General features: G+C 36.8%; 9 protein-coding genes and 2 long non-coding RNA genes across 20 annotated transcripts in view; 5 read left to right on the top strand and 6 right to left on the bottom strand.

Annotated features, from left to right (window-relative positions):
- Nucleotides 1–74,819: 74,819 nt before the first annotated feature.
- Nucleotides 74,820–85,277, top strand: LOC131527376 (uncharacterized). Of its 2 annotated transcripts, XR_009267641.1 has the most exons (7): nucleotides 74,820–74,903; nucleotides 76,397–76,505; nucleotides 78,103–78,366; nucleotides 80,859–81,017; nucleotides 81,089–81,210; nucleotides 84,836–84,931; nucleotides 85,042–85,277. It is a non-coding gene; the product is annotated as an uncharacterized LOC131527376 (long non-coding RNA). The 2 variants fall into 2 exon arrangements; XR_009267640.1 differs by having other exon boundaries at nucleotides 84,836–85,277.
- A 12,618-nt stretch (nucleotides 85,278–97,895) lies between these two features.
- Nucleotides 97,896–116,997, bottom strand: papola (poly(A) polymerase alpha). 2 transcript variants are annotated; one of them, XM_058756089.1, is made up of 23 exons: nucleotides 116,831–116,997; nucleotides 115,696–115,866; nucleotides 114,408–114,474; nucleotides 114,236–114,317; nucleotides 114,030–114,139; nucleotides 111,628–111,681; nucleotides 111,401–111,512; nucleotides 108,417–108,506; nucleotides 107,890–108,028; nucleotides 107,667–107,739; nucleotides 106,850–106,970; nucleotides 105,741–105,825; nucleotides 103,809–103,862; nucleotides 103,580–103,699; nucleotides 103,344–103,453; nucleotides 103,084–103,208; nucleotides 102,036–102,169; nucleotides 101,814–101,890; nucleotides 101,138–101,319; nucleotides 100,915–100,977; nucleotides 100,701–100,757; nucleotides 100,568–100,603; nucleotides 97,896–99,268 (listed from the first exon to the last, which is right to left on the bottom strand). In XM_058756089.1, the coding sequence occupies exons 1-23, from the start codon at nucleotides 116,836–116,838 to the stop codon at nucleotides 99,173–99,175; spliced, it is 2,166 nt and encodes a 721-aa protein (XP_058612072.1). In that variant the 5' UTR covers nucleotides 116,839–116,997; the 3' UTR covers nucleotides 97,896–99,172. The 2 variants fall into 2 exon arrangements, with proteins under 2 accessions (XP_058612072.1, XP_058612071.1); XM_058756088.1 differs by having other exon boundaries at nucleotides 101,811–101,890; nucleotides 116,831–116,996.
- A 686-nt stretch (nucleotides 116,998–117,683) lies between these two features.
- On the bottom strand, nucleotides 117,684–124,831 carry ak7a (adenylate kinase 7a). The gene is made up of 18 exons (XM_058756542.1): nucleotides 124,713–124,831; nucleotides 124,484–124,636; nucleotides 123,864–123,972; nucleotides 123,576–123,670; nucleotides 123,264–123,374; nucleotides 123,076–123,159; nucleotides 122,161–122,249; nucleotides 121,968–122,058; nucleotides 121,755–121,832; nucleotides 121,513–121,662; nucleotides 121,193–121,321; nucleotides 120,536–120,641; nucleotides 120,234–120,362; nucleotides 120,089–120,154; nucleotides 119,115–119,312; nucleotides 118,799–119,001; nucleotides 117,866–118,024; nucleotides 117,684–117,773 (listed from the first exon to the last, which is right to left on the bottom strand). Exons 1-18 carry the CDS (start codon nucleotides 124,791–124,793, stop codon nucleotides 117,738–117,740), a joined length of 2,067 nt encoding a protein of 688 aa, XP_058612525.1. The 5' UTR covers nucleotides 124,794–124,831; the 3' UTR covers nucleotides 117,684–117,737.
- A 985-nt stretch (nucleotides 124,832–125,816) lies between these two features.
- Nucleotides 125,817–132,651, bottom strand: galca (galactosylceramidase a). Of its 2 annotated transcripts, XM_058756543.1 has the most exons (17): nucleotides 132,239–132,651; nucleotides 132,079–132,147; nucleotides 131,919–131,982; nucleotides 130,482–130,595; nucleotides 130,235–130,374; nucleotides 130,108–130,146; nucleotides 129,909–130,036; nucleotides 129,646–129,801; nucleotides 129,433–129,557; nucleotides 128,556–128,683; nucleotides 128,355–128,444; nucleotides 128,169–128,258; nucleotides 127,935–128,079; nucleotides 127,671–127,851; nucleotides 127,362–127,525; nucleotides 126,447–126,523; nucleotides 125,817–126,364 (listed from the first exon to the last, which is right to left on the bottom strand). In XM_058756543.1, exons 1-17 carry the CDS (start codon nucleotides 132,365–132,367, stop codon nucleotides 126,221–126,223), a joined length of 1,983 nt encoding a protein of 660 aa, XP_058612526.1. In that variant the 5' UTR covers nucleotides 132,368–132,651; the 3' UTR covers nucleotides 125,817–126,220. The 2 variants fall into 2 exon arrangements, with proteins under 2 accessions (XP_058612526.1, XP_058612527.1); XM_058756544.1 differs by lacking the exon at nucleotides 131,919–131,982 and having other exon boundaries at nucleotides 132,239–132,304.
- Nucleotides 132,652–132,838: 187 nt separating this feature from the next.
- Nucleotides 132,839–141,208, top strand: lgals8a (galectin 8a). Of its 2 annotated transcripts, XM_058755847.1 has the most exons (9): nucleotides 132,840–133,010; nucleotides 133,216–133,304; nucleotides 134,866–135,076; nucleotides 136,083–136,211; nucleotides 136,591–136,641; nucleotides 137,212–137,238; nucleotides 138,677–138,765; nucleotides 138,893–139,058; nucleotides 139,988–141,207. In XM_058755847.1, exons 1-9 carry the CDS (start codon nucleotides 132,972–132,974, stop codon nucleotides 140,135–140,137), a joined length of 951 nt encoding a protein of 316 aa, XP_058611830.1. In that variant the 5' UTR covers nucleotides 132,840–132,971; the 3' UTR covers nucleotides 140,138–141,207. The 2 variants fall into 2 exon arrangements, with proteins under 2 accessions (XP_058611831.1, XP_058611830.1); XM_058755848.1 differs by lacking the exon at nucleotides 137,212–137,238 and having other exon boundaries at nucleotides 132,839–133,010; nucleotides 139,988–141,208.
- A 182-nt stretch (nucleotides 141,209–141,390) lies between these two features.
- zdhhc14 (zinc finger DHHC-type palmitoyltransferase 14) lies at nucleotides 141,391–167,345 on the bottom strand. 2 transcript variants are annotated; one of them, XM_058755845.1, is made up of 9 exons: nucleotides 166,252–167,345; nucleotides 161,756–161,916; nucleotides 158,483–158,641; nucleotides 158,246–158,383; nucleotides 152,605–152,653; nucleotides 150,516–150,618; nucleotides 149,215–149,324; nucleotides 146,661–146,763; nucleotides 141,391–144,049 (listed from the first exon to the last, which is right to left on the bottom strand). In XM_058755845.1, the coding sequence occupies exons 1-9, from the start codon at nucleotides 166,503–166,505 to the stop codon at nucleotides 143,633–143,635; spliced, it is 1,494 nt and encodes a 497-aa protein (XP_058611828.1). In that variant the 5' UTR covers nucleotides 166,506–167,345; the 3' UTR covers nucleotides 141,391–143,632. The 2 variants fall into 2 exon arrangements, with proteins under 2 accessions (XP_058611828.1, XP_058611829.1); XM_058755846.1 differs by having other exon boundaries at nucleotides 141,391–144,004; nucleotides 166,252–167,343.
- Nucleotides 167,346–167,906: 561 nt separating this feature from the next.
- On the top strand, nucleotides 167,907–172,913 carry tmem242 (transmembrane protein 242). 2 transcript variants are annotated; one of them, XM_058755851.1, is made up of 5 exons: nucleotides 167,907–167,925; nucleotides 168,017–168,139; nucleotides 169,415–169,515; nucleotides 172,082–172,219; nucleotides 172,318–172,913. In XM_058755851.1, the coding sequence occupies exons 2-5, from the start codon at nucleotides 168,070–168,072 to the stop codon at nucleotides 172,426–172,428; spliced, it is 420 nt and encodes a 139-aa protein (XP_058611834.1). In that variant the 5' UTR covers nucleotides 167,907–167,925; nucleotides 168,017–168,069; the 3' UTR covers nucleotides 172,429–172,913. The 2 variants fall into 2 exon arrangements, with proteins under 2 accessions (XP_058611834.1, XP_058611832.1); XM_058755849.1 differs by lacking the exon at nucleotides 167,907–167,925 and having other exon boundaries at nucleotides 167,965–168,139.
- Nucleotides 172,914–173,274: 361 nt separating this feature from the next.
- On the bottom strand, nucleotides 173,275–265,740 carry arid1b (AT-rich interactive domain 1B). The gene is given in 22 exon segments (XM_058755844.1): nucleotides 173,275–176,671; nucleotides 176,835–176,965; nucleotides 177,044–177,809; nucleotides 177,914–177,992; nucleotides 178,077–178,196; nucleotides 178,298–178,358; nucleotides 178,361–178,429; nucleotides 179,208–179,359; nucleotides 179,468–179,606; nucleotides 182,978–183,191; nucleotides 184,916–185,125; nucleotides 187,461–187,601; nucleotides 189,399–189,505; nucleotides 190,317–190,444; nucleotides 194,244–194,586; nucleotides 205,996–206,166; nucleotides 209,460–209,549; nucleotides 212,468–212,711; nucleotides 235,550–235,648; nucleotides 246,004–246,144; nucleotides 259,478–259,666; nucleotides 264,237–265,740. Coding segments are annotated over 22 exon segments (6,375 nt in total). The 5' UTR covers nucleotides 265,260–265,740; the 3' UTR covers nucleotides 173,275–174,913.
- LOC131527032 (uncharacterized) lies at nucleotides 183,016–200,522 on the top strand. Of its 2 annotated transcripts, none has more exons than XR_009267595.1 (3): nucleotides 183,016–183,152; nucleotides 190,337–190,508; nucleotides 195,306–200,522. It is a non-coding gene; the product is annotated as an uncharacterized LOC131527032 (long non-coding RNA). The 2 variants fall into 2 exon arrangements; XR_009267596.1 differs by lacking the exon at nucleotides 195,306–200,522 and adding an exon at nucleotides 194,207–194,308.
- A 13,015-nt stretch (nucleotides 265,741–278,755) lies between the features above and the next one.
- ccnk (cyclin K) lies at nucleotides 278,756–286,034 on the top strand. The gene is made up of 11 exons (XM_058754819.1): nucleotides 278,756–278,912; nucleotides 280,347–280,617; nucleotides 280,719–280,800; nucleotides 281,345–281,476; nucleotides 281,566–281,671; nucleotides 281,759–281,816; nucleotides 282,193–282,362; nucleotides 282,536–282,738; nucleotides 283,363–283,396; nucleotides 283,497–283,565; nucleotides 284,340–286,034. Exons 2-11 carry the CDS (start codon nucleotides 280,415–280,417, stop codon nucleotides 284,912–284,914), a joined length of 1,632 nt encoding a protein of 543 aa, XP_058610802.1. The 5' UTR covers nucleotides 278,756–278,912; nucleotides 280,347–280,414; the 3' UTR covers nucleotides 284,915–286,034.
- A 1,704-nt stretch (nucleotides 286,035–287,738) lies between these two features.
- Nucleotides 287,739–288,358, bottom strand: part of ccdc85cb (coiled-coil domain containing 85C, b) — a 47,581-nt gene continuing 46,961 nt past the window's right edge. For all 3 annotated transcript variants that reach the window (XM_058755661.1, XM_058755663.1, XM_058755662.1), the window contains one exon: nucleotides 287,739–288,358. This exon is cut by the window's right edge and continues 1,940 nt beyond it. The gene's annotated coding sequence lies outside the window, so the exon portion shown is untranslated.

Here is a 288,358-nt window from a genome sequence, read left to right as displayed (position 1 = left end):
TCACATTTCACAAAATTAGCATTTTTAATATAATTTTGAAAAATGCTTTAATTTTTGGCTTGCTTTAAATATATATATATATATATATATATATATATAGTGTATAAATAAATGACCAGATGATTTTGCTTCTATTTCAATTGTCAGACTGAAAATGTTTAGCAGATAGCATTGCAATTGATACAGTAAAGGTCAGAGATTGTCAACTGTATACATAATGCATATTACTACCAAAAAAGTCGTTATGCTATTTAAAAGAATCAAAGAAAAGAGACTAGACACATTGGTAAAGCTATATTTCAAAACATTTATTTTGCCATTTACTTATGCATGTTCTTTTATTTTTGATTTCTTTGTGACAAAGTCTTGTCCTACAAAGTCCTCTTTGTGAGAAGCAAAAACAGACTGCAGAAACCTTTGATCTTCTGTTGACAGACGAGTGACTTCTGAACAAAAACACAGTTTGCTTTCTACTAAAATGCATGATATGGTGTTTGAAGATTTGCTTGTGATAGTGACCCTTAATGGTTTTGTAGCTGCTATTCTGAAATTTCCATTCTTCACAAGCTGCAAGAATGTTTCCTTAGCATTCTTCTCACTGTTTTCACCATATGGCACTCACAGCACATCCAAACCATCATCTTACTTTAACAGCCTGTGCTTCTCACGACTGAGCACATTATTCTCACAGTTCACCTCCACTCCAGGAGGAGCTTTTTGGAGACATGAAAACACAACTCAGGCTGTTTGAGATGCTCTCTTTAGAAGAAGGTAAACACACTTCAGCTCAACACAATGACTTTTCTATTCCTCCTCACCGCCTAGTGTACAGAGACTGAGGACTCTTCACAGGGAGACATTCGAGATGAATTCAGGCGGTCTCTAATAATGTTACATTGCAACTTTGCTGGCATGATAATATTGTTTTAGATTACAAGAGTACAAGGCATTAAAGGTGTTTTTTTATAATTTTTTATTGTTAACACATTTACTTACCCCAGCTTAACACGCAGAGACAACTATGTAAGTCAATGGCAGGCTAATTTCCGTGAAAAGTATAAATACTGCGGTTATGTGGTGCTTTCAAAACAGGACACATAAGGAACCCACAGAATCAAATAATCAAAAATAGATGTTTTGTGGCTATTAGTCCATGTCTGTTTAATTTGAGGTCACCTGTATGCTTCTGTATTCCTTAAATTTGCAAAATTAGCGTTTTTAACACAGAAAAACACATTTAAAATGTAGTATTTATTTATTTTTGATACATTAAATTAAATTAAATTAAATTAAATTAATTTTAGGTCACAAATATACAATCTGGATCCTGAAGCAAAACCACTGGGAACCCCTGATGTAAATAACAGTGTTTGTGTTGCACGTTTTATGTTATCATAATTACAATAGCAATAAAACAGTGCATAATGTAATTAAATCAGTTCCACAAAATATGTATTAAGCGTGTTTGCTAGTATTACATTGTAATTACATTGTAATAAAGTTAAACTAATTCTACAACATATTCAATTGTATTATTTCTTATTTTAATTATGCTTTTCCACTTTATTTCTACTTGTAAACATTTTACATTATTCAGTAATATAATTGTGGTCCTAGATTTCTCTCTCTCTCTCTGTGTGTCGCTGGTCTTGAGAAAGTGTAAGTCTCCACTTGGCTCTTTCAGCATGATTCAGATCCTCTCTCTAAACTCTTCCAAACTTCGTGTTCTTCATTTGATCAACTTTTCATCTTCTGGTGAGTGGCTGTTTATTGCAGTGTGAGAGCTGACATGAAGATACAGTACGTTAGTCCTGTCTGACAGTCTTTACCACAGACAGATGAACCCAAAGAATGTCTTGTGTTTTAGAGACTGCAGGCAGTCTGGCTCTCATGTTCATGGGTCATGTCTAAACAGAGTCCTCTATCTCTTACACAGTGTCTGTTCTCACAACACATATCTCTACAGCCCCAACCTACAACATTACAATATAGATGAAACTGTCACTGGCCAATGGAAAGGTGACCTCTATCTGTTTCCCTCTTTCGTATCCTCAGTCTATCAATATGAGGGCATGGAGAGTTGCATAAACTTAGCCTCTATGATAAGATTTAAGAACTAGTCTGACCAACTAGCAGTTTGCCAAAGAGTCTTTTTTTTTTTTTTTTTTCAGATTCAAATAAGACCAATCTACAATTTTATGTAACTGACTTAAAGAAAAGGGGGAAAAAAATTACATGACTAACTTTCAACTTTCAACTTTTCCTACTTCATGACTAAAAGTGAGAAAATATATACAGTAAAACGTCAAATATAGCCCTGTCTGTCAATTTTTGCCATTGGCTGTACTGTCTCTTATTCTGACAGAAAGAAAGCAGTCTAGTTCTCACCGTGGCTCATATATCTACAGTCTTCTTTATCTATAGAATATATATTTTTTTTCCCCACAAAAGCATCTAAACTGCCTTTTATTCCTTGGAGGACTTGCTTTTGTTGTTATTGTGTCTGTACATGGCATGCATATGGATGCAACCCTAAATGAGAGGCGATGTCTCACAATCATACAGAGATCACCAGTGTAAATCAGAGCTGTGCCTGTGCAGATGAATCACTACCATTTCCTTCTTTCCTCACTGCATCCCAGTTTGCATACTATCCATCCTACAAAGTATTCAAGATTTTTTTGTGCAAAGTATCCCAGTTGTCATCTGTTAGGTGTCAAATACTATATCAAATATTCACTGTAAATGTATGCATTTTTACAATTTAACAGAACAAAAATAACACAAATCAAATGACAGGATCCTAGTCAAAAAAATCCATCTGAATCACACTGTATGAATTTATGAATAAATATATAATGGGATAATAATCCATTAATTATAATTAAAAAATATGATTCAATTATATAAATACCAGCACCAACATGCCATGGTGTAAAAATGTAAAATAATAACAGTAAATTTAAAAAAATGTTGATGTTTAAATAAAAAGTCAAGCATGTATTGCCATTTAATAAATGTGCTGAGATAAGACTGAGTGACGTATGACCAAGAGTAAACTCAAAGCCACTGATGAATGTTTTTATTTTTATTTTTATTTTTGGCTAATATTGCCCTCAACCCCTTAAGCTATAAAAGAGAAAGAATTTCATGGTTCTCTTTAGACTTTTCCAGTAGAGGAAAAATGATAGATAAACTTTTTTTTTGCTAAACAGTCAAGTACTTTTAATGTATACTTTAAATGTGCAAATTCGGACAAAGCCGTTTTTATGAATATTATCATATGTCCATTATTAAAGGTATTAATGTTACATTGTGTTACTTTCTGTACTATGCTTTGTTAATTGTTTTGTGCTGTGTTTTAAGTTTTTGCTACGGGTCCCTTTTCTGTGTAAATAACAGGAAAATGTGCTAAAGGTGCTAATGGTTAGTGTTTAATGTGTTTGGAAAGTAGGGTGGCACACAGGTCCCTCTGTATATGACGCCCAGCCCCCCAAAATGATGATATTTTGAAATCAAATCCTATTCTCCTGTGAGGACTGGGGGAAGCTTTCATTAAAATATTTCATGCATGCAAATCTTCCTCACAAAGAGGCAGATATTTCACTCTATTTTTGCCAACATTTGTGTGAGAAAATCCAGAGAAAATCCATCAAATCCTTTGAAAATCCAATAATATTTGCATAGAGCTTAAAACATGCAAAGTCACTGAATATGAATTAAACCAAAAGCCCCCTACTTACGCATTAAAATGGATTCTGAAACGCTCGACTCCTACAGGTAAACCCAAATCAGGGTCTTTGGTTAAATGGTGCTTGTTGGATGGACAAAACATTTTAAAAGTCCAATACACGTGCATGCCACTTCATTCATTACCATCTCTAAAATTATGAAGGCTGTTTAAAAGGACCAAAAGGGCTGCCAGGTGTTAAAAACAAGCATTGAAAAAGCATTGTCTTATGCTTCACTGATGGTAAATCAAGGCCGACTGACTGAAGGCTGACCAGTTTGCTCTCTGCCAACCTTGTAATGACAAACACACACTGGCAACATATTAAGAATTCAACAGGCAATCTATTCAGCAATTAATGATGTAGGAAATCAACCCATCTGCCGAAGATACCAAGAAAACAGCACCGCTTGCAGCAATGTTGCATTCCACTTGACCTTGAGGCCTTTTTTGTACATCTATCCAAACCTGCCTTAATCATATATGCTTGAAGTTCTTGTCAGAGAATATCACAAGGCCGGTGGTAATTAAAGTAAAAAAACGATGTAGCGATGCAATGAGTCTATAGGTCCACAAAGCTTTCCAGAAAGTTACACAAAATTCTGCACATTCCTTAAACCTATACAAGCTCTTTAATGTGGAATGCTACTTTGAAACTGCTCATTATTTTAAGCAGTTAAACTGCAGTCAAGCTGTACTCTTTGAAAACGTAGTTCTTTGAAGAAGTCTCTTCTGCTCACCAAGGCTGCCTTTATTTTATCAAAAAACAGTAATATTTTGACATTATTGTAATATTCTTTCTATTTTATTATATATTTTAAAATGCCATTTATTTCTGTGATTTATTTATTTACAGACATTACTCTGGTCTTCAGTGTCACATGACCTTTTATAAAATCTAAAATGCTGATTACTAACACAGTTGATAACAGTTGTGCTGCTGAATATTTTTTGTAGAAACTAATTTTCCTGTCACTTTTGATGAATTTAATGCATCCTGACTGAATAAAAGTATTCCCCAAAAAAAAGAAAGAAAGAAAGAAAGAAAAGTTGTGTGACTACAGGAAGCTTCTCTTTTTAATAATCATCTGGCACAGAAACAATAATAAACTCCACATGGGTGACTGTAACACTTTATCAGTTATTTCTGTCTTAATTTCACTCTCATGGACTTTTAGTTTGTTTCTGTTCAGTCTGCTTTGTTCTAGTCCCTGCCTGTCCTTAGTTGTCATGGTAATTGATATGATTTTGTTATTCTGTCCAGCTGTGTGTTGTTCGTTATCCTAGTTTGCTTCTGTATTTATCTGTCTGTATTTTCGGTTGTCGTTAACACTATGAAGTTTGGTTAAGGGTTTTGTTCTTTTAATAAAGTTTCCTGTGTATTCTTCATCTTCATTCTGTCGTCTGCCCACACCACGCTTCGACACTGTGACAGAGACCGCATTGAAATAAACTGACACAGAATACAACTAATGAAACTACAAACCATGTGTGACAATGACTAAAGTAAATATAAGATGGTGTAGTCCATAAGACTAGAAAATATCACAGCAGACACAATTGTGGCTTAATAAAAGAGATAACTCTAAGTGCAATTTCATCCAACAAATCTTAATTAACAGAATTTGAATGCTTTTTTATTTATAACCGAGCATTTGGGTCACACACAGACCACAAATCTGATGGGAGCAGTCACGATGACACACAGCTTATATCTGCATCTTTGTGAGTAACTAGAACCCCACAGGAGACAAAATACAGCACACATGAGACACGCGAGTGTACAGTGCAGAGTGGCTCTCGCATTGCTTGATGTGACAGACAACTAGTTGTCCAGTGCAGTCGCTTTTGCACAGCCCAGGTTTACTGAAAATAGAATGTAGTTGTCCTCTTGTTAATAACCGAACTGTGTGTTCAGCAGAATTCCAGTTTACGCCACAAGCACGTAAGATTCCACGTAGGCCTATGTGTCAAGTTTATAGGACAAAGCTTTTTTAAGGCATGCAAAAGAAAGTGCATTGCCAGTAATGATTACTTTCATCAGATAGCTATGCTTGTGTGCAGTAATCTGCAGCCCATAAACTAGGTAGGCCAATACTTCTCTAGACTCCTGTGAAAAGAAAGTGTGCTTAACTTTACTGAAAGTGCACTTGTAGTGTGCTTCAAATCTTGAAAAACTAAAAAAAAAACTGTACTTAAAGATGATATCATTGTAATGAAATAAAAAGCCACTTAAGTATCTACACAGCACTTAAGTATTAACACAGTTAAGTGCACTTTCAAGAAGTGCACGTTGTAATAGTGTCAAAGTAGAATTTTTATTTTAAAGTCAATTTTAAATCGTTATGTTTTAGATATCTTTTGTTTTACTTTAAATAAGTACACTTATGTTGACTAACATACTAAAGCACATGTGAAGTAATGGATTATCATTTATCTGTAGTGTGTTTTTCAATATTCATTTGAACATATTTGAACTGTACTAAAATGCAACTTCATTCATTACAAATATGTAATTACTAGTATATGTAAATATGAGTCAATCTAAGTGTTAATAGAAATTACATTGGGGCCCAGGTCAGGAAGCAGCCAGACTGGCTAAACCGACTGTCTGTTTTGCCGCCTCACATCACAGAAGTCAGTTAATTCTCAGCACATAGAGACTCTTTCACCTAGATATCACACTATAGAGACTGTGTCTGTTCCCCGAACTAGAAAATACAGAAAACATCCAAACCAAAGTAATAGTAACAATTTAATTGATGTTTAACAAATAAAAAACAGATATAATACAGATAAACAAATGATAAAGCTTGGCTTATTGAATATTAGATCCCTTTCTACAAAAGCACTTTTTGTAAATGATATGATCACTGACCATAAACTAGATGTGCTTATTTTAACGAGTCGACACCTCAAGATTACCGTTACAAACATGAACCGCATCCAAAAGGTAAAGGGGGAGGTGTTGCTACAATTTATAACAATATTTTCAGTATTTCTCAGAGGTCGGGTTTCAAGTATAATTCGTTTGAAGTAATGGTGCTTCATATAACGTTATCCAAAGAAACAAGTGTTAATGATAAATCCCCTGTGATGTTTGTACTGGCTACTGTATACAGGCCACCAGGGCACCATACAGACTTTATTAAAGAATTTGCTGATTTTCTATCCGAGTTAGTGCTGGCTGCAGATAAAGTCCTAATTGCTGGTGATTTTAATATCCATGTTGATAATGAAAAAGATTCTTTGGGATCAGCATTTATAGACATTCTAAACTCTATTGGTGTTAAACAACACGTGTCAGGACCTACTCATTGTCAAAATCATACTCTAGATTTAATACTGTCACATGGAATTGATGTCAGTGGCGTTGAAATTTTGCAGCAGAGCGATGATATCTCAGATCATAATCTAGTCTCCTGTATATTCCATATAGCTAAAGCTGTAAAGCCAACTCCTTGTTACAAATATGGTAGAACCATTACTTCTACCACAAAAGACTGCTTTATGAATAATCTTCCTGACTTATCTCAGTTCCTCAACATATCCAATAGCTCAGAACAACTTGATGATGTAACAGAAACTATGGACTCTCCCTTTTCTAGCACTTTAGATACGGTTGCTCCTTTACGCTTAAGGAAGATTAAGGAAAAGAGTCCAACACCGTGGTATAATGAGCACACTTGGGCCTTAAAGAGAGCAACCCGGGAAAATGGAGCGCAGCTGGAGAAAAACAAAATTAGAGGTATTTCGTATTGCTTGGCGGGAAAATACTCTCTCCTGCAGGAAAGCCTTAAAAACTGCTAGATCTGCTTACTTTATGTATCTTTTAGAAGACAACAAACACAACCCCAAGTATTTATTCAATACAGTGGCTAAATTAACAAAACATATAACATCAGCAGGTGCAGACATTACCCAGCAGCACAGTAGTAATGACTTTATGAACTACTTTACTTCCTAGATCGAAACTATTAGAGATAAAATTTAACCATGCAGCTGTCAGCCACAGTATCACATCAGATGCACTATAGATCCCCTGAGGAACAATTCCACTCATTCTCTTCTATTGGAAATGAAGAATTGTATAAACTTGTTAAATCATCTAAACCAACAACCTGTATGTTAGACCCTTTTCTATCTAAGCTCCTAAAAGAGGTGCTTCCAGAAGAAATAGATCCTCTTCTGAATATTATTAACTCATCATTGTCATTAGGATATGTCCCAAAAACCTTCAAACTGGCTGTTATTAAGCCTCTCATTAAAAAAAACACAACTTGACCCCAAAGAATTAATTAATTACAGACATTATAAGAAAAGATACAAGATATTAGAAAAGGTAGTATCATCACAACTATGTTCCTTCTTAGAGAAAAATGATATATGTGAGGATTTCCAGTCAGGTTTTAGACCATATCATAGTACTGAGACTGCTCTCATTAGAGTTACAAACGACCTGCTTTTATCATCTGATCATGGTTGTGTTTCTCTATTAGTGCTACTGGATCTTAGCGCTGTGTTTGACACTATCGACCACAACATTCTTTTAAATAGGCTAGAAAATTATGTTGGCATTAGAGGAAGTGCACTGGCATGGTTCAAATCGTACTTATCTGACCGCTATCAATTCGTGGCAGTAAATGAAGAGGTATCATACCAGTCACAAGTGCAGTATGGAGTACCTCAAGGCTCAGTACTTGGCCCCTTACTTTTCACGCTTTACATGTTACCCTTGGGAGATATCATTAGGAAACATGGTGTTAGCTTTCACTGTTATGCTGATGATACTCAGCTCTATATTTCTTCACGACCTGATGAAACTTACCAATTTGCAAAACTAATGGAATGTATAGTTGATATAAAAATTGGATGACTAGCAATTTCTTACTGCTAAATTCTGAAAAAACAGAGATGTTAATTATTGGACCAAAAACTTTTGCATGTAATAACCTAGATCACTGTCTAATACTTGATGGCTGCTCTGTAAATTCTTCGTCATCAGCTAGGAACCTAGGTGTACTCTTTGATAGCCATCTTTCCTTCGAAAAACATGTTTCTAGCATTTGTAAAACTGCATTTTTCCATCTTAAAAATATATCTAAATTACGACCTATGCTCTCAATGTCAAATGCAGAAACATTAATTAATGCGTTCATGCGTTATTTTAATGCTTTATTGGGTGGTTGCTCTGCACGTTTAATAAACAAACTCCAGCTGGTTCAAACCTGGCTTACGCGTAATACACTATCGCATTTCTATAATTCAAATCCGTTAAAGGATTGTTAGGCTGCATTAATTAGGTCAACCGGAACCAGGAACACTTCCCAAAACACCCGATGTACTTGTTACATCATTAGAAGAATGGCTTTAGCCTAGATTTAAACTGCTGATTTTGTTTGGCCAGAGGAGAATGACACTATTTCAACACACTATTTCCCCGTCTAAATACTGTAAAACTTAGTTTACCAAAAATGCTTGTCAGTATGCATCAGAAAACTTTTACCATATTTCAAAGACAATAGAAGTAATTTTGAAATTAAATATAAAGATATACTTAAGACATTCTTCTTCTTCTTCAAAATTCTGAAGTTAAAAAAATTGCATTTAACATGCATTTTTATTTAAGTGTAACTAACATGCAATATTCAGTTCACATTGAAGTACATTAGTTTAAAGTATATTATGTCCGTAATAAGTATTCTTTTTAAAAGTATATAAAAGTGTACTTCTTTTTTACTATGGTACAAGCCTATGAATGTGCCATTTTACATATACAATGAATAATCTGATCTTCATGGGGACAAATGTTTATAGGTGGGCTCTACTTTATAGATTTTAGTATAGAAGACATTAGTGGGGCTTCCTTCATCACAAGCACTATGTCGTTCCCAGATGACTTCCTGGGATGGATTTCTCATACTCAACACACACTTGCTACTGAACTAGTATGATGCATTGTTGGACAAATTATTTAGTGTAGTTAGTCACGACTGTTTGCCGAAACTGGAGTAACTTTTGCACATCTATAGTTTGAACTGGCATTGATTATGTCACACAGGTGCTGAAGTAATAACTTTTGCTGATTATCTGGTCTGAGATCAAATTAAAACTTTGATATCTTTTATTTTTTAGTTTTTTACTTTATTTCCAGATGTTTGATTCAGTTGTAGATTCCCTTTTATGTCATACTTGCTAGTTTTGAGAAACACTGACATGTTCAATTATGTTGATAACAACTTATAATAACAGCTTCCTGACAGACAGACAGACAGCAGCTAGTGAGGCTGGGAAAATTCTCATCCATGGAGTTCCTCAGGGCTGCGTTCTCTCCCCACTGCTCTTCTCCCTCTACACCAATGACTGCACATCTAAAGACCCCTCTGTCAAGCTCCTGAAGTTTGCAGACGACACCACACTCATCGGCCTAATTCAGGATGGTAACGTGTCTGCTTACAGACAGGAGGTTTTAGAGCCGGCCGTCTGGTGCAGTCTTAACAACCTGGAGCTCAACACGCTTAAAACAGTGGAGATGATCGTGGACTTCAGGAGAAACACCCCTGCACTCCCCCCACTCACCATCATGGACAGCACTGTAACGACAGTGGAGTCATTCAGGTTCCTGGCCACCACTATCTCTAAGGACTTGAAGTGGGACACTCACATTGAGTCCATTGTGAAAAAGGCCCAGCAGAGGTTGTACTTCCTTCGTCAGCTGAGGAAGTTCAACCTGCCACAGGAGCTGCTGAAACAGTTCTACTCCGCCATCATTGAATCCGTCCTCTGCACTTCAATAACTGTCTGGTTCAGCTCAGCTACCAAATCTGACCTCAGAAGACTACAGAGGGTAGTCTGGGCTTCTGAGCGAATCATTAGTACAACCTTCCCCACTCTCCAAGAACTGTACTCGTCCAGAGTGAGCAAAAGGGCTGGCAAAATCACTCTGGACCCCTCACATCCAGCACACTCCCTCTTTGAACTGTTGCCGTCTGGTCGACACTACAGAGCTCTGAGCACCAGAACGACCAGGCACAGGAACCGTTTCTTCCCTCAGGCAATCCATCTCATGAACACCTGACAATATACGTGGAACACACAACACTATTTATACACTTATACACTTATTTATCTAACATACATAGTTTACACTTCGAATTTTCACATAATATAGGCTGCCTGTACATACAAAACTGTCTATTGTAATATACCTGTACATACAATTGTCAGTTTGTACAGTATATTGTTATTCACTATTTACTTGTTCTTTTTTTATTATTTTATTATCTGTGTTTTTGTTCTGTCACTGTCATTCTGTTGCAATGCGGAAGCTTCTGTCACGAATACAAATTCCTCGTATGTGTAAACATACCTGGCAATAAAGCTCATTCTGATTCTGATTCTGATTCTGAATCTTCTGATTCTGACAATGGAACTTGCAACTATACAGTAATTGACTAATGACTAATGATGCTTTTAGGAAATGCACCCCTGATTTGAGTTAGTCTATACTGTAATTTTAGTTTAGATTTTAATTTTATTTTCCAGTATTTATTATATAATATTACAGAAAAATACTTTTTATAAAAATGGGAGAGAACATTTGATCTTTTCTGTCTTCATTTTTGTCACTCCTTATCATTGTAAACACCACTGAGGTTCCAATCATTAAATCAGATCACAGATCAATTAAAATAAATAAATAAATGTATTAATTAAAAAATCTGACAATTTGCTAATAATGTGCTAATGCTTTGTTTTCTGACCTCTTTACTGACTGTGTCGCTGCCAAACGTGAGGCCTCAGGCTCCAAGCACAAACTGACCTAAAGCAAGCCCTGTTCTTTCTGAGTGCAATTAAGGATGTCAGTCATCTCACATTCCTGCAATATATCTTCTAAAGATACTCTGTCATGCCCCAATAGAACATCATAAACAAGACAAAACCGAGAGTTTCAGTGAAGGATTACCTGCAGTGTTGACAGCGCTCCACTTTCTTTGGCTTTTAAATTTGCATTTAGGCCTTAAAGTAGGAGGGAATGTCAGAGAACACCTCAGGTCAGCTTTCGCTCCTACAACAGGGTCCCCTTAGAAAAACTGAGTGACATTCTCAGCCTGAAGCCTCAAAACAGCACTGAACATGACTGTGCATGCAGTACAAAGTAACATGTAGGCATCTCACATGGTCGACATTGATCCACAAGGCGAAACTTCGTACCAACAACTCAAAGAAAACTTTTAATTAATGGAGTGTGTATCGTTTTTAACATATGATCAAAATTAATCAGCCCTCGATTTGAGATATTAAAATCAAATTAATCATGTGAAAAAGCAAATGATGCTTGACGCGTCTCCAGCTGTGCCGAGTCGTTGTTTTTTCTCGCTCTTGCTCCTCTCTTCAGGAGGACATTAGTGCACACCACTTGAGTCAACTGTTACTGTCACTCCAAATAGTTCACATATGGTAGCTTTAATGTATTGTGTTTGGTGGGTTTGTTCAGTCTAGCGTTAGTATTAATAGATGTAAATTTGCTCTGCTTGAGTGACACTTGAGTGACACAAGTTCTCTCTTGAAAAAAAAAATTTTTTTTTTTTTTTTTTGTTAAAACAAAAAAGGAGGGTGCAAAAGATTCATTTTCATTTAAAGATGTTTTCTTTCCTTGGTGCATTTGCAACAACCTTTTATTGATTTCAGCTCAAGACTGCTTGTGTGATGCAGTGTAAGCGAGTAACTACCCAAACACAGTGATGCCACTAACTATATTTTGACAGTAGCTTAGCTTTTCCATTAACAAGCTACTTTGGTTACTTTTTTAAATCGATGGTCACATTTTACTAACTTGAAGTAATAGTAACACTTTAGTATAGGGACCAATTTTCACTGTTAACTAGTTGCTTAAGAGCATGCCTATTATTAACATAGCGTCTGTTTTTTTAGTACTTATAAAGCACATATTCACCATGACCATATTCTGCATCCCTAATCCTACCCATTACCAAAGCTTAACAACTTACTAACTATTAATAAGCAGCAAATTAGGAGTTTATTGAGGCAAAAGTTGTAGTTAATGGTTTGTTTGTTGAATTTGACCTTGTCAGCTACATGTCAGCTAACTCTCATTAGTATTAGTATTAGGGAACTGTTAGGGTTAGCATTCAGGTTAGTACTTGACATATACTTGTGAAGTTACCTAAGCAGTGTTCACGCCATGTCGTAATAACCATGATTTTGAGATAACAACAAGTGACATACTACTCGAGCTGTCCACGTCTTTGAACTTGAAAATATATATTTCTATGTCAACACTATCAATGCCTAAGTAGCGCCTAAATTAATCTGTGGTTACATGGTGCAACTCTCAGAAGATTCCTAGCTTACGAGTTGCAATTATGAGTTCTATGAAGACATGAACGTTTTGGCGTTAATTAGTCCAAGGATGTGGACTCACAGTCAATAGAATGTCTGTTGAGGGACCAACAAAATTAAGCAGACCATTTACTAATACTTGGACTGGTAGTTGAACCAGTTAAAGGTAGGTTAGGCGATTTTGGAGATGCTAGCAATAGCAATCTAGTTCTGAAAGCATAAGATCCCACCCTCCCTGTAAATCACTATCCAAAGCCACGCCTCCTTCAAAACACATGAACGCGCACAGGCAGAGCAGAGGCTAACCAGCGACACAATGAGAAACAGAGTTGGTGGAGGGTTGATTGCAACGCAGTCAGATTACCTCATGCCTCATTCTTGCTTGATCCGCAGTAGCGTAATGGAGCGAGCTGTTGACATATCATGTCTGCGTGAACAAGGTGCTCAGAGGTAGGACAGCCTATCATAGCCCTCAGACCGAGGGATATGATTGGACGAACATTTTATGGTCCTACGCCTTCCATAGATGATATAAATACATTAGACCACTTAACTTAGTGATTGCTATCCGAATATGAAGAGACTTTCAACCAGCATAACAAAAAAATTTTTTGAACCCTGCCTTTAATAAAAGATTTTACTGATTTAGATCCCTCTTTGGTAACATTTTGCCTTTTCTATTTTGTAGGGTTTTGCAAATAAAATGTGATAACATTTAATAAAGTAATTTGACTAAATGATGAAACAGGTGGACTAAATGGACTAGTGGACTAAGTGGACTAAATAACTGAAGTCCAGTGTACGTCACCAGAGTGAAGTATGTCATCTCACAGGCAGATCGAGTTATGGCATTTTGACGAAAATTTCTGAGCTCAAAATTTTAAAGGAAAAGAGAAAAAAACATATGGATTGATTAATCGTTCACAATAAGATTAACAAGATGCATTTAGACTTTTTAAATTATGAGTAGGTTGTTGCTTGACATGCTACATTTTTACAGTTTTTACCCCACCACTAGTAGGAATTCAGTGCAGGCGTTCATAAAAAAATAAATATGTTTTCCCTTATATCCATGTCTCTGACTGAGGGTGTTAAACATATAGAGATCCCATAGGAGTGACTTCAGACACACCTGTTCTGGCACCTGTGCAAATATTTAGCCTAATGATTATGCTGTCTTTTGCTTTCTGTAGTGTTTAAATAGCACATAGCGTAAAGATGACTGAGCACTCAGCTGTGAGCATGTAGCCTTACCTCCGTCACAGCACGGATGGAGGAGGATAAGGATCAGCTGATCGGCAGATCATGAGTGATGAATGGCCGAGCTGATAATCTCATCGAGGGGCTGCCAGGATGATCAGATAAAAGCCGCTGTCGCTGTGGGAACTCTCACCACCCCACAGGCTGTCTGTTATACTGAGACATACAGTGAAACACACCGGAGTTCAGCGCGCAAAGGGCTTACCGTGCAAAAAGACCGTGCCGACAGTTTGGGAAATGTTGTTAGCATTCCCCAGGCTTCTTATATGCAGCAACATATTTTTGTAATGTTTTGGGAATTTGAAGATAAAACCCCTCGCTGGTTGTCATTAGCACTTCAGTACTGCAGCAGAGACTTTTGACCATTTGACTTGCTCATTTGAGAGAGGAAATGCAGCACGCTCAGCCATCAAAGAGCAAAATCCTCCTCCCTCTAAACTTCACGTCCATTCTGTCAAGTAAGTCTCTCCTTTAACTGATGGTAAACTTAATGATAAAGGGGGACCCTGTACTGATCCTGCGTGATTGAAAAGCTGCTGTTTTGAAATGTAAATTCACTAAGGAAGGTATGGAGACACTCAGATAAAGGGCTAAAGCTCTCCCGGGATAACTCCCGCAATTGGCGCCACAGCTAAGGCGTGTCAGGTGGCTTGATGAATCCACGGGGAGGCTGCACCTCAACACCAAGCTCTCCTCAGATCATCATCCCCTCGTCCTTATTCTGTCAACGCCATTGATGAGGCTGTCAGGGACCCTGCTCATTTGAGGGGAGCGCCTGCCTCTCTTTGCATATGCACAACAAGGAAAAGGGAAGAGAGGTAGAGACAAGGCAGGTGCTGAGAGGAGGATACCGTGGGGAATCGCATCAGAGACCAAGGACATGAAGAAAATTCCCACCGGAGTTAGCGAAGCAGGGGACGATGCGTGGAGCCGAGAGATACCCCCTCCTAGCAGCAGGAGCCTGGAGCTTTACTCAGGCGGTGGGAGGGAAGGAGGAGGTCGCCGCAGCTCTGTAATCACAAAGTTCATGCAGAAGAGCGGGAATGTGGAGGCGTTCAAATAAAACAGTCTTCTGAGGAGGCCCCGTAAGTTTGAGATCAAGTTGTGTCACCGAATAGCAGAGGCAACCAGGATTTCTCAGCCATGTAGAGGGCGCTAGAGTCAGCTATGAAACAGAATGTCTAATTAGCGGAACAGCGGGAAAGTTCCGCAGAGTTGATACAGCACAGAGCGCGTGTGGACCGGTTTTTGCATTAATGATCTGGAACACGCAGAGCCCCGCTAAACGCGCAGTGCTGCGGGGGCTGACGCAGTGGTGGGTGGGTGTCCTGTCCCCTCTCACATCCCAGCAGGCCAGTGAGCACGTTACAGTAACAAGATCCTCCTAATTAGACCCCGACACCTCACGAGGGCCTGACATTAATATTAATCGACCTCTGTGGGCTGCGGCTGCATTTGTACGGCATATGCAGATGGAAAGGAATCAGCCCACCTAGATGAGCGAGAGGGAAGGAGAACAGGAGGAAGATAATCGCAGAGAAAATTAAGAGTGCATAGGGGAAGACAGATCCCTCCAGGGGTGCCATGCACCACATTTTTTAGGCAGTCCTGGCTCATTTGTTAGGCTAGGTGAGATGTAATATAGACGTAAAGCTGGTGTGATTTTGGCCTGTAAGACTTGTAGTTTGAGTCGAAAATATTTTAATCTTCAGTCATTGATTGCTTCGTGTGATAGTTGCTGACTAGTGTTAAGGTGTGACCAATGTCTTAAGATGTAAAGACCACTGATGTCAAAAAGTTTTTCTCATGGCCATTGTTGAAATAAATGAGGCCAGGGATACCTTTCACCCATAAACTTTACTACAAAGGGCCTCAAGCTGAAAGTATACTTCCCTTCTCCTCGTTCCACTACAGTACGCTGATGGCCGTGCACACCGTCCGCATTCAGTCCAGTCTCCATGTGGATGTGTATATGAACAACAGCACATGTGTGAGCAGTTTGAGCGTTTGAAAGGAATGGTTCACTTGATGCACAGCATGTCTATCCGTGTTTATGGTCAAAAGGTTATACTTTGGAAGGCTTACTTGCTAAAGTGTGCATGAAAAAATGGGAAAACAGAAAATGAAGTGCAGTGTCCCAGAGCTTTTAAACCTCAACGCCTCTGGTCAATTCTGGTTTTGTCATTTGGATGGGCTGGAGACAAGAAAGTAGGGGTGAAAGAGGTCAGCACCTTAGCCAGGTTGGACTCGAACCAGGATCACTGTGCTTGAATGTCTCTTGTGTGTTCTGAGCATGTGCACAGTCCACTGTCCCATTGACAGAAAAACACTGCTGGCTGTGCAAGGTGTATTAACACTACGAGTTCTTATGCATTGCACAACATTGCAAAATGTACTTGCTGTGTTAGTGCTGTAGTACAGATTTGATGCAATTTAATATGTATATTTTTCAAATAAACTGTACAGATAGCTGAAAGTGTGACTCCACCTGACAGACCAAATTTAGACATAAACACACAAACAAAGACCTATTACACCTATAATCACCTTTGCAACTTAATTATCAAAGGTTAAGATCACTATTAACATTGTAGTAAATACTATTAACTAACAAGAAACTCTGATTAATGATTTATTAAGTAATAACGCTAAGTTGAAACTTGATAGTTCACTATTAGCTAACCAATAACTACTATTTTTTTTTTTTCATATATCCTGAGAACTCCTAAGAACTACTTTATACAGGTTCATAATTAATGTGAATTACACATAATGAATAATTAATTCTAAAATGAAGATCATGGTAACCCACTAGTAATGACTCAAGTATTACCAAATCCTTCTAAATGAACTACTAATTACTTGGATCAGTATTCTAAAGTGAAGATCATCATAACTTCCTAATATTGACTGATGTCATTGTGAGCTTTTGAGATATATGTAAGGTTTTGGATAGTAATGATTCAAGTGTTACTACATCCTTCTGAAGAAACTACTAATTATTTGGATCAGTACTCTAAAGTGAAGATCACGGTAACCCACTAGTAATGATTTAAGTGTTACCAAATCTAGCTAAATGAATTACTAACCAGGACCTTACAAAAACCTCAAAAGTTTACAATGACTTCAGTAATTACTAGGGAGTTATTACGATCTTCACTTTAGAATACTGATCCAAAAAATTACTAATTCCTTTAGAAGGATGTAGTAACACCTGAATAATTACTATTCAATACTTTACAAAAACCTCAAAAGCTTACAATGATTTCAGTCATTACTAGGGAGTTATCATGATCTTCACTTTAGAATACTGATCCAAATAATTAGTAATTCCTTCTGAATACTTGAGTCATTACTAGTGAGTTACCATGACCTTTACTTTAGAATGAATTATACATTATGTATTATTCATATTAATTATCAACCTGTATACAGTAGTTCTTAGTAGTTCTTGGGGAGGTATGGTTACTGATTAGGTAATAGTGAACTACCACATTCGACTAAGCACTATTACTTACTAATTCATTAGTCCGAGCTGCTTGTTAGGTACTAGTAGTTACTAGAGTGCTAATATTGCATTACTCATGTGTTCTTGTGTAGTTATTCATTAATGATGGAACAGTATTCTAAAGTGTTACCGATCAAACTTTCTTTGAGCTTTCATTCAAAATCCATTTGGTTCAGAAATCTGATAGGGCATGTTTGAATGGGTCTAAAGCTCCAGGTTCTCTCTTTAGAGGGATAAAAGAAGGAGGTGTATGCTTCAGAGTGATCTAAATGGGGAAGGCTGTGTGTTTCGGCACGGATGACTGTATGCAGTTATGGCTTCATACCTGCAAGCATGTGGCAAGTGAATCTTGTCGTGACTGTAAACAGAGTGAAGGTGTAATCACTCCAGCTGCCACAGAGCATAGACAAAAGACCCAGGCAGGGGGTGAAGTGCTTCAAGTCATCTTTCACCCTTTCTGTTTCCTGAGGAAGAGGTGAAATAGTATACGTGTTAAGAGGTGGGTGTGAAAGTTCACAAAAAAAATAATAATTCATGATACCTGCAGGTGAAATTAATCTCAGTGAAACAAAACTGACTTTAGAAAAGCAATTAAAAAATGTATAAACATAATGACATCATTCCATATATTTGTCTCCTTAATTAAATTAAATCCTTATAATTTCAGATTACTTGACACCAGAATTATACATGTGTGTATTCAATGTAACAAAATAGGGAATGTGAGGGAAAGGAGACATAGAAAAGTAGCCCATATATGACCAAAAGTGACAATTCTGATCGTACATACTCAAGTTGTTACTTTCTCCAAACACAAAATAGCAATTTATGAAGAATCTTTCTGTATAATGACAGTTTATGATGGCCAAAAAAAGACAAATAATGCCATATGAATTGTAAAAAAATGGCTTGTTGACGTCATTGATATTTCAGGACAGTTTGGTGTCTACACTACTGAAACAGCTGGAGACCCATTTGAGATAGAATTGTTACCAAGGAGCATGCATACGTAAGTGGGTGTGAGATTCGAGCTGTACAATAAAGCAATTGCTGTTATGATGGACCAGGCTGTTTGTCCCCCTGGGAGGTCTGATGCACAGGGTACTTATTAGTCTTAGGACGAGACTCTGTGGACAGATTTAAAAGCTTCAGCCAGGATCTCTCACATTGGTGCCAAGTTAAGCCACAGCATAATTAGCAAACCTCAGAGGAATGTTCTTCATGTGGCCAAATACAATGGCCTCTTAGATAGATGCTGAAACATGCTCTTGCACTGTCCATGCATGCACATACAGTACCACCGCAATCTGCTTTACACACTCTCTCTGTCTGCTCACACACACAGGCGTGCAGAAAGGACAATTACTTCCATTAAAGAGGCCCAGATGCTTCCTTGATTAAATTTGACCACACAAACACAAATGAAAGCAAATGGGTGCGTAGGAAGGGATCCCTGAGCATATGTTCAGCAGGACGCATGGAGCCCATAATGGGCGAGAAAGAGAGAGTGAAGTATGAAGTTCATTGCTGAATTCACATAGGGCAGATTAGCTCTAAAGCTTTGAAATGTGCAACTGATAGTAGTGTAAGATTGACCTTAGTTGTCTTGACCTTGACCTTAGTGGCAGCTAAGCATGTGAGAGAAACAGAGAGCATTCTCCAAATTGCTTGTCCCAAGTAGGGTCCCAGCACCTCTTGCTTTAAGGCAGGGAAACACCTTGGAGGCATGGCCAGTTCATCACAGGGTCAATTACATTTTATGCTGAATTGGATTTCATTGAGTGTAAAAAAGTAAAAGCATAATTTGATTGTCTTGTTAGATGGCCAAAAATAGGAATGGTTTGTTGGCGCTGTAGCACAGGGCAGCATCTCGATCCAGACATATTAAGAGCTTGTGGGGACTAGGTTTTGAGTCCATCCTGGGTCATGTCCTGTTCTTGTGACACACCAAGCCAATGTCGGGCAATTGTGGAGTGTCTGTCAGGTCAGTTTTTTTTTTTTTTTTTTGGAGTATGTTCAAGTGCAAATTTTTAGGCCAAAAGCATGAGATACTAGGAGACGACACAGTCCACTTTTGTTGCTTGCTAGTTCTTTGTTGTTGGTTTGGTGTGTTAAGCCCTTTAAAGAGACAATTTAAGTGTCTAAATCACAGCAGTGGGGTGATACTGTACAGACCGTACAAAGTATGCCAGATTGCAGTAGTCTGATGAATTTAAAACCTAGGACTCAAATTACATTCAACTCAGGTTGATTGGGTTTTCCATAAAACCCTGGCCTTCAGTCAAAATGGACACTGGACAAAAAGACAGATCAATGTGTAAAAGCATCCACTCTCAAGATATTGTCCCTGTACACATTTACGTTGTTCCATTGTAGATCCTTTTACTTAAACCAAAAGTTAGAGCAAATCTAGTACACCATTTTGAACAGAACCTGTAAATACATGATGCATGCAAACGTAAGCCCCACATTTTACTTGTAAGTGAATACTGAGAGTCAACTACTTAATCAATGAGATCCATGTGTCAAGAAATTTGTGGACCCGGTCAAATGGGATTTTTTATGTGTATAAATGGGTGGGCTTGATGGCAAGAGTTGGCCCAGATGTAGCAACTGGATATGAGATTACTGTTTGATTAAGGGTCAATGGTTGTGGGACCACTGGCAGCAGTGTAGAGCAGGAACAGTGTAACCTTCTCTGTAGACATCACTAGTTTGTGGTTGACAGCATTAAATGATTCAGACAATTGCAGAGTAATTAGTATGGAGTTAAGAATGTTGTCTGATGTGAATGCTTTAGTCTGAGTTGACAATGGAATAGGCAAGGCTGAAGATCAGAGGAGATCACTTTGAGGGAAGAGGATGAGATTAATAAGGAAAGTGGTTCTGCAGTTCTTGGTGAGGATAATATTCTTGTTCATGTGAATAATAAAGGAAAGAGTATCATTAGTGAAGTTCAGAGTGGATGTAACATACAGAGTAGAAGGTGATGAACTAACAACGAACAGATGATAATTGATGAACTTTGCAACATTGACACTGCTATTGAACTAAATTGAATCAACTCTGAACTAAACTGAGCTGAATAATGAAAATTGTTTTCTGTAGGGCTGCTTTACAACTGAAATTGAAGCCATTTCATAATTGATGAATTTTGCAACACTGTTATTTTCTTGTTTATTTCTGCGTAGCTGCTTTGAAATAATCTGCATTGTGTAAAGTGCTATACAGATAAATGTGACGATGCAGTGGAGTGAGAAGTAGCATTGGGGGGCTTGAGAACTCCTAAACTAGTAATAGGTGGCATGAAGAGTAGGTTGCCAATTGCCAGTGGGAGTGAAAGTGGGGGATCAGATATTGGAGATGTATGATATGACATGACTGATTGTAGACATTATTAGATACTTTTCAACTTATCCAGGGGTACAGGGCAGTGTACACACTCATCTCAACAGCTTGTTAGTGTCAAGTCAAATTTATTTATATAGCACTTTGCACAATTCTACAAGTATGACAATACAAGTTTTAGGGCTGGGCAATTTGACGATATATAGAAATATTATGAGTGATCCTCTGGATTTAATTCAGCTATATTGCATTTTTAGTGCTGTCTAGCACATATATCAGTGCTGCAGGAGATTTAAATGTTGGTTGTTTTTGTTGCAAGTGAGAGTGTAAAATTCATCCATAAAGCATCAATTGTATTATAAATGGCTGGTGGTCAAAAAGTCCCAAATTTAATTAGCAGTCAAATAAACAATGATGTTTATAAATATGGCTTAATTTCAATTATTAACGAGACTGATTTCTAGCAGAAAAAAAATATTGTGATGTCATTCCTTACATTCAGCTAGTATTGTTTTAAAAATGAACCCATCTAAGTCCCAGACCTTTATATGCAGTAGTTTCTGACCAACAGAAACAAGAGATTCACTCTCCATTCGTAGATTTCTCAAAGCCTCATACTTACCTTAATGAACCATCTAGATCCTGGTCATGGAGTACCCCAGCACTGAAGATAATAGATGCAGACATACGGCCCATTACGAAAGTGAGTTTGCGAAAGCCATTTCATGTTGACTTTAAAGCAGTCTTAATACAACTTACTCACGCCTCATTGCTGCATTAAACACCAAAGAATATAACTCCCAAGCTGGTGTGCTTTTCAAGTTAGGACTCCATTAACTTGGCAAGTGGCAAAATGAGGTTTTATCCCAGTTCTGCTCGGTTGAACTACAGACCATTTGCGGCTGTGAGTAGTGAATGAGTGTTCCTCCACTTACACCGAGGCCCTATTAATTACCCAGGCAGTGTTGAAGCCCGGGTGCGCCAGGGGGTTCAGGAGCTAATGCTTCCCGTTTGACCGTGGATGCTCTGTCTAATGCTTCCCCCGAGAGGAGATTCACTAATTAATCCACCGTCTTCAGTAAGGCGATGCCCCGTTCCCCCACCCCCGCACAGATCTTCAGGGAGGGAGCGCAATAGGGAGGGAGAGAATTCATTTAAGCTCATACAATACTCAAATCTTGAGGTGTGGTTAAAGTGGATTTTGATCAGAGAAAAACTCTTGACTGCTGCGGTTCTAAAGCAGCATGAGGAAATGAGATCTCTGTTGCCCAAGAAGTGTGTTTTTTGTCTGAGGCTATAGGGGCAAATAGATATTGGCAAATAATAGTAGTTATTCTAATAATTATTATTCATTATTATTATTATTATTGTTTTCATAATTTACCACAGTGTTTCTCAAACTTTTCTTGACTTATTTACCACCACAGCCCAATCAAGTAAAAGTGTCATTATCGAAACCAAACAAGAGCTATGTTTCTTTTGACTTATTATACTGTATATCATTCAACATTATCATTAATATTATTAATATGTCCATCTTTACAAAGATTCACTTTTAAAATGTAAATAACTGATCCGTGTGAGGGAAAAAGCATCTGCTATTTTAATTGTTTTAATTGCCATTTGTTTGAGAAAAAATATATATATATGAATGGACCATTTTTGAAAAGTGTTTGCTTTCCTTAAAATTGACAAAAAAAACAAAAATCAATTTAGTTGTATTAAGTATTAGTTTAGTTGTACACACACACACACACACACACACATATATATATATATATATATATACTGTATATATGTATATACTGTATATGTATATGTCTCTTATGCTCAAAAAAAATACAGAAAAATAGAAACAGTAAAATTGTGAATTATTAAAATATTATTGCAATTTAAAATAATAGTTTTCCATTTCTTCCTGTGATTCCTTTTTTTTTAAAGAGATTAATACTTTTATTCAGCAAGGATGTGGTAAATTCATTAAATAAATAAATAAAATAACAAATAAGTGATCCGTAAATACTTTTATTTATATTTTGAAAAATGCTGTTCTTTTCTGATGGATCATGTTTACACTGAAGACTGGAGAAATAGCTGATAAAAATTCAGCTTTGCATCACTGGAATACATTATACTTTAACAATATCACTGTTTTTTTTTTTTTTTTGATAAAATAAATGCATCCACTCGTACATATGAAATAAAGATTTAACTTTTTTCTTGATTAACTGAGCATATCCTGAAGTCTCATCACATATGATGTTTCAGAGTCTTCATTATTTTGTCAATTTGAATTATCAGCATTGATGACCAGGATATCATGACTGATGCATTCCTCTGAAGTGAGCAAATATGGTTTGGACCTCCAGCATGTTCTGGCACAAGGACCGCGTGATGGTGCCAGTCGCTTAATAAGAGAATCCAAGTGTCTGGCCAAAGCCTGAGGTAAACATACTGAAGGAGGGAAATACCTGCTCAATTTAAAGCAACAAAATCCAAATTAAAGAGCAAATTAAGTAGATGAAATGAAGTATTGTTTACATGTTTTTGGTAAGTACACAAATAGCTTTCTAGAAACAAACACAGTCAGTGTATCATGAAACAATTTACTGGAAAGTCACAGTTGGAAAGGATAAATGGAGATAATAATCTCAGAGCAATAACAGAAATACATGGCTGTCCTCATGTCTGAGCAGCTGGGAGTCACATCAGCCAGTTACGCCGTGGTTTTACGGCAATAAAGCTGTGGTCATCTGTAACAGTTAGTCAGTCAGTTCAGATGGGAATTATGTTATTGTACTGAGTGATGTGCTGTCATTGTCTATTTTCCATGTAATCTCTACAGGGCATTATTTAGAATTTGTGTAAGAATGTTTTGGTTACTTGTAGCATATGTGTGAAATAAAACACGCCAAAGCACAGGCATGTTGTGCAATATCTTATATTTCACAAGGCTCGTTTACAATGCTATATAATACTAAAAACAAAAGACTGCATGTCTGTCAAAATAGAGATCTTGGACCTTGATTTCCAGAGTAATTTTCCCATTCATTTTCTCCACAGGGATTCAATAAACAGTTGTAAGCCACAACCCAAACCAACTAGCTCGTAGATTTGATTTGAAAAGTAAAAATCAAAGCAAATAGGCTTAAGTGCAATTAAACTTTTTTTCCACAGTAGAAAAAAAAAATGTATGGAGAAAATGAATAGGATTTTAGTATCCAGAATGCAAATGTTGCACTTTATTGAGAAAAGCCCATGGCAAAAGAGTATTGTTTTTATTTATTTACTTTTGGCATGTTAAATGTGCACCATTTTGTATTGGTTAGTCACTTACAGTATACAGTAAATCCTATAGTATTATTTTTTTATTCAGCAATTAAAAAAAAAAAAAGAAGTAATAGTATTTTTCTATTTAAAACACTTTATTTTGATGGTCGACTTTAGTCATATTTCATAATAAGTAACTGCAACTGCCAGTCATTAGTAGACTGCTAGTCTGCTTAATATCTGCTAACACTTTATTTTGATGGTCCCCCAGCAGATATTCTGCTGACTATAAGTAACTGTGCAATTACATGCCAACCTACTCTATTAACCCTATCCCTAAACCTAACCTAACAGTCTAAAGTAACAGTTAGTTGATATGTCATTGCAAAGTTACTGTTGTCTAAATTGAACTACTGAAGTAAAGTGTAACCAAACTGGCACTTACTAAATTGTTAACATGTTCTTATTCACCTTTTTGAAACATGCGGTGTTTAATCTAATTGATATGACAATGTTAATGTATTTGGTCTTTGCGGAATAGATCTTCTACGCTCCTGCTGCTTCTGTTGGTTATTGCTGTAGATATAGATTATTGCTGCTGCAGCAGCAAGCAAGTACAGGAACTTGCTACTGCCTATGCATACGGTAATATGGTGCTTTGAGTATTTAAGACATACCGCTGCTGCACAAACAGCATATAAAATAACCCATAGCAGATCTATACAGGTGGAGCTAGGGAAGGTGGAGGGTTTCAGAGGAACTTTGAAAGCACGCTGCAAATTTGCTCAAATGGATGCTAACTGGCCATTTAAATGTAAAGCAGCAAGCTTGATGGCTGCATATGCAATGTGAACCAATCAGCTTGTGCCAAGTCATTTAACGCTGTGAATATCATCAATTATATTAAGACCCATCATCTTGTGCCATTTAAACTAGCAGGCATTTTTAGGTAATGGTAACAGTAATCAGAGCATGAGACTTGAGTGAAATCATAGGGGGGGGGCTACAACCAGAAGTGTGTCAAAACAAAATGAAAAAGATTATTTTACATCGTTACTCCAGTAGGTGATGGAAGTGATGTTATTTTTGAGCCACAATTTTGGGAAAGTGAGTCTTTGAATAATTCACTCAGCCAAGTCGTGAGTTGTTCAATTCACAATTAGTCCACTGTTCTAAAACATCACTATAACAAGAATTCAGTGGTCTTCCTTCATTTATAACTTCTTTTATGTTCCATAGAAGAAAGAAAGACTTGCAGGTTTAGACAACATAAGCATGATTATTAACAAATAAACAAAATTATTATTTTTTTTTTTGTGGTGAACTATCCAAATTTTGGATTTCCGTTTTGTCATTGCAGGATAATAAGGCCAACACATGACCTGGTCTCATGAAAATACGTACTTCTGCTCACTTTTTGTGCGACACTGTTTTTACGTACCTTACTGCACGTTTCGCCGCAGTTTCAAATAGAAATGTCCACTGAGTGGCGCTAAAACAGAGGTTCAATACGTGAACCCTGGAACGTTTTTATTACGTAGATATTGGTACGTATTACTGTTTTTTTATTACGTTGCTTCAGATACATATTGCAGCGGTTCAGAATTCAAATATCCGGGGACTGTCGCTAAAAGTTAATGCTCTATCGTGTTGGAAATATGCCCTACACCAAATCCAACCCTAAACTTACCCGATAGTGTTAACAAATGCAAAACTGATATAAAAACGTATTAGTTGATGCAACCGTGCCATTTGAACTTCCTTTTATGCAGATTTTAACTGCTTTGTCTAACCATAGTTACACAGGATTCAAACCAGTGCTTCTTGCCTCCTAAGTCTGTCTCTGTACTCCGTGAGCTATCGAACAAACCTACCATCTATGAAAACCCATAGATATGAAGCTGGATGCTAACGTTCAGAAGCATCAGTTTTCAAATCTCCCAGCATATTAATAGTGTTTTGAAGTCATAGCATGATATTCTTCAAGTAATTGTGCGAAAATTACGCTTTATTAATCGAAACTCTGTAAATTTGTGTGAAAAGGAATAAAAGGTGTAGGAGCTTTACTTCCTCTAGTGTCCATTTCTTTTGTAAACTGCAGTAATATGTACTTATTGGTACGTATTTCATGCCACGCTAAAAAGTGCACCCAGGTACGTAAATGCCATGAGACCAGGTAGCACATAACACATATTTGTCTTTTTATTCAGTAGTCTTCTGTAATAAATTAGCTTAAAAGGGAATTGTTTATAAATAATTACAATTAATTATGATATCGGCTGACAGTAATAACTGTAGCAGAATTAAATTGCCATCAACTGATCTGTTCATCCAGTGACCATTCAGTGTAAGTTCATATCAACTCTAAGAAAGGATATTTTCGTGGCCACAGAAAATACTTTCCTAAGTATTAATGCATTAGAGCATGTAGTAAGGATCGAAAATCATAAAGGGACATTAATTTGCAAGGCAGAACCAGAAACTCATGTAATTTGTGCACACAACTTTTATTAACTAAACGCTAACACACATAACTAATCTAAACAAACAAACAAACATACATACACTCACTCATATATACAAAAGGGCATCTAAAGTGGATGAATGAAGCCATTAGAGAAAACAGAATGCAGTTATGGAAAGAGTAAAACCATCAGTGCTGTTTATAACGGGGTCTATAGCTTATACTAAACCTCTGTTTAGTTTAGTTAGATGTACCATACTTGCACTTCCATGGCTGTTGGCATGTGTCCGGAATGCAGTCTCGGATGAAAAGTCTTGATGGTTTCAAGGTTTTGGACTTGCGGTCATGTTCTTCCGGGTTGAAGAGTGATGAATTCCAAAGATGTTATTCTGGTTCTGAGGTCCGAGGAGCTTTGGTTGAATGGAAAGTCAAGGCCGCAAGGCCTGGCGCACGACTTAAGGGTCCAGAAGAGTTCTAGCTCACATCCTTCTAGGATCTAACAGAACCGCAGACTGAGATATGTTGGAGCCCACCGGGCACGCCGGTACCGGCTCAGGCTCTCCACACGGGCAGCAATCCGGATTTAGCAGTAGAGCTTTTGCAGAAGAGAGCGGGCGGAACTGTGCGTGAGCCCTTCAAGGTCTGCGAAGAGTCACGCCTCTCAAGATGGGCTTGACCAATGAGAAAGGCTGAATTTCCAAGCGGAAGTTTGGAAATACTGGGGGGGTTTATGACCCTTTTTCTGAGATCATGGTAATTTGCAAAGGGGTTGGGTTGGAAGTTGGTATACAGCTATTAAAGATGGTTACACTTTATTTCGATAGTCCACTTTAGACATTCAACTAATTACAAGTAACTTTGTAACTACATGTCAACCAATTCTCATTAATTTGCAACTACATGTCTACTAACTCTCAGTAGGGTAGGTTTAGGGTTAGTAGAGTAAGTTGACATATACTTGCAAAGTTTCTCATAATCAGTATGTTGTATATTGTGGACCCATCAAAATAAAGTGTTAGAAGATATTAAGCAGACAGTCTACTAATACTCTAATGACTGCTAGTTGGCATGTAGTTGCAAAGTTACTTACTGTTAGTAGAATGTCTAAAGTGGACTATTGAAATAAAGTGTTACCTTAAAGATTCTTAGGACACTAATATGTTGCATAGGTATCAACATGTAATATTCACTCTCAATTAGATAATCCGAAGACGAATTGATAGAAACCAGACACGGTATAAGTTAAAATGATATTAACAAGTGATCTATCATAAGCATGCATAAAACAGTATACAATACACAAAAACATATACAAGAACAGTAATAATATACACAATGACCTGAATGATATGTGTCTTCGTTCAAAGAAAGGTTTTTCTATGAATTAATTAGAGAAGAGTCCATTTTTATGGCATAATGTCTTTCATATAGGAAAGAGGTAGTGAGATGCTCTGCATTTGCATTCCTTTGAGCAATAAAACTAGTGTTATCTGATGGGTTGCCATGGGACTGGGGGCCTGAAGTCCTTTGACAGTCCTACTGGCACCGGGTATGTGTATTGGGTGAGGGGTCTGTGACTATTTGTTAATCTAATAACTAATTGATTTGTTAAATCAAATGCAAAATTGTGTGTCTGATTGGTCCAAATGCTACACTTCATTGCACTGTAAAATCTAATTAGTTAACCCTAATTTAAAATAATAATAATTACATTTAAAACAACAATTACAATTTTTAAAAAATTTATTAATTGAAGATTAAATATACTTGGTGTGTATTTCAAACAACTCCATTAAGTTGAGCCAACTAATGTAACATTTACTGCAACTTGGAATTTCTCAGTTTACTTAAACAGCGATTTATGTGCTTTAAAGGGTTAGTTCACCCAAAAATGAAAATTTGCCTGTATAACTTTCTTCTTTCAGATGAATCCAATCAGAGTTTTATCAAAAATTGGTCTGGCACTTCTAAACATTATCATTGCAGTGGGCGGGTGTTTCTGTTCAACAGTCCAAATGACGTCAAATAAAGCACGCACATCCATAATAAAACATGCGTCATATGGCTCTGGGGGGTTAATAAAGGCCTCCTGTAGCGAATCCATGCATTTTTGTAAGAAAAATATCCATATTCAAACATAATAAACACTTTTCTCTCACTTCATCTAACTGTCATACGTGGGAGCCATTCCGGCGGATGACGCAGGACGTCGGCATTCCATGATTACTGACGAACACGGAGAGAGAACAAAACAAAATGCCGATCACGAATTAGAAGTACATACTAAGGATTTGTAAATAAAAATGTCGGAGGATTTTGATATACTGTACAGTAAGCCAATAGGAGGCTGGTTTTACTTTGCTAAAGTAAGGAAACTTTGCTTCCTTTGCTCCTGTTAACTAACGCGCAAGACTAGCATATCTCAGAGGCGCGCGATGCATACGTCTTACGTCATCGCCCAGAATGGCTTGCACGTATGACAGTCTGCAGAAGTGAGAGAAAAGTGTTTATTATGTTTGAAATATGGATATTTTTCTTAATTTTTTTTCTAAATAACAGGCTAAATTTCATTTTTGGGTGAACTAACCCTTTAAGCATCGTAATTGTTCCACACATGCTAAATCCTCGACCTAACCGTAGGCTCCACTTTCAGCACAGAGGTAACCTCCCCAAAAATTCAGACATAACAGAAACCCTTTAAAACCAAATATAACAGAACATTAAATACTAACAGATCTCCCCCTATATTAATCTTGTGCAAAAACACGTAAAATAACACTTAATTTCATAATTTATTTCTAGAGTCCGAAGCAAAGCATGCTGGGAACTAGAAATTAGCTTGACAAAATGGTACTGCCACAAATTTCTAAGTTACCTTTTCAAATGTGTAGCGTGCATTTCTTACTTAAAAAAAAAAAAAAAAGAGCTTTAAGAAATAGAATAGTTGAAGAAGTGTGCACAAGTCAAGCTTTCACTGTTAAGGAAATCTAAACTTCAAGATGTTACTTAAAAAGTAACAATGTGATGTAATTAGTTACTTTTAGAATGAATAACCCAACATTGTGACTTATAAAATTAATGTTGCCCAATCCAGATCACATGCTTTATAGCTGATGCAAGTGGCCTGGTGGTATCACAGCATCAAAAGCTAATTTAGAACATGCTTTTGAAAGGTCAGGGCCAGTTATGAAAGCCATCGCCCTTAAACAAACTTTAGCTATAAACACTGCGACGCCAGTTAATTGTTGGTTTCTCTCTCTCCATCTCTCTCAGCCTTTCTCTTTATCTCTCTCCATCTCTGTCTCTCTCCCTTTCTCTAATTATGATGCTCTGAATGGAGTTTTTCTGCATGTACTGAGAGAGCAATAAAAAGAGAGAAGTGAGGGGTTGCGTATGGGATCCATTAGTTTGTTTATTAAAAGTCGTTCTCTCCTCTCCAAGGCACTGAACCACAGATCTCTGCATGGGCCTGCAGATGGACCCAGATGTAACACTGAAATGAGAGAATCACAATGTTTATACCAAATAAGTGCAAACATTTACCATGGTATTATTAAAGGTTTTTTGGACATATTATGGTTATGGAATATCATGATTCAAAAGACAGTGATCTCAGTAAGTTCCCTTGTGAAGAATTACACTTCAGCATACATGTTAAGTGCTTTGACACAATCTGTATTGTTAAAAGCGCTTTATAAATAAAGGTGACTTGACTTGACTTGAAAGAGAACGTCGCACCCTCCCTGCAATTGCCATCCAAAGCCACGCCCCCTGAACGCATATACGCTCACAGACCAGAATACCAGAGACAAAATTACTACAATAGGCTACATCAGCGGTTCCCAATCCCAGTCCTTGTGACCCCCCCATCCCCACCACCCTGCACATTTCATATGTATCTCTTATCGCATGCGACGTTTGTTCTATTCAACTGTAAGTGCCCTGCGAAGAGGACATCATCTGATATTCCGCCATGATTCCAGTTCGAAACGAGCATATATGTTCCATACATTGGGAACCGCATGGCTACATCATGTGTCATTCACCGGCGAGAAAATTTTATAGTACAGTTAGTAAAAGTACTACAATACCAGGAAGGAAGAGGCCTTCAGGAGGCCTTTCTGTGTAGAGTTTGCATGTTCTCCCTGTGTCAGCATGGGTTTACTCTGGTTTCCTCCAACAGCCCAAAGACATGCAGGTAAGGTCAATTTAAGAGTTAAGAAGAAAGTAAATAAATGAATAAATTCTCATAAATACACCAATCATTTCAGTGCTGTTGCAACAAAATTAAGAGTAAAGCATGTTTGAGTTGGTGTTCTTCCACAAAGAACAATGGGAAATGTAGTTTTGTCACATAAACCTCTTGCATCATACACTGGATAAAATCCATAAAAAAAATGCTTAGAAGTAAGTAAATTGAATAGCTTATTTTGTTTGCTTCTCAACATTCAAATACTTGGCTAATGTTTGCTGTATCAATTGTATCGCACAGAAAACCTCCACCTTCCCCAGCTCCACCTGGGTAGATTTGCATAGAGTAATTTCAGTGCATGTCATATATGGGGGTTATTTAATATATGTTATATGTGCAGCAGCAGTATTTCTTACATTCATTAATATTATTATTATAATTATTATTATCATCTGGGGACACAATTGGTCAGCAAATAAGAAAGACTTTTCTTATTAGCCAGATTGTGCTTTTTTGACATCTACGCATAAACTGACCAATGCTAACAAGCCAAATCTTACTATAACCAATAGGAATTTGTTTCTGCTATTTATTCTGACACACGCCAAACACAAAAAGTTGGGGGTTAAAGAAAATCCAAAGTTTTCCTCTGGTAATTACTACATTGTGGTGCCATTCATGTGCTATGCTCTCAACTCATAAATACAATCTTTCCAACATGTCTTGAGGGCAGAAATTGTCCACATGTTGAAATAAAACTCAGTTAAATACCATACAGAAGAAGCTTGTGAAACTGACTTGTAGTGAGAGAGATATACAATGTCATACAAATGCTAATATTGCCTCTGATTTAAATACACACAAATGTTATTGTGTTCAGCTTGGACTATTGCTACTGGCACAGCGGCTCCAATAAAGTGATGTCTAAAAAGACTTTTCCTGTTATCTTTCGTCTGTCTGAATATCTCTACAATGTTATGACTTAATAATTTCATCAGGAAAACTGGCACATGCATTATCTCTGACATACAATCTCGCACATTCTCGGATAAAAGATTTCACGATAATCTGCGCAGTTATCCCACATGACCACGGGCGGTTGTAGCGGATTGTACAGCAATGTATCACGACAGATTTGCTGTCACAATCAGTCCCCAAAAAGCATGCATTAGATGAAATTAGCCTCATTTGACATGTTCCTTTCTTTTAGATAATACGCTAGATTGTCTCTACAACATTGACTACAAAGCCAAGTTTATTCACATGCCGGAGTTTTCTCTGAGGCAACCGTGGAAGCTTTTGTCAAGATTATTTACTTTTGCTGTTTTATATTTTGGTTCAGCCATTGGCCATCAGATCATACCATCGACTTGATGTGCTTGAGGTTATTCCTCTAAACACACGCTCCAGCACCACTGCACATGTGGTCACCAGACCAGAGGATGATAGCGCACAAAATTGGATTAGCCTGTAAAAATCGCAGATATGAATCTATAGGAAGATCTCCACTTCAGATAAAAGACAGAGGGCTGCTTTTAGTCATTTGGGGCAAGATGTGTGTGGTCTGAAGGGGCAATTGGGCTCATTGCAGGACTGTGTCCAGAGGTCCAAACTGAGTGTGGCATGGCGCTGTTTGTGAGTCCTGCTCACTGATCCGCTTTAATTGGTCGTCATTAAACCCCACATTAACCAACTGAGGGGTTGCAAGAGTGGGCACCAGACCGTGGTAGGGAATGGCATGTTTTGCTTGATTTGAGTTACACAACTGTAGGGCTACAAAATGTATTCCTGCAGGCGGCAGATGTTAAGAACATAACCAATTATGTTTATATGAATGAGAAAATTAGAGAGCAGAGATTCTGTATCCGAGAGCCAAACATATTTTAATCAAATATATCAACTTTTTAATGGCTGTTTGAGTGTTTGTGGACGTGCAAGTACACTTCGTGAATAGAGATACTATAGTTTATCATATGGATACTGTAGTTTATTGGAGGCCTGCTTCCAAAACGAGGCTATGAAATATAATTGTGCTTGTATTGTGCTTATACCAAAATTGGCTTTGCATGAATGAGGGCAAAGCAAGCGAGAGATGAGTTCCAGGACTATAGTAGCAGCTGAATTGTATTCTTGGGTAACACTTTATTTTAAGGTGTCCATAATACAGAGTAATTATTTAAATAAGTACTTAGTAGTAACCGTTGTACTTACATGAAACAAAATGTACTTACCATGTAACTAAGTTATGGAACAGCCTATACTTACAGTTTGTAATTATGTACATGTAATAGGCAGCTACTGTTACACGTACTGTATGTAACAGACCGAGTCTGTTACACAGCTACTTATGTAACCAAAAGATTGTTACATGTGTTGCAAACTTTATACAGCGTAATTATAAATGTAAGTAGACAGACATAAGCTAATTAAAATAAAGTGTATCAAGATTGTACTTGTGTACTTCATGTGTGTCTATACTGTACACCTTATCCAGCTGCACCTTAGTTTGATTTAACCCACCAGTTCAGATTAAATACATGTAATGCATTTCTAATTGCATTACAATTACATAATATTACACAAACATAAGCTACTTAAAATAAAGTGTATCAAGACTGTACTTAAGTGTACTTCATGTGTATCTATACTATACACCTTGTCCAGCTGCACCTTAGTTTGATTTAACCCACCAGTGCACAGCTTAAATACATGTAATACCTTTCTAATTAAATTAAAATGACAGAATATTACACAGGCATACGCTACTTAAAATAAAGTGTATCAAGATTGTACTTAAGTGTACAAGTAGCTGTGTAACAAACTCGGCCTGTTACATATGTGTAAAAGTAGCTGCCTATTACATCTACATAATTACAAACTGTAATTACATGCTGTTCCATAACTTAGTTACATGGTAAGTACATTTTATTTCATGTAAGTACAACGGTACTTAATTAGGTAATTACTCTGTATTATGAGACCTTATTTCTTTGTGTCAGAGGGACTTATGAGTAGATTTTCAACCTACTGAACAACGTAGAATGGAAAAATTAGCACACTCAACTGTACACTTTGTTGACATAATTCAAGTAGTTAATTAACTCATTACCCGTCATTTATGATACAATGCTTCCCGCCATTAATGGAAATTTCTGGCAATCCATGTTTTCACTGTTATATATTAGGGGGCGATATTACACACCATCTGAAATAGTATAGAATCTCTGGATCCAAAAACAAGCGAAGAAGAAGCAGAAACAAACAATAGAAGCATTGCTTGCACACATGTAAGCTAACGCAATCATGAAACATTAGACAGCATTTAAATCAAAACTGCCTCATGTTACCGAAAGAAATGTCGAACTAACAAAGAGGTATAGGACAAACACTGAGGGTGTTGATGGACATGATCTAACCGATCTATGTTTTGATCTTCGTTTTGAATCTGATGAATAGTCTTTGAAAAAAAAATAATAATTTTCTCAGTATTTTGTTCTAAATGTTGTGCATTTGAGTGTTGATTTAAAAAAAAGAATGCATGGAGCTAGAATAAAGTTTTTGAGTTTTTGTTCCTCTCTCTCTGTTCTTTATTTTCATATATTGTATGCTTTAATATTCCTACAACAGAATGTTTTGGGGGCCATAAAAGTTTTGTGAAAATGATAAAAAATCCTGGTGCTGGTTTCATGCTTTTTCATCCAGCTAAAAAGTAAATATAACTTTAATATAATTATTGCAATAATATAATTGAAAATGTTAAATGATTGAGTTTGATAAAATCAATCAATGCCACAATTTGCCTAAAAAAAAGAAAAAAAAATCACATCATGCAAGTAGTATTTCTGGGTTGTGTGCAAAATGTTTTTGCTAAATAAAATTATTTTTATTATTATTATTATTTATATATATGTATATTCATCACAATTAATTGAATGTCACATTGACGGATTATGTCATGATATTTTTGTATGATTTGCTGAGATGGTCAAGACCTCTAAAGTGGGACAAAATCTGCATTTTAAGAGACTGTGGGGTGTCCAAAACACAGAAATCTGTGTTGATGGATTACTTTTATGTTAGATAATAGTTTGTCTAACACATCTAATAGTTTTCCAAAAAATAAACGTAAAGTGTAGTTGTAATGCTATAGAATATAGTAATGGGACACCAAATTGTGACCAAATCAAAAATAAAATATACAGTTTGATGACCAGTCATTGACATACGGACCTCATTGAACAAACAGAACTGTGTCATCTTTGCCCCATGTATCTCACATGTCATGACCCAGCGACTGGAGCTGTCGGATGGTGATTGAAAGCCGCCACACTTGAGAGTATCAGCCCATTGCTTCTCTTGAAGTAATGAGCTGACCCAGAGAGCAGGCCGCCTTTGAGCCGGGGCCAAGCCATCTGAATCCACTCTGCCCAAATGAGGGCTTAGCTTTCAAAGCAGATCTGCCGAAGTCCGACCCCAGCACCCCTGCTCTGTGTGAGAGAATGAGGGGGAAGGGACCCCAGAGCTTCTAAACTAGCCCAGAAGTGATAAATCATTTCAGGGCTTGAAATTTGTATTGTCATCATGAATGCATCTGAACATTACAATTTACAGTTGTTGCTTATAGCCATGGTGATTAAACCCAAATTCACTGGTTACCTCATGTAGGTGTGAGCTATTGAAGTAGTACCAAATGCTGGCTTATACAATGAAAAAAAAATGTATGAGTCAGCACATTTTCACTGATGTAAGAATGATAAACCATCCGACTGGTGCTGTGATTGGTTGACTCCAGAGATAATACTGCTTGGAAAATGGTACAACAGCTTGAGAGTCAACATAGCAGCTTTTGGGAAAGTATCTTTCATAACAAAAGGAACAAAGATTTGATCCAAAATGTCATACATCAAAAACACCATAATGTCATCCAACGTCAAAAGTGAGGAACAAAGCAGAATTTCCAAAGATAAAAACTGACGTGAATATGTTCTTACAAATATGTAATATAATGTATATTATACTCACCTTCATGTTTTTGTAAACCTGTATGTCTATATTACTTCTGCTAAACACCAAAGAATATCCAGAAGTGTGATTTCAGTGCAGTTATAGTACATTGTGACTGTAATGCACATTAGTGCCACCTACTGGACTGGAGTGGGAAGCAGTAGAAGTTGCATAAATACTGGGTTGTAAAATTGCTTAAAAAACTATTCACAGGTGCATTGAAAATATGTGCCTCTACCCAATTTACTGCAAATTTACTATACATTTACTATACATATGAATCGCTGCAGTTTTCAGTTGAAATGAACACTAGAGCCAGTAAAACCCCCACAACTTTTATTCCTTTTCACACAAAGTATGATTTGCAGGTCCACAGTTTCGATTAATAAAGCCTAATTATTGTATAATTACTTGAGGAATATTATGTTATGAATTCAAAACTATTTGAAAACTGATTCATTTGGTTTAGGTTAGCGTCACATATCCAGCTTCATATGTTTGAGTTTTCTAACTGAGTAGGTTTGCTCGGTAGCTCACGCGATATGGCATTGCACTTAGGTGATGAAGAGCTTCGGTACAAACCCTGTGAAACTACAGTTCAACAAAACAGATCAAATCCACTTAAGGAAATTAAAATAGCACGGCTGCATCAACAAATGCATTTTTATATCACTTTTGCATTTGTTAACACTATCGGGTAGGTTTAGGGTTCGGTTTGGTGTTGGGGCTATTTCCAACATGATAGAGCATTAACTTTTAGCGACACTCCTCAGATATTTGAATTATGAACCACCGCAATACGTACCTGAAGCAATGTAATACAAACACAGCAAGGGTCATGTATTGAACCCACATTTATAGCGCCACTCACTGGATGTTTCATTTTGAAACAGCCGCGAAACGTGCAGTAAGGTAGCCTACGTAATAACAGTGCTGCAGAAATGTATTTAGGGGCACATATTTCGAATGAGCCTGGGTTGAAAAAAATTGCTTAAATATTGGGTTGCTTTTCATGAAAACCAATCAGAGCACTTGGGAAAAGATCAGCGAGCCACACACTTTTTTCTGACAATCTTGGGTGCATTACTAAGCGTTAAAGTGAGTCACAGTGATTGCAGAGTTTTCATATTTGGATGAACTATAAAAACCAACATTACCAAAGTTGGCTTTAGAGCGTTAGGAAATATAACTGTCAAGTTCACACTTCCTGAACAGCACCGTGATCCAACTGTTGGAATTTGGTATTTTTGGCCCTTGTTAGGGCTGTATAAACTGGCCTTAACATTCTCATCACACTTTAACACCTTTTCAAGACATCTGACATGTATTATCCGAGACGGTTAATTTTTGCAAACGCATCCCAAATTTTCCAGCTCTCATTAAGGGAGGTCGTGCTATTCCATATGTGAAACTCAAAGTCATCACAATGACCATAAATTATTACAATTGAATCAACAGGCGATGGGCAGAGTGTCAGAGAAAGGGAGATGCTTTCACGCAGTCCGCCTGCACAGCAGAGCGCTTCTGATGTGGTCTGGCTCCTAGTTCACACGCTAAACTCAATCCGCACATTACACTCGTATATCTCCAAACAAGAGGGACGCAGAGAGGAAATTCAAGCACTCTGCTTTTCGTGTTGACGTACATCAAGGTCTGCCAAGCGCTGTAGACCACATAAGGCATCTGTTGTGCCGTGATGCTCATCTCATCATTTCTAGGATGACTGATGGATGTGACGAACCCAAACAAATCAATTCTCACTCACATTGCTCGCTTGGCCTCTCAGAGCAGTGAAGTTTCCACATTCTTGAAGTCCAACACTTTTGAAAAATTAGCAAAAGATTTGTTGTCACAGTCAGAGTGTTGAGTTTTCTATGGAGGATTTAGAGGCTGTAGAAACAATGAGAGGCAGTCGAGTATATAAGAACATAAGGACACTTATCCATATGGTTTACATCACACTCGTTTTAATCTTATTTCTGCTTTGCTTCATTTCCCTTTTAAAAAAGAGAGGTCCAAAATCTAGAGACCACATGTCTTGATTGATATATATATTTTTTTTAAGTCTTACAGTTTGGAGAAATAAATAAATAAATAATCATAAGCAAATTTGATTTTCACCATGTGAACTTATGTGTACAAAAGCTCAGATTGAAGATGCTTTTTGTAAAATTATTACATCATGTTGAATAAAATGATCATTGGGTCATGAGTGCTTTAAACTTTAAAGCAAAAGTTTGACACTAAATACTGAGAAATTCAAAAATTATTATTTTTTTTTTCATTTGTTTTTTGGGTAACAATTTAGAATAGGGAACACTTATTCACTATTCCTATACTATAAATTCCTAATTTGCTGCTTATTAATAGTTAGTGCGGTAGTTGTTAAGTTTAGGTGTTGGGTAGGATTAGGGATGTAGAATAAGGCCATGTAGAATAAGGCATTAATATGTGCTTAATTACTACTAATAAATGGCTAATATTCTAGTAATATGCATGCTAATAAGCAACTAGTTAAGAGACCCTAAAATAAAGTGTAACCGTTTTTAGTTATTATAATTATAATTGGTAATAATTATAATTTGAAATGAAAATCAAATGTTGAATTAAATAAGAAGATAATTAAATACATATTCACATATTCTTGTTAATGTATTGTGTTAATGTATTGTGTTTTTTTAACATTTATTTTTGTGTTTTTGTCTTCTTGATATGTTTTTATTTTATTTTATTTTATTTTATTTTATTTTATTTTATTTTATTTTATTTTATTTTATTTTATTTTATTTTATTTTATTTTATTTTATTTTATTTTATTTTATTTTATTTTATTTTATTTTATTTTATTTTATTTTTAGCACTTTGACAAAAGTATTTTCAAATGCAATTTTAAATAAAAATTATTTCCCCCCAAAAAACCCTGAAGGCTCTCTTGGGGTTTGTCCTGATTCTGTAAAGTTAATGCACTTTTCTTGTTGTGGCACATGCTGGAAATATTTGCACTACTTTTGATACCATCAAAATTGCAAATGCATTTGATGTGAATTTATATTTTCCAAACTACTTTACAGAGCATTCCTCACTGAAACACAGATTTAAAGATACCTAAATTCTCTTCTTTCATAAAGACAACCTATATGTACCAGATGTCAAGACCTCAGCAGGTGGCAATTTCATATGTCTTCCATATTAACTTTTTCTCAAATATCATGAAATTATTTCATCTGTAATTTCATGATATATCCGTTCTTTCTGCATTTCCTTTCCAGTTCTCTTTGCTATTTATATTTACCCCGATTGGTCTTGTTACGCATTCATTTTCTAGCTTCTTTCACCTTCTTCCACCACCCCCCACACACAGGCAGGTGTCACACCCACGCTCTGCTGAGCGGCGGAGGGTGCAGGCAGCCGGGTAGATAAAGTGAGCTCGCTTCCTGCGTGAGGTTAAACTCTGTGCCTGCATAGCGCTAACCACAGCCAGTTGTCTTAAACGCTGGTCTGGGAACAGTAACACCCCTGCCAAATCCAAACTTTAACCACTACAGGCAAAACCACACAACAGGTTACAGATCAGCATGTGAGGATGACATCTAACAACATCTCCACACATCGGCAAAGATATGTGTGCGGTTAGACGCCCAGGTGCTCCTCAGAGCGAGATGCTTTGAGAACCTCCGTAAGCCTCTGGTCTCATGTGTAATCAGATCAGATGTCATTTCGAGGGTTGAGGTATTGCCGTTGAGACAGTGGTTTTGGATTGTAATACTTTGCGCTCCTTCGCTTCTGCAAACCTCCTGAGGTGACCTCTTATCAGTGAGTGGCTTGGTAAAAGAACATTTCTATTTATATGAACTGTTCTGAAATTACCAAGACAAGCTTTTATCAAAGGTCATGAAGTAATAATTACATTTTATTTAAAATACGGTAAGATGTTTGTACAGAATGGAGAATTGCTTTGCATGACCGTATTAGTAAAGTTGAAGGGCTTTTCACTCTGTCAAAAACTGCATTTATGCCATTTTGTAGCTGAAAGCTAGTAGTCTTATTCTGAATGTCATTTTCATTTAAATTAAATTAACTAAACTTCTATCAAGAATGTTGTTGAGTTACTTAAAGTTTGCACGCGCACACACACAAACACAGCTCAGACTCTTGACTGATAGGCCTGTTGTAACCCACCACAATAATAATAAGACTTGCTACTTGCTTGCCTGTTAGACTGAAAGTTTTAAGAAATTAAAATAGAAGCAACCTTTCTGAAAGAGTGGCAACTCTTGTAAATAAAGTGAATGGCTTCTGTTTCTTTCCCTCACAAATGTCTGTCATGGAAATTCGGTGCGGATTGTTTTACGGCAGAAACAAATGCATGTTTACCGCTATCCACTGTAAACCTGTAGAAACCTGTAGGGGGCTCCAAAGTCGTAAAACGCACAAAACTACATACAGTTGCTTTAGCGAAATAATTTGCCACAAGAACCACATAAATCGTCTGATTCAAGTTATCAGATTCCCAACTCTACATATGGGAGAATGGACAGAAGTTTGCTGCTCTAGCTAGGATACTTAAAAGTCGGATAGTTTAGGAGTTACAATTGCTGTGTAGTGCAACAACACAATCTGGAAGAAGTAGCTTGTTATTGGAAAAGCTAAAGAAATTTCAAAACAGGCGAAAAGTGTAGTCAGATTGACAGTGTGGATACTTTTAGTTTGCTATTTCCAAATGCTGTTAACTGCTGTCTCTGTTGGGGACGTGGAAAACAAGGCAACCTTTTATATGGGGGTGGGTGCATGTAAGACTTGAATAATAGCTTCCCCTTTGGACGGGTCTTCACCAGCTGCAATCAAACCTTGTGAAGACCCTGCAATTGTGGCAAATCAAGTCAGCATCTATTAATAATATTTCCAGCGTTCCTTTTGGCAGAGGTGCGCGTCCGCCTGCTGTCAGGGACTGCATGATAGAGCGTCATCTTCATCTGAGCCAGGGCAGGCGTCTGTCACCTTGATAAACAATTCCTACAGTAATCTGAATAAAGATCTTCATTTTAGACCTCTGGCTGACTAGCTTTTTCTTTGTTGCCTTCTTCTCATTTTCATATGTGTCTTTAATGTAATGGTTGAGTCTTTTGTTACCGAGGTCATGTAATGCATTCTAGGGAGTTTTTGGGTTTTTTTTTTTTTTGTATGAAATTACTAGAATTACTAGGATATTATAGGTAGCCGTAGCTGTAGCTGTAAATTATGACACTGTAAGCTGTAAGCACTGTAAGTAAATCTGTAAAATAACAGAAAAGGTACTGGCAGCTCATTACTTGACATTATCCATTAATTTTATAGACAATTCAAAATAGTAAAACACCTGTAAAAATAAATAAATACAGAAAATTTATTTAAATTAATACAGTATTGTGCCCTAGTTTTACAGATTTTTCTTAGAGTGTACATAATGGTGAGCATAAATAAAAGCAATTAAATTATATGTGCGTTAAGACCTAAAAGAACAAAACTGTTTAAAAAAGTAATACTTCTTGCATTAAACATTTTTTAATCATTTTGAATCTAATTAGCTGTTATATATATATATATATATATATATATATATACATTTCAAAGCACCAACAACAACAAAAAAAAATGTTTATAATCTGAATATTTTTACTTAGTGCTCGGCTGGCAAGTTTACTTTGGACCCTGACATTAAGCTTTCTAAAATGAATAAATCATATTATAAGCATATAATATTCCACTCTCGTTTAATTTTTAAAAGCAAGAAACATCAACGACAAAAAAAACAAAGGTAGATGCTCCTCTGAGGAGGCAGACAACAGTCGTGAAAATTAATTATCTAAAAGTAAAGCATATATAGATGTGCCAGTGGTAAAATGGTAATACAGAGAGAGAAAGATGAGTGTACAGTAAATATCAGTGGAGAAGCAAAGAAATCTCATCCTCTTTTTTAGACCAGCAGGCATAGGAAATGAGAAATGTGCAGCATACAAACGAATGCCACAAAACATGCCAGTTCGCTCTGCCCCACCTCTAGCTCTCCTACTGTACAATTTCCTCTTTATTTGCCTTATTTTGTCTCTTTTTTTATTTTGAAGAGATCACATTTGCACACACATACACACACACACACACACACATATATATATATATATATATATATATATTTGTGATTTTTCTTTCATCTCTATTGTCTTGTTTCCCTCTCTGATGCACAAACTCAAACTACTAAACAACATAACAGCATAAGAAACCACATACATTTCCAGCGCTGCCTATTTTAGCTCAAAAAGCAATAATCATAAAGAACAGATGTTTTAATATAACTGACTCTACTCATGGCAACCCATATGCAATTCTGTTCAACATGCAAAAAGTCAATGGACAAAATATAGAAATTGCTTTATGCATATTAAAGACACTTGTCATCAGGATGTCACATAAAGCGTGGAAGGACAAGAGGCAGCGTCCCTCTGAGGCCTTTTTCCTCTCAAAAGTATCAAATTAGATTCAGGGAAATGGCCCTGCGTCGGCATGCAAAGCAGAGCGTTTTTGTGTGCTGTTTTGCATATAAAAAAATGGGGGACCATGTAAATGGCGTACGATATACAGACAAATTGGTCATTCAGGTTCGGAATGAAAATGACACTTTAGCGCAAACAGGAAATGGAGCCGTGCACCGTGAGAATTAGAGCCGTTAAAATGTCACGCCTTTCAGGTGTCCAGATGTATGGCTGAAGGAGACGCTGAAAAAAATGGAGATGTTGATGAAGGTGACATATTATCGGTCGGGGAAAAAAACACGCCTTGGCCAGAATACATTGTCTTTCAGGAATGCGTTAGGTGGTCTACGATTTGTACCCAATCAGCTGCGTCGCTAAACAAGAGAAGGTGACGCTGAGGGGAAGGCCGCACTGGGATTGCTGTGTAGAAGTGCTTGAATTGGTTCCATATTTTTAAAAATCACTCTCACCTCTCATTTAAAGGGTTCACAGCAATCATTCCAACTCGAGTCATAATTCATGAGTCTGTTTTCCTTTTTGGCACGTGTTCGTCTTTGTGTGCAAGTAAATGATAGCCATTCTCCAGACAGAAGACTAAATGACCCCTAACACCTACTTTGTGTTTTAAATGAGTCACTGTGGCAATTTGCCTGTTCAAATGGACATTACTGCGATGTAATGCCAAGCTCAACAACACCGGCTGCCCCGTTCATGCTGAGCCAATCATCATTTGGACGTTCAGGGGTCGTAGAACGGAACAGGGCGAGATAGAGATATTATTCGCAGGCGGTGCGTGTGTTCTGCCTGTATGCAAGCCAGGCGGAAATAAAGGGCTCCTAAATGTAATAATCCATATTCGGTGCATTTTAAAGTGTGTCAGCACAACATTGGCAAATCTGGGAGACTGAGTGCAGGTCTACGGTCTGCTAATCTCAGGGGTCCACCCATTCTGAGACCACAGCCCGAGGGCTGACAAATGACCTTAATGAAATTGGACAATTCAGCACACATGCATAAAAAGGGACCTTAAATATTGATGGGGTAGATTAACCCAGTCCTGGATGTTCTGACGTTTAATATTTTAACTACCTGACGGTCTCCATCTGATAAATGGAGCTGAGCGTAATTGTCTGGTTGAAGTTTTTGTTAACTGCGGTTAGTGGACGACGCGGACATGATAGTATGTTGATGTGTAGCAAGATTCATCTCTCTGACAAAAACAAATGATCATTTGCTTCTACAGATATTCCTTAAAATCACCGCAAGGCATATCGGATTAAATTAAAGCAATAGATTTGCAGCAGAACAAGAGCGTTTTATTACAAACCTTCATCAAATGATCCACATACAAGCAAGATTATTCTAACGTTCAAAATGATTTACTTATAGTCCCTCATAACAAAGATCCATAAGCCTTGTGATCTTCAGCTGCTACTTCAGCTACCTTTGATGGAAAACCTACTCATTTCATACAAATACTGTATAATCATTTCTTTAGATATTTGCAGATATTAACTCATTTTCTAAAGGAATAAACAATACATTTACAAGGAGAAACTTTCAACTAGGGTTCAAAACAGGTCTTAAATCTTGAGATATTTATTCTTTTCTGACAAATAATTAAAAGAACATTTCAGAAAATATAGTCATCATTTACGCAACTTCATGTTATTATTACAAACCTATGTAAGAAAACTTTTGAAGAATGTCCTGGTTGCTGTTTTACACACAGTAATAATAAATGGCCTGGAGATATGCTAGTTTTGTGTGAGGAAAACATTTTATTTTAGGTTTATTTTACACAAGATCAGCCCTGAGAATTTAGGATGTGTCTGAATTAGGGCTGTCCTCGACTAAGGATTTTTCAGTCGTTCATTTTAAGCATTAGTTGACTAATCGCACGTTTATTAATAAACCATTTAAATGGTTGCAGAATTGCGGTGCTTTCTTTGTTTTTGGAGATGAAGTCGGCGACACTGACTCGTCATCTCCGCAGTAGTGGACACGACATGTTTCATACGGATTACATAATCTGAGAATATTTGTTTTCCATTTTAATTGGTTCATTTGAAAGTAGACATTTCACTCTCTATAGATATATTTTAATATCTGTAAGGCAAAGATATACACGGATTTTCGCGCTCAAGTTCACAGAGACCAAGACGGCAGAAAGCGCATCCTGTTTGCTTTCATTATTTTACAAAAGCGCGATTTGTTTTTATTGTGAGTGCACACAAATAAACGTAGGGTCTTTACACATTTGAAAGATGTATTACTCCTATCTGTATGAACAAATATTACCAGTATTTTAAGAGCAAGTGAACGCACTGGCGCCTCCATCTGTCCTGCAGACAGACACATGAACAGCGTGCATTTCTTTAGGTTAACATTAGATTGAGTAGCCATGAAAAAAGGTGCTAATACTTACATATTTCAGATGAAAAGCCATATTTGAGGTCAATGAATGATAGGCGAGCGTTTGGATGTCCAGCCTGATGCAATGTATTAGCACAAAGAGCAGCCGTTAATGATCTGTTCGTCATGGACGGCGTGACTTCGCCTGTGGATTTTTTTATTTTTTTTTGCAACTAAGCGACTAATAACATTTTGGTCGACAAAGCCTCTTCTGGTTGACTAACGATTAGTCGACTATTGTAGGCAGCCCTAGTCTGAATATAGCTTTGACTTGTTATTTACTATCAATAAATATTCGATAATCATGACTGAAATCCTCAAGATTTAAAATTATGCCAGAATGGGTAACAAGTTAAAACTATTGCTATTGACAAACTTGACATTAATTAATGACTTCATTGCTTTAAAAAAAGAAAGAAAGAAAGAAATAGGTAAACAATTTCCTTACTCATTTCACGAAAAGTGCCAAGACTGACAGGTGCCTGTAGGTGACAAGAAAAAGTACTTTTAATAAGTAATTTATTAAGCATCTAATATGTAATTTTTAAATCAAACTATAAATTACACTGCAACACAAAAAATATTTGGAACGATTCATTTAGTCTGCAGATATACTTACTTTTCCAGTGCAGTGAGTGGATCAGGCTTTAATTATGTCCCTTTAATAGGTCATTAAATCAATTTTTATTTATTTAAATGCTAGAAAAATATTTGAATAATGTCATAAAAAGAAGTAAATAATATTGCCTGAAAAAAAGGAAAGAAAATAATGGGGAAAATTAAAAGTAAGTGAGACTCTTCTGTTTCCACCTGTCACAGCTCCATAAAGATGACATGAATAACAATTATTCAAATTCGCTCTGATCTGGGTACTCACAGCAATCAGTTAATGTCTTAAAAATCAATTTCAGTCCCGCACGGACTGCCGTTGAATGCCCTCAGAGCAGGCAATTATTAAACACACACACAGACCAAAGGCATAATTAGCAGGAGATCGTAATAAAGCTCATGCACTGAGAGCGACTGATGTTAATAAGTGAACATGGAGCGGGACGCAAGGGAGGTGTGGAGAGGCCTTTGCCCACCACCGAGACAAGGGTTGCCAGGTGTGTGTGTGTGTGCGTGTGTGTGTGCGTGTGTGTTTGTGTGTAATACAGGCAGCCTTATAAAACCAGGCCAATACTAAAATATATTCCACAGATATCCTATTATGCATATCCTTTCATTGAAGGGTCACTGTATAATGTATTCGCAGCATTAAAGGGACAGTTCACCCAACAATGAAAAGTGTGTCATTTTTTTTGTTCATATTAAAACCATATTGGACCTCATTGGCCTTCATTGTATGTAAAAGAAAAAAAGAAAAAGAAAAAGAAAAGAAATGCATACAGGTTTTGAACAACATGGTATGGTCAGTTTAACTAATTATTATTATTATTTTAATAATTTTTACTAAGGCTGGATATACTTTTACATTTTATTATTGCATTTTATTAAGAGGAAGCTGTCTGTTTCTATAAAATACAATATCCATGTTACATGTTTTGACTAATCTGATGTCATGAGAAAATGTAAGTATTTAACGAGGTGACGATTTTTTATGAATTCATAAAATGTAATTTGTACAAAAAGGTCAAATTTTTTTAAGAAAGTCAGCATGGTCCACCCCTAAACCAAACCAGCAGTGGGCGGGCGTAAGCAGATTGTACAAAAACGTACAAATCACATGAATTAGCGACCAATTCTGCAAAATGTAAAATAGTTAAAAACTGTTATGAGATTATTTTGGTTTTGACTTTGCCATGACATTGCCATGGGATTGTGCTGGTTTAGACTTGAAAACTGGCTGTTGGTTGGTCAAAATACTTGCATTCCAATGTAATCTGTGTAATATGTCAAATCCTCAGACCTCCAAAAACTGAAAGAAAAAAAAAATGAATTTGTATGTAAGCAGACTGTACGCAAATGTATGAATTCTGCAAAACATACAATACAGTAGTTATGAACTACCATGAGATTGTGCTGGTTTAAAATTGATCAAAATTGTTCAAAATACTTGCATTCAAATGTAATTTGTAAATTGTAAACACTTCTCAGAATTCATGCATTTTAATATAATTTGTATAATGTGTCAAACCCATAGGAGCAGTAGCCCAATTCCATGGGAAAAGCACAGATTTGGCAACCCCGGCTTTCACCTCTTTCCGGGCACAACTCGTGGGCAGCTCCCCCCGCAGCCCCCACCCTGAAAAGCGCGGCATTATAGTGCGGTGACACTCCGGAGGGATGACCCTGAGAATCTCATTATGCATGTACCCAAAGAAGCCTCGGGCATCTGCATACAGAAGACAGACCAAATAAGGTCATAAATCAGCATCCCATATTCAAATGAATTTGGGGTGGGTGAGGGAGACCCCTGACTTGCACTTAAAAGACCTATATGTGCGAGGGCCTCATTCTCATTAAGAGACGAAGCCCATCTGACCAGCGAGCTTGTATATATCCTACTTATCGCATTGCCCAGGGACAAGCCATCACCCCTAAACATCAATATGCAAACGCAGATGCGATGCAGTACTTTCTCTGTCTTCTCCTGTGAAGGTCATGTCTTATTGTGCAGACAGGAGAACATTTTAGACCTCTTATTTTTTCTATTCACATTGGCGCTGAAATAAGCAGCATGTGTTTCGAGTCACTCTGGAATATGATGAGAATCATTTTACAGGGAGCACAATTGCGATTATTGTACATTTCTAATCAAGTCAAGGCAAATGCTGTTGCCACACACGCATTCCTATCGCTAAACACGAAACACTGAAGCTGTGGTATTAAAAGGCAAGAAATTATCAGAGCTCGTTTAAAGACGCATACACACAAAAGGATCACGTTCAAACACGGTTTTTATTCACGAGAGTGTAAAGTAAGACAGATTCAGCTGTCAGCTAACTGCAGATAAAAGTGGGCATGTTTACAGTTTACAGACAGACGGTCTATACTTGAACGAGAATTTCCAGAAGAAAATAAATCTCTTTAATAACACCTTCGACTTGTCTCTGTTCCATTTTTCTGTGTGGGGGGAGGGCTTCATTTTTTTAGTTGTATGCAAATAACTATCCATCAATCAAATTGCTGGTCCCACATCTACCATCAGTTGGGCAGAAGCTGTGAAATGTAAGATTCTACACCAACAAAGCAATATTCTTACCAATTAATCCAAAACCTTCTTCTATTGCCTGGTTTGTTTAACTATTTTCAGAAGCGAAGGCAAGATATCCTCTTTTTTGACATGGCTGGTCTTGATCCTTTGGAAAACAGGAGGCAATGGAATCTGTCTGTTTTATTGCTAGCCTTGCACCGGCTGACAGTGTCATTATTTCTTTCTGGACACATCGTGATGCAAATGTGCTGGCTAATAATGTAGGTTGTAGGGGAAGATCACTTTATCTAGATGCGAGAGAATGAACGGAAGAGCAGCTGTAACAGCAGGCCATGTAAATAGTAGGGAACTGGTTTTCCTTGCAAAATTTACTCTAAATATTTTACTGTTACAGAGTGTGATGTTAAATACAGTGATGATGAATAAAGGGTAATCCTCCTTCAACTCTCAAAAGATTTCATTTGTTTGGAGTCTCGGAGCAGTGAGAATAAATATTTACAAATGTTCCAAACCCTAAATCTAACCCTTTTCACAGAATGGGTGCCATCAAGCAAATACAGTTCAGTATAATGGGTTTAATATATTCCTTGACAAGCCATTGCATTTGATTTTACTGCGCTGTAAAAAAAAAAAAAAAAAAAGTGTAATTTTAACTGTAAAATTTTGTAAAAATGCTACCGGAAAAAAACTGTTAATAGGTTAACAGTAAGTTCCTGTACTACGTATATACAGGGAAAAACGGTAAAAGATCTAACTAGACATTTCATGTAATTTTACAGTATTACGCATGCACAAATATTGGGTAAAATAGTCCATTTTTAGATCATTATTTACTCGACACCTATTTAATTTTTTTTATTTTTTTGAAACACTAAAAGGACAATTCTGGAAAGTTGTCACAGAACTCTTTTCCATGCTCCATGTTATATTTTTCGTGCATTATAGTCCAATTTACAGCTCTTTTTTTAAGAAACAGGCCAGCATATAATAATATAATATAATATAATATAATATAATATAATATAATATAATATAATATAATATAATATAATATAATATAATATAATATAATATAATATAATATAATATAATATAATATAATATAATATAATATAATATAATACAGTATAATAGTCTGGACTACTGACAGAATTTTCATTTATGGGTGAATTATTACTTTAAAAAAGAGGAATATCTGACAGGCAGGGCACCTCTTCAAAACTGATGTCTCAAATAATATTCTCTGCAAAAGTTTAAAGTTTAAACACAGAATACAGATTTCACAGGAGGTTCCCAATTATATCTTGGTAAACACAATCATGGCTGCAAAAATATATGTAGAGCCCTGAAGTTTACTCAAAACCTTGAACCACGTTTTTGGAGAGAACTAAATGAAAATGAGTCAGAGTAAACAAAACATGATTAAATTTCCCTCTGGTGTAAAAAGTCAATTGTGAGGAAATTGTTCCTCAACCCTAAAAAATAAAGAAAACTTTAGTCTCTTGAGTTAATAACCAGTAACAGAGATCAACTCAAACAAAAGATCAGTCCAGAGTTCATTTGAATATTGCTATCCTCTCTATTAAAACACAGCATGATCTATGAATCTTTTCTTTGATTTGAATTTTAAAGGGGGGTGTTTGTGGATGCAAAGGTTGCAAGCAGCTTTGCATGGTTGGTCTATTTAAGACATTCCTTTATGTCAGGACAAATCAACAGATCAAATGAGAGCCAGCGGTGAGCAGCCTAGCACAAACTGGGAATGTAATATCTTCCGTGTCTCAAATCTGAGGAACAGTTTAATTATTTTTGCACTGAAGAGCCGAGATGGGGAACATCGTATAAATCAGCCTGACAACTGACGCAGCCAGTTTATTTAGGGTGGATTCTTGGAACACAGGGCTAACGATTCAAACCAATGTGCAAGTTAACCAATGGTCCTTGGCTAAAACAATTAAACTCGTTAAGTGGTGGGGTTGTCGACGAGATCCCCTGTGTGCGCTGAAAGGTATCATCTCTCAGATGACTGGGTTTCAGAGGTTTGGATGTTTAACTGTGCAAACACTGAGCACGAACGCATGTATCTCCCTCCCTCATGTCCTGTTTAACAGTTCATTTATCCTTCAGATGTTCATGGCTAAACTTCTGTCACTAATAGCAAAATAAGTCTACGTGAGCTTGATTTTCCCGAGATGCCTTGCTTTCAGTAATGCTATCTTTCCTTTATCCCCTAATAACCTGAGAATTGATGGGTATCTCAAAGGATTAGGTCACCCTAAATCGAAATTCTGTCATTATTACTCACCTTCATGTCATTCCAAACCCACATTATTTTGTTGCGTTCCTCTAGCTTAAACAGTAGCGACAAGCGCTAGCAATACCAAAGTCACCAATCCCAGAAAACGCATGACTTGATGTTCATATTTACAACAGCTTCCAATCTAGTAGTCATTTCCACGTCAGAAAAGCTTAGTGATCGACACTTAAATAGCATTTGGTCTACATTATATGTGGCAATGCTGTATTTTACAGTATGTAAAAAATTAAGGATGACAGGTAATTGTAGAATTGTGTTAAGTGGAGTGTCTCCAGAATGTTATCTCTAAAGACCTTTTTTAACACAACACACACCAAACAAAACTCAACAATAGAAACAATCAACAAACATAATTTTAGATAATAATTTTGAAAAAAAAAACTATATTGCTAAACAAGTAATTAAAGGTGACAACAACAACAGGCAAATAAAAACAAATTATTCATGCTGCATTGCATGCTGGGAGATTTTATTCTAACACAGTTAATCTATATATGTACAAAAGATTACTCTCATGCAAACAGATATAATCATGATTCTACAACACAAAGACATTTAATTACAAGAAAATACTACTGCAAAATTTATCGCAACTAGTAGCCAGGAATATACTGTAATAAAAAATAGGTAACACTTTAGTTTAGGGAGCAGTTTTCACTATTAGTTGCTTATTAGCATGCATATTACTAGTTTAATGGCTGTTTATTAGGCTAGTCCCCATGAAGCACATATTATTGCCTTATTCTGCATAACCATATTTTAGATCCCTTAATCCTACCCATACTTAAACTTAACAACTACCTTAATAAGCAGCAAATTGGGGTTTATTGAAGCAAATATCATAGTTAATAGTTAGTCGGTTACACTTTATTTTAGGGTATCTTAACTAGTTGCTTATTAGCGTGCATATTACTAGAATATTAGCCATTCATTAGTATTAATTAAGCACATATTAATGCCTTATTCTACATGACCTTATTCTACATCCCTAATCCTCCCCAATACCTAAACTTAACAACTACCTTACTAACTATTAATAAGCAGCAAATTAGCAGTTCATTGAGGGAAAAGTCGTAGTTCCCTATTCTAAAGTGTTACCAGTTAGTCAATAGTGAGAATTGGTCTCCAGCCTAAAGTGTGGCAGAAAAATTCACACTCAATTATTTTTCTGTTTTTTATATTGTGGTAGAGCAAAGACAACACATGGAAGGCGGCAATTAACCGTATGATGGTTTTATCGGTATGGGATGATTTTTTGATAACTCCATGAATAGAATCTACTTGTGCTGGATAAGATAGTATCGTAAGTGATCTGCTATTAAACTATGGCTTCAGTACCCTCAAGGCTTTGGTACTCATAAACAAATGATTTATCTGAAGTTTCCGCATCAAAAATCTACTACTTAATTATTCGGCGGGGCGGGAAGATTCATCTTGAGCTGAGTTATGGAGTGGCTCCTTTATGAGTGAAGTTGATGGAATATCAAGCGAAGAGTCTCGCCATAAATCCTCAATAACGCAAACGTTTGAAGAATCTCTCAAAATAAAAATGCAAATGTGATTAAGAAACGGTTACCTTGCACTGATATGGCAGCTCATTTTCAAACCCCCGCTGCCTCGCACGCCCCTGGCACCGAGGAGCAGCGGCGTAAATATAGCATCATCCGCACGATAACATCTGCTTTTACTATGCGCAGAAGAGAGGGCTTGCTGAAAATAAAAGTGTCCCGCATTTTTAATCTTAGACGAGTGCTTCGTCTAATGAGGGGGCATAAACTTTTAGAGGGGTTGCGATAGAGTGCAGCCTTGGAGATGCAAATGGAGGGCGTTTGAAAATGGCATCTGTACAATGTGGCGGCTTGTTAGCGAGCGAGAGCCAAACACTGAGGACAATCAAGACACCTCGTCACTTCCTTTTTATCTCTCGTCACTCGCCAGATGAAAAATCACTATGAATCCGCTACATCCCTCCACATTAGCATAACAAAGCCCCAGAGGGGAGAGAGAGCGAGCAAGGGACAGAAAGAGAGAGAGAGAGAGAGAGAAGACAGAAAACCTGTCTTCTTCAAATCTCCCAAAAGTCCCACCGACATGCTTGAAATGCACAAACTCTCTCTATTTGCTGCCTTGCTTTCTCTCAAACGCACACACACAGTCGCAAACATGTAGAGAAAGTGCAGCTGTCTGCCAGGCACCTTGACATCTCCCATTGCAGCATCTCACCAGTGCTATGCTGTCAGCACAATAGATTAGAAGCATTAAAGACAGTCGTTCTTGAAGAGCAAGAGAAAAGGAGAGTAAAACACAAAAAAGCCCTTTCCATTTCTCTTTCCCTCCCACCCCAGCCCCGTTCTCATCTCCTGCAAAGACACTGGATGAAGAAACATTATGCATATGAAAATGTGCTGTGATTTATGTATGCATGCCGTGCTGATTCCATTATGGGACACAATGGCTGTGTTCCAAAACCTAGTGAGCAGCCTTGCTGTACCTACATAGGCAACTACCTTCTAAGATAGCATCCTAATTGGAATAAAACCTCATAAGTGATCGATCTGGAGCATTCGTGTGTCGCACAATTAGAGACTTACAAATCGATTTCAATAGAGTTTGTAATGCAGTGATATACTCTATTACGCATGCACAAATATTGGGTAAAATAGTCCATTTTTAGATATTTTATCCATATTTTTATCAGTGCACAATTAGCAAATGGGTGATCTTTAAGTGGGTAGCACTGTCGCCTCACAGCAAGAAGGTCCAGGTTTGGGTCCCTTTCTGTGTGGAATTAGCTCGTTTTTTTGCATGGTCCAGGTTCCCCACAATCCAAAGAGATGGAGAATGGGTGATACTAAATGGTGTCTGTATGTGTTGACCCTTTGATGGACTGGCCACGTGTCCAGGTCCTTCCTTTGTCCCAAGATGCTGGAATAGGCTCCAGAATCCCTGGGACACTACAAAGGACAATCATTTTTGGGGCATGGATGGAATATCGCAACTGAATGAATCATGTTAACAAGACACTTGCGTTGTCCGTCATGTTGGAAAATGTTTTCATGAAACTTATTGCAGTTCATTGTGGGACTGCCTTCTTTAGGAAGAATGCATGCAATGCTGGCTCAGAATTTGATTAGCATTTTAGAAGGCTGTATAGCTTTTGTAACAATCTTTGTGTCAGTGCTCATGATTCCTTAAATATATTGTCTTGGGCTCTGTCCCAAATACATCAGCTCACCTCTCGCAGTCTTGCTTCAAGTCTACACAAGTCTACCGTTGGAAAATAGAGTCCGTTGCAAAGTCCACATCAACGCAAGCTTGGCAAAAGGTCATGTGGAGTTTGCATAACAGCCTAAAATTCCAAATAAGACACCCTACGGTCTTGTGGACTGCATGGACGTGCACAAGCAAAGACCACAAGACCGCAAGTCCATATAAAATGCATTTAGGACATGTACAAAGACTTTTTTTGGCTTCTTTCTTTAGTCTTTGAACACTTGGCCACCCTGATGCAACCAGCTCTAATAATTACTCAAAGACATCTTGAATCTAACGGGCAACCAGATGAAAAAGAGCAGTTTATGTACAAGCCTTAACACATTTCATCCTCAGGGATATGCTCCAATCCGGCCAGGTTTAAACACGCATTATTACGTCTGTACATAACAGCGTGACCAGCCAACAAGGCTCGTATCATTCTCTAATTCCCATGCACACAGACTTACTGACATGTTTGGTTTGTTAATCACGTTATTGTGAAGATGAGGGACAGGTGGTTTAGGCAGGGAAAATGTAGTACCTCTCTTGCCTCTCTTCTCCAGACTCCAGTGATTGAGGTCAGACAGCCGTTTCCTTTCTGGCCAGCTAATGTGATTGCATCTGAGCAATCCTCCTAAACCACATCCTGCTCTGATCTGCATAGTAATTGGCTGTGCTCTCCTTGGACGTGACCTTGGTGAGGTGCTCTGTCACTTTCCCCTACACCGCCAATCATGCAGAGACTCTCCATTTCGCATCTTCTCAGTTTTGCTCGCTTCTTCTTTTTGTTCCCACTCCCCCACCCCATCCCAGAATGCACCTCGGTTTCCAGACCATCAGGCCCTGATCACTAAACCAAATTCATTAAATCTTCAACTAGAATTATAGACCAGTAACATTGTCACAACTCAGCTATTTCTTTTTAAATAATACTATCCATGCATTATATCATTACTGAATGAATTATATTTACATTTACATATTTTTAGTATGAATGCAGCTAAGTACAAATGTGTCAAAACCAAGCACGATCCTGTTGGAGGCATGATATAGCAGTTAATGTATGTACTCAGATGTTGTGCAGTGGTGCTAATGTTTGGTTGACCAGAGTTCAAATCAAGTTTGACTAAATTCTGGCTTATGAAAAAGCCAACCCAGGCTCATTGCAAATACGTACTTGAGGCGACATTTCTGCAACACCAATATTATGTACCTTACTGCATTTTTTGCAGCAGTTTCAAAGAGAAATATCCATTGCGTGGCGCTAAAACGAGCATTCAATATGTGATCGCATATTTATTATGTTGGTACAAGCACATATTACGGTGTTTTTATTACAGGCACATATTGAATTTGAATTACTGGGGAGTGTTCCTAAAAGGGTTAATGCTCTATTGTTTTGGAAAATAACATACCCCTATACCAAACCCAACCCTAAACCTATCCGTACTGTTAACAAATGCAAAAATCCATTCGCTGATGCAATTGTACTATTTTTCTTATACCAACTTAAGGGTTTGAACTGATTTGTCGAAACGTAATTTCATGGGATTCGTACTGGGTGCTTCACCTCACATGTTCAATGCCATTATTGTGTGAGCTACCGAGCAAACCTTTAAAAGTATCAGTTTTCAAATCTTGCAACAAGTTAAAATTGTTTTGAAGTCATAACATAATATTGTGTGAAAATTAGGCTTTCTTAGTCGAAAACTCTGGCCCTAAGGAATAAAAGTTGTCACGTTTTTTGAGTTTTTCAGAAAGGTAGAGGCATGCATTTGCAATGAGCATGGGTAGAAAAAAGCCAAAAGCACTACTACAACTTAATACAATTCAACTTAAAACATGCAACTGCAGTGCAGTGGTAGTGGTTCTAGTCTGGCACGCAACAGTCCTCAATTCCATCCCAGCCTCTCTCTTCTGCTACCCTACTGTCTCTCTACACTTTCCTATGCATTTAAGAAATAAAAACATCCATAAACAAACATAACGCAGGCCCATCCGTTGTATCTCTGTGCAAAGATCGTTTGTGTTGAACAGTCTACAGCAGAAACCTGGTCAGTTCTCCCGCAGCAAAATTCCTCCAAGTAACTTTTCTCATGTTCTCCTAGTAATAGATGTTTTTATGATGGATCTTTAGGAGACACAGCAGTCGTATTTATGTTTTATGAATGCAAGCCTCTAGAATGTCTTCCAATGCAGACACCACCTCCCCTCTCTCCCCAAGTCGCACATTTGAAACAAAGACCCCCAGATTCATACGTCCCCAGATGTCACTGACGAGGTACGCGGCGGCTTTTTTTGCTGATTTGATGTGCATTTCAAACGGAGAACTTCACAATGCCAATGCTGATTTGCAATGGAGATTCTGCTTTTTTTCATTATTCTCTCCTTTGGAAGCAAAACAGACTGTCAAGTGAGTGACAAGTTTGTTTTCCTGTAAAGATTCCTACAAACTCTCAGCCCGTTATGTTTTGTTCCTTCCGTCAGTTTGACCTAGTTGTAGTCGAATGCAGAGCCTTTATTCCTCTTTCTCCTTCTTACGCCTTGTTGGGTCCCCAGTGCTTACTTCTATTGTTTATCGGAATATAGATGACTGCCAAACAAACAAACAAATGACTCTGTACCAAGGCAAGTGATGAGGAATACATTAAATCAATATCCAAAAGATTTCCGGCAACTAAGCCAACTACAACTAATTTTTCGTCTTTGGTCTTTCCTCCTTTTGTGGTTTTAGTTTTAATTGTGTACAAACAACATCCAATTTTATTGTAAACATTATGCACAATTCCAGTGGAGAATGTGTTTATTAGGTCCCCGAGAAAGTTGCAGCTGCCAGGGGACGCACACGCCCCACACGCCCAGCGGATTTAGCTGGAATGTTCTCAACCGTATTCAAAATGGAGGAGCTCTTTGTTATGGGAGCAAACTGCATCCCCAGGGCTGTCTCTCAGCGTAAGCCAAAGGCTGTGATGACTTTTCTCACACCAAAGCAGCACCCCCCTCTCTCCTGTTCTTTATCTCTCTCTCTTCCTCCGTCTATCGCTCACACTCAGAGCAATGGTGGCATAATTGTGCCACAGGGCTTTAGGCGCTGACATATTTGTCACCTGGAGATGTGCCACTGCATTCTCAAAACAAGGCCCTCCTTCCTGTTTGGGTTCTCAAAGATAGAGTCTTCTTCTTGACTCTCTCGCTCGCTCACTCGCTTTGCCTTTCTCTTTTGTCAGAGCTCTGAGGAAAGTTTTCCTCCAACTACTTCCTCACAAGCTCGGGAAGTGTCAGAAGAAGACCTGTTCCTCAGAGGCTCAGCGGGGTGTTAGTTACATTTAAAGTGTCTGCATCTGTTATTGCGTCATTGGCTTGAAAAATTTGTTTTTATATGTACATTGATTGAACAGATTCCGATGGCTTCCAAAATGCCACACGTTTAATGAAGATGAATGGAATTCCCATCAAATAGATTAAATTATTTGATTTTACATTTAAATCTAATTGATTTATAATAAATAAATAAATTAGGGATTTAAATTAAAAGAGGAATATAACATATAATAAGAAATTCTTATTATTTTTTTCAACTTTTCACTTGAATTTTTATGCAGATAATATAAAAAAAACTAATTTTGTGAAAAGGTGAAAAAATAATATGAATTTCTTATTATTTGTTTTATTCCTCTTTTGCTTTAATGTCAGCAGGGCTGAAATGAACTGCACAAGTTCAAAATCTTGTTCAGCATGATTTGAGGTTCAAAAATCATCTTGTGTTTGAGTGGAAGCAAGTAAATATGAAGTTGTGAACATGAGCAACTAAAATCTTTCATTTCATTATTGACCAAGAAAGTGCAGAATCTCATATAGTTCTTTAATTATAATAACATTTATTTATTTATTTATTTATCTATCACTATTTAAAAATTTATTTTGTTTAATTTAGATTTTGAATCCCAGATTTTCTCATTTAGTCTCAGACTTTTGGACCCCATGCATGTTGCAACCATATCTCATTTGTTGTGGTTATTTGTAGTTCACCGCAGACGGTTTTGGTCCAAACGGATCAGTACATAAAGTGGGTGGCGTTTCAAATTGACAAACTGGAAACTCTTCAGGAGTCAACCCACAGATCAGCCCACAAAATCCCATTTGTTCAGTGTTGGATAGGAAATAGTGTTGGCCAGGTTTGTCTTATTTTAATTACTTTCTAATTTGTCTCTCATTTTATGTTTACTTGTTCCTCCTTTACAGTTTTCTTTAACTTTGGTCACTCACAAGTCACAACAAATATTTAAGTTGTACTTCAACAAGCTTTTTTTCACAGACTTTGATGACACATTTCCACAACAAGGAAGTTTTTCTTATTTTTAGTTTTGAATTCATTTATTTTTTGATCTACATTTATAACACTATGCCTTGTGGGGGACTTTTTCAAGAGCCCATATTTATACGGTTTATAGAGCAGTTGTTAAAATCCAATATCGCACTCGTAATCTTGCTGTTGTACTGAATATTAGCTGTGTCTTTATCACTTATTTCAAGGATAACCACAATCATGCACCTCACATTAATCAAGTACACCACTTTTGGCATAAAATATGGAGCTAGCCATCAAATGATTCACTATTATTTGCTATTTCTGGATGCACAGGAACACCTGGAGGTTCAGGTTCATCTATTTGGAGACCCGAGAGGAATCAATTCTTCCAAACTTGATGATCTTCAGTGGCCTGTTGGATTTTGTCACTGAATAATGGCAAAACTTTAACTGACCGCTCTTTATTTGCCATCTACAATAGCAGCAATGCATTTGCCTTTCCTTAAAATATGTAACTCAATGGAGAAGGTTGAAGCTGTTCTATTTGGTGACCTAATTGTATCCAGTTTTATCCTCCTGTTTGTGCCGTGCGCTATCACTTCACATGGCTTCATTTCTTCATTCAAATTATTCATCAGGCAAGCATTTGGGTTTATTTCTCTCCAGCTCTTTTGGTTTTTGATACCTTTGGTGCGCTCTGGTGGGATTTCAGCAGAAGAAAAAAGTGGTTCTTTTTTTTCCTCCTGCGGTACGTTATTGTTGAAACACCTTAAGTCCCAGGTGTGAGGGGGTGCGAGCAGGACTGACAGACACGCCTGGCCTATTTAAATGCTTCAAAGGAGGCGAGCAAGGAGCATCTGTGCGCTATAACCCTCAGGATCATCATACATGCGATTCCTTTTCTCTTTCTCTCTTTATGAAAGTTTTAGTTGTTACTGAACTGAGTAAAATATGGCAAGTCCTTTGGAGACACCCTGGAAACTTTTTGTTAAGCAATTAGCTTAATGACTATTGACATGCAGGTGTTTAGGAGAAACATGAGGGAAAGCAGAGATTATTTCATTTTGCTTATTTATTCAGAACATCTTAACATCTGATTTTACCTCAAACATCACTGACATATTAGAAGTCAGTCTATTCAAATTGAACTTAATCGGACAAAATTAAGTTCATAAAGACTGATGTTACATTCATAACACCCATGCTGTATAATCGTATGCAATAAATGTAACAGTAAATTAAAAAGTTGTGTAATTTGAATATTCATATTATATATATATATGGAGTTCATTTGCAAAAACATTCATTCAAACGTTCATTTTTCCCCCCTGCATTCCAATAAATATCAATCAAACTGCAGTTGGGTTGTTTTGATTAAATAATAATAATAACTTAAAAATACAGCTAACTAACACAATAGAACACAATAAAAAACATGATTTATGAAAATTAATAAAAACATATCTGTTTTATCTGAGTTATCTGTTTTTGCATATATATATATATATATATATATGCACAACATGTTAAAATTATGAAGGATGAACCTTAACAGTGACATCAGACTATAAATTAACACACAGCAAGCCAGACGTGTTATAATGAATCATACATATTTTACTTTAAAACTCATATAAACACTTTTTAATAGATAACATCAGTGAAATACAATAGTACAACACTTAAAAATGTAAAATAAGACAGCTGTTACGTTCATATAATCACATTTTGTAATACTGATACCAAAATAGAACATTTTACAAATATATATTGCATATTATTTACTAGAAATAAATATTTTTACATTTAAGGAAATATTTATGTAGTAAGGAAGACATGTTTCCTTTACTAAAAAACTTTAAAACTTTAACAATTTTGGGAGGAGCTATTGACTGTGCTCACAAATTATAATATTAAAGTTACTTTCTTATTGAGCATTACATTTTTCTGCCTTGATAAAAACCGTATATAAAAGCGTGCATGCTTTAAAACCAAACAAGCATGATGGCAAGAATTAATGCTGCTTTTATTCTATCGTAAATTTAAAAATTGCTTGAAACAGATCGTAGGATGAAGCTAAAATAATAATAATCATAGAACAGGTACACATAGAAAATGTCACACACATAAAACAGTCACGTGCGATAAGTAAAGTGAGTGGCAGAGGTGAGAGAGTAATGTGACGTACTCTGCAGCGTGTTCGGTTATTAGTATGCAGCCTATTTATTGGCACACTGTCTCGGGGTTGGGCTTGGCACTGCGACCCCGCAGGGGGTTCTGGGAGAGTGAAGCCCACAGCGAGGCGGGTGACAACAGCTGTTGTGTGGCAGGGGACGCATGTAGCACTGCTCATCAAATCCTGTCACTCACATTTTCCCCTAATTAACGAGCATCTGCTTTCCTGCTTCATTTACACGCTTCTCCACGACCCCTGACCCCGGCAGAGGCAACGGCCGCAAACAGCACTCTGCGTCGAGAGAGCTAAAAACAACTTTACATCAAACTCCTTATCAAGGGCCACAAAAGCACAGGCTCTAATGGGAATTTGCTTTTCATCAAAGTATTGCCTAGGTGTGACAGATAACGCTTAGATGTATCTGTCTTCATTTGTGTGCCTTTTATTATGAGGGTTTTCTTGAAAAAGGTGAATTCTGGAAATGGACTGTGTTTCAAAGTGATGCTTAAATCATTGATATCTTTAAATTAATTTAAATTAATTAAAAAAAAAATGAATTTTGTTCACATGGATGTACAGCCTATAACACATTTTCACACAAATAACAGAATTCCTCTGTATTTTTATTAATCATTTGCACACGCTCTTGGAAATTTCTACCGCGAATGAAATTAATATGCAAGATCTCTAATATATTAGGACTGAGAATAACTAAGACATAAATGTCATGTTTTAAAAAAGCAAAGGTGGCGTTTGAGTTTTTTTATTTGAAGTGAAAAAAAAAAAAAATAGACTGGAAAGCATTGTTCTTTTTTTTTTTTTCATTCGTCAAAATTGTTTCACAGCCAAAAAGTGACTTGATTGAAGCTAGGATTCATTAAAACTTAATTAATATGCATCATTATGTAAATGAGGGTGCCGTTAATGAGTTTTTAAAAGAAGCATTCCTTAATTAGTTCACTTTTAATGGCATCATCATTTATCTTCCTCTTCTTTGAAGCAAAATGATGAGCCAGACCAGACAGTATCAAAATTCTAATCTATATTTTATCATTTGGATATCTCTGATTTTATTTATTTATTTTTTGCACAATTGGAGGATGCACATTTTCAAGCCTGTACATGAAACATACCTAATGATAACAGCAGTTACCTTAAGATTACAAATTACAAATATTTACAAGCTAGATAGATAGATAGATATTTTGTAGTTGCATGTGTTTCTGCTGAGGAGCAGCTAAAGCTCATTAGAGAGACACTGCCGCTAATGAACATCAAGAAAAACAATTAAAAACACATGTACATCTACTTGCATCCTCCACGATGGCTGTGAAAAGTCATCAACGGCTTCCTTTTTAAGAGAAAGTGAAACAAAATAAGAGAAAGAATTTCACTTATGTTGTGCCAATGGCCTACTGAGAGAGTTGGTGATTTCCCCCATCATATCACACCATGACTACCTGCACCCCTGTCTTCCTGTGAGAGCCCACTCCGTCTCTGAAAAACACATGGTGAGAGCGCTTAGTGTTGATTGCTGGAATAAGATCTGTTCTGATCTCTGTTAATTCTGTTCTGTGTGCAACAGTCACTACACATTAATCTGAAGATGTGCTGTCAGAAGTTTTTATGAGTGCATTCTCAGGAAAATAAATGCTGAACAGAATAACAACTAGATTACTGATATGTTTTTCCTATTTCTAAACAATTTAAATGTGAAAGTTTATGAATAAGTTCAAATAACCGACATTGCAAAGAGACTTGTAATGCATGATCTCTCGACCTGAATTAAAATGTTGATATATAAACAATAAAATTCAGTGCTAATCTATGCTTAAAACGTATTATTATTATTATTATTATTAATAATAATCAAATTCCACCACAAGCAGTTTAGCTTTCATTATTTACATGTGCACGGCTGCAGAACCTATTCTCTGCGACACATATAAATTACTGTTTAACGAGAAGCCGTATTCCATAAATTATTCAAAACACCTGGGATTACAATATGAGATCAAATGATGGTAGAAGAGCAGCTCTCTGCTGGGGGCTGCATCCTTTCTGCTTCATATCCTCCTTTTCATCTTAAATAAGGCGAGAGCTCCGTGAGACACGCTCAGGCCAGACGAATGAACGACACGCTCACACCTTCGCAGCGGCTTCCACAAGACCACAGTTACTTCAGTCCCACCTGCGATTGTTTCCTTTCATTTTCATACACTAGCCAGTTTTAGGCTACAGACATCAGTGAACAGATTTAAGCCTATTTCTTCAACTTGAGGCATTTTTACTCTTTGTTTTTTAAAACCACTTTTTTGGTGTGTGAAGGTCACAGTAAAACTGTCTTGGAAACATTTTATTATTATGTATTATTTATGTATAGATTTGACCTATGTCCCTGATCCATTTTGAATTTGAAAAATGGAAATCCAATTTAAAAAAAAAAAAACTATGATAATCTAAAATAATAAAATAAACAATTTTTTTTTTTTTTGTATACACATATTTACATAAATTACATTGTTTCTGTTCCTGTGACAGTGCTTTCCAAAACAAGAATTTACCTCTTAAGAAAGTGTTTTCAAAAGTTAGTAAGTTAGTGTTTATTAAGGTGACAGAGCATGTTTAATGTAAGACATGTTATGTGTGAAAAACATGGTAAATTGCACAGACTATTTTTATAGTGTCATTCCAAATAAATGTTGCCAAATTGTGCAAATAAGTGTAAATAATATTATGTTAACAGTGTCTGTTTAAGATATATACATTTCTGGCTGTTAAATTAGCCTAGCAAGACAAACAAGTTTGTCATTTAATACTAAAAATATTTAAAATGCCATTTCCACCACGGAATGTTATCAAACACACTACAAGACATAATTTCAGATGTAGTGTAAATTACATTTTGTTAATGACAGTGAGAATAAATGAAAATAATGACAGAATTCTTATTTGGTGCATGTTTGTCTACTGTTTCACGGTGATAGTGGGTAAAATAAATGAACTAGTGAGAAAATGAGAGATTATTTGCTAAACATCTGCATTACCAAAAGGGCCCATAGTTAAAGAAACACCCATAAACTAGCATTTCCAGGTTGTTGTTTTTTTTACATTATATTATATTATATTATTAATATGAAAAGTCAAAGGACAATATTGCAATGGTTTAGAAAATAATGCTGTCTTAGTTTCTGCAGGTGCACTGAGAAATATGTATAATAAAAACATTTTTTTAAATCTATAAAGACATTTTAAACAGAATTCAAAAACAAATTTAAAAAAGAGGTTAAATAGATTTTAATAGATTGATTCCTCTTTTTAGAAGGAAAAAGGTGCCATTTTTCTTACAGAGGCTCAAATATCAAGTAATTAAAAAAAACTGATATAAGCTACTGTAAAACAAGCATAGCACATAAAAGCACAGCATGTCTTTTGTAATTATGGAACATTACTAGTGCATGAGCATATAAACATAAATTTCTTCAAATAAAGTACAATAAGCTAACTTTTACGACTGTAACTGTATAGAGAGTGACTTCTCACCTGATGACGGGCCATGTAGAGTTAGATTATGAAAGGGGAATGCATAAAAACTGCTTTTTTTTCAAAGAGGAGGATTTATGTCTTAAGTGCTATACAAACGAAATCAACTGTTCTGCAAGATTCACTCAAATGGTGTACTCTAGCGCCCCCTATAGGCCGCAACATCTTCTCTTCATCACTGCTGCTCTCTCCAGTGTAGACAGGACAATTCTTGCAAGTATCAGAGACTTTCGCAAGTTGTGCCATCTCTGATCAGGGACCCACACACACAGCATGACATCTACGGCCGTCTCGTAAAGCTCTGCTCCCCCATGAGTGCAGAAACCCCGCGTCAGGAACGAAGAAGTACACCATGTAAAGATGCCCCTCTATTCTATTATTCATCCCAATGACAAGTTCCTCACTTCCTGCAGGCCAATGCACTCCCCCAATGACACGCCGGGGGACTGCATGACACTGAGAGTGAATTAGCGGCATTGCATTAGCCATCTGCATATGGGTAGGGGCCCACTTCCATGGCCCTCCAAGGACGACACTGACAGTAATGTTAAACTGATTTCCCCTGGGACAAGAGGAAGAGCAGTTTACAGAAAGCCAATGAGAAAGTTGTGGAGACGTGAGATGCTACTGCGGAGGAGCTGAGGAAGGATTGCGTTTGCAGTCCAGACTAGGAGACATCAGAGCTTTCTCACTTGAGCTGCCAAATGCTTTGTTTCTTAAAGAAGTTTACATACATGTCAAATTCTTCATGGGTTAGATGTTTACCTAAACTTCCTCGTCCAGTCTGAAATGGTCCAGACATTTTCTTCCCGGCAAGTGTCTGTAAAGCCCACTACATCATATTTGATCTGCAAATTTTCTATCAGGCTTTTGAGGAAGGTTTATCTCTCAAACGTCATTGTATCGCATGTATGTTTTGCCTGCTACAATAAAAACTACAGAGCTTTAATCATAAAACTAAGCATTAAAATACCATCCTACAAAGAAATATTATTGTATATATTATTATGGAGTGACAAGCGATATTTCTATGCATTTTATGTAAGTAGTCGATTTTTTTAGAACATCAGAATCTTATATAAATATTTCTTTATACAGGTATAAATAAATCTTTCTATAAATATCAGCAACTGAAGCAAAAATTATTTTCCCTCAAGTATGAGCTCCATATTCTCACTATACCATGAATATACACATACGTACTGTATATCAATATGATATTATATTCAATATGATATTCAACAAACACACACACAAACAAATGTGTGTGTATATATATATATATATATATATGTATGTGTGTGTGTGTGCATTTTTGTGACAAATGAGGACATAAATTTGTATAATGACAAGGGTATGACATAGGTATTACAAGGAGAAGGTGACTTTTCAGGACGTTACCCCATGTCCCCACTTTTCAAAACGCTTATAAATCATACAGAATGGAGTGTATGGGAAATCTGAAATAGCACAGAGTTTCCTGTAAGGGGTAGGTTTAGGTGTAGGGTTGGTGTAGGGCAATAGCACATACAGTTTGTACAGTATAAAAACCATTACGCCTATGGGATGTCCCCACTTTTCACAAAAACAAACACGTCCGTGTGTGTGTGTGTGTCAGAGACCCTGGACCACAAAACTAGTCATAAGGGTCAATTTTTCAAAACTGAGATTTATACATCATCTTTATTAGGATAGGACAATATTTGGCGAGATACAACTATTTGAAAATCTGTAATCTGAGGGTGCAAAAAAATCTAAATATTGAGAAAATCACCTTTAAAGTTGTCCAAATGAAGTTCTTAGCAATGCATATTACTAATCAAAAATTAAGTTTTGATATATTTACGGTAGGAAATTTACAAAATATCTTCATGGAACATGATCTTTATTTAATATCCTAATGACTTTTGGCATGAAAGAAAAATCAATCATTTTGACCCATACAATGTATTTTTGGCTATTGCTATAAATATACCCCAGCGACTTAAGACTGGTTTTGTGCTCCAGGGTCATATATATATATATATGAAGAGTTCATTTGCAAAAAACCGATAACACATATTCTCAAAAATCATGGTTTTCCATTGTGCATACCAATTAATCTCAATCAAACAGCAGTTGGGTTATTTTGATTAAGTTAAAAAAATTACTAAAAAAATACAGCTAGCTAACACAATAAAAACATGATAACATTATAAAAAACATGATTTTTGAAAATGTATCTGTTTTTGCATATAAACTCGTCATATATACTGTATATTCAAATATTTTGTCAAAAGGTTCAATAATTTAAAAGAAAATAAAAAAATAAATCTGACTGTTGTTTCACATATCAGGCTTTTTTCAGGAGCCATGATAAAGAAGAATAAAGCCTCACAAGCTATATTACCATCTGAAATTGCATACTGTCTAAGTAGATACTACATTTAATGAGGAAAAAGCTTTGCAAATCTTTAAAAAATAAATTTTATAGGGTATAAAATGTGTATAGTATAGTGAAACCCTGACATACTGCATCCACCATTGCATTCACAATTTTGCATGGTCTCACGGGACAGTAAAATGTCCATCAGATGTTAGTAGGTTGTAGGTCATCTGGGCTTTTTCGCCTTTTCTGTTTTATGAATACTATGAATTCAGACTTACTAATTTAACATGTTTTTTCACAAACTGCGCAGTAGGAAAGCAGGCATATTTGGACATGGCATGATTTAACAACAAGTAAGAGGTATTCTTAAGCACATACAATCACTGTAAATCACACCCTCGTGTGGCTTATTGCTTTTATAAAACAGCAATATAAAAAAGACAGCAATGTTCAATAAATAGTTCAATAAACTATGTCAGAGTGTTTATATCAAGAACACCTCACATTTAGAGGAAGGCTGAGATGAAAGAAGGTGACCGAAGTGACCTAGGATCTAGAATGGTTTATGATTCATTGTAAATTTTCTGGTTAGTAGTGACAATATCTTGTAAAAGTAAAACAATAATAAGTCAGAATAGTCTGTTGCTTTGCTCAGTTGAGAATCTGAACAGTACAGAACAGATGCAGCATTATATCTGGCAGCTTAGACGGCTTGAATGATCCATATAGAAAAAAAAGCAAACAACAGTTAGCTCTAGTTCTCTAATCTGATTGGCCAGTGTTGTTTTTATTATAACTGCACAGGAAGATTTCATTGTTTGCATCACTCCACGTCTGTGTTGGTGTTCTATATATAGAGTGGAAGTGTATTGAAGTTGTATGACTTTACGTTTTCTTTTTTTTTTTTTTTTGCTCCAGGATTACTCAAGCAAAACCCAGAATTGATCTGGAAAGCCCTGTTCAATGCAGAATGAGCAGTAAGGGAAATTGCCTTCACTCCGCTCCACTCACGCTGTTCCAGGACGGGTTTTTAGTTCCCTTGTTTTGGTATCAGTTTTTACATTGATTGATGCAAGGCTTAATGGTTTTGACTTATTTTGAAACTATTTTCACTTGGCGAAGGAAAAAAACACAAATTTGGGGGTTGGTAAGATTTTTCCTGTATGTTTTAAAGAAGTCTCTTATGATCGCCAAGGCTGCATTCATTTGATCACAAATACAGTAAAAACTATGATACCGTAAAATGTTATTACAATTGAAAGTAGGTGTTTTCTATTTCAATATATTTTAAAATAATTTATTCCCGTGATTATAAAGATTTTTTTAGCAGCCATTACTCCACATTATCCTTCAGCGATCATTCTAATATAATGATTTAGCACTCAAAAACAGTAGTAGTAGTATTAATACCAGTTGTGATGCTTAATATTTTTGTGGTGATAATTTTTTTTAGTATTCTTTGATGAACAGAAAGTTCAAAAGAACAGCATTTATCTGAGATAGAAATCATTGTAACATTCTTTACTGTCACATTTGATCAATTTAATCAATCTAAATAATTATTAACTTAGCAAGGGGAAAAAAACCTTTTGAGCAGTATACAACAAACTAATAGGTCCAAATCGAAGCTACTCGGTATCGACTATAATTTCACCACAACGTTGCTGTTGTTCTGAATAGAAGCACTACACACAGTCTCAAGTTCAACAGTACTTTCCCTTATGTGATATTGCTTTAATGATAAATTATTTGATATGAACCAATCAGAGCTAAATGCTAAAAGATGTCATCTGGCATAATCAAGAAGTGTTTAACATCTACATTTTTGATCAGCAGTACTGCCCATGTCCTAAGACCTGTACTAAACTGTGAGATCATGCAAAAGAACATACTGTATTTATGCAGTGATGTCTTTAGTAAAACAAATTTATGCCTCAATCTTCCGAGATGTTAAGAATTTCTCAAAATACGTCGAAAAACAAGGCGCAGACTGCGAAAGCCTGGTAAGAGAGCTGTGTCACGCCAGCAACTGACAAAATAACTGCAGATAATTAGAAGCTTTTGTAGCGTGAGCATCTTTCAACAAAGACACCTGCATTTCCTGCGAAGGGAGGCGACGCACACGGTGATTGTCATTTTTAATCTGGTTCTCCTGCGGGGCTTTCTGAGTGGCTGCGGGGAGCCCGGTGGGTGTGTGAGTGCTGGGACGAGAATTCACACAGCGTTCCCGAACTGTTTCGCTCTGACAGGGCCCCTGCTGATGGATTAATCTGCGCTTGTGCACAGTCCACGATAACATTTGAAAGTCTCGGGCAAAAAAAAAAAAAAGAACCCAGTAGGGTCAGCTGTTAAACTGTAATTTGAATGTCTTTTATTTTAGCGTAACAAATTAAATTAGCATGGAACTATCAGAGGAAAGGAGCGTATTAGCGAGCTCCCAGAGGCGAAGACGTTGGTTGAGTAGGTGGATACTTGGGAATGTTCGGCTTTTCCTAAAGCTGTCATATTGTAGGTAATGAACCGTTAATATAAAAAACGTTTTGTATGTATAATGGACAAGTAATTTTGTTCTTTACCAAAAACTAATATGTTGGTAAGTAAAAGCAGTTCCACCCATGGTAATGAGAGGTGAGTTTCCTTCACGGCCCAGGCCCGGAGCGCTCCATCTACCCCAGCGAGCTCATCGGGTTAGGGAAATTAGTGCAGCTTGCTCTCTTTCATCTCTGCTCCTGAATGGAGCTCCATGTCTGATCGCCAAGCCAATTTGCCAGCCCATGTGGCACCCAACCCATCAGGCCCAGGCAGCGCGCCTCCTGCTTTCTGGCAACGCATGCTGAATTATTTTCTCCCCTCCCCCCCCAAAAAAATGTGGCGATATGCACGGCTGAATCCGAATGCCCGTCTCTGGCATTGTCGGGATCATTTTGGCTTGATGCCAAACGTATTATATTGATCTCTCTTTTCTATGCAGTTCAATGGCTCCGCACAATGCAGATTTCGAGCAGAACATATTAGGCAAATAACATGAGCCCAGAGGCCCGCGCTCAGAGACCGATGTCGTTAATATCAATGCCTCTGTCTCAGCCCGCAGCTCAGGAGCAATCAAGACTCTTTCCTCTCAATCCCATCCCCTCTTTGCAGAATCTCAACTCCAAATCACGCTGTGTGCTGTAAAAGTCTATTTACTCGGGTGTTTCTTCACCTAGACTCTTAAAAAATAAAGGGGGCTTTTGCAGCGATGCTGTAGAGGAACCATTTTTGGTTGCCCAAGGAACTTTTCAGTTCTTAAAGAACCATTTTTCTTGTTGTAAAGAACGTTTTAAGAATCTAAAGAACCTTTTGTCCAATGGAAAGTTTCCATGGACAATAAAGATTATTAATGGAACCACAGATGGATACTTTTGGTACAGTGTAACTTTGTAAAATAAATATAAAAATAGAGGGGGTTGGGAGAAAGAAATTGAATAAACTGGAAGTCTTGTGTTTATGGGCACGGACACTTTGGGCCTTTTGCACACATTTGGAAAATGACCCTCTAGGTCACACTTTATTTTAAGGTCAAATTCTCAGTAATGCTTTATTTTACAGCCCTGTTCCGCATATACATAATATGTTCTTATTATAGCAATTACAATAACTGGGTAATAATAACTAGGTACTAACCCCAAATCTAGCCCTAAACCTAACCTTAACCCATACCTTATTCTAACCCAGTACTTTCTTGAGTATGTACACTTTAAGTACACGTAATATAAAATAAAGTATAATCCAATTCTCATTATTAACTAACTATTAACTATGACTTTTGCCTCAATAAACTCCTAATTCGCTGCTTATTAATTGTTAGTCAAGTAGTAATTTGGGGTAGGATTAAGGGATGTAGACTATGGTCATGCATAATAAGGCATTGATATGTGCTTTATAAGTGCTAATAAACAGCCAATATACTGTAATAGTTACCTAACTCTCTTAAAACATGCTTTTCACTCTCTCGATACACTATTTCATTTGTCTACTAACAATGTCCAAGTGTGCTCTACATACATGACAGGAGAAATCTGTCAAAAGATGAATTCTGTTTGATAACAGTGATGGAAATGACATATTTCAATGAAATGACTGACTCCTTTGTCTTGCCAAGGCCAATTTCATAGCTAACATTTTATGTAACCTAAATAAACACAATTAAACAATGTTTTGCATAATATGACAAAATTACACCTTGATTGGAAATGACACACTGTAAAAGTTTTCTGTTTACAAGTGACACTTATCATTATTTTCCTCACACATCATGTCTAATATTTCAACTCAGGTATGTTCTGTACAGTTGTCCCCTTGGTAAACAAGTACACCTGGTAAACATTTTTAGGGGCGAAAATGTTGGTTGTGTTGGAAATAATGCTGAAATTGTTTAAAAAAATATAAATTATTTTCACACAATAAATATCAAAACAGATTATATTTATTTGTCACTTTATTTGGAATATTATAGTTTTTACAATGTAATAACACTGATACAATGGATTTTTTATAGTTTAAAATTGACCAAATCTTGGTTTGGCAAAAGAGTAAAACAATAAAATCGATGCATTAAAGCATTTGAAAAGTAGCGAAATAAATGCCAAAAGCATGGTAAACAGTTTCCAAGACGATTTTACTGTGAGAAAAATAAGTTAGCAAACCAGCTTTAATAATAAATAAACCCTTGGGACATAAAAGACCTGTAGCTGAAAAAACATGTGTTTCATGGAATTTTTTCACGCTGTTTACAGGCATTCTGATGCTTCAGTTGCCTTTTAATGACTCTTCTCGCTTTCTATCCGCGTGCAGGTCCGTTGGGCCTCCTGTTGGCATGGTGCTATTTGCTTCTTTTGGCACGCGCCACTCTTCAGTGCTTTCCAAAGCTAACGTGGCTGGGCACAATACATCCGTTAATGGGCTCGTCTATGAGATGATCCCCCCATTTCCTGAGATGGGAATCAGGGTAAACATTTCAATGGGAATCCTCTACAGACTTGGCTTGCCAACCTGGCAGCTAGTTCAACTCGTGTCTCGCGTTCACCGCCTGCAAATGTGAAATGACTAAGCGTCTGAGTCTTTTTGACATCTCTAACGAGTGTCATATGGCTGTGACGGGCCGGGCTGTGATGAATTTGCTGCAGGCTAAGAGGCCAGGCGTTCACTATCATAAAGGATTATGAGCCTTTTATGACAGATGTACGTCACAGTTGTTGCTGTTGGTTCTTTTCTATGCATTTCTTTGAATTCCAGTTTTTTGACTTTTAGTGTTATTATCTGAGAGAGCTCTTTTAAATCTGGGTTGGTTACAAAATAAGAAAATTATAACCTAGGATAGCATAAAATGCTTTAAATCTTGATTGGGTAGTTGGTTATAGATTGAGCTGGTTATAAAATGAGTTGAGTATAGAATGATCTGGTTTTAACCTGGGTTGGGTGTAGGATGAACTATAGTTAAAATAAGAGTTTGGCGTAGAATAAACTGGTTAATATTTGGTCTGGTTATATAATGAGCTGTTTATAATCCGAGTTAGTTATAGAATGAACTGGTCATTATCAGAATCAGAATCTGAATTAGCTTTATTTGCCAAGTGTGCGCAGACACACAAGGAATTGTTGTGGTTTTTAAGGTGTTCTTGGTACATACATACCTAGAATATCAAAATCAACTGCGGGCGGGAGATCGTTTTCCTATTTAGCGCCCAAACTCTGTAAAGCTGATATAAAGCCACCCAGCTTATATCAAGCTGATGTAAAGCTGCGTTGACGCAATTTGCATTGTTAAAAGCGCTATACAAATAATAGTGACTTGACTTGACTTGACTACATGCATACATACATACATATCTGACATGAGAACAGAAAACATTTAAATAGTAAGACTTAACAATAAATAATAATAATAATAATGTATTTGAATCTGGAACAGAAGGTTTATGTACAGATTTGTACATTGTGTTCTCTATATACAGCTGTATAAATAATGAGATATGCATGTATTTACATAATACTTGAGAACGAGGCAATAATTAGAGGTGGAGAATGAATTACAGAAATGAATTTCGACTACACTGATTGGAGTGTTTTTGAAGCTGCTGCCAACGATCTGGACAAACTCACGGAGACTGTAACTTCGTGGCCTGGTTTCACAGACAGGGCTTAGAATAAACCAGGATTAGGCCATAGTTCAATTAGGAGTTTTAAGTAATTTCATAAACATGCCTTAGAAAAAAAACATTACTGGTGTGCATCTTGAGACAAAACAAGGGCACTGATATATTTTAAGATCGGTCAGTGCAAGTTTCTTACAGTTGAAACAGCTCAGATTTACATTTTAGTCTGGGACTAGGTTTAAGCCTTGTCTGTGAAACCAGGGGCATTTATCAATTTCTGTGAGGATCTATGCATCGCTACCCTATATGAGTTGGGTACTGCATTAGCTGGTCAATATCTGAAAGAGCTGGTTATAAAATGAGTTAAGGATTGAATTATCTGGTTTTAACCTGGGTTGGATATAGAATGAGCCAACAATAATATGGGTTGATTATTGATTTCATGGATAGTTTTAGAATGAACTGAGCTGGTTATAATTTGTATATTAGAAACAAAAAGAATGAGATGATTATAATCTGGGTGGATTGTATCTAAATTAGGTATATAATGAACAGGTTATAATATGAAAATGATATAAAATTAGCTGTTTTTAATACAATAAGCCAGTTATTATAATATGGGTTGAGTATAATGAGCTGACAATTAAATAAACAGATTGTATTATGAGTTGGTTGTGGCAGAACTAGTTATTATATGGATTGGATAAAGAATGAATTGATTATAATATGAGTTAAATATAGACAGTGTTGGGACGGATACTTTGGAAATGTGATAGGTTACAGATTACAAATTACTCTATTTAAAATGTAGTAAGTAGTTTTCAATTACTTTAAATTCAATTACTTTCATTTCCTCCATGCTCGAGCAGCTGTAGCGACAACAGTGTCTCGTAAGCAAAGCAAGAGTTTTGTAGTTGGATGTAGAAGAACATCCTGACATCAGAGCCACTGAGGACACAGTGGATTAGTTCTGATTTTGATGAATGCGCCACTGAATACACCTAAACTCTTTAATGTCTGCGCAAATCATCGTACTCCAGACTGCTTTCTGAATGAAGGACAATTCAAGGCAGGTTTTTCTAAAAAGTTAAAAGTAAAGAATGGATCAGTACCCACTGTTCGTGATCCAGCTGCACCTCCAGAAGAATTAAATCTCACACTTTATATTTTTTATGATTACTTGCAAATCGCCATTGCTCTTCTACGAGGGAAAGGGGCGGGGTGAGCTGCAGCTCACTATCATTTAAACAGACGTGCACCGAAACGAGTCGCTGTGAACAGAGCAGTTTTTGATATAATGGTACAAATGGTGTTGTTTACACGACCATTAAGGAATTTTAACCAAAGTATGTTGCAGACATTTCATGAAGACCTTAAAGAATTATACCAACTTGTGAAAAATTGGCATCCGATGTCCCCTTTAAAGCACAGTCAATCTAAACAAAATCAGATTTACTTTGAGATCAATCATAAAATCATATCATAACAAAAAATCATAACAAGAAATAGTTTAATAGGAATGATACTGTTTTTAATTAAATATTTGCATAGTTATGATAGGAAACACTGGCATCTCAAAATGCCTTGTCCTATTCTGTGTCCTTAACTCCTGAAACATTGGTGTCTCATTTTTTAGAGCAGTCATTGAATTTTGGTAAAGAAATTAATTAATGTGTGTGTGTGTGTGTGTGTGTGTGTGTGTGGATGTAACCCCCTTTGTAATCATTAACATTTTCATAAATAACTGTAATTTACTTTTAAAAAAATTCTCAGTAACTGTAACTGATTACAATTACATTTATTTTGTAATTAAATTGCGTAATTTAGTTACATGTAGATGTTACAAGTACATGTTAGAATCTGAGGTAACACTTTATTTTACGGAGCCCTTGTTACACAAGTTACATGTACTTACTATTATAATAACAATAAATTATGCATAGTTACATGCAAGTAACCCTAAGCCAAACACTAATCCTTACCCTATAAGCATATACACTGTAAAAAAAAAAAAGTTGAGCCAACTTAAAATTTTAAGGCAACAAACTTCAGCAGATTTTTGAGTTTTCTCAACTTGTTGTTTTAAGTTTATACAACAAAAATTTGAGAATCTCCCACAAAAACAAGTTGAGCAAACTCAAAAATCTGCTGAAGCTGCTAAAAAATGTTTTTTTTAAGTTCGCTCAACTTTTTTTTTTTTTTTACAGTGCAGTAAGTTTATGTACACTGTAAAAAATTTACATTTTGAAAAATTGTAGAAGCTGACAAATAAACATTGACTCAATAAATTGCTTCCCAAAAATTACCCCCAAACAAAAAAAAAACATTATACTACTTTTAGCTGAAGGTCTGAAGTTAAAATTAAAAATATATATTCACCGAGCATATTAAATTGTGCTCAGCCAATCTATCAAGCAGAAGTTAAAAATCTGTGTTGGCTCAACAAGCCTTGCAGCAAAAACGCTTGTACGCATGCGCGAGAGAAACCGTTGGCGGATTCAAATTTCTGTGCGCTAGAGAGCGGAGCCGATGCTGAGGAGGACAAACATAATTTCCAGACGGATTTTCCATCATTAAAGTTATGGTGAGTACTGAACTTTGTCTTTATTAAGACATGTTTAAGTTATAAAGAGTGCAGGTCTCAGTAATTTCGACAAAAAAACGAAAAACGTGGGTATGATATTAAGGTTACCTTGCATTACATTACATTACTGTCTCTGATAAGTTAATGTAAGTAACTTATTCGCTAAACGAATTAAAACGAGTTTCCGAATGTTTTAATTTAGGACACAATACATTTTATATAAATTGCATTGTATTTTGCAGAATAACGTGAATTCACGCCAGTTAACTTAACGTTACTCATGTCATGTTGGCGTTATAATAACCTAGTTTAGCTCATACTGATCTCACGGTACAGGTGTGCGAGGCTATTATCGTCTGCGATAATATCGTAATTGCTGTTTTAACGATGTGGGGTTTGACATTATGATTAACCTTATATTGCAAAAACCAAACAAAACATACCTACAGAGTGCACGCATAGATTCAAAATATGGGAGCAGAAAATGTATATATTTACATCATTTCAAATGGTTAATCAATATCACACGAAGAGTGACGTTTTTTCTACCACAAAGCAACTTGATTACAAATGTGATATTGATTTTATACAATAGTTCAATAAACAAGATGGTAATATTAAGGGACTTGCCTCTCATGTTTGAGCAACCTCGATGTTTCCTTCCTGAATGAATCAACCGTTTAAATGAATCGGTTCAATCGCAATGACTCGCTTATTAACAATGACTTGCTGCCTCCTACTGGCGGCTTTAATTTCACATTTAAAGTATCTTCATTTTTAAATAATTCCAAATATCAGTATTCATGTTTAAAATATCAGAACATTATTTATGCAGTTGTAACTGTAGCTTAAATGGTTGATGTCCTGCATTAAACAGTTTGTAAATGCTTCTAAATGCCACTTTAGATGCAGCTTATGTGTTACCACTGCATTGCAAAGATGAATTTTGTAAGTACAAAAACACACAAAGCAAAATATTGTCCGTCTAATTGTTGTTATCGATAAAATCCCAGAAAATATTGAGATATAATTTTTGTCAACATCACATACCCCTATCTCTCGGTTACCTAAAGTTACTATTTATTGAACTAAATTATTTTTATTTCACTTTATGATTATTATATTAAACGTATGAGACCAAAGGAAAATGTTTCTACTGTAACAATTTTTTTTTTGTTCCCCTCAGTGTTATTACACCATGGCTAGGTCTGAGCTTACGAGGCACCATTCAAGTCAGAGAAAAAAAAAAGTTTGCAGAAAAAAAACGAAACTATTTACTACTTTATTTACAAAATAATATCCAAAGTGTGGTGGTGCTTCCCCTGTTGGGTTGCAGATCAATGTTTTAGTAAATAAGGTGGTTATTTATTTATTTATTTATTTTTGCGCAAACAAAGCACTCGCGTTGCTTCAAAATTGAGGTTTAAACCACTGGAGTCACGTTGATTACTCTAATGATGTCTTTCCTACTGTTCTGGGCCTTGAATGTGAAGCTGCATAGCTTTCTATGGAGGGACGGAAAGCTCTCAGATCTCATCAAAAATATCTGAATTTGTGTTCTGAAGATGAACAAAGGTCTTACAGATGTGGAGTGACATGAGGGTGAGTAATTAATGACAGAATTTTAATTTTTTTAGGTGAATTAACCCTTCAAGTTCAGAGTACCTCTTATGAGATTATTATTATTATTTTTATTAATTTTTTTTTGGCAAACATTTGAAGTGTAAGTTCCATGAGCTCAGAGTACCTTTTGTGAGAATGGTAATATTCAGGTGACATTACACTAAACACTGGTTGAAGTAACCTCAGATAAATTATTACATTTTATGGTGTTTTTGATATTTTGTGAATGTATTAATGTTTAAAGTGCAATTCATCAGCTTTGTGTATCTTATGAGATTTAAAATGCATGATTTTGTAAGGTTTACTGTGTAGAAAATGTCAATGTATTTATCATTGTAAGGTATTTTTACAATATTGTTGTAGATTTTATTAAAATATGTATTAAAATGTGTCAGTGTTCAGTGTATCATCATTTAATCATATTGGGACAACGGGGAATAAACAATTCAGTAAGGTTGCTTTAGCTATATACATTTGCCAATATATATTTTTAGATTAGCTAAAACAAAAAATGTATGCTACTACTATTTAAAATATTTAATTGGGCCAATAACATGGTTTGGTAGATTTAATGTTTTTTTCAATTGGCTCAACATATTATTTCTCATAGAGCCAATGTTAACAGACTGTTGCCACAATTGAAAAAATTCAATTTGCTGAAATTCAATTGGGCCAATGGAATAATTTAGATGTAATCAGTCACTAGAACATTTTGAGTTGGGGAGGTCTGAAATTTTTTACAGTGTAGTTAATTAATATTATGTATAATAAATGTATAATTACACTGTAACCTTGAATGAGCTGGTTGTAATCTGAGTTAGGTATATAATGAGCTGGTATAGATAAGTGAATGTAGTTGAGTATAGAATGAGTTGCTTTAAATCTGTTTAGGTATAGAATAAATTTGTTATATTCTGAGTTAAGAATGAGCTAGTAATATAAAAAGCTGATGTGAATATAAAGTTGAGTATAGAATGAATTGCTCTATATCTGATTTTGCTATGGTTTAGGTTGGCTGTAGTATGTTCCTCTAATTTGAGTTGATTATAGAATGAGTTGTTTTAAATCTGAGTTAGGAATGTAATGTGCTGGCAATAGTTCATCTGAGTGAAATATAGAATGAGTAGTTTACAATCTTGATTGGTTTTAGAATAAAATGGTTATATTATGAGTTGGTTGTAAAATAAACTGGTTTACCGTAGTATGAATTGCATATAGAATGAGCTGCTTTGGTATAACCTAATGTTTTGAATTCTTCGCTAGATAAAATTTGAATGGGATGTCATTTAAATTAGATATGCTGACCTACATCATTTGAATATTCTAATGATGTGCAGTAATTAGATTAATGTAAGACTGAAAGAAAAACATTAATAGTAGTGGACACGTCTTAATTTGGGTTAGGTGAATTAAGTGTTTGTGTGAGTCATTATCTCTTTGATTTAATGTGTCTTTTTAGTCATTAAGAATTACTGTCTGCAGTAAAAATGTCTGTCCAAAATAAATGAATTTATCAATTAACTAATCTTTGTAGGAATCAATCACTTTCTCATTAAACAGTGGTTTTCTTGTGTAGGTCTCCATGGTCAACACCTCTACGACTTCACAGAGGACACACATGTGGGATTTTAATTCCGAATTCATTTGTGCCGCCACCGACCCCCTATTCGCTCAGCGGCTGCTAAGGGGACTCTTGGGAGCCCTATCGCAGTTCTATATGCAAATGTCCTTGCACCTGGGCAGTGGTGCAGGCATGCTGGGAGGTTATTTATGCAAATCTGATAACCACAGTCACCGGCGGAATGATTTTAGATGAACAGTCTTCTGCTCGGACAGGACGGTAAGAAAAGAGCACAGGCGAGCAAGAAAATTGTCCACAAAAATTGCCAGTCACTGGTAAAATGTGTATTATAATATAATGAAATGTCTGCGCATTAGATTAGCTGAAAAAAGAATGGCTCTAAAGAGAGACATGCTTTTTGCCCCCATAATGGAGGTGCAGTTATGGCATCTGCCAGCAGGGGTTAATTGTCAAAGTAAAAAAAAAAAAGATTGTAATTTTAATGGAAAATGACAATATTAAGGTTAAACCTGTCGGTTAAAAGAAAGTCCCCATACTTTCCCTAAGGGGGGAAAAAACTGTAATAGATCTAGTGGGACATTTTTATTGTAAAATACTGTTAAATATACAGTTTTTGGAAGTGAAAAAGAGCACGTCATCTTAGAAATTACAGAGAAAGAAAAACATAAATTGACCTTCCCAGAATTATCTGTCTGACAGCTTACATTTGATGCTTTTTTTCATTGAAAAAAACAAAAAAAAACAAAGGTTTTTATTTTATTTTATTTTTAAAATGTATAGTTTAGGGACCAATTCTCACTATTAACTAGTTGCTTACTAGCATGCATGTTACTAGCATGATAGCTGTTTATTAGTATAAAGCAAATATTCTGCATGAGCATATTCTAGGTCCTCAGTCCAACCCAATACCTAAACTTAACAACTACCTCACTAACTATTGATAAGCAGTAATTAGGAATTTGTCAGTATATTATTAAGGTAAATCATTATTTAATTATTTATTTCATTTAATGACTTATTACATTTTTTCACATTATTTCAATGAAGTTACTATTATTTTTTAACCATAAATTTGATCTGTAAAACTTAAAATGTTGCTACCTTTGCCATTGATGGAATTTTCCAGCTTTCCGTGTTTTCACTGGTTTATGGTAGGAGGCACTATTGCACATCTTCTGGTAGAATACTGAACATCTGGATCAAAACACGATGAAGAAGAAAAAGAAACAAGTGTTCGCGTATGTAAGCAGATGCCTAACATTACTGAATGAAATGTCAATCCATGAAGTGGTATATTTTGATTTTCATTCTGAATCTGATCCAGAGGCAGACTTTTACAAAAACTTGATTTTCTCAGCTTTTTGTTGAAAATGTTGCTTTTTTTTTCATGAAACTTACCCACATTCAAGTGTTGTTAAAAAAGAAAAAACATTGCATGAAGCTAGAATTTTTGGTCACACTTTATATTAGGTGGCCTTAATTACTATGTACTTACATCAAAAAATAAGTACAATGTACTTATTGTGTTCATATTGTATTGCAAAACACTGCTATTGAGGGGATACGGGTAAGGTTAGGGACAGGTTTGGTGGTATGGGTAGGTTTAAGGGTGGGTTAAGGTGTAAAGGATGGGTCAACCGTGTAATTATAAATGGAATTACAGAAATTAATTATAAATGTAATTACATAAAGGTATTATTAACAATATAAGTACAATGTAAGAACATGTATGTACACAATAAGTGCATTGTACCAAATGATTCATTTAAATTTAAGTACATAGTAAAGGCCACTTAATATAAAGTGGGACCGAATTTTTTATTTATTTTTTTTAAGCAGAGGCTCTGTTCTTTGTTTTGGCATATTGTAAGTTCAGATATTCATACAACAAAATATTCTGGGGGCATTAAAACCTGGTAAAAATGATCAAAAATGCTGGCAGTGGCTGGCCACTTTTCTTTAAAAAAAAATGCTGGCGGGGAAAGAGTTTTAACAATGTGACCTCCTGGGATGGTCAAACAAACAGAGTAATGTTTCTTATAGTATCATGTAGCCACTGTGTTTAAATTTTTTGGAACAGTTACTCTACAAATGGCTACTTATAGATTTTAAATGGGGATAGGTATTTTAACGTAAAAAACTAACACACATCCCCTTTAATGAACCAATCCATCTTAGCAATTTGATTGACTGTTGTACTGACAAAACGGCTCACTAACAAACCTGAGCTGAAGTGATCACTGAAGTTATCATTTGCCTCAGAGTAGACATCTCTCTCTCTCCCCGTCTCTCTGTGATGTGGCCGTGAATGTGTTAAAGCAGTGGGTTGTAAATGAGGACAAAACAAATGATCAGCACGCGCAGTTGGAACGCCACCCAACCGCGCTCCACTCCTGTGAAAAACATCACACAGGAAATCTCTTTTTAAAATAAACAAGCTCTCACAGCAGACAATGGGCAAAATTAATGTGCAAATGTATGCAAGAAATTAAAAGGCAGAATTAGGCAGGCAAATGAGGAAGCTACTCTCTCGAATTGTTGGAATTATGAATAATTGTGGCAAATTCGCCGCTTCTAATATGACTTTTTGGTGTAAACAAAGGCTTAATTGTGGAAATTCATAGGTGAATGTGAGCGGCCTTGAGTTTTCTTTCAGAACGCTTCATAAGATTACAATCAACTCGCAGTAAGCTTCTTTGAGGGTACAACGGGAAGTTATCAAGCTGTCTCAGTTGTCACTCTTTTCCAAGGTCAACATGGGCGTTTTACTTCACCGGACCAATGACAGTTTGTCAAAGTGGTCCAGACTCTCACAACAGTACCGCCTGGAGTACCGCCTGTGGGTGGACCAGCAGCTTTGATTCCACCATCAGCAGGGTGTTTCATCTCAGTACTGATGCCTTTCAAAGGTAAAAGGTAGGACTGATATCTCTCCTCGTGTTTTGATTGACGGTGTGAGCTAACAAACTCATCATTGCAGGAGCGGTTGTCTCAGAGCGGATGGAAAGAATGAACATTAGAGGAGATGAAAAAAAACCCGTCTCACCGTACCTTTGACTGGGAAGAGGTGTCGTGGAATTCCCCGGAGACTGTGAGATGCAGGTTTGTTTTGATGTGGTGCTTGACAGACCTTAGAAGTGCTCACAACACGGCAAACCAGAGAAAAGGAAAGCCTGTTTTATATGCATACGTACTGTACACCAGTATACCGTGCTGCTCTTTTGAGAATTCACCATTATCGTGTGACCAGACAACACAATTCACAGCAGTTTTTAACTATTTTACATTTTGGTGATTTGTTGGCTAATTCATATGAATTCATGCAATCTCATTTGTATGTTTTTTGCAATGTACTTCCACCCCATTGACTACTAGGTTTAGGGGGTAGAGGTGGAGCTTCATGCTTCTTCTAAAAATCATACATTGTTGCACAAATCATATTATATGAATTCATATGGAATTGACACCTCGTCAAGAGTTTTTAAATCATCAAAATTCTTCCAAGCAAATTCAGTCACTCTTAACACACCTCACACCACAGGAAAATCTGATAAGACAATCTTTAGAACCACCAAAATAATCGGGACATTATCTAGGATTGTCAGAAAGGGAGAAATCGACGCAAAATCAGGCCCATTATCTTGTGGTGTGTTCCCAGCATTAGTGGGGTATAAGCAGGTCATACAAACACATTTGAATGAGACTGTACACTGTACATGGACTGGGGTAACCCAACATGCTGAATTACAGCAATTTAATCTATATAGCAATGTCCTACATTTTCTTTCTACAAAATTTGTAAATGTAACTACAAATAAATGTACAATAAACCTGAATAGTTTCTTTACTGTTGATGTAAATAAAATTACATGTATGATTTAGCATGAAATGTTGTTTTTTGGGACTATAAGAGTAGAGACACGATCACTGGAAAGAGATAAAGAGCTAATCATAGCTCTAATAATTTGATAATTATAGTCATGTGACAGATAACATTCAAGGTTCTCGAAAACATTATGTGTGCCATGATGTGTTTAAAGGAGTCATATGATGCTATTTTAAAGATCATTATTTTGTGTATTTGGTGTAACAGAATATGTTGACATGCTTTAATGTTCAAAAAACACATTATTTTTTAAATACTGATCATTATTGTAGTTCCTCTATGACCCGCCTCTCTCAAATGCGTTGTTTTCTACAAAGCCCCTCCTTCTGACAAGCACAGTCTGCTCTGATTGGCCAGCTGACCCAGTGCATTGTGATTGGCCAAACACCACAAGCACGCATCAGAAATGTAACACCCCTTACCATAATCGTGAGCTTCAGCTTTCAAAGTAAATATAAAGACAGTTAATAATATTGTTAGTTTTACCATTTGTTCAGGCCAGAAAGGGGAACAGAGTCGCGTGACACACACAGTGATGCTCGTATGTATTTGCAGAGCACAAGCTGCGGTTAAAGGGGTCATCGGATTCTTTAGGGTCTTCATTAAAGGTAAAACATACTTTGGTTAAAATTGATCAATGGTAGTGTAAAAAACACCTTTTCAAACCTGTCAAAATCAGCTCTGTTTTTAGCAAGCCATTATAGTCCATGTCCCTTTAAATGCTAATGAGCTCTGCTGACCCCGCCCCTCTCTTCCGTGGGGTGACGAGCAGTACTGTTTACTTTAGCCGCGAAACTGGCTAACTAGTACATTATTAGGAAAGGCGATTTGCAAAGATTCATAAAAAAACCCTTATACTCACTTCTTCTGTAGGTGAGGCTGGATCACGAATGATTCGCGAACAAAGACGCATTTAGGCAGATTGGGGATTGGCACATTCGAAGGTAACATTAATCCTCTGCGTCTTCAGCGGCTCAGATGTTGAGAGTAAATGATGACTGCTATATTCATTGTTACATCCAGCAACAAATCGCCTCAATCGCTTAATCGGGGACATTCTTGTTTTCCCCTGCACCAGAGTCGACACAATGGCAGTCGGACTGTTTACAGCTCACTCAGCGTTTTAGCCCGGTCTGGATCAGCCTTATCTTTTAGACAGAATAAATCCTTTTGTGGGAGACTTTGAGCTTTGTAACTCTGCAGATTTTATACATGCACAAACAGCTACATACCACATTAAAGAAAAGGAAAACAAGAAATCATATCATATGACCCCTTTAAGAAAATCAAATAATCAAAGAAAAAATCCCAATTAGGAAAGAATTAAATTATTTTTCTTTCTTTACTAAAGTAATGGTAACATAATATAAGTATGTAGTGGTACATTTTTTGGTCTGTGTGCAGTATATGGCAAAATGTCCTTAATTTTTTAATATATATTAATACACAATAAACTAATATCATTATTAAACATGGATTTCCCTTTTGGAGACGATATGATTTACTGTATGGTCGTAGCGTTTATCTAGAGAATGGATCAGTTTAGAAATATGGCCTCTTTACATAAAAAGAAAAACTTGACTGACTGTTTTAAGACAATTTATCTGTAATATTCTTAAGAGTACTGGCTATAAAAGACAGATTCAAAGGCTCTATTAGGCATGATGTTTGAAGGGGCTCTCACTTTGAAGCACAAAGTGTTATGGGACTGGACATAAACCCCTGCTGTCAAGTGAGACTTGAAGTATCTCAATGCCAGTGAATTTAGAGTCACGCGGCTTCCTGTAAGGATGAGCTGCTCATTCTCACCTCTCCGTTCCTTCTTCGAACTGAGTGGAAACTTTGTAAGAGCTAGATGGCAATTAACGGAGTGTTAATGAATTCTGTTTCATTATCCATGAATCAACAGGCTTGTGTTAATTACGACCAGAACAGGCTCTTCTCTTTCACAGCTCCCCAGAGACATAAAACACACTCAGCTCATACCTGGAGCCACAGGTGGTCCTCAGACGAAATGATGTCCTCACTCAATTTTACTCGATTTACCTTCATCATGGAACAAGAGCCTTTGAACCTGATTGAAAATGTGTGAAAAGATGTGTGTCTGGAATACAGAACTACTGTGCTGCGGGAAAGCAGTACTGCCACTGTTTTCATTTAATGCAGTACAAAGCGTACATTACATGAGATGGTGTGCAAATCCACTTCATATTAATTCTTGATCATTAAACATGGATATTTTGTCATCATCAAAACATACATCAAATTTAATTTAATAAAAATTTAATTAATAGAATTTCAGGTTTAGATTTTGTACTAAACAAGGATGTTAATTGCACATGACTTGAAATACTGATCAAGTTAACTCATAACTGATCAATTTGATTTGCATATACAGACAAAAGAATTGGGACACACGATTAATTGCACCCATTGCCACACCAAAATAAAGCACCTAGAAATGTAGTTCAAGGATGGTACTGTGATAGGATGCTACCTTTGCAATAAGTTAGTTTGTGAAATTTCATCCCTGCTAGATATTCTACGGTCAATTGTAAATAGTATCTTTGGAAAGTGGAAACGTTTAGGACTGTGGAAGACTCTGCTGATTCAATAGCGGAAAAGTTCTAACCTTTCACTGGCATTGATATCAGCTCAATAAGTTTGCAGTGGGAGCATCATGTAATGGGTTTCCATGGCCGAGCAGCTGCATGCAAGCCTCACATCACCAAATGCAATGCCAAGCGTCAGATATAGTGGTGCAAAGCACGACACAACTGGATTCTGAAGCAGTAGAAACCTGTTCTGTGGAGTGACGAATGATGCTTCTCTGTTTTGCAGTCTGATGGGCGAGTCTGGGTTTGGCAGATGCCAGGAGAACGTTACCTGCCTGACTGCATTGTGCCAACTGTAAATTTTGGATGAGAAAGAACAATGGTATGGGTTTTTCAGGGGTTGGGATAGGCCTCAAACTTCCAGTGAAGAGAAATCTTAATGCTTCAGCAAATCAAGACATTTAGGACAATGATATGCTTCCAACTTTGTAGGAACAGTTTGGAGAAGGCCCTTTTCTATTCCAGCATCACTGTGCCCCAGTGCACAAATAAGGTCCATAAAGACATCGCTGGGTGGACTGGAATGGAGATTGTGAGCCAGGCCTTCTTCCCCAACATCAGTGCCTAACCCTAACAAATTATCTACTAGATAAATGGGCAAAAATTCCCAGTGAAACACTCCCAGACAGCCTGAGTGGAAGAGTGGAAGCTGTTATAGCTGCAAAGGGGGGAACAACTCTTTGTTAATGTCTATGTATTTAGAATGCAATGTCATTAAAGTCCTAGTTAGGTGTCCCAATACTTTTGTCAATATAATGTATGTTTTCTTATTAAAGAGACATGGTGCTCTGTTATCTGTGTATTGAACTGGTAGAATAACCAATATCCAACCACAAAGAACCCCAAAAGTTCTCAAACTAAATGTGCTACTAAGTGTTTGTTTCTCTCTGATCAGTTTAACATTTGGATTAACACCTAGAGGTAAAGGTGACTTGACTTGGTGTGAAAGCAACATTGTGCATAAGCTAATAGGTTTTCAATTACCAATGCAATTGCAGAAACACTTTATTTACACTCAACTGTGATTAATTTGTTCCACAAATGAAATTGTATAAGAACAGGGCAATTACTGAGATGAAGCAAGTCGCTGGTCATGTGAATTCAACATGGTGGCCCTAATGGCTTAATGTTAAATTTAACTGATGCCATTTCACGTCTCAGTTATCAGTTGTATAGAAAATGAAATTGGAGGACTTCAGTATTAACATTACTGTAATTGTTTTAGTGTAGTGAGTTTTTCTTTGCAGAAACTTTGAGTTACAAGTGAGTGAACTCAAATCAGTATTTTGTTTCCAATTATTTAGGTTACTTATGTGGCAAGAAGTCATGTAATAAATGGAATAATGTACAGCCAGATGTTGTTATCACAAAATAAACCCCTTCAGGGCCATACAAGATCCTGATCACCCTATCTGGGTTTATTTTGCAATAACGCCTGGATGGTTGTGCATTATCACATAAAGCAGGCATATAAGGGACGAAGTAGAACAGTAAACGGGTAGTTGATACAACAGAAATATTTCATCTGAAGCTATCGTACCTACAGGTTTTATGGCCTCATATTGGTTGAAAGGCTACATTGAATGTTTGTCGCTAGATCAGATTCATGTCACACTTCTGGAGCCACTTGATTCATGAACCTAAAATTTATGTCCATGTTATTTGACAACTACCACAAAACAAACTACTCTGGATAATGAAAACGACATGTATTATATCACGTGTAATTACATAGTAATATGTTTTATTTCAATATTATTTTAAGACTGTGAACAGTACAACACAGAAACAAACAAGTGAATAATCAGCCCATAAGACTTTAATACTTCAGAGCTTGCAAGGGCAAGGATTTTAATACCAATATTATTAACAAAGCACATTAATGAAAAGTGAAAAATGTAACAGATTTGAATGGACGAATACAGTACAAACAGAGCACAAGATGTATATGTATTTGAAGTGTTTTAGCAGTCATTTGGAAATTCCTCAATCCCAATGGGTTTGGCACATTTACAATGCAAGTCTTTACATTTGAACACTTAACGTTTCAATGTTTCAGTGTTAAGAGCTGTACGTGGCATTATCATTGAATGTGGGGCCCACTGTCAAGTGATGAAGAACCTTCTCGTCTATAGTCTGAATAGTGACCATCATTATTCTGTCTACAAGCCTTGTGAAAGGCAGCATACCTTACCATATGCAAATCATCAACCCTGAGATTTCTGACTTTTCAATTGACTATTGAAATCTCTAAGCAAATATTATAGAAGGAAAACGTCTAAAAACTCAATTATTCTAAAAAGGACAAGAGAAGCCTCTTAGCAGAAGGTCAAACGATTTGTATGTGACCATCTAATCTGTCTTTAGAAAATGCTGCATTTGTCCGACCAGCTGATCCAAAACATTTCAAAAAGTCACTTTGTTCAACAAAACATTTGTGTCCCATCGTTATTTTTCAAATGCAAAAATAAGTTGCTAATTTTGTCAGTGCTCTTTCTAGACAGTGCAGGTTTAATTGCTAATTGTTAACTGGGAATGAATGCATTTGCATATTAATTAGGGAGGCCATTTACATTTTTAATTTGCTGCCTTCAAAGGGGGTGAGATAAAAGGTCGCACAATTTTAAATAATTTATGCTTCACCGCTGAAAAGAATCTGAAAAGAAGTGCTCAGCTGATTTTAACCCCTGAGAGCTTTTACAGAATAAAGCTCTCCAAAAATTGTTTTTACAAATCTAATTAAACGGAAGAAAGCTCAGAGCGGACAGGAACAGAGAAACGCCCAGCAGTTGCAGCAAGAGCAGGACAGTGTGCATTTAAGATCTCTGTCTTACTTTTATACGTAGGGCTTTCTTTTTATTTTGGTTTACTTAGATGTGGTGTATGAAGTGTACAGTCACTTTAGATCTCACAGACCAGTATAAATCGACCTGACATGTTTTAATGTAAGAAATAGAATTGTAATGAAATAGATTAGAATGTAATACTGAATTAAATACAAGTCGTAACAGCGATGGAGGCCAATTGTAACACTTAAAAAAATAAGTCATGTTTCACATAATAATAAATCAACTCAGCACATATCAAACATCTCTGAATTTAATAGTTTTTGTACTATTATATAATATTTAGTTAACATACACAAAAATCTCCTGCATTATATTGATATAAAAGGAATTAAACAAGGATATGTTAATAATGCTGGTGTGTTCAGTCACACATTTTTAAATCCATAACATGTTGAAACCACTCCTGACCTCATGTGGTGGCAAGTGTTTGCATGCTGTATTAATGTTAAACAATAATCAGCAACCTAGAGATAACAGATATTAATTTAAAATCAAAAGCATCAAAGCTGTACAGTACTTAGCAGAAAAACTAAATACACCTCACATTCTCCATTTTTGTGAAAATGTATCAAAGTGAAATGATCACACTTCTTTTTCGCAGTCAGAGAGAGAACTTTACTGTGCATGTGCTGAATAAATGTCATCACTCATAACTTATTTATGATTGAAAAACCTTTGCAGTTGCCCTTTTCTACAATTGCCCTTGTTTTTCCAAACTTGCTCAAGTACAATTGACGTTACATGATAAAGTGTGTTTGCTTCTTAATATCTAATATAAATGGGAACCTAAACAAGAGCCGTGAGATCATGAAGATATGCTGTTTCCATGACTACCTCTATGTAACTCTTTTGTTTTTTTTTGTTTTTTCAGCTATATTCAAATTCACTGGATTTCCTGTGTGTACATTTTGTGGGCCAGCTTTTAACACAAACCACTTTTTCTGCGACACTAGCCTCGCGGCCCGCAGCGCGTTCACATTCTTTCATTTGCTCTGATCGTGTGTCTAAAGCACATTGTGATTTTTTGACTCTTTTCTGTAACACTGATCCTAATTACACACCCCAAACGAACCGAGAGCGACTACATTTAAAGCCGAACACATCGTCATTGTCTGTTTGGCATTTGGTCTTTGTGCCTATGCACTTAAATTACATCCTGACAATCCCAGCATGCATTAGAGGACAGAGAGAGAGAGAGAGAGAATGTGTGCAAGAAAGTGTAACTTGTCTGACATCCCTCCACCAGGCTAACTCGCGTTTAAAACAAAAAAAGGAACCCGCTGAATCCCACAGAACTTCCTGTTCACTGATCGCGTGAAGAAACTTAACATTCCATTGAACGTCTGAAATTAAAGGTCTCTGCAGTCAGACTTATTCTCTCCGGACCTGAAATCAAGTGAACCAACTCCTTTAAACCACTATTGAATAGAGTGAAGGAAGGGTGCCCTCTTGATTGAATAATTGATTTTCTGGCGCGCTCTATGTTTAAGAAGGATAAGACGACATCCTTCGGCTGTAATGATTGTAATTACTGCAATGACTGGTCATGTCAAATATGACACTGAAAGGACTGTTATTAACCTTTATTATCCAGCCAGAGAAATTTGAAAAAGGCGACAAGAGGCGTCGGCGTCTCTCCCCTCTGCGGCCCACCTCAGCTGAACGCGTGGATGAACTGTTCCGAGATCAGCTCCCTGTTGCTGATGTTCGGCAGCTGGTTAATTGACTGTGTAGTCTGATTCACTGAGCTGTCCACGCTATTGATTCTTAATGTTCTCTTCGTCCTTTAATCAAGCGTCATTGACAATCGGCCAGGCAGAGTTTCAAGAACGAGTTTACCATGATTCAGACATCAATATGTTCCGATATTTATTTGAACAGAGAGGTCAGGTGACGTGGCTACACAACAAATAAAAGTACAGATTTTAATGTTAATTGGAACTTTTGAGTTAAAAATACTAAGAAATTTGAGTTGCGTGACATATATATATATATATATATATATATATATATATATACAGTTGTGCTAATAAGATTACACACCCCTTGCAGAATATGCAAATATGTTAATAATTTTAACTAAATAAAAGAGGGATCATGAAAATTATTATTTATATATAAATAATTATTTAGTACTCTCCTGAATAAGCTATTTCACATAACAGATGATTACATATACTCCACAAGACAAAATAAAAAATGAAATCAATAAAGAATGACCCCGTGCAAAAGTTTTCATACCCTTGAATCTTAATAATCTGTTGTTTCCTGGATGATCCACGACTGTTTTTACACCCCCCAGCTCTTAATTCATTGTGTTGAGCATCAGTAAATGTTTCCACCTTTTGTAATAGATGTGTATGAGTCCCTCAGTTGTCCTCAGTGTGAAAAGATGGATCTCAAAATCACACAGTCACTGTTGGAAAAGGTTCAAATATGCAGAAAATGTTGAAAAACCAAAGAATGTGCAGGAGCTGGAGGAACTGCTCAGGACCAACAAGGGACTCATGAACATCCAGGAAATTAAGATTCAAGGGTATGTAAACTTTTGAACAGGGTCATTTTCATAAATTGAGTTATTATTTTGTCTTGTGGAGTATATGTAAACATCTGATATTTGTTATGTGAAATAGCTTATTCAGGACAGTACTAAAAAAAAATAACATGCCTCCTATTTTGTTTAAATTTTTACCATTTTGCACATTCTGCAAGGGGTATGTAAGCTTATGAGCACAACTGTATGTATGTGTGTGTGTATATATATATATATATATAATACTATAATAATATTATAAGACCTATAATAATATTTACAACTTTGAAAAATCTTTTTTTTTATTTTTTTTTCATGGTGTGTACATATTAAGTTCATTGTGATACTAATTGATTATTTGTTGATGACCTAAAAATCTGAATAGAATTAGAAGTTTTCTTGATTTTATATATATATATATATATATATATATATATATATATATATTTTTTTTTTTTTTTTTTTTTTAAAGCTGTTTCACCACTGAACCAAAGCATCATTTGAACTCCTGACGCATTTCGGTAATAAAGTGCCACGCTTTGGCAGCTGTGCTTATTTGCATATTCAGCCACTAATTAGCCCTTTGAGCAGATAGCAGAGTGGGACCAGAGGGCATTGGGCTGGGCTGGGCTGGCCAGCCAAGGGGGTGGGGGCACTCATCCAGAAATGGGTTGTGGGTAAGGTGGGTCAGTTCTAGAGTATTGTGTAACTTAACAAATATGTCTGCGTTGCAATGGAAGGAACTACAACTATAAAAAGATACATTCAAGCTCAGGCTTAAATTTTATTAAATAGGCTACAACTTCATTATTTGCACCAGCGTTCTCCAAACTGGGGTTTGTAAAGGGACTAAAGGGAGTATGTGAGTTTAGAGGAAAGTTATTAAATGCATCACAAAAAAATGTGTAGCTAAAATAATAAAAAAAATATGAAATGTCTTACTTGTTTACCTGCATTACCCTTTACTGACATCGGAGAAATGTGAGCAAACGTGTTGTTAAATTGTTGAAATATTAAGAATATCTCAGGGGTATTGCAAGTATTTTATACCAATTACAAAAAGTTTGGGAAAACCTGATTTATACAATGACAAGAAAAATGAAAGGATGCCAAACCTAATGAAATTAAAGAACTCACGTCATCCATTGTTTGGTTAGAGTTGGTTATTTGCATGTACATTTTAATACTGATATTTGTTAATCGTCGTTTGACAATTTCAAATTCTAATTTCTGTAATTTCGTCAAATGTTTTAGTTTGATACAGCAGTTTACCCACCAAAATGATGTCACTTCCTAAAGGATGACGTCATTAAGCAATTGAATTTTAGTTCAAGGGAAAATCCTACAAACCAATTCAAGCAATATTTCCAAGAAAACATGTTTTGTTCGAAGCATTTCAGTTAGAGAAAGGAACAAATGAAGACACACCTGGGTTATGTTTTAATAAACTGGGGAAATGGAAACATCTGCTAAAATCAGAATTATTTAAAATTCACCCCTGTGTTTAATTAATTGGATTTTCTTATTGAAAAAGGGTAACGCCATTTGGTTTTATTTAGCATTTAGGCCTAGCTACTGGGGCATGAACATGTACAGCATGGTGAAAATGGCCCAGGCAAAATCAAAACATTGCCATAAACATTACTTTCATTACAGTAATATGAATTCAGTGCAGCAAGACTTGGCACCCATGCCATTTTTAATTGACAAACAAACACTTTGAGAAGAGTTGATTCTGCAGCAGTGGAGGTTTGGTAAACCGACTAGTGGTGTTTTACAGACCATGTTGTGTCCGTGCCAAAAACTCTAATTATACTTCCTCATAAAGCCCTGCCATGCTCAGAAACACCTGAAGAGCAGACGTCACCGCACTCAGGATATTGTTATTCAAATGTTTCCTCATCAGCAACTAACAAAGGCCAATTTGCATGCCATTTTTAAATAATATCCAGCACTTAGCAGGTGCTTGCCACTAACAGAAAACCACTCAAAAAGCAAATGTCTAGTCATTTTTTTCGTTACTAGAAATTATTTAGGTGTTACAAACATTGTTTTATTCATTACAGTTATAGAAAGTCCATTTTTCTTTTGAATTTTATGTGAACACGAAAAGCTGGCATTGCCTGAAGCTATAAAACCAGTACTTCAACAGAACTGACTATGAAAACAACAGCGACACCTACCGGTCGTTCTGTTAAAATACGGTCACTGCACACTGATCGCAATTCAATTAAACAATCATTTTGTCGATCTGTCCAGCACTTAAGTGAGCTAGTAGAGCTGCTGAAATGATAATGAAAAGAAAAACCTCGTAGTAACTTAAAGCAACAGTTAATGAAAAATAAATCAATATGGCTCATTGTGTATCCACCTCATTTTGTCCCAACTTTCTTTCCATGCTTTCTTCTGTGGTAAAGAAGTGTGGCGAGAATTCAGTCCTTTTTTGTTCAACAGAACAAAAACGGAATAAGAAACGACTCACTCGTGTTCAATTTTGGGTGAACCACTAAAACCTTGAACCTACAGATAGCCTACAAAGCAATATAAACAGCATTTTTGAACCAGTCCATTCACGACTTTATGTTTAGATTCGGAAAATCCATGATAACATGCATTTAACTAAGCAACAAAAAAACTGAGCTAAATTTTAAAAAATATATCTCCACATAGGCCTTTGTTGGAGTAATGAAACGAGCCCTTCCTCTACCCATAGTGCTTTGCTCTCATTAAAAGCCTGGATGTCTCAGTGAAATGGTAAAATGTGATTTTAACTTCTGAAGGTTTTGATCTGAATGAGACAGACAGACAGCCCTTTCATTCCATGAACATGGCATTGCACTTTGAACACAGCAATGTTTTAGCGTGAGTACTTCATTAATGTGAAGGTTATGCTTTTATCACCTGAGCTGGAGCCGTCAGAGATGAACAGAATGATAACGTAGATAGACAGCCTTACTGGAAAAGAAACAACAAAACTGCAAGCAACAGACAGAGTGAAGCATTGAGGTACTGAGCCTCATAACAACTCTTCAGAAGCTGAAAAGGAAAGCAGGATTATCACAGGCATGAGTCGGTCCTGCTGTAAATTGTATATAGCCTACCAGTTAAAACCGTCTCATTGTTAACCTGTCTGTTTTGTTGACCACTGGACAGCGACTATTATAGGTGCCTAATAGTTTGAGCAAATACATTTTTTCCATTTGATTATATATTATTATTCACATTATATGAAATACTACACCAAACCCTAACCTTAAATAAATAGTAAGCACATGTTGCTAATTACTGTTGTTCAGCACTTATTGGTGTAATTACAATTACAAACTGAACATTTCAACTGCCCAGGACAAAAAGTACAGTTAATTCAACAAACCTGGGTCAAAAATGAACTCTTGTCAAACAGAAATTTCCGTATAAAAGGATATAGCTACAATGATTAATAAGATAACTTGCAAACAAATATATTTTGAGAAATGCCTCAAGTTTTTTTTTTTTCTTTTCTCCCCACTACATCAATAAGATCATCAGTGGCTCTCAGTTGGTTTTGCTTCAGGATATACAGTAATTGGATATCAAATGGCACTGAACACAGTACCAAAATAGTTTATAAAAGTAAAGAAAATAAAATCCATCTTTGAAATGTTAATCAATATTATTTTAAAACTCAACAGCTTTATAATTTCTAAATGTCTCTTGAACCTCGATTCATTGAATAATTCAGAGCACAAAACATATTGCAGTTGGCACAAACGTATGTTTTATTAGTTTTAATGAACCAGGTGTGAATTTAGAGATTTGGAAGCCCCAAGTAAAAACAGGAAAGAGGTCCCATATTTAAATCATTGAATATACCAGAGTTTTCTCTGAGATTGTCCGTAATGTTCTGTGATGACAATTGGAAAGAGTTCAATTAAGGTAGTAATTAAAATCATTGGCAATGATAATTTTACATTGAAAGTTAATTTAATCTCAATTCGTTTGCAATTGTATTACTTTTGGGAAATAATAAGAGAAATAAGCTGTTACACCTTACATTGCATAGAGCACTCAGATTCATATACAAAATGGAGAGGGTATTTGATTTTTAACAGACATTCATCACAATGATTAATGAAATTTCATAAAAAACGTCTTACATTTACCCTTTCGAAATGCTTTCATTTCATTATAATATTATTCAACAAAGATGAGCTTAAGATGCTTTTTCTAACAAGTGACAAATGAATGTCCGAAGACACTGTAGAGTATGATTGGACACAGCTTTTGATATCAACAAAATCTATTTTTTATCAATTTTTCCTCCCCCCTTTAAAATCTTGCTGAGATCACAGAAATCAATATATTCTAAATAACAATTATAGAAATTCTTCATTAACCCTTGTGTTGGACACAAAAGTTTGGTGTAACATTTAAAAGCAGGATGAGAGCAGGCACTTTGGTTCAAGAACACTTGAAGTACACAAATACACACTAAATAAGGATCACAAAGTGAGATCACAAAGCTTTTTCTTTTTTGTAGAATAGGTAAGCCATCATCATTACGCTCAGCTGACCATAATGATTATTGATCAATCAACAACAACAGCTGAATAAATCAACTGGGTACTTGTACATCCAAACAACAATTAAAAAAATGAGAGAGAGAAAAAAAAGTGCCTGAATCTGACTGATTTTTGAACTTTTGATTAGCAGGGTTCTTTAACTGGCTAGCAATCAAAAAACAATGAAAGTAAACTAAAAAAAAAAAATGCAGTCACACTTTATTTTAAGGTCCAATTCTCAATATTAACAAACCATTAACTGCAACTTTTGCCTCAACAAACTCCTAATTTGCTGCTTATTAACAGTTAGTCAGGTAGTTGTTAAGTTTAAGTGTTGGGTAGGATTAGGGATGCAGACTAAGCTTATGTGCTTTGTAAGTACAAATAAACAGCCAATATGCTAATAAGCAACTAGATATTAGTGAGAATTGGTCACTATACTAAAGTGTTACCCAAAATGCAGTGTAGACTTTTAAGTGCATTCACACTGATATGCCAAGGACATTTAAAGGTAATGTGTGTAATTTATTCAAGCAATCTTAGTTTAACAATTATGAGCCATTGGTAAGCTGCCTTGCTGAAGAGTGTAAACACTGTGGTGCTTTCAAACTTTGCTCTGCTTCCTTGAACTTCTGGTTAGACCAATAGCATGAATTTGGGGCTAGACTAACAGTTGAATTAACTAAGTGGGGAAAGTTTGGGGAACAGTCCCAGGAAACAGTGGTGAGCATCACTGCATTGCTCATACTTGTATGCTATCTTTTGAAGAAGCACACAGAAGATTCCAGAAATCTAGGAAGTTTTGCAGTAAAAAACTTGTCAAATATATAAAACAGAATAGTTGGCTGCACTGTAAAAAAGAAAAAAAGTTGAGCCAACTTAAAATTAAGGCAACCAGCTTCAGCAGATTTTTGAGTTTTCTCAACTTGTCGTTTTAAGTTTATACAACAAAGAATATCCCACAAAAATAAGTTGAGAAAACTCAAAAATCTGCTGAAGCTGGTTGCCTTAATTTTAAGTTGGCTCAACTTTTTTTTTGTTTAGTTTTTTAGTGTTGCCAACAAATTTAGCTACTTTTTCTCCCAAAAGCGCCTAGCAACAAATTTAGCAATTTTTAAAATTTGGCAACTTTTAGCAACTTTTGATAAGTGAATAAAAAGTCACATTTTCCATCCAAATTACACAAAAAGAGGAAACTGAAGATGCCTAGCTGCTATTTGCAATTGTTCAGTTTAATAATAATAATAATAATAGCCTAATTGAATAATTGTTCATTTATGATACACTTTGTTAGTAGCTTGTACCTGCGATTGTTGATCAGTTAGTACACCATAAGAAAAATGGGAAAAATACTAGTAGTTTTCCGGAACATTATCCATTATAACCCTGTAACCCGAAAACACAGTGTAATTTAAAATGCAGGTAAAAATCCAATACGGATTTCATATTAACATGGTAGATTGTGCCCTATTTTCACAGACTTTTCTTAGAGTGTAGCATACTAACTACTAATAAACTATTTAAAGCACAACTGTTGAGAATGTAGTATTACAAGTTTACTTGCTATTTAAAAAATAAATAAATATATAAAAATTGTAATCATTCGAAAATGTTTAAGTGTTCAATAATTCAATGAATTAAAAAATACAGTTATTTATATTTTAATATTATATTATGCACATAAATGAACATATATAAAAATATATTTTTGCTGAGATTTGATGTGACAATTTTGCGTCGTGATTGGGCAATGACATCACAACAACGACATTTAGCAACTTTTAACAAATCGACCTTCCTTTAGCAACTTTCTCTGAAAATTAGTTGGCAACACTGCTGTTAGGTGTTCAAGTCGTTTATTTCAAACCACTTAAAGAGTATTTTAGTGAAGAAAACACTTTTTTTTTTTTTGTCATTACCTACACCTGGACTAAATACTACTTTATTTTAATTTGTCCTTGTTACATTTACTGTGGTAATAACAGTAAATTATGCATAATTACAAGCAAATAAAACTACAACAAATCCTAACCTTTAAATAAATAGTAAGTACATGTTGCTAATTACTGTTGTACAGTACTTATTTGTGTAATTATACTGTAACAAGGACAAAAAATGTGACCAAATCTGTGACCAAAAACTTGTTTGAACATTTCAACAAAAGGTAGAGTTAATTCAACAAACCCAGAATGAGAAAGAGCTTCATTGCCAAGTGTTGCCAAGGAGCTTCAGAAGTACAAACATAGTGCAGACAACATATAATCAAGGTAATAAAAACACTAATAATGAAGAGAATAGACAATAAATTATAAATAACAATAGTAATAAAAAGAAAAATATAGAAAAGAAAAATGTCCATAGACAACTGTGAATGTGTCCTATGTACGGATGAAGGTTTGATGAGTTATTTACAGACGTACAGTACTGGGGTGTTATGTGTTGTTCAGGTGGGATGTGGCCTGGGGGAAAAAACTGTTCTTGTGTCTGGCTGTTTTGGTGCTCAGTGATCTGTAGCGCAGAGAGAGTGAGCTGGGTGTGATGGGTCCAGAGCGAGAACACAGAACAGACTCAATGATGTTTCAGCAGCTCCTGTGGCAGGTTGAACTTCCTCAGCTGGAGGAGGAAATACAGCCTCTGCTGGGACTTTTTAACAATGAGAGATAGTGGTGGCCAGGAATCTGAATGACTCCACTGCAGTCACAGTGCTGTTCATGATGGTGAGTGGGGGGAGAGCAGGGGTGTTTCTCCTGAAGTCCACGATCATCTCCACTGTTTTGAGCGTGGTGAGCTCCAGGTTGTTGTGACAGCACCAGACAGCCAGCTGCTCAACCTCCTGTCTGTAAGCAGACTCGTCTCCGTCCTTGATTAGGCTGATGACTGTAGTGTCGTCCGCAAACTTAAAGAAGCTTGACAGAGTGGTCCTTTGAAGTGCAGTCATTTGTGTAGAGAGAAAACCCGGGTCCAAAATGAATTCTTGTCAAGCATGCAAGGTGAATTTTGGCAATTAAATGATATATTATATAGCCTGATTCACTGTCCAAATTCGCACACCATGCCTACGAGGGCACTGATATATTAATCTGAAATATTAGCTATGGAAATTGAATATGATAAGCACTATCAAAAATATATGGTTAAAGTCTTTATATTGTCTTTAAAAATATATCTATTTAAAGTATAGTTGGGCTATTTAATAGGCTTTCAGCTAAATTAAAATGTACACACACACTGTATGGACAAGCATATAATAATATTCTAGGGAATTGTGTGCTTCTGATTTTATAGCAACAGTTTGGACAGGACACTTTTCTATTCTAACATGACATGTATTAAGAGATGATTCAAATAAACCAATCACAGTGATTTCTCTTTGCAACAATGTAGACTTTTATTTGTGAAAAAGTACAATACCTTGTCCTTACAAATAAGCGTATGAAAGAACTGAAAGAACATTGCAAGGCCATAGGAGGCGTTTCACAGGAGTGAATCTGTGCTGTGACGACAGTGTTCCTGGGGCGGCAGCTTTACCGTTACACGAATCCACAGAGTCAACACAGACCAGCAACACAAAACACAGAGTAAGAAAAGTTTGTACAGATTTCAAAAATGAACAAAATCACTCTCCTGCCCCAATAAACCATCATTCGTTTGAAACTCAAAATCAATCTATATTTTCACATCCACATCCTCAAAATCGTGTCAACAGCGACAAGATGACCTGCCATGTTTAATCACAATAGTCATTCGAAACGCACCTTTGATTCCACATTAGGAAAATCCCAGCATATAATAGGAAAACTAAGCTGTTCAAAGCAAATAAAAAAAGTTTCAATATTGTTGTCTCTATTTTAATGAATGAATATATATATATATATATTCATATATATACACACACACATGGTAAAACAATCCTAAATGAACGGCCAGCACTGGTCTCCTCAGAGCACGAATCAGAGCATGCTGGGAATACGAGCTATTCCACTCCTAATAACACCCATAATTAATGCCCTGCTAAGACGGCGGAGCAAAACGATGGTGTTTACACTAATCTGAAACTGATTTGGTTAAATTACAGCTGCATTAGTGAGCTAGAATCATCTGGATGAGCTAGCTATGTCCTCTGCTGTGCATTTTCCATGTCAGATTAGTACTGTCATTAGTTCACGCGGATTCAGTGCATCTCCACCTACTGAGCATGCTTTGATGCTCATCTACACCTTCAGCTCTGTACAATATGGTGGATTGGTCTCCAATGGACCAACTGTACCCTGGAATATAATTACATGCCTCTTTACTGATTTACAAAGGAAAAAAGAACAAAGTTAAAAAAAAAAAAAAAAAAAATGCATAAAGCGTCACTGTCTTTCAGGTCAAAATAGAAGGATGTGATAAGATTTACAAAGCATGTGCACCAAATCACACGAACACATTAAACCACATTGAGGTTTTTGGGTATGACATCTCTTTTTTTTTTTGCATTGTAGGGAGAGAGGGAGAGAGAGAGGGAGAGAGGGAGAGGGCACAGGGAAGTTTGTGGAAGAACAGAGCTGCCCCCTTGTGGAGAGCCGTGTTGCACATGGGCAGGAAACGAAGGGACTTTCACCTCCTGAGTACGAGACTGGCCAAAGATTGAGCCGGTTCTACCTGCTGAGTCTCAGCTTGATAGAGTTCTTGACCACAGGGATGGGGTTGGCTGGGAGGATCGGGACATCAGACAGATCAGTGTTAGAAGTTTTCTGCAGAACATAAACGAGATAGATCATCAGATTGATAAGAAGAATGGGAATAATCGTGAGCGTGTCCTAACCAAGTGATACAAACTAATGAATCATCTCTTCTATGGTAAAAGTTTCTGTTTGAACAAGCTGTGACTGCAATAACTCATTAAGACTTACGTTGCAGGCCACTCTCTTCCCTGCATAGTTAATTTGTTTAACCAACAGCTATCACAATTTTTTTTTTAAAGTTAGTTTTGAGGTTGACTTTTTTTTTCTTTTTTAATTATTCAAAATATGTATTATAAACAATAAGACAATACACAAACCAATCACAGTGATTTCTCTTTGCAACAATGTAGTTTTACATTTGTGAAATTTTATTTTATTTTTTTGCTTTCCACAACTGAAGATACATTTATCCTAGGTAATGGACACCATACATGTATTCATTGGCCATTGTGATAGAAATTTCCATTCAGCTCTACTAAAGACTATTTCAAATACAACATTGGTTATCAAATGAATGATATTTGGAATAAACTTAATACACAATTATATATTAAAGCCTAAAATCAGTCCTTCAAACACCTTAGACATTAATGTAATCAGTAAAATTTTTAAAAAGTAAAAAGGTCAATGTTAAAAGTTCTTGGAATCATAATTAGCTACTACTCAAATATTTAGTCTAAGATATTTTGTTTTTGAAAAGCCATGAATCCAACCAAGGCTGCACTTAATCACAAATACAGTAAAAACAGTCATATTGAGAGATCACAATTTAAAGTAACTTTTCTATTATTACCATTTTAAAATGTAATTAAAAGCTGAATTTTCAGCATCATTGCACACTGAGTCCTAAATTTTCGTATGCGATTTTCCACTTTCGCCATCCTTTCCTATCAAAATGCTTATGGATGCGAAAACGCAGAAAATCGAACCCGATCCCAAAAATTTTTTTATGACGGACAAAAGTTTTGGAGGCAGTGTGTAAACGTGATTGTCACAACATGAGGTCGTATTTATTTTTCAACGTGCGAAAGTTTCAGACTCTGTGTGCAATGACCTTAACTCCAGTCACACGTGATCCTTCAGAAATCATTCTAATATGCTGATTTGCAGCTCATGAAACATTTCTTATTATTATCAATGTTCAAAACAGTTGTGCGGCTTAAAATAAAGATATTTTATTAAAACGATTGAGATTAAAACATTTTTGTTTGGCTGGTGTTTCGTTAGCTTTCATTGAGAACAGAAAATTGACTTGTGCCAGAATAGGATAAAGATTACGGTGTAATAATCAATTGATCATGTCCTTACCTGGGCAGGCGGTATCTCCTCTGCTGTGTCCACCACCTGAGAACGACAGGAAATAACATCAGCATTTTGCCTTCTCACATATTCCCTCCATTTATCATTGTAACTAGCATACCCTTTTTCATCATTGGTTTACCGTTAATTCTGTCTCTGTTTTAGAGTCACCCTCTGAAGGAATCACTTCAGTGCTTGGCTGAAAAAAAACAAATAATGCAACAATCATGACAAAAACACTGAAACTGAGCGATGAACAACATGAAGATTACTGCCTCTTCGAGTTCAGAGGATGGATGCAATGAAGAAACATTTTGGCACTTTTGCAACAAAAGGTAAGAACAATTAGCCATTACCGCTGGATCCACAGCTACATGGCCATCAGTTTCATCTGAGGACTTTGCTTCTGGGGTTGAGAGCTGGAAGAGTAGGATTTAATTACACTTTTTAGACACTATCCACAATTTATATGTAACGTTAATGATTGGATTGAGTAACGTGTAGAATACAAAATTAACACAATGCTGAAAAAAAAACTTAAAAAAAACAACAACATTCGACATGAGTGTGTTGACTTACCTCCTCTACTTTGGCTTTCTTGGACAGCTCATTCTCAAGGGGTGAGGCGGGTCTTTTTATGGCAGGGCCAACAGATAAACATGGACTGGGATGAGGGCTCTGTTGTACACTGTCCACTTTGGCTTTCTTCTCAGAGTCATGCTGAATGGAAGTCCCAACGTTATCTGGCTTAGTGGCATCCACTGCAATGATTAGAAAACAAAATCAGTATTAGCATCAAGTAGCACTAGAAACATAAACACAAATTAAATACACTTTAAAATTATTTATTAAATCCAAAAAACGAAAAGTCTGTCATAATTCACTCACCCTCATGTTGTTCCAAACCCATATAACACAAAAGGAAAGATTTTGAAGAATGTTCATGCTGTTCTTTTCCATTGTGACATTTAAGTCACTTTTCATTTGCAATGTCAGACCGGGTTTGACCTCTGTCGTAAGAAAATACGGTTGAAGTAATATGAAGGAAAAAAGAGATCTGGATAATCTCTTTAATTATAAAATAATTATTTCGGGAAAAAGCAGCATCAACCGCCTTCAAAACATATCTTTTTGTCTTCTGAGGAACAGAAAGTCATATAGGTTTGGAACGATGAGGTAAGAGATGATGAAAATTCTCATTCAAAATAAAAATATCTACTTTAAAGTGACTTTATAACCCCAGTAGACATACCACCTGCCAGGAGCGTGCTTCCTTTTGAAGTGTCCGTTTTGTCCTGCAAATCTGAGGTGTTTGTGGCAGTCCCAGTGAAGCTACAGTCAGAGAGACAGGAGAGGAGGAATAAAAAGGAAGAAAAAGGCATGTATACTGGTATTCCCAAAAGATATAAGTTACAGAAAGTCAGACAAATGACGTTAGGGCAACAGGTGACCAGGTGAAAATGGTTTGATGTTTTACCCCTGAGGGCTGGAGGCACGGGCGACCTTGGCAGCCGAAGGGCCTGTGGGGGACGGCACTGACATGCTGTTGTCACTGTCAACTGATAGGTCGAGACTGCCATCATTCATCGCACGAAGACCATCAGATGAAAGCTACAGGAAAACAGAGACAAAAACAAGACAAAAACCATTAGTACGTCACTACTGAGTGAGAAAGGTCTCATCTACATGACTAGTCACTACAATGACGATATGTCTAAATAACAAAACTTTGTCAACTCAATGTATTTAAAATTAAAAAGGTAAAAAAATAAAAATAAAAGCATTGGTCCTAAACTGAGCCACAGAAAGTATTTAAATATTAAGAAAACAATAAAATGCTAAAAACAAAAATTCATATGAACAGATAATTTTTCCATCAATAACCACTCTTTTTTGTTTGTTTGTTTTAAGGACATAGAGAATATTCTATCAAACAATGAAACGTGGTTAATTAAATAATCAACAAATATCAAAAAGTTTAGAAACAAGCAGACTATCATAAAACAACAGAAGAAATATCTATATAGCAAATATGGGAGGCCTTTCAAATATTGTGTTTGAGTCAAAAAGGTTAGGAACCACTGATCTAAAATGCTTAAATTCCTAGAGTTAAAAATCTAGCATAAAATTTTAATAGTATTTAATATTTAAAAAAACAGGCAATGAGGCTTGGTCCACTAAATCAAAGTCACGAAACGTGCAAGAAGCTAAAAACTGTAAAACTTCAAAAGATATCATTAAGAGGACCGTGCACACCTTCAACGGTTTGTGTCAAGGTCAATAAATTTCAGGATGTCAGATGACAAAACTTTAGACTACAGCATTATTTATGATCAGAGGAGAAAAAAAAATTTACCTTATTTTTTGTTTTAAATAATTTGCAAGACATTATCTATACAGCTTGAAAACAATTTATTACTTGAAATCTCATCTTTAAAAAAAATTTAAAATTCACAATTTCTAAGAACTTGGCACATGCATTTTTTGTTCTACATTTTTAAACGATGTAACAGATGAATGCTTGCCTTTCTCTTGCTCCTCTGAATGGCGATTTTGGGCAGTAGTTGTTGTAGTTGTTTCCTCTTCACATGCATGGCTGTGATTTTCATATCTTGCTCAAACATTTTACTAGAGATTGCCTGCCGGTAAACTACAGCCATTCAGAGAACACATGTTGATTACTGAGAGCAGTTTAATCACAGCACAACACTAGCAAACATCCAGAGAACAAAAGCAATGCCAACACTTCCTGTGTGTTCTCTTGCCAAGATAAACCAAATCATACCCGTGTCTGTGAAGGTCTGGATGTCAAACGTCAGGTCCACGTTAAGATTTTCTGATCCCTCCATTTTTTTGAACACAATACCTATTACCCACATTGTGCTGAACTCCTCCCTGTTTGTACACAAAAGGAAAGAGCGAGTAAAGACTCTTCCTATTGCCATCTCTTCCTTTCTTAGGTCGGTTTCAGGCCTTTGATAAAGTTCAATAAAAGAAAGGACAAAAGCATCTGAAACTCACTTGTCAGTTCCCTCTTTTGGTCCTGGGAATGACTGTGGATTCACATGAGCGAGTGTGATAAACTCATTCTTCTCCAGGTTTCCCACCAGGATTCGGATCTTGGATTCCACGAGGCCCACCCTGTAAGACAAACAGCATATTTAGTCCTAGTCCACAACATATTTAAACAGATGCAGGGGACATGAGCAGAACATCGGTCCGATAAAGCGTGTGACAGTGCTGTACTCACCACTCCAAGTGCTGCTTCTCTGCCTGTGCACTTGCTAGCAACACTATATAATGCCTTGGGACATAAAAGACAGAACAATGCCATTACATCCTTTAGACGTTGAGTTGTTCAACCAAACCCGGCAAAAGCTACAGGGCCGCCCCGCCCCCGATACACTTCTCTCCAAAGACAAACATATCTTCACTCAACACAGCAGGGATCACTCATATCCAGCCAAGAACACACTATAACATGTTAACAACTTCAACAGTATCTTTTACAGTAGATCAGAAACAAGAAAAGATCGAAATGCTGATCACTTATATCAACCAAGCTGAGAAATAATGTTCTTAAAGGGATAGTTCACCCAAAAATGACAACTGTCATTTACTCACCCCTCGAGTTGTCCAAACCTCTATAAGTTTCTTTAATCTCTTATAAAACATGAAAAATGCTTGTAGCCACTGACGTCTGTAGTATTTTTCCCCATACTATGGAAGTCAATGGCTACCAGCAACTGTTTGGTTTTACCAACATTCTTCAAAAGATCTTCTTTTGTGTTCAACAGAAGAGAGAAACTCATACAGGTTTGAAACAACTCGAGGGCAAGTACATGAGAAGATTTTCATTTTTGGGTGAACTAGCCCATCTCGTTTCCTACTAAAAATTCACAAAATACATTTATTTGAAGCAAAACCGCTTATCTTTGTCCTATAAAAGTGACTCAATGCAGGTTACATTTTTATTTGAATAGATGGTCATATGTACAAACTTTCAGCATTATATTGTTTCAAAAATATATGATTTTCTGTGGAATATCCTCTCATATTTCAAATAAATAGATATATATATATATCTGTATTTTGCAATTTTAAAGTTAACAACGTTAGATTAAAATGTTAACATTTTATCCTTTGTGGATGGATTCTTTGTATTTTTCTGCAAAGCAACACTTTGAACATTTTTCCCACTCTGATTACACATTAGGGGCTCGTCTCAGACAGAACAGAATGCAATACTGCAAATCAATCATATTTAATCTCTTCTTTGAAACCAGCTAATTGCTATATTGTCTTTAAGGAAGAAATAATGGTGATTGTGAATTTTGAGCACCACAATGACCTGTATACAGTCGCTGCATCCTCATGTGGGGTGAGAAGATTGTGTCGTTCAGTGAAGGGTTTTCAGAAAGGTTCAAATGAGCTAAAATTGGTTAAAAACCCCCACTAACAAAAAAACTTGACTGGAAAAACAAAGCAACGTGTGGCTTTAGACCTCCGTTAACCATTAAAAATATCCAAAAGCCTTATTTCTTTAGTTAGAATTTTGTTTCTTTTGACTGAAATATTGACTTCAAGCCATTATGATGAACTTCACACCACACTAATTAAAAAAAATTAACAAAACAAACACAGACAGACTAAAAGCTAAACATTGACGGAAATTAAAAACAAAATAAAATTAGAAACACTATGAAAACACAGACTAACAAGAAATACATTGTACAAATTGTGAACTAAAACATTTTATTTTTGAATTGTATACAAATTAATATAGCACAAGAAAACCAGTAAAACCTTTCTCTCTTTTTTTTTTTTTTTTTTTAAATAGAAAAGCATTTTAAACTTAAATACCTACCTTTTAAAAATATAAATTTAACCATCTCTAAAAAAAAGTTGCTTACATTTCAGGCATGCTCTACAATTGTAATTTTTACACATTTTAATTGTCAAAAATGTTGAAGTGCCATAAAAGCCATTGTGTTGTACTCCATACGCATAAACTGATAGTAAGCAAAATTCTTTTATTTCAAACTGATGACACTGATTACATAAAATAATAATTGTGAAAGGGCTATAAATGTGTGTGGGTGCAGTTTTGAGAAATAAATCTTTATTGAAATGATTAAATCTCACCATGAGTGTCCAACAGGATATGCAGCTTAATACATACTTGTATTTCTGAAAGAAGTTTGGTGCTTCAAATAGTTTGGACCAATCTGCTTTATTCTGCAATATTTCATCCGTGATTGCAAGACCTGTGAGGAGTTTAAGAATTGAAATGTGAGTCAAACAAAAGTAATATCGGCGCAATATCAGTGCCTTTTCAGCTTAAAACGTACCACTCAATTATTCCAAAGCTGCATGACTTGGTTTTTAATCAGTGGAACACAAAAGGAGATGTTGCACACTGTACTTAAAGGAAAAAATAAAACAGCACCATGAAAGTAGTTTATACACTACCTAGATCCATATTTGAATGTACCTGAACAGAAATTAGATTTAAGAGCTTTGGCAGAGGGGAGGATTTTCAGCCAATTTAAATTTTGGTCTGTTCCTCAAACAAAGCTTCAGAAGACTTAAATATAGTTACGTAATATAGACTTAAAGGGTTACTCCAGCCCAAAATGAAAATTTTGTCATTAATCACTTACCCCCATGTCGTCCCAAACCCGTAAAAGCTTCGTTCATCTTCGGAACACAATTTAAGGTATTTTGGATGAAAAGCGGGAGGCTTGTGACTGTCCCATTGACTGCATCAGTCCATCTGCCATCAGTGGTTTGTAGCTTCATAACATTACGGTTGAACCACTGATGGCAGATGGACTATTCTGACGATATCTTTCATATTTTTCTGTGCCTAGACAGTGGTATTTATTTGGCAGTCAATGGGACAGTCACAAGCCTCCCGGTTTTCATCCAAAATATCTTAAATTGGTTCCGAAGATGAACAAAGCTTTTATGGGTTTGGAACAACATGGGGTAAGTGATTAATGACAAAATTTTGATTTTGGGGTGGAGCAACCCTTTAAGTGGTACATAATATTCATGGTGCTTTTTAATGGTAATTTTTTTGGGACTTCAGACCAGGTATCCATTCACTTTCACAGACTTGAAGAGTTCAAGGTGAACAATGTAAAATGTTTAATTTTGCGTTACACTGCAGAAAGTAAGTCATGCAGGTTTGAAACGACATGAGGGTGAGAAAATGTTGACATTTTTGAAATTATTATTTTCATTATTCTATGAGAATATTTCTAGGGATCTTTAAATGAGACTGACCCCGCTTGAACTCTTCCACCATGATGGCCCGAGTAGAGGCGGACACATTGTAAGTGGAGTTTTGTTGAGGGTAAGCTGGTGTGATGATTGGCATGAGGTGGTACCGGTCACTGGGGGTTACCTAGGAGGAAAAAAACATTAGCAGTGCAATAAATCCCAATTCATTCACATAGCCTGAAGTGAATAATCTAACTGAGACAGCACAGGAAAATCGTTGTGCCTTTTAGTAAAAAAACATGCTAAATGTGTAAACATTAACAATATATTTATTATTATTTTCATATAAAATTCCCCAGTACCATGAATATTTTGATGATTTTAATGTGCTTCTTATTAGTTCAATACATTTCCTGACTGTCAGTTTTGTACTCATTACCTATATTGAGACTTAAGGAAGTAATCAAGGCATTTTAATAGTCTCTTAATCTTAATGATTGTTGCTCTCAAGATATTGCTTGATTCATCACTTACTAAATTGTTTTAATAATCTTGTAACCTCAAATACCAGAAATGTCAATGGAAGTCTGATTCATTTCCACAAGTCACTTTCCCAATTCTACATAGGTTTTAAATTCTCTCTACATAGATCTTAAATTATACATAGGTGAAAATTGTTATTTATACAGATATTTATGCATTGCTTTGCCTTGATTTTATAAACTAGATTATTTGAATAGATAATTTTCTTGGCAACAATGGATTTTTTGGTTTAAATATTTTGTTGGCAATAAAAATACTGAATACTGCGAAAAATATCAATATCATAGCCTTACAACACAAAACAAATAAACAGTCAGATAAATCAATGAATAAGTACCCTGGGATCCCAGACTGGGAGGTTGAGATTACAGTCTTCAGGCTGCTTCAGAAGGACTGGGTTTGGCCATTCCCTGAAAACACCAGCCAGGAAGAAAAATAATGAATAAATGAATCTAAAGAGAATGGGTCTCCGAAAACAAAGACCAAAAGTTTGTATTCATATTCTGTGTTATCTCATTGACTTCAAACCAGTGGAGCCGAGGGCAGTTTGAAAAACTCACCACTTTGAGAAAACCAAGAAGAACTTATGGACCAGTGTGGATGCCACAGCATTGGGGTAGAGTTGGCAGGTTCTTGCAACCAACATGGCCCACGATACGCCCCCCAGAAAACCCAGGATATTTGAGTAGATATTATGACCTATAAGAGATTCAAATAGTCATTTATTTCTTAATTTCTGTAAACCTCCGAATCAACCCCATAAATGAATGGACCTGTCATTTTTTTCAATTTCACATCCTGACTAAGGTCAAATTAAGCATTTCTAAAAGCCAAATGGAAATCAAGGATCGAATGTTTTTCAATAAAGTGCAAACATGAGCATGTACTGGTTGCTAGGCAGCAAATGCAAACCAACCGAATCTCCTGAGGCACAATGGTGCAGTGTTGCTTTTCATTGACTGCACTAATACCCATAAACACAACGGGTCATTTAAGGTCACGGTGGGGTTTGTTTTCACATAAGACTGCTGTGACATGTTCCACAAACAGAGTGCAATGCAAAGCTGACACACAAGCAACTACTCACGTTTGGCCCACAGTTTGACCGCTCTTAGAGTCAGTCTGAAATTCTCTATGTTGGGCACCAGGTGAAGAATTTCATCAGTAACTCTGCAACCTGTAAGTCAGCAGATTGAAGAAAAAAATTAAATAAAATTAAAAAAAGTACATAAATCAAGATTACCAGGGGAAAACTTAAGCAAACAAAATTTGGGGCTGGGTTGACAATATCAATTAATCAACTTTAATCAACCATCATTTTGATGAACTGATACAGATTCTTAAATTCCAAGATCAATCTTTTGGTCTCTGCTGTTTTCTGTTGATGCGTGGTTTACTAAACATTACTTGTAGTCAGTGTTGGGTAAGTCACTTAAAAAAAAAAAAGAAAAGCAAAGCAAAGCGTCATCTAATACTAATTACTTCTTTAAAATTGTAATGTGATTACATTACTGATTACTGCATTTAAAAAGTAATCAGATTACTAATTACTTTACTTTTCAAGTTATCAAACCTAAAAAAAAAAAAAACACTACAAAAGAGAAACTAATTAATTTTTTCATTAATTTAATACTGACTGAAAAATACATAAGTAGGCCTATTATTTGTATACCCTGATGGTTTTGTAAAATAAAGAAAACAAATAGGGTGAGCTTTCTGCATTCTCAGTCTGTGTGAATATCTTCCCGAAACGAGTCACTAAAATGAACAAAGATGACATGTGAAATACAGTATATCTAAAGAAAGCTTGAGGTGTCTATTAAATCAAGTCATGTCGAAAACAAATATTCTCTGATAAAATAATCCATATGAAACCAACAGTCTTTCCTGCCTGAGCTCACCTATAATGTGATCATGCCCACGCATATCGCACGCTATAAGATAATCATCCACACGAAAACAAGCTTGAGATGCACCAACATGTAAATGCCCACATCACCTCTGTAGAAAGATTCAAGTTCATCTCTTCTACTTTTCGTTTTTGGAAGACGACGCGCTGTGAGGAATAAGCCTCAAATTGTGATGCAGATGCGGTTTAATCCAGAGGTTGATCTCATTCTGATGAGTCATTTGTTTTTACTTTATTAGTGTTAAAGTGACAAACTTGTAGCCTACACATTCACTTGTTGAACTTTTCCCAAACTATAAAGCCAGACTAAAATATGTTGAGTGCAACATTTTGAAATATGCATCTAAATGTTGTTGTAGCTCGCATTCTCCGATGATTTGATTAATTGCAAAATGTGATTTTTTTTTTTTTTTTAAACACTGCATTTGTAACTTACGTAATGTAATTTTATCGACATTTTATCGCTGTATTCAAATTACATACATTTAAAATGTAACTCATTACTTTACTGCGTTACCAGGAACTAGTAATTAGTAATTAGATTACAGTAACACGTTATACCCAATTCTGCTTGTAGTGCAGAGTCCAACCAATAGTCACAATAACCTTTGAGAACTACAACTTTTGACATGGAAAAGTCTCAGTTTTGAAACTGTCAATTTTTTTTGCAAAATGCATACAATCCTCATCGCTTCCTCATTACTATTAGTTATAGCACAAAATAAACATGAATGAACATCAGGCGGTGTTGAAAGAAACAGTTGAACGTACTGAAATCTATCATGTTTTGTGAAATCGCTCAATGTTTCAACTGAGGAAAGACATCAATAAATCAGCTTGTAAACAATATCATCCAAGACTGCATTTACCTCAGGAAAGCCATTCAATGTTCATATCTCATTAGTTAGCAAGAAAAAAAAAAAAAGATTGTTAAACATGCACCAGCTTACATTGTAAAATTACATTTCTTCTTAAAGGGGGTGTACAATGCTGTTTCATGCATTCAGAGTTATTTCCACCGTTAAAGAGTTGGATTCTCATGCTAAGCATGGACAAAGTTTCAAAAAACAATTTGGACGTATAACATTTCTGTGCCAAAAGTCTCAGTTCCGGGTTTGTGCAAGTTTCTGATTTTTTTTCGGTTGTGGCTCTTGCTGACGTAAACGACGGTGGAACTCCTTATATAGGCATTTCTCCCGGAAGAACGCGTCCATGCACGCATCGACCAGAGCGAGAGCGCGCCCATCAACGCACTTCATTCGGCTGCACTGTACGGGACTCACTAGGGAAGAATGTCTCTAAAGAAGTTTAGAGGGAAAGATAACCTTGTTCAGCTTCCCGAAGAACCTAGCGTTATGTAAACAGTGGATGCAGTTTGTTTTTCGGGTCAGCAACTGAGTTTCTCAAGTGTGTTTGTTGACGAACGTTTTATAAACAAGGCCAGTTTGACGCTGGATTTGCACATAATTTAATGCTGAAAGATGGAGCGGTCCCAGCTATAAAAGGTCTCGGTCATGTCTCAGAATGTCTGTGTTTTGATGGCGATCGGCACAAGTGCTCGTCACTCTTTAGCTCCGCCCACAGCACGCTTCCAGGAGCTCGGCTTTTTTTGGAGAGAATCATGAAGCTGTATGTATCATATTATAAATATGATAAAACTAAAGACTTTTTGGAGATATAAAGGATGCAGTACTACTCTATAGGAACTCAAGATTAACATGAGATTGGGTGAAACTGTGTGTTATGCCCCCTTTAACCTGTAAAGGACCTCTCATATATTGCATGTTAAAATTCATCTGTCATGAAAACAATTACTACATATCATTTAAATGTTTGTATTTCAACAATGAATTGGGGTAGAAACAATTACATCACTAAAGTTTATTAAAAACTGCCTTTTGAGCAATTTAAAACTGTATGCAACTTAAACAGCAATAGAATTAGTTGGACTCTTTAATTACCCTTTAAAATAAAGTAATGTACCAACTGACAGGGTTCCCTGTAGTTTACAGATTTGTTGAGAGATTGTTCTTCTTTAGATAAACTGACATGATATATATCCAAACAAATTGAATCAAAATTGAGATCTTGTGAATCAGAATCAATTCTGAAAATGTCAATACCATCAGCCCCAACAAAATTCATCAATTATGACCAATTACCATTCAAACTCCGGATGCAGCGAATGTCAAGGTTCTTTAGTAAGCCATCACCTCGCAAATCCAGGTTCTCTGGAATGGCTTGTAATGCCAGTCGGGCAAATAGTATGTCAATCTACAATCAACATATTACAAAAAAGATCATACTTAAAACAACATTTGGGGGATAACAATTTTGGCATGAACTATTCCTTTATATGTAAGCATATAAAAAACAAAACAAAAGATACCTCAATGCCATCAAAAGACAGCTTTATCACTGGTACAAACGCTTCCTCCACCGCCTAGAAGTCAAAAGCAAAAATTAATCATTAAGCCTAACAGATATTGCAGGGAAGATGTATACTGCAGTGTTTCCCACAGCCTTAAGCCTTAATATACTTAAAACGAAATCGAAGAACGAACTGTTATGACGTCATTTTGAACAAAATCAGGCCGAAATGAAGTTCTTTTGAGTTTGTTTCGGCAGTTCGAAACAGCTCACCAAAGTGAACTTTCTGGGGAAGTTCGTTTTGGCCCCTAAACACCTTTGAGCTACCATTGGTCTGTGGCGATTATGCAATCGGTGGGTGTGTTCTGGAACTCCACCTTCTTTGACGTGCGATTTTTTCCCCCCCAGTTCGTTTCTCATTCAACAAAGGTCAGGCAGGAGAACAACATCTCCAAGTCACTAGCAACATAAATACACTGTGTCGAATAGCTGAGCTACCACAAATATATCCACACCTGTACGGTCGCTCGCAGGGAGACTTTAAAAGGAGTCATCGGATGCAAAATTCACTTTACAAGTTGTTTGAACATAAATGTGTGTTGGAAGTGTGTACACACATCCATCCTATAATGATAAAAATCCACCCAGTAGTTTTTTTTTTTTTAAATCCCTGTTTTAAAATCCCCTCTCTCAAATCAGGCTGTTCTGAGATTCCTGTCAGAATGATGTAGTTCTGTACAAGCCCTCCCATGATAGTTGATTGACAAGGCCGTCTTACCTTAGACCCGCCCTGAGTGAGCTGAGAGCTGTCTGCCTCCGTTACAGGGGAAGACAAGATGTCTCCGATTAAGCGATTGAGGCGTTTTGTTGTTGGATGTATTAATGAATATAGCAGTCGTCATTTACTCCCGACACCTGAGCCACTGAAGACGCAGAAGATTAACGTTACTTTCGCTTTTAGGGAATGCACCGTTCCCCGATCTGCCTAAATGCGTCTACGTTAGCCCGAATCATTCGTGATCCAGCTTGATCCTTTCCTAATAATGTACTAGTTAGCCAGTTTCGCGGCTGAAGTTTAGTATGCTCTATAGATATATATACCTAGATGCCTCATTATCGACTGTTTCTATGGGCCGTGATACGCAAGCCATCCGCCATTTTTGGAACGGTCGTGAATCTTTGAGCGCATTGACTGTGTGCGTCTACAACAGCAAGTTTTACGCTTGTATATCTTTGAACATTCATTGATTATTATGGTGAATGCAAGATGGCTGACACATCAACATATCTGGAGCGGTCGAATAGAGAATATACACATCTATGGTCTGCTCGTCACTCCACGGAAGAGAGGGGCGGAGTCAGCAGAGCTCACGAGTATTTAAAGCAACATGAACTAGATCAGCGTTCTGAAAACAGAGCTGATTTTGGCAGGGTAAAGAAGGTGTTTTTTACACTACCATTGAGAAATTTTAACCAAAGTATGTTATAGACTTTTCATTAAGACCCTAAAGAATCATATCAACTTGTGAAAAATGGGCATCCGATGACCCCTTTAAAGATTCAGAGAAAGCATTTAATTCCTAGAAAGAAATTGCAACGAAGCTTGGTGTCAAGGACCCGTAGTTATGCAAAAAGCGACGTAGAGAAACATCAGATGCAAGTTTTCCAAAGCCATGAAGAGAATGAAAGGAAAGAGTAAAGATATAAGGTAGCAAGCACCAAATACATGTGTTTCAAATAAATGTTACACCATATTGCTGCTGCTGCTATTGTTCTTTCAATAGGCGAATTTAAATCGTATACAATAAATGAAATGCCAAAAGAACATACAATAATAAACCTTTGTTTTTATCAAATCATGACACCACATAAAATATAAAAACGTGTAATAAAGACCTAAATACACCATCGTTGCATCGTTGTTATTAGGGCATATGCGCGAGCGTCGCAACACATGTTTACATTAATCTACATTATCCAGCAGCTAATTTTTTGGAATGTTCGAAAATAGTATACCGTCGCTCAGTCTTTTCGAACTTCTTTTTGCCCCCAAACGAAGAACAAAAACGAACTTTGTTTCAAGTATATTGGCCTTAACACTCTATTTGTGGTGGACATCCCCGCCCCTTATACACATATATATATATATATATATATATATATATATATATATATATATATATATATATATATATATATATATGCAAATTCATTCTCTGCCAGCAGGAGCACAAACACTGTTTTATCAGGCATTACATGCAAGAAAATTCTCTCAAGACAGTCGGTTTCCTTCTGAAATACAGTGATATAAAAACACCCGTGCCGGATTTTGATTTTTAAACGTGCAGGTCCGCCACAAATAAGTCAATGTATGGGAAACACTGTACTGTATATGTACACCACTCCCAAAAAGCAGCATACCCTCAGGTCTTTGACTTCCTCCTGCTCCTTTAATTTCTCATAGAACGAGGAGAAGAAGTCTGATCTCTCCACATGACGGGGCGCAACGCAGAGAGCATCAATATCAGCACCTACACAATTAGGTTAGTGAGTGAGATATTGCAGACACACAGAGACTATGTGAAGTACACGTATCAATCTATCTAGAACTAGTGTATAAAACGTACCCTTGGTATGAACTCCAAGTCTGTAGGATCCAAACGTGAAGATTTTTCCACCAACACTATCAATCACTGATGCTGGAATATTCTGCGATTATATGAAAATATATAACAGTTATCTGTAAGCAGTTATTCAGGTTTATGCATGAATATAATAATTAAAAGGCCAATAAGATACCTTAACTTCACTGACTTCACGGATCCACACCTTAACCAACGTATTTAGCTTCCCAAGCACTAGGATTCTGTGGGCAACAGAAACATCTTTAAACAAAAGCAATATGATAAAGACTAAAGCAGGGTCAAGAGTATGCTTTACACATTTATGGAAAAGTGTGTCCAGAATAATATATTAAACAAAAAAAGGGATTTATATTAGATTTCATCTTAACTGAACATACACTACCTTTCAAAATTTTAAGGCCAGTAAGGTCATTTAATATTTTAGAAATAAGTCTCTTATGCTTATCAATGCCACATTTATTTTATAAAAAATACATTAAAAACAAAATATTATTTCAAGCACAACAGTTAAATAATTTGTATAAAAAAAACCTTCTGTTTCAGCAGATTTTTAAAATTTTAAAGCAGCCATTACTCCAGTCTTCAGTGTCACGTCAAGGATAATAATGTATTCTAATCAGTGCTGAAAACAGTTATACGGCTTAATATTTTTGTGAAAGCATAACATTTTGAGATTCATTTTTAACATCCATTTTTGATGAATGTTTAATATTTCATGAAAGTTCAATAGAACAGCATTTATTTCAAATAGATTTTCTGCAACACTAAAATATGTCTGTCACTTTTGAGCAAAATGTATCCTTGTTTTTTTTTTTTTTATAAAATGTTAAAATTACTGACCCCAAACTTTTGAACAGCAGTATAGAAGTCAGTGCTAAATCATTTTACTACTTTGATTTCAGTGCATGTTGCCATTATGGTTCCTGAGTGCTGTGGTAACTTCTAATATTACCTGGTAGAATAAAAAATATACCATTTGTTTCTTAATTTTGTCATTTTTGTAATGTTTCAAACAAATCATGCTTTCTTGGGAATGCCGTTACGATTGCCAAATATTTGTAGAATTTTATTTGATTTAGTTAATCTCTTTAACAAAAGCCAAGTCAAGTCACCTTTATTTATATAATACAGATTGTGTCAAAGCAGCTTTACAGTGTCACACAGGAAAATAGTTTGTCAATAATGCATTATGCATTTTTCAGTTAAAGTCAGTTCACTGTTGATGAATCAACGCTTAGTCACTAATCAATGCTTAAGTGACATAATCCTCTGGGAAGTGACATCAATTTGGTGGGAAAACCCAAGAAAATGGATTTGATGAACTCTGTGCATGTTCATTAAAAGTAACAGTCCCCAACCAGCTGATGATCTCAAACGCAATCTAAGTCTCAAAATGCATAAACCACATAGATGTGTGATTAAGTGAATAGTATCTCATTTACCTCCGCTGCAGCTCCAGCTCCTCCTCAAAGACGCCGAAAGGTCGGAGCGTCTCGGTCAGCTTCCGTGTGAGAACCAGATCGGCTTCTTTAGGTAGTGCCAAGCTGATAGGAGATGTGATCCCATAATGCTTTGGGGTATGCTGGGCTGTTTGCACCTGACTGGTAATTGGACTGTGAAAAGGTCAAACACGAATTGTCAGACTCAACAGAAACATATTCTGTAGTAATAGAATGTGATCACGGGAGCTGTTCACATCTCTATCGAGCTCAAAATTATTTTTATTATAAATTACTGGAATGTTATGAAAATTTAGCATCCAAACACCTAACCATGATGTAAAAAAAATACAGAAGTCAATTAAAATAAGGAAACTAACTTTACACATACTTTTAATTCTTTAATACTTTGCAAGAGAATAAAGAAAACCATTTGTTTTGATTTCTATATTCAAAACTCAGTTTGTGGAGGAGACATTTCCATTTAAACGACCACTTCGTAAGTACTAAGTGAACAGCTCACAGTATGACAAATATTTTGCATAAAGACCGCATTTATTGCGCATAAAACCGTTGTCTTTGGGGCGTTCACACTTTAAGCGTCATGTTTTAATTGTTTCTGTTGATTGTGTGTCACGCCTGGCTGTTTTTCTTAGGGTCGCGCGCAATCGCCATATCATAATAGTTGAGCTTTTATAAACGCTTCTGTTCCGTTCGGCTGCGCTTCGACTAACGTTAGTTGTTTAGTCCGCTACAACGCGTCTTGTGTGAACGCCCCTTTGAAGGGTATTAGTATGAAATCAATAAACTACATCCAACGTTATAAGTGGACTACATATCTGAACAAAGTTCAGCAACCACTGAATAATATACATTTAAAGCCCCTAACTTAAATACAAACCAGCGTGCTTGCTATAAGCCCGATTTCTACGTCTGTTGATCATTTTCTCTCATTACCTAACGCATACTGACAAGTTTAATTTCAAAACGAATGCAACGTAAACTAGTTAAACAACTAAACAGCACTATTAAATGCTTTGATAAACGTGTCGAGTTTGCGACCGATTCGTGACATAAGGCCCAGGACCTCGCGTTTGCTTGGATCACGCTCGTCTTCAGACTCCGACGAGATACTTACAAAGGCATTATGAAAATCTCCGGCTTATGAGAAGCTGAGAAGCAGGTTATATTCCGCCATTGCGTTCCAGCCTGTTATGAAGGCAATGAAGTTGTATCTTTTGTTTGAACCAACATGGCGCTCCGGCAACAGCAACTGCCAATTGGTACGGGAAGTGACGCCATGACGCATCCCTCGCTGACGCTCGTTGACCCGCGTTTTGTTTTTCTAACCTGTTTCGAAAGAATTTTATTTAAAGGGGCAGCAACCAGCTAAAAATCTTACATATACTTTACAATAACATTGTCACGAACTTTTAGAAACATTTCTTCATTAAATTACATTTAATATTTTTATTCCTCATAGCGTAGCTGCACCGTAAGCTATTTTAATGCTTTTTAAAAACTATTTTTATACATCATACAGTAGGAAGTATTTCCACTGTTTCACGTGTTTTTTTTTTTGCCATACTGCCTATAAGTAGGCAAACACTGCAGTTTTCAGCAGTGTTGGGAAAATTTGTGAGTCTACAAATTAAAATATATTTTCTATTAGCGGATTTCAGTGATATTTACATAGTTATTTTATATTAATGAATGAATTATTTTATTTGTGTGTGTGTATATATATATATATATATATATATATTATTGTTGTTGTTGTTTTTTTTTCTGGAAATGTTGCTTGACCACTGGAATTGTACCAAATTATATATTATATTATAAACTTATTAACTTGGTCAAATTACAAAGCAAAGCTGAGCATGTGATCTGGCCCCTCAGATGACTCCCAGTGAGGAGGTGGTTCTTTAATGTTTTCAATTTCATAGTGATTAAAAAACAGTAAGACATTAAATAAAGACACAGAAATGCACCCTTAATGAAACAACTTATTTTTATTGTACATTTAACTACAATAGCAGAGTGAGCTAATCATCTGAGTTGTTCCTGAAGAGGTATTCAGCCTGAAATGGAGTAAAGGGAATAGACACAAAGTAAACACAAATAATTTGTTGTTAAATAGAACATGTGATATGAAGTCTATGAGAAGTGTTACCAAAAAGTCCACAGGGTCATCAGGCTTGACCTTACAGCAGTCCATCAGTCCTTGTATGACAGTAGGCATGACATATTTCATCAGGTAGTGTCTCATGGGGACAGATCGTGTCTCTAATCGCTCAAATTCCTGCTTCTTCACCTCGGCCATGTTCCTGTTCTGAAAATATATATCAACAAGTTGAACAATGTAGTCGTTACAAGGGTAACAGAATTCTTTTGCTTGTGTGAGGTCAGATTTATTTATTTTTTGAAAGAAATTAAAAATTGTATTCAGCAAGGATGCATTAAATTGATCAAAAGTTACAAAAAAAGACTTTTACACATTTCAAATAAATGTTGTTCTTTTTAACTTTGTATTTATCAAAGAATCCTGAAAAAAGGTATCAGTTTCGGTCTAAGGTAAGACGGCCGTGTCAATCAACTATCGTTGGGGTGGGGGGGGGGGCTGAGTCCATGTGACGTCACACAGCTAAGAATCTGTGAACGTCTTGATTTGAAAAAGGGGATATTATTTATCTGGATTTAAAAAACACTGGGTGGATTTGAATCATTATAGGGTGGTTGTGTACATACACTGCCAACACACATTTCAGTTCAAACAACATGTAAAAGTGAATTTTGCATCCGATGACCCCTTTAAATAAAGCCAATGTGAGCATAAGAGACTTTGCTCAAAAACATTATAACAATCTTACTGACCCCAAATCTTTGAACAATAGTGAATGTGATGTTCACACTGACTTGAAGCTATTATAAAACGTGTGGTCTCCAAATACTGATATTTTACCACCAATAAATAAATATTGCAGGAAAAAAACAGTTGAATTCTCCTGGGAGAACATCACTTTTCTACTATATTTGTGGGTCACCTGCAGTATTACGGTAAGGACAAAGGATTGAGGTTTTGTTTCAACATATAGGTCAAATTTACCCATTCCTCCAAAAGAGCAGTCATTTTATCATTCTCCAATCTCTGCCTGAGTGCCTTTTCCACTTCCTCCTGTTTCAGCTGCAGGTGCCGTTCATCTTCTTTCCTCTTCCTCTCTTCCTCCATTTCCTCTGGACTCAGACCGTAGTTCTTCGGCTGCCCCACTGTCTTAATGATCTTCTTCACTATGTCCACATTCTCACAGTCTGAAAATGACAACATGAAAATGCTCAATAACAATACCGCCCTGCTTCATAATTGACTTTGAAAATTGTACTTATGTGAGCACAAAAATAAGTATGTTAGTTAGGGTTCTAACCAATGTGTTCAGGGTGGATTTCCAGGTAATCGAAATAGTCAAGCAAAGACTCATCTTCTGCCAAAGTCTCCCTAAATTTTGCAAGACTCTCTGTAAACTCATCTTGAGTGTAATGCATCTCTTCTGCCACATTCTGTGGAAGACTCCGAACACGCTCTTTCAGAAACTCATCAGTGGCATCCAGTGAGAAGACGAACTCTGTAGGTGAAAAGACCTGTGGTTATTAACATGTAACAGCATTTGCCAACCCAATTTTAATTCCAAAATGTGCCACATTGTACAGTGCCATTAAAAAGTTTGGGGGAAGATTGTTAAATGTTTTTGAAAAAAGTCTTTCATGCTTACTGAAATCTGCATTGTTTTTTTTAATAATAGAGTAAAAACAGTAATATTTGAATTAATATTACAATTTTAAATTGCTGTTTTCTATTTTTTTAAATGTAATTTATTCCCGTGATGGTGAATTTTCAGCAGTCATTACTCCAGTCTTCAGTGTTACATGATCCTTCAGAAATCATTCTAATATGCTGATGATTTGGTGCATTTCAGGATTGCTGAATAGAAAGTGCAAAAGAACAGCATTTATTTGAAATATACATTTTACTGTCATAATGTTTTAGACTTTTAATGCATCCTGGCTGGATTTTAATTTATTTAAAAAAAATAAATTAAAAAAATCTTATTGTCTGCAAACCTATGAACAGTAGTATTTCCAGGAAACAAACAAGACATGGAAGATGAAAGAGCATCTCAGTGATTCTAATTATTTCCCAATGTATCATTATTATTGCGTATTAACCCTTTATTGTGTGAACATTAACGACAAGCATTAAATTATAGTTTCAATTATATTACTAAGATGTTTGGAGACTGCATCATGTTTTGTTTTTTGTTTTTAACAAAAGAATATAAATACGTCTGTATGCAGGATAAGAATTGAAATTTCTCTGTATGCAGGTTCTGAGATTTCTAACCTGGAACCAACACTTTGCTATATTGGGGTATTGTAGATCTGGTAACTTCTACTTCCATGTTTTCACCTGGAAAACATTTCAGAAGTTACAGGTAAATACTTTTTATTTCCATTTAGGAGTTTTTGTTTAAAAGAATATAGCTGACCATGGAAAAGCTCTTTAGCCTGTGTATAGGTCTTTGGGTAACCATCCAGAACAAATCCTTGATTTCTGCAAGGCTTTGAGTTTAGCTTCTCTCTTATGATATGCATTACATATCGATCGTCCAACTGGCCTGTCAGAAAACATTATAAAAACTGGAATAAGTAACACTGGCTATATCAGATTTGTTACATATATCTATGCTCGTAAACACCACCATCAATCAATAGCATTTTCCAAACAATAACAAACTATGTCTTTAGTCACATAAAAATGGATAATGTCAAAGCATAATTTAATGCATACCATCATTCTGAAGCATGTTGTTCTTTAGAGTTTTAAGCTGCGCTTCAGCACCAAAGAGCATTTCCTCGTTCTCAATTGTCTTCTCATTTCCTTCAAGCAATTCCTCCTGAAAAACACATACTGTACATTCAAAAGACAGCTTCATAGACAGGGGCCAAAAGGTTTGTGCTAGTGAAAATGCTTCTGTTCTCTGCAAAGTAAAAAAGGTTTGCATTTTTAAGTCCTGCAACTGTCCAACAATATTTTTATTTTAATATAATATACACTACTGTTCAAAAGATTTTAAAATGTTTTTGCAAAGAAGTCTCTCATGCTATACCAAGGCTGCATTTATTTGATTAACAATACAAGTAAAAGCAGTAAATTTGTGAAATATTATTAAAATTTAAAACAACTGTTTTAAACTGTTTCTATTTTCATATATTTAAAAATGCAATTTATTCAAACTAATAAAACTGTATTTTTCTTCACTGTCACTTGATCTTTCAGAAATCATTTTAATATGCTAATTTTGTGCTCAAGAAATATTCCAGTCATTATCAATTGAAAACTCTACTGTCACATCTAAACAAACTTTTATTGCGTACTTGCTAAATAAAAAATCTTACAGAACCCAATTTTGAAAAGTTATGTAGAAGTTATGTAGATCTCACTCACCAGCTGTCTGACTTTCTCGTTGATGGTTTCATTGACGTCAATATGATGAAGTCTGTAATATCTGCACAACTTTACTGCAACTGAGCTTTTACCAACAGCAGGGGGCCCAAGAAGACAGATTTTTATTGGCTGAAGGAAATGCAAAATAGAATTATGTAAGCATGTTTTGCAAAACTATATTGTTTAGAAATCTCTTCATATTATTAAAAAATGCTAAAAGCTATTACGGCCAAAAACAATACAAAAATTATGATCTTATTTCTGATATATCTGATTACACTAGACACAAGCTTCCATTGCAAAGAGTTATCAAAACTTACCAACAGTTGTCTTGTCTGTTTGTATTCCTCCACCACTTGAAGTAGGTTATCAACTATCCCAGATTCACAATCCCAGTGGAGGTTTAATCTGTCCTTTAAGAAAACAGACTCAGTCCGAAGGTTGACACTGAGGTAAAGCAGGTCAGTGTCCTGTGAAAATACACAACAATCTGATATATTATTACCTTCATATATTATTTGATGACATGGCACAAATTTATGTTCAGCAAAAAACACCCTACCGTAATTGCCTTTGTGCCATAGGCGTCTTCCTTTGGGATGTTTTCTATTTTTCCAGACCCCAGGGTAGAGGCAATGGCCTAAGGAAACAGACAGCTGCATGTTTACTAATGATTTTCAGTACTGTTTTCTCATTGCAAAACTAAGTGTGAGCATTACATTCAGTATAACGGAATGCAATCACACAGACATAAAGACGTGTGATGATTTATTACTTTCACAATGTCTTCAAAAGTGTTCTTGGAATCATCCACAGCGATGAAATAGTGTGTTTTTGGTTTGTGATCAATGATGTTTTGGACCACTCTAAAAATGACAAATGATGACAAAAATGAAGCTAAAAGTTACAAGAAAAAAACACCAATCAATCAACATCATAAAAAATGTCATAACTGCAATTTTTCAAACCTTGCAAGGTCGTGGATGTGAATGGCAGGAATGACATTTGTCCCAGGCCCAAAAACAGGAACGCTGCTAAACTCTCCGAGCCAAGCTGTCTTGAGGAAAATGAAGACATTTTAAATGAAATTCACCCAAGAATGAAAATTTGGTGAAAATTTACTAAACCCCAGGCCAAGATGCAAATGAGTTTGTTTCTTCATCGAAATGTACACTTTGGAGAAATGTAGCATTACATCACTTGCTCACCAATGGATCCTCTGCAGTGAATGGGTGCCGTCAGAATGAGAGTCATAAAAACATCACAATAATCCACAAATAATAGTGAAAAGCTGCATGTTTGTAAGAAACAAATCCATCAAGGTGTTTTAAATTTAAACCCTCGCTTCTGGCCAAAATATATAAAGTGAAATGCATTCCATAATCCATAATAATGCTTCCTCCTGTAGAAATGTACATCCAATGTTGTCTTCTTGCATCAAAATTCACAGATATATTTGTTTAGAACTATTTTGGACTGTTTTTGTTTGTATCATATTTTTCTCCCGATTCAACTTTTTCACTGGAGAAAGCAATATTATGGACAGATTGTATTTTTGGCTAAAAGCATCTTAATTGTGGATTTGTTTAGTACAAACACACTAAAGTGTTGTGTGCATTACTTGCGGATTATTGTGATGTTTTCATCAACTGTTTGGACTCTCATTCTGACGGCACCCATTCATCGCAGAGGGTCCATTGGTGAGCAAGTGATTTAATACATTTCTGCAAATCTGTTCTGATGGAGAAACAAACTCTTCTACATCTTGGATCACCTGAGAGGGAGTAGGTTTTCAGCAAAATTTTTGGATGAACTATTCCACTAAATTTAATTTTAAATTCATATAGACAATTATGTTGCTCTCGTATATAGGATTTCAGTACTTTAAAGAAGAAGTGGAAGGTGTTCTCGCCCATGCCATACTGCAGTCCTGATGTTACAACATAAGTAGCCAGCTTTGACTTTTTCTGGAAAAAAAAAACACAAAGTTGTTTCATATGTTAAGCTATGCTAAGTTTGTTTCATATAATAAATGATATGAAATGTTTCCTAATTCTGGATTGATTATTACAGTCTTCCCAAGTTTAAGCACTAGTTTCTCTGTGCTGGTGTGTTCCTTAAAGTTTGGATGTGGTCTTCTTCTTTTGTAGTCATCTTCAGTCAAGGGGATGTCGGGATCATCCTTAAAAGAATCAGAAAATGAAACAAGAGCATGGTGTCTAGTCACTGTAATAGTCTGAGACCACTAGTAAAATGTTTTTACTTTGTATTATTTTCTAATACAAATATTTTGCATTCCAACTGATAATATCAACATAATATATATGGATTTTCAGTGTGATCTCAAAGTGGACCTCATTGTATGTTTAAAAGCAACACTCACAGGATCAGCTGGGTTGGTCAATGCCCACGTCATGATCGTTGACAGCAGGATGAATATTTTTGAGGACCCAAAATGTTCAATTTCAGAGTGCAGAGCTATGGTAAATACAGGTTTAATACACAGTATGATAGATTTGTTTTGAATAAAGAAAAAAAAAAAAAAACTGACAAGAAATGAAATGACAAGAAATGACTTTGCCCCAAAACCTAACAAGCTGCCATTTTTGGTCTGAATGTGTCTCATTTGAGATAAAGCCATAAGTAGTCTGGAAATTTGAGGAATTATTACCTGAAATGGCCCATGTTGCCTCATCTATGAGATCATTGTGTTCAGTGATATTATACACAATAACATCACACTGCATCAGACACTGCAGGAGCTCCTCTCGACTCAGAGACTGAAATATAATGAGATGAGATTAAATGAGCTAGATCTCTAAGTTTTAAGACAGACACATTGCCAGACTTGTTACCAGGGTCAATAACATAAAAATAAAAAAAATGTTTTCTATTGTCATAAAACGTGATATTATTATATATTATATAATATTATAAAGACTTATAAACCTTGAGACGCAGTCATGGTCTGCAGGGTATATTCTATGCTATCATTTTCTGTTTACTATTTTCTTTTTCTGTATGTTGGTTGCACCACGTGACTTTGATTTGGTGGACAAAAGTTTTTCAAATATGAATAATTGTTTAACAAAACTGCTTTAGGCTACTGTTTATTTCTTATTGTCTACTTAATAATAAACACAAATAAACAAAAGATACCAAAACTAGCCTTCATTCTTTTAATAATTTTTTCTTCAACGTTACGCTTCGAAAAATATCAAAATGAATTTTAATTCATTAATTAAAAACACACACCAATAATACAAAAGAAATGATAAATGATAAACTAACCCAATATTCATCCGAAGCGAAACTTAGTTTTGTGGCTTCTTTATTCGCAACTGTTCCGACTATCTGAAAACGCGCGGCTTCTGAAGACAGCTCGTGTTTGTCCTCCTCCTCTCCATCATTGAGCGACTCTTCGACGACACATGAGGACAAGAACTAAACAAAGCAACATTAAATCACACTGTTTGTGATATTAATGCAATTCATGTACCGGACTAGTAGTCTCTATTACCTGGGCGATATACTTGGACGAATATGTGTCGATGTTGTTGAGAAAGACTCGTTTGGCGCGGCTCTCGCTGTGGTTGGCCATGTTTGTCTTTTGGTTGTCATGGAGATCACGCTGCAGAGCCCTAATCTTGCGCTATTTATTTAGAAAATATTTTAAAATTTTAATTATTGGCTCCACAGTGTCCTAAAGCAATTGTGTCATAGTTTTAACAAATTTCATGTTTTTAAATAAATGTAATGGACATGTTCATTAAACATTTAAAAATTCTAATTATATTCATAGCTATAAAACAAGACATTTCACAACTAACATAATTTAATGATTGTTTTGGATACTCTTCATAATTATATATAATAGTTTATGTTTTAATTGAGTTTGGAGGTGTGTAATGCATGTTGCAATGTTTAGTGCAGCAATTTAAGTGTGGCCTGTAGGGTAATTTCTATTTATTTATTAAATTATTATTATTCAGAAGGACAAACTTGGATATTCCCTACTTGTTTCTTTTTTTCTTTACATCCACTGATCCATTAACAAAGCTCCAAGTGTAATTTCTGACTCCATATTTAGTATAAACTATACATTTTCTCTTTGATTTGTAATTTGTAATTTTAATAACTTTATCAGCCAACAATCCAGAAAACCTAAGAATTGTTATGACAGTTCTTGCAAGTCTGAATATATCATTCAGAGCTGTTCATTTGATGAGGGTTTCCAGGAAGCACCAGGACTGGAGTCTAAAAATACATTTCAGTAATATGTTTATGTCATTAAAATGTATTCCCAGTGTCATCACTGTGTCTTATTTCTATGATCTGCTTTAATTTGCAAACTGTTTAAAGAAGAGCACTAGAAAAGGTAATGCATGCAAGCTGTTATTTCAGTAATAGGGAAATCAGCAGGTATATGCTTGTTACATGATAAATGCGTAATTGCGCATTCATGATAAAAGATCATTAAGAATCATTCACCATTTTTTAAAGTTATGTATGATATTCCCAGTCTTAGGTTGAAGATATTTTTGGAAAAATCATCTAGAACATCAATGTGTCTATGCACTTGTATAGGCCTACATCAGTTTACTTTTATGATGTACATCCAGGACGCTTTTTAAACAGTAGGCTATTGAAGGAGTCATTTCGATTCATTCAATATTTCCCTCAATTTTAGTTCTATTTATTATTAAACAATTTCATATAAAACAATAACTCAATCAAATATGTCCAAACTGGTAGTTTGACATTCACACACTTCTTTCACAAACAGCCCAGTTACAGTAATTGGTACAAAACATCCCTTTTTGAAGAAGATAAACACTTCATACTTACATTCCTTAATCATAAACCCAAAAGTGAAAGTAAAAAAAAAAAAGACCACTCATCAAATTAAATAAAATAAGACATCCATCACAGTGTTTTTTAGCATTAAAAAAAAGAGATTAGGAAAGGGTTGAAAGGTGTGTAAGCAGCAAAAGTGTGTAATCATCACTGATGTGAAGTAGGCTTAAATTATTCTGCATTCACTTCAAAATTATCAAATTGTGCATATTCAAAAGAGAGAGTTCCTAGTGCAGCCCAGCCATTCTTGGGTTCAAGAACAACAGTGTTCTTCCACAGCGGATAGCCATTCAGCATCCCGGTGGCAAAATATCCCTGCAGACCAAAACAGGCCCATTTAAGAACAAAGACAATTAATAGTTAAAAGTCTACCATTTAATGTATATGTATATGTTACCTTGACTCTAAGGGTTAAGGTATACCATACACCTTCCCTTGTTCCTGACAGCCCTTCAGCAAGAACTCTCTGTCCACCTTTAATGTGAAAAACAAAGATTAGTCGTAATACAATAAAAATAGTTCACTGAGGTATGTACTAAAATTAAAACAAAAATAAGATTGGAATCAGATAAAACAAAAAAGAATTGATATATCGCACAGCTCACACCCATTACATGGTCCATCGGCAATTTGAATTTAACAGTTGGCGAGTAGTTTCAAACCACCAAAACAAACCCCAAACAAAGTTCATCTTGGCCAGGTTTAGTTCGAAATGACCCAAGTCAGCCAGTTCAAAGTTATTATTAGAAGCACAAATTAGGCACCAGGAATGCTCAGATTCTATCAAATCACTGTGCCAGATTTCTTCATTTGAAAGCGATCAGTAGGCTGCCATTGACGCCCTAGTTATGCACAGCTGCACTGAGCAAGAATTGCTCATAGGATTGTCCAAAAGGCCATGCATGTACAAAGCAACTTATTTTATAACCAGGGATTAAAACTAAAATGCTTGACTATTGTAAAATTGAAAGCCATTCAATGACTCAGAAAAATGATTAGTAATCAGTAAATATTTTAAAAACTAAACAGTGATTTTGATAATCTAGTTCAGGGGTCACCAGACTTGGTCCTGGAAGGCCTGCAGAGTTCAGCTCCAACCCTAATTAAACACACCTGAACCAGCTAATCAAGGTCTTACGAGGTATACTTGAAACTTCCAGGCAGTTGTGTTGGACACCGGCCCTCCAGGATCAAGTTTGGTGATCCCTGATCTAGCTTCTGAATGCCCCGTAAATTGGCAGACGAGTGAACATTTTAACATGTTAAACATGAACAAACTGTTTTCAAAGAAATAGAAATATAAAATGGTTACCTATATCATTTGTCACTTTATAGGTTCCATTTGCATAAATCCAATAAAAGACACCCTTTGCTTCTCTGACGGACTCTCCACCTTGATCAACTCGGGCCGCCAGGAACACACCTCCAGTGACAGGAGTTTCAATTAGGACGTCACAGGACACACTGAGGTCTGTCCTAGTTTGACAAGTAGTGAATTTTGTGTGAGACAGAATGTCATTTACTATAATACTGCAGTATTGATTACAGCATCTCTGCAAAATGTACGTTCTCCCATGTATTGCAGGCTCAGGAAATATCACAATACTGAGGACAATCATACCAGCTGTAGTCCCCGATGATGCTGATGGTCTGGTCGGCATCTCTAGCCCAGGTGACCGGCCGTTCGGTGACCACCTGCCGTAAGCTAAAGGCATGCGAGCCATTATCTGTGCTATTTCTGAAGTACTCAAACACACCGGTTTGATCAGCAAAATACGGGGCCTCAGAGAATGGAGGGTTCTCTAAGAACGAGAAGAAATGCTGTAATGAACATCAGTTGAGTCAGTGCTTCCGAGAGTTTCCTGTTGACACTAATATTCATTACCGATAGTGAAGTCATCAGAGTAATTCTTTGGAAATGGCCGGGATTTGGGGGGCTCTGGGTAGGCGCCTTTTTGTCCAGTGTTGACTGTTGTGATTGTGTAAACCTCATCAACATCTAGTTTTAAAGTGAATGAACCATTATAGACCTGTGTGGAAACAGGAAGGTTCATTTACTGTCTATTCATTCCACAGTGTGTAGAGACATGAAATATGGAGTGAACTGATTCAAATATACCTTAATAGGACTGCTCCGCTGAAACAGTGTATCTTTTTTGGTCTCAAAATCCAATTTTGAGTACCACACTTGAAGGTCAGTGAGATGTGCCTGATAAAAGATGAAAGCACAAGCAACATAATATTAAGCCTTAAGGTTAAGAAATAAATGGATAGAAATATCAAATACAGACAGAACTGCACTTACAAAAGAACCTTTGAGCTGAAATGTGGCTATCTGAGGAGAGACGTCAAAGTGCGGTAGAGGAGGTCGAATGCATTGAGAGTGATTGTGCGTCTATAAAAAGAGGAAGGGAGGAGTGTTCATAATGTGCATAGAGATCAAAATAATATGATTCACTAAAACTTAAGACATTCACAAGACATAAGAAAATAACTAAGCACCCACCATGGTTTCAATAACAATCGTGAGGTTCCCTTTACGGTCCGTTAAAGCCACATAACTTCCTCCATGGGTGAGATTCCCTACAGTCTGCAGATAAAACCAGCCTGGCTGTGTAAATTGAGTAGTGTGTGCTATGGGAAAAAGAAATACCATTTATCAACACTCATGAAATAACTTGCATTCACTCTCATTGGCTACAACGACCATTCTCATTCCAACATGCTTGCTTGACACGTGAGAACCAATGAGGTTTGTTCTCCCATCAAGCATGCATGGTTGAGGTTCAATTTACCATATTTAATATGCTCAATATATTTGCATTGATCAGTGTTTATACAGTACATGAATAAAAGTCTACATTAAATGTATTCATCATATAAAACAACTGCATCTCTTAAGAAGGCTTGTATTAAACAGCTTACTTTTTGAAGCGTGAACGTTTTGTTAGAATGGACTTTAAATGAAGGGAAAGAAATCTCAATAAGATTTCTTGTTTCAGTAAGAACATCTTCATTTGTGTCTTGAAGACGAACAAAGTCTTATGTGTTTGGAATGATATGTAAATGGAGACAGAATTATCTGTCCTTATTCCTTTAAAATATTTACGGAATTTAATAGAAGTCTGCTCAATTAATACTGTATCTATACTATTCCAAAAAAAAGAAAGAGAGATGACAAGAGGCAGTAATTTAGATGCCTAAAAAAGGCATGCCACAACAATCCTGTATACCCTGTTTGGTATATGAAGAAAAATAGCACTTTTTGCCAGGCATGATCTGAAAACAGTAGGGCAATTCAGAAAAAAAAAAAAAAGGAAAATCTAAAAATTGAAATAGAAGCTTTGAAAGGTTGACCCCAAAACTGGCCAGGAGCATGTTACCAGTCATCCATATTGGAGATTCCACTACATAATGTCCACTCCAGGGCTCATCGGCTGTCATCAGCCCATCTCCACCAAAGGACAGATTCTCATAGTAACTCGCTATCAAATTCCAGGATATAGTCCTAAAACAAAGCAGTCCTACTCTGAGCACATTAGCATAAGGATGTATATTGCAGAGAAAGTGAAAGGTGTAATGTGTAAACAGCTCACGAGGTCATTCTGCCGTTCACGTAGTTCTGGTTTAAGATACGAGCCCAGCATCCGGCACCGATATCGTCATCGAAGGTGCTGTAATCTTCAGAGGACCAAAGCTTCTTCTCCGTTAACAGAGCTTCCTTCACTGTTTTGGTGCCTGGGTAGTGGACACTGTAAAGATTTGAAACTCTTAACTATACTTTAGTTTACACTTAATAGCTCAGCTAGTTGGTCAATTATATGGGTTCTTATAAGGGCAAAGAAAGCAAACCGCTCACCCGATCACCTCAACAGCATCATTCAGATATGAATCCTCCAGCATGGCAGCTGCAATGGACCAGTCTCCGTCTGCAGCAATGATGCCGATATTTGTATAACCAGCTCTGTCCAAGGTATCTCTCAGCACCTAGGTAAATAACAGACAGACATCTTATTGCCAATTTAGTTAGGCTGAAGAATTAACTTTTTTTTTTTTACCTTAATGTATACTGAATCATATTTCTTTTCATTCCATATCTGAAAAAAAGGTCAAACAGAGAAGTTCAAATAAAGTTTCCCTCTAAAACATCATAATTATTTGCACTATTAGCTAGTGCATACATACCCCAATATAATCAATGTCAAGGTTATGATGCTGCTTTGCTCCATAGATCCATGTAATAACATAGTCGGCAGTGATATTTGGAAAGAAATAAGGCCATTGGGTTCCTTCTCCAACCCATCCCGGAAATGCCCAGGGAAGACCTTCAAAATCAAAGCTTTGAATCAAGTCAAATATCTGTCATCGTCTCTAGATTATTTCTGTCTTTCAATATATAAATGGCAAATGGAGTGTGGAACAAACCGATTACCTATCAGCTTGATGTTTGGATTTCTCTTCTTGGCTTCTTTCATAAGCCACCACTCATATCCACGGAAAAAATTGCCTTCGTCCTTACTGTGCATGTGAGAGGGTTCTGTGCCATCTGTCAAACAGACAAGTAAATAACCTTTAGTAACCCAAACATAATGTTAATACATTTTGTTTCTGGGAAATGTAAATAGCTGAGACTGGTCACTTTACAACAGTTTGTTTCAGTCTAAAATGTTTTTAATCTTAATATAAAAATTTGTTTGTAATTTTTCTATTTTAATGTTTTATTTTGCATTAATAACTCCCACTGCTATAAAAATGGGTTGACACTGATAGTGATTCGCTATGACAAAGCAACCTGGCAGCTCTTTTTTTATTTTTTTTTCTCTATGAGTTGGCAATTTCCTGCAACATTATCGTCAGCGATTGTTGGCTATGTTTCATAGTTGGACAGAGTTCAACTTTATGCAAATGAGCAGCTACTACTAATGGTCCACCACCTGATACATTTAGATACCATGACAGAGTAGGACCACCTACTAGAAAACCAGTCGGAGACTTAAAGTGTAAATAGTGTTAAAATACAATTTGTAACTCAGTGTACTGTAGTACAATATAAAATCCAATAATACGCAATAATAACAACATATTCAGTGCATATGAAACCCTAAAGCCCACTCCTACACCTGCTCCTAACCCTAACCACACTGAACCTGCTTATCAGTAAAGAATCCTTGAAGTTCTAAGAAAAGAGACACAGTTTTGAATGTTTATGCACATGCTGTATTTCCATTTTTATTTTCTTCATTTTATTTGTTCTCCTGCTCCTTTATTTGCACTTCCTATAAATAGACATTCAGTTTCTTAAAAAAAAAAAAAAAAAAGTACACTATTTATTTACATTTTAAAGTAAAAACAATTATTTTGCAATTATTAATTATTATTTCATTTTATGTTTTTGGGGAGTCACATCACATGAAATTTTACAATCTTTATTAACCTTGCCTTGCCATTAAAAAGTCAAACAAATTAGTTTTTGGGGTTGGAAGGGGTCATCTTTATAATATCTTTTCCGTTTTGTGTTTTTTTTTCTCAGCATGTTTGTATCACATGACTTTCGCACCATGTGACTGATTCTGGAAAAAGGTTTTTAAATAACCAGTGAACATGTTTTGTTAAACTATTGTTTTCTATGAAATACTACGTTATCTTTTCAGGCCTATCTTTCTTTTGAGGAGTTTTTTTTTTTTTTTTTAAATCTGAATTGTTATTCATTCAAAAACATGCTCATCATAGAAGGGGAGTATTGAATGTATTAAATGCATTTTTAATGTATTATTGAATATGAATGAATAGAATTAATGAATAGATGCAGACAAGATAGATATACACAGTATAGAAAGAGAAACAAACAAAGATAGACACTTTGTATTACCTGTGGTTTGAGCATCGCCTCCTATTTCTACTTTTAGCATGTGCAATGAAGCTCCAAAGTTTGGCTGAATAAAACCAAACCCACATTATTACAACACCCGGTTATTCAATGCATGTCTATAATTAAAAGCCACGCATTTTAAGCTCATGTGACCCAATACCTTGAACAAGTAATCCAATACACGACTCCGATACGGTTCTTCATAGTTGACAAGAAGTCGCGAAGTAGCCTGTGAACAAAAGCAAGCTAGTCACCCGCAACCACCGACACAACTTTGACAGTATGCAAATAGTAAAATTTAAAAAGTTATTATGACTTACTCCTCCTCCACTTAATCCACCTATTCCATCAAATTCTCTCCCTAATCCACCCCGATCATCTATAACATAAAACTCAGCAGAGCACCCGAGAAAGCAGGAGACCGCGAACAGCAGGTTGTGTGTTAGCATGTTTGTATGGACTACTGATGAAGTTTGTCATGAGGATGTTTAGAATTTGTAGATAACGTTACTTCCGTGTCATGTGCTCCGACTCAACTTCACGTGAAACGCATATTAATCTGACACTATAAGAGAAAATCCTCTCTTCTTTATATAAACATGCAAGGGGTAAAACGTGATATCATTAATTCAAGAACTACGCATGCAAACATGTAAAATGATTTAAGGTGTATTACGTATTTACTGCATTTCTCTCATTCCATCTTCGAATGAAAAACAATACAAAGCGTCAATATACGAATAGCGCCGTGATAGGTCAGTAAATATATAGCGCTCTGATTGGCCACAGTGTCACCCTGAGACCGCCCCGAATCTGAGCGTATCGTGCTCAAATCGCAAATGATTGGTCAATGAACGCGTCGCGCTCGTAAGCCGCACTGATTGGCCACTGAACGCGTCGCGCTCATGTAGCGCATTAATTGGTTACTGACTGCGTCATTGAATTTTCGCATGCGGAAGTGAAAGTGTTGACAGCGTTTATATTTTCTTCCTAAGCTGGTGATTAACTCGTAAAAACAGCATATAAAAAGACTCTCTGAGCAGCATCGCCAATATGTCTGCCGCAAACCCGAAACAAACGATAATGAATCCAGTAAGATTTATTCTACTTACACTTTTTGCTAATGGGTCAGTGTTTAAAGTACATAGACTGATAAGTTTAAGTTAGACTTCATCTGTTTATCTGTTAATGCTTTTGTGTTTTGCAGGGATGAAAGCGTAAGTGGTCATATCTTGTAGACCTATAAGTCAGGGCAAACTGAGTCAGTGTGTCTCATGATTTTAATTTCTGCCTGTAGACGATTCCTTATGCTGGTACCATCCTGGGCGGACTTCAACCCGGAGAGATGGTGCTCATTCAGGGCAGTGTTCTCAATGATTCAGACCGGTGAGAGATTAAACGCTTTGATTTGGTTTCATATTGGAATCATTCTTTCCACAAATGTGACCCTGGACCACAAAACCAGTCATAAGGGTCAGTTTTTTGAAATTGAGATTTATACTTCATCTGAAAGCTGAATAAATATAAATAAATGGTTCGTTATGATACAACTATTTGAAAATATGGACTCTGAGGGTGCATAAAATCTAAATAAATTGAGAAAATCACCTATAAAGTTGTCCAAATTAAGTTCTTAACAATGTATATTACTAATTAAAAATTAAGTTTTGATATTTATGGTAGGAAATGTACAAAATATCCTCATGGAACATGATCTTTACTTAATATCCTAATGATTTTTGGCATAAAAGAAAAATCGATTATTTTGACCCATGCAATATATTGTTGGCTATTGCTACAAATATACCCCAGCGACTGGTTTTGTGGTCCAGGGTCACAAATTTCACTGCATTCACTAGACAGGAGGTAGTACTGTAACATTTGAGGTCAAGTCACCCTTATTTCTAAAGCTCTTTAAACAATACAGGTTGCGTCAAAGCAGCTTCACGGAGATAAACAGGAAAACATCAGAATAAGTTATGGAAACATGAGACTGTCCAGATTCTGCTGTAAAGCAGCCTTGAAAGACAATAGTGTCATTATTTGGCTCAAGCCAACTCAGTGTTGGTTCAAGGAAGGGACCATGATCATGGGAAGCGGAAGAAATCATTTCAGTAAAATCATTACAAGCCAATTTCAGCCTTACATAAACATGCAGACATTACTCAAGCAGGATATATTATATCAATAGAATTAAAAGATGATAGAAGCACCAGACTTTCTTCATGGGCAATTTTGGCCCTTAATACACTATTTGCATACCCATTAGTAGTAATAACAAAATAATAATATTTATTTATTTTTAGTGTCTACTGTGTTTTACAGTACACTCAAATGCATCACCAGAATTGTTTTTTTTTGGAACATGATTAAAACAACAAACACAACAAATTTACAATTTCTTTCATCTTAAATTATATATATTCAAGGTTTTTTTTGTCATGTTTGCTAACATTTAAACAATTTTGGAATAAAATTTCTCCTTTGCCTAATTCATGGCTAACATTTTATGTATCTTAAATATAGACAATTAATGTATATTATAATGTTTATATTAATTAATTAACGTCCCACTTTTTGCATGGCTTTAAAGATATACATTAAAATATGTATTTATTATTATTATTAACAAACAAAATTTAATTTTCTTCATGCAATATATGTCTGTTGTCTCATCTCCAGCATGTTCATCTTTAATGCTGTTGTCTCTGTGTTAACCAAACAAAATACTCTTTGTAAAATTGTTGGTCATGTTGAAAATTGCGAAACAGCTGTGGGACAGTCAAAATTTGTGAAAAGTGTAAATAATTTTCACACACACACACACACACACACTTTGTGTATGAAAATTTGTTAGTTAGCGTAAGTTGAAGAAACACCCTGCTATATATTTATATCACATTTGAATTTTGTCCGCAGACAGTGATAAACAGTGAAATATCTTCAGATTTCAGGTTGACTTGACCTGCGGGAGCAGCATGAAGCCTCGGGCAGACGTGGCCTTTCATTTTAATCCTCGCTTCAAGCGGTCTCCCTACATCGTCTGTAACACACTGCAGAAGGAGTACTGGGGGAAAGAGGAGATCCACTACCTGATGCCCTTCAGACACGGAGCTGCCTTTGAGATCATCATACTCGTGCAGAAGGATTTGTTCAAGGTTATAAACAACTTGAGTTCTATCAGTTTGGCTCTTGTTTATTGCCATATGATGCCAACTTTAATCTCATTCTCTTGCTTAAAATGATACAACATAAGTGACTTTATGTTAGCTGTTTTTAGAAAGTTAAAGGTGAAGTGTGTCATTTCTGGATGCTGAAATTTCTCCTTAATATGCAGCAAGCAAGCTGCCCCCAAAAGTGTAAACACGGTGGCTCTGTAGATAAAAACAGTTGACTTGTTTGAGATGCCACATGCCTTGCCTTGAATGTAAAAGAGAGTAGGCCGCTGCAGTCAGGGGAGGAATAAAAAACAACAACTTCATAGTGGTATAGAGATCCATGCGAGCAAAAGCAGATGCATTTATGCTCTTCTTTTCTTTTTTTTTTTTTTGCATTTGAAATTCTGCTGCTTTTGTACCTGATGCAGTGTAACCAATATTTCATCTCAAGGATGTGAAGGAGTTTAACTCTGTAATAATCTTGATCTTGAATCGTGTCTTGACCATTATTTTATTTCCAAAATATGATCCAAATTGCATAATTCCTAGAAGCCCCTAAAGGGACATATATGACAAATATGACTGGCATTCGCTCACAAAACTTTGCATTCTTGCAAACAAAAACAAAACTGGTGTTGGAAATAATATGAGCTTGGAGAAAATAATAGATTTCAGTGTTTTTGTGAGTTCTCAGGGAAATGCAATACTTTTGTGAGAGAGAGTAAAAGGTTTGTGAGCCAGTGCAGTGTTTCTTGAGGAAATGCAAAAGTTTTGTGAGCGTTGAAGTGTAATTTTTCCTCTTATCTTATGTTTTGTCAAATGGTCACAAGAGCAAGTGTTCAGAAAAAATGTTTGCAAATAGTGACTACCTTTTCAAATCCGTTTCGTGATGCTGATTGGAGCAGAAATTACACGCTCTTCCGTTGATCCTCCAAATTCCAATCATTTCACAGGTAACTTCTTGTTGTTATACCGCTTAAGATATACATTGTTTTACTCCCTCCAGGTGGCGGTAAATGGCTCTCACCTGCTGGAGTACAGGCACAGGCTGGAGCTCAAGAAGGTGGACACGCTGGCCATATCAGGGAAGGTTCAGATTCAAGCCATTGGGTTTATTCCCAGTTCAGTGAGCAAGGTAACTGTTTATCTATTGCAGCTTTAAATGTTTGAAACATTTTAAGAATGATTTTGGATTTGCATTGAAATGTAAAAAGTAGCCTGAAAACTGAAACTTTAATGGGACTGACAGATATATAAATACTGTCAATATAGGAAAGGTATATTTAGAGAATCGTAGCAGATCAATTGTTTCATAGGTCAGAGGTATAGAGTACATGATCAGGGCAAAAGCATTGTAAGCTTAAGTACATTGTAGACCCATTGAAACCAATGGAGCTACGATCAATTAGGCTTGCGACGCTTTTGGTGAAACGCAGCCCGGTATGTTTACTGTTAGTTATGATGTGGCTGGGATTGCATTTTGTGATATAAACGTGTTCTTTTGATATTTTTAGAGCTCCATAACACCTTCAAATGCAGTTGCAAGCAAAAGATCACAGCCTTATGTAAGTGACTATTCTGATACTGCTTTTTTCTATATTCAGTATATGCACATTATTGTTCAAAGGACAGTAAGATTTTTGTAATGTTTTTAAAAGAAGTTACTTATGCTCCTTTATTTGATCAAAATACATTTAAAACAGTTTAATTACAATTTAAAAGTAATGTTTTGTATTTTAAATGTATTCGTGTGATGGCAAAGCATCATTTCTCCAGTCTTCAGTGTCATTCCAATGTGCTGATTCAAGAAACATTTCTTACTTTTATCAATGTTGAACAGCTGTGCTGCTTAATATTATTGTTGAAACATTCATTTTTTTCAAGGTTCTTTGATTAATAGCACGTTCAAAAGAACAAAAGTATTCTTTACTGACCTCTTTTGAACAGTAGTGTATTTCTCTCTATACATGGTATGCTTTCTCTGTATGAAAACTACAGTACTGTTCAAAGTCTTACCATTCAGAATTATATATATATATTGTTAGTGAACTGATGTGTATCTATATTTTGCAGTAAAATAGATAGTTTAGCTGAAGCGGTTTAATTATAACATTCCCTCCTCTTTCATCCAATAGTCAGTCATGTCGGAGTCAGGTGACACGGTGAGTACATGTTAGGCTGAACAGTTTCTTAAAGGGCAAACATGGGTAAATTGTTTTCACATGCGACACCAGTTTTTATGTGGCAGCGTTACTTTTAACTGGAGATAAAACGGGATAATTCAATATCAGAATAACTGAAATCAAATTGAAGTGGGTGCCTCACAGTCTGGACAGAAACCAGGACATTGGCATTATCTGGTCACTTTGACCCTTTACAGCAAGCACCTTACTGATTAGAGACCTGTAGGTATATAGAGTACAAGAAGAAACAGTGTATTGTGTCTTGTTGCTAATGGCGCTTGCCAAGTCAAGCATCACTAGAACTATAACTATATATATATATATACTTCAAACAAGCAATAGTGCATCTAAAATAAAAATTCTGGGTCCCACCTTATATTAGGTGGCCTTAAGTACTATGTACTTGCATTTAAATTCATAATTTGATACAATGCACTTATTGTGTACATGTTTTTACATTGTAATTACATTTTAAAAATGCCTGCATGTAATTACATCTATAATTACACTGTTGAGCTATCCCTTACACCTTAACCCACCCTTAAACCTACCCAGACCACCAAACATTGTATTTTGCAATACAATGGAAGTTACTGGTAATCGAAACTATTGGTTACCAACATTCTTCTGTGTTATGCAGAAAAATGTCTTAATGTTCAACACGTTAGGTAGAAATGTGAATTGAGTGTAAATCTTGTAAGTCCTAACTAAGCATGATGAGAAAAAGGACATTTTGTCAATGGCTATACAAGTGTTTCTCTGGGTTTCTTCACTTATCATGAAATCCTTATCTGAAAACTCTAACAACTAGCTAACAATGCCCTGGAGACCACCTATAACACCCTAACAGCTGGCAGTGCATTCGGAACACATTAAAGCTGGAATATACCCCACAACTTTTGCACAGATTTGTGCCCCAATTTGCCATCTGGATGAGTCGATGCAAATTTTAGGCAGTTGGAGCTTGACAGATTTCACAGAAAATGATATTGTGTATGATTGGTACTGGTACAGCTTCAGCCTATGATTCCATCCAGTTGGAGGATTTCAAGTATGTTTGATATTTCGAGTCAATTTTAGAACAAACATTGTTTTCATTTTTTTTCATGCATCTCCTCGTAACGAGGTGCACATTTGTGTTTTTTTTCTTCTTCAGGAACGATTTGAAAAGTCTGTTAGTGTGTGATCCTCAGTCATTTAGTGTGCAATGCCCAGACTTTCTTTGTAACCATTTACAAAGTCAGCAAGTGTCTGATGCCTAGTGGTTTAAAATCTGTTCCGATTTTAAAAGTTGTGTAGTGTATTCCAGCCTTAAATGACTGCTAGCAATACCATAGCTGGGAATTATTATTGTGGTTGCTGTCTTTGTTGTGCTGAATTTGAAACCATTGTCAGATGTGTTTCTTTTTCACTCCAGAGTCTTCCATTTAAGAGCAAACTGGCGAAAGGATTGAGTCCAGGAGATTCCATTATGGTGAAGGGGCAGATCTCTGGTTCCCCAGAGAGGTATGAGAAGAAAATAACCATCAGGAATACCACTGCAGTATTCTAGATATACAAAATACATGCTTTTTGTCATTTTTAACCCATTTTTCATTTAATAATGTATTGATGTCTTCCTTTATCCCCACAGTTTCGCTGTTAACCTGCGCATCAGTAACTCAGAGGACATTGCTTTTCACTTAAACCCTCGTTTCAAAACAGGTTCCTTCGTTAGAAACTCTTTCCTGTCTGGTTGTTGGGGGGTTCAGGAGACCTCCATCCCCAGCTTTCCCCTTTCACCCGGGCAATACTTTGAGGTACAAGGCCTTGTTTGTCGCTAAATGAGAGCTTTTGTTGAAATTTAAAGTCAACATGAAATCAAAATGAATTCTACTTATTTTCTTAACGCACATTCCTGGTTAATTAAATTCACATTATTCAAAAAAAGAAACTATTCATCATAATGAAACAACTTTTTTTACCTCTGAAATGACTTTTCTTGTTAGCTGACGTCACATTCACTGCCTGGAATAGTTCACTCGACAATGAAAATCACCCTCAAGTTGTTCCATGCCTGTATGAATTTTTCTTCTGTTGAACACAAAAGGAGATGAATGCGGGTAACCAAACAATTTCTGGTCTCCATTGGCTTCCATAGTATTTTTTTTTTCCATAATATGGAAGTCAATGGGGACTAGAAAATATGTGGTTACCAACATTCTTCAAAATATCATCTTCTCTGTCTAACTCATACAGGTTTGGAACAATTGGGGTGAGTAAAAGGTGACTCATACATAAATTATATATATATATATATATATATATATATAAATAGATTTTTAGGCATCATTTGTTATGTAAAATGTTAATTAGTTACAGTAATGGAAATGCATGTTACAGCAATGTTATATTTACTTTGTATCATGCTGTAAAAATGATGTACATTATGTGAAAAGTAAAACCAGAATCACCATTTTAAATGGCAGTATTCAAATATTTTGTTTAAAACTGAGCCTTTTATCTAACTTGGAAATATGTCAAATAAGTTAAATGGCTTACAAATGCAGATTCATGTTGACTTTAGAGAATGATGACTTGGTTTTGGTGCGTTTCTCTGAAAATGCAGGACGGTGGCCATGATTGGGTTAAATATTTCATCAGTTCCTGCATGTGCATCTTATTCATCCTTGCTGTGTTTTTGAGTGGCATCTGCTGTGACCTCTGACCTCATGTTTTTCCATGGCAGATGATCATCCTGTGTGAGGCTCAGGAGTATAAAGTGGCAGTAAACGGGTTCCACCAGCTGAAATACAAGCACCGTGTGCAGGATCTAAGTTGCGTGGATGTGATCGAGATTTTGGGAGATCTAGAGCTTAAGGATGTGAAGATCTGGTGAGCAGCTCCAGCTTGACGACCATTTTCCTCCAACCAAGTGTATTTAATCAACCTGAGACTCCTGCAGCTGAAGCTAATCTGTACTATTGAAGTTTATTCAAGTATTCAATAATTTGAATTTGGGCTAAAATGCGTCCTGGTGTGGCCGTTCTCATCTGACCGAACATTATACTCCTCAACCACTTTGTCTAACAGTTAGCATGTTTGAAGTTTTATTCTTTGTTGTTTTGTTGGCTTGTTTGTTTTAAGTGTTAAATTTCAGTTGATTATAATATTGATAAGGTGTGATCTGAATGACAAGAAGTTGCCCATGACTAAGATAAACCCCAGTCGCTGATTATTAGTTGAGGAGATTTGGAGATGATTTGAACTTGAGCCTGATTGAGGTGCAGTTGTCTCCACGACTTTTTGTGTGGAACACGAAAACTAAACATGGTTGCAATGGGTCAAAAAAGGTTGCAACAGATGGACGGAAAAAAAAATACCATCTGGCAGGATGTTAATGGTTGTGTGACTGTAATTGTACTGTCTGTCTAGCCATTTGTTTTCCGAATCATTCCAAGCTAATTTCCAGGCATTTGGAAAATTACAGATTGCAGCTTTGAATTTTACACTGTTAGGGCAAAAACAGGGCTGAAAAACATACCCATCCATTAACCATCCCAATCATGAGTATAATAATTGAAGTTGAGTTTCTTAAAACATTTCAATTTCCTTCCTGCGGGGATGTGTCATTTTTACATCAGACAAGCATTTGATTTGCTAATGCAAGGCCTGCACTAATGCATTTGACTTGGCATGATAGGAATATCAAATCAATAAATCACGTTCACCATTGGTTTCCAGAACTAAAGATAAGCACTTTTTTTTTTTTGGTTTGTTTATATTTATAGTTAATAACAGAACTATGCAACATTCCAGCAGCCAAAATTGCTTTTTGCTACTACTAGTTTTATGAATTATCTGATAATTTGTTTTATATATATATATATAAAATTTGTGTTTTGTTCCTCTGATATCTGTTGATAAATGCATTAAAGATAAGCAATATAATAAAAATATATAATACATTGTCTAGTAATTATGGTTGTGTTTTGTGAGTTATTATTACCATTTATACATTACATTGAAACTAGATTTAGGTTTAATCTCTTTAGAAACCATTAAGCAATTTCTATCAGTTATCTGTAAATTAGAATAACTAAAACATTTCTTTTATCTTAGATTTATGAATTTTAATGAGACGTGTAAACAAAGACAATCACAAAGAGCTTTTTCTTTAAAAAGTTGTGAATTTATTAACATCCACAATATTCCACTTTTGTAGCTTTAAACCAGGAAACTGTTTTTTGGCACATAATCACATGACCATAATGTGTTGGCACCTGGTTTAAATTTGATGCACTATATATCCAAATATATAACCAAAGCATAATTATCATAGATAATACCACTAATATCATCGACATAACCCCAGAGAGAGATAAAGGCAGTGACGTCGCATTAAAGTTGTCTGTCTCTATCACTGTACGACCAAACATGTCAGACTTTGGGACAGATGAGTCTGTGAGAGTCTGAACCACAGGCTGTACAAACAGACGAACACTGAAGTGATTCTCTGTCATCTCACCAGCTCAGGTAATACTACTGGAGGACCACAAATGAACAGATCACACAAGAACACTGTCCATATGAAATGATCCCATTTATTGGCTGACTGAAAAAAAAAAAAAAAAAACAGCAAAGCCCACTTCTAGAGCACAACAGTCAGCTTCCATAAGTAAAAATCCCATTTACTTTCTCCATAAATTAATTGAATTTTAACCCCAATAGCACATAAACCTTTTAAGAGGCTTTTGAACTTTAAGAGATGATATGTGCTGCTTTAAAAACCATAAGTCTGTGATTTCAAGGTCTTTTTTAAAAGATATTTTTAATAGCTGCATTCTCCTACACCATAATCTTAACTAGAAAGAAACCAATCAGAGGACTCATTGTTACTATGGAAACATAAATCGCTGCAAAAGAGCTCAGCAACGATCGACCACTGCAATGCAGCACTGTGAATGACAGTCACAATATTTTGTAATATACTTAAAATATATTGTTTTATATTGAACCGTAGTTTCTTATTTGATTGCACCATTCACAATGCTTCATGGGGGATGAGCAGTTCATGACCTCAGAAAATCTGTCTTGTAACTCTACAGATTTAAAATATTTTTTCTTCAAATCTGAGTTTATAATGATTCATATCAGAGCTGGTTGGTTTAGTTTAAGGCTTTGCTTTCTTTATTGGAGAACTTTGTGAAATCTTTATGGAGAAATGAATGGGGAAAATACTTGAACGTAAAAGTGGGTGGCCACTGCTGTGCTCTATAGAGCTGCTTTTAGAGAGGCTACGGAAGCTTGTTTCTGCCAAAATAGGTAAAAAGGTCATTGTGACTTTCTTACAATCTTAGAATTGCGAGTTCATATCTCATAATTCTAATTTAGAATTCAGAATTACAAATTTCTATCTGAAAATTCAAACTTTTTTCTTAGAATTGTGAGATTACATCCCGCAATTCTGACTTTTTTCTTATAGAATTGTTAGTTATAAACTTGCAATTGTGAGTGTACATCTCACAATTCTGATTTTTTTCTACAATTGCGAGATCATATCTTATAATTCTGATTTTTTTTAGAATTGAGATTATATCTCACAATTCCGACTTTTTTCTTATAGAATTGTTAGTTATAAACTTGCAATTGTGCGTTTACATCTCACAATTTAGATTTTTTTCTTCTAGAACTACAAATTTAAAATCTCACAATTCTAACTTTTTTCCTCAGAATTCTGAATTAGTATTTCACAATTCTGAACCTTTTCTCAGAATTACGCATTTTTATCCCATAGTTCTGACTTTATTTTTTAGAATTGTGAGTTTATATCTCACATTTCTGACCTTTTTTTTTTTTTCTCAGAATTCTGAGTTTGCATCTCACAATTCAGACTTGCAGATGCGATTTTGGATCTCACAAATTCTCAGAATTCTGAGTTTACATCTTGCAATTTTTTTCTCACATTTTTAGACACCTGACCTGACCACATGCACATGCAGAATTCTGAGGAAAAAAGTCAGAATTGTGAGATCTATTCTCGTAATTGCAAAATATAAACTCGCAATTCTGAGAAAAAAAAGTCAAATTGTGAGTTACAAAGTCGCAGTTGCACGAAAAAAGTCAGACTTGTGAGAGAAAAGGTTGCAGTTACCTTTTTTTAATATTTTTATTCCGTAGTGGAAATAAGCTTCCATTAAAAAAAATAATAATAATAGCTTGTTTGAGTAATTTTAGAGCTGGAAGACTAGCTTTGGTCCTCACTTGATACTCCGGAAATAGTTCGGGGCAGCTGCCTCCTTTACATATCAGAAAGTCCGGCAGAGGCTGTTATATGCGTGTAAAGTACCGTATGGCTTGTGGTCCAGTTCAGCAGGACGGCATTCAAAACAGCTCACACTGAACTCAGCTTCACCAAACCCCGCACAGAGTCTTCATGGAGCGAGTCCTGGCTGGCGGGGTCGAAGAGCTGCGCCGGGTGAACGTGGTGACCCAAGTGGGTGGCACAGGGCAGGGCTGCGGGCGGAGAGGGCGTCTCCTCCGGACTGATGAAATGTTGATGGTGTAGGTGATGATGACAGTGGATCTCAGAGTCTCGCAGGGCCATCAGCTCTCCTCCGCAGCTGAGGCCTGGGATGGAGGAGGGCAGCGAGGGCTGAGAGGGGCCCAGAGTGGAGCACGGTCCACCCAGAGAGGTCTTGGCCTGGAGGGGCGCGCCTCCGCCCAGAATGATGGTCTGACTGTGGAGCAGCGGGTTGGTGGCGGCCTGCAAAACGAATTTGGTGCTCTGAATGCACTGGTCTTGAGCACACTGGGAGGAAGGACGAAGGACAGAGAGAAAAGGGAAAGCCAGGAGGAAGTCAGACCCAACAAAGAATAAAATGTTACAGAAAAACACGTCACAGGGCTCCATACTGCTGATGACTGCTGTTGTGCTTGTTTTTGCTACTTGTGATTACTACAGGTTTCACCCTGGCAGTCCACAGAGTATTATTGGTCACCAGCATATGTTGTGTTTTAGATGCTGGCGTGGTTTTGTTCATGGTCATGTCAAGCAACCTGTCCATGTTGGCATCTGTGTTATTTAAAAACCTTCTAAGTGACAAATGAATATACTAATGGCAATTGCATTTTGAATTATTGTCACAAATGTGTAGGGTTTTTTGTTGTTCTGGAGCCCTGGGTCAGATAAGACTAGTTTCTGGTGGTTAGAATGACAAAACAATTATTAGAAGGTTAAGATTATAAAGGTTAGAGAGTGTGTTGATCAAAAGTATTAAAGAAAGACAGAAAAAGAAGTTAGATGTTAATAATATCTGGATAAATGTCACCAAACCTGTAAAGAACATGTTGAGGACATATTTCACTTCAAAAAATTATTATTTTTTTTAATGGAAAAAGCCATTTTTGGACTATTAAGATGAATATTATTTTCATGAAAATTAAGCACCCCCATTCTCATATTGTTAAAAAAAAAAAAAAAAAAAAAAAGTAATTTAATTTAAATTGTTAAGCTGTTAAGGCAATATAGATATATATGCAGTGAAATATTACAAATTAAAATAACTTTTAACTTATTTTAATATATTAAAAATGTCATTTATTCCTGCAGCCATTACTCCAGTCTTCAGTGTCACATGAATCTTCAGAAATCATTGACTTATTTAACACATCTTATCATCAATGTGTTTTTTTTTTTTGTTTGTTTTCTGATAAAAAGAAATTTCAAAAGAACAGCAAAAAAGTCTTTACTGCCATAAAAGTGTTACCGTTATCAAAATAGATTTCAAAATAAATATGAAATGTGCTTAATTATCATGAAAAGAAACACAATAAAAATTAAAAAGAATAGTCCATAAAATAGTCTTTTTTCATTCTTCATGTATTGGTTCATTTATTTAAAGTGAAATGTGACCTGGATACTTTTGTGTGAGATTCATCCATCTAAACCAATCGTTCAATAAATATTACTTCAAGAAAAAGATTTGAAAACCTATTTGTAAGCTTACATAACATAATCATCACTTAAAAACATCTGGATCCCTCAAGGGACTGAATAATTGGCATCAAATCAGCGGCTGATGTGTGAAACTGAATGCAGACAGTGAGCATCAGTATTCATGAGAGCTGATCTGTTCACACGGCCCACGTCGTCTCCCAATCACATAAATGCTGCTGTGTCAATGTGTGTCTGACGGACGAGAGAATTACATCACGGATCACGTCTGTGCCAATAACACAGGTGTTTCACATCCATCAGTGTGTTATGCTGAATAGATTCAACAAATCATGACAACTTGAGTTGAAAATGTTAGAAACTAGAAAAAGTGTTATATTTATTAATATTCCCTACTTATTTATTTATGGTTTTAGTGTTATTAGCCTCTCTTTATACATTTATTTGGGGCAAGAAGTCCCTGTATTGTCCTTGTTTTGTGTGCTTGTTGTATTGGACTGTGAAGTTAAGTGTATTTGTGGGGCCGAAGATAAATTTCCACATGTGTGGACAATAAAGATTTTCAATTTAACAACAATTAGAAAAAAAAAAAAACACTATTAGAAATGTTTTTATTATTATTATACCACTCAAAATTCGGGGGACAGTAATTATTATTTTTTTAAACAATTCATACTTCGATTCAGCAAGGATGCATTAAATTGATCAAAAGTGGCAGTAAAGAAAATAATAAGAATAATAATATAATGCAAATAAATGCTGATCATATGATCTTTCTATGCATCAAAGAAACCTGGGTTCACTAAAAAAAAAAATAAGCAGCACAACTCTTTTCAAAATTAATAATAAGAATTGTCTGTTGAGCATCAAATCAGCATATTAGAATCATTTCTGAAGGATTATGTGACACTGGAATAGATTTATGGAGTAATGGCTGCTGAAAATTCAGCTTTATATTTTATATTTATATATTTTATAAGATATATTTTCAATTGTAATAATATTTCACAATTTTTTAATCAAATAAATCTAGCTTTGGGGAGTATGAGACTTCTTTAAAACAAACATTCAAAAATCTTACCGACCCCAAACATTTGAACGGTAGTGTACTTTTTTCATTATTTACAAAAAATTTATATATATATATATATATATATATATATATATATATATATATATATATATGTGTGTGTGTGTGTGTGTGTGTGTGTGTGTGTGTGTATTTTTATTGCATCCCCCTTTATCGACAGCAGCAGTCAGTCTGGGAAATTTGTGCAAAACTCTGAATTCCAGATTTTCAGTGTGCCGCAGACTTCTGGACTCCACTATATATTTCAAATCACTGATTACAGCTTTGCTGAAACCTTGAAGTGGTTTGAACATAAATGGCTTCATTATAACGGCTCAAGTACAACAGACCGGACACACACACACACGGTGAGAGGTCAGAGGACGGCCGTCTTACCATGTGACTCTGGACTTGATTGGAGGGGCAGGCACCGGTGCCGTTCGTCTGGGCCGCAGGCTGCGGAGTGTCTGGTTGGACAAAACCTCTTCTGTCAATCAAACTGCAAAGAGAAAAGAAGAGGATGATAGATTCCAACCGTGAGTCAGGGAACGTGGGTGAGGGAGGCGGAGAGAAGAGGATCCGTGTGTGTGTGCACGCGCACAGAGTCCTCCTCCAACTCAACATGCCCACACACAGAGCAGATGGCAGCCAGTGATGCTGTGCCCACTTCTGCTTTGTGTTCCTGGCTCCATGAGAAAGTCATTAATGGCGTGCGGAACTCTTGTGTGGGTGTGTGAGCAGGTTTTGACGTCAGCAAGCCTCCTCACGCACCATCTGAAGCGATTCAGGAACGTTCCTCGGTTATCTAAGATATTTGTACTTCCCGGAGTGAGAATGCTGATTGGTTTTTGCCTCTTATATTTAAATGAATGAGTGAGAAACCTGCTGAGGTCACCAATCTTTCTAACAAGATCAGCATGGATCTCTTGGCTGATAACGTGCCTGGATAAAGATTTTCTGAGGAAGCTGATTAATATCTTATTTGAAATGGACTTTTTCTGTGGACTGCAATTAAATTCTCTGATTCGGAGATGTGATTGATGTAAAGGACATCGTTTTGTTGGGCAAACAGAGGGCAATTGTTTTGCTGTAGGTTCAGAATACTTTTCTGTATGCATATAAAATGTCAAAATGTGCAATATACCAACAAGAGCAGACGGCATGAGATTATTTGCTTAAGTAATGCATTTAAGTGTGATTAACATATTTCATATTTCTGCTAGAGACATGAAAGGAAGAGTTCACCAAAAAAAGGAAATTCTGTCATCATTTACTCTGATACCCTCGTATCATTCCAAACCCGTAAGGTTTTAATTCATCTTCAAAACACAAATTAAAACATTTGAAATGAAACCTGAGTGATTTCTGTCCATTTCACCAAAACTTTCAAGCTTCAAAAAGTTCATAAAGACATTGAAGAAGTAATTTATTCATGTGAAATTGGGTTATTTAACCTCACTACGTGTTCAGCAAGCATGTTTAGCAAGCCTCCGTTTACCATATTTGATGAGCTCTGTGTTGATCAATGTTTATATATGAATGAAAGCCTAACAGATCAAAACAGATTTAATTTAGGCTTTCATTCATATAAACATTGATCAACGCACATGCAAATCAATCGTTACTTCTCAGAAGACAGAAGACTGAACTGCTTGATTCATATGGATTAGTTTATGAATATTTTAAAGAGTAAATGCTTAAAATTTGAAAGGGATCTTTTTAACCACATGAGAGCAAGTAACTGATGACTGAATTTTAATTTTTTTTTTAGTGAACTAAGCCTTAAATCGCACATTATGAGTGTGCTATTGCTTATTTGGACTTTTTTTTTTGATTTTCACTTTGTTGACAACAAAATTGGCAAAACAGACTTGCATTCAAGAACTTGAGGTACATCTGAGCCATCTTGAGGTACATCTTAAAGGTGGCCTCTTTTTACATGGTGGGCCAGAAAGCAACCATCCAGAACATCCTAGAAACCAATCAGCAAAGTCCTGGCAAGCATCTATAACATAATTTCGCATTATGCTGGTGAGTTTTGAACAAGAAATCACCATTCAAATTCTCTAACAATTTAGTAAATCTATCTATCAACATTTGTTTTTTTTTAAGTATTAAAAATGTTACATTTATGGATCCACCTATTTAAAAATTCCGACAAGCCAATAATTACATTTACATTTAGTCATTTAGCAGATGCTTTCATCCAAAAGTGATCAAAACCAACAAAAGAGCAATATATGCAAGTGCTATAACAAGCCTTGGTTAGCTTAATGCAGTACACGCAGCAAGGGCTGTTGTTTTAGTTTTAATTATATATGAAATAAAAAGAAAGCAGATAGAATAGAAAACGAATAGAGCAAGCTAGTGTTAGAGGCCTTTATTTTGCGCTTTTTATTAATTGTATAATAAATAAAAAGAAAACAAAAAGAATAGAGAAGCTAGTGTTAGTTAGTTTTTTGTTTTGTTTTTAAGAATGGAATTAGAATAGAGAGTGCTAGAGTTAGAAGGTCAAATAAAGAGGGAAGAGGTGTGTTTTTAGCCGATTCTTGAAGATGGCAGGGAACATTTCATGTAAAAGTAATTAATTCATTAATTACTTTCATTTTATGGCCGATAACTAATATTTGTCCAATATTAAAATGATATAATGTTTTGTTAGAATTTAAAATAGCCTAAAATCTGTTCATTTAGGCATCACAACATTTTAAAATTTCCTAAAGGTTTAACTATTTATGAACTTGTTAATATATTTCATATAAAATGTTGCCCATCCTTAGATTAATTACTTTTGCAGTGTTATTTGCAGTAACAACAATATAGAATATTACTGATTGAGATGTTTATCAGTGCAGTATACTGTGCAGCATGCAGAACTGCGTTCCATTTGATCAGACATTGGACATAAGACAAAAACTAAAGGACAAAAGCATAAATTTGCCACATTCACCTCGGTGGCAGAGGTCCACACAGTGCAGCGCAGCAGTTGGTGATGAGGTTTCCGTAGCTGTAGGGATTGTAGTTGCCTTTTCCTCGTTTGGATGACCATGAACCTTTGATCTGAAACAGTGATGTGACCGTTGAGAACTACAGTAGCTGAGAGGGACAAGCTGCCAACATCAGAGCAGACAGCGAGACGCTGAGAGACGACAGGCTGCCTTAATAACCCCAGTGATGAACCAGGGTGAGGATGGAAAAGAGTTTTAGCTTGATTATGTTTTGCTTCCTGCTAGGCGTTACGCTGAGAAATACCTCCAAACATATTGATCTTCAAACCCAGTCTTTTGAAGTGCTCATTAATTGTCTTCCTGTTACGGCTTGTCAGACTTTCCGAGCGTCTCTTTTGATCTCGGCTCACAGTCTTAGACCCAGAGGGACAAAATCGAAAAATAAACTTTGTATGCAGGGTCCAAAATTAACCTGCGATGATTTGAGGAAATTTACTGCTCATAAAGATTTCTTAATGGCCGTGAAAATATATTTTTGTTCTTTTGAAAATGGAATTACCCATCTGTTTATTTCTTGCATATTTATAAACAGCAAACAATATTCCATTTCCATCGTTCTAAAAAAAAAATGTTTTTTTTTCCAAAAGAATTTCAAAAATTCATTATATTGATTAAAAGTGACAAAATTATGTTTCAAATCAAATCTATAAGAAATGTTTGAAGCAGCATATCAGAAAGATTTCTGAAAAATACTATACTACACTGTAAAAAAAAAAAAGTTGAGCCAACTTAAAATTAAGGCAACCAGCTTCAGCAGATTTTTGAGTTTCCTCAACTTGTTGTTTTAAGTTTATACAACACAAATTTGAGAATCTCCCACAAAAATAAGTTGAGCAAACTCAAAAATCTGCTGAAGCTGGTAAAACAATTTTTTAAAGTTCACTCAACTTTTTTTTTTTTTTTTTTTTTACAGTGTACAGGAATTAATTACATTTGAAAATATATTAAAAGAAAAATGGTTATTTTAAATTGCAATAATATTTCACAATCTTTGCAATAATATTTCTCTTTTTTTCACAATCAGACAAATGCAGCATTGCTATTAAGCATAAAAGACTTACTTCAAAAATATTTTTAAAAATCTTCTCAACTCCAAACTTTTGAACGGTGTGCATAGTCTATAACATACAGTCCTGGGTGTATTATTATAAAACATTGTCACATCACATCACATTCATTAGTTAATGAATATTGAGATAATATTCTAATAGTTGAATTTTAATAGTGAAAGAGAGGTACTCACGTCTTCATTGGTGGTCTGATTGGAGCTGATCAGGTAGGTATGGAATCCTGACAGTCCCACGATGGACCAGACGGAGAAAAAGCACACCACCACTTCCAGAACAGTACATCCGTCAAGGAAAATAGAAATCTATACATGTATTACTACATCCACTTATTCTAAAAGCAGCATCATTCCACCACTGCAATCCAGACACCTGAATCGCATCTTTAAAATGCTGAAAGTGCGCTCGACTACACCACACTTCTGGATATGTGCCCGGTTAAAGCTCTTTTCTTTGTCATTTGATGAATCACTGCTGCCAGAAAATTAATTGAAAACGTACACAAACCTTTAACAGACAAAAAAAAAAAATCCACTAACCGCTGGCTTTCCGCAAGTGCTAATAGTGCAAAAACAAACAGCGCTGATTTTGGCCGATAAGGCACATCTGCGATGAGTTTCATTTGTACTACCGTTCAAAAACTCAAGGTCGATAAGATTTTTTCATTTTTATTTAATCAAAAATATATAATATATAGTAAAACTAATAATAATAATGTTTATTATTATTATTACTACTACTACATGTGTATAAAACTATTCTTTTTAAAATTTTATTTTTTTTTGATAAAATCTCTTTGGGCTGCATTTATTTGATCAATACTATTGTGAAACATTATAATATTTAAAAATGTAACATTATAAATGTAATTAAATATATACATGTAATTTATTCCTGTGATCAAAGCTGAATTTTCAGCATCGTTACTCCAGTCTTCAGTGTCACACGATCCTTCAGAAATCATTCTAATATGCTGATTTGATGCTTAAGAAACATTTCTTATTACTATCGCAGTTGAAAACAGTTGTGCTGCTTCATTTTTGTCGTAACCGTGATTCTTTGATTAAAAGAAAGCTCAAAGGAACAGCATTTATTTGAAACAGAAATGTTTTGTAGCATTACAAATGTCTTTGCTGTGACTTCTGATCAAGTAAATTTACAATTAAATTTGATTTATTTATTATTTTTAAATTGAAAACAAGTGCACTATAAAGTTCAAAACTGTGGGGTTAAAGCATACATCTTAAATTGAATCAAAGCATAAATCTAATCAAATTTAGTAAGGTTTATGCTGAAAACAAGAAAAAAAATTTACATTTTATATTTAATAATAAATATATTTTCTGAAAAAACGTTATAAGATTTTATGCAATTTTATTCAATTAAATTATATACTTAAAATATACCTTTAAGTTCATATATTTGCAAATGATATATGATATGAAAAGTATATTTTAAGTATGTAATTTAATTGAATAAAATTGCATAAAATCATTTATATTAATTTACCGTAAATGCTTGCAAGTATACATTTAACAGTATACTTTAAGCATAAGACAGAAATTACATATAAAGTCAAAAAAGTACTTTTAAGTTCATATATTTGCAAATGATATGAAAAGTACTTCTTTGACTCACTTAAATTGGACTTAACTACATCTTTATATGTAATTTCTGTCTTATGCTTAAAGTATACTGTTAAATGTATACTTGCAAGCATTTACGGTAAATTAAAATTTTATGCAATTTTGCTGCACATCTACATTTCTAAAAGATATTCAGATATTTTAACTAAAAAAAACAAGTCAAAAATATTGATTAAGAAAACAATCTGCAGTTTGTACCTTGCAAAGCAGGTTTTTGCTGGCATGTGTTGACTTGCTTGCTTATGGGAGTAAGTCTATCATGAAGCAATAAATGATGCATGACAAGCTAATAATTGACCGTGAGCAGGAAGCCGGTCTCACTAATGAACACGACAGCGAGACGTCCCTTTGCTTATACAAATCACTCAGACAGAAGATCTTTCCTTGCTGCTTTCCTTCTCAAGCCAATCTCAGATATGCAAAGACTTCCCACAGACCGTATTTAATAACATATTTCTTTCCATTGAAAAGAGAGGGGTACAGACACATAGCAATGAAGATGTAGAGAAAGTCAGTGTGGGCTGCTTTTCTGCAACTGTGTTCCAGAGGTGTGAAAGCCAGAAATAGACTCCTATTGCACAGCCTCTTCCCACACACACACACTTTAGTGAAAGGATATCTAGCAGGGCTGTCTTTGAGAGCGCTAAGAAAGCCAGTCCTGTTGGATCCTGCAGGAAAAGCACTGGTTATGTAACAAAGAAACGCTGTCACAGAAACATGAAACACAAGTCTCAAATGAAAAAGCAGGCGGCATATTGAGCAAAGAATCACTGGAATAAGAAATTAACCAGCTGCTGTCTTACAGATGTTTGCAGGCACTCGAACTCCTAGAGTTTTATCAAATACATGGATGCCACATTAGCAGCCATCGTTAATTAAGAAAACGTGCAAGCATACCTTGTCTCTTAGTTTAAAAAGTATTCTTATTATGGTATAAATAATACACTTAAGTGTGAACTGAATGTAGTGTTTTTGGACACTGAATTGCATGTTATATTTTTCATGTCATATATCATTTGCAAATAGATGAACTAGAACTCGGTTAAACTGGACTTCATCTTTATATGTAATTTCATATTTACTTCTGTCTTATGCTTAAAGTATACTGTTAAATGTACTTACGTAGCATTTACGGTAAATCAACTTTCATGTCTTGTATGTCATGTATTTACATGTGTTTGTAATTACACATTTGTGATGATAAAGTTGCAGTTTAGTATATTTAAAATGTAATAACACATTCTGATTCCCAACTCGTTACATATTGACGCTTAGTCAGGACCCATTTTTCGACGTGCAGGGTCTCAAGAAATAAGAAACCCTTGGCGTCAATATGCCGACGCAAAAGGCTTATCGTCATGATTAAATTATATATTGGGCAATAATATTGCTATTATTGCATATATGTTGGGGTGTGATTTTTCAATGTAAACAGTCACAGCGGTTTTATTTATATTACACCATTTACACATTTATGAGCACGTAACCCAGTACTCTGCCCCTAAACCTACCATTTGTCAATTAAACACAAGATATAACAGGCAGATACAACTACAGTCATAATTTATTCAAAAAGTATTAATGTTCCAAGTTTCCCGAGGCAAAGCGATTGATTTGTGAGAGGAATAGACACGATCACCGTCTCCGCAAAAAATCTCCAAAAAATGCCGCCAGAAGAAGCCTTACATCAACCTTGGTTGTGAAATTCTATTGGCTCTTGTGTGTGTTGTGACCGATCTTACGTAAAATCTTATGTTTTACTCTCTTCCTCGCATAAAGATATCGCATGTCTTCAGAAGACTTGGAATGCAACATGACTGTTTGTATTGCTTTTATACTGCTTTTTTATGGTCAGTTTTTGCAATAAATACCTGTGACTGTATACTTATATTTGCCTGTTACGTGTTTTATATTGTTCAGAAGTGGGTAGGTGTAGGGTAGGGGTGGGGTTAGGTGCTCCAATGAAAGTATAAATTTATATAAAATTATTTCTAATTTTACAAATGCATGCAAACCATTAAATTAATACAAACAACGGAAAACAATGGAGGACGCTGCACTTCGAAAAGTGATGCTAAAGGGGTACATTGAGCATCAAAAAGCGACGCCAAGGGGTCCTGACCAAGCATCAATGTGTGACGAGTTGGGAGTGAGAACGTGTTGGTAATACATTTAAACTTTAAATGCAATATTAAATAAACATTTAATATTAAATAATAAAAATATAGTATAGTGTAGCTTTAAGTCACCTTTCAAGTCAAGTCACCTTTATTTATATAGCGCTTTATACAATACAGATTGTGTCAAAGCAGCTTTACAGTATTAAACAAGAAAATAGCGTGTGGATAATGCAAGAGGACGATAGTAAACACTAAATTTTCCAGTTAAAGATATTAAAGTTCATTGTTGATTCAGTCATGCATCATCGATCCAGCTCAGTTCAGTTCAAATAGTATCTGTGCAATCAAGTCAACAAAATTGCCAGAAATGAAGTTTCACTTTAGTATTGTCAGTCAACACAATCGAAATAATTGTACTTTAAAACATGAAAAAAAAATCAAGTCATTGTCATGTCATGTACTTTTTTAAGTGGCATTTTATTTTATTAATATTATATTATCTGCAAGCACAGTTTTTTATATTTTTTTTATATTCTTTTTAGATTCGAAGTACTCTACAATTGCGCAATAAATGCAATTAGGCCCACAACTTTTTTTTCCACAAGGGATGGTATTTAATTTTTACCTAAGATGATTGTGTAATGTAATTTTGTGATCCAATCACTCAAACTCAAACCGCACGTAGGTCAGTAAGGCCATGTCGGATTTGTAATTTAATGCTAATGCATCCTGATGCATCTTGGACAAATCACTGCTATTTTTGGAGCAAAAGCGCTGAGCTTTGGTGCTTTTAAAAAAAATATATATATATATATTTTTTTAACATGCAGTAACACACTGATGTTGTAAGCAATGCATGCAGTCACATACTCAGAGACACTTTCCTCAAGATGTATTCACCCGATCTTAATATTCTGGATAATACATGATAATACCGTGTTTTTCCACTACTATGATGTAATACCATGGTATTATGAACTACCACATCATATGGACATGAACATATTGTAAGTACATGAAAACTGTTCAGTATCATGCTATTTTGAAATCACCATGATATTACAATTACCGTCACTGTCCCATGGTGCACCAATCCCTAAACCACTGTCCTGACACTCTCAATGCAATCACCTTCTGGACTGCTTCAAAGTCAGCCACTGTGTTTAATGCTAATGGCTTCCGGAGGGCATCTGAGGAGAGATTCGAGGGTAAATAAAGCCACACTGAGTGTGCCCTGTCCAATAAACATCTTACAGGAGCCATTTGTCACTACAGCAACCCCAGAGTGCCCCTGCCCTCACGGCCCGATTGATCAGTTCTGTGCAGTAAACAACGCTGAGCTCTCCATCACTTTGCCCAGGGAGGAAACTGCTTTGTCAGTGGCCTCATGGTTTCCTCCTGCCAGTCATCAGCCGAGAGGAGGAGCCGATCAATGGTGGGAAGCTGAGCCATACATTACAGTGATGAAGAACCAGTACTAGGCCTTAAAGGGGCATTTTGGTGCAAATGCTCACCAAAAATATTTTTCTGAAATGTTTTGTAAGAGAAACAAGTTGAATACTTAGTTGATTTTTATAGAAAGTAATGTGTTATGTGTTACTTTTTCTCTTATCTGGTTTGGGCTTGCTTGTTTGTTTTTAATTCACAAGTAAAAGCCCTTTCACACCAAAACTGAAAGAAATGTAAATTCATGTCTGTACATTAGAAAGCACAGCTCAAACAAACCTTTCAGCTGTGCTGTCATTCTGGATTGCATGAAGAATAGGACGCTATAAAAGAAAGTTCAACACTCTTCAGCAATTAAAAAAAAAGAAGTTATGTTTATCTAAAGTCATTTGCTTATTAGTATGCTTGAATCGGATCGTTGAAGGTCAGCACTAAAGACATTGGTCAGTAAAACGGGATTAAATACTTAAAGGATATTTGTGTTATTTACCATATTTAATTATTGCAGGTTTGTGCCATATTCTGAGTTTGCATTTCACTGATTTTTAATGGTTTTGAGGAATACTGAATCTGTTTTGCAGGTGAGAACTACATTAAGCATCATGTTCACACAGCGCACATGCACAACGTCTCTGCACTTACTCCTGATTTCTCTCAACATGGCAACACAAGAGCTGTCAGTCAATAAATGGGAAAACAAAGTGACTGGCATTACTTATTTGAAAAAGTAACTCGGATATTTTTTTGTAAATTTAAAAGCAATGTGTTACTTACTAGTCACTTGAAAAAGTAATCTGATTACGTAACTCACGTCACTCGTAATGCATTGCTCCCATGATGGGACGCTGTTACCTTTTAAAAGTTATTTCGAGAAATAATCATTATATTTGATTATGTAAATGAGCTTCATTTTGCCTAGTTGCACTGAGAAGACAAAAACCGTTGCCAGCCTACTGTTGTAAAACAAGCAGAAGGTTTTGCAATATGATCAAAATGTTTAACCCTGTACTATCACCAAATACTAATTGTCACTACACCAAATCACAGTCTCACATAATTTTCAATATCACAAAATAATGAATTAATCATTTAAATTAATTAATACATTAACAATTAATAACAAATTATACAACTGCTTTAAGTATATCCAAGCTTACCCAGATACATCCAGTACACGCTATATGTTCTATAATAAAAATGTAACTATATTACTGCCAGTGTTGGGAAAGTTACTTTGGAAATGTAATCGGTTACAGATTACAGGTTACCCTATCTAAAATGTAATAAGTAGTGTAACTATTTCAATTACTTTATTAAAGTAATGTAACTGATTACATTTGATTACTTTTCTAAATTTCTGTTTTCAACTGTTAATCATTTTCAAACATGTAAAGCAGGCAGGGTTAACCTTACAGTAACACTCAACACTGATTACGGTCACTTTCAAAATCCTTCATCGCTTGAATTAAAATGATAATAATTTAATTTTAAAGCATAGCCACCACAAAGTCAGACTTAGAGATCCTTCTGAGGTTTAATACAGATTTAAAACCATAACAAGAAATAGTCTAGTAGCTATGATACTGTTTTTGAAATCAAATCTTTGCATAGTGACAGGAAACACTGGCATCTAACAATGTCTTGCATAGGAAATAAAACAGTTATTGAATAAGCATGTGCCCTATTCTGTGTACTATAGACCTACTCCTGAAACATTGGTGTCTCATATTTTAGAGCAGTCAATGCAATTTATGAAAGAAATCAATTAAATCTGTATGTGGGTGGGTGTGTGTGTGTGAAAAAAAAAAAAAATTTAAGTAAATTTGTAATCGTTAACATTTTCATAACTGTAATTTAAATTACACATTTTTTCTCAGTAATTGTAATTGTAACTGATTACAATTACATTTAATTTGTAATTAAATTACATAATTTAGTTACTCCCCAACAACACTGATTACTGTCCACCAATATATTAAAAGTTGGATATATAATGCATACTATTTTTCCTGCATAAATACAGTATACTCACATAAAAGCAATATATACTAGGCTATATCTCAAATCTCAGCTGCATGATTGTTTTTATCACTACGAAATGTAAATTGCAATGATGTAAACTCTAAATAAAATTTCATACATATTATATCCAACTTTAACTTGCATACATACAGTGTACTAACGTAAAGCGATGGCAAATTTTTTATTATATAATTATGTCCAACTTTATATGTAAACAGACAGTAGCAAATCTGAACAGCTTGATTAATTGTCACAAAATGCAAACTATTTTTACCAGCTAAATAATCCGCTGAATGCGACTACAGTGCATGAAGATATTGAGATATTATGAACACTAAAATCATGATTTTCTTTAAAGCTGCTTTGAAACAATATGTATGAAAAGCGCTATTCAAATAAATAGACTTGACTTGACCAACTGGTTGCATCAGCAATAAACTGTACATATATGCAAGACCAAGTGGTAATCCTCATATTATCTATTGCAATCAAAAGCCATTTCTATTACAATCCTAAAAACCCCAAGCTGACAAATCCTGGTTTGGAAAAAGCAAAAACACCGAGTTGTTTTGCAGAACACTGTTAAATAAGACAAGGTACGATAAGATCTGTCATGTGTTTTGGGACTGAAGGGTGAAGTTATATAAGAAAGTAGGCGATCAGCACTCTTACTCAGTATTACGTGCGTGATGACGAAGGCGAAGATGAAGATGGTGAGGAAGGAGAGTGAGAGGATGAACAGGTAGAAGAAGCGATAGTTCCTCCTCCCCACGCAGTTGCCCACCCACGGACAGTGATGATCAAATCTCTCTGAGGAGAAACGCACAGCCAGGAAAATCATATGTTAACTCTTCTTTACATGATGCTGACTATTATATAAACGTATTTGCAGTATACACAGACGCTTACCCACGCAGTTGTCACACAGGCTGCAGTGGGAGGCCCGCGGCGGTCGGAAGATCTTGCAGGTGAAGCAGTATTTTAGCTTGACTGTTTGACCGTTAATGACCACCTCTCTGGTTCGGGGTGGTGGTCTGTAGCCTGGGCCGCTCGGGCCGTTGGTTGCATCTGTGAAACCAGAACAGACCGATTCAGACATCCAATCTTGCAGAAAATTTAAAAACAGATGGAAGAGGAAATCTCTTCTATGTTATGTCAGTTTAAAGATCTGTGTCATGCTGTTCTTTATGGCAGAAAATAATTTAGACATGCCCTTCAGTTTGTAAAAACACAACTGGTATTTACAGACAGTAAAGCACTTGCAATGGAAGAATACTGGGCAAGGCGTTTCAGAGGGTTTAAATGCTAGATGAGTTGACTAAATCCCATTACTTCATGCAAATATGTGTACAGCTTATGAGTGTGTGTATATAACTTGTGTATGTAATGTTTTGTGAACTGTAAAAAAAAAAAAAAACATTATGTAAAATGTACGGTAAAAAAATGGCAGCTGTGGTTGCCAGAATTTTACCATAAAAATAGCAACGTTTTAGGGTTTACAATTAAAAAACGTATTTATTTAACTGATGTAATGTTAACATACCAACCTATTGAAGTTCTGAAATATGTTTTGTACCTACACGGATAACCATCAAAATCAGGTGGTGATGAGAAAGTCACACGATGAACCAAATCTCACCACAAGCAACTTTTCAACAAGCTGAGAAGGCCAATACTAATATATATAGCAGGTGCACAATGCCATTCACACAAACACTAAACACCATCATGGTGACAACTCACGAAACTGAAATATGCAATAAATATTAAATTAACAACATTAGATGGAACATACAACCCTAATAAACATAACAGATAAGAAAAATTAAGAAGAAACAGTTATTTCCAAGAAAAAGCATCAAATTTGAAATGCAACGAAGGGAATTCTGGGAACCTCAATTTACGGTTTTTCTCTGTAAATTATACCTTTTTTTTCACTTCCAAAAACTGTATTTTACTGTAAAATTGTCTGAAATGTCTATTACAGTTTTTCACTGTATATAGTAGGGGAACTTACCGTTAACCATTTAACAGGTTTTTACTGTAGCATTTTCACAGTTTTTTACCGTTAAAATCATGGTCATTTTTTACAGTGTGGCTGTACTTTCAAAACAGCAATATTTATTTATTTTTTTGGTAACATTTATCCATTGATCATTTCGTCTTGGATTGGCAGCATGTCACAGATACTGAACCTGAAAAATTTGCATGCCTATTATTAATATTTTGGCTGTTTATTAGTTCTAATAAAGCACATATTCTGCATGAGCATATTCTACATCCCTAATCCTACCCAACACCTAAACTTAACAACTGCCTTTTAACTATTAATAAGCAGCAAATTAGGAGTTTATTGAGGCCAAAGTTGTAGTTAATGGTTTGTCAATGGTTATAACTGGCCCTTAAAATAAAAACTGTGACCAAAAATCCTGACTTGACCTTTATTCCAAACCATATTATAAACAAATAAATTACCATATTACACACAAAAATAAATAAAACATTTTCACTATTAATGTATTACAAAACTATCAACTACCAAAAGTAAGTTTTATAAAGCCAAACGATTGCTGTGTGTTAAAAAAAGACTGAAATTGAAATCATTATTCACCGAAAATCTTTCTCTGAACTGCAGATTTATTCAGCAAGTATTGATTAACTTGATCAAAAGTGACAGAAAAGTATTTTACATTGTTACAAAAAAAAATATATATTTATAAATCAAATTAAAATAAAAATGTTTCAGTTTTCACAAAAATATTAAGCAGCACAACTGCTTTCACCATTGATAATAAGAAATGTGATCACCAAATCATATTAAAATCATTACTAAACACTGAAGACTAGAGTAACGACTGATGAAAATTCAGCTTTGCCACTACAGGAATAAATATCATCTTAAAATATATTAAAATAGAAAAGAGTTATTTAACCTTGTAACAATATTTTACAATATTACTGTTTTAACTGTACTTCTAATCAAATAAATGCAGCCTTGGTGAGCATGAGAGACTTCTTTCAAAATATAAATCAAAATCTTTTAAACAGCAGTAAATGCACTATTGATGGCAATGATGTTTGGTCACAAGATACACAAGAACCAATGGAATTTGGCCTCAGTGGTGTCCCTTTCTGCTGTCAGGTCAGGAGAAAGATGATCTATATGAATAACTTAAATTTCAGTCTGCGCTTCACACAAAGCCGTGCACAAGTCATATAAGGACAAATTTTATGGTTCTTTTATTACCATACTGGAGCTTTACGGACATTCTTCAAAACTTCCCTTTTGTGTTCCACAGAACAAAATCCACATGGGCTTTAAGGCTGAAAGTAAGGCTAAATTATGACAGAATTTTCATTTTGAGTAAACTATTGTTTTAATGGGTTCACATCTTATGTGACCCTCAACACACTATGCATCTTCTAAACAGCACACAGCACCGCTGGGCCTCACAGCAGCGTTTACTTGCTACTACATTATTCATACGAACAGCAGGGACACATAACTCCAAATCTCGAGCTGACAAACCTGAGCTAAAGTGCACTTCCTGGCTCAGGACCAGTACTTTCAATTTCTCACCAGTGGAGTCCACTAAATTCAGTCTCAATGAGAGACCAGCAAACTCATTATAGCAGTGACTCCATTCAATTATAACCAGCAAATTCATATGCGAGCGAATTAAATCAACCTGCGCACTGTGGAAAATGTCCACTAATTTGTAGTGTTATGGCATAAAATGGCTTGGCCTGCAGTGATTTCACAGTTAAATTCTGAATGTAGTAAGAAATTGCCGTTAAATCTTCGGGTGCGTTCCTTGCTGGCCCTTTAATAATACCCAAAACAACCTATGAACAACCATTAACTCGTGACTGATTAAACTATCAGACTGAATAACATGAACAAATACTCTGAGAGACCGTGAATCTTTGCTAGGGATGAATATTTCAGCAGATTTTATATTACTCTGGGCTGACAGCAAACCTGAGAGAGAGCATGCATTATTCATGTCAAACGAGAGGAGAGAATAACATCAAATGTTCTCTGTCTCCTTTTACTCAGAGAATTCTCTGTCGCGCACTCCACAGACCTGCAACCGGAGGCTGCGTATTCAGCTTAATGTGAAAAGAACAGAATGAGGAAAGACAGACAGGAAGAGCGATCATCTTGGCATTTCCTCCCACCTATCTGCCTCTCAATGTCGGCTGCTTCCTCTGGTGTAGCCCTGGGCAGGACGCCCGGGTCGCTGAAGCTCGCCCGGAGCAGCATTCCCATCACGAAGACGAACAGCACTCCTCCGATGGCCGGAATGGCAGGGGTCAGGTTTGATGCCAGGAATGGGCAGCTGGAAAAGAGGGAGTGGAAAAACTGGCTGTGAAGGTCATGTTGTGTTGCTAGTAATCCCACCAGAAGTGAATACATGAGATATGAAGGAGAAACAACAAACATAAGCTCATGATCATGCAAAACTCTTTTTAATTATCCTGTAGCAAAAACGAAAGCATTTACAGTCAGTCTGCTATGAAATAGCATTATAACCGTGTTATTACATAGTAATAAATACAGAGTGTTAGCGTCAGCACTGCTAAAATAATGATCGATTCAAAAAAGCATTTTTTGACAATTGGTTAGTCTACAGCAGCCTACAGATAGCTCGCATATGGCCGATAAATATGAGATACAGGCTAATGCAGGTTATTAAAACAGTTGGGACTCTTACCCCTGGTTTCACAGATAAGGCTTAAGCCTATAATCCTAGACTAAAATGTAAGTCTGAGCTGTTTCAACTGAAATAAACTTGCACGGACTGATCTTAAAATATATCAGTGCCTTGTCTCAAGATGCACCCCAGTAATGTTTTTTTTAAGCATGTTTATAAAAATTACTTAAATGTCCTAATTGAACTATGGCCTAATCCTGGTTTAGTCTAAGCCCTGTCTGTGAAACCGGGCCATAGTTGCAAAGATTTTATCTATCTTGTCTTGCAGAATGTTTTCTGAAAATTCACCAAAACATTTCAAACAGAAATTGTGAATTATTCATTTATAAGGCTGTTGGTAGAGTCTGGATCTGATGCAAAAGAAATCCAATGCTAATTTAAAATCAGCTGAGCAAACACAGTTATTGGCCAATTTTGATCATCTAAAAATGGCCAAATATGGGATGATTTATTACTCTGGCCAGTTTAGCACTAATTAAAATCTTATTCTATTAAGCAAATGCATTCTTCAGCTAGAAATTTAGTCTCGGATGTGTACAGTTAGGCTATTTTAATAGTTGTGCCGGGTGCTGTGAACAAGAACATCTGTCGGCCATGCTTTATTTGAAAGTTTTTAAAGTGTAATTACAAAAACAAGTACTGAGTCAGAAATTATCTGGGGCTTGGAGCCACCGAAATGAATAAAAATACCCCCCAAATTCAAGATAATGTCATTAATTAACCACATGTACTTACTACAGGGTTAAGGTTATGGTTAGTTAATTGTAATTATGCATAATTTACTGTTATTACTATACATGTAACAACGTCATTTTAAAATAAACTGTTACCCATCTGTTATATAATAAATAATAATAGACAATACATTTACATTTATGCATTTAGCAGACACTTTTATCCAAAGTGACAGTCAGCTTGGAATCAAACACAGGAGTGATAAAATAACAGAGCGTGAATCTCACCAATGAATAAACTACATGATAATAATCTAATACATTTTTGGGGGATTTGGGATAAAAATATTAAAAATAATAATTATCCCAACTAGCTGTTTTGTACACTTAGAAGTTAATGAAATGTACCACCATCTGTTTCAAAGCATAAGCAAATGGTCTGTGGAACAAGACCCAAAATCTGCCTGCCATAATATCTAATGGTATTCAGACTCCAAGACATAAACATTTAAAAATGGTCTGCACTGCAATCTGATGGCTGCTAAATTGGCTAAGCACAACTAGGCAGAGCAATCGAATTAGCCAAAATGGTCAGATGCTATCGACTATAGCATGTTAAAACAGCAATCCCCCGAGGGACCTTTTAAGAATGCTATATTGTGTTTACCACTGCTTCTAATGTCATTGTCAGCTTTACAGCTCTGAAGATTGCTTGTGAAGTGGTCTCCAAGGAATAGGTTTGAGGTTGTTATGACAGACTGAGAGGTTACAGGGTCGCTGCATCCTGACACACAAGGCAAGAGTTGCAGACTATTATCAAGTCACATTTTATAAATGGAGATTGAGGTTTCTGAACTCAAAAGTCTGAAGTCTAGAACAGTGCTACTGAATTTAGAGATGTCAAGAAACTCAAAACCGATTTATCTATCCCATTCCACATTGTTTGTTCTATGTGTACTTTTATCTGCTTGTTTATCAAGAGACAAATGTTCAGAGGTTTACATATTATTTCTCTTTAAAGGAATGTTCAGGTTCAATATGGACAATGGGCAGCATTTGTGATATCGATTACCACTTCTATTACTATTGACGATGGAACAAACCATTACACTGGGATAAAAAAAACAAAAACTACACAATGTTTTAAAAATATAGCCACATGACTAAAACATTATGCATACTGTTCAAAAGTTTGGAATTAGTACGTTTCTTTTATTTTTGAATCTATCTATCTTTTGAAAAAGTCTTATGCTTATCAAGGCTGCATTTGTTTGATCAAAAATAGTCAAAAACAGTAATATTATTACAATTTTAAATAACCATTTTATATTTTAATACATTTTAAAATGTAATTCATTCCTGTGATGCAAAGCTGAATTTCCAGCATAATTACTCCAGTCTTCAGTGTCACATGCTCAAAAACCATATCTTATTGTTATCAAACCATGATACACAAGTTTACACTATCTCTTTAATGTCATTTTTGATCAATTTAATGCACCCTTGCTGAATAAAAGTATCCTTTTTACTGATTCACATATAAGTCTAGTTTGATAAAATCACTTACTTGTATAACCACTAATAATTACTTGTATCGAAAGTTATACAAGTTATATACAGAATTTTCAACTTCATGACCATGTTAAGCTGGTAAACATGATAATATTATAATGCATTTTATGTGCAGGGATCCAGAAAGAGACGTGATATAACTATCTGCAAAGTACAGTTTAAACTCTGCATACTGCTTTCATTTCAGTTAGTCGTATTGCTTGAACCATTTCCTGTTTTTATTCCTGCTTATGACACACAAGCTGAATGCATTCAAAAGGGTGTTTTGCATTCAATCTAACCATCATTCTTTGCTTGAAAAGATTTACAAGTAAACATTTTGTGCTGAACTGCGCAACAAACCAACTGCCTTTCACCAGCGCGGCTCATGTGTTTCCTTCTGTGGTTTCTAGTGGCTATCTGTGTTTAATGGATCACAAAACCTCTGTAATGACATTATAATCGTTTCAAAAAGCATGACAAGACTAACCCTACAGCAAAGAAAAATACAACTGTGGGCTGGGTCCTCATGTTGTTTCCTAGGAGACACAGGCTGTTCCAAAAGAACACAAAGATCGGGAAAGGGAAACCGTCGCCATGGAAACAGGGCCGCACCACGACTATGTTTTGGAAGTTGTGGTATGGAATGTATGGGGCTCTGTGATGGGGGATGGGACACTGGAAAATCTCCGCTCCACACGTCCCCTTCTCCAAAGCAGCCCCCTCAGGATCACACTGAGAGATTCTCCAACAACCAGTGGAGGCTTCCAGGCAGACATGCTTCGAGTAATGCAGAGCATTGCGTTTTTAACTGTAACCCCCCCCCCCAAAAAAAACCCTGAGCACAAGGCTTTCTTGTCTGAAGATCTTTGGATATGTCAGGAATCCAAATGTTATCCGTCAATAGTTTCGACTCAACTTCACCTGACCTAAAAACACAAGGGGTTCCTTACAGCTGCAGTGTGTTGGAAGTTACGTGGACTGAAGTAATTCTATTACACCAGATTTACCACTTGTAAATGTCCTTCAGTCTTAGTGAGAGGGTCTAAATTACTGCACTGGCTCGAGTGGAACTGCAGGATCCCAGACCACATTCAATTGCTGCTCAAATGCCAAGGTATAAATGAAGCACAGAACACAGAACAACTCTTCATCAAGAGTAATCAAGAACTTTCAAAGCTTGTTATGGTCTCATATATATATATATATATATATATAAACTGCATCTTTCTCAGCTTGTGTTTGCATATTTACACCATTAATGTCTAGTGCCTTCATGAATGTGGGATTGAAGTCTTTTGAAAGCACTACCCATTTTCGGACTTTATCATCAGTAATGATCACTTCAAACTCAGTTGGTAATATTGGCATTGAATGATTTCTGTATTCATACCATGGTATTGCTCTGAGGTGCTTCCAAAAATGCTAGGTATTTTCTCATGGGGGCCACTCCTAAAAATAAAGCTGCTTTGTCACAGCAATGCCATTAAATAATGCTTTTGGGTTCCCCACAGAACCATTTCTAGTTAGTGTGAAGAACTTTAAATACTCTTTTCCACTATAAAGAACCTTTTGTGCAATGCAAAGGTTCCATGGGTGTTCACGGTTCTTCATTATCCCATAAATGCCAGTGAAGAACCTATATTTTTAAGAGTGTATGTGGCCTAAAAACGTTTTTGGTAATGTCTGGAGTAGATAGAAGACACTGAATTCTCCAGTGGGTCAATGTACTTACTCAAAGGCAAAGAAGAGGCCACTGGTCACCAAAATGAGAACCATGGTGAGATAGAAGACCCCAGTCTGCTTTGCCATCATGATCCGGCCGTTGCAGTAAAACTTATTTCGGCCAGGAAAAACCTGCCATTTCCTTTTGATCTTCTTCTTCTTGGTGTGTGGAGTGTCCATGGGTGAGGAGTTGTGTGTGCAGATCTGATTATACTGGCACTCTCGGATGGGCTCCTCTACCCCGAGATGCATGTTGCCTGTCATCTACCCACCAGCAATAAAACTAAACTTTAAAGCAACACAAGTGAATCAGAATTCAAACGTCCTCAAGGAACAAACGAGACAGCTGGATCTTGAAGAAACATCTCTGATCTGATGGAGGAAGCATTGCACAACCCAGTCAAAGAAAAGCGTGGAACCATTTTCTTAGCTCCATGTTTTATTGAAATCTTCAGCGTTTTAAATGCATTACGTTAAAAACGCTAATATTTGCATCCGAGGCGATGGGAAAGAAATAAGATCCGCGTGTTTGGTTTACATGTTTGTTTGGATAACTCCTTCATTGCAGATGTCTATCCTCAACACAACAGGATGCGCTCCAGGACACAGAGGCATGTGGACATCATGCCCAGAAATGTCGCTTTGTCTGCTGCTGGCGTCTTAAAGCTTGTAACTCCGTGAATGCGGTTCAGAAGCGCTCCGACGAAACCAAATCCACTCAAAACATTTGGAATATAACGTTAAAAACGTCCTTCCGATGTCCTCGTAATCCCGTTCACTGGGAGGCTTCAATGCAGCTGAAAATCTAGTTCTGACGCTGCATGCACAATATTGCAACAGCAAACAAACAGAGGAGGTGTTTAATCTTCTGTATCGATGATGGTGAAGGAGAGAGAGAGAGATCGCGGTGCGCAGGATGTGGATGGAGTAGATCAGCGCGTGAACTCAACTGCATGAGCTCACAACACACGATGACCCTATAAACAGCGGCGCCGTCTCAAATCACAGCCAGCTGTCTATGTAGACAGCATATCTGAGTGTGCTCAAAACAAAACAAACTGAGTTACGGTTTAAAACCCAGCGAGCTGCAAAACTAGACCACGTTTTTCTGGGAGGTGCATATTTCAAAACCTAGCGAGCTGCCAAAATAGACAACATTTTTGAGCATGTCTCAAAAGAGTGAATTGCCAGCATACACTCCTTTTAGGGGCATGTATTTCAAAATAGACCAATTTAAAAAAATAATAATAATAATGTATCTCAAGTGAACGAGTTGCCTATATAGACAGCATATTAGACGCTTTATTTGTGCTTGTTTTAGCATCAATAAAATCTCATAATATTATAATAATAAAATATAACAACATAACCACTATAAGCACAGACAGCTCTGTGTCTGTGATGTTGTCCAGGTAGGCAGCTCACTAGGTGTTAAAACGCAGCCGATCTGATCAGCCTGAATCTCAGTCCTCCTCTCACCGACACATATCTAGTTTCACATCAGATTTCACTTTATTATGAGTTTGAAGATGTTGTTTTATCACGATGAAAAATAAAGCACTGTACATATGCTTAGGGCACAGCGGATATCCGCACAACACAAACCCGTACAGTCTGCTGTTATTTGAATTTAACGTGGATTTTATTCTTGTTATCGTGTGTCAATTATAGATACACTTTAAGAGTAAGAATATAACCGCAGGCACGCTCATAATGCCATTTATGCCCAGTGAAAGCTGTGCATCGTTTCCACTGTTTCTCTCTGTATTGTGAAGGTTCCGCCTGACGTGTTTCCGCCGGACGTCTGTGTCAGTCGGACCTGTTCAAGATGTCAGTGGAGCAGAGCGCGAGGAGGACGGCCAATGACACCAAAGACGACAAATCACGCTTGATAAAAGGTTTGATGTATTTTAATAGCATATTCGGCCATTGGTGTTTATGAATTATCGATATCACTCATTTGGATAACTGACCTTATTCTGAGTAATCATACATTAAAGCAGAAACTTAGACCTAAATGTGACATGTGACCCTGGACCACAACACCAGTCATAAAGACCAATTTCCTGAAATTGAGATTTATACATGCTGAATAAATAAGCTTTCCATTGACGTATGGTTTGTTAGGATCGGACAATATTTGGCGGAGATACAACTATTTGAAAATCTGGAATCTGAGGGTGCAAAAAAATCTAAATATTGAGAAAATCGCCTTTAAAGTTGTCCAAATGAAGTTCTTAGCAATGCATATTACTAATCAAAAATTAAGTTTTGATATATTTACAGTAGGACATTTACAAAATATCTTCATGGAACATGATCTTTAATTAATATCCTAATGATTTTTAGCATAAGAGAAAAATCGATATTTTTGACTGGTACAGTGTATTTTTGGCTATTGCTACAAATATATCTGTGCTACTTAAAGGGGACATAACACACACACACAGTTTCACTCAATCTCATGTTAATCTTCAGTACCTGTAGAGTAGTATTGCATGCTTCATATCTGGTTTTAAGACGGTTAAATCCATATTCGCGACATTCTACAATTCTGGCACTTTTAATTAGCAAATAGAATCGATTTTAAATAATTCCATTTAAAAATGGTGTATTATCATAATCTATTTAATTTATTCTTACAATGTGGTATTGTTTATATTATGTCAAATTCTAGGTAAGATTTTCAGTGCCTTTTTTACTATAGTAACATTTTACATAGTAACTTATCATTCAGCAATTAAATTAGATTTTCTTCAAACCTCTTTATACAGCACACTAAAATCAGTTCCTGTGGTCCTCTGCTCTGTTCGCGCTCTATGCGTTTGTCATGGTGCTGTTAGTTCATGTGGTCTGTAGAAGATGAACGCATGAGTCTGGCTCTGGACCTGCACTCTCTGCCAACAAACACAAAATGTGCTGCAGTCAGTGTTAGTTAATGATGCCTCAAAAGTATTTCAATAAATATAGTAGTGCGGTTGTAGTACGTGATTCCTTCTGTTTTAACTCTGTCTTTAATCCAATAGCTTTTGGATCAGTGTTATTACTGTGGTGTATATATTATTGTCCGGGCTGCTGTTGAAGCAGACAGTGTTGTCACGTTATCGACAGCATGTTCATAACTATGAATGTTCCTTTAAAATATTCACCTCGGTCTGTTATCTCTTACTCAGGTGGTGCTTTCCTCACTACTGTAGCCACAGCGGGTATGATTGCAGGGTTCGGTTCCACCCTTGCCATGGCTAAGAAGAAGAGTCCTGAGTGGTTCAATAAGGTATCAAGATTTTCTGCAACGCATTACTGACATTTAGTACTAACATGCATCAACTTATTAGAAATCAAAAGTCTTATAAGGATTTAAATGCCACATGAAAGTGAAGAAATTATAACCGAAATATGTTGCTGTTGTAAAATAATTTTACTTAAAGCCTTTATTTATAATGGATTATAAAGGATTATTAAAGGGTGTAATGCATTATAATTATTCATAATGTGCATTTGTAATACATTATATCTTGTCATAAATAACTGTAACCAAATGTAAAATTCATAGTGTAGCAATGAATTGATACAGTAAGTGTTATAATTAATAAAATGTTATTCATGAGATTGTACAATGCATTATAAGGTTCATTGTAAGGCATAATTAATGCATTAAAACTACTTTTATAATGCATTGTGCATAAAGGCTCAAGTAAAATGTTAACCATATTAAAAAAATTAATAGTTAGGTGGAATAAAAAATCCTATTAATAGTAATAATAATAATATTATCAACTATAATATTCAACTCGACTGTGACAATTAAGTAGAATAAAAAAAATAAACTTTTTTTTTTTGTTAACTCAATATAAGTGAAAAGTGGCACTGCCATTATGAAGTGGCATTTAAATGTAAAAAATAATCTTATTATTATCATCAACAATATTAAAATTGTACATGTGAAATGGACAGTGACCCTGTCACAATTAAGTGGAGCAAAAATGATTTTTTTTATTTTTTTGTGCAGTCCCATTTAGTGTGTTATATTAGTCCTAGTCCTAAAATATTTTGAAAATCATAGTGCTCCTCTGCTTACAGAAATCTTTTTCTTCTTTCTTGGAAGCTGTTTTTTTGCTCTGGTTATTCATCTAATCAGTAGAGCATGGCGGGCTGATGTCTGCTAACTTCACAGAATTAGACATTGCGTAAATGCTGACATCGATTCCATTTTATGACTTGTTTTGAACATAAACTCAGAAAGGAACAGAGGCCTCTTTGTTTTTGTTTTTTTTGCATTCCTATTTTTAGACCACTATCTCACATCAGTAAACACATGTCTTGCCAAAAATGCTTTTTAAGTGGCTAAATCCAATATGAGGTCAGTGACGCGACGGATCATATGTCTTGCCCGGTTCCATTAATGACAAATCACTTGACCAGACCTGTTATGTCCTCTCAGGGCAGTGTCACTTTGGCACAGTATCAGCTTGTCCTGCACTCCTGTAATATGGACATGAATGATCTATGTGATATTGATTTTTTTCCCCCTAAGTGATCACACTTAGGCAGACAGAACTCTCCCATAACTAAGCTAACATTGATGGAGGGACTCAAGTCATATATAGAGACCACCACCACAATGATATGATGCTGCTCTGCCCACTCTCAAATTTGTATGATATCTCTGCCTCTCTGTCTCCTGCCTTCATCAATGTAAGCTTATAAGAGCTTTTCTGTCTGCCTAATCACTTTGGAATACAACATTTATAAATAATTTTGTTAAAATGATTATAATCTTTAATAATCATAATTATAATAGTATCTTTAGTTGTCATATCTTTATTATTGTTTAATAACAATAAAACACTAAAACATGTTTCTAGAGCATGTTCCTCGATGGCTGCAAAATGTTAAGCTCTAATAACAGCAAATCTAATAGGTTGAGCACTAAAAACGCTAAATTACATTAAATCAGTTAATGTCATTAGCAGTGGCTGCATCTGTTGGAGACTTACGTAAACAAACTACTTAGTTGTTAAAGTAACATGAAATCAAAATGGTCCCTATTTACTTTCTTAATAAACTATGTTCCTGATCTTATTTTGTGCAATTCATAAATGCATTACTTTAAAGGGGAAAAAAATTAACGTATCTTTTTTTTTTATCATCTGAAACGTGCTGCTGCTTATATTCTTAAGGGACTTAACAGTAGTTTGATTCTCTTTAAAAAAGTTTGGTATTTATAATTAATGTTGTTTGTAATGAATCCCAGTAATGTGTTTGTTTTATACCTACGCTATATTTTTATATCTGTTCTGAATACTGTTGCATTTAAATTATTATTTCAGAATATAATTAAATACATACCTCATGTGTTTTCTTTCCCTCTAAAGTATCAGATTTTTTTAACCTTTTATATTTTGGAGGGGGAATATTAAGTGTGGTTGCAGATGTGTTCAATGCTTTTTACTCCTGAAATCTGAGGAAAAATGGGGTTTTGTTGACTTTTTAATGCTGGTTTGGTTGTGAAGATTTAAACAGTCATATATTATGTATTTATGCTGTTTCCAGAACAATGTCGTCTTCCTCTGAAATGACTTCCTGTTCGAATGTCGTTATGAATCAATTCATTCTCAATTTCCATGATCTAAATTAAAGTCTGACAGATCAAATCAATGTCCTCCAATCTAATCCAATCTACAGAAGTAAAATGGGTTCTGAACGGCGTTTCACTGGACCCAAAGTAGTATTTAGTAATATACACTAATAGCTTATAAGCGAAAGCATACTGAGCAAAATACTTTGGTACAATACGAGATCTGCAGTAAATGACCCTCTTTTTCTCTGAATGTGTTCAGGGTGTGATAGGAACTGCTGCGGTGCCAGAAAGCGGCGCGTCGTTAGCATTGCGGGCGTTGGGATGGGGTTCACTTTACGCCTGGTGTGGAGTTGGTCTCCTGAGCTTCACCGTTTGGAAGGCTCTGGGCATCCACAGTGTATGTACCTGCTTAAAGTGATGCTTTTAAATGCCATCTATTTCCCACCATAATCTGCAACTACTGTTTGATATATATATATAATTTCTCTATGGCAGCTGAAGGAATTTCGTCAGAAAATGCAGTCCATTTTTCCCGCCATCCCCAAAAATGAAGAGGCTCAAGAGAATTCTCCATTTGATTGGAATTCCATCTTCAAGTCAAAATGAGAAGAATTTACAATCTATTATCAAAAACGGACAGCTTTAACTGACTGTCTGGGAAGAATATTTTTCAGATAGTCAGCTTGGTCAAGTGTGAGCCAAAAACTGCCATTTTAGATCTGGCAACAAGGATCAGGTTTGTGGTCACAGCACTGGAGAATGCCTCATTGAAGGCCAGAAAGACTCAACTTGGTTGTCTGCCATAATTTCTTGTGCCACACTGGAATCTACAAGGCCTGAGCCAAGAGACTCTGCACCTGCAGTCACAAGTGTGGAAGTATTATGTTTGTACATACTGTACTATCTCAGTTATTTAATGTGGTTTTTTTTTTTTTGGTAACCATACATTTTGGACATTTGTGTGGGGCTAGTAAATAATATCACTGCCCTTTGGCTGGTGGTGTTTATACATTAAATATCAAACTAAAGTCACTATTGTGTTAAATTGCTATCATGTGATGACAAGGTCTAATAAAAAGCATCTTGTAATACTCTGTGGAAGTTGTTTTCATGCTGTCCCTGAAAAGCAGTTTACTAAAAAAAAAAAAAAAAGGGACCAAGGACAAAAACATGTGCCCTGCAGTGACTAAAGAAAAGCTCCAGAACGACAGCCCTCCCTCAGTGTGCGTCAATGTGAGTGTTTTCTGTGCATTTAGGGTCACGTAATCTGGTTAAACTGTGGATGTGACGGAAGCAGCACAGAGCACTGCATGGGTAGACAGGAAAAAAATGTACCGATCGTCCTTAACTGCTAGTAAATTAAGTTTTTTGCTTTTAAATATTACAATATTGAGGATATACATGGTTCGGTAACTTTTTTTGGACACAAAAAAATAACACCACACTGAAAAACAACGTTCACAGTGCTCGACCAAATTTCATGTACATTTACTTTTAACATGTGGAACATGTATAAAGACTTTATACTGAATAAACAATGGTCATCAAATCATATTGAGCAAAAAGAGCTTACATAAAGAGTTGTACATATTTTCTGTTAAAATCGTTAAGTCATTTTGGGGTAACTTTCACATTGAATTACATTTATGCCATCGGACGTCTTTCAGTTAGCCTGTATTTGCAAAAATCTAAGGCCATTAGAGGGAGCCATTGCTATCTCTGTCACACAGAACTCCATTATAGGACACACAGGAAAGTCTTTGGGGGGCGTTCACACAGGACAAGTTCTTGCATTAAAAACGGGGGAACTGAACAGGTGCGTGTACGCGTTCCCATATGCAGTTGCTAATATACATGCTCGATCCCTTGGAGATGCTTTTCCAGCACCCGAATTCATCTGACTGGTCCACTGTTGTAAAACTGACATGTTCTCTGCAGTCCAGCATTTCAAAATATGTATTTCAACTTCAGTGGCATCTTGAAAGACACCAAAAACAGCAATGTGCATCACAACCACCAAATAATGTCGGTTGTGCACGTATGACCGACAATTAAATAAAAATAGCACAGATCAAATGCAAGAACCCACCCTGTGTGAATGACCCCTAACACGTTTCAAGACTATCCTCACCTGAAAACAATGACTTAATATTTATTTGCAAAATGTCAATAGCATGTAGCATAAACTACTCACTTTGTATAATACCACATCTCTTGGAGGAAAACAAAAAAAACGTGAAACGGGGCCCATTTAATGTACAGTTCCTATATACAAATCGACCCGTGGATATAGAATAGAGAAGAGGGGTAACCGAAGCACTTTGAGTTCACCGTCAGAGAGAGGACCCTCTGTGGCTGCACTAATATGGAAGCAAGTCAGTTTAGAACCAACACTTGCTTGACCCTCAGATACTGGTGTGGTGAAACAGTGCAATACTGGTGGTCAGATCAGAACATTGCCTGTGGTCATTCACATTTCATTATCTCCCCTCCGAGCCAGCTAAATCTATTGCACAATGCTTTTTTTCAGAGCTGTATACATGTATGTCTTAAAATCAGTGTTTTTTTTTTGTTTTTTTGTTCTTTTATCGCAACACATTGCAAGAGAAATTCTATCTACAACATGTCTCACAATTTAAATAAATCTGCATTCCCCGAATAAACAAAGTCCCACAAGAAAACAAACGAAACACTGCATCAAAACAATTAAAAACATTCTGAGAGCAAAATACTCTAAAAACTAACGGTATCAGATGCCAACTTTGGTTAAAACAAACGAAAGAAAATACACATGAAACAAAACGAAACAAATAAAAAAAAAAAGAATAGAAAAAAACAAAAAAACAAAAGACCAAGTATTAAATATCCGTATTAAAATCATTTAAAAATCCAAAATGAAAACTGGGAAATGGGGCAGAGGAGCTATATATATTCTCTATATATTCATTTGTATGTAAAAACGATTTTTGTTTGTGTTCTTTTCCTTAAATAAAAATATAACACCGACAGTTCTGTGTGATCTCTGTGGCTCAGCTCAGCCGTACTGTACGTTCCCATGATGGCACTCTAGGCTCCCGCTCCTTTGTGCCTGTCACGAGCGGCCGAGCTTAAACAGTACCTCACACAGGATGGCCGCCACGCCAGAGTTCAGCACGGAGGACAGCGAGATATCAAGGAGCCTGCTCTCGTAGAGCACAAACTCAGGCCTGTTCTCCTCCACCTGGGCCATGGCCAGCAGGGCTTTGGCGGCCCGGCACATCATGTTGATGCTGGGCGGCTCGGGATGGGTGGGGTGTCCCATGTGCAAGAGACTGTGAGGGCTCTGCTGATACTGTGCCATGGCAACACTGTCCTCTAGGAAGCTTATCAAGGCTCCCACGCTGCCCTTCTGCAGGGCAACGGCTCGGGCAGCTGTGGGGTCACCCTGTGCAAGATTAGAGAGAACGGCTACGGCCATCTCGCGGCACACCTGACTCTTTCGCTCACCGACGTGCCGCACTAATGTGGCAAAGAGGCGCTCCTGCCTGCTAAAAGGAGGCGTGGCCAGCAGAAGGTCAACGTTAGAGTCTTGGATGCTCAGTTTGCACAGACACTCCAGCACCAGCCTCTGCGGTGTGAGCGAGGAGAAGCCATTTGCTGTGCAAAAGGGGTCCTGGGCCTCCGCCGAAGGGCACACCATCCAGTGGAGCAGCCCATCCAGAATTGGAAGGCAGATACTTTCCGGATAGATAGACAGATCTAGCTGTCCTGAAATGTTGGCAAGGGTGACCAAGGTGTTCTCACGCAAGGCACCAAGGCAGTCCCACCACCATTCGTCCTTGCTGCAAGCCAGACCTCGCTCCTCCTCTCGCTGGTAGGTCGGCGGCATCCTTTTCCTTTTAGGGTGCTCATGATGCAGAAGCACAAGTTTTCCGAGAATGAGCACTAAACCTGGGTGCCGAGCCATTTCGCTGTCATTGCCCGGGACGAAGGAGAGTCCACGAATGATGTTGGACACACAGATGCAGCGCTTGGCCAACTCATCCTGCCAGCCCTCGGCGACAGAAAGAGGTGCTTCATCCCAGCATCGGGGCTCATCTTCCAGCAAAGTAATGCCACTCTGGTTCTCTCTGTTGCGGAAGGGGAATGATGTCTGAATTTCACCTCCTGATAAGGACCCTGGACGAGAACTTAGCATGTCATCCACAGTGGCTGTCAAGTTCTCCTCTGAGGGCCCTGGAAGCTCTCTTTTCAGTTCCTCTTCCCTGCTGTGCTCCTCTTCAACCATTTCTTGTCCAGGTGCCTGTGCACCTTCCTGATTCTCTGAGGGCTTCTGTTCTTCTTTTTCTTCTTCTTCCCTACGTCTATCTAAATAGGTCTGGATGTGGGCAGTGGAGTCCCCTCCGCCTGCCTGCCAATGCAGAAGCCCGCTGGTGAATTCCCCGGCCAGGCCTAGCAGCTCTGATCGATCCTCCACGCAATCAGCCACAGCCTCTCTCTCCTCAACTTTCACTGGGAGTTTGTCATGCTTACTGGCTTGCTTGGGTCTGGGCTCCACTGGAGGACATGGTTCTTTACCAGTGTCGGCCTTACCCTCTGCAGAGTCTTCCCTTTTCTCAATATTGAGTGCTGCTGCTGAGCTGCTCGGTTGAGGTTTCTCAGGCTCCACATCTAATCTCTCCACCTGTTCTGTACTGGATTGGCTTTTTAAGTCTTGATTGGAAGGTTGCTCTTTTTCTGTTGGCTCCGAACATGGTCCAAGAAGAGTTTTCTGACCCTCTGTTCCAACTTCATATTCTTCAAGGATCCCAAAGATCTCTATTAAGCACCTTCTGAAATATTCAACAATGAGCTCCAAGAAACCGGGCATCTAGAAATGGAAAAACCCAATACGTCCATTATCAAAGTATAAACACCTAGCATTAATTAGAAACTGCTATTAAATACAACCACAAAATTGCAAGTCTTTTGCGATCATTTCCTACCCTCTGAACCCAAGCCTTACAGCCTATTGGTGCCTGGTACACACTTACCTGAGACAGGCCAAAGGAAGACACTGTGTTGTCATCATAAAGCAGGATGTTTATAGTATCCAGGGCCCATGTGCTCTCAGCAAGCAAACCAGACTTCAGGGACATCATCACACGCCAAGCCTCTGGTGTGCCTTAAGATACACAAGCATGGTTAGAACCTAGTCATAGCCATACCATTCAAAAGTTATTACTGGAAGAGAGTTTCTTACCAATTTCTTTGGATGTTAACCTTCGGCGAGGTTTAAGCTGAGGCTGCGTAGCCTCCACAGAGTCCAGTGGGTAAGTGACTTCCCGATGGACTGTCGGGAAGCCTTGCCCAGGAAGACCACTACTTTGAGAGCTTGGCATCGACCCTGGGCCACACGGCTTTTGCATCTGCTTCATAGAGGCCATCATATGAGCCTTATTGGGTGACATAGAGCCACCCACAGACCGAGGGAATGGTGCAGGGCTTGGGACTCGAGAGATATGGTTTGGCATCGCTGGAGGAGACTGATAGGAAGAAGGTGGTTGCCGGCTAGCCATGGGGGGCATGGAGCTGGAAGAGGACGAAGAGTGTGGTGGGTAGGGGGATTGACGCTGACCAGGCCACTGATTGTCCTGACTGGCCCTGACTTCTGGATCATCTCCACGGCTCATGGAGGGGTAGGGGGCACCATGACCCTGCCGGCCGGGGTAAGCGTAACTCATGTCGTGCCTGGTGTGCCACATGTTCCCTTGAGGCCCACCGCTGGAGTTGGAGGATGGGGGTGGTCCACCACTCATCATGCTGTGCTGAGGAGGTCCCTGCCCACCTGGCTGCATGCGATCGCGTCCATATGGATAGGGGAATGGGCTTTGCATGGGCCTACGCTCTGGGTAACCATATTGGCTATACATGTCAGGCTGCTGGCCACCGTACTGCATACCATAGGCTTCACTCTCATGGCGCTTAGCAGGAGGGCCATACATCCCTTCCCCAGGCCGCTTATAACCCTGTAAAATTAAATAAATAAAGTGTAAAATACAGCAGTAATCACAAATATTTACCACAATATTATCACAAAAGGGATGAAATATGATCACATTTGATGACTGACCTGCTGTTGGGGATACATCCCATGTGCGCCATATGGCATACTGTGAGGGTACTGCTGCCCATAGCCGTCATGTCCATGTCTATAGTAAAACAGAAATTACTATACTCTAGCTCCACACACCAAATACCTTCATATACACTAGTCAACCGCAGTCACTTTATACCTCTGATGAGAGGCGTATCTATTGCCTGAGAACATGCTGGGGTCACTATTGGAAGGCACCATGTTGTTCTGATTTCCAGGGGGAGCAATTCCCCCCTCTGGACCCATGACGTGGTCTGGCCTGTGAACATAAACATTAAATAATGTTGACATGCTGATTTTGATTTCTGCCTTGTTTTTTTTTTCCAGTTCATGAACTGATGTTAAAGTGTTCTGGCCTACCTCCTATCAAAACCAGGGTTGAAGGGGTACTGGGGTCGTGGGCCCATACCCATCCCTGAGGCGGTCCACGTGGATACATATCCTGCATGCCACTGCCTGGCATCTGCCCTGGCATGAAGGGCTCAGAGACACCTGAAAACCAATTAACACTTTAAACTGCATGGAAAAAAATAAAATATGCAGAACTAAAAACAATGCACAAACCACTGTAACATATTTTACGGTTCTTTGAAATATTGGTTTATTGGTTCTTTGAAATAAAGGATTTGAGACATGGTATAAAATGTATTAGTATTTTATAGTAGAACAGATTCAAAAGTAAACGCATTCATTTATTCAATTTAAACATATTTTAATGTATTAAATTACTAATGTATTAATGTTGGTCTTAAAATACTAAAATTAAAATAAATATACTAAAAAACTGAAATTGACTAAAATAACTAATAGTGAAAAGCAATTTAAAATAAAGCAGCAATAAAAACTAAAATAAATATTACAAATTTTATCCAGTTCAGTTTTGGCCCTAATAAAAACTTTGACCTAGGAATCAGGTCATATTTATTCAAGCCCCTGTCCTATGAGAATCGAGATGATGACTGGGACATGCAAAAAGTCCTTTCAGAGGACCAAAGTATTGCGTTTCAATTAAAAATAACATGCAAATATAATAATTTTCCCTAGAATTAAGTGCACTGATGAATTCATAATCATTCTGGCAACATGCATTATAAAGAAAGTAAACTAGGCCGATTTTGATTTTATGCTGGCTTCAACCTGCACGACACTAGATGGCAGCAGGGTCCAAGAAAAGAATTACTATGCACCACTAAAAAAAGGAAGACGCAGGGGGGCAGCAGTGAGCAGACAGAAGAAACGTGAAACTATGGTAATTGTAATAGCAACACACCTTTTCTAGCAGCTCCATAGGGATCCTTACTGGTGTCAAACTGCATTCTAGAGGTGGCATCTCCACTGCCTCCTCCATGCATGGGGCCTCGCTTTTGGAAGGCTGGGTCACTGCTTTCAGAGAACGGATCTTGCACACTAACACCACTGTTTCTAAAGATGTGGAGTAAAACAAGGACAACAAATTAATACATACACACACGAGTAACGAACACTAAAATATAATGCATTGTCTATATAATACAATACAATTTAGCCCACCTGCCAGTTGGCTGAGGGGTCACTTGTCCGTGGGGTGTGGTAGCTGGTGTTGGCGGCTTTAGGTCCCCTGGCATCTCTGTCATAGTGCTGCTGCCAGTAGATTGTGGAGTCTGCGGCCCTTGAAGAGAGCCTGAGTTTGCTGTTGAACAGAGCAGAAACAGAGTACATTATATGAAGGAATTATTATACGCAAAAAATGGCTTGGAAAAAACATTTAGCATTTCAATGCTTTCTTAATGTTGCAATAATGCAACACATTCATATACAGATAAAAAAAAAAAAAATGTATTAATTGAATAGTAAATTGAGATGCACTGAAAATATTTTTAACTGCTTTGCAATTCCCTAAATCAAAACTGATTCTTAGTGATACAATGAACTGCATATTGCCTCAATTTAAATAATGTAAAAGCCTCATTAAAACGTATAAAACAGATTGTGTAATGTTTTAAAATACCCTTTTTTTAAAGAAATAATATTCTGATTCTGCTTAAATGGTGTTTTATAAATCTACAAGCAAATGACAATGTCCTAATCATTTCTTGCAAGCTCGAGGGGAAAGAAACCAAAATCTTACAATCCCCAGACTGCATTTCCATAATCCAATAACATTTGAATACACTAGTTATTAATTTCCATAGAAATGCAATGGCATAAAAGGACACCATCCTAATAACGTCTGAAATTTCTACGGCTCAGTTGATGCAAAGTAATAAAGCCAATTTGCATTTTCCTCCGCAGCTCAGAGCAGTAAAAGGTACTTCAAAAGATTTCAGCGCAGGGAACAAAAAGAATCGGGGCAGAATGAAAGAACGAGGGAATGAAAGAGTGTCTGCTTTACATGTCCTTGATCTGCTGCCAGCCACAAAATCGTCTTTCAGCACTGAAAGTAAACAATACACGGTGCTATGCTGTAACACTTCCAGTCTGTGTGACCGCCAATGACCTTACGCATATTTAGAGAGTCGGAGAGGGCGGGAGAGAGGGAGAGAAAGAAAGGGGGGAAAAAGTGCTGGCTCACTGGTCTGCATTGAGCAAGGGGTCAGGCTGAGGTCACTTTTGTTTTTATCCCACACTCCTCCCCCATTAATCTTCTCAGAGGGAATCCCTCCCCTGCTGTTTGACAGATCTCGCTCTCTCTCTTTTCCTGTGACATCATCAGTCATTAGCCTTAGGAAGAGGGGGACGGGAATCCTTAAGCCCTCAGCCTGACAGCTCTCTTTCTCACCCCTTCCCCCCGTCCGTCTCAGTTTGACTCAATCACCTGTCAGATATTTATAGCTCTGTCTAGAGACGCTCTGCATTCATAACAGGGCAGGCAGACCAGAGCCACATGTGACTGATGCAGAAAAATATTCATTTCCATCACTTAATTTTATTGCTGTCAAAGGATTAATCGCGATTAATCGCATCCAAAAGTTTTGTTTACATGACGTGTGTGCGTACTGTATATATTTATTATGTATATATAAATACACACGCATGCATGTATATATGAAGAGTTCAGATGCAAAAGCCTCTATGTGCCGTCTGAAATTTTCATCTAAAATGAGCATTTTCATCAGGCTCCTATGTTTAGGTTCAGTAATTTTACTCTAATGGCAATGTGTAGGTCCTTTTCTATGCAATTAAAGTGAAATAACTGAACATAAATATAGGAGCCTGATAAAAATGCTAATTTAAGAAGAAAATTTCAGACGGCACTTAGAGGCTTTCGCATCTGAACTCTTCATATGTGACCCTGGACCACAAAACCAGTCTTAAGTCGCTGGGGTATTGGTAGCAATATCCAAAAATACATTGTATGGGTAAAATTATCTATTTTTCTTTTATGCCAAAAATCATTAGGATATTAAGTAAAGATCATGTTCCATGAAGATATTTTGTAAATTTTTTATTGTAAATATATCAAAACTTAATTTTTGTTTAGTAATATGCATTGCTAAGAACTTCATTTGAACAACTTTAAAGGCAATTTTCTCAATATTTAGATGTTTTTGCACCCTCAGATTCCAGATTTTCAAATAGTTGTATCTCAGCCAAATATTGTCCGATCCTAACAAACCATACATCAATGGAAAGTTTATTTATTCATTTCGAAAAATTGACACTTAAGACTGGTTTTGTCGTCCAGGGTCACATATTTTGAAAATATTTACATGCATATATGTATATTCATATAATTTCTATATTCATATATTTAATATATAAACGTAAAATTTTTCTTAAAGCTGCAGTGCGTAACTTTTTTGTGTTCAAAATTGATTACATTTATATAATAAGCGAGTACACCATGAATCCATTTTCCAAATCGTGTTTTTGGCTTGTCCTGAATCACTACGGTACACCTATAATAATAAGTGTTTATATTCGGACTATTTTAGACTGGTTCGGGGTAAGAAATACGGCCATGAGTAGAACTGAAAAGTAGGAATGGTGTTTGGTTGATTATAACAAGCCATAGTGATGTTCGATTCGTGAACAAATACTGCCCTGCCTATGCAAGTCCAAGAAGATTATTACCTAAATGATCATTTTAGATATTTTACCCAGAAACAGATGCTCCCAAAAGAAATTTCCATGACTTTTCCAAATTTCCACAACTTTGTAAAAAGGCCTTTAAAATAGGTAAAAAAAAAAGCTTCCATTCCTTAATGTTAACTAACATGAATGAACAATACATTTATTACAGTATTTATTCATCTTTGTTAATGTTAGTTAATAAAAACAGTCTTTCAAGTTAATTCACAGTGCATTGCCTAATGTTAACAAGCACAACTTTTGATTTTAATAATGCATTAGTAAATGTTAAAATGAACATTTAACTAAGATTAATAAAGGCTGTAGAAGTATTGTTCATTCTTAGTTCATGTTAAGTAAAGTAATGTTAACTAATGAACCTTATTGTTAAGCGTTACCACATTTCCAGTAACTGGGAGAGCTCTGTATGATACTCTGTTCTCTAGAAACCAGCTCAGGTCTGTGAATGTAAGTCTACAGGATTTTTTCCTTGTTTTGTTGTCCGTAATAGTAATAATTGAACAATTATCCTCCACAACCATGCAATTTGAAGCATCGCATTAAAACGTCTGTCAAAGTTCAATACTAAAGCTAAAATAAAGTTGATTTCAGGGTGCTACAAGAATAAACTGTTTATTATAAAACATAGTTCTGCTCCTTGATTATGATTGGCTGAACCGTGTTCGAAGCCTCTGTGAAATACTCTATAAACACACCTGTGACTGTGTAACTGTGTGTTTATTTTATTAAACTTTGCCAAATATATAGTAGTTTCTCATAAAAGCAATTAACCCACTAAACCAGTGCTTTTACTATGATTTTGGAACAACTGCTCTGTGTCGCGCTTAGCTACTTTAAAATCACTGTAAATATGCCTTTGTGGGCTTTATTGCTTTGCTACATAAAACATGATGGATTTGATGGATATAAGCCGTCTTTCTAAAGTCTAACAGTTTGTTCTCTCCATAGTAATACTGTAAAGTTCTTCACCGGGTGAGGGTGGCTGGATCTTGGCCTGCTGTGGCTGCTTCTTGCTGTCTCCCATGGTGAACGCGTCGGGTGGGGGTTCCTCTCCGCGCTCCACCTTGCACTCATAGGCGAACAGGTATTGGATGTACTGCTTCTTGAGGGAACTGGCAGAGCTGCTGGATGTCCCCACATTCAGGTGGGTGGACAGCTCTCTCCATTTCTTGTTCTTATTTACCTGTTCGAGGAGAGATTTTCAATCAAAACCATTTAAGATGCAGTCAATTCACTAAGCAGTTCCGCCATCTAACCCTGTGACTGATTCATGTGCCACCAGCAGTTGAACTTAACCAGGCGCTATATGCGTCTTAAAATCAATTCTCTTTTGGATAAACATACCTCTTTCCTATGTAAATGAGACACATTATCGAATGCGCAGGATTCACAAAACATCATCACTGTTAGCCAGACATAATTAGCATTGCGCTATTACCGCCCACAGAACGCTGGTGGTAAACAAAAGCTTTATTTAAAGCAGGGGTCTGTAGAAACTTCTACTTGTTATTTGATCTTTTTGAAACATTGGTAACACTTTACAATAAGGTTCATTAGTTAACATTAGTTAATAACATTAGTAAACATGAACTAAGAATGAACAATACTTCTACAGCATTTATTAATCTTAGTTAATGTTAATTTCAGCATTTACTAATGCATTATTAAAATCATAAGTTGTGTTTGTTAACATTAGTTAATGCACTGCGAACTAACATGAATAAACAATGAACAACTGTATTTTCATTAACTAACATTAAAAAAGATTAATAAATAGTGTAATATATGCATTGTTCATTGTTTGTTCATGTTAGTTAATACATTAACTAATGTTAACAAATGACACCTTATTGTAAAGTGTTACCGAAACATTTTTTTTGCTAAAAAATGCATTCGTTAATCTTAAAGCTAAAGCTGGAAAAGCTAAAGTTTAGCTAAATGATTCACTGCCCCCTAAATTAAAATGTAACAGTAAACAGTACATTTAAAATGTAAGATCGGTTTAATGCTTTTGTCAGTTAAACATCATAAATTATATAAATTATTTCCAAAACTGGTAAGTAGATAATAACTAATATTCATATTTAAGATTACATTTAACAGTGTTATAAAAATCTTAGCATCTTAATGTGTGTAAAAATTCAATTTAACAGCAAAAAAATACATCTAAGTGTAAAAATAGAGGAAATGAACATGCATAATTAAATATTCAAAATCAGCCAATATGGTGCTCATACATTGTGCATCAATAATATAAATATGTTACATGGTCACATTTTATTTTAATGTGTCCTTGTCACAATGTAATTAAATAAATACTGAGTAATATTAATTAACTTACTATTTCATCGAAAATGGGTAACACTTTAAGGTGTCCTTATTACACGTTACATGTACTTTCTATTATAATAACAATAAATTATGCATAACCGCGATTAGCCAAACCCTAACCATATAATAAGTAGATATAGTTAATTAATATTACTCAGTACTTAAATGTATAATTACATTGTAACAAGGACACCTTAAAATAAAGTGTAACACTCACAACCAGGTTGCAAACCCCTGATATAAAGGGAAGTTTGTGTATTTTATGATCTTGGCAGCAGTCACTGTACCCAGGCCAATTTTTTTTGTGTGTGTAGAATATTGTTCTTTCACAAACCCTGTGTGAGATCCAGGGTGCTAAAACAATGCAGAAAGCACGTGCAAATAAATAACACCATCAGCAGGTGCAATGCGTTCTCAGTTAACCCCCCTCTGGTTCTTTGATGTCTGTGATTGATGGTTGAAGCAGATATGAGAGGTTTCGCCGTTCTCTAACATGCATTTCAAAGCTCTGCTCCTTTAAAACCCCAGCACGATCACACAGCAGTATTCTCGCAGAGCCCAAAAGACTTCACTCACCATAGCCAAGCCTCCGATTTCTCGAACACAGAGGTAGAGGCGGCACAGATCCAGCGGCTTCTTGCCCACTGAAGGCAGGTTGGGGACAGGCGTGCCCCTCTCCTCCATGAAGGCGATGTAGCGATCCACCCATGCCCTCCTCTCAGGCTCACAGCCCATGTCGTACAGTCGTGTTATCTTCTCGTTTGTCATGTTCCCCGAGCTGAGCTTCTAGAGTGGATGGGTACAGAAGAGAGTAAGATGTATCGCCACCGACACACCCCGCACACATACTGTGAGCCCATCATTCTTCGTCCTAAGAGTAAATGCTATCCACATTGCTCAATATGTCCCATTTTGACAGCTACCTAGAAAGTACAGATTGTGTTGCACTGAAACTGATTGTTTTAGACAGGCATGAGTATTTTGCATCATGGCACTGTTTGCTCGAACAATACATGTGTGCTATTGGTCGATGGTATCTTGTGCTTAAGTAAACAAGCAGGTGATTTCATTGATTTAGGATGTCTATACACTAGAGACAACTTATGAAAACACAACTTGACTCATTTTTCTGATTCTCACTGGTTAACAGGTGCCTACAACAGAGTGCATAATGACAAAAGTAAATTTTTTAAAGGTTTTGGTGGCATGATGGAAGATCATCACAAACTCTTTTCTTCTATGTCCTTGTGACGCACCATGTTCACTGAAATCAATGCATTTGCAGTGTTTGCTGGTGAAGCATAAAGTCTAGTATGTAGGCACCATTATATTACTCAGCAGGGTCAAGTATCACTACATTAACCCCAACGCAGCACCAGCACTGTGACTGGAACTACTATTACTGTGAACACTTTGCAAAATGCTTAAAACTGTGAACAGAATTCAAGGGTAAGTTCACACAAAAATTTCAATTGTCATCATTTACTCACCCTCATGACAAATGAATATATTTGTAAAATTTCTGTCGCTTAATTGAAAGTCATTGAAAGTTGTTTTCATGCGTCAAGCAAACAGCTGAACTTCCGTTTGCCATATACGATGTGCTCTATGTATGTGCACTGATCGATGTTTATATGTGAATAAACGCAGATTAATTAAATGTGTTCACAATATAACAATCATGTCTTAGATTAAACCCTTTAAATCATATGGATCACTTTTATGTTGTCTTTATACACCTTTTTGAAGTGTTAATGTACTGGCTGAAGGGACTGTCAACAGAGGGACATAAATCTCTTCGGGTTTAATTAAAATATATTCCTTTGTGTTTTAAAAATGAACAAAAGTCTGTAATGGATTTGTAATTTAGTAACACAATTTTCATTTTAGGGAGAACTATACCTTTAATACAATCAAGAGACACCCTTTAATGTGGATTGTACAAAGAATCCATGAAACTCCTTAAATGTTTTTCCCGTTTTTAAGGTGGTACCAGCCAAGAAACATATTATGCAAACTGTCTAATAATAATCCCTGGCTGTGCTTTGAAAAGTCAACGGCGGACAGTGTCCAGGTTGAAAGTGTTTTAACTATACGTTACGAAGCTTGACTTATGCACAATTTGGCACAGAATGCAACACTTTATTTCGAGTCACCACATTGCTGAAAATTTCTATGATCCGGGACTCAAATCCTCACAAAACAATAATAACTGACTTCTCATTCAAACTTTCCTGAAAATCTGATTCACCGTGTACCAGTTATCTGTCAATTCTTCCCTAATCCCTCTTCTCAAATGCATTTCATAAGGATGATATTTCCTTTAAATTATGAAATTTTATTCAAAATCAATTCATTTTCAAGTTAAAAACATTGGCAATAGTATTACAAGAAAGAAAATGTTACCAGTGTTAGAGAAAAACAAACTAATGACTACATTGATGCATTTCAGCTGTTCTCAAAATCAATTAGCTGTTAGACTGACAAGCTACTTATTCACAATTTTTGTCACTGTATTGTGCACTCAGCTTAATAGCTGATAATAACTCAACAATTATTTCAAGAGGTAATAAACGTTCCGTTCTCTCATAATACAGTGTTGCAAAATCTGATTCACTGTAGTGACTCATTTTTATAAGGAAATGTTTAGTTTTTTTCCCCCTTATATTTTACTTTTATTCGTACAGTATATTATTTACTGAATTTATTTATTTACACATGTATTTACTGTAAATGTATCTGCCATTTAATGCCATTACAAATGATAAATGATATAATTGTATATTTATATATAGTTATATATTTAAAAACATAATGCTCCCTTTATGCAGCAGCCTGAAGTGTAGACAACTTACTTTTTTTTTCTAGACTGTAGTTGAAATTCTTATTATGAACAGTTTTAAAATAGCTTCCCCAACACTGGATATTACTGAAAAGAAACTGGGAAGAGGATAACAATCTTGCGGTAGCCACTTGAGTGTCATAAAGAGAAAGTCTCATTACATCATATCTGAGGTCAAAACAGCTCACACCATCAAACAGGAGACCTAAATAACCACAGGAGGAGGAGGAAAACCAGGAAAATAAAGAGAAGATAGAAAAGGTGGCATGAGGCACTTACAGGGCTGCTGGGGTTCTTTGGCCAGGCAGGGCTGCTAATGCTATCGCTGTCGTCCCCCTGATAAGAGGACAGACTAGCTGGGCTGGGGGACAGAGGGGACGGGGTGGGAGGCTGGGACACACACTGAGAACCGTAGCTGTCCTGTGATGGAGAACACATAGGGGAACAAAAAGAAATCCACAGACACATTTAATGGAGGAACAGCTTTCAGATCACAAAATTGATACTCTCGCAATACTCTTGCAGAACCAAGCCTATGTTTGTTTGTTTTTTGCTAAAAAGTCATTTTATTCAGTTTTATGCCATCACAAGCCGCCTTTGATGTAATATAAAAATGAATACAAATTTATAGCAAGAAATTTGCCAACAGCATGATTGCGGGTGGGTTATTGCTTTAATAAAACAGCTCAAATAAATAAGTAATACTGAGTAACATACATTTCCACAATATTGTCTATTTTGCTTTGTTGCGTCTCCAAGCAAATAATGTAATAATAATAATTCGCACTATTATTTGCTATTATCAGTAGAGCTTCTGAAAACTGCACTCTGAGGATTGTTTTTACTGCAGCTTCTGGTTCAGGACCAGCAGGTTTAGGGGGCTGGTACAGAGCCCAGAAACTTTTTTTTTTTTTTTTTGCTCAGTGCATAGTGGAAATGCACATCAGCATGAATACTGGCACCCTGTCAGTGAAAAAGGATAGCTTGATCCCTATAGGTCGAAAAACATCTCCTGCAATTCACTGTCCTAAAAACCTCCTATGTGTGTCTACTGTCTGAGATGCATTGAGAAAGTTTGGCGAAAGACTGGCAAACTTGGTGTATAACACTTCAAATCTTTTTCTGTCACTCTCTTTTTGTGCTCGGCTCTTGCTGAAGGTGGCACCACTCTGAGCTGTACTAAAGAAAGCTCAATTCATGCCTTCAAGCAGCTCTGTGTTGTAAGTCATGACTTGTTATACTTGTTACAGAAGAGCACGCACACACACACACACAAGAAATTCAGCAGAAATAGGAAGAACGCAAAGCTTGTAATGCAGCCAGCTGGACAGGATGTAAAGGTCAACATTTGAAGGCACTTCTGTTTGTTGTGATGTTTTCTACATGTTTCATTAAAAGCCATGCTCTGCTCCCGAATGATGCCACGAGGCAAAAAAAGTATAGAGATTATTGTGAACCAGGATGAAAACAGAGGGAATTCTTTGAGAATTATTTAAAGTGACAGAACTACTTCCCTCTAATCAGTAAGGGGACAAAACAAAACATCACGTTGAATTACAGATGAAACAAAACCACAGAAAAAAATGACATACGGAAGCGAGAATGGAGAGATGAGTTCAGAGAGAACGCTCTGCCAGTGCGCCATATTTCAACCAATCAAATGAAAGCTGAACTTAATGACACAATGAAGTTCTGATGAAAGTAAGGGCAATGACTGAGAAAGAACGAGTTACACAAAAGAAAATGTTGAAATAAGGTCTTCCAGAGCTTACGTGAGCTCTCATTAGGACACATGAGAGAATTATATTCCTTTGCTTACTGAATAACACATTGAAAAGGAACACTATTGAAGAGCAACACACTTTCAGCGCTCATTTTGGGGAGTATAAATAACAAAATGATAAATGAGCTACAAGCAGTAGTGTAAATATTTCCAATCAATATACAAGTATGTGAAGCAGGAGATTAGACCAATTAGATTTCAAATTTCGTTTACATTTTATCACACCACTCCTTGGTAGGACACGGTGTCAGACTGATGCAGATTTTTACAACTTTACTAAGCAGATATTAACAAAGTCATGGGTAAAGCAAAGGTCAGATTTTGTTTATATAATACAACAAAGAAGGCTTAAGAGTAGTGCAATAATTCAGAGTTATCTGTGAGAATCTTCTGGACATGCTCGGTGAGTTAGAGGGAGAAAGATCTGTTCATACCTTTGGCTTAGGAGGCTCTGTGGTGGGTGTGCTGCCCTCCTCCTTGTGCTCAGCTCTCTGTTTGGGATCGGTGGGCATCATGCTGTCCCCTGAGCCTGTCATGGGCCCTAGAGGAGATTCTGACAGTTAGACTGCAGAGATCTGCACAACATCTGATCAACACCCTCCAAACAAAGGTGTATGTGCAGCTACGCTGTAACAGCACATCTATAACTTGGTGCAATGCAAATGGCTAGCATTATATAATATCTCTAAAAATAAAATGCTTTGTGAAACAGATTTATAGAATACGCTCGATATACACTACAGTTCAAGGACAGTTTTTAAAAAATGAATACTTTTATTCAGAAAGAATGCATAAAACTGATCAAATGTGACATTTATAATGTTATAACATATTCCTATTTCAAATAAATGCTGTTCTTTTGAATTTTATATCCTCCAAAGAATCCTGTATCCTGAAAAATGTATACATTTTTCACAAAAATATTAGGCAGCACAACTGTTTTCAACATTGATGATAACAAAAAAATAATAATAATAATAATTTTGAGCACCAAATTGGCATTTTAGAATTTCTGAAGGATCATGTGACGCTGAAGACTGGGGTAATGATGCTGAATAATTCAGCTTTGCTATTACAGGAATATATTACATTTTAAAATGTATTAAAATAGTTATTTTAAATTATAATAATATTTAACAATATTATTTTTTTTACTATATTTTCAATCAAATAATGTTCTTGTGCTTGGTGAGCATAAGAGACAACAACATTTTAAAAAATCTTACCGACCTCAAACTATTGCGCTATAGTGTAAAATGATTAATCATTATTCATTTTCTTTATTAATGAAAAACTGCTGGATTTATACTTCTTGTCACATGAAAATATCAGTGAAAGCTCTAAACACGCACCTGTGGACATTGTGTTGTAGGACGGTCCTTGAGGGGTCATCCTGGCTGAGCTGTTGCTGGGTGGATGGTTGTAGGGGCCTCCAGGACCCATTCCAAGCATGTGGGGCCCACCCTGATACCCGCCTGGCCTATGGACAACAGCACAAAAACATAAGGACGCCAACAAAGCTTAAGAATGTGAAGAGTTTATTGGTAAGGTGTTAGTACACTTCTTTTCTTTTCTTTATTTTATTTTAGCTGGCAAGCAACAAATATGCAGGGACAGTAGAGAGGGTTAAGACATTCAGAATTAATACACAAAGGAAAAAGAAGTGACTGTGTTGTCTAAACACCATGTTACATTTTAAAAAAGTGTTAAATAAGGAACAATCCACACATTTTTTGTGACGGTCATCTGCGGATCACACCTGAACTCTAACTAAAAACTGCACTAGGGTTGCACAATTATGCATTTTAATTACAGTGTATGTATGACCTTATGGAATCATTAAAATGGGTGTGACCCAAATCACATTTAGAGCCCATGATACAGTGTTTTTACACTTCTCAAGTTTAATCTAAGAACAAAAAATTATCCAAGTCCACTTTAAAATCCAGAAAACAGAAAATAAGTTTGGATACAAAAAGCATTTTTATAGCTTGGAGTTTTTGCACACACTGTTGAACGAGAGCTGCTGTTGTAATATGACTGCCTTTAAAAGCAGAAACAAAAAGATAAATGTTCATTATGTCAGCACTGAAAATACTTGTAAAAGTAATTGCAATATGATTTTTTTGGACAAAATCCTGCAGTCCTACTGGAAACTACACATTATTGTGAAATACTGTATGTGTAGTATTCTTTAAAAAAAAAATAATAAATATATATATATATATATATATATATATATATAGATATTTACAGTTCTAATCCGGAAAAAAATATATATATATATATATATATTTTTTTTTTTTCCCGGATTAGAACTGTAAATATCTATATAAATAAATAATTCAGCTTGATTATATCTTAAAGGTCAAGTACACACAAAAATCTGTCCATGTTGCTCCAAACTCATATGCTGTTATATATTTAATGGAAAACACAAGCAAACATTTAAAGAATCTAAACTCTAAAAATAGTTCAATCCAAAAGTATTGTTTAGTGTAAAACATGTTGAAGATTAGCAGATCGATTCATCGCTGTCGATTCATTAAATGATGAGCCATTTCCTCTAAAAAGCAGTTTATTTAGCATATTGAAGCCTCTCTTCCATTGACATCCAATCAAAAAAATAATAAAACGGCCTCTGGTCTCCTTTCCCACGTACTGCCAAACCGTTACGCTTTTTTGGCTAAAGGTTGCAGGCTTGCCTTCTAGTGGCTTTGACAATACTACAGCAAGAATAAAAGTTACGCCTTCTTCCTTTGCGTAAACATTTGGACGGTGTTATGCAAATCGTCCAACACAGTGACGTAGATGTGGGGGTGTGTTTAAATGAGGCGTTTTAGGAGGGCGTGGCCGAGTCTTAACTTTTATAAAGAATATCTCTTTGGGTTTGAGACTTTAGTCTTTGCTACTTTACGGATCTTATCTATGCATGAACAGCTTGTAAGGCAAGGCAAGGCAAGTTTATTTATATAGCACATTTCATACACTGTGGTAATTGTGTAACACTCCAAAGACAAAGGAAAACCTGAAATCGCATCATATGACCCGTTTAAGTTGTACGATGATTACTGTACGGTACTTTTTGCTCTTTTCTGTCCATTTTGGAACGGGACAGATTTTTTTTGTAATGGAAAAGGGCTGTTTAAACTTTTTTATTTATTTATTTTTTTATTCCCCTTTTGTGTTCAACAGGAAAAAATAACAGCATACAGGTTTAGAAAGACACAATCTACGAATTTCTATTTTTTGGTGAACTACTCTTTTAAACTTCCAGCCTTCCTCTTTCACTTTAACTCGTAGCGTTTTGCCGTTCTCTCCAGAGGATGCTTCTCCTGTCTGTGTAAAAACTATATGATTAAATTTCTTAAATGCTCAGAGTAGAACACAGCCATGATGGAGGAGAAAGGAGAGGCTTATGCAGAGCGCTTGGCTTGTGTCGTTTGTAGCGGATGCGAGCAGACTCAAGCAGAGTAAAGCCATCCAGCCAGGGGTCCGAATTTGAACCTACCCATACAGCTCAGCGTGAGACTGCCCCTGGCCTTGCCCAGAACTGTAGTGAGGGTGATGGGGGTGAGGGATAGGGAAGGAGGCTGGCCGTCCCCCAAGCCCAGACAGGCCTGGGTATACAGGGGACCTGCCAAAGGGAGGCCTGAAGCAGGGGGAAGAGCATAAAAGTCTCCTTGGTGCTTGTTCACTTTCAACAGAAATGACAACTCAAAGGTGCATTGAGTAATTACATGTTTGGCCCTGTCCCAAATGCCGCCTTCAGCATTATTAGGAGACATACTGCCGAATAGACTGTTGAGTAGTAGCTAACCAGTGAGGCATAAGCAAAATGACTTTATGAACGTGCATAAAATTTACAAAGGGGGACCGTTGACCGATGTTTTAGGAAAGTATGGTGAATATGACAACATCATAATAATGTGAGTTAAAAGGTGGGGCTTAATTCAAATATCTTTATTAAATATCTATCTGAATAAATGTCATTAAAGGGATAGTTCACCCAAAAATGAAAATTTTGTAATTATTTACTCACCCTCAAGTTGTTCCAAACCTGTATGAGATTCTTTCCTGTTTGAATCATCATTGACCTCCATAGTATAATATTTTTCATCCTATGGAAATCAGTGGGAACCAGCAACTGTTTGGTTTCCCACATTCTTCAAAATATCTTCTTTTATGTTCAATAGAAGAAAGACACTCGTACAGGTTTGGAACAACTTCAGCGTGAGCAAATAATTACATCATTTTCATTTTTAGGTGAACTATCTCTTAACAGTGGTCCCAAATCAGTCCACACACTTTTGCTGTTCTCGCTCCACTCTGTTCTTCTCATTGAAACTCCAGGAAAACCAATCAATATTACCAACCTCCAATGAAAAGGTGGGGGGTGCTATCATAAATAACAAATGAATTTAAATTCATTCTTAAATGACTAATTGCAATGAATAATAATAATTAAACATGACAAAATGAATAAATACACAAAATTGTTATATTAATTTTGATTACACCTGTATTTCATTTGTTATGGCTGTATTTAATATCTATTGCTTATTTGTTTTTATTAAAACATTTGTTTTGTGAATAAATAATATGCCTGTTTATCTGATCATCAATTAACGAAGCTATCTAGGTAACAGCTGGTAATATTTTAATTCGATTAACAGTGACCGTGAGCAGAGACTTTACTTAATTGGTTTTGATACAGCTCCTGAGAAAAGCTTAAATAAACAGAATTGGAATCAACCGATCATGTGACAAGAAATCAAGATATCAGTATTGGCTATAACAATCTAAATAGAGAACACATAATGATTTTAATTGTATTTGTCTAAAATATAATTTGTTTTGTATGGCGAACTGTTTTTTCATTAAGACAGGATTTCCCCAAATGGAATTAATTTAATTAATTTAAAAAAAAAAACATTTTCATCTTTTTTTTTTTTTTAATCTTTACCTAAAGGGATAGTTCACCCCAAAATTAAACCTGTATGACCGGTTTCTTTTGTGAAACATAAGAGAAGATATTTTGAAAAATGTCAGATTTTTGTCCAAGTCAAACCTGTTTGGTTAACATGTCTTCTTTTGTGTTTCACTGGAGAAAGAAAATCATAATCATACAGGTATAAAACGCCGTTTAAATAAAGCATGGCAGAATTTTCATTTTTAATTGAACTATCCCTTTAACTATTTATGCAATCCAATCTAGACCAAACATGACATTTTGTTTCAGTTAAGCAGGAGGAGACTTTATTAAGGCTCTGATTTACCTGGGCTGTCCAGAGGGCACTGGGTTCTGCTGGCCAGATGCAGGGCCACTCTCGTGGGGTTTGCGACTGACGTTGGGAGGAGGTGGACCCATTCCTGGGCCAGCAGACTGAGGCATGTTGGGTGAGGTTGGAGCCACACTGCTGGAGCCTGCTGGGTACGGCCGGCCACCGGCTGGATGCCCTGGTCCTCGAGCCGTGGTCACAGAGCCACAGGGTTGCCCTGGACCCTGCCCGTGCATTGGACTGCTGGCATTCATGCCAAGACTGTTGCTCATGCCTGGGCCGGGGCCGCTGTAGTTGGCACCTGGTGCTCCGCCATAGTTAGGAGGGCGTGGGTAGTTACCTAGAGATAAACAAGACTAATGTAAAAGCCCTAATAACATAATAAGTGCAACTCAAGAAACATTCCAAAAGAAAAATGCATGACCCCTTTAAGAGTTAAAAACTGTTCAACTTTTTGACAAAACATGGCAAGATCCCTGCATTCTGTTCCATTCCATCATATTTGCTTCCTCTTGATGAGAAAAAAAAATACCTGTGTGTGTTTCCAAACAATAATAAATACAACCCAGAAAAAGCATTTACAATGTAATCAATGTTACTCAGTTTTCAAATCTTGATTTTGACCAACTTAGAGTTTGAATCCCTTAATGAATAGCCATGATATTATATTTAATTTTATTCATTTTAAAGTGGTTTTATTTTTGTATATATATATTTTTTTTTTTTTTTATTGATTAATTGATGCACAGTTTAGTCAAAATTAGGTAAATATCTGAAAACAAAAACATGGTGAAATGATCATTGGGCAATATGTAGTTTTATGCTGACACTCTTGGGAGCATCATTAAACATTAAAGTAAGTCACAATGAAATGTATATTCATAAAATTACCCTGTTTTGTATTCCACAGAAGCATGTAATACATGCTTGAAACAACAAGTCGGTGTGTAAATAATAACTGAATGTTCATTTTGGAAAAAGTAAATAGAGTCCATTTTGATCTAAAAGCAAGTCTAAATTCTGCATACATCATTCTTTTCTTTCTCTGTTTCTTCTCAGGCAGTCAAATGATCAGATCTTTGTGGGAGAGCATTGGAAGGCAGTGAAGTCTGGACACATTTTAGCCAAATTGACATTCTTCAAAACTAGTATGGGACCAAAGCCCCAGCAGGCCATCAGAGAGCCCGTTGTTAATGAAGTATGTCTCCTCATGACATGTTTCAAGAGCAACCGTCTGAGGACATTCAGCCTGACACCCACTGGACGCCAAGTTTCTCTCGTCAAGTTTCTCAGGGGACGAGACATCATGTTCACCACGTGGAGTTCCGTCTAACGTGCTGATGTGCATAATGGGCATAAATTTAATCATGCCCAGATCGCTGCTTGGCAGGAAGAGTTCAAGCAGCATTTCAGTCACAATTAGAACTGGGATTTCCACTCCTCAAGCTGTCGAAACGTTGAGGTCTCTGGCTCATTCAGGTTTCAAGAGTTCCCTGTGGAAATCAGAGAGTCTTGGCATGTTTTCTTCTTTCCCAGTGTTAAAAAAAGGACTAAAAATGTATTCCAAAATCACATGAAGCAGGTTGGGGGATGCTGGCTTTTTGCCCCCGTTCTGTAGTTACACTGAATCGAGACCCTTAACAAGCTCCTTCACGGTGGGGAGGATGGGCACTCCAGCCTGCAAGGATGTAGACGTGGACCTGGAGCAATGCCAATTACACAGAAATGCCTTACTGCTGTCAGACACTCTGTGGTGACTTTCCTCCAGCCCTGTTAATCCCAACATTCCCTCAGGTGAGAAAGAGGGAAAGGTGACATGAATGTGAAGGATGCAGCCGGCTGCCCTTCTGACAAGTGCCGTGAGCGATGCATAGATGACAGAGGGTTTGGGACATGGGAACACAATTTGATGCCTACTGTGAGCTAAAAAGATGTGTATCTCACCTTGTTTTGGTGACCCCCATGTTTCTGGAATTCAGCTACACAAAACGCCAAAGCTTGTTCTGACACAACAAGACTCAAAGGCTTCCCACTTTCCCTGCCTTCAACTCAATTCACATCAACAACTAAGCTTTGAGTCAAAGACATTTCTCTGTTTAAAGGGAATATATCATGGAAAAGGGGATTTTCCTTGCTCGTTTGAAACTCTGCAGATCAAAAACACTTTAAATTCATCATAAGCCCAGTCTTATGCTGTTTTTCACAATTTTTCACCCTTAATGACAAAGAAATAAATAGATTTGTGCTAACTTTGCAGATTTCATAAAAAATGTAAAAATGAAATATCACACTGACAAAAGCATCCAGACCATTTGCTCTGGGTTATCGTTGAGATGTTCCCTCACTTTTGGATTCCACCTGTGGCAATATTCAATTGATTGGACATAATATATCTGTATAAATTAGTCCAACAGCTTAAAAAATACATAGGCATATTAGAACAAAAACCAAGCCACGAGGTCCAAGGAACTGCCTGCAGAGCTCAAAGACAAAAATGTGTTGAGGCACAGATCTGGGGAATGTTACAAAAACATTCCTCTGAACTGAAGGGTTCCCACTAGCACAGTGGCCTCCATAATTCGTAAATGGAAGAAGTTTGGAAGTCTTCCTAGAGCTGGCTATCCAGCCAAAAGAAATCAGGGGAGAAGGGTCTTAGTGACTAAGCTCCAGAGATCCTGTGTGGACCATATGACCACAGATGGGCTGAAAGTTCACTCTCTAACAGGACAATGACACTAAGCACACAGACAAGACAAGAGTGGCTTAGGGATGACTGTGAATGCCCCCGAGTCGCCCAGCAAGAGCCGGACTTGAACCACATAGAACATGTTCACAGACGGTCTCCATCCAACCTGAGAGAGCTTGAGAGGATCTTCAGTGAAGAATGGCAGAAAACCCCAAATCCAGACGTGAAAAACTTGTTGCCTCATAACCAAAAAGACTCGAGGATGTAATTGCCACAAAAGGTGATTTAACTAAGTACTCAGTACATATGCAATGTGACATTCTCAGTTTCTTTATTTTAATAATTTTGCATTTGAGTTATCACAAAAATGCTTTTCGTTGTCATTATTTGGGGTTTGGAGTGTAGATTGAAGTGGGAAAAAATAAAAAAAATACTTTCTGAGTGCGCTGCATGACGGTCAATGTTTATGCCGGCTGATTTTTCAGCAGATTTTCAATCATAATCCTCATTTACATAGTTGATGGAGAATCAGATCTCAACAGGGGAGCCTTAACAGCTGCAATGACTCAACACCCTGCTGAGTTAATAGCCTTACTGACTAGAAATCAAGTTCTGTCTCGTTCAAAATTAACATTCATTTGGTAGGACAATCATTTGGCTGTGGCAGTGACCATTGACCAATGAGCTTCTAAAGAAGCAACAAGCCATTGTCATGCTTGAAACTCAAAGACTTTCATCCCTCTGCCATTCTTGATTGCCAAATCTAACACACCTTCAACAAAAGAGGGCGAGATTTAATCAAAAACAGTTGGCAGGAGAGAGAACTCTCTTTCTGATCAAAATAACTGTTTTGGGTCGACTAGTGAGACATTTTTACATATCAACCCCCACTAAACCCCTAGTAAAATGGGTAACCCCTACTAAACCTGGTGGCCCTGATGAATGACAGTGTAATTTACAATGGTCAGATTCATATGCAAACAGGTTAGCCAATCAAAAAAGGTAATCTACATAAATTGTTTTAAAGGTACATTAGATAAACTATTGTGTAACACGGATGGCTAAAGTATACTTTGGGCTTAATCACAGCAAATCTAGTCCCATCACCGAAACTCTGTGATGTGACCCCTGTTACCTGTTAATATGGGCACCAAAATGAATCAATGTAAAACAAGATGTATGAGACAAGTGTATGAGTCAAAGAGAGTGTGGAAAATTGTCAAAAAAAAAAAACTGAATTATGAATGTCTGTATTGTAAGTAGACTTCAGGAAACAATAAAATGCTACATTTATGCTGTTCCAAACTATGAATTGACTGAGGCGTCTATTCATGGATCCTATCAATCTGTGTACACAATTCTGTGGTCGACTGCCGCTATAGCTCAGTCAGTGTCAGGCCTGCGACGGCGGCTGCTCCCCTGTTGTCTTGAGCCGGCTGTCAGTCATTTGAATGAGAGTACAGGACAACAGGGACTATCAATCAGGCAGAGTGGAGGCCATGACATTATAAAGGCACGCTTAGCAGCTATTCATTTATTACACCAGCACGCCATAACATTCATGATGAATTGCTGCTGAGCCCTGTTAATGGGGTCTCTTTCACAGACGCACACAGCTGAAACAAGAACGGACACTTTAAGTATTGATAGAGATTCACCGATGTATCGGCCAACAATCGGTATCGGCCTATAAAAGCTATTTATTTCACTATCGGCCATGCATTTGAGTTACGCTGCAGTAAAGCGCTTCATTGTAGTAGGCTACTACGGTGATTATCTCTTCAGTGCGCAGCGCGAGCAGGACAGACAACAATGCAGAATATTAATAACTATGACTGGGACTGTCATATGCATAACATTATAATGAGAACACTATTATAATAAAACGCTGTGAAGTTTTAGAGTTTAGTTGCCGTGTTTCTGCACATTGTTGCGTGAAGAACGTGTCAACATGAGTTAATTCAGAGCCGCGCAATAGGCAATTTGTGCAGATAGCCTATAAATCGTAATATTAATGTTATGTTGTATAAATAACGAAGCGTATTCCATATGAGATAAATTATGAATGATCAGCGCGCGCAGCTCAAATGCAGAACATTAATAACTAACTGTCATATACATCAAGTTATAATGAGAGCACTGTTGTAAAAAATTTGACGTAAACGCTGACGTTTAATGTTAACTTTTAATCAAAACATAAAGCATTATTTTTGTATCTGCGAGGCGTCCGTTACACTTTTTCCCTGTGTGTTAAAGTCAATAATTATGACTGTCGAATGTCTGACTTGACTCTTGGTAATATATTTTGCCCCGCCCCCAAACATATGATTCGTTTCATATGATGAAACATGAAAATTCCGATTCTACTATGAAAATCATTAGACACCCCTAGAGTGAAGAAAATCTTGCTGAATTTAGGGCTGTCAAAATTAACGTGACAATGAGGCATTAACGGTTTAAAAAAAAACGACATTAAAGCAGGCTCTATTTGACCAGATGAATCGCCCGTAGTTCAAGCCAGCATTACCAGATATTTTCTCTACACCAAACATTTGTAGCACGCCTCGCATCCAATAATCACAAAGAGCTCTGTGCTTTCTTACTTCTGATAAGAAACAAACTCTCAGCTTTCAAATCCTGTACATTCAATCACGAAATACAAACAATGAATGCTGTTTTGACGCTTTTAAATGTGACGTGACAGATCGCTATTGCACCTCAGCTCAAGTTCAAGTCTCTACCAGTTTAATAAGTTATAGCGCAAAATACATATGAATTTACATCATAAGATGTTTCAGTATGGCTTACCAAAATGTATCATGTCTGTCTAATGTAATTGCTCAATCAGTGTTTCAACCGCGAAAAGACACCAATAAAACAGATTGTGAACAGTGACTACGTTTACATGGACATCAGTAATCTAAATATTTACCTTATTCTGAATAAGACAATATTATGATTAAGGTGTTTACATGAGTTGCTTTTAGAATAATCCTTTCATGTTCCCATTTTACATGTTATAGTACATAGATCGATTAATGGCACACGTCATTACATCACCACGCGACGCCATCCGACGTCCCTCCAGAATTTCACACATAAACATACATAACTTCTTCGTTATGGTGCCATATACAGTTTTGGGTGTTTCATTTTATATTTTATGAAAGCTTCAAGTGCAGTTAATTATTTGTACGTGCATAAAGACGACGGCGGTGTTGAAGCTCTTTTATTTGCCGTCAAACAGTTGACCACTGCCGTGTGTATCCTGTCGGAAAATGCAGCGAAAAGTCCTACACGGCGGTAATAGTTTGATTAAAGCCCGGCTCACACGTCGTCTGGGACAAATTTTGAAAATCCTAAAAGATTCCTATAATCCTAGGCTAAAATCGGTTTGACATGTTCACCGACAGCCGATTAATGGCCGTTGCGATCAAATTTCACCTCCGACGAAATTCTGGCAGTGTCAGAAGATTTGGCGCACAGTCCTGCAGTGTGACTACCCCTACGACGAATATCAAACTGTCTCCGTTTTTCAAGGCAAGCTATGAGCAGGATTAATGCTAGAGAATTATTCTATCAGCCAAAAATTCCGGCGCTCCTGTCCTCCGCTCCTGGAATTCATCTGATATGTTTATTTTTTATATAAACACTGGTTGCGCCGCTGTTTTCATGTGGGTGTGTATGAATACATACACTATTCTTCTTAAACACGCCGGTATTGCCGCCGTTCATATACTTTTCATGACAGCCAACATTTCGGTCCCGTGTGCAATGCAGTTCGCACTTCGCAGTCACTGGACGTGTATGGGTTGATAATGTAAAACTCCGGACAAGTTTTCTTGCGCGCACTCGTTTTTAACTCGTCTTGACTGTCGTACAGTCTGACATTAATGACAACTGAGATCCCATAGTGTGACATGATCATCATTTTCGTACAGTCTGACAAGTACAATCCTAAAGGACTTTTAAAAAATCGCACAGTGTGAGCCTGGCTTACAGTGTTTACATGTCTGTAATGCGACTAAAATAGGAATACTCCACATGTCTTAATTCGATTTGTGTTTACTTCGATTATGACTTTAGCCGGATTAAGGTAATCAAAAATCTCTGTTTACATGGTAGATTCTTAATCAGGGTATTGTCTTATTCGTGTTAACATCAGAGTAACGTTATTAATGTCCATGTAAACGTAGTCACTGAGTGAGTTTACATGCACGTTATTAAGCCGAATATGTTTAATAAGCCGAAAACGCACATGGTTATGTAAACGCGGTAACCCGTTTTCCTCTGATTTGCCTCTTACTCCGATTTCACGCAGCATGTAAATGCAATTACCCGCTTTCTGTCGGCTTATTGAAGTGCGCATGTGTGATGTGTGACAGGAACGCATCGTTAGTGCAGATTTAAGCGCATCTTGACCGAGCAAACATCTCGCAGTAAAAAAAAAGGAAATATATCAGGTTACTGATGTGCATGTAAATGGTGAAAACTGGTTATTTTAATAAGCTGATATTTGTGAGTTATCAGCTTACTGATGTGCATGTAAACGTGCTCAGTATGTCACTTAACATGACATTTACCTCAGCAAAGTTATTCCGCTGTTCACAGTTCATTAGTTAGCTATAAAACAACACTGAAGAGGACCTTTTTTACTTATAATTATATATGTATGTTTGAATAAATCTGGCATTAAGGTATTTATGAAGAAAAAAGGAAAGTTTATGTTTAAGTTTATGGTAACAAAAGTGGTTAACATTCAACCTGTTCTTTTTAATCAGTATTATTTGTGATTTGAATTTTGTGAACGGGAGTTTTGCTGTGCTATAAGCCGGGCTTCGGACGTTTTCACTTTCGAATTCGAATTCACGACTGTCACTTTTTACAAGAAAAGATAATTGTCTGTTTTGCTTACATCTATTCACTGTGTAAAACTAAAACAAATGATTGAAATATGGATTCATTGTTATTCTTAATTGAAAAGCACAACAACAATAAAACAGTAGGATACAAACTAACTTATATAATGTAATTAACATAAACGAATAAGACGAGGCATGGCATATGGTGAGTTCAAGTCATGTCGGATACATCGTATTTACGAATTGAACGCACATGAACACCACCACAAAGTCGTTATTACGAGTGGGAAACTCGAAATGTTCTTCAAGCCCCGAGTTTCCGTGTGTCAGGAAGAAAACTTGTCGGATGCAATGGACGTAGCCAAAGACTAAATATATGCAGCGTCAGTAAAGTTGTTGAAATTAATAAAATGATAATTTTTTTGTAATGTACAATAAAACTATATAAGTTACACACAAAATATTATATTATTGTATAATTATAATTGAATATATTATAATTATAAAGTTTAGCCTGCATCACCTTCATAAATTAAATAAAAACAGAAAAAATAAAAAGCAATGGTGCACATTCATCATTTTGTAGATGTAGTGAAAAAGGGGTTTTAAATGAAATTTTAAAAAAATCGTTGAATCATGTAGAAAAGTTAAATCACCATCTTGTTCTGACCAAAGTGACTTGAACGCACCCGGCGTCGTAATAACGACTTGTCAACTCGTAAGTACAAACGTTCCAGGAGCATTTGAACGCAGCAATAGGCTACACCAGAACGTTTTTTTAGCAAACACTGAGGAATCAAATAACTAAAGAACATTTAAAGAAAGCCTCCACGACAAAACCAACATTTTCACCTTCTCTGGTTTAAGAAGCAGTCTTTTATTTTACTTTCGCTTGAAAACCAAATCCTCCGTCCCGTCCGCCATCGTTTCCTCGGTATTCGGCGCAGCGAGTATAAACCAGGCTCTGCTCCCAAAGAGCTCGCATTGAAAGCGCCTCTCTCATTCTCTTCACGTGATCAGAAATCTTACTCCTGCTGCACTGTGCGGCGGCTCTGCAGCACGCGCTTTATGCATGGAGCAGAGCAGACGTTTTGGAGCAGCGTAGACCATGCACTAGCACAAATGCGACCACGTCAAATTTTAACTCGCACATAACTATCGGTATCGGTCGATATCATTCTGAATAATCGGCTATCGTATTGGCAGAGAAATTCAGTATCGGTGCATCTCTAAGTATTAATTCACCAAAAAAATATAAACTCTGTCATTTACTCACACTTCCAAACCCAGATTACTAACTTTCTTCTGAGAACACGAAAGGAGATACATATATGTGTATTCAGGGCCTAAAACTATTGCACTAGGCTTGACTGACATGATATGGTTCTTGCATGTGATCGGTCACAACAACACCATGTATGTATGAATGTGCATGATGTTAAAGTAATGACAAAAAATGAAATTTGAGAGGTATAGCAGAGGGCAAAATTTTTGTGTTCCTCACACACAGCTATTGTATGACTTCAGAAAAATTGCAATATAGTGCACATAAAGCCCTGAATGGTTTATCTCCTCCACATCCATTGCGTTGTCAAAATCCTAGCCAGTTGATCATTCCTAGAATATCAAGACTGACTGCAGCTGGTAGATTCAGGAGGCAGACACTCTGTCAGTTTCAATCTAGATTAAAGACCCATCCTTTGAAGGGGCCATGAACTGAGAAATCTAAATTCCCTTCATCTTTTGATATATAAGAGTTCACTGTGCTATAAAAACATCCTGTAAGTTTCAGAACTCATTACTTTCTTGTTAGTCTAAAAACAGCTTTTATTGAAGCCAGTCTGCCAAAACGACAGGTCGTGGAATGTTCTACTCTATGATCTAATAGTGTGGATAAGCACCGCCTCCGCAGAAGAACAACAGCAGCTTCTACATTGCTGCCTGTTTAGCCCCACCCACCGATTCTACATCACTGCCTGTTTATCCCCTCCCACCGATTCTACATCACTGCCTGTTTATCCCCGCCCACCGATTCTACATCACTGCCTGTTTATCCCCTCCCACCGATTCTACATCACTGCCTGTTTAGCCCCGCCCACCGATTCTACATCACTGCCTGTTTAGCCCCGCCCACCGATTCGCGCACATAATAGGTAATTGACAAGAGCAGCAAACGCAAGTCTATGCAGAAACCAAATGATAAACTTTATTTGAAGAACTTTTTTAATGAAGCTCCAGACCGCGTCAGTAAGAACTTGGCCCTTTGTTCACTTCATTTTACCACAGATTCGTCTACAAACAAGGCACAATTCAATGCAAGATTTTCAAAAAGACTGAAATTAAAAGACGATGTTGTGACGACTTGGATACGATGTCGCACCACACAAGTGTGAGTAACTGTTATTACGTGATCACTATTGCTCTGTCTGTCATTACAGATCGTTTGATATGTACTGAGTATTTATGCGTTTTTAACCTAAAACACAGCAGCATCCATCTAGGAAGGATGTAAGCTATCAAAACATTCACAAATGTTAGCCAATCATAGCAGTGGGTGTTTACTTCCGAGTCTACAATCCACCACGCCTATTCAAACAGATGGGGGTCACAAACAGGACAGAAAATAGTCTATTACTTCTAAATTATATTTTTTGATGTAAAAATCGTAATGATAGTAGACATAAGAGAACAGCACAAATTTTAAAAAATTTCATGACCCCTTTAACCCTAAAGGAGCCAACTTTTTAGCCTGGCATACACAAAACACACTACCGCATTTCTATAATTCAAATCCCTTTAGGGATTGCTAGGCTGCATTAATTATTAGAGCAACCAGAACCCTGAACACTTCCCATAACACGCAATGTACATGTTACATCCTAAGCAGAACGCTTATGTTAGTCTGTCTGATTTTCCCTTACGGGATACCATAGTCAATTCGGCCTGTATCCATACCACATGGTGGATCTGCACCCAGTAACGACCACAACACAGCAATTCACAGCCAACGAAGACCTCGATGAGACAGGCCCACAGGACAGATGCTCAGCAAAGACCTAGGTGACTTGATGAGCCTTCAGCACAGATCCCTACAGCCAGCTATGGGGTCATGCCAGGACAAACTGGGGCCTATGCTCAGTTTTATCAATTCATTGTAATAAGGCCAGTCGTCTTATTACTCGCTAAGCAGAAGCTCTACCTTCATGATTTCCAACCTTCTGAACAGACTACAACTCTTACCCGCCTAACGCTGGTGTGATGTACCTCCATCAATAATCAGGAGAACTGATCGCCTGACTGGGCTGAGTTTCTCCCAAGGTTTTTTTTCTCCATTTCTGTCACCGGATGGAGTTTGGGTTTCTTGCCACTGTCACCTTCTGGATTGATTAGTTGGGGTCTAAAAGTCACTTAACTTTCAGAAAATGGTCGATATGACCACACTGACACCACTGGATGAGAACAAAACTCGAACTGAATTAAGCTGGATGATGGTATCATCATTATCTTCTGTAGAGCTGCTTACAGCTGAATTGCATCTTGCAACAATGACACAGTTACTGAACTGAATTGAATGAACATTGAACTGACTCGAGCTAAATATTGACATTGCTCTATCTTGTAGAACTGCCTATAGCTGAATTGAACTCATTTCAATTTGATGAACTTCACACTGTTATTGATCTGAACCAACACTGAACTGAACACTTGCTTGGTTGGGGTCTGAAAGACAATTAACTTTCAGTAATTTATTGATGTGACTACACAGATTATCACCTTCGTGTGAAAACAAAACTTGAACTGAATTAAGCTAGGTGAACATTGTTATTGATCTGAACCAACATTGAACTGACTTTAGCTAACTTTTGCACTACAGTCTTTTAAAGCTGTTTTATGGCAGAATCTGAATTGTCTCCATAGTTGAGTCTCCATAATTGATTCTGCTATTTTCCTGTATATCTGTATTGTATAAAGCACTATAGAAATAAAAGGTGACTTGACTTGCACAAGACGTATGGATCACTATTTTTATGGTGGTTTTTGATCTTTTTTGTTCATGACAGCCCCTTGTCACTAAAGAGCGGAAAGAGCAGCATTCTTAAAATGGAGCACAAACAATTCACACAAGACAACTAGAAGAAAATAGTTACATAAAAATTACAAATGTTTTCATGTAGAAGAGCTTGGGATGTGCGTGTGTTACCTGAAGGACCATACTGGCCACTCTGGGGCCCATAAGAGGAGCCCAGCTGATAGGAGCCCACACTATGGTGCATAGGGCCAGTGGGACAGGAGTGTGGAGACATAGAAGGTCCAGGCTGCTGGCCTCCAAATTGGGGACCAGGTGCATTGCGCTGCATGTTAGGTGCAAATCCTAAAAAGTAAAACCGCAAAAGAGATTAACCATAACAACCAGGTAATGGTTACAGGAGGTAATTGGTTATAGGTGATGTAAGGTTTAGTGCTGAAATTCAAACTATTGTTTATAGTTTTGAATAATAAATTTTTCAGTATTATTCGGTGCATTCTGTATATACGTTTTTCAGAATGAATTACCTATACAAAGTATGTTATCATAGTATATGAGACAGTCCCAGTTAATACATAAACATACTGTATATTAATAATTATGGATGCACCGAATGTTCGGCAACCGAAATTATATAAATAAGCAAAAAGACCAAATAAATTGTACCGAACAATGACGTAACACAATCAAATAGAGGCACGCACTAATGCAGCAAACATGTCGGCAGTGTGGAAGCATTTGTAAGAGAAAGACGCAAAAATCATTATAAGCACCGACAGCGAGAGACTGTTTAGTACTGCATCACATGTCTTCAATGAGAAAATGAAGGGTGGTTGTTGCTGGTTACTGTATGATGATTGAAATCGCGAAATGGCCTCAAACGATTAGTAAATAAACTGCAGAATGTTGTGTTTTCTAATACACGCATGGATTCCATGTATTCAAACAGTGCTGCACGAGCTTGCAACGCTATCTGCTTGTTAGCCAGGGTTCAAAGTCCAAAGTGCGAGGAAAATCTGCGCTGAAACTGTTACTCGTAAGCTGCTCAGTAACGTTTTTATGCATTTTTTAAATAAAATAAGAAAAGACAATAATAATGATAATAATAATTGCAACAGCTCAATTAATATATTTATTATAACACACACATAGTGTTCAAATTGGGATCTGTAATATTTTCTGTTTTAAAATAATTGTCTTCTGTTCAGCAAGGCTGCATTTATTTGTACAGTAAAAAATACGTAACTGATTCAAGAAGGGGGTCTCAAAAATGGCCAAAAAATATTATTTTACTAGCTTATTAATTTTAAGTTAAATTGTGTTTTGTTGGTATAGAGTCTGCTAGAATGTTAAAAAAAAAAAAAGTTAAGTGTTAAGTAAATGTTTTTAAATTGTTGTTTTGTAATTGATTTTTTCTTTGAAAATGTAAACAAGACAGTAAAAAGCACATTTTGGCTATTTAATTTATGCAATGGTGAAAAAATTGGCAAAATATATGGGGAAAAACTGTGTTTGGTATTCAGCCTTTGGCCCAGTGTTTCATTTTGTTCAGCTTCGGCCAAAAATGTTCATTTTAGTGCATCCCTATTAATAATCAATGTTCAAAATGTAATTTCAAAACCGCTCTCATTTACCAGTACAGAAAAAAAAAAAAACAGAATATTTTTATATATATATATATATATATATATATATATATGTATTTATTATTTGTACCCTTGTGTGGTTGACTCAATAACTGGTAAAGGGATAGTTCACCCCAAAATGAAAATTCCGTCATTGATTACACACGTCGTTCCAAACCCATAAGACCTTCGTTAATCTTCGGAACACAAATTAAGATATTTTTGATGGAATCTGAGAGCTCTCTGACCCTCCATAGACGGCAACGAAATTACCACGATCCACGCACAGAAACATAGCAAGGACATCGGTAAAATAGTCCATGTGACATCAGGGGTTCAACCGTAATTTTATGAAGCTACGAGAATCCTTTTTGTGCGCAAAGAAAACAAAAATAACAACTTTAGTTAACAATTCTTCTCCCCCGAGTTACATCTTCCGTTTTGGAGAGTACCCAAGACTGTAATCTACATATTCAGCGTTGTTTACATTCAGGGGGGAAAGCACGCACATGAACGTAATCGGTGTAATCAGCATTGTTTACGCTTAGAGTAAAGCGTGCGTATGCGTTGTGATACTCTCCAAATTGGCAGTAATGTAGGGGAATCAAGTAATTATTTTTGTTTTCTTTGTGCACAAAAAGTATTCTCGTAGCTTCGCTAAACTGAAGTTGAGCCACTGGTGTCACATGGACTATTTTACCGATGTCCTCGCTACATTTCTGGGTCTGGGAACATTGCAGTTGTATTGCTGTCTATGAAGATTAAGAGAGCTCAGATTTTATCAAAAATATCTTAATTTGTGTTCTGAATATGAACGGAGGTCTTACAGGTTTGAAGCGACACGAGGGTGAGTAATTAATGACAGAATTTTCATTTTGGGGTGAACTAACCCTTTAATTCGTCTGTCAGTTTAAAGAAAAAAGGCATAAGTAGTCATTTTTAATGTTTATTTAATAAATAATTTGTAAATAAACAATAAATAATCACAAAACTTGCTTGACCAATGAAATTTCTCAGCTGATTTTTATTTATTTAATTATTTATGTCAGAAAAGGAAAAACTGATGTTGGTTTTGAATGAAAGCTGCACTCTAGCCCTTCTTGAACTACAGGCAACATACTGTAGTTTTATTCATGCTAAAGTCTTTTTACTTGTTTACTCAGATGTTTGATCATTAAAAGTCAAACAATATTTCTTTTTATTGACACAACCAAGAAATATATTTTGCAATTTTCAAGTAGTCACACTGGCTACATAACAAAAAGGGGTATTCATAACCCATTTTATTTCTGTAATGTGTTATATTTTCTAGTGAAACAGAATAATGAGCAAGTAAAAATGTTGAAAGAGAACTGACTGGACTATTACAAGTGGGCATTCTTTACAAAACTCAAGCCAGACCTAAATGTAATTTTGAAATGGATTGCGGAGGACCACTGCCCACCTGAAGCACTGCCAGCACCAACTTTCTGGAGCTGGACATGGAAGCGGAAGGCTGAAATCTTTATTTGTTATGATGGTTGTAATCTGTTGGTTAACATTTAATGCACACATTGAGTGCGTTTCAAAGGTGGATCATCCTACATTTACATTGTGAATGGTTACAAAGATTTTCTATGCAACAAGGTGCAGTGATAAATTGCGCACAGCAAGACTAGAAATGTGTATTCAGAATGTAAATAACATAAGGCTATGATTTCATGTTACCTTCTGGAGTATGTAAACCTAATTGTGATCACACTTGCAAAGGTGAAATAGCTGACAATTACAAAATGTTTGAATAGTTTTGGTTTGCTTATGGAAAATGGTTCTGCAGCATCACACTGTTAGCGGAATCCGTAACATGTATTAATACACATCATATAATTGAGTTCATTCATCTGAAGTGACTCCGGAATTGCTGGAAAATGAACAAGAGCTGACATACATTTTATTGGACAAAACTCTCCTTTTTCTGATAGCTGTAAATAGAGGCAGTGTGAGCTGTAATGTTACAGTGGGAAATCAACTCACCTCTCTCCTGAGACATGGGCGACTGACTGTGAGTCGAATGGGAGCCCACGTCTGGAACGTTCCCTGGGGTCTGAGGGGCCATCTGTGTACCTGTGTGTGGGAAAAACATGTACATGTGTGCATAAACCCACAGTCTTTCACTGTACAAACTAGGGCTGGGCGGCATATCGAGTTTGTACGCTATATCGATATATTTTTATAAGCGATATGGTATGAGGCAATACCATTTATATCGATACTGTAGCCTATAGTTTGAAATGAGCGCATCTGGGAAAAAAATATCTAGCGGAGAACACAAACTGAACTGTTGCGGAGAAAGTGCATAATACAATTTGTTCTAAGCATGTGACAAGCTTTATATTAAGGGCTTTAAAAACTCATGAGATATAGTAGCCTGTAGTTTATAGTTTCAGTTTAAAGCGGCTCGCTCCGTCAGATGTGTGCCGCTGACAGACACGCTATTCGTGCTGTTTAATGTGTTTGAGATGTGCTGTTTTCCTAAATGCATAACTTACATTTCACAGGTATATTCTCCATCTGTAAATGTTAGAAAGCCATGGAAATATTTCCATTTTGCTGTCAGAAGTGCATGAGCCTTCTGCTTTGCGATTCTCTGCTAGACTTCACAGACTTCATTTAGAACGAGCGCGCCAAACAGATGGAGCGCAATGAAATAGGAGCACAATAATTCTGATTAAAATATATATTTTGCTAAAATATTTGTAGTTGGACAATAAGTGTGACGTATGTAGAATATTAAGCCTACAAGTAAGTGTATTTGTAAGTTTCTTCCCTCGGGCAATGCATCTCATGAACACTTGACAATAATTGTGGAACACACACTATTTATACACTTATTTATCTAACACGCATACTTAGTCTACATTTCAATTTGCACGTAATATACCTGTACATACAAAACTGTCTATTATAATATACCTGGACATACAATTGTCAATTTGTATATTGTTATTCCCTATTTACTTGTTCTATTTTTTAATTCTTCTTTTATTATCTGTTTTTTGTCCTGTCGCTGTCATTCTGTTGCACGAAAACAAATTCCTCGTATGTGTAAACATACCCGGCAATAAAATCTCATTCTGATTCTGATTATATGATAGCACTAACAGTAAAGTAACTGTAATTGGGTTATCAAAATAGACTTTTTACTCAATTAGTCTGAGCTTTTTTATTATTTTCATTTTTAGTTCAGTAAATTTAACTTCTGCTTTAAAAGCGTTATTTTTGTTTTTAGATTGCAATGTTGCGATGTTAGAATGTAACGTGATTTTAACCCCTTTTTGCACATAATATACATGGTTACATTCACTTTATTTGTTTAATCCAAATACAAAAGCATAGAAAATACCGAGATATATACCGTATACAGCCAAAATATACAGAGATATGAATTTTTGCTCATATCACCCAGCCCTAGTACAAACATTATTTTCTTAATCAGTAATTTTGTTTACCTGTAAAATATTGACAAGTAAAATTCTGAGGATACTAAGAGTTGTTTTCAGATTCTGTTTTTAATGTTTTTCTTTTTATTGAATTAAATATTATTTATTTTATATATTATTTATATTTATAAATGAATAAATAATATTAATGTATTTATTTATTTTATTATTTAATTAATTAATTATTTAATCATGTAAATTTAAATTATTTTGTAATTTTGTTACATTTACTGTACGTCTAAAAACTCTGAAAAATAATCTTATCATCTTTATCTTGTTTTAAGGATGTTTAGATATTTTACTGGGAAGCAAGACAAAAATACTGATTATAAAAAGATATTTTTGCAGTGCACATGCACAAAACCACAAACGCAGTTAATGGTCTCACACAAGAGCTACATTTCACGATACAGATCAGACAAATTAGCCTAGAGGGCAGAATATCTAACCACACGTCCCATGGGAGGTGTTTAAGGCTCATTGTTTCTCTCCCAGGGGCCACGTTGTGTGCTTCTATGTACAGAATGTGTATATTTGTAAAAGCGGAGATATTCATTCTCCAGTAATGGCACACAGATCACATGTCAGGGCCAGCCCTGTATGTGGCTAATGGCCGTCGGTGCTCCCAGTAGGGATGAGGCAGTTTTGTGTGCAGCAGGGTAAACGGTCTCCTGTGGACCTTGTTAGTGACATTCAGAACGGAAAGTAAAAACAGCAGTTTCAGCTGCACAAAGCCCTCTGCTGCCCGGCCATCAAAGAAGCCTGGCTAACAATGCAGCACACAGCAGGACAGTAATTGTGTCAAAGTGACTCCAAACTGCTAACAGACTTTCAAAACTATTTTAATGATGGAGTGACTTGTTTTAAAGTCAGCTTGAATCCTGCTGCTGACCCACTGCTGTCTGGAGCTCAAACACCTCGGCCCCTGACTGCTCCACGGTGGCAGGATTAAATGACATACATGTGACGGCTGTAGCTAATGGGTGCGTCAAAGTTAACATAAGAATATTATTTTTTCCCCAAAATATTCACAACAGAAAATCAAGAATATGTGCCTAGTTAGAGAGAATTTCAGTCTGTATTTAAAATGTTTTTAGCAGCTAAATTTCAGCAGACTTGCCCGATGAAATGTTAGCAAACCCAAACATGTATGACTGACAGGCAGAAAATAATAATTATTTATTTTCTTATATTATATATATTATTTATTTTGATTAATGAATGTAATGTAAAACGATTTGGTCATACAGATATATATTTATTAATTTATTTAATTGGCATTAATAATTTAATTGATTAAATTATTGATTGAAGATTAATCAATTTGACGTTCTATGTCTAATTTTAATGGATATTATAAATATTCCTGAAAATTCCCATCCCTACTACAGAATAATCTTACACAGTTCAACATAATTACATAAATAGTATTTCAAATGATTGAAATAAATTAAGCAAACTAAAAACAAAACTGGAAACAGCACGTAAATATTTGATTTCGAAAATAAATCAAAAAATTATATCTCACACAGAATCTTTTACCTGGCCCACTGGCAGGTGATATGGGCCCAGATCGTGATTGGCTGGAACCCACAGGTGATCCCACCGGCGAGGGCGAGGGCCCGCTGCGCATGCTGGGGACCCGGGGCGAGGCATGGGGTGAGAAGGGTGACTGGGCGGGGTTACTCTGTTCTCCCTGGCTACTGGTGGAACCCGAAGCGCTGACGGCCGAACTGAGACCCGCCTCTGTTCCGGTGGGGAGGTCGTCTATAGAGCCAGATAGATCCTGAAGTACACAAACACAAGAAACGTGAGTTGAAGATGGAGCCATTATCATATTTTACAAGACTCCAAAAGAGCCAAGCAGCACAGCAGGCTATACATAAGAACATATTTTGGAAGCAAGTAATATAAAGCATATTTTGTTAATGCACTTGATGTCACATCTTATTTGGAAGAAAGCAAATCAATGGACAAAATCAGTTCTGAAGCAGCAAACCTGGAAAGACCCTACTTAAAAACCTGTAGGTCAGTCTGAACGTAGTGCATTAATTATAAGTGTATGCTGCCAAAATTACAACCAGTGCCAATCTAAACCCTATAAATAAACCACTTAGGGGGCCTGGGGCCTTTTTACCCCCACAAGTGATCCTGCATTCAGCCAACAGGCTCTGAGTTCATGTCTGCAAATAATCGTGATCAACCTTGCAACTGAAATTAGTTTCCAATTGCTGAGGTGATAACAACTCCTGACCTGAACTGCAGCAAAGGAACTTTAGTAGAGTGGTTGTTTTGTGAGCTCCTGCCCGTTGTCGAATCTCAATGATCGCTTTCTGTTATTCCCCACGGTCTCAAAAGCAACACTGATGATACTGGAAGACAGGCCATCAGAAGTACTACCAATTTTCTGTAACTAATAATAAGCACTATGCCAAATAAGGGAAAAATAAAACCGATTTCCTTTGCCGTGTATTACATCAGGCCAATTGTGCTGGAAGACTATGGAACAAAACTTTCCAATGAGGCCTTAAATTCCACGACACATGAGCCAGTGGTTCCAGCATGGAGCGCAATGAATGATTGTGATGGAAACTCTTCAGTTTCGGTCTTCAGAAGAGACTAACTTCACGTTGCAGGCTTAATGGTGATGACCTAGTTGAGGATGAAGAGGAACATATGCTCAGCTTTATGCAAAAGCACATATCGGCCTCGATGACGGAGTGTCGTGAAAACTGTGGGTCAACTACTTCAGCCCGTAACTTTCTCCGCTGGAAAGTCTCGGCTTTTCCAGTTACGCTAGACAGCTTGTTAATGTTATCGTGGATTCTTTTTCCAGATGACTCAAAAAGGGGGATGGTCACAATTCACATTTCATAAGAAGTTCACTGTATGGGGGACAGAGAGCGCCAACAGTACTTTTAAAAAGATAGTTCACCTAAAATGTCACCATCAATGATGACATCTTTTTTTTGATGGTCATGAGTGAATGATGAGTCATTATTCACTTGTGACCATCAAAAAGGAGATGTTTAAGCTGCTCTATGTCATCGTGACCAGGGGCTGTTGACCTCCAACAACAGATCATCACTAGTCCATATGACTAAAGCCCCATTCACACCAAGAACGATAACAATATTAGTGTCCACACCAGCGAACGATATCGTCTGTTTATTCTAAGCACACACTCATCTGCCGTGATAGCAGGATTGATTCTGATTGGCTGTCGATCTTTTTTATCGTTCATCAGCTGGAAAAAAATCATTCTGAAAGTGATTCAAACGATATAGTTTCTCTGTGCCTTTATCATTATAGCTGTGGAGTGGACTCTGCTATTCTTTAATATTGAGAACGATTTTTAGAACTATATCTTTATAGTTATCATCCTTTGTGTGAACGGGCCTTTATGAACTGTCTTCCAAGTCATCTCAAGTAGAGATGCACCAGTCGACCGGCTATAAATCAGAACCGGACAGTTTTCGCTCCAAACACACGATCGGCAGCTGGCTGGTTTTTAGTTTTATTTTGGCCAATCTCTTCTCTGGAATTGCACACAAACTGCATTGCAATCATTTTCCAAAATGTCATTTGTGTGTAAATAATACAAAGTCTGTAAACAGGACATTAACAGAGGCCAGAGACGCTGAAGACGGACACAAAGAGGAGAAAATACTGTAGCAGACAGATATTTTATCGCTATATGGATGTATCACTGAAGGGAATTCAGAAAAGTTTCAATGGCATTTTCTGTTCCTCTTATCTGTCAGCAATAATAGCCTTGTGGGCAGCATGCTGACATATAGCGCCATTGTGCTTCAGGCATCCTGAGTTTGTGTCCCAGCTAGCGGACCTTTCCCAATTTCGTCCCCCTCTCGCTCTCCCAGTTTGCTTTCTGTCAACTTACTGTTCTATCAAAATAAAAAGGCCAAACATAAATCTTATTTTCCTCTTATCTCCATGTAAAGCCAATTAAAGTAGTGTTTATAAGCGCAGCGCTGCTTTATTGTCAGAGAGAGAATTTGTGTTCTCATTCAGTCTGTCTGCTGTTTCTGTGTCGTTCAAGTGTCTTATGTAGTATAATTTAACAAAGTTAAAGTCAAAACATTGTGATTTGCTTTAAATATTGAAATTATACAATCTAATTCAAATAAAAAAACAAATAAAATTTGTTTTTTTAAAAACACTGCTTATGCTATATGAATGTAGCCTTTTTTTATTGTGATTAAAATGCAGTGTTTGCTTCTAATTTCAAATGGCAACAGATATTGTAAGGCTAATTTGCCTGTTATAGAGCCAATAAACAACAAATAAATTTGATTAAAGAATAAATTAATTAATTAATTAAAAAGCAGCCAATTTGCTGGGGGAAAAAAAATAAAAAATCGAAATCATTCATGAAAAATGTCTCATCTCAAGCAACATGGACCAAAATTGCAGTTGTCTTTTACACCACTCTCAACAGGAGTAATGTAAATATGCTCATATTTCAATATGACTAGGGCTGCAACAACGAATCGATTAAATCGATAAAAATCGATTACTAAAAGAGTTGGCAACGAATTTCATAATCGATTCATTGTGTCGCGCGACGCGGAGACGTTTGATTATTAAAAAAAAAAAACTTTAGTTGAGCGGAGCGAGTGAACACACTCGGTCTCTCTCGCACTGATGCTAGCAGAGTTCGCGCCTCATAGACAGGGCAGAGCAAAAATTTAAAAAAACGAGCGGAGGTAGAGGAAAGATACATGGCGGAGGCAGAGAAATCCGTGCGACCCAAGTCATCCAAGGTGTGGGAGCATTTCACACTAAATAAACAGAAAAAGTGTGTTAACTGCAAAATATGCAAAAGCGACATGGCACGGGAGCAGGCGGCGTTCCGTATGGCAGAGTATGGCAGTTGCCATACCCTAGCCCAGTCAGGTGCTGTGAAAAATTATCCAAACTTGAGTTATTATTATTTTAAATTAGAGGGTTTTAAAAAATAGTTAACCAATGATAAGCATTAAAAGAGCTTGTCAGTAAAACTGTAACGCCATTGGATCATCAAGCTCTCAGCGAAACCTCGTAACTTCACCCGCCTCCATTCAGATGGACGCCACGCACAGCCTGGAGGAGACAGATCTCCGCTTTTATAGCGCAATTACATTGCAAGACTAAAGACACGTTTTTATTCACTCGCCTTTTTTGGACCATTAATTTTTCAATCTGTTGTCATGTATAGCTACACTGCAATAAAAGCTTTTCTTACTTAGTAATTTTGTCTCGTTTCCAGTCCAAATATCTAAAAAACCTTAAATCAAGAGACAAGAAAAATGGCATGAGAAAATTAATTGATGCTTAAAACTTCTGTTTGAGATTATATCTCATTAAGATTATTTTTCTTACCCCATTGGCAGATAATTTTGCTTGTTTTAAGCAAACAATCACTTAATTTTGAGGTGTTTTTTCAGAAAATAAGACAATTTCTTATGCTATTTCATGTGTCTAGTAAATGTATCTTGATTTAAGATTTTTTTAGATATTTGGACTGAAAACAGGACAAAACTACTAAGTCAGAAAAGCATTTTTTGCAGTGTATATTCTGTGCTTTGTCCCATATAGGTTATTATTGACAAATATATTTATGTGTTGTACTTTAATTTACTTTTAATTTAATTTTAAAGTTCTTTTATAGCACTTGGTCATCTTAAGCTGTGTTCAAATGTGGTGTATAAATGAACCTTGCACTTACTACAATGATGGTAATAATTTAATGAATAAGCTTCAAGTGAACTTGAGAGAGAGAGAGAGAGAGTGTGTGTGTGTCAGTGTGAGAGTTTGTGAGTGTGTGCGTCTGCAAAAGTGTGTGCGTCTGCGAGTGTGTGCGTCTGCAGTGTAGTGTAGAGAACAAGTTCTGACATTCAAACAAATCCTGTTAAATTTTCTGATTTGTATTGTTCTTTATTTTTTATAAATTATTTATTGTTCTGGCAGCTCAGGTGGCACTTTATTTAAAAAAAAAAGTGTATATATTTGGCAGATGTAAAGTATACATGTGTATGTTTTTGTGTTAGTCCATTTTATTTTATTTATTATTATTATAACAGCTCAGGGATGTTCAAGGAGCAACATGTTTGTGCACTTTCTAAAGATTTTGTTCTGTTTTTGAATAAAGGGTTGGAAATGAATGCTTTTCTTGTTTTGTTTTGTTTTTTAATCCGATTCATCGATTAATCGAAAAAATAATCGACAGATTAATCGATTATTAAAATAATCGTTAGTTGCAGCCCTAAATATGACACATCATGATTGGTTACAAACCACTGTAGAATACACTCACATCACTGATGTGATATTTGATTAGAAATAGACGTCCATGACATTTGAAAAATGTGGATTTTTTGTGAATAAAGGCTCGAACTTCTATCTTTCCTTCACAAAAATCTATCGAATGGCTTCAGAAGTCATATGGACCACTTATTTTATGACACTTTGCTATTTTTGGAGCTTTGTGGAAAAGAGCTTCAAGAACATTCTTTAAAAACATGTTTAAAAACATTCTTTCCACAGAAGAAAGTAAGTCATTTGAGTAAATGATGACAGATTTATTTGGGGTGATCTCAAACTGTAGGATAAATAACTTCTGTTGTTTTAATTTTGGTGACATGTTGTATTCATTTCTGCAAGCTTTTCTTGCAAAACTCCTAGTGGTAGAAGTCAAACCACTTCAACCTTGTACAAATTAGTCGAGGCTGGAGCTTGCTTGATTTATGTCCATAATTAGTTATATTCGTTAAGTCTCTGGCTTCTTTAATTGATGAATGCAATTATTCAGGCTCATTGGCCATTCAAAGTTCCTCTCTTTCCATCTCTCACCCTCCAAATCTCAGCAGAGGAGAGAAGACAGAGAACAAAAAAAAAAAAAAATGAATGCAGCGTCCCTCTCTTCTGATTGGTGAGATTGAGTAATGCAGCCCACCCAGCGCTCATCCTTCATCATTTCACATGACAGCCTCCGTACAAGCCAATTAAAACATGGAGGAATTATGAGAGGATAATTGGGGAGCCAGGCATGGCCATCTGAAGCCTGGTCTCTTTAAAACAGCTCAGAATTCAAAACCTGGATTTAAGGGCTTTGTTGAAGTGGAGGGCCAAAAATAAATTAATTATAATAATTTAAAAAAATATTATATTATATTATCGGAGTGTCTATTTACACTAAGTGCAAATAGTCCGCCATTTACACTAACTACGTCCACCAACGTGTGATTGGGATAGTCAACACTACAAAAGATGATTGTCAAACAACAGCACTGTGGTGTAGACGGCAAAGTGTGTACCGTAGTTTTTTTTTGACGCAATCGACCCGAGTTCGAATCTGCCTTTTGCCAAACCGTTTTTCCCTCCCTTTTCAAATTTCATATCACATTGGAAAGGTATTTATTTTTAATAAAAATGAAGTAAATAATGATATCAGATAGGGTTAGGGTAGGTGTAGAGAGGGCTTTATTGTCCCAATAAGGTGGCATCCATTTAATAATTTGAATTACACTCAATAAGTTACTATTGCATACTGTTTCATACTGTACTACAATACTGAGGTGCAGATAATTGCCACTATTTGCAATAAGTAGTATAAATAGCAAAAAACCCTGTTATTTTAACACTGTAAATAGAATCTAGCTATTTTCACTTAGTGTAAATAGCATCTATCGCTGCTTGCCATTATATTATATTATGCCTGCAATTTTTTTTTTTAACTACCCAAACACACAAGACTAACCTAGATGTACTGTAAGCAGAACATATGGTGGACTGTACCACATGATAAAGTCGGTACAATTGGTTGATAACATATTTCAGGCAGGGCATAGTGCAGACTCAATTTAGCATGGGAAGATTTTATTTCTTTTATAGCAAAAAAAATAAAAATACAAAGGCACAGAAATCATCCATAATGTTTGTCTTCTGATGATGTTGAAACCCCAGAAGAAGAAATCCAAAAAATGGATGCTAGAGCACTTAAGGGCTTTTGTGCTCCAGCCAGTCATAAGAAGAGACAATAGATAGTCGCACATCAGTGAGGGAGAGGGGCCGTAAGGCAATACGAGTACACACGACACACACACACACACACAATGCGCTGACGGAGGAATTCTCTTCCCCTGTTGTGATGCCTGACAATCTGAAAAGAGGCTGACATATTGGGTTTGACGAGAGCGTTCCCCAGACACAGAGAGCGTGCTGGAGCCGAGAGTGGAGGTGGATTAAGCAACCGCAAGAGAGATGGAGGAAAAAAATATGTATCTTTCTGACAGGAGAAGGCAACAATAATAAGTCTTCATACTAAAAAATCACCGTGACACAGATAGGCTCTAGACTTCTGATGTAAAAAGTCTATATTTCACACAACTGGTAGGCTGGTAGATGAAGTCTGTAGTTACTCTTGGAAAAAAACAAGTGACGCATGCCTAAGCGTGAATGGCAAAGACTTTAACCACAGTGGGTGTGATCACACCAACAGAGCAAAACAGCGGGGTTCAGGAAATAAAAAGGTCATTCAAAATCTCCATAGTGAAATTGATTTTTACTGATAAAGTTTAAACCTTTCAAGATAGACCATCCGTGATGATACACTACTACCGTTCAAAGGTTTAGGTTGGTAAGTTTTGTACGTTTTTGAAAGACATGTTCACCAAGGCTGCATTTATTTGATGAAAATTACAGTAAAAACAATAATACTGTATACACACACACACATACATATATACTGTATATATATGTAATTTAATCTTGATGATGGCAAAGCTGAATTTTCAGTAGCCATTATTCCAGTCTTTAGTGTAACAGGATCCTTCAGAAATCATTCTTATTATTATTAATATATATATATTTTTTAATTGTGCAAACTGTGATACATTCTTTGATTAATTCACCTTATTTTTCAATGCGAAAGTAAGCCGCTTTCTGTGGATGTGTGAGATTTCTGGTTCATTAGCCGCTATAGGGAAATAAGGAGAAGAATAACAAAGTGCAGTAAACAGTAAAACTGTTTTTACTACAAACCAGTGTGTTCATAATTAAGATAATACATTAAAATAATATGGTATAACACATCCGTTTGCCATATCAAGCAGCAAAACAAGCGGTTTTGTACAGTTAAAAACAGCTGGATGCGAATGACACTGAAAGCTAGATCCAATAAATTTCCCACTCTTGTGGGGAAAATACGTTTGAAAGAACAGCATTCATTTGAACTATGTAAACAGGAATTGTGGTGTCATGAATTTGGTAAATAAATGCGTTACAAAAAAGTTACATATCGCTAATTGGTTATTGGTTAAGCTATATGCTGAACAGTTAACCGCCAAAACATAAGATAACAAAAGAAACAAAGAATGAGGAATGTTCATTTTACAATATATTTGCAACAATTAAAAAAAAAAATATATATATATAAATATTGAGAAAATCACCTTTAAAGTTGTCCAAATGAAGTTCTTAGCAATGCATATTACTAATCAAAAATTAAGTTTTGAAACATTTACGGTAAGAAATTTACAAAATATCTTCATGGAACATGATCTTTACTTGGGATTTTTGGGATAAAAGAAAAATTGATAATTTTGACCCATACAATGTATTTTTGGCTATTGCTACAAATATACCCCAGCGACTTAAGACTGGTTTTGTGGTCCAGGGTCACATGTGTCATCTCTAAGCAATGGAATGTTTATCACTTAAGGTCATGGATATAAAGTATCCAATGGAAGATATGATTTTGTATGGAACGAAAAAAGCATAAAAAGTGAAAATCATTATGCTTCATGGTATAGAAGAACTTCATTCATTCTCTCGTACGCTAGGTAGATAGTTTAGTCCCTTTGGCTTCCTTTGTTTCTAACTGTTTTTTGTAATGTGATTAATCTTGAGGCTGGTTCAACTCTCTATTGATTGTTTTCAAATCCTCACGGAGAAAATGAATGAAAAAAATACTCCCAGAACCGAGGCCTAAGAAAAAGTGTGCGGTCACTGTTGAACTTCATTCGCAGTTTACTTTAAAAAGCCTCTTTAAACAAATCGCTGCAGTATAATCAAACATTTGACATGTTTAATGACACAATAACAAAGGCACTGGCTGAACACTGCATGACTCCATTAACATTCTGGACCAGATCTACTTTATTACATAATAGGGATGTGCAATACAACATATTGTATCAACAAAGAAAAAGACCAATTGCCTAATTGATACCCTGAATAATTAGGCTTGTTTTGGGTTCACCTGACCAGATTGTACATGTTTCTTAGTGGGTGATTACATATGACATGTTGCATTAAAAAAAAAAAAAAAAAAAGACTGGATGAGAATGCAAATTGCTTTTTTCTTAAAAATAAATAAATAAATAAAATAAGGTTTAACTACTTTTTACTTGAAAACATCTAAAAATGCAACACTCGTAGTGGGATGCTCAAGAAACAACAAAAGACAGGATGCAACGGCCAGAGATGTCTGACTGCATGAAAGGGGCTTTGCAATTTACAGATGCAAATTTTCCCAAGAGGGTTTAACTGTGCAAACTGTCTAACATCTAAAGCAGAGCATGCCGACAAAACACTAATTAAAGCACCACTGCTAAAAACATCAACGCTAAAAAAAAAAACTAGTCAAATTTATTAATCTATGAGTAGTTTGTTGGACGAATAGTCATGGCGACACATCCCAAATACATAATGATAAAACTATGAAGGACATCAATAGGAGAGTAGAGACTGAGACAGTCAGATCATTACAGCAAGAGTGTGTGCATCTGTGTGTGTGTGTGTTTAGAGGGAGAAATGAATGAAGCTGCCTCTCTTTTAAGACACACAGATAAAACGAAACAACAAAAAAGGATGGACAACAAAAGATTACTTTATCCGCACTGCGTGATAATGAGAAATGCTCGGTGTGTCTGTACGAGGAACCGAACTGACAGAGTTGTGTGAGAGAGAGAGGATGTCAGATCTCCCGTCACCTCATCATATCTCATCTTGTCAGTGGTAGCATCAAAGAGCTGTCTGATAGAGCATGTAAAATTGCTACCATCACATATACACACGTCACTGTGTGCAGCTCCCATTCACAGCCCATTAAACACTGAAGTGTGACAGTGGCTTTCTGTTGTGGCTGATGTCAGTGCTTCAGTTGACAGCAGTGATAGGAGACGTCTATGGCGGATCAGACTCGCTCAGCAGGTGTCCTGTCAAAGTCATCCCAGCCATCATTTCTCACCCAGAGCGTCTGAGAGCTCCACTCTCACACGCAGGGCTTCAACCTGCACACTGAGCTCTGTGCTAAAGGAAATGGGCTTTAAAACACACTGCACCCCTTCGTTTCAATTTTATTTCTGTTCCACTACTGGCACAAACTGGAATTACAATTGCACTCATTTCAGCTGCCCTACTGGGCTGGGCATTACAACAGGCTGGCAAGACTATCCGTCCAATATCATCTCTTGTCTTCCACAAAAGAAAATCAGCCATATAGGTGCGAAATAAGGGCAAATAAATGAAGACAGACTTTTCATTTTTGGATTTCGATTAGCCCCTTTCGCACATTAAAGGCCACCTATTATGCAAAATTCACTTTTGCATGTTGTTTGGGCATAAATGTGTGTTGGCAGTGTGTGTACACAATCACACTATAATGATAAAAATCCTCCCGCTCCTTTTTTTAATCCCCATAAATCATAAGCTGCGTCTCAGAACAAGCGTGTGCAATGTGACATCACATTTTACAAGCCCTGCCCACATCTGTTGACGAACACTTAATTTTTATAATTAATAATAATTTGTTACATTTATATAGCGCTTTTTAAAGCGCTTTACACAGAAAGCGGGAATCTCCTCAACCACCACTAATGTGCAGCCATATTGCACCAGAACGCCCACCACACAGGTGGAGAGGAGACAGAGTGATGAAGCCAGTCAGTGTATGGGGATGATTAGGAGGCCAATGGGCAAATTTGGCCAGGATGCCGGGGTAACACACTACTCTTTTTCGAAGGACATTCTGGGATTTTTAATGACCACAGAGAGTCAGGACCTCGGTTTAACATCTCATCTGAAAGACAGTGCTTTTTACAGTATAGTGTCCCCATCACTATACTGGGGTGTTAGGACCCACACAGACCACAGGGTGAGCACCCCCTGCTGGCCTCACTAGCACCTCTTCTAGCAGCAACCTAGTTTTCCCAGGAGGTCTCCCATCCAGGTACTGACCAGGCTCAACCCTGCTTAGCTTCAGTGGGCAACCGGTCTTGGGCTACAGGGTGATTATGGCTGCTAACACTGACTTCCGTATTAGCAGAGACTCCGCTAGAGCATTTAAAAACAGCATTCAAGTAAGAAATGTCTTATTAAAGGGGTCATTGGATGCCCATTTTCCACAAGTTCATACGATTCTTTAGGGTCTTAATGAAAAGTCTATAACATTACTTTGGTTAAAATTTCTCAATGGTAGTGTAAAACAACACCGTTTTTACCCTGTCAAAAACAGCTCTGTTCATAGCAAGCAATTTCCTTGCATGACGTTTTAAATGCTAATGAGCTCTGCTCACTCCGCCCCTCTCTTCTGTGGTGTGACAAGCCGTTCTTTGAGAGTCCAACAATTTTTTTTTTTTTTTTTTGACTAAAAAAAGACAGACATGAACATCTTGGATGTGGGTGAGGAAATTATGAGGAAATTTTAATTCTGGAGTGAACTAATTCTTTAAATGTCTGCAAACATTTTCACTATCTGTCCAATCTGACAACATTTTTTGACTACTGAGTGAATTTGGGGTTGATCACACAGAATGTGTATTTTTGCTTGTAAAAAAATATGAGAACTGCCCAAGAGTGAGGCAGAACTGCAAAGCTGATGAACAGAAAAGAAGCTGCAAAATGCATCACAACAGTCAGACAGACGTTTGCGTCAAAAAAAATTAAATAAAAAAATTAACCATGCAGAGTAATCGTGTCATCTCCATCCGTCCTGACCTCATAAATTAATCTTCTGCTTTGTTCATACATAGCATCACACATGATATCTACATGGTAATTTACCAGTAAAGAGTGTGTGAAAGGGCTATCAACAATTGTACAGTGTCTGTATTGCTGAGTTGGAACGGCATTGAGGGTTTTTTTTCTTTTTAGGGTAACTGCATTTGCTCTTAGATTTAAAACAAAAATCACTGATCAATCCCACCTTCCACAGTAGGAGGTGGCATCATGCCAGCTGCGGGCGTCGTCTGCTGTCTGGTAACAATTGCCGGGAGTCTAGCGATGGGAGACACTGCTGATGAACTACATCCTGGGGTGCACATGTTCCATTCTTCACCCAAATCAAAGGTGGAAGCACCATCTGTCTTCAAAATATGTTTTCTTTTGTATACACATAACGACCGTATTCTAGCTTTGTTTTCCAAAGAGTCAAGAGCTCTAATAGGCAGAGTATACTTCGTTTTCCACGTTGTTGCAAATGGTTTCGCATACAAGCCATTCAACGTATACCCTATAGATTATGAGCATGTATGGACGATAGTGGACGATAGTTGACCTATGGATGTTTTTGAGCGTTTAAATTATTCACACAAAAAGCTGTCTGAAATCGGACAGATGATGGATAACTTTCAGTCTGTGAGTGGAACGGAAAGTATAATTTCAGCTTTAATACTGGATAAAAAAAACATCAGTTAGAGTGGGTTCCTCTGATATCTAAAGAAAATATGTTGAATGAACGTTAACTTTTATCATTGAGACAATGCTTTTTTCAAAACACAAATAAAGCAATGCTTTTCTCTGATGTGGATTTGACTGATAAACGTGTTTCGGTAAAGTACAAATTTGCACACACACACACACTAAAGGATTTGATGCGAACTTGGGTTCAAAATGGCTTGATGTTCATTTTTTGTTTGGATCTATTAATTTTTAGCAAAAATATGCAATTCATATTGTTTCCCATTCTGATATCTAATCAAAAAAGCCTCATTACAAGGGTGACATTTCTGAGAGGAAAAAAAAAAAGTGTCTGGCATAATCTTTTTTCCCCCTAATATTTTCTCATAAACAGTAAAGCATTTGTTAAAATAAATATTTAAAAAACAAAAACTTTTGTCCAAATCAAAGTCATGTAGTGCAACCAACAAATTCATGTGGTACAACAAATGTACATGAAAAAATAACAAATTAACTTTGAGATGACCATGAAGACATGATGGTGTGGGTCTCCACACAAAGACATTAAATTTTAATATATTATATAATATATACTGTGTAATATAAAGATATTATATTAAACATCTGATAATTTGACATTTTTATGACATGACATGGCTATTTTATTTAGGCTTTCTTTTTTTTTAGTCATATGTATACGTTTTAAATGTTTTTATACATGGTTACATCCAGACTCTGTGTTGAGAGGGGTCCACTAAGGAGCTAGATGGCAGTGGTTCCTAACTCTGTTACTGAAACCCCGAAACAATGCACACTGTCAATGTCTCTTTTATCTGACACACCCACTCCAGGACTTGGAGTCTCTACTAACGAGCTGATGACCTGAATAAGGAGTGTTTGATTAGGAAGGCGTACAAAATGTACACTGTTGGGGGCGCTTCAGAAACAGGTTTGGGAACCACTGCTCTATGATAGACCCCACTCATCGGGCTCAGGGGAGAAGGGGCCAACTCGAACCAATTTTGGGCTTTGTGAATTTTAGCGACAGTACTGTATCATAGTCATCTGAAGCACATGCATATTCCTGAGAGGCCACATTTTATTCTGCCCCAGAGCAACACAGAAATAAACGGATGAAAGGAAACAGAGATGGAGGCGAGCACACTTCACCTCAACTGCATGGCGCACTCCAGCTCGGCTGCTCTGAGACTCAATACTACAACGAAAGGGGGCTTCTGTGTGCACACTAACATTCAAGAGCTTCCCCTCTGTGATCCTCAAATCCGATCTTTGTTAAAAGCAGACATTAATCTTTCATTTCCTGTCAAAAGTCAAGAGGTCCACAGAGTAAAGCTACAGCGAGACAAAGCTTCAACGTCTCGCTGGCTGAACGACTTCCTTGTCAAGGTCTTGGCTTGAGAGAGCGGCTAGGGTTTGGGGTTCAAGCGACCGTACAAGGAACGATGGCCCGTTGGTTTTATATCTCCCCAGACAGTCTGAAGAAGGTCACAAATGGAGCGTGTTTCCACTGGCATTTTAGCTTTAGTGGCGCTTTCTTTGACAGAGAGTCATCCATCTACGGCGGACCACAATTCCCTTATCATCAATTAACAAAACAAGACTGTTTGAAACCCAAATTAAAAAAGAATTGGATCCACTGAACCAATTAGCATTGTTAATATGGGCAATGAGAGCGCCTGAAGGCACGAAACAGCTTTCAGATTATCTTTCCTTATTGACAAGCTGTAATGGGACAGCTCGTCATTTATGCGGAAACACAGGGATGGGTCAACGAATAGTCGATTAGTGAGGCCGCTGACTAGTTTTTGTCGTACATTTTAATTTTGATATTTAATATATAGCATGTGGATGCTACAGCCGTACACGTTCATATTCAGTAACTGTCCGTCATTTATTTGACACCAGGCATGGCGATAAAATTCCGCATTTAGTCCCATTTCATTGTGCTCCACCTACAACTAGTTTTAAACGCAAAGCTTGCTAAGAAACGTGTGTAATTGGGGTTGAAATGGGGGGAGAATTATTTAAGGCGAATGGGTTGACTAGCCGCTCAACATAACCCATCGACTAGTTGATTTTGTAGTTTGTTTTGCACATCTCTAACGAAGGAGAATAAAAGGACAGATAAAAGATTTCGACAAAACATAAAAGGGCTTGGTGTTTCGTCTCTCACGCAAGCAGTGACTAATGTATGCGTCTGCCGAGCGAGTGAGACACAGTAGACAACGGCAAGGCTGTGCTTGATTTGATGAGCTGTTGATGAGAGCAGCCTGGATCCCTGTAGAGGCTTCAGAGAGAAAACGAGTGCGAGACGCACACACACAGCCGAGTTAGGCCTCGATCTATCCTTCACTTCCTCCCCGAAGAGCAACTTCAGCCAATGGCGTCGCAGATTCCCATCCCCCTTACGTCCCCTGCCAACGACTCAGCCAATCAGACGGCTCTCTCGTCTGCCTCATCAGCACGGCCCTGGCGCCTCTCTCCCCTCCCTCATTTTCCATCCCCTACGTGCTCGTTCTAATTATGGAGAACAAGTTGTGGAGCACGGAGAGAGGGAGTGGAATCAAAGGAGCACGGGAAGACAGAGTGGAGCGAAGGAGAGGAACGTCGGAATGGTGGGGGAGAGGGCCGCATTGACAGGATACAGATCAGCCTGCAGGGCTCGGGGATAAACAACGATTCTTTCAAGCTCTCAGTAAATTAGAGTGCTGCAGAACGGCGGTGAGAGTGAGTCGGCCGTGTCTGTCTCACTGCAGCTGTGTTATTGCGGGAAAGACACAATCTTCCCCTTCCAGCCAGTCTGTGACAAGAGGACAGGCAAAAACGAATGAAGGGTAGACAGCAGGACTAAAATGAGAGAGGGTAAAGCAAGAGGGGATAGAAAGTGAGCTTCTTTTTTTGAGTGGAAATGATCAAACCAAGCAGAGATCAGTGAAGCACCACAGTGATATAGCAAAAGCCTTTGTGAATCCCCAAAACCTAGCTGCCTACGTAGGCAGAATTTTAAGGCATCAGTCATGCCCCCAATACCAAGTCTGTTCCAAAATAAGATACTTTTCGTCAGGACAAATTGTAAGACAGCTTCACATGTATCCTTTGTGAAGAAGGCAATCAAAGAATGTACTGCGTCAAGCTCAGTGAAAAAAAAATATGTTCAAGATGGCAGACGAAGTGAGAGAAAGGTATATTATACATACTTGTGTTGTGTTTTTAGCTTAGCTACATGCTAAATCGTACCCTACTGCAAACACAGCTTTAATTCGCTGATTTGCTGGTGCAGGCTTGTCTAGTTTGATGATTTTAGATGAAATTTTAAGGGTGAGTCTAGAAGACTTAACTCAGCTTAAACCATCTTAATGGTCCCATTCACATGAGAAGCACAATTCGTATGACCATGTCCATGTGGCGTGTTCCAAAATGGTCACCTATAAGGTTATATTTAAATTTGGATGTTGCCATAGAAGACAGCTCACTAGGTTTTAGAACAAACCTTTTCCCTTTTTTTTTTCTTCCAACCCAGATTCAGTCGTGCTCTGCCTCCCTCTTATTTATGGTTCTGAATATTCAGCTTCTGAAAGCCGTGCTGAGCTCTCATCTGTCTTCCCAGCTTTTTCTCATTAACCGCTCTAAATTCTCCACTCCGACTCTCATATAAACATTAGTTGGCTAGACTGTTTGCAATTCAAAGAAGCATATCTCTGGTCTTAAAAAAGCTCAGGAGACAGAAGTGGTCAATAAAGGAAAAGTGTGATGAAAACACTCACAGTGTACGTTGTTTCAGTTTATTGTGCTTAGATTGAAATGAATGAGGAGGTGGATAGAGGCCAAGAATTAGGTGTTTCCATCATATATTAGGGCTGAAACGATTAGTCAAAATTACTGACAAAGTCGATAATAAAAAAATCGATGATAAAAAAAAGCAGTTAAGAACACATCTGATTACAGCAATGTGGATGTTTGCACAAACTCTCCATGAGGATACTTAAATGTTAAGGAGGTGAATTTACTACGCAAAACCTTCACTGGAGCCATTCCTTGAGAGAAAAAGTATTTCTGTGCTGGAAATAAACAGGAAGTGTTTTATATAAGAGAGTGTACAATGCTGTGAGGAACATAACACCAACAATTAACCTTAAAAAAAAAAAAAAACAGTTTTTACAGCTGTGGAATGGGATGAAAGCTATAAGCTAAATAACTAAATCCACAACAAAAATGCATTCATTAAAATTCCCACCCACTGTTACTTGTGATATGAAGCAGACTAAGATTTTAAATAAATCTGACTACCACAGAGGAAGAAAAATGTATTTACTACAAAATCCACATGGTTAATGATTTTGTTACTGTTACTATGGTGAAATGACTCCAAAAAGGCACACCATATGTGTAATAAGAGTTGTTTCCTGTTACTGCCTGAGTGCAACCAAGCTATGAGATATGTGAAAAATTTTATGAATAATGATAATAAAAATTTAATGTGAAAGTGAAGGAAAATATATTAGCTACAGTAATAAACTATTAAATCTAGGGGTGGGCTATTTGACCAATATCTAAAGTCACGATAGAAGCAATTTTACTTCATGACTATGATATATTGCATTCTATAATATATATATTTTTAATAATAAAGTTTCTAAGATTTATTTTTATTATTTTTAATATGATGCTGTTAGAAATCTAAGTAAACTAGTCAACCTCAGTAAAGATAAAGTAAAAGTACACTCAGGAAAGTACACTGTAATACATTTTTGCCCCGATTTCCCCCCGATTTACAGTCTGGACTAATTGCTGAAAGCATAGTGTCTGATCCTCAGTCATTTAGTGTATGGCAGGTTTTTCCTCTGTAACTATTTACAAAGTCGGCAAGTTTATGATCCCTAGTGTTTTAAAATCTGTTCAGATTTGAAAAGTCGTGTAGTGTATGCCACCTGGTCACTTCATCTGGGTGAATTTACCCTTTATTCTTACAGTTTTACAATTCAAAAGTTATGGCGCTTTTCCACTACATGGTACAGCTCGGTATGGTTCACTTTTGGCGGGGGGTTCCACTGGGTACAGTACTTGGTACCTGGTACTTTTTGGTACAAATCTAAACATTTGCTTCGCTCTGGAATGGCATTCCTTTTCTTGGGCAGAATATCTGTAACCATGCCCATCCAACCTAACGGTTGTTATGAGTGAGAGACAGAGAGGAGGAGCGTAAAAATAAAACCCCGCCCTCTATTCAATATTCTGTTTCAGTTGGAAATACATCACTACACTGAAATAAAGTCGGCAGCAACTTCCGGTTCACGCTGACTTTAAAAGCCACCCAACTCCTCCATGACCTTCAGCTGTCATGGTGAATAGAGGGGGGGGGAAACCTGTGATCCCACGATTCTACAAGCTAGACAAGAGCATCCATCATCCTTGAGAGCTTTTTCTAAACCCAATTTCTCTAATAGAAAAGGCAAAAAAGTAGGAAGTATTGACTAGGAGAGACCAAAAAGGGTCTAATTACGTCTGCAAGGTCCAGCACATGTTTATTTGATTCGTCTTTTAAAGGAAGTGCTTGATTAAATAAATAGAGGCCAGGAAGCGCATTTCAAATTCTCTTTAATGGAAGATGATGAAAAAGCCCACGGCTCGAGGCAGAGTGCGCAAAACCCACCACGAGAGAAACGCAGGCCATCAATCTCGCTCTCGCTCATACGCATTTCACCTCTTAATGTTTTCCCCAACTGCAACGCACTGAAGATCTGAACGCAAGCACAGAGAGAGACTTTGAAAGCGTCAGGTAAAAAGGGATAAACTGTACAGAGATTCCCGCCAGCCCATAATACCCAAGGCACGTAAAAGAGGTTTAAAAAATAAAGCAGAACACCAAAGCAATATTTGTTCAGAAAGATGACACAGGGGGAGACATGAATAAAATGTGTGTGAGAGTGTGCGCGCACGGCTCTGCTGCTGAGACAAAGCCATTTACGATTACAGCAACACGAGGGCTGCCAAAGAAACAGCGTTTTACCCTTCACAGAGGTGAGCGTTGAGCAAACTGCAGGTGACAGAAGCTTTGATACACAGATAAACAGCACTGAGGTTGTTCTTATAACCTCCCTCTCTCTCCAGCACAAAAGATAAGCCAGCTGTGATGAGCTCTTACAGAGGTGTAATCCTTCTCTCATAGACACATCTTGGCAGCTGACATACTTCATCATACTAACAGAGAGGGCTTGTGTGTAGATGGCCATGTGTTCAAAAGTTTGCATCAGTGTTTCCTTCATACCAGTATTCACAAAGAATAGCTATATCAACAGTATTCATAGGTAAAGTAACTCATTTTATGTATTGTTTCAATAATGACAATATTGTTTCAATAAAAAACAATAATGTTTTTATCCTCAAGTCTAATCAATTATATTTATACAGTTCTTTTCACATTGGACAGAGTTCCAAAGCAACTTCACAGAAACATAATGCTGTAATAATGTCTTAAATGACCATTCAGAGGGTTAGTTCAAATAAAATGATGCCGTAGTGTATTTGTCTGTAAAATCCACAGCAAAATCTAGCCACTTACTTAAAACAAAGACTGAAAAAAACACTAGCAAATTATAAATAGGCCTAATATTACACAAATAATTTTTAGAATTATTATAAATTATGATTGCAAGTGATATTATGAAAATATTTTTTTTAAGTAAAATAAAGTATAATAATCATCTAGAAATTGTGTCTAAAAGCAATAATAAAACGATTTTAAAAATTGGTTGTATTAGTATTATTGTAGCTTTCTCCTCAACCATCAGCATGGAATCAATAATAAAAGAACTGTTGACTGTCTTTTAAAGACTACAAAACATATTTTGGAAAATGTTGGTAACCAACTAGTTTAATCACCATTGGCTTTGTATTGACAAAAACCTCAAAATTTCCCAAAATATCTTCTTTTATGTTTCACAAACAAAAAGTCAGGTTTAGAACAACATGAGGGTGAGTAAATGATGACAGAACTTTCATTTTTGGGTGAACTGTCCCTTTATTTGTTTGAAACCTGATAATTATCCACTGAAGACTATGCAAACCATTTAAGTAAGATTTTATAATTAATTCTTTTTGTATTATTTTTCATCTATTTTTGCACATTTACTTGAACTCCTGATGCTGTTTGTTAAAAACTTCAAGCACTGCAATCTTCATTTGTGTCTTTTTGTTTTCTTTGCTCTTTATGAATTCAATGCTTGGAAAAAGTCATAATTTGATAATAATTACATTTAACTGTTAAAATGACAAAGTGAGACAGATATCTTTCTTTCTTGTTATCTAAAAAAAATTCTTTGGAAGTGGAAAATTGTGCTATGCTTTTCATGTATCGCAACTTCCACCCTAAGAATTTATTATCAGACACAATATCAATCAATCTGACATGACAGGATGTGAAGTAAACAGTTAAAATGAAACCTTTGATGACCGAAAGAGTGAAAAAGACTGAGAAGAAGTTGTCATAAATCCAGACATAAAACCCCACAGAGAAGAAAATGACAGCTCAGAGACACATCTGAAAGGTCGAACCATCAAGAGCCTCTACCGGCACAGAAGCACCCAAACAAGGTCAGCTCATCAGCAGGGGTCTGTGTTGCAATAAAAATCAACAAGGCGGATGAAGATCACCAACAGGATCTTGAGCAGGGTCTTCATAAAGGTCTCAGGGAGCGATAGACTGGAGGGCAGTTAACACTTTGAAGGACAATCACATTTGGACAGCGATACTGGATGATCTCTCCTGGAGGTTTGATATATCAATCCCATGAAAACAGAAAACAAAGAAGAAAACCGCAGCTACGTCATGTACAAATGATTCAGGAGTATCTGGACGTGTTTACCCCAGCAGCAGTGCCGCAATGCGATACAGCCATCACAATTAATATCATCAAAGAGACGACTCGCACAGCCACTCACGACTCGTGTGACGTTGCACAGTGAGTGAAAAGGTTAAGATTAGCAGAAGATTGTGTATAAATTCTGCATGATACGACAGTTAGTTCTGTCTAGTTACCCAATAGTGCTGATATTAAGTACAACAGAGTTTCACTGTTTACACTGCTCCACTTGTCTTTTGTTTGCAACATTCTGGACAGTCTGTGGGTTAGTGGTTAGTGCAGGCAACATTGATATTCTAGTGAGTCATTGAATCATTCACTCAACCAGTTTGTTCAAAAACACTGATTTGAGACCAAAATAAGTGACTGCCTTTACAAATGAGTCATTGAATTATTCACTCAAGTAATTCATTCAGGAACAAAACACATCTGCGGTTGACTCTGATTGGAACTATTTTTATTTGCGGAGAAAAAAATGGACAATGTAACTTGCGTCTAAAATGTATGTTACTTAGTATAGATATTGGAAAAGCAACGTATTCGCAATCATGCTTGATTTTATGGGATCTTTAACATGCATAATGCATAAACTACACTGTACATCCACATGTGAGATGTTTTTACAGTTCTGCCTGAAGCACGTATTTTCAAGGCCTTTTCCCATTTCAAAGGGTACTTTATATCTCCAAGGGCAAATGTAGCCACACTGAAGGCCACGTCAACATCCACTATCATACCTTACTTCAAACATGTTTACTTCAAAAATAATGTTCAAGGACTTTCTGCAGTCAGGAAGCATGACAGCAGATTATGCCGTGCAAAGCTCCCACTGTTTTTGGTGCCAGTAAGGTGGATTACTTTATGCTTTCATAAATAGAGACAATGAGCCAAATGTGTTTAAAAATCACGTCAGATTTCATGGGGATTCCACAATTAGGAGCACGACCAGGTGGAGAAGACCAAAGGGCAAATTTCCTCCAGCATCTGACATGTGAAGCTCCAAAAGAGTGTATTTTTTCTTATTGCCATCATGCTGATCCTACTTCTATTTTTAATTTAATTGTAGGAATAATTCAGTAAAACATCAGTTCATATTAATGGGCTGTAAGTCATTAAATTGCCACAGTAACACCATCACCAGCCCCAGCTCCTCAGAGGCAAGGAACAAAACTGAGTTTAGCTGTTTGCCGTCTTCCTTTGTTATGGCAAATCGTTTTTAAGGCAAAAGTGGACTTGTGGTGGATACGAATACAGCTAAGGCTGAAAAATAGGTTCTCTGTGGTCTTAACCCATGTTTTCTGTAGGTTTTTTTTATCATTATTTAATTTGTGTAGTTCGTGCTACATGAACATCTGGTGTTTCTTTGTACTTTTCTTCCACTGATCTGGTGTAGTACTTTACTGTGTGAGAGACGCTTTGAGATAATTATCCAAACACACACACACAGTGCAGACTGGCCGTTCCTTCTGCTGTTATTCTCTTTGTCCTTGGCTGAGAGTTCACTGGGCCATTGTGTCAGACACATCTAAAAATAGGTCTGCCGGCATGATACCAGCAGCCGCCTGGGGCTTTTAAACAACATTACCTCAGTCATCAAACCCCTGCGGGAAAGCCATCATGACAGCACCAGAGACTGCAGTTCCACTCGTTTAAATACCCATGCAGCGTCTTCTGACTCTCTGCTCGCTGGAAACACTGAGAGCTTTATGAGGGCAGCAGGGCTGAATGACTATTTTTAGGAAATGGATGGTAACTGGAATTCCTTTAGCAATTTGGAAATCCTCATAAATCATTCTAGCCTTGTGAATATCTTCACGGATCAGTGAAGAAAGGACAATATCACACTGTAAGGAATAATTTACCAAATGAATTTAGTTACCCTCATGTCGTTCCCAACCCATCTGACCTCATTCTTCCGTGGAACAAAAACTCAAGTGGTTCCTTCTTGTCAAGTGAAGTTCCATATCACCTAACCTCAATGACAAGCCACTGGTTCCTGTGTAATCACGCAACGTAAGCACAGTGAAGATGACTTTTATAGTATTTTTGGGCTTTTTGTTTAGTTTGGAACAGTCAATGGCCACTAAATGCATTCATTGTATGAAAAAGAGCAAGATGAATAGTCTGTTTAACATCTCTTTTCATGTTCCAAAGAGAAAAGAAAGTCTTGGTTTAGGACCATTAGTTCTTTTTACGGTGCTTTTTTGTTCAGTTTTGAAACTTGATAGCCACTGGCCACTTCACTCTATGAAAATGAGCAACATGAATTTCTGCTGAACATCACGTTTCATGTTCGAAAAAGAGAAAAATTCTTAAAGAGTAAATTATGACAGCGCCTTCTTTTTAAGGGGACTGTTTGTTTAATAGAAGGTAAAATGCTACTTAAAAATACAATAAAATATTCATCTTACAAGCTTCAAAAGGAATCAACTAAATATTTAATCAATAAAAGAAATAATAATAACTATTTTTAAAATGTAATAAATATCTGCCTGTTGATAATCCAGTGAAAAAGAGTTGGTTTGTCAACAGCATATGGTATGGAATTTTTTTAAAAGATGATAAACCTATTTATTTTTCTATTCCAACTATGCACTATTATACGGTAAGTTTCATTCTATTATTTGCGTTTAGCATTGCTTTTCCTCACTGTCCAGGACTCCATCAGAACAGACCTGCAACCCATTTTTGTTCATGACCCAACAGTTGAGAACAACTGGTGCAGACAATTTGGTTGCAACAGAGCGCAAAAGAGGGTTTTGGAAAAGCATCCAATTCTGATAAATAGTCACAACCAGAGCACTGAAAAATAGAGCTCTGAAAAGGCAAACAACAGTGCAACTTACAACCAGAAGCCTTTGTATGTGCGAGTGGAGGCAAAAAAGGGCATTTTTTCCACACATACCAGGGTGTTTGTGACACCTCTATACTATACAAATATATCCTCTTGAGAAATACATATACGGAACTCTTAAAAGTATTTCTAGAAAAATAAGTCATTATGAAACACCTAGGTTAGACAGTCTTTAAAATCTCAGACTAATTTTGGACTGTAATGTCTCACCGGGAGGCTGGATGGGCGGTCCTGCTGAGTAAGACCCATGTCATCGTGGTTTGGTTTCCCAGACTGGCCCCTGCTCCCATATCCCTCCTGCAGAGTCTCCTATGGAGAAAAGAGAGGAAGACTCATGAAAAAAAAAACTTAACTAAATCAAGTAAGAAAAATAAAACAATCATGCAGCTACTGAAGGGCTCAAACCGACTAGATAGTTGTGTCATGGTACTGTACATTAGCAGGCCTTGATTCACACAGAATAAGATAATTAGACAGTTGCAGACAGTGTGATGACACCAGCCCATAATTTTGCTTCATCCACAGACTTGTGATTCACACAAGCAGAACGGCTGTTCACGCAGAAATGCTGAGACATGTCTAAAACGCAGACTGTGCACTGATATCAACCGTAAAAGTACACAATCTGCATAAGGGAATCAAACAAATGCATTAAAGGGTTACTCCATCCCAAAATGAAAATTTTGTCATTAATCACTTACCCCCATGTCGGTCCAAACCCGTAAAAGCTTCGTTCGTCTTCGGAGCACAATTTAAGATATTTTGGATGAAAGCCAGGAGGCTTGTGACTGTCCGTTGACTGCCAAATAAATACCACTGTCAAGGCACAGAAAAGTATGAAAGACATCGTCAAAGTAGTCCATCTGCCATCAGTGGTTCAATCTGAATGTTATGAAGCTACGAGAATACTTTTTGTATGCAAAGAAAGAAAAAAAAATGACTTTATTCAACAATTCGTCTCCTCTGCGTCAGCGTAGCGCCATTTTGGAGAATATCCACTGAACGCAAACTGCGTACGCTGTTCTGTGTCAGCCGCGCCACAAGGATACGCTGTTTTCGTTCAAATCAAAGCGTAAACAAACATAGAAAAATGGCGCTACGCTGGCGCGGAGAGGCAGTGCGTTATTCAGCGGTGTTGAATAAAGTGGTTTTCTTTCTTTGCATACAAAAGTATTCTCGTAACTTCAGATTGAACCACTGATGGCAGATGAACTGCTGACGATGTCTTCATACTGTGCCTGACAGTGTTGGCGGTCAATGGACGATCACAAACCTCCGGTTTTCATCAAAATATCTTAAGTGTGCTCGGCGGCAACTGCGACGTTTAATGTAAGTGATTAATGACAAAATTTTCATTTTGGGGTGGAGTAATCCTTTAAAGCAATAGTTTACCTGAAAATTATTTATTGCCAATTCTGAATTCTGAATGTCAAAATAACTGTATAACAGTTCTATGAGATGTGATACTACAGAACTGCAAGAAAGATATTCAAAAAATATAGCAAAAACAGTCATTTTGTGAAATATTATTACAATTTAAAACAACTATTTGAATTTTAATACATTTTCAAAATTTTGTCCAGTCTACATGACCCCTCAGAAATCTTTCTATCAAACTGATTTGGTGCTCAAGAAACATTATCAATTGTTGAAAACAATGCACTGCTTAATATTTTTGTGGAAACCTTTATACAATTTTCAAGATTCTTTGATTAATATAAAGTTCAGTGAACAGCATTTTTTTTAATCAGAAATGTTTGTAACATTATAAATGTCTTTCAGAGGGTTTGTCCACTAGATTTTTTTTTATTATTTATTTTGCGTAGTTCAAGCTACATGGACATCTGTGACCCTTTGTACTTTTCTTCCACAGATCTGGAGCAGTACTTTACTGTGTACACTTTTACTGTACATTATGTATGTTGTACTTTTGAATGGTAGTGTATCATGGTTCTACAAAAATACTAAGAAGCAAAAACTGTTGTTAACATTCATTGATAAGAAGAAATATGTCTTGATCAGCAAATCAGCATATTAGAATGATTTCTGAAGGATCATGTGACACTGAAGACTGGAGTAATGATGCTGAAAAATCAGCTTTGGCATTACATTTTAAAATATATTAACATGAAAAATAAAATAGTTATTTTAAGTTGCAATAATATTTACAGTATTGCTGTTTTACTGTATTTTTGATCAAATAAATGAAACCTAAGTGAGCATAAGAGACATTAAAGAAAAAAAAAACTTCCTAATTATTCCAAATGTTTGGTATTAAAACCATAACAACCATAAATTCCAAACCGGACTCGAAATGAACTTTTTTACTTGGTAGCACTGGTGCTCCCAACTTCAAAAAGTTAGGAGCACCAAAAAAAAAAATTAGGAGCACCCATTGAATATTAAGGACCACCACAATTGCCATTTGAGCAGAACAGCCAAAAAATGAAAATATGAGTACATGAACAAGATGTCTATTTTCACAATTGCAGGTCAAACTCTCTGTAGCCATTTAAACTAGAGGCAACCACCGCATTTCTAAACACAATCCAAACAAAGATGCTGCATACATGAGCAGTTTCTGATTATCAATATCTCAAGCAAAAACAATGGTCTGACTGACTGAACAACTGAAACAAACCAGACACGAAAGATCATTTAGCCTAGTAATCAGGCGCTGTTTGACAGGATTTATAGTGTGCACGCTCCAAATGTACGTGCTCCGAAAAAGGCGCACGTCAGAACAGCACGCAAAATATTTAACTTTAAAGCACATGCAAATAATTTCATTTTGTGATTGCGAATAAGTGCAGTGTCTGTGAACTACCGCTGAGTTAACATTTAATGTGAATATATGTCGTGTTGTACAGTAACGTTATACTGAGACGGAGCTGCCAGAACTGCAACTGATAGAATGTGCTCTGTGCCATATATTTCTTCAAAAGCAGATTGTGGAGACATTTTAATCGTCCACAATCAAAAATCGTCATATCGCACACCCCTAATTGCAATGCAATTTATGCAAATCCGGAACAGAGAACGGTTGGGGAAAAAAAACGTCTGGTTCAGAGTTTCAACGGAGCGCAGTGTCAGTGACAGGGAGTGATTGACGGCTGATATATAATATCTGCATTAAAGTTAAGAATGTAAAGATAAAGTTTAATTGGTTATGTATCAGCTCACAGCAGGCATACTGTGCAGTAATTAGCAAAAGATTTGTAAAGAAATGAAAACAAGTCGCACCACAACAATGACTCGCACTCACGCAAATGCTCCCAAATATATTTGAGGTCGCGCAGATTAAATTCCGGGAGCATTTGCAACCAAAACCGTCGCAATTTCGAGCCCTGCCAAAACACTTTTGCTGTAAAATGATGGCCAATATGGTAGACATTACTGACAAAACCTCAATTGTGTCAGCCAATCAATTTACTAAAGTGAAAGTTGACAAGCAGAAATTACAACTAAATGTCAAGAAAAAAATAAATGCAAATCTGTGTTTTACAGAAGGAGGAAAAAAAGCAATTTGGGTTTGAAATATCCCTTTAAAGTCTACAGCAATCTGGGCCCAATATCCCAATAACACTATGGGTATCAAGCCAAACGAAAATTAATTACAGCATCTTTTGAGGAAAAGTGGATACTTGACTTCCCTCAGCAAATACACTTCAGAAAAAAAAAAGGGGGTTGAAAGTGGGCCAACTAAGGTCGCCCTGCCCGCAATTCACTCATGTATACAAACATCACCCAGAACTCCCTCCCCGCTCACTTCATTCAACAGTGGGAAAAAACACTGGGCAAAAAAAAGAAAAAAAAAAGAAGGGGGGCATTCCCGAGCCAGAAGGAGCCGTATGTGTGTGTGTGTGTATTGACTCTGGGTCATGGCCAGGCCACACACACAGACGGCTGTTTACAGTTGGGCCATTACATCACCGCTCAGGCATGTGCTGATTCAGAACCATAACAGCTGCTCCACTGCGATAACGGACAGCGAGACCTCCGAGATTCACAGCTTCACAGGATAACTATGTGATACCTCTCGTGTGACACATGCTTTTCCTCTCAAATACTCAAAATTCACTTTCACTATGCCGTTTAGCACGGTCACAATAATAAAATTCCAGTAGTCCATATGAATGTTGGGGAATTTTACTACACTTGATATATATATTTCAATATCACCGCAAAATGTCCATTAAACGTACTCCTAGTTAAATATTAATGTTGCATTAAATTAAAAATGACATGTAACCTTCATTCGTTTGAAATGCTAAACACAGGTGTAAAAAAAAGTTGCCCAAAACTTTGCCCAGTTTAACCACACATCAAAAACACGTGACCAGACACAAGATGCATCATGGACAGCAGCAAAAGACTGCATACTTGTCTGTCAATAATCCACTGCACTAAAATAAGGTTTTTAAACTTTGTTGGTTATGCATGGCTTCAAAAAAATCATCATTCAAAAGCAAAAAAATAAGAGCATTTATATAGAGCATATCACTGCACATCGTTCATATAGTCCAACTATTAAAGTCACCATGAAATAGTAGCATCAGATATTTCCTTTCGTATTCTGACGTACATCTGAGTGTAATGGATTACTGAAAAAGAAACAAATCTAGGGCAGGGACTTGGTTCTATGCATCAGTTGTTTATTGGATTTTAAGATGTGGGCATTGCATTCAAAAATGAATACGAGCTTGCCGTCGATTGTGGAGAGGCAGGATTTAAGCAAACTAAATGATTGGAGAAGACCAGCATACGACATCAGAGAGAAGTCTGTCATTTTCACTGGAAGGTGGAGTTATGACATTCTGATTAAACACAAAAAAAGTATTAAATGTTAAGTGAAAATAATAATAGTGTGGATAAACACCGCCTCCGCAGAAGAAGATGATCAACGCCTGCTTCTACATCGCTGCCTGTTTAGCCCCACCCACCGATTCTACATCACTGCCTGTTCAGCCCCGCCCAACAATTTGTGCACACAGTGTTTAGTCATAGCAGTGGGCGTTTACTTCCGAGTCTACAATCTGCCACGCCTATTTTAACAGAGCGTTCTCATGAGGGGGTTAAAAACAGGACAGAAAATAGCCTATTACTTCTAAATTATGATGTAAAAATCTTGATGACATTATAAGTGGATCTCAGAGAACAGTACAAAAAAACAAAGGCATGGTCCCTTTAATAAAATAACATTTTAACTAGGTTGTGTTATAATGTGAAAATGATTACTTTCCTATAAACTACTTTCAGTTATGACAATATTCACAGTCAACTAAAAATAATAATAAGAGTAAACAAAATTATTTATTGGTGTTTTATTTATCTCTTTATCTCTTTTTTTTGCCGTTTATGGATGTTTGATAGGCTTACAAAATAAAAACATAAAAAACATCAATGGAGTAGCTCCAATTGCCTCAGGAAGGAGTTTTGAGGTCAATATGTTCTGATTTGAGTCAGAGCTTTCAGCTTCATTTCTTCATATAATTCATGTTTTCTTTAAACCGAGGGTCTGTTTTGAACGAGACGTGTTTACACAGGGTGTGTCTAGATGAAAACGTTGCTGTAAGAAGACAAACGCATCTGAGACTCGTAAAAAAACTCAACATGTCCATGAAAACATCAAATCCATCTTTTTATGGTTTTTGAGTCCCTTGTGGCTCCACGGTTTCAGCACAATGATTAACGGATTGTTCTTTGAGCTACAGATAAAACAGAAAACATCCCTTCAGTGTGATTAATGCCCTATTGTAATGGCTTGTCTGAAATTGCATCATCCCTGAGCAGTTTGATGTTTATTCGGCGCATGAGGGACATATTGTCTCTTTACAGACAACATGAAACCAAATTTGACAGTATTTACTTTCTTATTAAACGTGCCTGGTCTTATTGTGCCTGATTCATCACTGCATGTTATTGTAAAGAAAAAAAAGTTAATTTTCATAATCTTTCATTAAAACGTAATGCCTTTCTCTCTCCCAGAAATTACTTTTTTTCTGCTGATTGTCACCAAGGCCATGAGGGAAGAGAACAATAAAATTACCCAATAATATCATAGTCAGCTAACAGTGATCCTTTCGAATCCCAAATTGGTCTACCAGTAATTGTGAATGCTGTTTTCATGTTGTCTTGCTTTCAAATCACACACTGAAAAAACCTTGTCCTGAAACCAGCCAGACTTTTATAAATGGTATGGTCAGCAGATGTACCTTTCATGGCCAGCACATGGTGCTAATTGACGATATAAGCCAAGCGGAGGAGAACGTCAGGCTGGGGGTCACTATGAGACCACTCTGTGAAGCTCTAATGAAAGCCAGCGCTTTTATTTAACGGCTGATTTTAACCAGACTAAGGACGGTGACTCCAGGGATGATGAGGAGAGCTGGTTTAGCTAATATTAAACAGCCTTCAGGCGATTCGGCGATGAACCATCATTTGCAGAATAGAACGCCGCATCCTAATTCACATACTACGTCCTAAGTAGTATGTCAGACAAAAATGTGGATCACAAATCACATTATGTTGAAAAATGTATGCAAACTTGCCCAGATGATTTCTTTTTGGGTCGCCTTCTGAATGAAGGGCATTTACACACTAGAGGAAAGTCTAAGCACTAGAAAAGGCTAAAAGCTGGGTCAGTTTGAAATCAAGTGGGAATACAGTGATTTCTGAAACCATGACTGGACTCGTCTCTATGAAATTCTCATTGGTCAATAGGGATTGGTTACATCAGCCGTTCTTAAGTTATTACTTAAGTTGGAACATGAAGTCCACACTAGAGGTTGAGTAACTATCTCTGTACTTTATTCAGTCACACCATTGTTTTTTGGGGGGTTTTCAGAATGTAGCTAGTAGGATGCAAGCTCTCTTTAAAGTAATGCAAAGCTATTTTGAAATGCTGTGAATTTCAGTTTATCCTCAATTCTAACTTCTTTTGCCTCACGCAGGTAAAGGTCCATTGAAATATGCTACTACGTAATTGTAATTAACATAATGGATATTTTTATATGTAAATAACAAGCTCAATTAAATATATACAGATATTTTAAAAAACATCAGAAATGACCTTTGTTTGTTATGTTGTAATTTTATTTCACATGCACAACTCAGACCGATGCACACAGAGGTGTGGTTTTTAGGTAGGATTTGTGTTGAAGAGTTGCTAATTTATTCACATAATAAACAATGATATTCATCACACTCTCTCTCCTAAAGAGTTAGTTCACCTAAAAATGAAAACTCTGTAATTAATTACTCATCATCATGTCGTTACAAACCTGTAAGACCTTTGTTCATCTTCGGAACACAAATTAAGATATTTTGATGAAATCCGAGAGTTCTCTGACCCTCCCATAGACAGCAAGGATCCTACCACAGTCGAGGCACAGAACGTAAAGAACATAGTTAAAATAGTCCATGTGATACAGTGGTTCAACCATAATTTTATGAAGCTACGAGAATACTTTTTTTGCGCAAAGAAAACAAAAATAATGACTTTATTCAACAATTCTTCTCCTCCGCGTCACCCTAGCGCCATTTTGAAAAAGTATAACGATGTTTATGTGCAGATCAAAGCACACACATTCGTCACGATACTCTCCGAAATGGCACTACGGTGGCACGGAGGAGAAGAATTGTTGCATAAACTCGTTATTTTTGTTTTTTTTGCACACAAAAAAATTTTTTGTAGCTTCGTAAAATTACGGTTAAACCATTCATGTCACACGGACTATTTTACTGATGTCCTTGCTATCTTTCTGGGTCTGGGAACATTTCAGTTGCATTGCTGTCTATGGAGGATAAGCGAGCTCTTGGATTTCATCAAAAATATCTTAATTTGTGTTTTCCGAAGATGAACAAAGCTTTGGAACGACATGAAGGCGAGTAATTAATGACCTAATTTTCATTTTTTGGTGAACTATCCCTTTAAAATGTACTCTTGGACCGTTACTCCTGGTCAGAGGCTTCGGTGAATATTTAGATTATTAAAAAAACGGCTGTATGCACTGTGCGTACCATGAGCGCTCAGACTGACCTGAGATTTGCCCCACAAACATTTCAGCAGTAAATTATAGGCCCATGTGTCCCGTATTTCTGTCGACTGAACCAGCCATGCCATTAATAATGAATTTATCAGTCTTTTGCTTGCCAAAGTCAATTTCTGCTTATAAACATTATGCCAAATAGCCTAGAAACAGAACATCGTGCTACACACACTTTCACGAGATCGGGTTAGACTACAAAAATTAATTTGTAGCCTATTTTACAAATGGGAATACAACAAATTCATGACAATGTTTTACATTCAAGCTAACCATAAAATTTATTGTGAAAAGTTCTTTAAAATCATCTGGAATGCAATAAAGTCATTTTTAAAGCATTTGCTGCATAGATAAAAAAAAAAATAGGCTGATAAATAATTCACATATCAGACAAAATTGTGTTGCAGCAAATCCTTTCAATTTTAAGGTATTCAGAGCAGAGCAACATAAAAACCAGAAAAAAACATATTCGGGCCTGTTTTAGGCTTTTCCTTATTTTTATATTTTAGACGGTGATGAAAAATGACTCGCCATCTCCTCATTGGACGTGCCTTTAGAGAGAAATGCATCTTTACGGATTACATATCGTGATAATTATCGATATCGACTGATATGAAAAAAATTATTGTGATAATTTTTTGGGCCATATCGCCCAGCCCTATGCGTACTGATAAAATTCCACCTAAGTTTAATGGTTGCTAATATTTAGCAAGTTTGTGTAAGTTGTAAAGGTAACACTTTACAATAAGGTGTCATTTGTTAACATTACTTAATGTATTAACTAACATGGACAAACAATGCATTTATTACAGTATTTATTAATCTTTGTTAATGTTAGTTAATGAAAATACAGTTGTTCATTGTTTATTCGTGTTAGTTCACAGTGCATTAACTAATGTTAACAAACACAACTTGTGATTTGAATAACGCATTAGTAAATACTGATATTAACTAACTAAGATTAATAAATGCTGTATTGTTCATGTTTACTGTTGTACTAAAGTTGTAAGCTATGCACAGCTGGTGCAACTGGCTCCGGATGTCTACATGTGCAATGCAGCAAAAGTTTCCTCAACTACTGGCTGCAGGTTGGAGCGTTACTTTTGCAAACCGTTGCGCTTTTTCTCTACATCCTTCTAAAAACCCCAATAAAATCAATGGACTGGAACCATTCCCTGGCATTAACTCCAGGATGGAAGCATCCTAATACTGCCCCCAAATACCCCTAATATTGTGACACTTCTCTCCCACTAAGTCAATAATTAATACATTTAAATCAAATGAATTTAGTCTCTACTCCCGTATTCTATTCATCGCATTATTTCAAGCCCAGTTCTGCTTTCTTTCGCCTGCAAAATTTTGATGAGCAACGGTAAATGTAACCACAGCTTAAAAGAATGTACTTTCCCTTCATCAGTGGATAACAGCTTGTAGTATTAGTATGCAAATTGGGACATGGCCAAGTTCTTAACACTTTGGAGTTCAAAGTTCTGCCTGAAGAAAAAGACCTGAAAATACGGCAGCTCCAAAAGTCTGAGACCACAAGTGAAAAGGCTTCTGTCTTGCATTCTATTCTAATTGAATACAATTTTTTCCATTACGAATTGTTTTCAGTGTAACAATTGAAATAAAAAAGTTAAACTCAAAACATGAATGTCTTAGTATTTGGGTTTTTCCCTTTTTGCTTCAATGAAAGCTGCATGAACTTCCTTTTGTCCAAAGGAGTTCACATGATCAGTGTCACAAATTTTATTATTTGACTAGCACTGATTAGTATTTATTTTGTCTTCAAGTTCAGTAACTTTTTTCAGTTTAAACTGAAAATTCTAAAACTTTCTGAATGTTCGCTCAGACATTTAGAGCCCACTGTATCTCCCACTTGCTGCAGTGTTTCTCCTCCCCACAATCTCTCCTGTCAGAGACACTGGAAGCAACGGCACAGAGGAAGAAAATGAAACCGTTTTTCTCAATCAGCCTCAGTGTCATATAAGAGAAAATGAAAATAATGCCTTTAAGGTCCAGGGAATAAACAGAGAGTGTGATAGCAATATGAGGCGAACGGCAGTGCTGTCCTCGCTGATATTACACACACACCCCTGAGATATCCACTCAAGGCCAGTTTCTTATTACTGCTTTCTCCAAACTACTGGAGTGTGTGTGCTGCAGCCTGTTAAGTACAAGCTGTGTGTAATAGAAAAAAGACAAGAGAAAAGCTGTGTTTCTCTAGATACTCTAGATATTAAAAAAATAAATAAATAAAATGTGTGATTTTTTCACATTATAGTAATGAAAATTTGGGGCTGAAATGAATTGCATGAAAATGGTCCTAAAAGAAAGCCAACATTTTCTTTATGCTAAATATTCTTTCTTTCTTTCATTCGTAAAATATGGCATTCAGGAGATTCTATCAATAATATTCAAAGCTCAGCGTATGTCAGGAATATTGTTGTGGCACACATGACTCAAAAGCTGATATTTCATTGGTCAGAGAGTTTTTTGTTTGTTTTTTTGTGTGAACTTCCTTTAAAAAAAAAAAAATCTAGTAAAAATCGTTTTGAGGGTCTTCAGGTGAGGACAAGGACCCTTTAGTATCTATTTAGCAGCCTAAATGCTTACCTGTTGTGTTGGAGCGCGCTGCTGCATGTAGGGGGGTTGAGAGGGGGCCGCAGACTGCTGCTGTGGAGGACTGAAATATGGGGGCTGACCCTGTTGACAGTAGCCACCCATTCCCTGTGGCCCATACTGAGCCGGCATCTGCTGAGCAAGACAAGAACATAAACATGAGACTTAGCACACACTCACAGACAAACATTCTCAAATGCTTCACATGGCATGTCTCGGCAGGGAGGACGATTATTATTAATCTGTGAAGTATTTTAAATGGTGATCCGCCCCGGAACATTAACTGACTACTTTACAATGCTAATCCGATCTGAAACTTCTCTGTCTGGGGCGTGACATCTCAAGTCAGGAATAAAAGATTCTCACAGTGCTGGAACAGGCGGTGTTTGGGACTGACAACCATATTTATCAACAGGTGTGACTCCCAAATTACCCTGTACTACATACAGGACAGGAGCGGATCGCATTACACCCGAACAGACAGTCCGCTCTTAAAAATAAAGGTTCTTTATTGGCATCAACGGTCCTATAAAAATAAATTAAATACTCAAATATCCATGGAACCTTTCAAATGCAGAAAAAGGTTCTTTAGATTTCTAAAATGCTCTTCAAAATGGTTCTTTTAGGAACTCTTCACTGAAAGGTTCTTTGGGGTACCAAAAATGGCATCACTGCAAAAACACCCTTTTTGGAACCTTTAATTTTAAGAGCGTAGAGCTGTCAATGTAGCTTTAAAAAACATACAATATTTATGTGCCTTTTGATGATATTCAATATATTGCTCAGTGTCTAAAATGTTTTTCACCCTGAGGAACCATCATTTTGACAAAAAAAGCCTCTGTAGCCAATTCAAATTAAAATGTTTAATACTTAAAATAAATAAATAAAACAGTATAATTCTAGTTAAAAATAAATCAGTGCATCTCAGGTATCTCCATGAACACACCTGGGATGATGCAAACTGATGAATTGATTGAAAACTCTGATTCAGTGACAATGACAGTTTGAAGATGCTGATCACTCGTGAGTCATGAGACAAGGAAGTTGACTGTGAATTGAGAATTATGCTGAAATACCATATGTCATGAGTTGCATGTGTGTAAATGAGGAAGACGGCGACGCGTTTCACTCTGAAACCAGCAATGCACATTTTATGTGCCTGTAAATTGCCAAAATTGAAGCTGGATAGTTTAATGTTAGAAAATGAAGAAATTAAAATGTAATTACTGGTATTCTAATTTTACAGTTAAAATATAATTATTTTTATTAAATACTCATTTTGTTTACAATAATAGTATCATTGCATTTTATTTAATAATGATCACAATTTAAAAAATCCATTATTTTATAGACAGTCTGATGAATTGGTCAAAAAGCAGTGGAAATGTGGCCTATAAAAATTTCCTCATATCGCAGAAAAATTAAATACGTCAGGTTTTCCGATATCATTGAGCTCTACTGTGCAGCACTTTGTATTGTGTCTTTAAGGATTTAAATTTTATTCAGTTTTTTTTTTTCTCCTGCTGCTTTTATTCTCTCAGATATTTGGTCAAAATATCTCTGGATCCACCCGATTTGGATTTTTCCAGCCAGACACTTAACAGGTGTTTAGTCTTGCTTTCCAAACACAGTATGCTGCTGTTTTCTGTCATTTTTCAGCTTGAGAGAGGTTGACAGGCCTAGCATTAGTGATTGACAGCAAAAAAATATCCCGCTAAGTGCTTACATCAGAAAACAGACATCTGTTTGTCCACAGCATTGCTGTTGATACGGCCCATATGAATTGTGCATCCAGTTGAGAGTAGGTCTATAACTACTAATTGATAATAAACTATAATTAAAATAATCAACAACAAATTTAGTAGCCTGTGTCTGCTGAAAAGAAATCCACCAGTCATGTAATTTCACAATGGCGAATAATGCATTCATGTGTACAAAACCAATCATGAAAATAGCATAGGATATTGAGAATGTTTTATATTAAAGCACTTCAAACAAAAGTAGTTCACTTTCCCAGTCAGGAGCTTTGACTAAATATGTATTTTGTTCAAATATTTTTAGACACTGAATGCACGTTTAAAATTCAATAATTGTGCTTTTATGAGAGCAGTCGCTGTAAAGGATTATGGGAACGGGTGTGTTCCTTCTAACAGTTAACATTTAGTCTGTGCTTTCGTTTTTATTATAATTTTTAATTTTGTAATATTAATAATACTTCGATTTTTGGTTTAGAATGTAATTTTATATTTGAACCCACATATATATCATCATTTGTATAGTATAGCATTATTTTCAAAGCATTTTTTTTTTTCATAAATAATGCATAAACATTTAAATTTTTAATTAGTAGGTTTTGGGATTTTTGTTTTAAAACTAAACTGTGTCTGAACACATTCATATTTAGCACTCCAAACAGGACTGACAACTGTATTCTGCTGCGGTGTGAACGTAGCGAGTGAGGGATGATGGGAGACATCTGATCACCGAGGGTCCCCGTGGGTGTGTTAGTGCTTTAGTAATCCACAACTGTTCCCCCTCCTCTGATTCACGACAAGCTGTTATTGTGACGCTCTTATGTAAGAGCTTTTCAAGGCAACAGCTGCCATTGGCACGCTGTCCTCCCATCTGAGCCCCCCGTTACCCGCTCTCTTCATCCGCTGTAATTCTCATTTGTCATTCATACCAAACAGAAAACAAATCCACGAACCATGATGATGTGTTTTTCCCGCTCATCTCTCTAATACATGCAGAAGTATGTCAGCGACGGTACGTGCACATACACTCACGAGGCTCAGATGGGAATTGTATTGAGAGCTGTGTTCTCTGAGCTTCTTTAATGAGGAAACGTAAGTCAAGCAAGGACAAACCCTAATCTACACTGCAAAAATAATTTCCTCAATCAGTTTTCCATTAGAAAGTAAGTCGAAACCATAGCCTTGTGGGCAGCAATGCCTCGGGTGACTCGAGTTTGAGTCCCGGCTTGAGGTCCTTTCCCGATGCTGCTCCCCTTTCTCTCCACTGTCAGTGTCCAATAAACAGAAAAACTATATCAATATATTATATATATATATATATATATATATTTTTTTTTTTTTTTAAGAATAGTCTCTTATGCGAACCAAGGCTGCATTTTTTTAAAAATCAAAAATACAGTAAAAACAGTAATTTTCTACTGTTTTCTACTTTAATATATCACGTTGAAATGTGAAATATATGTTGAAAACATAATATTTTTTTGGAAACCAAGACGCACTGTCATTCAAGTTTGTGGTAAGATTTTTTCAAAATAAATTACCAAAAGTAGTTGTAAGAATATTTATAACACTACAAAATATTTCTATTTTAAATAAAGGCTCTTATTTAGATTTTTTGCAAAAGAATCCTGAAAAAAAAATATGTATTATGGTTTTGGGGGGGAAAAATTAAGCACCACAAGCATTCCCAAAATTATAAATAACAAACATTTTTATTTGTTTTTTAATTGTACTATTTCACAATATTACTGTTTTTCCTGTATTTTTATTTCTCAAGGATCATGTGACATTGCTATCACAGAAATTGGATGGATGGATCAAATCTAACATTAAAACATTGAGCGCTTGAGATTTCTCCAGTAAATTATTTGTTTTAATTTGTTTCTAGGAAAATTATCTAAACAAGACTAAGATACAAAGAATTTTTTTTTTTTTTTTGCAGTGTAGGCCTAACTAATACACACGTAAATATTCTGACCCCTTTCTTCCGGATTTGTAACCATCTGTAGAGCATTTGAGGGGAATGTAAAAGGATAACTGCCGTGCATTTCCAGTCTTTCCATCACTGAAATAACATAAAGGGATTTAAGAGGACAGCGCGCAATTGCTTCAAAATCCCACAAAGAGATTGTGTCCAATCACAAACGGCACATTTAATCCATTTCTCTGCCATGTATTGTGCTTGTCAGCAGCGTGGACAGCAGGGCAGGTGAGAGGCGGTCAGATGGTCAGCGGCAGTGCCTCGGGGGGGTTGATGGCTTCTGCTGATTGTGTTGTGATAGGACCTGTCCTCTTACAGAACCTTCAAAACACCTGTCAGGGCCTGCGGCCCCCTGCCACGCACCTGATCCGCATCCACCTGAGCTCACACACGCTCATTAAACACACCTAACACCATCAAAGAGCAAACACAGAGGTAAAATGCAGGGGGCAAATTTGTTTTATGCCACTAGTGGAGAAGAAATTCACATTTAAAGGTGCATTCAGTAGTTTGGTGCCGATTTAAAAGGTTTTATGCTTTAAGAAATAGTGAAATAGTGGTGTACACTCACATGAGATCAATACAGTACTTATAACAGTTGATAAAAAGTGTTTTAATTATGTATGTGTAGCATTTGGCCTTGCTGAAAAGACGTGACATTGGAGAGATCGTCATTAGCGCTCATTGATTGTCACCTCTGTAAATACATTAGTGGTGTAGAGTTGTTTGGTGATGCGAAGAACAAAATTTAGACAATGGATGATATAGACTTTTCATTGTTCTTCATCAGCAGAAATAACAGAAGAATCAGTAGCTGTATGGCTGAAGAAGAAGAAAAGGTATGAAGACAGACAAAAACAAGCTTAAACATTGGTACAACATACACAAGGTAGAAAAATTAGATAATGGAGTAAACACTGACTAGCGATAACCAAGTGGCTACTGTTTTTATAGATAGGTAAGGGAATAAATTAATGAGTAGAGCACTAATCTAAAACTCTGTGTAATATCAGTGTAATTTACAAAAAAATCAGGGATGTATAGTGTTTAACAACACTGTGGTATCCAAACTAGCAGTGATGCTAATGCTAACAAGAGAACTACTGAATGCACCTTTAAAAAAAAGGGTAGGTGATTTGGCTCAAAAACATTACTTGTTATGCTGGTTGAAACTCTCTTCACATCCTGAAAGCAATTCACTAAGTTAAGTGGTCTAAATGTATTTATGTCGTCTTTGGAAGACGTGTGACCAAAAAATGTTTATTGAATCATATCACTCTGTCTGAGGGCTACGATAGGCTGTCCTACCTGCCTGTCAACATATGTATTTGCATACCACCCTGTTCACGCAGAAATGATACGTCATCAGCGCACTCCACTATTTCAGACTAAGCGAGAATGGAAACCATTATTATTGTAATATTATGCACTTTGTACTATAATGTTTTCTCATTGGTGAATGAGACATGAGGTAATCTGACAGCGCTGCATTCAAACCTCCACCAACTCAGTTTCTCATCGTGTCGCTGGTTAGCCTCTGCTCCGCCTGAGCACGATCATGTGTTTTGAAGGAGGCGTGGCTTTGGAGAGTGATTTGCAGGGAGGGTGGAAGCTTATGCTTACAGAGCTAGCTTGCTATTGCTAGCCTCTCCGAAATAGCCTAAGATAGTAAATGCACCATACTTGCAAAAAATAAAAATTTCAGAAGCAATTTTTTTTCTTCTAAAAATTTCTTGGAATCAGCAGTTGAAATAGTATTGGAAAATTCTGATTTTAGAATAGAACTACATGTTGTTTATGCAGCAATGTTCTTTTGAAACAACAACACTGTCCATGGTAACAAACTGTAAAATGGCCGTTAAAACTACTACTAAAACTAGGGGTGCTTCAATTGATCGGCTACCAATCACTATCGGCCGGTAATCGCTTGGGGATGTTTGATCGGCGGTCTCTAAAAAAGGCCGATCTCAAAAAAACGCTGATGACGCGCCTGCTGTGAGAGATTTGGCACGACATGCAGCGCACCGTCTTTGTCCGGTGCGGGTAAAATAATTATAATGCTGAAGGTGAGGTACAAATCATATTTCTTCATTAAATAACTTAATTAATTTGAAAACTTTATGTGAGATGTAATTTCACAAACAGCATGAGTGAATCACAGCGCGCGCTTTCTTTCTCAAAATGCGCAAACGGCTACAAATCAAATCGCGTCTGCACTATATGCGAGCTGCACGCTGAACAGTTGACAGGAACTGTCACTTGCGCAATCGAGGCAGGGTCACATCGTCACTATAGTTTATAAATTGCATTTCTTTTTAATTAATACATTTTTAATTCTTGTTTAAACCATTCAGCATGAATTGACACAAAAATGTAGTAATAACACCATAAATGCACATAATTAATGTGTTTCACAGTCAACACATATGGCTTTTTGGCTAGGTTTAAAGGGAAATAGCACTTTTACATAAGGCAATAAGAAATGGTACTCATGGAGGTAGAAAAACAAAGTTCTTTATGAACCGCAGGATTGCTTGTAATACAGATTTAAATGCAAAAGGAAAGGCAGTAGAGCTGACTGTTTCCGTCAATGGTAAGTTTGTGATAATGTAAAAAAAGTAGTTTAAATGTTTTGCCACTTGAGCAACTTAATATATGAATCTAGAAGTAAATGCAGAAGTAAAAAGCATTGAATAATGTGTTGCTTTGCTTATATTTATTGTGTTTTAACACATCTATGAAAGATTGTATTACTGTACTGTGTAAAAAAAATAAATCACAATGCTGAAAAAGCATTTTCAGTGACAATGTTTGGATTTGAAATCAAAATAATGGATAAATGTTGTGTTTGTGGTAAACAGCCACAGATTAGTTGCAGACTCCTGTGTGAAAGCACAGTCAGTGCTGCTTCTGCACATGGACTGCATACACACTGCAAACAGAGTAGGCCTGTGTGTGAACCTGGCATAAAAGGCTCACAAAATCAGGCTTGTGCTGTGTGTAACCTATTGCACAATTGTAAAAACAAAAATGCACTGCATGATCAAACATTTAGGTGAGATAAATACAGGTGCTGGTCATATAATTAGAATATCATCAAAAAGTTGATTTATTTCAAATTCCATTCAAAAAGTGAAACTTGTATATTATATTCATTCATTACACACAGACTGATATATTTCAAATGTTTATTTCTTTTCATTTTGATGATTATAACTGACAACTAAGGAAAATCCCAAATTCAGTATCTCAGAAAATTTGAATATTGTGAAAAGGTTCAATATTGAAGACACCTGGTGCCACACTCTAATCATCTAATTAACTCAAAACACCTGCAAAGGCCTTTAAATGGTCTCTCAGTCTATTTCTGTAGGCTACACAATCATGGGGAAGACTGCTGACGACCATTGACACGTTGCACAACGAGGGCAAGACACAAAAGGTCATTGCAAAAGAGGCTGGCTGTTCACAGAGCTCTGTGTCCAAGCACATTAATAGAGAGGCGAAGGGAAGGAAAAGATGTGGTAGAAAAAAGTAATAGGGATAACCGCACCCTGGAGAGGATTGTGAAACAAAACCCATTCAAAAATGTGGGGGAGATTCACAAAGAGTGGACTGCAGCTGGAGTCAGTGCTTCAAGAACCACTACGCACAGACGTATGCAAGACATGGGTTTCAGCTGTCGCATTCCTTGTGTCAAGCCACTCTTGAACAACAGACAGCGTCAGAAGCGTCACGCCTGGGCTAAAGACAAAAAGGACTGGACTGCTGCTGAGTGGTCCAAAGTTATGTTCTCTGATGACAGTAAATTTTGCATTTCCTTTGGAAATCAGGGTCCCAGAGTCTGGAGGAAGAGAGGAGAGGCAGTATCTGGTTTAAGCACCATGGTATCCCTGTTCTTAATTGGCCAGCAAACTCGCCTGACCTGAACCCCATAGAAAATCTATGGGGTATTGTGAAGAGGAAGATGCGATATGCCAGACCCAACAATGCAGAAGAGCTGAAGGCCACTATCAGAGCAACCTGGGCTCTCATAACACCTGAGCAGTGCCACAGACTGATCGACTCCATGCCACGCCGCATTGCTGCAGTAATTCAGGCAAAAGGAGCCCCAACTAAGTATTGAGTGATGTACATGCTCATACTTTTCATGTTCATACAAAAATCCTTTCTTTGTATTGGTCTTAAGTAATATTCACATTTTCTGAGATACTGAATTTGGGATTTTCCTTAGTTGTCAGTTATAATCATCAAAATTAAAAGAAATAAACATTTGAAATATATCAGTCTATGTGTAATGAATGAATATAATATACAAGTTTCACTTTTTGAATGGAATTAGTGAAATAAATCAACTTTTTGATGATATTCTAATTATATGACCAGCACCTGTATATATTTTAGAAAAATTACCACCCCTCAAATAAAAAAATCCCCTCTCACAAGAGTCACCTAAGAGGGGAATTCATTCTCAAAAATGAAATACAGGCACTGAATAAATGTCTAAAAATCCTGACTGGAGTATCACTATAAATAATTCTAATAAATCATAATAAAAAGAAGGCTTTAAAAAGATCGGTATCGGCAGATACTGCTTTCTGTGATCGCAATCGGTGATCGGCCTCAAAAATCCTGATTGGAGCACCAACAACTCTACAGTTCAAATACTACAGTTGAAGTTTTATAAAATGCTAAAATTCAACTTTCAGCCTAATAAATGATGTATGGTCTGAACAAAATCGGCAGATGGGCTGAACAAAAATGCTAATTCACTTTCTGACAGTAAGTGGAAAACGCAGAATTAAATTCTTCGGATTTCAATGCCAGAATGGAGAATTTTGCCTAAAGTCGATAAAATTATTAATTCTAAGTATATTTAACATCGTGTCTTCTTTTTCCATCGCCTAAAAATGCTTTCCCCTGGGTTTTAAGCTTTGTCTTCTTCTATTTTTATTGTAAAAATGTTATGTGAACAAAACAGAAGTAGCCAGAAGATCAATAGAAATAACACAGCAGGATTCCCTTGGTATCAGACCAGATGAAACATCCAATTTCAGGTAGGGTTGTAAAAAAAAAAAAAATCCTCTGGTCATCTAAGGTCTCCTGGTAGATAAAAGTCATTATAGGGTCCCTCTCGACTGAGATTGGCGACAACTAACAGCTGCAGAAATGCACCGCACACCCCTTCAGGTTAGAGATTACCCCAAAACCCTCTCCTGTAATGATCTCATTATGTGCTGGCCGCATTCGGTGATGTCTTTCTTGATTAGTGCCTCTACTACATTCCACCGTGCCAGGAGAAGATTGCTGATTCTGATCTTTCATTCTAAAAAGGTCACGTCCGTACCCAGGGGCAATCACAGGAGGAAACTGCACACGACTGCTGTCCTGCTGATCTCGTGTCAGTATAGCTGACCAAAGATCAGTGTAATGGATCTGGAGGTAATGAAAAGAAAGTGGCTGATAGCTGAAATAGCAGTTTGTGTTTCTAAGGTCCAAAACACACTTGAGTATGTGAACCCAAACACTTCCAGCCACGCAGACTCTATTTCACGCGTCGCTGTTTTTCAAAATGTGTCAGAACAAGGAGATCTACAATAGCTGGAGAAGTCTATCTGTTAGCAATCTCATTTATCTCATTGGTAGTTGCTCAGCTAGCACAGTAGTTAAACTGCCAACATTTTAACAACTAGCTACACAAATCAAAGCACAATTTTTCATTTAAATAATACTGATTAGCAAAAGTCTGTGACAAACTTTTTGTGAAAACCTCACAAAAAATTGCATCCAGATTGTGTGGATTCTACTGAAATGACTAGATTTCACCTGCAAAATTCACACACAGAAACAAAGGTAAATTCATTAAAGGGTTAGTTTTCCCAAAAAATGAAAATTCTGTCATTATTGCGCAAAGAAAACAATAATAACAATTTATTCAGCAATTCTTCTCCCCGAGGTACCGTCTTCCGCCATTTTGAAGAGTATCCCCCAAACGTAATCAGCATTATTTACGTTAAGCATGTGCGCGCTTTCACTGAATGTAAACAACGCTGATTACGGTAACTCGGGGAGAAGAATTGCTGAATAAATTATGTTATTATTGTTTTCTTTGCGCACAAAAAGTATTCTCGTAGCTTCATAAAATTACGGTTGAACCCCTGATGTCACATGGACTATTTTACTGATGTCCTTGCTACGTTTCTGAGCGTTGATCGTGGTAATATACTTGCCGTCTATGGAGGGTCAGAGAGCTCTCAGATTCCATCAAAAATATATTAATTTGTGTTCCGAAGATGAACAAAGGTCTTATGGGTTTGGAACGACATGAGGGTGTGTAATTAATGACAGTTTTCACTTTTGGGTAAACTATCCCTTTAAAATGGTTTGCAAGTCATTTCAACCAAATTATTAAAAGAATCACCTAGAGCCATTTGTACATAAAACGGACTACGCTGGTTGCGCTATAAATATATGAATGCAGCCTGTGTAGACCACACAATAAAAAAAATGTATTGCTTTGATTTACTTTGAGGTTTCCAGTCCTTTTATCTCAGTACATTTGTATCTGACTGCAATCTTAAAAATGAATTCTTTTGGCATGTCATTATAGATTCAGCAGCTAGCCAATCATTTATATCTGCGTTTACATAAAGTACGTTTCTAGCCTAAGCCTTCATATTTTGTCGAAGATACACAGAAGCTACACTCAGCCCAATATGCTATGTTAACATGAAGGAATTTTCCATATTGTTTTTTCACTATATAATACTTGTATTTTGAATCAACGTATAGCTTTGTTTTGTGTTTTAGGGTTGAAGGAAAATGTACTGGTCATTTTCTGCCAGGACATTATCTAATAACAGTGTAGGTTAGATTAAAGACAATATTGAAACTGCACTCGCATTGAATTTAACCTAGGTGACGTGGTAGAAAGTGAAACATGTTTGGTTACAGTACAACCGGCTTAATTTTCTTTTGTCCCACCCATGCGGCCTTGGTTACATCAGCAGAACTGTTATTTCAGAGGCAGTGGCACTGAACTTAACACAGTCCAGTTTTCGAGTCTAAATTTAGTAGGGCAGTCTGTACCCAGAATAGGACAGCCCAGCCCAACCAGACTGCCTGCCAAGCTCTTCTGACAGACATGCGGCGCATTAGACTGTCAACATCTCTGGTACACTGGGAGTACTGTCGCTCCACGCTGACAGGCACAACAGAGTCGTTCCTTCTGCACCACACTCTGTGTTCCCCCTCGGGCTGTCACTGTTCAGACCGCCGGCCTGTGGGACATTTCAGTTTCCTGTGGACTCAACAGCATGAAGAGCACCGCTGCTATCTCTGTTTGAGAGCTATGAGTCAGTGTTGCTAATTCTGATAGTCTAAGGTAGATGTGCTTAGAAAGTAGATATCGTAGCAGGATAGTCCCCCGTGTGGCAGCCAGCTGGGGTGGGTAAAAACATTCTGGCATGGTAAAAAGTGAGCACTTCCATCAGACAAGTAACGTAACTAGGCCCACGCACATTTTTTTAAGTGCCAAATGTGTGGAATTCTGCAAAATAGATTTAGAAGTGTTGAAATTTGTTAAATGGAGCTGGGAGCGTAACACTTTTTGGTTTCTGAAAGCAAATTCAGATTTCTTTAAAGCCCCCATGATATCAAAACATGAAATGAAAACTGATGGCTATATCCATTTTTTGTCCAATTACATGCGGTCTAGAATAGAGTCCACTTTTTCAGCAGCCCTTTTTCCAGAAGTATTTTTTCCTACTCATTTTTCCCATAGGAAATTTTTGGAAGTCTTTGTTGAAGGGTTATAAGCCAACCCACCAACCACACGGTGAATCACAACATCACCAACTTTGATTTGGAGCAAAAACTTTTCAAATCAGTTTATGGTATAAGGCTGTGTACTTAATGGCTTTAATGAAGGAAACAAAAACAATCCCATGAAGCACTACAAATGACAATTGAATTAAAAAAGGACAAATAAATATAAAACCGCTCAAAGCGTGTTTATTGTATATAGAAGTTTTTTGCAAAATATGCATATATAGACAAATATTTAAGCAGTTTGAGAGCAAAGGGAAACTGACTATAAAGTCATTCACAGTGCTTCATGGGAGTAGGCAGGCACTAAACAGATCATTTGGTGTGATTTGCTTGTTTTGATTCTCTGATTGGTGGAAATTTATTTGACAATGATGTGTTTTATTCAGCGCTGATAGCCTTGTGGGCCGTTTTGCTACAGGCATCCCGAATTCGAATCCCGACTCGAGGACCTTACATATCAGGTACTAGACCTATATATTATCAGAATCATGAATTTGTTTAATAAATTGTTCTACTGGATATACGTGTCTTTAATATTTGTGTTACGTATTTAGTAACCATTTTATAAAGCAAGAACACTCCGCAATAATGAAATCTGACGGCTTCATTAACTATCAATTAAAAATTTGCAGCTCACAGTAGGTCTGTCTTTAAAGATTTTGTTGTAGTTTAAAAATCTATTCCCTTATGGAGAAAATTAATGGAATTCCTTAGGGATGCACCGAATGTTCGCAACTGAAATTGTTTGGCTGAACATAGCAAAATAAGCTTTTTCGGTGTTCGGCCGAATAAGCGGAAAGACCAAATAAATTGTACCGAACAATGACGTGACACGATCAAACAGAGGCGCGCACTAATGCAGCAAACATGTTGGCAGTGTGGAAGCATTTAAAATTGTCAGAGAAAGATGCAAAAATCATTACAAAATCATTCAACTTTGACTGCTGTTGCTGGATAACTGTATGATGACTGAAATCGCGAAATGGCCTTAAACAAATTAAAAACTGCAGAACATTATGTTTTCTAATACACGCACGAACTGCATATTTATAAACAGCACTGCACGAGCTCGCAGCGCCAGGGTTCAAAGTCCAAAGCATGAGGAAAATTTACGCTGAAACAGCGTTACTTGTCAGTTGCTCAGTAACATTTTTATTGAGCTTTGTTGGTATAATGTCTGCTAGAATGTTAAAAAAAAAATTCAGTGTTACTTTATGCAATAGCAAAAAAAACTGGCAAAATACATGGGGGAAAAACGCGAAAAACTGTGTTCGGTATTTGGCCCAGTGTTTCATTTTGTTCGGCTTCGGCCAAGAATTTTCATTCCGGTGCATCCCTAGAATTTCTACTTCTGGAACCTGGCTGTTGCTATCTATAAGAATATGCCTCCCACTAATATTAAATGCCTCTACCTAGAAATAACAAATCATAGGTTAAAGAATGTGACATAAATTAAAGTCGAAATGTGATGTAAATTAATGTCACCCCTAACTTCCTGTTTCAATAGAAAATCTGTCAACACAGGACTGAAAACTGCGTCCATCAAGCAATTTTTATAGGGTCTTTAATAAACGAACATCCAAGGGGCACATTAGAAGTGTAGATGTATGTGAATTCTGTGAAATCTGTGGCACATTCAGTAGAGTTTAGCACCTGCCTGGTTATAAGTGATTTACTGTGCATTTAAAAATGATAAAGACTCGCTGTAACATTTTTCAATGCACTGAGTTCTACAGACTGAAGTGTCAAGCACATGACATTACGAGGGTGGTGCTAAAATCAAAAATATGCCGCTTTCCTTCTATGAACCATGTAATATTCCGTGATGGTATCTGCAAAGCTGCATGTGACACTTCCGTTTGAAGGGGACTTTTTCTGCAACTCTGAAAATTATTAGCTCTACCTGTTGCTGAGGGTACTGCATCCCTCCCATGCTCACTTGGCCACGCCCCTGCATTCCCATTGGGTATCGGTGAGGAGTGGGTGATCCATATGGCTGCCCTGGATATGTTCCGCCCTGCTGAGAGTAGGGACTGTTGCCCATCCCATACATCTGAGAACGCTTCATGGCCATAGGGTCCATGGGTGCCACCTGTTGAGAGGAGTATCAACATGTTAGCATAAAGAACAGCAATAGCTGTGATTTCCAATGTATGGCAGTCTGTGTGAATACATTTATACGACTATTATGCCTGAGCAGACTGGAATACAAATAGCAATCATAAGGTTGAGCGGTTCAGTAAATGGAGAGATTCAGGGCAACGTGCCATCGACTGATATGGGGGTTATCAGGTTTTCTCTCAAGTGTCTCATCTTTGCCAGAAAGACTGAGAGCCATCCAAGCTAATCTTCTCATGTCACTGCCAAATTCAGGCCAATTGAAGCAGCACTTACTGAAAATGTGACCAATTTGAGAAAGCCTGGGAGGCCACTATAAATGAACATTTTAAGCGTCAGCAGTCATGCCAGAGTGCTCTGCCGTCTCACACACACACACACATTTTCTCTGACTAGACAACTATATTGTCAAATTAGAGTTTAGAGCAAAAAGAGTTTGTGTACCATTAGGCCATGCCTGAAGAATCTGTAGTGGAACATTGTTGGAAATTTCCAGGTCATTCTTACTTAAGGAACAATTGAAGTCATCAATGACGAGTCTACTGTTTTATAAGCATAAGCCATTTCCACCTCTAATTTATTCCTAACACTCCTCGTTGATGCACTATGATCAAGTTCATCATTAAATCACCAATTAGGTATGCAAGGTCATGCTATGCTGTGAAAACAGTAACAGCTAAATGACTTATGTGCAGCAGAGTAACTATATTCATAAAATGTGAATGAGTGTTTTCTTTCTTCATAAAATGGTTACTACATACAAATATTAAAGACACAAATATCCAACAGGACATTTTATTAAACAAATTCATGATTCCGATAATATAGGTCTAGTCCCTGATATGTAAATTACATAGGGAAGTGAGCATGGCATGGTTTCATTATTCATAATGCCGTACTTTATTTACTTACATTCTTTTATTAATAACTACTGTACAACTAAAGTGTGTAAGCAGTAAGCAGCTCAGAACTTCAGTTGACGTTTCTAGTCAACAAAGAAATTGAAAAGATAGCATATCTAGCATAAATTGGATATTTAAACGCAAAATAATAAACATTCAGGTTTTTAAGTAACAAAACATTTTCTTGCACCTTTTATCCTAAACACATAATTTGAATCTAAATGTAGCATTTTATTTAGCATTTGTGTATCATTTAAATGCATTACCATTCAAAATTTGTGGTCAGTAAGATTTATTTATTTTTTTTTACTTTAATTTAGTAACACTGAATTGATCAAAATTGACACTATTCAAGATTAAAGACATTTATAAAGTAATATTCCCCATTTAAAGCATTTTTTAAAATCGTAATAGTATTTCACAGTATTACTGTTGTTACTGTATTTTCGATCACATAAATGCAGCCTTGGTGAGCATGAAAGACTTCAAAAATCCCACCATCCTCAAACTTTTTCAAGGGAGTGTAAATGATAAATATTAAAGAACCATACATAAAATGAATCAAAGGCAATAAATAGCCAAAATTATAATTTGGAAAGAAGTACACACCAATAGCTATACAATATATATATATATATATATATATATATATATGTATACACACACTAGGCTTGCTGAGATAGACGGTGTTGGCGGTGATGCCGGTGTTAAGCCGCAACACCGGTATGTCACTTGCCCACCGCGGCACCGTCCCCCACCTTCGTTTTGATTGTTTATAGTAATAAAAATAATTTAGTTCAGTTAGAGAACAGACACTACAATTAAAAACTGAACGCGACAGCTCAATGCAGAACGACAGTCGCATCATAGATTAGATTTCATTCACGTGAAGAGAGTGAGTCGAGCTGACTGACAAGAAGAGTGGGGTGAGACAGACAAGATGATAACGAAATGCAAAAACGCACGTTTGGCAATATTTTGCATTTTGAAAAGCCTGCTGACTTTTGCCGTTTACCTAAGATGATTTTGGAAGTTTTTTTAAAAACATTCGTTTCTTATTTAATTGGTTCCACAGTGTTTGCTGATTTTCAGTTTTGTATATAAATATATATAAGGCACATGGGAGGTAGTGAAACTTCTCGCATACACAACATATAATAAATTGGTGAATTTCTTTCACTAATTACATTTTGCGTGGAGCCAGAGTGGCAGAGCAACGCACACTTGGAGGCCTGGGGAAAGTGCACCGCTTAAATGGGTTTCATGCTGAAGATAAGCCATTAACAACTCAAGTTATTCTTATAATAGCCTTTCTCTAAAAATGCAAATGAGCATAAATGTCAACATCATCTTCATGTCTAAAGAATTGAAATCTATCACACATAGCCTAACACGAACTCACTGATGTAATTCAACCAGTCTGCAATTTTATTCCTGATCAAAGGCACCTCTAAATGTTTATTTATATGTGGTGCTCCATTTTTAAAAATTTCCAGTGCAACATACATATAATTATTATTATAGTGTTATAATATTGTGTCATTTAACATGAATAAAAGGGGATTATAACTATTTCATCCAAATTCCTTTAAAAAAAAAAATCTAACAATTCCAATCAGTATAGTAAAAAAAAATCAAATCTATCTAATAAAAACCAAAAGCGTGCAAGGGTAAGCATAGAAGAAGGTGGCTGGTTTATGTGATGAGGACACATGATGAGAGAGGCACACTGAGTTTTTTTTTTCTTTTTCTCTAAATTAACTGTAGACAAACAGGAAAATATATTTTAACCTTATTAACAGACTTCGTTAACCATTAATCTGCTAAGGTACATCCAAAATGCTCTCAAGGCGTCGTACAAAATGTGTCAAGAATGAACGGAAGGTGTGAGGGCTATCATCAGGTGTCTTGGCATCTCTTCCAGTCATGTTTCCTGGGCAGGCCTTGGGATTACCCTGGCCAATCCAGCACAAATGTTCTTCATGTGCCGCTATGAAAGCATGGCTAATCTGCATGTGTGAAGGTCAGGACTGCTCATCCATTCAGAGAAGGGCCACAGCCAAAAAGCATCTGATCGCACAGATGCAGAGCTGGAGAACTGAAAGCAGGCAGCTTTTGCCTCTTACTTATGATAAGCCATTGGAGGAAAAATAAAATTTTATTTTACCACTGTTTTTTGTCTACAAGTGCAGATTTAGAACTCAGAATAGACAAAACACATAATTGTACACATACTGGTTGTAAACAACTAACTAAAAAATTGTCAAAACGTTGTTACACCAAATTGCTACACTAACAGCGTTTACCATTTAACAAAGACAAAACCTACAGCATTTAGCTGGCTGAATATTAATATATGCTAAACTATTCCAATAGATTCATCAGCTTTCCCCCCTGGACCTGCATAAAAACATATTAAGCAGCAAAGTCAATTTATCACTAAAATCGAACTTGAAAAACTGTAACTCAGCCAGCTGGACTGTGAAATCCAAGGTTGTATCTCAAAATCAAGTATGCTGCCTACCTAGACAGCATTTTTCAACATTATAGCCTCAAAACTTAGTGAGCTGCCAACCAAGATAGGATTTTCATGCATTATATTCTTAAAACCCAGTGGGCTTCCTACCTAAAAAGCAATTTTGGGTATTACGGTTTTAAAAGCTGAAGCACAGCCTACCTAGACAGCATTTTTGGGTATCATAGTACCAAAAGCGTGTCACCTACCTAGTAAAATATTTGGTCTTTATCAAAACCTAGTGAGCTTCCTAGGTTTTGGGATCATACAGCTTTAGTCACCAGCTCACCTTATAATTTCTTTATATTTTAATATGTTGTGTTTAAAACAACCAGTACGGTTAATATTTTAAAATATAGCTAGTGAATGTGAGGTGAATGTGAAAACATTAATTACTGCATAATGAAGCCAGACGGGCGCAATGGCGCTAACACCAGCTAACAATGCTAATCAGTAGCGCTGTGAACTGAAAACACAGTCTAGCCCTTCGTTTCAGACAGACAGCGCTTACTGTTGACCGACCGTTGAAAACGAAATCGAAATGTTATCTGGAAAGTAGAATTAGAGCACAAAATCGCTTTATTTCAATTGATCTCGGGAACGAAACGCACAAGCAGCGAATTTTATTTAGCAGCAGCGCAATGCTAGAATGTTCCATAATTTGAATGGCACCAAACGAACGAGCTCTTTATCGAAACCACGACCGATAATATACTCAATAACATGACACTGACGTTTTGATGATAATAATGCTGTATTATTATACGGTCTATAAGGATATAAGCAGCCCAGCATATCGTTTTGCAGTATCGGGCATCTCTTTAAAGCAGAAATGAAAGTCTCAGCGCAGGCTAACTCTCATGCTAACAACGTTAGCACAGTCACCTTGGGCAGAACTTGACATGTTCTCCTGTCTGTCAATCCGCACACAAACCCAAACCCCGGAATAATCATAACTATAACAGGAGAAAACAAGCGCAGCATTCTATTCCACCGTTTAGACTGATAATTTGCATTCGATAAATATAAAAGCAGCATACTGTAAGCTAGTAATACGAGTAGCATCAGGCCACTGCTAGACCTGCATGCGAAACTTGACACACACATACGCAAGCTAAAACGTTCACCTGAGCTCTGCTGTTCCCGTTATTCCCAGGGCTCATGGCCGGGTGGCTTCTTTGTTGTGCTCCCCAGCCGTGGCTGGCAGCGGGGCTGTACGGGGAGCTCAAGTCTTTGCCCAAACCCATCCCGGGCTGCTGCTGCTGCTGCGGCGGGTTACTGTAATCTTGATAACCGCTGCCATATCCGCGCATCATCGGACTCGGAGATGTCAGAAGCTGGTTTAGGGTGGGTGTAGCTCCAGAAGGGTGCTGCTGGTTTTGTCCGGGGAACCTCTGAAAGCCCCCAACGTTGGCACCGGGAGCTGGGGTAACGTTAGTAGAGGCCATAGCTGCCTTGCCATGACTAGCAGCAGCGGCAGTAGGCGAATTGGTACCTGGGCCCATCATGTTCCCCTGCCGCGATGGGCTCATCATACCGTATCCAGCGCCACCGTACCCCGGCCGGTAGTTGGGATAGTGGTTGTACGGATTATTATGGTACCCTTCGTGGGAGTTTTGCACTTGATCCATGCTGCCCTGTGCTTGATGCATTAAAGCCGTCCTAGGGCTTTGTTGTCCGCCATGTTGATCAAAGCAAGGCCCTCCTCTTCCATTCCCGTAATAATGATTAAACTCAGAAACGGAGCTGTTCCCGCTTTGGGACGCGCTGCCACCGCCGCCGCCGCCGCCGCTGTTGTTGTTGTTGTTATTGTTGCTCGTTGGTCCAAAGTTGGAGTGCTCGTACCTGCTGCCCATCCGATCCCCCCCGGTTTTGGACGAGCGCTCCTCCTCGTCGCTTGTATTCAGCAAACGCGGATGGCGATCGACCTGCGTCTCCAGAGCGTTTTCTTTCCCTCCATGCTGCTGTCGATCTCCGCGCACGGGTGTCGGGTTGATGTTGTTGTTGTTGTGCACGGCTCGCTGCTGTGGCTGCTGATGGAATGATGCTTGCGACTGTTGCTGTGGAGGTGTGCGATGATGAGGCGAAGGAGGGGGATCTCCGCTTCCAACATTTTTCACTTGATGATTCGCGACCAGACCCGTTTCCATACTCGAAGTCGCGGTTAAATGAGCAGAAAAGGCTGTGTGCGTTGATTCTCAGCGTCCGTGTTTTCGCAGAGACTATAGACGCATGCTGATGCCCATCTACATTATTCATTGAGGCAGCGCACAGCCCCACATCACACCGATTCCTCCTCATTCACACCATTAGATTTGGGATCGTGGATGGAGCCCTTGCCAGCGCTGTCCTGTCAGGGGATGACTGTGTGTTGCATGGGCACGAGCTGTGAAAACAATTACTGAGGCGTTGAAACAGAGAACAAAATATATATGCTGAAATAGGCTATGCGTTTAACTGGTGGTGTTTTTGGACGAGAGGCGTTAATATATTTTAACATATTCAAAAGTTTCTTTGCAATAGCCTACCAAGCTTCCAATTCCCACAGAGGCAGATGTGAACGTGTATAAATGTGCACAAGACCCCTACAGGAGCCCCTTTGCTCCAGCATGGCATTATCAAGCATCTCCTCCAGCTCTCCACTGTTCTGCGCTGAGTCCGCTGGAAAACACGGACCGGGCGATTCGGAATTTTAGGATTTCTGTATTTACATTTTAACTCATCCCATTTTAAAAAGTTAATGGGTTAAACTATAGCTATGCGTGGCTTATTGTCTACAAAATTGTGCATGGGCGTCAAATGCATTAACAAATATAGAAATAATGTCAGGGAATTAATGTTGTAAATATATAATTATGAATGCAAACATGAAATTATGGAATTTTAAAACATGCTGTTAATAGCAATGTTTACTAATGCACAGAGTTTTAACAGCATGTTTTGTGCACTTACATTTATGCATTTGATAGTTCCTTCCAAAGCAAATTCAGGATATACATTTTGTCCTTGCATTTCAATTGAACGTATTACTTTGTGGTTGCCAGTGCATGCTGAGCTATAGGAACACATATGTAGGGCTATTCTTGCTTTATGGTCTGGGATCTCCAACCCTGGCTTCAGTTCTCACCCTGCTCCAACACACCTGCCTTTAAATATTAATTACCACTAAACCTACCTTGATTAGCCAATCAGGTTTGTTTAGGGTTGGAGCCAAAATCTGAAGGACGCTAGCTCTCCAGTAACAGGTCTGGAGACCCCTGATACAACAAATACAAGTAAGCTTCAGAAATATGATAATGACTACAGTGTTAAATAAAACTCAAAAATAAGTTTTAAATAAAAACAAAAAAATGACATTTATGACTTGCACTATTACTATTCTTTCCCCCAACTTGCTGATTTATATGCATGGGACTGTGAGATATTATAGAGTTACATGGTAAGGCTACACATTGCACTGAAAAAAACTGTTTTTAAGGTAAGTGGTTGCAAACAATTTATTTTAGCTACATTTAAATAAAAAAAAAAATGTTGAAAGTCAGTCAACTAAATTAGTTTACTTAAATGTAGCTAAAATAAATTGATTGCAACCATTTACCTTAAAATTTTTTTGTCAAATTCAATGAATCATTTAAAAACCAACCACATGAACTCATCGTAATAGAAACATGTTACACAGACATTGCATTCTGACTTTCGTTGTACCCTTCTACATCTGTATACACTCAGAAAGGTAGCATTTTTCTGATTTCTGACACAGTCATCAACATTAAATCAGCAATCGGATACCCACTCTCTAAATATCAACAATTCCATGCCAGATTTTCTTCAGTGCAGTGGAATTGGTCTCAATCCATTTCTCTGCAGCCCAGCACATCACACAGATATGGACTGAATCAAAGGATATATCATTCCGTGCTCTAGAAAACTCACAGGAAAAATATTATATTGTGCTTTCGCTATATTATTCAGCTGTTAATTAAGTTTTATGTTTTAAGTGGCAAGAGCAGCTAATTTCATGCAGTAACCAATTCTGTTACTTGCAGATTTGTATCTCACTATTAACAATACATACCGGAAGCTTCTCTCCCTCAAGCAATAAATTGTTGGAATATTGCTTAAACTGCTGTATCTCTAAAATGACAGCTCTTAATGGGGTGATATGTGTATGGTGGAGAGGTAGGCCTGCTCTGGGGATGGCTCGGCCTGTTCAGCATGAGCAGGATGTGAAAGGACCTCCCCCAGCAGCAGTGGCAGCAGCTCAAGCACAGAAACTGGGTCAGACAAAAAAAAAACCCCACTCAGGCAGTCAGGCTTAGCTCCAGAGTGATGCTGTGACACTGCAAGCGTTTTCCCCACAATAGACAAGCAACACATTCTAATACAAAGTAGTAAACGACAGAAAGTCTTACGCTTTCAAGGTCAAGCAAATGACGGACTGAATTATTCAGCGTGGATTAGAGACAGCCATCTAATAGCAATTATTTTTGCTATTACTATTTAAGATAAAATTCTGTGTTACGTATGCAAAAAGACCTGGCAGGTTTTAAAATGACATCTTGTCAATAAAAAGGGGCTTTAATTTTCAGTAATATTATCAATTTGACTGCACTTGTCACTATTAAATAAGAACAAAACTTGAACTAAATTGAGCCGGATAATGACACTGTTACTGAACTGAACTGAATCAACACTTCCATACAGAGATGTAATATATTGCCCTATATCATAAGTGATATTGCCATGTACTGTGTTACCTGTAAGGTGACATATAATTTTCAAATACGTACATTCTCTGGGAAGATGCAGAGTTTATAACATATAAATTTATATAAAAATCCCTATAGTAAAACTTGTATACATATGTTAATAACATCTATATGATGATTTTATATGGTATTATAAGTAGCAACCATGCATGTCAACAATATATATTTTATTTATATATGCAACTTTATTATATTTACCTACACCTATGCAACTTTATATTTACCTATATGATATCAACATGTATTGACAGGTTTTTAGGATGTACATGACATTTTCTTTTAAATGTATTACACATACATAAACATAAATTGGATATACATGGTATGGGATATACATAAATTACATTTGTGCGTGGGCTAAAATGACTTGAGCTGAATAATGACACTAATGTCTTTTTAGAGCTGCTTCACAGCTAAAATTATATTCAATTCACAGCTGAATCATAATAATACTGTTATTTTCTAGTTTATTACTGTGAAGCTGCTTCAAAACAATCTGTATTGACTTGACCTTTAAAATGTCATATTTGAGTGGTTATACACAGAGAGATCTTAAACTAATCTAAATCTAAACTATGTCTTAAAGTAACTGTCTTAAAAGTAGCTGGTACACTTAAAATGTAATTGTCATATAAACCATTAAAGTCCAAACTTATATATATATATATATATATATATATATATATATATATAAGAGCAATACTACTTTTTTATAGTACAATGGTCCACTGATGCACTGTGATTCGAGTCTTTTGAAGCCCTGTGATTTTTGCAAGGAACAGATCTGCAGCCCTCTGCAGCAGCTCTAAAAATGGCTGGGGTGATTCAATAACATTTGGTCATGAGAAAAACAAAAACCAATAGCGTTTGATGCATCTAATGCTTCAAACTTTCCCCTCAGCATTTAGACAGGCTCGTATAACCCCACTACTTAAGAAACCCACCCTTAACCCATCTCTTTTAGAGAACTACAGACTGGTTTTCCTTCTTCCTTTCATTGCAAAAACACTTGAAAGAGCTGTGTTCAACCAAGTCTCTGCTTTTCTCACACAGAACAACCTCCTCGACAGCAACCAGTCTGGTTTCAGAAGTGGACATTCAACCGAGACTGCCTTGCTCTCAGTTGTTGAAGCCCTAAGACTGGCAAGAGCAGATTCCAAATCTTCAATACTTATCTTGTTGGATCTGTCTGCTGCTTTTGACACGGTTAACCACCAGATCCTCCTGTCAACCCTATTGTGAAAGGGCATCTCAGGAACCACACTCCAGTGATTTGAGTCTTACCTCTCAGTTAGGTCCTTCAAGGCATCTTGGAGAGGTGAGGTGTCCAAGTCGCAATATCTAACTACTGGGGTGCCTCAGGGCTCAGTTCTTGGACCACTTCTCTTCTCTGTCTACATGGCATCACTAGGTTCTGTCATTCAGAAACAAGGCTTTTCATATCACTGCTATGATGATGACACTCAAGTCTACCTCTCATTCCATCCTGATGATCTGATGATAGCTGCTTGCATCTCAGCTTGTCTAACAGACATTTATTGCTGGATGAAGGACCATCACCTTCAACTCAACCTTGCTAAGACAGAACTGCTTGTGGACAAACCCATCGTTTCGTCACAATTTTACCTTCCAGTTAGGCACATCAACCATAACTCCTTCAAAAACAGCCAGAAACCTTGGAGTTATGATTGATGATCAGCTGACTTTCTCAGACCACATTGCTAAAACTGCCTGGTCCTGCTGATTTGCTTTATTTAACATCAAGAAGATCAGGTCCTTTCTTTCGGAACATGCTTCACAACTCCTTGTTCAAGCTCTTGTTCTGTCCAGGCTGGACTATTGCAGTGCTCTCTTGGCGGGTCTCCCAGCCAGTTCTATCAAACCTTTACAGTTAATCCAGAACATGGCAGCAAGATTAATTTTTAATGAGCCCGAAAAGAATGCACTTCACACCTCTGTTTATCAATTTGCACTGGCTACCAATAGCTGCTCGCATAAAATTCAAGGTATTAAAGGTGGGGTATGTATTTTTTCAAAAACGCTATAGAAAACGAGTTGGGGCAGAGTACCAAAACAAACTTGTAGCCAATCAGCAGTAAGGGGCGTGTCTACTCAAGATGCGGGGGAGAGAGCGCGCTCAGTGCACAGCACTGTCTACACTGGATGCACAAAGCGACCATTGAAAATCATTTGAAATGAACGCAGCAGCAGTTTACTGTCGGGATCCAGCGTAGACAGCATTATTAGTGATTATAATGAGTTCTATAGTATTTTATGGCACCACGCCGCTTGAGTCCGATGTAGACACGGTGTTACGATGAGGCAAGAAGTAGGACCCATATAAATATCGGATCAGCTTTCCAGTGCTGGAGAGAACTCAAGGAGCGGGAAGGACTGCGATCGGACGCCGAGGTTGCTTTGTTTCTTCTCGATCGGTGAATAACATTGGTTTTGCTTTGTTTCACAGAACTAATCGTTGCCTGGGATGCGTAATGCGTACGTATGTGCGGGGCGGAGCTATCAAAATAGGGGCGAGACCCTTTTGGGGTAGGGGCGTGTTTGCTTTGGTGATTTCAGATATCAACACTGGCTACCAGAAATCGCTTACCCCACCTTTAATGTTTGCCTACAAAACCACAACTGGCTCTACACCCCTTTACCTAAATTCAGTTCTTCAGACATATGTGCCTCTAGAAGCTTGCTTTCTGCAAGTGAATTGTGCTGCATCCCAAAGAGGCACAAAATCAGTCCTTTGCCATCTTCAAGAATCAGTTAAAAACACATCTTTTCCATCTTTATTTGACCCTCTGACTCTAGCTCTCTCTGTTCTAATAATATTCTTTAAAAAAAAAAAAAAAATCTAACAAACACTTTCTTTTCTAATCTTTTTGTATTCTGTTTGTTTTCTTTTTATTTATTATACAATTAACAAAAGCAATAAAGGCCTCTAACACTAGCTTGCTCTATTCTTGCTCTATTCTTTTTCTATTCTTTTTCTATTCTTTTTCGTTTTCTTTTTATTTATTATTAAAAAAAAAAAACCTTGCTACGTGTACTGCGTTAAGCTAACTGAGACTTGTTATAGCACTTGCATATCATTGCTCTTTTGTTGATTTTGATTGCTTCCATTGTCCTCATTTGTAAGTCGCTTTGGATAAAAGCGTCTGCTAAATGACTAAATGTAAATGTATTCAGTGTTATGTTTTGTGATGTTTCCTCTGTTGAACTTCCTGTTCACTTCAACCCCAGGAGCTTCCCATCATGGCTTCATTTCAGCCAGCAGCACAAGATGGCAACCGTCCTTTATTAAAGACTGTGTCTTGAGCTGAAGCTGGCACTGGCCCAAACTGCATTTAGAACAAGGCACGGTGTCGCTGATTGCATTTTTCCTAATTAAGCCTCGTCTGACCTTGGCAGAGGCAAATCATTAGATTCTCATTTTAATAATCACACCGCAGCGGTTATATTCCACTGGGTCTCTGACGGCACTGGAGCAGTCTTTAAGCTCTTCTTAATTTTCTTGTTTACAAGAGGACCCAACTTTATAGCGAGCGTAAGTAATTGTGTTGGTGGATATGATGACATAAATGACTCTCTAATTTAGGCCCACTGTGTATGTTTGAAGATCACTATTGCTTTGACTATAAAAGCTACTTATGTTTTCATAAGCGTTTGATGTAAGTGCAGATTTTAGCCAGCATTATGGTATATTTTGGCTGTTTTGTTCAGTTGCTGCAGAGGACGGTGCGTAATGATAACATAATCACTAAATTACCTGATCATTATGAATTACTTAAGTAATAACTTGGTCTTCTTTAGTTGTGCTAATGAATGGTTGCCTAGCAGCCGGTGTTACACATTCAAGCCTCTATTCAAGGCATGGATCTATTTCAATCTTAATTGAAATTGTTTTCTGATAGTGTGGAAATTCATATAAAAGAAATGTCTTTTTTCCCCTTTGCAAGTATGAAGAGTAATATTGAATAGAGATTTGTGGGGCTGAGTATGGAATGCTTGAACTTGATGTCATCTACATGCTTGTATTTTTATTTTTATTTTTTTAGCAAATATATGCTTATGAATTTTGTAAAAACAGACCAAAAATATAATACAAGTGTATTATTTATGTCCAGTAACATTGTCCGCAATGAGAAAAGCAATGTTTACATCCACCAGAATCAGAATGAGCTTTTATTGCCAAGAATTTTTACACATACGAGGAATTTGTTTTCATGACAGAAGCTTCCACAGTGCAACAGAATGACAGTGACAGGACAAAAAACACAGATAATAAAAAGAAGAATTAAAAAATAGAACAAGTAAATAATCAATAAAAATATACAAACTGACAATTGTATGTGTCAGGGATAATCAACGGCTAGCTGTGCATTAAACGATTTGAATGCACGACGTGGATGCGAAGAACCGGTTGCCTCCGCGAAGTGCATTCAAATCTTTTAATGCACAGCTAGCCGTTGATTATCCCGTTTATGCCATGGTCATTTGCCAGCATTCACTGCATTAAACTGACCTGGAACTACCTGTGCAGTTAAACGAATTTAATCAACACCTGCCAGCCAATCAGAATCGAGTATTCAGACAGACCATGGCATAAACAGGTATATAACAATAGACAGTTGTATGTACAGGAATATTATGAGCAAATTGAAATGTAGACTAAGTATGTGTGTTAGATAAATAAGTGTATAAATAGTGTGTGTTCCACGTATATTGTCAGGTGTTCATGAGATGGATTGCCTGAGGGAAGAAACGGTTCCTGTGCCTGGTCGTTCTGGTGCTCAGAGCTCTGTAGTGTCGACCAGACGGCAACAGTTCAAAGAGGGAGTGTGCTGGATGTGAGGGGTCCAGAGTGATTTTGCCAGCCCTTTTGCTCACTCTGGATAAGTACAGTTCTTGGAGAGCGGGGAGGGTTGTACCAATGATTCGCTCAGAAGCCCGGACTACCCTCTGTAGTCTTCTGAGGTCAGATTTGGTAGCTGAGCTGAACCAGACAGTTATTGAAGTGCAGAGGACGGATTCAATGATGGCGGAGTAGAACTGTTTCAGCAGCTCCTGTGGCAGGTTGAACTTCCTCAGCTGGCGAAGGAAGTACAACCTCTGCTGGGCCATTTTTAACAATGGTCTATGTGAATGTCCCACTTCAGGTCCTGAGAGATAGTGGTGCCCAGGAACCTGAATGACTCCACTGTCGTTACAGTGCTGTCCATGATGGTGAGTGGGGGGAGTGCAGGGGGGTTTCTCCTGAAGTCCACGATCATCTCCACTGTTTTGAGCGTGGTGAGCTCCAGGTTGTTAAGACAGCACCAGACAGCCAGCTCCTTAACCTGAGTGAGGCCAACAAGTGTGGTGTCGTCTGCAAACTTCAGGAGCTTTCAGGAGAGGGGTCTTTAGATGTGCAGTCGTTGGTGTAGAGGGAGAAGAACAGTGGGGAGAGAACACAGCCCTGAGGGGCACCAGTGCTAAGCGTACGGGTGCTGGATATGTATTTTCCCAGCCTCACTAGCTGCTGCCTGTCTGTCAGGAAGCTGGTGATCCACTGACAGACGGAGGTGGGCACGGAGAACTGAGTTAGTTTGGGCAGGAGGAGGTTTGGGAATGATCATGTTAAAAGCTGAGATGAATTCCACAAACAGGATCCTCACATAAGTCCCTGCTCTGTCTAGATGTTGCAGAACATAGTGCAGTCCCATGTTGACTGCATCATCCACAGACCTGTTTGCTTTGTAGGCAAACTGAAGAGGATCCAGTAAGGGTCCAGTAATGTCCTTCAGGTGGGCCAGCACCAGTTTTTCAAAAGACTTCATGACCACAGACATTAGAGCCACAGGCCTGTAGTCATTTAGTCCTGTAATTTTGGATTTCTTTGGGATGGGGATGATGGTGGAGCGTTTGAAGCATGAAGGGACTTCGCACAGCTCCAGTGATCTGTTGAAGATCTGTGTGAAGATGGGGGCCAGCTGGTCAGCACAGGATTTCAGACAGACTGGTGTAACACAATCTGGACCTGGTGCTTTTTTCCTTTTCTGCTTCCTGAAGACCTGGCGCACCTCGTCTTCGCTGATCTGAATTGCAGGTGTGGGGGAGAGGGGGGTTGCTGGCCGGGTGTGGGCTGTTTTTTCAAATCTGCAGTAGAACTCATTCAGATCATCTGCCAGTTGTTGATTCTTCACAGTGCTGGGGGATGGTGTCTTGTAGTTGGCGATCTCTTTCAGACCTTTCCACACTGATGCTGAGTGACTGGAAGAGAATTGAATCCTTATGTTTTCAGAATAATTCCTGTTTGCCACACTGATCTCCTTTTCCAGTGTGTATTTGGCCTGTTTATACAAGACTTTGTCCCCCTTTCTGTAAGCATCTTCTTTGGCCTGACGGAGCTGACTGAGTTTTGCAGTGAACTACGGTTTGTCGTTGTTGTAGGTTAAATGAGTCCAAGTAGGAATGCACATATCCTCACAGAAACTGATATATGATGAGTCTCCGTGAGCTCGTCCAGAACGGTGGCAGCAGCTTCAAAAACACTCCAATCACAGTGAGAAAAAAACAGTCCTTAAAACAGGTTTAGCTGATTTCAGTTTCTGCCTGTAGGTCGGTATAAGATGAACCAAACAGTGATCAGAGAGTCCTAAAGCTGCCCATGTGTGAATATGTGAAAATTCTAAATAACTCAAACAATTTGCATATTATGCAGAATTTTATGATAATTCAAGAGAACTTCCAGGGAAATTGACATAAAATAGTGGGGCTAAATAAATGATATTTTTTACTAAATATAATACATTACTAAACCTGAGGTCTAAGTGCTGACAAACTAATATAAAAATTAGATGTATATCTGTCAAAGGGGTAGTAAACGTATGGAATAACTGCTAACAAGGAATTAAAAAGTGTAGTTCACTTTGTAAATTCAAGAAAATGTTTAAAAATGGGGTGATAAATAATTATATAACTCAATATGAACTCAATAATTTGTGTATGTAACAAATAAACTGCTGTATTAATGTTTGAAATTTGTACTTTTGTTTCTGTTTATCTTGCTCAAATATTGTGAGAAAAGTATTGTTCATTAGATAATATAAGGCTTCAGCCAAATATTGTGAGAAAAGTGTCGTTCATTAGATAATATAAGGCTTCAGCCTACAAATTTTCAGTCATTATGTATCTTTTTAAATTTATTATGAAAAATGTGCACGAGGACCAAAACAAAATGTGTTGTTGTAACTGACTCAATGATATATTTTTTTTCTTTTATTGAATTTATTATATTGAATTTTATTTATTTATTGAATGACATGATTTTATCTAGAAATTTATTTGGTAAATATGCTTCCATAATAGTTTATGTGCAGTTTATTCTAATTGAATAAAAACATGTATCATCTAATGTGAGCATATACATTTTAAATGTACTTTTTATAAATGTTATTGGTTTCTTCATGTTTCCACTCAACATTATATGCATTATCAAAATGTGCATAAAATACAGGGCTAATGTCCCTCCCCTAATATCACCTACCTCTGACAAACACTAGCATTCAGCGAGCCATGGTTCAGGGCTGTGACATAAACTATAGGCCAGGGGTGTCCAAACATGTTCCTGCATTGTCCAACCCTAATTAAAATAACACATGCTACTCAAGATCTCCAGTCTCACTTGAAACCTTCAGACAAGTGAACAGAAGAAAGAAAAATGCAACCTTCTAGCCATTTGAAGGGTAATCGAGGCAATTGACTTGACTAGCTAAGCATGTGCTGAGCACCAACACAATCACAGCTATCGTAAAACATTGTTGGATGCGCCATTTCAATAATCAGATAAGATCTTCCAATTCTGCAAAACATGCAACATGTCAACTACTTAAAATGTGCTCTCTTTTATTGTGTGAATGAGGTAGCCTAACTAACCTAATTGGTTTGGAAATGCTAAAGCACAGATCACTAGATCTTAACTGAATAAACTGAAGTTATTCATTTTAAAGACAAACGCTGCTTATACTGAATGATGGCTTTAACTTCATTCAAGCAGTCAACATGACAGATGTGCTGATTTGCATCTTGAGCCATCTTGATTTCAATATCGTCTTAAATGTTTTGTAAATACACTTTGAATAGTCATAGAAAAAGAAAAAAAATAATATTCACTGTTCACTTACTCTTACTCTACACTTACAATATAAATATTGTCTTAAAGGAATAGTTTACTCGAATTTGGTCAACATTCAGTTTTGTTTTGTACTTTGACTTTTGTAATGTTGGTTTTTTTGTATTATGTATTTTTGACATTTTCTGTTGGAGGTTTGAATCGTATTTTGAATAATATTTCACACTATGTTCTCTGAAATTGGACTGTAATTCCTATGGTCCCTCTTGATTAAGCTCAGCTGGTGATTTGTAATTGTGTCTATAAAAGGGGTGAGTTGCTGTTTGTAAGATGAGCACTGAAGAAAGCCTAAGGCTCAAAAATCTGCTCACTTGTCTGTTTTTAAATCTTCTTTCACAATTCAAAACTAAAAAAAAAATTAATAATAATAATAAAGGATATGTCTTTGATAGACCATTGTGACCTCTCTGTAGAATACAAACAAATTCATTCTGAATAATGTTTTTTTTCTCTCTCCATACATCGAAAGACAATGGGGTCCAGAACAACACTGGACTCACATGTGGGTTAGTAAATGATGAGTAGTATATGGTGGTGTGATGTGTGGTGTTTACATTAAACTGTTTGTTCATTGGCTGATCAAAAGTGGTCAGGGATGTGATGGTGGAAATCTGTCAGCAGTTTTGTAAGGCAGATCACGCCTCAATGCAAACTACTAAGCAGTACTGCCCTCTGCTGACAGCATAAGAGCAGGCACACTGTTGCTACTTTGCTCTTAAATAGGATTTTGTTGCATGCATTTGTATTAGATCAGTAACTCACATGACACATTACAGTGTTAAAATATCTGATATTTGTCTAATATTAGTAGGTGTTATCAGCATGGCTTCAGTGTCGGAGACACCTAGTATTAGAGTATCTCTCTCAGCAATCTCATCATCAGTCTTTTCCCTCAAAGTCAAGTCAAATCAAGTCACCTTTATTTATATAGCGCTTTTAACAATACAGATTGTTTCAAAGCACTTAACAGTATCAAATTGGAGGATAGAGTGTCAGTAATGTATAATGAACAATTTTCAGTTAAAGGCATTTCATTATTGAATTCAGAGATGTCATTGTCTAGCTCAGTTTAGTTTAAATAGTATCTGTGCAATCAAATCGATGATAATCGCTAGAAATTAAGTGTCCCCAACTGAGCAAGCCAGAGGCGACATTATTCACATAAGTTAACATTATTCATGTAAATGCATGAAGTAAAACAAAACATACAATCATAAATACTTTGGCTAAACAAGTTGTCTGATAAAAAACATAAAAATAATCAAACAAAATCAGATTTACCAACAAACTCTTACTGCAAATCCCGTATGAAAATGAACCATGGTTTTATTATACTAAAAATGTAATAACCATGTTTTTTTGGTGTATTGACTACCATTTTATAACTACAGTTTTAAGCATTTTAGTATAATGATTTAAATACAATCCTAAACATTGTGAACAGTGTTAGGGAGTAACTAGTTAACTTACATGTAACTAAATTATGTAATTTAATTATAAAATAAATGTAATTATATTCAGTTACAGTTACTGAGAAAAACTGTGTAATTAAATTACAGTTACTTATGAAAATGTTAACGATTACATGGGGGTTACATCTGATTTTTTTATTTTTAGACACCAATGTTTCAGGAGTAGGCCTATAGTACACAGAACAGGACACATGCTTTTTCGATAACTGTTTTATTTCCTATTTGGATTTATATGCTTTATTTTTTAAGATTAACTGTTTTTTCCAAGACATTGTTAGATGCCAGTGTTTCCTGTCGCTATGCAAAGATTTGATTTCAAAAACAGTATCATAGCTACTAGACTATTTCTTGGTATGGTTTTAAATCTGTATTTAACCACAGAATGATCTCAAATAAGTCTGATTTTGTGGTGGCTGTGTTTTAAAATTGAATTATTATAAACATAATTCAAGTGATGAAGGATTTCGAAAGTGGCAGTGTTGAGTACTGTTAATCCTGCATGTTTTACATGTTTGAAAATAACAGTTGAGCTCATTAGAGATTTAGAAAAGTAATCAAATGTAATCAGTTACATTACTCTAAAAGTAATTGAAATAGTTACACTACTTATTACATTTTAAATAGGGTAACATGTAATCTGTAACCTATTACATTTCCAAAGTAACCTTCCCAACGCTGATTGTGAATAACTAGGTTCAGTGGTGAAAGGAAAATCTAGGGAACCGGAAAGAGAAGTAGGCTATGGGAAGATTTAAGGTACATTTTAATATTGCACCATATATACAGTACAGTATAAGCCCATGAACAAGCTGTTGTGTTTTTTCCCTCCACTTCAGATAAAGCCAGCACCCTAGCTGCAGTTAGCAAAAGGCTGGATGGATGGATAGTTTAAAGAGGTTGAAAAACATCAAATCAGATTCTAGTCCATATCGATCAAACATAACTTACTTTTTCAGTACTGTGACAAAGGCAAGTTCACACAACAAAAAGCGTTCACATCCTTGTGAAACTAACTACAGTTGTATCCCTGACCGCTGCACACATTCAGAAAGTAGTAGGCTAAACGTATGTGTTTGTTTGTATGTCTGTTTCTTGGTAACTTTCATGACAGGTCAGTAACCATAACAAATTATTGCTCAAATGGAACTGCATAATGAGGTTCGGTGACTTTATGTCTTTTGGTGTGTGTGTCCTCCACGCCTGCAGGAGGCGCTAATGCGGCTCCAGTGGGTTAAACGACGCAAGAGCGCTGCTGAGAAGAGGCAAAAGAAGACGCGCTGTAAATGGCCGCCTCCATGTCATGAATGTGAAGATTGACAAAGATTACAATTTTATCTAACTGCTCAACTCATCGAGATCATAATCGAATCATATACAATAACGGTAAGATTACCGATTAGTTACGCCTGTTTTATAAAATGAAGGATGAGTAATTAATCTGATCTTCCGTGAGCGGTTTTGATCGCGCTTTACTCCCACTGTCAAAATGAATCGAGGGATAAAAGATCAAACTGCCCTTTTCACATAAACATCAGATTTACTGGATAATCAACTACTAATATTATAAGCGATCAGAGATATCTGGTAGATTTGGTGTTTCGGTGTGGTCTGTAGCTGTTGACACTTGAGCTCACGAAACAAATGAGTCTCATAGACTTTAAATAGAGCTTTAAATATGGTACATGTGATTAACGGCCTCGAGTGTGATATTATTTATTATGTTTTTCCTGATAATAACCATGATGCAGTATAGTTGTCTGATGGGAATCCGTTGTTTGGTGGATTTCATGAAAACTGTCAACAGCATGCCTGTGTTCATAGAAAATGTTTTGCTTTAAATATAGAATATTTTTAGTGTTTTTTAGAATTTAATTGTTTTCAACTCCACAAATTTTTACGATTTTAAAGCTGTCTGAATCGTGTGTGCACCGTGTTGTACATCATATTAATGTTTGTTGTAATTCAATTTTATTATTGTTTGTAATTATTAATGGTTTGAATCTGACAATACTTAATAAAGTAAAAAGATTGAATCTAAATATATTTGAATAATGTACTGAACCTAGGGTTGCAAAGGGGTGGAAAATGTCTGGTAAATTTCCGTAACTTTACAAAAATCCCTGGAATATTCCAAAGAATCCTGGAAAGTTTCTAAAATTTCTGGAATACGTCCGAAATTTACTGGAAATTTTCCACCTTTTTGCAACCCTAATTGAACCTTTTAATAATCTAATCAGAAAATGGAAATTGCAGTAAAAATTGGTTCATGTTCAGAAGCTTTGCTGTAATGGCGATTTGGCTATGGATTGTTCTTAACTGTAATGAAATAATGTTACAGTGAGAAAAAAAGATTTTGGCAAACGTTAATTTATAGTAGACATATATGTTTTTTTTATTTTACTCACCATTTACTTGTCTACTTCACATACTTATCTGAAATCATCTTGAAGTATTATGTTCACTGATAACAATGTCCAAAAAACAATGTTAAGAATGGAATTGGAATTCAGAGTTGTGTTGGGTGTTAATAATAGCTTTGTAAAATCTTTACCTTCAGTGGAAGTGCCAAGTCACATTTGTTTATATAGCGCTTCAACAGTTTTTTTTAAAGCACTTTTACAGTAATAAACAGTAAAATAACTGTAAAATCAAATGTATTAGTTATAAAACAAACTCTGCAGAACCTGTCATTGTTCAGCTCAATTTAGTTCAAATTGATCCGATAGTGTGAATACAGTCAAATTGTTTTCTGAATAGTAATTGTCTTTTAAGCATGCACATGAGGTTAACAGGTAACTAACTAACTGATATGTTCAGACCTGCACAGCTGTTGCTGTCCAACGGCCTGATAGTCCAGTTTGGCATCAGCTGTCACTTCCTTCCAAATGAAGGACGGCAAGGAGAACTCTAACGCCGCTGCTGGAAGTTTTGCCACAAATCTGGACCACACAAAGCCATGCTGGTACTGGGACAAGAAGGATCTGGCCCACACCCCGTCCCAGTCCGATGGCCTGGATCCAGCCACAGAAGCCCGGTACAGACGAGAGGGAGCCCGGTTCATATTCGACGTCGGGACACGTCTGGGACTGTATCCTTCTAATGCTGCCATTTACAACTTATTACCATATTCAGTTTCAGTTCTGTGTAGGAATGTAGGATTTTTATGTTATCCTTAACCAATTTTTTAAGACATTATGACACACTGGCAACTGGAATAACGTACTTTCATCGTTTTTATATGTTTCATTCTTTCAAACAGTTTCCCAGATATGTAAGTACAACATGCTCTTGAAAATCTGATCATTTTATGCATTTTGGCAGATTATTTCATCCATAGCATTTTCTTTTCATCCTACCATATAATGCCTAATAGTTTACAGTGTTTATAGGTAACAGGGGTAATTTATTTATTCTAATATCAGAATTTTCTGTTTTTTTTTTTTTTTAAGATGAATTCAAATAATAGGGCCTTTTAATGATTATTATTAGTGTTTATTGTTTTATATGTTTTACTCTAGGTGAACATATCACTGTTTTATCTTGATTCTTACTTTTAATTAAACCTATTTAATATACAACTTGGTCCAAGTTATGATTATTTAGGGTTATTTGGAGTAAAAAACTGTCTGTTTTATAATTTTGATGGCTTTCAAGGAAAACGTTTTCAAATGTTGAAACAGTCTCTTTTGCTTTTTCCCTCCTGGCCCAACAGAATACTGAGTGTAAACAGTGTTTATGTTAAGATGTTTGTAGCTGTAGCATGTAGCACGCTCTAAATTTAGTCGTGTTTAAAAGATTTATGTTTCTCTCTTCAGGTGACTGGAGCTTGTTGTCTTTTCCTGGCTGGTAAAGTGGAAGAAACCCCCAAGAAGTGTAAAGACATCATTAAAACGGCTCGGAGTCTGCTCAATGATGTGCAGTTTGCACAGTTTGGAGATGATCCAAAGGTTTGCAATCCATTCAAAACACAAGTTCTCATTCTTGTGACGTTCCTTCTGTATTAAACGTCACTGTGTTTCATGGAATGTCTCCACAGGAAGAGGTCATGGTCCTGGAAAGAATTTTACTCCAGACGATCAAGTTTGATTTACAAGTTGAGCACCCCTACCAGTTTCTGCTGCGCTATGCTAAACAGCTCAAAGGTATTAATAGGTTTAAGACATGTATATTTTTAAATATATAATACTGCTTTGTTGTGCTGTTAATCATCTCATGCTTTGATTTTTCAGGTGACAAGAACAAAGTTCAGAAGCTTGTGCAGATGGCGTGGACCTTTGTCAATGACAGGTTGGACTGTAATTCATTCATTCATTTCCAACAATGCTACTGTATTTTAAACTTTTGTATCAGAAAGTATATTTTCTTTACAGAAAGTATATTCTGTGATTATTCAGTTGTTACCATACATTTATATCAGTGTTATTATAGTTAACTAAAACATAAAAAAAGTATTTCAAAATGATTAATTATTATTAAAACTTTTAAACATTTGTTTAATTGCCAAAGCAACATTTTAAATTTTCATTTAATTTAACTTGATGCACTAAAATTCTCAGTTAATGATGACTGTATAATGTTTAAAGGTCTCTTTTTACAATTAAATTATTTAACGTGTCACCATTGATTCTTCTGCAGTTATTAACATGTTTCTGTGTATTTCCAGCCTCTGCACAATGTTGTCCCTTCAGTGGGAGCCAGAGATCATAGCAGTGGCAGTCATGTACCTCGCCGGCCGGCTGTGTAAGTTTGACATTCAGGAGTGGACGTCTAAGCAGTCGTCTCGCCGCTGGTGGGAGCAGTTTGTACAGGATGTGCCGGTGGAGCTGCTGGAGGGTAATCGCATTAATATTTGACAGTGTGCATTTCAAACTTTCTCTGTGCCTCTCTGCCAAAATAATTACTTGGATATAGGAAAAATAACCTTAGTAGTCTAGTTTTTCATTTAATGATGGACTGCTCACTTCCAGCATTTCATGATCTCCATACCCTTGTCTTGTGTTCTTCAGACATCTGCCACCAGATTCTGGATTTGTACTCTCAGGGTAAGCAGCCGATACCCCAGCAGCCTCAGATACAGGACAAAGAGAAACCCCCACCCCCTCCTGCGACCCTGCCCGGCCAGTCAGGGGGGCAGAACCCACCTGTTCAACCTCCCTCCAAGAAAAACTCCCCCCAGGCCAGCCCACCCGCCAAGATTAAACGCCAACATGTGAGTAAAGCATTTGCGCTTAGATAACACACATTTGTGACCGAAAATTATTTCAAGTCGCACACAACCGTTCATCCCTGACTTTTATTTGTGAAGTAGCTTCGTGCTTGAGGATTATGGGTAGTGTAGTTCTTTACCAGGGTTTTGCCTAATAAAACTGATTTTACATGCAAAAGTGGAAATCACATTAAAGGGGAAGATCACCCAAAAATAACAATTCTGTCATCTACTCACATTTCACGTCATTCCAAACCTTTCTTTCATCTGAAGAACACAAAAGAAGATATTTTGAAGAATGTTGGTAGCCAAACAAACATTTCTGTTGCACAGGCAAAAAACACTTGAGACATTTCTCAAATAAACTTGTTTTATGTTCCACTGAAAAAAAAAACAGGGTTGAATTATTACAGAATTATTTTTGGGTGAACTATTCCTTTAAATCGTGGCTTCTACAGAACCATATAGCAGTTGCGATCTAACAATCTTGGAAATAAAGGTAGAGCTGTAACAAAATAAATGCACTTGGTAAGGAAATCAGTTTACTGAAGGAGAAAATGAATTGAAATGTTACATTCGTAGAGTAATTGTGAGGTATTTTAAGGCTTGTTTTCTTTTCTTTTGTAGGTCTCTCCTAAAGATGAACCTAAAGCCCCAACAGGTAAGTCACATTTTTATAGTCTCATAATATTGCATGTCAATAGTGAGATGATGAATTTCCTATTGTATCAAGTGCTAATTTCTGTCTGTCTCTGAAACAGAGCAAGTTGGGTCTAAGATACCACGTCTGGAGAGTCCTATGCCCCCTCTCCCTGTGTCCCAACCCCCAGGTGAGGCTTTCTGTGTTTTGAAATAGGTGGCAAAATAAATCTTTGGTGAAAGTATATTGCTCATCATAGACAAAAAAATAAAAATAATAATCTAATGTTATTGTTTGCATAACCTTTGGGATTTTCTAATGAGGTTATTGGAAAAATGTATTTATCTTGACATTTCACAATAGATGATTGCTTTTAGTAATACACACGTACACTGACTACTGTTTTTTTTTATTTATATATATATATATATATATATATATATATATATATATATATATATATATAATACTTATATTTTTAATAGAAATTAATACTTTATTTTCAGCAAGAAATATTGAAATTGATCAAAAGTGTCAGTAAAGACATTTATAATGTTAGAGTGACTTCTTTCCGTTCATCACAGCATCCTGAAAAAATATCATGGTGTCCACAAAAAAATTAAAATAAATAAAAATTAAGCAGCACAACTGTTTTCAACATTATTAATGATAAAAAATGTTACTTGAGCACCAAATTAGCATATTAGAATTATTTCTGAAGGATCATGTGACACTCAAGACTGGAGTAATGATCCATAACTGAAATAAATTATAAAAAAGTTATTTTAAAATGGAATCAAATTTCACAATATTGTAATTCACTATTTTTGAACAAATAAATACAGCCCTGAGAATTTTTATTTTTTATTTACACATAATGCAGTGATGTTTGATAATGGAAGCTGTTATAAAGTGATTATACTAAATGTTTATAATTTATACTCTGACTTCTGTCCACGCACAGATCGCAAGGCTCCATCTGTCATCCCAGCTCCTCCCGCTGAAGCAGAACCGGCCACATCAGCTGACATGGACCCAGCACAGGGCCCGGCTCCTCCTCTACCCCACGGGGCCCCGCCCCCTCTACCTCACCGCCCGCCACCCCCTCCTCCCTCCAACTATATCATGGGAATGTCCACGTCCAGTTCGTACATGTCCGGCGAGGGATTTCAGAGTCTGCAGTCCATGATGAAGACTGAAGCGCCCTCCTACGCGCCCATGCCCCCTTCGTTTGGCCTGCCGTACCACCCGCACCCCCACTATCCACATCCAAACCCCCCGCCTCCAGGCCCTCCGCCCCCAACCTCTTACCCTCCTCCCAATCTGCCCCCACCCACCCCATCTTACCCCCCTCCAGGCTACAACCCCAGCTACCCCCCTCCGCCCCCGCGTATGCCACCAGGGCACAATGTGCCCCCTCCGGTAATGGGCTTACCGCCCGCTGGGTACCCACCTCCACCCGGCCAACCTCAGGTGCCGCTGCCGCCCCACGGCATGCCGCCTGTGGCAGGAATGAACAGAGGGGCTTGGATGAGATGAGAGGTGATTAAACCAGTCCTTCACATCTTGGTTTAGGCCCACGATACATGTGCCTGTATACAATATATACACAGTCTGTATCGGGTTTATATTCTGATGCAGGTTTCACAGGAAGGTAAAGACATTTCAGCTGCCGAGATCAGCGCTGGTTGAATTGGAGTGTCTGGGAGTCCATGAAATACCGCAGACTTCTGCTTGGGTTCAGGGTTTCACTGTTCTGTAGACTTTATATCCACTGATGCGATTTGAAGGGATAGTTCACCCCAAAATGAAAAGCTGATGTATTTACTCTCCCTCATGTTGTTCTAAACCTGTATGCGAAAGAGAATTTTGAAATATCTTCATGGATATTTTCCATACAGTGGTTCACATTGAGCATGGTTGGTCAATCTACAAAAAGGACAATCTTAAAAAATGGACCATACAACTTGTGATCTATGACTTGGTCCAAATGATGTTTTTGGAGTCATATAATAGAGCTGTTTTCAGCTTTTTTCAAAATTATTATGTGGTTTCAGGTCTCAAGTAGTAAGGATTACTTCATATTGTTTTTTTCTGGTCAATATGAATGGTTTTTACATGAAAAGATCTGACAAGATGCTAAGATTAAAAAATAAGTAAATAAATCATACAGGTTTAGAATGGCGTGACCCAAATAAATAAAGAGTTTTTCTGTTTGGGGGAAACTATCCTTTTAAATTCGTTCACATCACCACTTACATTCCAAATCCATTTCTGTGAATGAATTATGAATTTTTGGTTGTACATATGATTTTTTCTGTATTATCTTTAGAGAACCTTTTTTTCAGTGTTATGTATTTACCCCCCTTTGGCTTTGCTTTTTAGTTGGTGTGTTGCAGAATTCATATTATTTTCTTGGGGAAAATATCCCACAAATCATACTTGGCAGTCCTTTTATTCAGATGCGTTTCTGGCATCTTTGACTGACCTGAGATCAAGTGCGTTGATTGATGGACATGTTCGTTCTATAGTTTCCCGTATGTGCCTTAGTTTGGTTAGTATTTAATCGGCAAAGGACTTGCTATGCTCAACCACCTTGTGTTTGCCTGTTGATTTTTTTTAGGCAGATAATAAAAGTCTTTTTCCCCTTGTGCATTTACTTGATTGCGTCTTGTTTTAAATTACATCACTGTCAGTCTATGAATTATCAGAGAAAATAATTTTGTCTTTAATTAAAACACATTAAATATACATATTGTGCTACACAAGGTTTAAAAATGATACAAACAAGCTCCTGGATGGAAAGATTAAATAAAGTTTCACAAGATATATCCCAGTATACATTTATAAATGAACACTTTATTAAAACTTGAATTACATTAATAAACTACATTATATTGTGTAGTGGTAAACAGGTCATTAGTTAAAATGTATTAGTGTTTAGGTATTTTTCTTATAAGTGACCATGGACCACAAAACCAGTCATAAGGGTCTATTTTTTTAAATAAATAAGCTTCCCATTGATGTATGGTTTGTTAGGATAGGACAATATTTGGCTGAGATTCAACTATTTGAAAATCTGGAATCTGAGGGTGCAAAAAAATCTAAATATTGAGAAAAGCGCCTTTAAAGTTGTCAAAATGAAGTTCTTAATCAAAAATAAAATGTTGATATATTTACAGTAGGAATTTTACAAAATATCTTCATGGAACATGATCTTTACTTAATATCCTAATGATTTTTGGCATAAAAGAAAAATAGATAATTTTGACCCACACTGTAAAAAAAGAAAAGTTGAGCCAACTTAAAATTTTAAGGCAACCAGCTTCAGCAGATTTTTGAGTTTGCTCAACTTGTCGTTTTAAGTTTATACAACAAAAAATTGAGAATCTCCCACAAAAATAAGTTGAGCAAACTCAAAAATCTGCTGAAGCTGGTTGCCTTAAAATTTTAAGTTGGCTCAACTTTTTTTTTTTTTTCACAGTGCATACAATGTGTTGTTGGCTATTGCTACAAATATACCTGTGCTACTTATGACTGGTTTTGTGCTCCAGTGTCACATATTTGCATTATCAGTAAATTACCAACATTTCTATTTGGTTAGCTTAACATGTTTTCTGATTAACTAAGTTAAAGTTTTATGTCTTTTTCACATTAAATTTTTTATGCCTCATTGTGCATACAGTATGTATTATGTATTGTGACGTTAACCTATACACAAACAAAATGCAAACAAGCCCTGCAGCTAGAAAACTTTACAAGCTCAAATGACTTATTTTTGTACTAAATAACATGCTCTAACAAAAAAAATATAAGATTTAAACCACATGGAATGTCTTGTCCCATAAACATCCACTGTGAGTGTATTGCTTTAAATGCTATTTTTGTTTTATTTTACAATGTATGCGTTTACTAATCGTTTTGCATGTGAAGCTATGTATTCAATGTATATTATATATAAAAGTGTGGTCACAATACATTGAGGTTGTCAATGAGATGAAATTAGTGTAAAAAGGAGCAATTTCCCTTCATTACCATTAGGGGGCACAATTCTCCAACATTTATTTTATTATTTTGCATTTTGCACAGTTGCTTTCACACAATCTGCATGGTAACAAACGTTTAACAGGTTTGTTCATGGGTTTTGAGATGTTAAGATTGCCTAATTTAGCAAGTGACATGAATTTGCACCTAAATCAGTTTATTTTCAACACTGAACTAAACTTATTTTAACTGTAAAGCAGATCAGTTACAGTTTAGCTCAATGTTACAAAATTATGAAACAAGTTATTCTCCTGTTCATTGCTGTAAAGCTGCTTTAAAACAATCTGTATAAAGTGCTATATAAATAAATGTGACGACATAAAGCAATAGTTTGTTTATTGACAAAATCGTCTGGTTCACTTTGTACACCTTTTGTCTTTACATCTTTACTGTAAAATGTCTCCTGCAGTCATGCTCGCAGCTATTAACACTGAAGACAGGATAAACCTCAGAGGTTTTACACAAGAAAACAACACAGGGAGAAGGTGCATAGGATCCAAATAAAACCCCATGCACAAAAGAGGCAGCACATGCCAAATAAAATCATCCCAAAAAAAACCCCAAAGCATGGCTTTGTGTTCAGACCGCTTCCAAAGAGAAACAGCACTTTATCTGTATAGGATCTGCTTGCAACTCCTTTCATTAACAACAATGGCAACTTCTCATGTTTGTAACAGGTGGGTCAAAACTCATTGCCAGCCAATCAAATGCACACCTCTGGTTAATTCATGATAAAACTCTTTCTTTAGCTTTTACCCATTTACAATTACATCTGTTGGCTATGTTCGGAATAGCATACTAACATACTACTCTTATCAAAATGCAGCATACAACAAATTGCACAATGCAGTGTGCTCAACCTTCCATTGCCAGTATGAAGATCGAACCTAATTAGTTGCAATTTATTTGAATATTAAATATTTCTTGACTTTTTAAGTG

Source organism: Onychostoma macrolepis, chromosome 20 (genome assembly GCF_012432095.1).
Source record: "Onychostoma macrolepis isolate SWU-2019 chromosome 20, ASM1243209v1, whole genome shotgun sequence".
NCBI lineage: Eukaryota > Metazoa > Chordata > Actinopteri > Cypriniformes > Cyprinidae > Onychostoma > Onychostoma macrolepis.
Note: the sequence above shows the minus strand (reverse complement) of the source record. Positions and strands in the feature narration are given on the sequence as shown.

Coding starts and splice junctions, on each gene's coding strand:
- papola (XM_058756088.1), bottom strand. Junction 108,507..111,400: donor CTGCATCCGGAGTTTGAATG/GTAATTGGTCAT, acceptor GCTGACTTACAG/GTTGCAGAGTTACTGATGAA. Junction 105,826..106,849: donor GGTGGAAGAGTTCAAGCGGG/GTCAGTCTCATT, acceptor AACTCCTCACAG/GTCTTGCAATCACGGATGAA.
- ak7a (XM_058756542.1), bottom strand. CDS start 124,793: ATGGCCAACCACAGCGAGAGCCGCGCCAAACGAGTCTTTCTCAACAAC. Junction 123,160..123,263: donor TGCTTAAACTTGGGAAGACT/GTAATAATCAAT, acceptor TTTTTTTTCCAG/AAAAAGTCAAAGCTGGCTAC. Junction 120,363..120,535: donor CAACATGCTTCAGAATGATG/GTATGCATTAAA, acceptor GTTTTCTGACAG/GCCAGTTGGACGATCGATAT.
- galca (XM_058756543.1), bottom strand. CDS start 132,367: ATGCTAACACACAACCTGCTGTTCGCGGTCTCCTGCTTTCTCGGGTGC. Junction 130,596..131,918: donor AGGCGATGCTCAAACCACAG/GTAATACAAAGT, acceptor TCTGTTTGACAG/ATGGCACAGAACCCTCTCAC. Junction 130,147..130,234: donor TTGACATTGATTATATTGGG/GTATGTATGCAC, acceptor CCTTTTTTTCAG/ATATGGAATGAAAAGAAATA.
- lgals8a (XM_058755847.1), top strand. CDS start 132,972: ATGTCTGCCGCAAACCCGAAACAAACGATAATGAATCCA. Junction 133,011..133,215: donor AACAAACGATAATGAATCCA/GTAAGATTTATT, acceptor TTCTGCCTGTAG/ACGATTCCTTATGCTGGTAC. Junction 133,305..134,865: donor GTTCTCAATGATTCAGACCG/GTGAGAGATTAA, acceptor AAATATCTTCAG/ATTTCAGGTTGACTTGACCT.
- zdhhc14 (XM_058755845.1), bottom strand. CDS start 166,505: ATGACAGGCAACATGCATCTCGGGGTAGAGGAGCCCATCCGAGAGTGC. Junction 158,384..158,482: donor CCTGTGTGACAACTGCGTGG/GTAAGCGTCTGT, acceptor GTTTCTCCTCAG/AGAGATTTGATCATCACTGT. Junction 152,654..158,245: donor CATCACGCACGTAATACTGA/GTAAGAGTGCTG, acceptor CTTTTCCTGCAG/GATCCAACAGGACTGGCTTT.
- tmem242 (XM_058755851.1), top strand. CDS start 168,070: ATGTCAGTGGAGCAGAGCGCGAGGAGGACGGCCAATGACACCAAAGAC. Junction 169,516..172,081: donor GTCCTGAGTGGTTCAATAAG/GTATCAAGATTT, acceptor GAATGTGTTCAG/GGTGTGATAGGAACTGCTGC. Junction 172,220..172,317: donor AGGCTCTGGGCATCCACAGT/GTATGTACCTGC, acceptor TCTCTATGGCAG/CTGAAGGAATTTCGTCAGAA.
- ccnk (XM_058754819.1), top strand. CDS start 280,415: ATGAAGGACGGCAAGGAGAACTCTAACGCCGCTGCTGGAAGTTTTGCC. Junction 280,618..280,718: donor GTCGGGACACGTCTGGGACT/GTATCCTTCTAA, acceptor CAATTTTTTAAG/ACATTATGACACACTGGCAA. Junction 281,817..282,192: donor TGGACCTTTGTCAATGACAG/GTTGGACTGTAA, acceptor GTGTATTTCCAG/CCTCTGCACAATGTTGTCCC.